Source organism: Delphinapterus leucas, chromosome 8, assembly GCF_059928025.1.
Source record: "Delphinapterus leucas isolate spDelLeu-1000000601 "Yukka" chromosome 8, BTC_Dleu_Yukka2, whole genome shotgun sequence".
Taxonomy (NCBI): Eukaryota; Metazoa; Chordata; class Mammalia; order Artiodactyla; family Monodontidae; genus Delphinapterus; species Delphinapterus leucas.
In genome coordinates, this window is record NC_143136.1 from 605,688 (window position 1) to 869,303 (window position 263,616).

At 52.1% G+C, this 263,616-nt stretch overlaps 4 protein-coding genes and 1 pseudogene across 11 annotated transcripts; 2 read left to right on the forward strand and 3 right to left on the reverse strand.

Moving 5' to 3' along the window:
• The first annotated feature begins 20,107 nt into the window (after positions 1-20,107).
• Positions 20,108-30,947, forward strand: STK25 (serine/threonine kinase 25). 4 transcript variants are annotated; one of them, XM_022568218.3, is made up of 12 exons: positions 20,108-20,214; positions 20,718-20,840; positions 24,906-25,136; positions 25,778-25,834; positions 26,338-26,446; positions 27,083-27,240; positions 27,327-27,512; positions 27,980-28,125; positions 28,290-28,404; positions 28,593-28,664; positions 30,115-30,251; positions 30,420-30,947. In XM_022568218.3, the coding sequence occupies exons 2-12, from the start codon at positions 20,811-20,813 to the stop codon at positions 30,457-30,459; spliced, it is 1,281 nt and encodes a 426-aa protein (XP_022423926.1). In that variant the 5' UTR covers positions 20,108-20,214; positions 20,718-20,810; the 3' UTR covers positions 30,460-30,947. The 4 variants fall into 4 exon arrangements, with proteins under 4 accessions (XP_022423926.1, XP_022423925.1, XP_089772223.1 ...); XM_022568217.3 differs by having other exon boundaries at positions 20,167-20,276; XM_089916097.1 differs by lacking the exon at positions 20,108-20,214 and adding an exon at positions 20,519-20,626 and having other exon boundaries at positions 27,429-27,512.
• A 105-nt stretch (positions 30,948-31,052) lies between these two features.
• FARP2 (FERM, ARH/RhoGEF and pleckstrin domain protein 2) lies at positions 31,053-122,819 on the reverse strand. The gene is made up of 29 exons (XM_089916102.1): positions 117,902-122,819; positions 117,654-117,738; positions 112,405-112,621; positions 84,568-84,672; positions 83,704-83,746; positions 82,265-82,343; positions 80,148-80,245; positions 78,409-78,523; positions 72,842-72,989; positions 65,082-65,177; positions 62,895-63,058; positions 62,485-62,553; positions 61,854-61,911; positions 59,429-59,660; positions 48,976-49,136; positions 44,986-45,075; positions 44,498-44,631; positions 44,039-44,120; positions 43,039-43,300; positions 42,069-42,199; positions 38,708-38,776; positions 38,047-38,136; positions 34,877-34,897; positions 34,603-34,685; positions 33,636-33,754; positions 33,250-33,410; positions 32,144-32,251; positions 31,809-31,960; positions 31,053-31,512 (listed from the first exon to the last, which is right to left on the reverse strand). Exons 3-29 carry the CDS (start codon positions 112,591-112,593, stop codon positions 31,443-31,445), a joined length of 3,129 nt encoding a protein of 1,042 aa, XP_089772228.1. The 5' UTR covers positions 112,594-112,621; positions 117,654-117,738; positions 117,902-122,819; the 3' UTR covers positions 31,053-31,442.
• A 2,288-nt stretch (positions 122,820-125,107) lies between these two features.
• SEPTIN2 (septin 2) lies at positions 125,108-159,185 on the reverse strand. 3 transcript variants are annotated; one of them, XM_022568201.3, is made up of 13 exons: positions 159,114-159,185; positions 151,827-151,860; positions 149,619-149,739; positions 141,234-141,320; positions 140,366-140,489; positions 139,307-139,441; positions 139,018-139,135; positions 136,850-136,951; positions 136,303-136,448; positions 134,847-134,930; positions 133,926-133,983; positions 129,590-129,716; positions 125,108-127,122 (listed from the first exon to the last, which is right to left on the reverse strand). In XM_022568201.3, the coding sequence occupies exons 2-12, from the start codon at positions 151,833-151,835 to the stop codon at positions 129,615-129,617; spliced, it is 1,086 nt and encodes a 361-aa protein (XP_022423909.1). In that variant the 5' UTR covers positions 151,836-151,860; positions 159,114-159,185; the 3' UTR covers positions 125,108-127,122; positions 129,590-129,614. The 3 variants fall into 3 exon arrangements, with proteins under 3 accessions (XP_022423909.1, XP_022423908.1, XP_022423910.1); XM_022568200.3 differs by having other exon boundaries at positions 129,614-129,716; positions 159,114-159,184; XM_022568202.3 differs by having other exon boundaries at positions 129,614-129,716; positions 151,827-151,856; positions 159,114-159,183.
• Positions 159,186-159,353: 168 nt separating this feature from the next.
• Positions 159,354-226,124, forward strand: HDLBP (high density lipoprotein binding protein). 3 transcript variants are annotated; one of them, XM_022568197.3, is made up of 28 exons: positions 159,354-159,486; positions 194,959-195,023; positions 196,246-196,358; positions 198,123-198,280; positions 199,519-199,734; positions 204,505-204,711; positions 204,809-205,024; positions 205,523-205,729; positions 205,889-205,996; positions 206,813-206,917; positions 207,316-207,394; positions 209,027-209,166; positions 210,092-210,196; positions 210,288-210,401; positions 211,596-211,682; positions 211,830-211,961; positions 215,024-215,242; positions 217,362-217,583; positions 217,681-217,899; positions 218,419-218,557; positions 220,283-220,437; positions 221,223-221,327; positions 221,575-221,709; positions 222,819-222,962; positions 224,546-224,731; positions 225,202-225,318; positions 225,416-225,544; positions 225,656-226,124. In XM_022568197.3, the coding sequence occupies exons 3-28, from the start codon at positions 196,283-196,285 to the stop codon at positions 225,740-225,742; spliced, it is 3,807 nt and encodes a 1,268-aa protein (XP_022423905.1). In that variant the 5' UTR covers positions 159,354-159,486; positions 194,959-195,023; positions 196,246-196,282; the 3' UTR covers positions 225,743-226,124. The 3 variants fall into 3 exon arrangements, with proteins under 3 accessions (XP_022423905.1, XP_089772214.1, XP_089772215.1); XM_089916088.1 differs by having other exon boundaries at positions 217,362-217,448; XM_089916089.1 differs by lacking the exons at positions 217,362-217,583; positions 217,681-217,899.
• A 27,835-nt stretch (positions 226,125-253,959) lies between these two features.
• LOC149748491 (NADH dehydrogenase [ubiquinone] 1 alpha subcomplex subunit 5 pseudogene) lies at positions 253,960-255,543 on the reverse strand (annotated as a pseudogene).
• Between the last annotated feature and the right edge of the window lie 8,073 nt (positions 255,544-263,616).

A 263,616-nucleotide genomic window follows, 5' to 3' on the forward strand; every position in this document is an offset into this window, starting at 1 on the left:
GGCTAGAATCAGTTGAGACCTTCCTGTCCCTTGAGGACTGGAGGAGGCTGACCTGATCAGCCCAGTCCCAGCCCCCAATCCCCCAAGTGTGCGTAGACTTTCCTACAGTTGCCATTGGCACTGAGTTTCCGCCTCTGCAGATTTCCTGCTCTCCGCTCTTGCCTTTTGTCCAATCCCTCTGTCTGCCCTGCAATTGACCCAGTGGGTCCCTGGTTGCCGAGAAGCCTTCTGAGTGCCGACACCAGCCCAAACTGGCTTGAGCACAGGGAGCTTTGTTGATTTATGTGACTAAATTGTCCTGGGAGACACCTACTGGTTTCAGGCATGGCTGGATCCAGGCGTCTCTCTTTCTATCTGTGAGTCTGTCTGCTCCTTTGTGACAGCTCTGCTCTCAGGCAGGCTGTCCCTGAGTGATGGCAGAAGACGCCACAGCTCCCTGTCTACACCGCACAAGTTCAGTCTTTCCCAGTGGGAAAAAAAGCCAGTCTTCCCAGGGAGCTCCTGGGGATGACCTGGGGCCAGCAGCTTCTGTCCCGTGCCTATCTCTGAACCAGCTGTGGTTGGAGATGGGAAGGTGCCAGCCTTTCGGGCCCGGTCACATTTGTGGCTCTGGACAGGGTGCAGGGGCCTATCGGTGCCACCGAACAACCTGGAGGAGGGTCCTGGCTTTCCATAAAAACCTGCTCAAGTCTGCTGTGTGGGCCACAATTTGGGGAGCAGAGGGCTCCATAACCCAGTGACACCAGTGTAAGAAAGTGAGTGGCAACATTCACCTCGACGTGGACAAGGGTCCTGCCTGGTCTGCATATGGCCACGCAGAGGGACAGGCCCAGGAGAGTGTTGTCCCCGCCCCCAAAGCAAATGCCCAGGCCCCTGGACTACCCTGTCCACAGCCTCCTTCAGAGCCCGAGCCTGGCCCTGGAAGGGACTGAGTGGCTGGGTGTGGACGTGTAGGGCTCACGTGCAGGCTCTGGCGCGCAGGGCCAGCTGTGGGCTCAGCAAGGGTCTTGGCAGGAGGCTGGCCTCCCGGTGGGTCTGGGCCTTGCACCTGGTAGGCGCTGGCCTGCATGGTCTATTGAGTGGCTCCTGGGCTCCTCCTGTGTCCAAGGATCCCCGGGCCCGCGGGGCCGGCCTCACCACAGCCTCTTCGCTCTCCTCTCACAACGTATCCCGAGAGCCACTTCTGCCTCCTTGCTGCTAGTGCCCCAGTCCAGGCCACTGCCGCCCACCCCCTCTCCAGTCCGCCCTGTGCACGGGGACAGTGTCCTTTCAAAATCAACCAGATTCGTCAGCGCAAGGCCAGGGCCTCTCCCCTCTCCACCTGCTCGGGAGGCCTCAGCTGAACAAACCCACTTGTGCCGCAGGGCCTTTGCACGGGCTGTTCCTTCCTTCCTAGATTGTTACAGCTCTGCTCATGTGTCACTTCCTCAGAGAGGCCCCCTCCTACGCCTGCCTCTCCCTTTGCCCCGGCTAAAATCTTCCCACCCCACTGTGCACAGCAGATCCCTGCAGGGGTAGCTGAAGACAAGGTGGTCTGGGAGGACGTGGCACCCTAGGGGTGTGACACACTCTGCCCCTCACGCACCCCCAGTCTGCCCTCCCGGGAGTCCAAACCATCCCTGACAGTAGTTGTTCACATATAGTATTGTGTTGTGTGTGTTCTGCTTACCTCTGGGCAGCTGTCCACCTAGGCTGCCCGCCTCCTTCTCAGGCTAACCCCGGGCCCAGGCGGGTGCCTGTGCTGAGCACATGTGTGGACAGAACCGAGGGCGGGGCCGGCTGTGACTACGGGCCCTACTCCTTCCAGTGGGTCCCCAGATCACCTGCTGTGTGGGGGGGGAGTTTATTCTAAACCCTGAGCCCTCCTGGCCCCTTTCCTCTTGAGGGCTGCGGTGTCCGCCTGGCCATCAGCGATTACAGTAGCGATGGGACACCTCCGGCTACAAGGAACAGAAAGCCAGCCCTCAGACAGGCCAGGGACTTACGCTCTCAGCTCCCGGAAGGAGGAAGAGATAGAGGGGCAGCGGGCCTTCCCAGGCACCAGCCTCTCTGCAGGGGGTTCCACGTGCCACGTCAGTGGAAGCAGGAGACGGAGGCTCCTGACCCAAAATGTAGAGTGTCCTTGAACCCTGGAGACGTTTAAGGGATCCCAGAAGTGGGAGCTAATGAAGTACTCAAGAGGCCGTCAGTCGTAACCCTCAGGCTCGGCCCAGGCCTCGGGTGAGGTCACCGCCGGCTGCAGATCAGAGCGCCCCAGGGGCGGGAGCCTCAGGGGTGACACGCAGGGTCACAGTGGGCTGCCTCCTGGGGGTCTCCCCTCAGGCTTCTCTGGCCCCCACCCCACCCCAGGGACTAAAAGGTGGGAGCTGCACCCCAACTCCCATTGAGGAGGGGTCCCACCGGTGCCACTGAGGGACAGGTAACCCTCCCCACCCCCCCAGCAGAGTTGGGTGGGCGGAGGCTAGGGGACGGGCCCCTGGGGTGGGGCTCTGCTCTGAAAGGCTGCCTGTGTGGGCGTCCGTTCCCTGCTCTTCCAGTGACCCGGCCATCCGACCGTGACCGGAGGTGTCCAGACGGGGCCTGGGGTACAGAGGCAGCACCTCCAAGCTTGGGAGGCTGACAGCCGCATTTGCCCAGAGCTCTCCCGGGGCCAGCCCCTCCCCGTTTATTTTTCGCCAGAAGCTCATTCTTCACGGGGAATCAGAGCCCAGGCCAGAAGGGTTTTGTATAAACTTGGATAAGAGCAAGATAAACAACCTGGGAGCCCGCACGACAGAGGGCAGCGCGGCCAGGGGAGGGGTCCACGTGCCCGGCTTTGAGCCCAGCCCCCCGTGTCCAGTGGGGGCTGGAAGGGTGGGCTCCAGGCTGGTGTGGCCTCATGTCCTGGGTCACATGGAACAGCCACGTCGCACCTGCCATCATCGCCAGCCCCTCTGGCAGCACCCTGGGTGCTACAAGTTATAAAATGAAGTCTTGCCTGCCTGAGGGGTGAACAGGGCAGTCGCGTTGTTTAATGCACTCGTAGGGCCCCAGGAGCCGAGGGGGCCAAGTACCTTCCTGGCGGTCTGTCAGCGTCTGAGCCTCATGACTCATCCTGGCAGAGGGTTTGCTCGTTTTCTCCAGCGCGACTTCTTTTTCTCATTGGTTTGTCTGTGTTCTTTGTGTTCTGGGTATTAATCCTTCGCCTGCAAAAGTTTCCCCCAGGCTGTCACCAAGCGCATTTCTTTGCTGGTTCAGAACTGGCAGGTCTGAGCGTCCCGCCCTGCGCTCCTAAGCCGGCCGCCCAGGCTTTGTTCCTGACCTTCTGGTGTGCTTTTTAAAATCCATTTCTGTGAATGTGGAAAAGACTTTCTTTTTCTTCCCCAGATCGGGCTGGTGGTTGGTCCAGCATCTCCTGCCGGAGAGGCCTGTGATTTTCCCAGAACTTTAAACACTAAGCTGAAGCCGGGTCTGAGTGTGTGTGTCCCAGACCTACCCCAGCTTCTATCCCTCCACGCTTCCTATTACTTCATCATATGTGTTGACGCCTGGTACAGTCATTTCCACCTGTATGCATTTGTTGTGCATTTTAACCAAAGTTATGCATGTCCGTGGTTTAAGGAATCCAGTGGTTCTTGGGGGTTTTCCAGGAAAAGCCGCTGTCTCAGGACCACCTTCCAGGCAGGCAGTTTCCAAGTCAGGGCTCATCCCAGCGCCTCCTGTGAACGCCTCTGCTTTCACTGCTGCATTCCTCAGCCAGGGCGCATCCATGCAGGATGAGGAACTAGCAGCTCCCACAGCCCCACACCTACTTCTTGGTCCCTCTATCTTTCTTCCTTTTTTTTTTTCAATTTTACTGGTCTAGTTGATTTACAGTGTTGTGTTAATTTCTGCTGTACAGCGAAGTGACTCAGTTATACATATATATATTCTTTTTCATATTCTTTTCTATTCTGGTTTATCACGGGATACTGAATACAGTTCCCTGTGCTCTACAGTAGGACCTTGTTGTTTATCCATCCTACGTATAATAGTTTGCACCTGCGAACCCCAAACTCCCCATACTTCCCTCCCCCACCCCTACCCCCTTGGCAACCACAAGTCTGTTCTCTATGTCTGTGAGTCTGTTTCTGTTTTGTAGATAAGCTCTTTTGTGTCATATTTTAGATTCCACATATAAGTGATATCATATGGTCTTTGTTTTTCTCTGTCTGGCTTACTTCACTTAGTATGATCATCTCTAGGTCCATCCATGTTGCTGCAAATGGCATTGTTTCATTCTTTTGAATGGCTGAGTAATAGTCCATTTTCTCTCTCTCTCTCTATAAATACATATGCATATATGTAAAGAAGATGTGGGACATATATACAATGGAATATATACCCCCCACATCTTCTTTCTCCATTCATCTGTCGATGGACATTTAGGTTGCTTCCATGGCTTGGCTATGCACACGGGGTGCATGTATCTTTTTGAATTATAGTTTTGTCTGAGTATATGCCCAGGAATGGAACTGCTGGATCATATGGCAACTCTATTTTTAGTTTTTTGAGGAACCTCCATACTGTTCTCCACAGTGGCTATACCAATTTACATTCCCATCAACAGTGTAGGAGGGTTCCCTTTTCTCCACACCCTCTCCAGCATTTATTATTTGTAGACTTTTCTTTTTTAATAAATTTATTTATTATTTATGGCTGCATTGGGTTTTCGTTGCTGTGCGTGGGCTTTCTCCAGTTGCGACGAGCGGGGGCTACTCTTCGTTGCGATGCGCGGGTTTCTCATTGCAGTGGCTTCTCTTGTTGCAGAGCCTGGGCTCTAGGCACGCAGGCTTCCGTAGTTGTAGCTTGCGGGCTCTAGAGCGCAGGCTCAGTAGTTGTGGCGGACGGGCTTAGTTGCTCCGCGGCATGTGGGACTTTACCGGACCAGGGCTCGAACCCGTGTCCCCTGCACTGGCAGGCGGATTCTTAACCACTCTGTCACCAGGGAAGTCCCTATTTGTAGACTTTTTAATGATGGCCATTCTGACCCGTGTGAGGTGATAACTCATTGTAGTTTTGATTTGCATTTCTCTAATAATTAGCAATGTTGAGTGTCTTTTCATGTGCCTGCTGGCCATCTGTGTGTCTTCTTTGGAGAAATGTCTATCTAGGTCTTCTGCCCATTTTTCCATTGTGTTGTTTGTTTTTTTGATGTTGAGTTGTATGAGCTGTTTGTATATTTTGGAAATTAAGCCCTTATCGGTCACATCATTTGCAAATATTTTCCCCCAGTCCATAGGTTGTCTTTTCGTTTTGTATATGGTTTCTTTTGCTGTGCAAAAGCTTATAAGCTTGATTAGGTCCCATTTGTTTATTTTTGCTTTTATTTCTATTACCTTGGGAGACTGACCTAAGAAAACATTGGTATGATTTATGTCAGAGAATGTTTTGCTTATGTTCTCTTCTAGGAGTTTTATGGTGTTCTCTCTTGTATCTGTCTTTAAGTCATTTTGAGTTTATTTTTGTGTATGGTATGAGGGAGTGCTCTAACTTCACTGATTTACACGCAGTTGTCCAGCTTTCCCAGCACCACTTGCTGAAGAGACTTTCTTTTCCCCATTGTATAATCTTGCCTCTTTTGTCAAAGATTAATTGTCCATAGGCGTGTGGGTTTATTTCTGGTTGGCCTCTCTGTCTTTCTTTTTAAAATTTCCGGGTCCTTCATCTCAATGGATTGGTGGAGGGTTCTCCTCTCTGTAAAGGTTTGAAGCCGTGTTCACAGTTCTAATTTTCTAGGGGGATCCTTCCGCACACACCCCGAAGTTCGCCACAGGTGCGTCCAATCATCCAGGGTTACCTACATTCAGATGCGCTCCCCAGATGAAGACCCCCGGCATCCCTGGGCCCTGACCCCACAGCCCCTCCACTCCGCAGGGACTCCATCAGGACCACGAACGACGCTGTGGTCTGGTCTTACCCTGTCCTCTTAAAGACATACGCGAGACAGATCGAACACACGTGCCGTCGTGCTCTTTAATCTTCGAGGCCGAGGACGACAGGCCCCACCTCCCTCTCTCATTGGTGGAGGACCGAGTCCCCGCCCACCTCGGTGATCTCATCACCATCCGCCTTGGCCGCAGCTGCAAGTACCGTTCGCCGCCGAGATGCCCTTCCTGCCTGGAGGTACCTTACGGCCCTGCAAATACTTATCAGTCGCTTTAACAGATGCATCCGCCAGCCATCGTCACCTCCCCTCCGTCTTCCTGCCCCGTCTGCACGGTCCCCGCCGCCCGCCCCGGGTTAGGAGAGCGCCTCCGTTCTGCCTTATGGCCTGTTGGATTCTGATGCCTCCTTACTCCGTGACTGTTGCCTTAACAGAGTACCCTGGTCTCTGTTTTTTGGGCACAATATCTTATCTCTCTGGGGATTGTGATTTCAAAGGGCATTTGGGTGGCGGCATCCCCAGACTGCCTGCTTTGTCCCCGTTTTTCCAGCACTTCTATATGATTTGGTCCTTCCCTTTGGGGGCGGGGGGGGGCGTGGAATTCCTTGGCTGTCCTTCCACGTGGACAAGAAGGACCAGCAGCGCCTTGTGGGATCCGAGCAGCGCCTGGTGACTGGCCGGCCTCTTTCTTGGGGTCCCCGAAAGGAGGTCTTCTTCCCCTGAGAAGGTTGCTTGGGTCTCCTGCGTGGGTGGGGTGGAGTCCCCGTCTGGCTGGTGGCATCCCGGAGCAGAGTGCGGGAAAAGGGGCCCGACCACAGGTCGGAAGGTGGCACCTCCTTTACCCCTCCCCCAGCCCTCGCCATCCCCCACTTTCCCAAGGTTGGGGCCTCGCGGACCCAGTTTCTCTGGTAAGGAGGGTCTGAGCTCATTTTGTCCTGGGGCCTGGCGGTGGGAGGTGGGGAACGTCAGACCCCTCACAGCCACCTGTGCCCCACTGCTCATCACTGACCCCTTCTGCAGGGACTGGGTTTTTCACTGTCACAATATTCACATCTGGGGGGTGGGGGGATGGGTGCACTCCTGTCCCTGGACAACTGGCCAGGCCACCTGACCTGCCTCGGCCAGTGATTCGTGAGCAGTCATGAGGGCCACAGCCAAGCAAAAGCTTAAAGGTCAGTGTGTGTCTCTGCCTCCTTGCTTTTCCCTTTGCTGCAGGATGGCCAGAGAGGGCTGTCTTCCCACCGGGCACCTGGAGGAGGACAGCATGTGAGTGGAGCCTCGGGGAACCTGGCAGGGGGGACACGGTGCCTGTGTGAGAAAGGAACCTCAGCTGCCAAGAGCCACCGTGGTTGCCGGGCTGTTTGTACCAAGCGCGGCTGGGCTGGGCTGACAGCTGCCCTCACTGAGGTGGGTATCAGCCTCACCTTCCCATTAGAATCTGGTGGGAAACAGTAACATCTCTCACCCACTGCTGTCTCCTCTCCAGTTTCCTTTGTTACTGTGGGCTCTCCTCTGGTTAAAATCCCTCCGTGGTCATTCTGGAGGGGCTTGCCGAGGGGGACGTGGCTGCAGTGACCCTGTGCCTGTTTCCCAGCCAACACTCGTGCAGACTTTACGGGCGCCCCTGACGCCCCTGAACCCATGCTTCTTGGGTTCTCTCGCCCCTGTTCTCTTTCAGAGCAGCTTGTGGGAGCGAACTCCCTGAGTGCCCGTGTGTTTGAAAATGCCTTTAATTCCATTGTTGTGCTTGAAAGACTGTGGCTTCGAGTAGAATTTGAAGCATCCCTTCACTGTCTTCATACTCCAGGTGTACCTGTCCCCCTGATTTGTGTTCCTTTTCCCCCTCTTATCCTCCCCCACCCCTCCGTCCCTTCCTTCTCTCCATCCTTAATTTCCTGTGGCTGCTGCTACAGACCTGGTGACTGAGAACAACAGACACCTGTTGTCTCCCAGTTCTGGAGGCTGGAAGTCAGAAAATCCAGGAGTGGCAGGGCTGTGTCCCCTGCAGTCTCTGGGGGAGGCTCTGTCCCAGGCTTTCCCCCTCTGCTGCCAGCTGCTCAGCCTGGAGCTGCATCACTGCCCTGTCTGCCCATCTCGTCACGTGGCCCCTCCGTGTCTCCCTCTTCTTTTTTTGGCTGCACCACACAACCTGCAGGATCTTTGTTCCCTGACCAGGGATCGAACCCGTGCCCCCTGCAGTGGAAGCGCAGAGTCTTAACCACTGGACCACCAAGGAAGTCTCTCCATCTTCTTATGAGGACATGAGTCACTGGACTTAGGATGTCAGTGTGACCTCATCCTAACTTGATCACATCTGCAAAGTCTCCATTTCCAAATAAAGTCACATTCACATGTATCGGGGGTTAGGCCTGCAACATATTTGGTGGCGGGACACCATCAAATCCACAGCACCCCTCTCCATTTTTAAGATTTGTCTTTATCTTTAGAGTTCTGACATTTTACTATTATGTGTCAGGTCAAGATTTTCTAACCTGAAAACCTACATTCCTCTTCAGTTTCGGGGAAACTTTCCCCAGCGTGTGTGTGTGTGTGTGTGTGTGTGTGTGTGTGTGTGTGTGTGTGTGTGTGTGCGCGCCTTCCCTCCCCCTCCCTCCCCTCTGGTCCCCTCCTGGAACTCCTGCTAGAGGGACAGTAGGCCTGGGGCATCTCTCCTCCACGTCTCGTGACTGTGTTTTTCTGGGCTCTACATTCTCGAGGGATTCCTTGGCTCAGCACATGAATCTATTTACTGCAGAGACACGATTCCTTCCGCAGACGCTGCCCTCTCTGGCCTCCCTGCATCCCAGAGTCTTCTCCGGCTGCTCCGTCAACTGTGTTTCCCAGGCTTGCGGGGTGGGGGTGGGGCTCTTTCTTCAGTCGAGCTGCTGTTTCCCGCCCATCCTGGCCTGCTTCCAGTGCCCGGTGTGCTGGCTGAGTAACAAGCCCAGAGACATTCCGTCCAGATCCCTGAGATATGCTATTTCACACGGCCGCTGGGGCTGTGGGATTAAACTCAGGGTCTTGAGAAGCGAGAGCTCTCTGGATGGCCATCGCACCGGTCCTGTAACAGGGAGGTGGGAGGGTCGGCCCGTAGGGGAGACGGATGTGTCACAGGGTCCGAGAGAAGCTGGGTGGGAGACAGGCTGCGTTGCTGGCTTTGCAAGTGGAGGAGGGGCCACGAGGCAAGGGATGCTGGCGGCTTCTAGGAGCAGATTCTCCCCCGAGGCTACAGAAGGAACGTCTCTGCTTACACTTTTAAGTCCCCAGGCCTCCTTTGGACTTCTGCCCTCCAGGCTGTCGGATGAGGGCGTGTTGTCTTGGTCTCGCTCAGTTTGCAGTGATTTGCAGCCCAAGGACATGGGCTTAGGGACCTGCTCTGCTGCCCCCCTGCCCCTGTAACCTAGTCATAAAACTAATACGTGTTCATCTGATAAATTCTGGGAAGTACAGAAAAAGTGTTAAAATTTTGCATGGAAGATTCATACTCTGGCTCACGGGCAACCATTGTAATGGTTGGATGCACTTCTTGCCATCCACAGGAGAGATGGGGGAGGGGACTCAGGGATGGAGGGAGCTGGGCGGGAATATGAGCCATTTCTGTTTCTCTCACTTGTGTCTTAGGTTCCGAGCGCTCGAGCATCAGGACTTTCTAAGCAGCATCTTGGTGTCTGTACCACCTTCCACTCGATGGGCGTTTCATTCCGTTATTTATGTCACCGGGTTTTGAAGTTTGCATTTTTTCACTATTGACCTAAATCGTGTATCTCTGATCATTTTCCTGGCCTCAGTGCCCGGGAGTGGAGTTGCGAGGCCAGTGGGAAGGGGAGTTTTAAAAGCTTCACATCTGGAGCGAGTTGTGGAGACAGTGTTGTCCCCCGGGGCCCAGCGCCAGGACCCGAGCCAGAAAAGGGCTGAGGAGGTGGAGCTTCGTCGGTGGGCACGGGGCACAGTGGGCATTTGGGCTGGAGCCCGATACCACCCATCTCTGCCCAAAGAGATGGCGCAGGCAGCGTCTGGGGGGCTGGAGGCACCTGGAGGCGCCCGGCTTCACCAAGTGTCTCCCAAACACCTCTCAGTGCTGGAACGCAGGGATTGGCCCGTGAGGCTAGAGAAGGTGGCCCGGGCCCCGGGGGGACACCTGTGTGGATGGCCTCGGGGGTGTGGCTGTCAGGGCTGCTTGCCCCTTGGCTACCCTGGGCCCCAAGTCCCGGCGGGCCTGCAAGTGGCCTGCTCACTGGGGTGCATGGGAGAGACCTCAGCCGCACACTCGGCAATTACCGCATGCCCCCGACGGACGTGTCAGACGTGGCGTCCACGGTGGGCAGAGAGGAGCCTGGCTCGGGCCCATCCCAGCGGCCATCTCCAGGGCTGTCACACCGTGCCCCACCTGCCCCAGGCCGTCCCCCATCTCGTGGCTCAGGGTTCACGGAGGGCCGCTTTGGGCCCTGGAGAAGGGTGGTGGGCACCCAGCACAGGCTGGCTGACCCTTGGCCAAGGTGGACACTCCCCCGGTTGCACGGCTCCTGGGAGAGGCCAGCGGAGGCTGGTGGGGGAGGGAAGGCCTGCCCTGGGGGCCACCGCCATCTCAGAGCTGGGACCCGAGGCTGCTGTGAGCACTGAGGCCCTGAGGACGGGCAGCAGGCGGCAGCAGCTGGCAGTGGGCACAGCCCTGAGCTGCTAGAGCCTCCGGAGCAGCCCTGGGCTGTGAGGCCAGACCCAGTTCAAGCTCCGGAGAGAGAACCTGGGGCTGGGGGCCCCTCAGGAGCGGGCGTCCACTGATGCCTGGGGGAGGGGGCCCCGGAGGTAGGCAGGGGGCAACTCTGATGCCCCCGCCTCCCCCGGGGTTGAGGGAGGGCAGGGCGCTGGGGTTCCTGTCAGTGTTCGGGGCGGGAGCAACCAGCCACATCCCTCACTTTTGAAGTTTCCACAGTTGGGAGGATTCAGTGAATGGGGTGGGGAGGGGGAGGAGGGCCCCACCCCCGCTCCTCGCTGCCCAGCTCCAGGGGCAGCACGGGATGCAGGGCCCACACCCCTTTGCGGAGCCGGCGACCCCAGGGGCACCCCGCCTGCCCCCAACCCTGGCCTTGAGCCAGCAGCCGGCCTCACACCCCCTTCACTGAGGCCCTAAACCGTAGGTGGTTTTCCTCTCATCTGTGATAAACGATTAACCACAGGTGTGGACCTGCCAGCCAGGTGCCAGCAGGAGGGGTTGGGGGCAGAAGCCGTGACCCCTGCGGTGCCCAGAGGCTGTTGACTGAGGGATGTGACAGGGCTCATCTGCCCAGGGGCAGCTGGGAGCCCCCCAACCTGCAGCCCACGTGGGACAGAAAGCACCCAGGTCCTCGGCCACCCCAGGCGACGGGGACAGGCAGCGAAAGGGCTGGACAATTACTGGGCCCTTTTCCTGCTCTTGGGACGTTTATTTTTCCCGACAGGAGTTCTTTTTCTTCCGTCTTCCCCCCCTTCCTGAGGCCTGGAGGCCTCCTTTGTGCACAAATATGTTATTTTGAAGCACTCTGCATTGTTCTGAGATTGCAAAGTCACGGCCAGAAGCCAGAGACAACATATTTTTCTGGCTATAACAGTAACAGTAAATCCTGGTCACTAAAGTATGCTTGGAAAATAAGAAAGCACGTGGAGAGAAAAAATTTGACTCTGTGTTGCTGTGTAGAGAGCAGGACTGAGTATTTCGGTCTCTTTTCTCTTCAGTTTAAAGTAACATACACACTTGTCCAAAACTAGCGCATGGCTCTGAAACCTGGTCTTGCACTTAATGCTCTATCCTGTGTGCCCCGGCGTCCCTTCACATTCCTGGTGGCCGTGGGGCATCCCGTCCATAACCAGAGGCTCCTACCCGCCCCTCCAGCAGCCTGTCCTCACCCACAAGGCATGCCTGCCTGGGAGACCCCTGCCCTTCGCAGACACTCCCCCCGGCTTTGGGAGTGGGGGGCTGCATTGCACGTGGCAAGTCCGAGGTCTGCCTGGGGTTTGGACTTGAACCTGACGGAGGGACGGGGTACTTCAGCTCAGAAGAGAAAGCCGGTGCCCTCTGACCTTCCCAGTCCCAGGGACTCCCGGGGTGCATGTGGTTTAGGGACCGTTCGCACTCAGCTGGGGGTCCACTCACGGTCCCCATTGGACAGAGGGGAAGCTGAGGCTCAGAGAGGACGCGTGTGGACAGCAGGGGTCAAAGTCTTCGGGGCAGGCAGAGAGACCCCAGGGGCCCGAGGTGCCAGCAGGGTGCTGGCTGGCGGGGGGGACCCGGCAGGTCCTCTGCCCTGAAGTGCTCACCGCCTGGGTTCCACGCCGCACCCGAGCCCAGGGGCCGCTTGACCCCGTCCTCCCTGTTCCCCAGGACACCCTGAGATGGGACAGCCCTGGGAGCCCCGTGACACCTGCCATGTCTTTGGAAGAGGGGCTGTTACGCCCAAGGAGAGGCGGCCAGGCAGGTCCCACCTACCACCCACCCAGCACGGCCTCAGCACCCTTGCCACCCACTCTTCACGAGGGCACCACCGCCGGCTTCAGCCCACGGGGCCTGGCGATTTCTCTCAGGGACACACTCCCAGGGGCAGGCAGCTCCAGCCCCACCTACGCCTGCCACCCACCGTACCTGCATGGAATGTGCTCCTCCGACACCCCTGACGTGAGTCAGTTCGACACCAGTGGAGCAGAGGCCTGGGTGCCTCACCCTAGCGCCAGGCCCCGGACCCGGGGTCCCAACACAGTCTGACACCAGCACCAGGGCCACCTTGCGACTGGGATCCTCAGGCCGTGGGGAGCTCGGTCAGGCCAGGAAAGGGTGGCAGGGACAGAAAGCACTCTTCCTCACTGGGACCCTGGGCCCGGCATCGCAAGGGAGAACCCAAGCTCTGGTGGCAGAAAAGCCCCCTCCAAGCGTCCGCCCCCCGCGGGAGCCCCGGCCTGATGAGCATGGCCTCGAGTGGAAGCCTGGGTGGTATCCTTCTGTGCAGTTCAGGAAGGCCCACTGGCAATCTTCCCCGCCCGCCGTGCACCTGCCCCCGCACTGAGCCGGCACCGTCCTGTGCAGCCACCCTGAGCCCTGCCTGGCCTGCCGCCCGTGTCCTCCGACCCCAGCACCTGGGCCAGGCAAGGGCCAGCCGCCAACACTCCAGCTGCCCGTGTCCTTCTGTTGCAGGAAGGGGGACCCCTTCCAGGGCCGGAGACGGCTCTTGTCTAACGCTCGGAAATGAAATGTCCGAGGAGACAGACGTGCTGACAAAGCAAGAGACGTTATTGGGAAGGGGCGCCCGGGGGGAGAGCAGCAGGGTGAGGGGACCCAGGAGGACTGCTCTCCACGTGGCTCGTGGTCTCGGGTTTTACGGTGATGGGGTTAGTTTCCGGGTTGCCTCTGGTCGGTCATCTTGCTTGGCCCATAGTCTGACTCAGGGTCCTTCCTGGTGGCGCGCGCATCTCTCACTCAGGATGGACTCCAGTGAGAAGGACTCTGGGAGGTCGGGTGTCTCCCTCTTCCAGCCCCTCCCGAATCCTCCCGGGGAGTTTTGGCAGTAGCGGCAGCACCGTGTCCCTTATGGGGACCTCCTGTTGTGAGAGAACTCAGGCAAGCGGCCTGGTCAGCGGTTCCCTACCGCTGCCTCATCGGGCGTGCAGCCTCTAGGTGGCAGCCCTGCCGAGCCCTTGGAAGGCAGAGGGGAGACTTCCTGGCTCACAGCATCTTCCCTGCGGTGGGGTTTCCCTCAGGCTCAGCCCCTCCCTGCAGGAGGCTCAGCTGCGCCTCCCCCCTCCAAACCTGCTGCCCACCCTTCGCTGGATCTACTTTCCTTTTCCTTTGCTTTTGTGTTTCTAGCATATTCCTCTAGAACATTATGGACCGAGTGGTGTCCCCCCCAGATTCATATGTTGAACCCCAATGTGGTGGTGTTAGGAGATGGGCCTTTGGAGGGTAATTCGGGTTAGATGAGGTCCCCACGATGGCATTATCACCCTTCCAAGAGACACCAGAGGGCTCCAGCTCTCTGTCTGTCTGTCTGTCCGTCATGTGAGGACATGGCAAAAAGGTAGCCGCCCCCCTGTAAGCCGAGAAGAGGGTTCTCCCAGGAAACAACCCTGCTGGCCTTGGCCTTGACTCGGACTCCCAGCCTCCAGATGTGAGAAATAGATGTCTGTCCTCTAAGCCTCCGGGGCTGTGGGTCTCTCCTGGCAGTCGGAGCGGACTGGTGTGAGTCTGGTGTCCAGCTGTCGTCTTGACTCCTTGTTTCTGCCTCTGCCACACGCTTCCGTCACCCAAGCGAGCTGTGCGCCCCCTTCCAGGCGGCTGAACTCCTACCGCCCAGGAGGGGCCAGCTGGGCTCTGAGCTGTAGGTCGGCCCCCTCCCGTGGTGCAATCACCACCACCACCACCACCCCCGCCCTGCCCCCGTGGCCGGGGTGACACCGCTGACATGCAGCGCAGCCCTGGAGGGCTGCCCTGTGCTGATGCGCTCAGGCACAGACGGGAAAGAAAAGTGGAGCAAAATGGTTAGGAAGAGCTGCGTTTCTAACATAACTCATTCTAAGTATTTATAATTAATTTTTTGCTAATGACGGTAACACCCCGCTCACAAAATTCCTGAAAATTTAAGGGCAGGCTCTTGGGAGCCGCTTGGTGTTTCTGTTTCCCGCGGAGGCTGAATCCCCAGCCCTGGGGGGCAGGCAGCAACAGCCCCCCTCCGTCACCATGGCCCAAGCTCTAGCCCTGGGAGTCTTCCAGCACCTTCCCAGCCTCCCTTGGCGCAGTGGCTCCCAGTGTCGCAGGGTGGGGGTGGGGGGTCCCAGCTGGGGGCACAGGTATCCGCAGGGCCCTCTGGCCCCAGCGGCCTCGCCCTGTTGTGCCCCGGCAGCTTTCCTGGGTGAAAACAAGCACAGGCTGCTCTCCTGCTCTTCCGGGGTCCCGGGGGCAGCCTGGCTCTGGGCTCTCCTGCAGCTGTTCCTGGGCCAGGCTTCTCTGAGCCAGTTTCCCAGCACTCATGACTCGGCTTCGGGATCAGTGTTCCCACTGTGGCCACCTCCTGAGCAGAGGGAGGGAGGTGGGGAAGCTCGGCCTTTCCTGCCCCGAGGTGGTGGCCCTCCAGGCGGGAAGAGCACGGGGCTGGGATACGGAAAGTCCAGGCTGACACAGTTGACCGGCCAGAGGTGACTTGAGACCACTCTCTGGGGGGAGGGCATGGTGACCCAGGGTCCAGCCAGGGCTGCACCCAGGCCACAGCAGCACCTGGTGGTGGGAGAGCTGCCAGCTCTCCCGGGTCCCTGCCTGGGGTCCCCTGTCCGGGAGACACCGACTCAGGCCCCTCGGGCTCCCGATGCCTCCCCCTGGGCCCTGCATCTCAGCTTCCCCTGCAGACCCCAGCAGGAAGTGCCCACCGGTTCCTCCCAGCCCCACCCAGGCAGCAAACCCAAGGGTGCAGGAGCCCCGACCTCATACCCCTGTGCACTGTTGGGGGTTTCAGCCTTGTCTCTGCGGTGTGGCTCTCCTCCCCTGGGGCCCTGCCCCACCCTGCCCAGGCTGGGCTGCCGGGGCACTGCCTGCTTCCAGGCCCAACACAGACATCCCAGGACTGAGACCCAGGCCACCGCTTTCAGATTCCAATCCATTTCTGGACTACAGAAATTCCTATCATATCTTCGAGTCCAGCTGTTTCTCCTCCCTCTGTATCTGTCTCTCTCTGTCTTGCCACCTCTGTCTCTCTCCCCCAGGTGTTCAGAAATACTCCAGCGGGGGCCGCATCCTGGACCAACTGCCTGAGGATTGAAGATGCTCCGGGAGGCCCTGCCATGAACACGGGGGCTGCTGTCAGGGGAGCAGCATCAGGACAGCGAGGTGTGGGGTGGCTGCAAGGAGGGCGCAAGGGCCCTGGACTGACCAAGGGGGCAGCCCCCAGTGGGCCGGCCCCTCCCCAGTTCCCAGGCCTGCATCGCTGTATGGATCTGCTTCCTGGGCAGAAGAGGAGGCTGGACGAAGGGGAGGAGCGTGGCCCCAGGATCAGGCCCGGCCTTCCCAGGCCGTGGGGCCCTGATCCCTGAGTCCCAGCTGGGGTTCCCTCGAGGGACAGAACCGTGTGAGCACCCCCTTCCCAGAGCATGGGGTGGTCACACCCCTGAGGTCTGGCACTGGACAAGGGCCCGTCGTGAGGCTGGTTATCCCACAGCCAAGTACACAGGCCCAGGGAGGCCGCTGGTCCGTCCCTGAAGGTGTGGTTTTTCCCACCTGAGGTCCGCACTCGGGAGGGGCAGGGGCTGGTTCTGCTGGGTGGGTCATCTCAGGTCCTGGGCCCCCGGCCTCCCTGGCTTTGAGGCAGCCTCGCTCCCTCTGTCTCCAAACCTTCCCCTTCTCTCAGTTTCTCGGGGCCCCTCATGAGGAGGTCCCTGGGGGGCTGTACCCTCCCCCAGCCCCACTTCTGCACAGCCTCAGAGCAGTGCCACTCAGCTGTGGGCAGGGCCCGCCTGGGTGGTGAGAATGGGCTGGGCACCCGCTGGGGTGTCCTCAGCACCCCGGGCCCCAGGACTTTCCAAGGGGACATGCTCTGTCCTCCCCTTTTGGGGTGTGTGTGGTGTCTGATAAAGGTGACCTGCACCTCCTCACAAGAAGCCATGGGGCCTGGAGTCCACCTGTGAAGTCCCAGGAGGAGACAGGAGCAGGTGAGATGGGGGGGCGATCAGCAAAGTGCAGCCTGGGCCCCTCCACAGAACAAGTGGCCAGATTTCTTCAGCACCTAAATGGCGAAGGGAAAAAGAGACAAGACGGATCATAACGTGTGGGCCTTACTGGATCTTGATTTGAACAAACTGTGTGTAGTCACACATCTGAAACCACATATATACACATGCACATATATATGAAATTTGAACACTGGCTCTACATTTGATATTAAGGAATTATTGTCAATGTAAAAAAAATTTATTTGTAAAAAAAAATACAGTAACATGGCCTTTTTTAGTGTACAGTTCTATGAGTTTTACTGCCTGTATGGATTTGCGTAATCTCCAACACAGTCCCATGGCCCGGAAGCCCCCTCCCGCTGCTCCACTGTAGGCGAGGCTGCACCCCAGGCCCTGGAAGCCACTGCTCGGTTCTCCTTCCCTGGTGTTGCGTCCTTGTGCCCATGTCGCTTAAACGGAGCCCTGTACCACGTACGCAGCCTTTGGCGACTGGCTTCCTTCTCTCACATGATACCTTTATGGCCCCTCAAGTTGCAGAAGTATCAGTGCTTTGTTCCTTTTTATTGCTCAGTGGTGCTCCGTGGTGGGGATGGACCACGGTCTATGCACTCACCCCGTTGAAAGCCATCTGGGTTGTTTCCAGTTTGGGGCGATTATGAATAGACACGCTGTAGACATTTATGTACAGGTTTTTTGGTTTCTTTTAAATTTAATTTTTAACATCTTTATTGGGGTATAATTGCTTTACAATGGTGTGTTAGTTTCTGCTTTATAACAAAGTGAATCAGTTATACATATACATATGTTCCCATATCTCTTCCCTCTTGCGTCTCCCTCTCTTCCACCCTCCCTATCCCACCCCTCTAGGTGGTCACAAAGCACCGAGCTGATTTCCCTGTGCTATGCGGCTGCTTCCCACTAGCCATCTATTTTACGTTTGGTAGTGTATATATGTCCATGCCTCTCTCTCACTTTGTCACAGCTTACCCTTCCCCCTCCCCATATCCTCAAGTCCATTCTCTAGTAGGTCTGTGTCTTTATTCCTGTCTTACCCCTAGGCTCTTCATGACATTTTTTTCCCTTAAGTTCCATATATATGTGTTAGCATATGGTATTTGTTTTTCTCTTTCTGACTTCACTCTGTATGACAGACTCTAGGTCCATCCACCTCACTATGTACAGGTTTTTGTGTAAAGGTAGGTTTTCATTTCCCCAGGGTAAGTACCCAGGAACGGCAATGCTGGGTCATTATGTAAAGTGTCTGGTTGACTTTTTTTTTTTTTTTAAGTAATAAACTTTTTTATTTTTGGCTGCATTTGGTCTTCGTTGCTGGGTGTGGGCTTTTCTCTAGTTGCGGTGAGCGGGGGCTACTCTTCGTTGCGGTGCGCAGGCTTCTCATTGCGGTGGCTTCTCTTGTTGCAGAGCACAGGCTCTAGGTGCATGGGCTTCAGTAGTGGTGGCGCGTGGGCTCAGTAGTTGTGGCTCCCGGGCTCCAGAGCTCAGGCTCAGTAGTTGTGGCGCACGGGCTTAGTTGCTCTGCGGCATGTGGGATCTTCCCAGACCAGGGCAGGAACCCGCGTCCCCTGCACTGGCAGGCGGATTCTTAACTACTGCGCCACCAGGGAAGCCCCAGGTTGACTTTCTAAGAAGCTGCCAAGCTGTTGTCAGAGTGGCTGCACCGTTCTGCCTTCTCAGCATCGACGGCCTATGTCCCAGCTTGCATCTTCACCCTGAGTGACCGACCATCCTGCTTTGCCAGGACCTAGGGCTTTCCTGGGACAGGGGACTTTCAGTGCTGGAACCAGGAAACCCCTGGGAAACCAGGATAGTTCATCACCCTATCTTTGTCAGCACTTGGTATTGTCAGTGTTTTTTATTTTAGCCATTGTAATATGTGAGTAATTAGTATCTCATTATGGGCTTAATTTGTATTTCCCTGAGAGCTCATGATGTTGAGCATCTGTTCATGTGCTATTTGCCATCCATGTGTCCTCTGTGGGGAAGTGTCTGTTGAAGTCTATTCTCGATTTTTTCTTATTGGGTTGTTTGTTTTTTAACTGTTGATTTTTGAGAGCTCTTTATATATTCTCAGTACATACAGTTGGATATGTGATTTGCAAGTTTTTCTTCCAGTCTATGGCTTGTCTTTTCATTCTCTTAATAATGTCTTTTGATGAAATCCAATTTATCATTGCTCTTTTAAAATTTGTACTAAAGTATGAAGAACATAAAATGTATCATCTTAACCTTTTTTTTTTTATTTTAACCATTTTTAAGTGTACAATTCACTGACATTCGTAAATTCACCATGTTGTATAACCATGATCACTGTCTATTTCCGGAACTTTGTCATCACTCCAAACAGAAACTCTGTACCCATTAGGTAATATCTCCCTGTTTTCCCCCTCCCCCAGCCCCTGGAAATCTCTATTCTACTTTCTGTCTCTTGAATTGGCCCATTCTTTTTTTTTTTTTTTTTTGCGGTACGCGGGCCTCTCAGTGCTGCGGCTTCTCCTGTTGCGGAGCACAGGCTCCGGACGCGCAGGCTCAGCGGCCGTGGCTCACGGGCCCAGCCACTCCACGGCATGCGGGATCTTCCCGGACCGGGGCACGAACCCGTGTCCCCTGCATCGGCAGGCGGACTCTCAACCACTGCGCCACCAGGGAAGCCCGAAGTGACCTATTCTTGACCCCCTCATCTAAGTGAAGTCATACAGTGTCCCTTTGTGATAGGTTTATTTCATTTTATTTTATTTTTAATTGTGGTAAAATGCAGGTCGCATAAAACGTACCATCTTAACAGTGTACAGTTCAGCAGCGTTAAATACATTCACAGCTGTGCAGCCACCCTCCAGACCTCTCTTCATCTTCCCAAACTGAAACTCTGCCCGCGTTGAGCAATACGCCCACCCTGGCAGTTACCCTTCACCTTTCTGTCTCTACGAATCTGGCTACTCTCGGGACCTCACATACGTGGAATCAAACAGTATTTGTCCTTCCGTGACTGGCTTATGTCACTTAGCGCCACGTCGTCAAGGTTCATCCAGGCAGTGGCTTGTGTCAGAACCACCTCCCTTTTTCAGGCTGAATAGTGTTCCCGGGCACGTCCAGACCCAGTCATCCCTCCCAGACCGGAGATGCTGGAAGGGGCGGGGCCTGCAGGACAGGACGGGAGCCCAGGGCCAGGTGCTCCCAGGTGCGGGGAGGAGTAGGGGCAGCGCGAGGGCAGAGGGCGGAGGGCGGGGGGGGGAGGGCGGAGCGGAGGGGCGGCCCCACCCCACGGCCGCCCCGGCCCGGCCCCGGCCCGCGGCCTGCCGGGAGACGTAGGCCCGAGCCTCTCAGGAAGCAGGACTCGGAGTCCCAGCGAGCTCCGCGGCGCGCCTGCGGGCCGCGACACTGCTCCGCCGCGTGGCCTGCCGGGATTTGTAGTCCAGCGCCTGCGGGCGCCCCAGCACAGGGCGAGAGAGGGACTCGGTGTCCCAGAGAGCCCCGCGCTGGGCCACGACGCCGCGCGCCCTCGCCGTCGCCGCCGTAGCCGCCGCCGCCGCCGGGCTTTCTCCGGCTGCCGCCGACACTGTTGCTGCTTCGCGGACTGGAGGGCCCAGGCATCTCCGGGCGAGCGGAGGCTGCGGGTGGGAGCCTTCGTGGGCACTGCGGAGCGGGCCGGGGGAGGCCGGGATGGAGCCCCCCGGAGGTGGGCGCGCTGCCGGGCGGGCCCGCGCCTGGGGCGGTTGGGGAGGGGGCCGGGCGGCGGGGGGAGTGGGGCGGGGGGAGGGCTCCGGGGGCGGGGTCGGCGGTGGGGGTGGGGCGCGGAGAGGGCACTGGGGGAGGGGTTAGGGGCGGGGGTCCGGGGTCTGAAGGAAGGGCGGGGGCCGGGGGCGGAGGTGTGAGGGGCTTCGAGGAGTGCCCGGTGTTGGGTAGCTCCTCCGGGGAGGCATTGGGCTGGGCCGGGCGAAGAGGAGAACGCGGCACTGGGGATCCTTCGGAGGAATGGCCCTTCCTTCTGACTCCAGCCCGCCCTCAACCCCAGCTGGTCCCCAGATGGTTGGAGGAGGGGGCGGCCGCCGGGTCCCAGGGGAGCGGGGAGCCCCGTGTACCCGGAACAGGGCACCGAGCAGGCCTGCTCTCCCTGCAGTTGACTGAAGCGGGTGAGCCGAGTTCCAGAGCCTCCAGGCGGGATTTCGGGGCCTCCCGGCGGTGCAGCGGATGGTCTGAGAGCCGCGCAGACATGGCTCACCTCAGGGGATTTGCCAACCAGGTAAGGGGGGCGCCTGGACCGCGGGCGTGTGTGTCGTCGGTGCACGTGTGCCTGACACGGGCCGCTGGCTGCAGGGTCTGAGAAAGGGCGCTTCACCAAGGACTGTCTGTTGAAAGTCGTCCTGGCGTTTCCGAAGAGCAGCCCGTGCTAAGGCGTGTGTGGGTTGAAGGGAGGAGCTCGTGGGGAGCCCTGTGATGCACAGCCGTGGGCAAAACGGGGAGCAGTCTTGCGGTGCTCAGGCTTGGTGGGCGCAGGGCCGACTCCGGTTGGCTGGTTTGCAGCGTTCTGTGGGGCAGGAGTCTCCAAGTCTGTCAGCGTAGAGCCACAGTGCAGGGTCAGCGGAGGGCGTGCAGAGACGTATCTTGGGAACCGGGCCGGCCCGCAGGAACCTGGGTCTGCGCATCTGGAGGCATGTGGAAGGTCGGGGTCCCCATGGAGCTTCGGCCTGGGCAGGGACGCTGGCCGTGTCCGGCTGGGGCAGGGGCTGGGTGGGGACGAGAGGGGCTGAGAATGGGATTTAGCAGCTGTTGGGAGAGTCGGTGTGCAGGGAAAGCCGAGGACACATGTGTGCCTGTTTTTCTCAAGGGGGCTGGAAAGGGCTGCCCCTGGGCTGGAGGTGCCTGCCTGGAAAGCGCCCACTGTCTTTCTTTTTTGGTTGATTGGTTCTCATAATTCCCGACACCCAGCCACTTTGAGGCGCCTGGCTTTGCACTGGGGACCCTCCACAATGTGACCTGAGGCTGGGTGGCTCTGGATAAGAGCGTCGGGGCAGCCAGCTCTGGGCTTCTGGGCCATACGTTTCCCCCTCTTTTGTTAGTTCAAATCGAGTGTGACCCGAAGCGGATGTGAGGTGAACCACCCTGGCAGTTGGGTGTTCCTGCGTCCTAGCCGTTGGGTCTTGTTCTCCTTATCTTGTCGGCTCCAGCGTGGTTTAGGCTGAGCGCTGTAAGGTGCTGGGAGCTCCTCTTAAAGAGAACATAGCGCTCAGGCTCACTTCCGTGGGTTGCGTCTGAGGGTGGGTGCTCAGGAGGAACAGGAAGTGTGTGTCTGTGTGTGGGCGGCGGGGCTGGGGTCAGGGTCAGCTCCAGACCCAGCTGGGCTCCTTGGAGAAACCTGGAGCGCCTCACACAGTTGCTGGGCAGGGCATCCTGGACCAGCTGTGGCTGCAGATGGGCCCCAGGGCCTGCTCACTGACGCTGACGTGAGCTGGTGGGTTTTCGTTCATCACTGACATCTTGTGTCTTAAATTACATGACTCAGATGCTGGGAGGGAAGTCTGGCTCGAGTTTATTTTTATAAAGAGCTATAGGAGTGGCTCCCGTGGGTCCCAGAATGAGAAATTGGAGCTATGAGCCACCCCTATACCTGTGTGCTGATGGCACTTGGAGTGTGGCCTGGGCCTCCGGATCAGATGCCCAGGGAAGGGAGCGCAGGCCCAGAGGAGCTGAGGAAGAGACCCCAAAGGAAGGAAGCCCCTTTTGTCCTTTTAGGGGTGGAGAGACTTGGTCTTTGTCGGTGGCAGGAAACCTGACGGGACGTTGTTTTCTCTTGAGACGGTTGTCACTGTGGCCCTTCGAGGCGTCCCCTGCATGGGGCCGTGTGCTCCCCCACAGCGCATGGGGGAGCCCTGCATGTCAGGCCCCTGCCTAGCTGGTTCCTGCCCTGCCTACAGGCTCTGGATGGCTGCAGGCGGCACCGCGTGCACATTGGCTGCCACCCATCGTGGGGTGGATGGGGGCCATTGGGCACCCCTCATCTTGGAGGGTGACGCTTATGGCAGACGTATCGCAAAATGGACATACATACAGACACACTGCTAAGTGGTGGCTGCAGACCTGGCAGCCCCAGGGCTGATTCAGAGAACCAGGGTCTGGGCCCAGCGAGCAGCCTGAGCAATTGTCCAGACCACGCGTGTTGTCAGGAAGGGCAGCCTGAGACCCAGGCCCCGGAGCACTTGTCTCTCCTTCCGCTGGCAGGGCTGTGAGCAGGTTGTGTCTGTGATGTGCCTGTAGGGTTGGGGTCACGGCCAGGAGCCTTCCTGTCACGCTGTCTGCTCGGGGGACTGGCCTGTAGCGGTGGGGATCCAAAGAGTGTGAGAGTTGGGGCCGGGGCTCCCTGCTTCCCTGCCGAGCCTGGAATCTGGTTAGGGGTCTGCCCTGTCTCCCACTTTGGGGCCGTGGAGGGCTGGGCGCCCTGCCTGGGGTATCCCTGGTCAGGCTGCTGCGGGGGACCAGACACAGCCCTGCCCCGCGTGGAGAAGGCGGGGAGCGTGTGTCGCTGGCAGAGGCCCGAGAGCTGGAGGAACAGCGGTGCCCATCAGCGCTGCCGGGCCTCGGTCCACCTCCCCGGGTCTTCTCTGAGACTACCGCAGAAGGAGCGCTGGTGGGGCCGGAGGCGTCCCCGGGGCCGTGCCAGCCCTGGCTCGGGCTGGGGCTGGGGCTGGGGCTGGCTTGCGGGTGAGTGGTTTGCTGGACCGGCCCCCAGGGGTGTGAGAGGCCCTCCTGGGCTGGCTGAGCCGAGGGGCACTGGCGGAGCAGGCGGAAGGGGGCTGTGTCCCAGGCTCACTGGCCCAGCCCTCCCCGAGGCCCCATCACCTGCTGCCCTCTCCTGGGAAGGCAGTTCACTGGCCACTTGGGGTTGACACGTCATCTCAGTCTGGAGCCAGCTGGGCCACAAACGGAGCTCTGCCTGGGTGTGAACCCCAGGGGTGCACGTGGGCTCTATGCTCCCCAGGGCTGTCTTCTCCGGACCTGGTAAGCGCGGCTACCCTGGTATGGGCGTCCTCAGCACCAGCACGGACAGCGCTTAGCAGCCGAGCAAGTGGTGACTGTGCCTTTTAACGCCGCCACTTTGGGTGGGCGCCCCCCGAGACGCCCTCTGGGTGATGGTGCTTGGGGTTTGGAGGGACGTGAGTCCTGGTGGATTTGAGGCCCGGCAGGGCTTGGAAAACCCTTTTCACCTCTGTCTGGACTAAACGCTATGCTCCCTGCCAGCCTTTCCACGGGTCCCACCCAGAGCTGCCAAACCTCACGTGGGTCCTGGGGCTGCAGTGCCTGTGCGGCCGCTCCAGGCTCTAAGAACGTGGTCGGTGGCGGGAGTGAGGTGATCTCAGAAGCCCAGGGAACCGCGGGGCGGGGGTGGGGGCGATGCCAGGGGTGCCCCACCCGCTCTCTGGTGCTGCTGCCTCCACGCAGCCCCACGTGGAGCTGTCTCGCCTTGGATGCACTGAGGGTCAGGGACAAAAGCAGGGTTGTCACCGCGGATGCCCCTCTGCCACAGCGTCCAGGTGCTGGGACAAGGAGGTGCCGAGCGCCTCCTGCCCCAGCGGCTCAGCGCCTGTTAGGGCGGTTTTGTGCTTCTGCCTTGAGCACTGGGTGGGACGGCGTTCCGTATATTTGAACCTCCAGGATCAAGCACCCAAGAAAGTGTCGGTTTTTAGCTCTGCGGTGGTGTGAGGACTGATCTGGGGGCTCAAATGGGACTCTCTCTAAGGGGTGTGGCTTCCAGGTGCGCAGGGAGAACTCGGTTAAGGAGTGCTGGGTTTGTTTTTTGTTTTAATTAACAGGCTTTATTTTTTAGAGCAGTTTTAGGTTTACAGAAAGATCGGTGAGAGTTCCGTACATTCCTCGTCCCTTCCCCGGGGAGTCTGTTACAGTCACTGACCCAGTGTGGACAGGCTGTTTCTCACGAAGCCGGCAGGGCGCGTGAGGCTGGCTCCTGGGTGGTTACAGCGTCGCCCAGGGTCGTCTCACGGGCCCCGCCTCCCTGTGCTCCACCGACTCGTCCCTCCTAACCCGTTACTGTGCCTTGCTGGGCCCTCCCCAGGCATGGGGTGTGGGCAGGTCGGGGTGACCTGCGTGGCCCCTCTGCCTGCCCACGGCCCTGGTTTCTTGGCGAGAGCCCAGGTCTCACCGCGCTCTCTGGGGGCGTTTTCCCTTGTGTGGAGGGTAACTTTATCTTCTGAACGAAAAGGGATAAAGGAAGCGAGGAAAGCATATGGGGGCGCTCCCTGGCTCTTCGCGGCTCTTGGGGTCACTGGCTGCCCGGCCCGCCCTCTGTCCCCAGCACTCTCGCGTGGACCCCGAGGAGCTCTTCACCAAGCTTGACCGCATCGGCAAGGGCTCGTTTGGGGAGGTGTACAAGGGCATCGACAACCGCACCAAGGAGGTGGTTGCCATCAAGATCATCGACCTGGAGGAGGCTGAGGACGAGATCGAGGACATCCAGCAGGAGATCACGGTGCTCAGCCAGTGCGACAGCCCCTACATCACGCGCTACTTCGGCTCCTACCTGAAGGTGCCTGCGGGCTGGGGGCTTCCTCTGCGCCAGCCACGCCTGTGCCCGCCCCTCCGGGGAGCCGTCCAGGTTCCCTGTGGCCAGCACGGGGACGGCCCCGGCAGTCCCCGTGTCTGCTCAGGAGACCGAGTCTGGGTCTGCCCCCACGTGGGCCTGGTCTGAAGGGCGGGGGTCCTGACAGGTGAACACGGACCCAGCCTCACAGTGGAGAGGGCCCCCCAAAAAGCGACAGCCCCCAGGGCCAAGCGTGCATGCAGAGGGGGGCCTGGCCTCGTCCTGAGGGGGAGCCCTTGGGAGGGCAGGGCGTGAGCAGAGTCTTTGGGGTCGGCCGGCTCTGGAGTGGCCTGGCTGCGCCCGCTGCCTGGGCAAGGGTGTGTCTGCTGGGAGAGCTCTGGGCCCCCCACAGCCGGAGCCTGGAGCCCTTCCCAGGGGGGCTTTGAGGGAGGGGGCTCAGCTGCTGACCAGGCACTTGGTCTGTCTGCAGAGTGTCTGCAGCGGGGGCGTGGTGGGACGGGAGCCAGGCTGGGCTGCCGCAGCCTGTCCCCGGTGGGCGTCCTGGCTGAGTCACCCCGGTGGGGGCGTGTGTCGGGGTCCCATGCTTGTCAGCTGCCCCGTGCTGACGCGCGCTTCTCTGGTACCAGAGCACGAAGCTGTGGATCATCATGGAGTACCTGGGCGGCGGCTCCGCCTTGGACCTGGTGAGGTGTGGGCCGCGCAGTGGGTGGCCCGCAGGGTGGGGGCCAGACTGAAGTTGTCTGGGGGTTGTCCTTGGGCCCTGGGTTCCCGTGACCTCCCTGCCTTTGCCGTCTTGGCGCATCGGATGTTCCTTGGGACCCAGCCGGTGCTGAGGGGTCCCGGGCCTCTGCAGGCCTCTGGGGGGTAGGGTGGTTAGCTCCCCCAGGCAGACAGCTCAGGGGTGTGGCCGGGACTCCGTTCTCAGCTGTTACGTTTACAGCGAAGATGAAGGTAGCGTGTGTCTGTCCTCAGAAAAGGGCCTCCCCCACACCCATGTGACGTGGCATCTGGAACTTCTCTCTCGAGAGTGGGTAAAGAAGTAGGAAGCCCCCGCCATCCAGAGGGTCACCCCGCACCCGGTAGAGAGGAGGTCGAGCTCAGGCCTTGCCGCTGGCTCTGGGTGGCAGGGAAGGGAGGGTGGGTCGGCGTTGCAGGGGAGGCCCGAGTGTCTCCTCTGTATCTGCAGCTTAAGCCGGGTCCCCTGGAGGAGACCTACATCGCCACCATCCTGCGAGAGATCCTGAAGGGCCTGGAGTACCTGCACTCGGAGCGCAAGATACACCGAGACATCAAAGGTCCCTCGGGGCTGTGAGGTGGCAGGCGGCTCTGGGGCACGGGGCTGGCGGTGCTCAGTGCGCCCAGCCTGCGCTCCCCGTGGCCTCGGAAACCCAGCGGTTCCATCTTGCTCTGTCTTCCAGAAGACACTGCCAGTAACGGACAGAGCTTTCTGAGTACCGTGTCCCTGTGTGCTGGCAGAGCAGCTCTGCACGTAGCGTAGGAGGGACCCTATTTAGGCCAAAAACATGGACTCTCACTCAGGTCTTAGATCTGAGAGTGAGGTGTAGTTAGGGCAACCGTGCTGGTGTACACAAGTGGCCAGGCCACCAGGGAGGGACCTGGCTGAGGGGCTGACGGGAGGTGACTGGCAGAGTGAGGGGACGGTCAGGGTCACCTCCGCCTGTTGCGTGATTTGGGAGGAAGGGGCGTCGCTCTGTTTGTGGGATTTTTCGTAAGAGGCGACCACCACGAGGGCCCTGGAGCCTGGCCTGGGGGCAGCACGTGGCTGTGCCCCTCACCTGCCGGCAGTGCCCTGGCGCCCTGGTCAGGTCGTCGGGTGGACGCCGGGAGGGACGCGCTTCCTTGGGCAGCTGCGTGCGGGCAGGAGCCCTCGTGGCGCGGAGGGTGACGCCCCGCTGTCCTGTGTCGAGCAGCTGCCAACGTGCTGCTCTCAGAGCAGGGTGACGTGAAGCTGGCAGACTTCGGGGTGGCGGGGCAGCTCACGGACACGCAGATCAAGAGGAACACGTTTGTGGGCACCCCCTTCTGGATGGCGCCCGAGGTCATCAAGCAGTCGGCCTATGACTTCAAGGTGGGCGCGGTGGGGGGGGCGGGGTCGTGGGCGGGGGGCACTCAAGGTGCCCCGGCTGCAGTGGCCCCGTGTGGCTTTCTGTCCAGGCCGACATCTGGTCGCTGGGGATCACGGCCATCGAGCTGGCCAAGGGCGAGCCCCCCAACTCCGACCTCCACCCCATGCGCGTCTTGTTCCTGATCCCCAAGAACAGCCCACCCACGCTGGAGGGCCGCCACAGCAAGCCCTTCAGGGAGTTCGTGGAGGCGTGCCTCAACAAGGACCCCCGATTCGTAAGCACCTCCAGGCCCCCCGCTCCAGGAGGTGCCAGCTTGCATGGCTGGGCGGGTTCTGGCCGCGCTGGAACCAGGCCCCAGGGGATAGCTGTGTGTATGTGTGTGTGTGTGTGTGTGTTTTGGGGGTGTCTGTGTTGGGACCTGGGAGGCGATAGGGCCTGAGGCCCCTCCCCTGTGCCAGGTGCCCCCTTGCCCCAGCCTCTCCTGGTCCAGGGTGGGTTCCGCTGCAACCCCCGGCGGGTCCGGGGAAGCTCCAGAGGGCTCCCCCCTGGCGAGGACGGCGTGCAGCCCCCCCCCAGCCTCCCTGTTGCCCCCTCCCACCTGGAGGCCCCTCACCGAGCCCCCGGGAGCAGTAAGGCTGAGGCCCAGGGCTTGGCCCAGGCTGTTTTGTGCCTTAGCCCCCGGAGCTCGAAGGGCAGAGCTTGGCTGCCCGGCGCCAGGTAACCCGTGCCCGTGCCCGGCAGCGGCCCGCCGCCAAGGAGCTCCTGAAGCACAAGTTCATCACGCGCTACACCAAGAAGACCTCCTTCCTCACTGAGCTCATCGACCGCTACAAGCGCTGGAAGTCAGAGGGCCACGGCGAGGAGTCAAGCTCCGAGGACTCCGACATGTAGGGGCCCCGCTCGTCCTGTGGGGCTTCGGTGGGCACAGGGGCGGGGTCCCTGCTCGGGGGTAGGAATTGGGTGCTTGTTCCTGGTGTCGTGGGCCCAGCGTTCAGGGCCGTGAGGCCAGGTGCGCTTCGCGGCCCTTGTGACTCTTCCCCCTCCCCTTCAGCGACGGAGACCCTGAGGACGGAGAGCAGGGCCCTGTCTGGACGTTCCCCCCCACCATCCGGCCGAGCCCGCACGGCAAGCTGCACAAGGGGACGGCCCTGCATGGCCCCCAGAAGGTCTGGCTGGCCCCAGCCCCGCGCCTGCGCCAGGAGGGTGGAGTCCTGTTCAGAGCTGACTGAGGGGAGGGCTGTGGGGGGGCACGTCTCCTGGGCACGTGTGCTCCCCAGGGCGGGTTTCCAGGAGACCGGAAACGGGGAGCCTGAGTTCGCTGCCCTGCTCACCCCTCTGCGCTTTGTGTTTGCAGTCAGCGGAGCCTGTCAAGAGGCAGCCGAGGTCCCAGTGCCTGTCCACGCTGGTCCGACCCGTTTTTGGAGAGGTGAGGGCCGGGCCGGGGGTCCTGGGGGGCAGGGGCTGTATTGCTCTTCTTCAGAGATGCTGCCCCCGCAGGGCCACAGCGAGGTACGCTGGCCAGCCTGCCGGTGCGCAGGCTTTCTGGGTCCCATAAAGCCCTCGAGGGTGGACCTGCGGACCCGGCCTTCTGAGTGGAAGGGCCAGGGATGGCTGGGGCAAGCTGGCCTAAAGTGACCCTTAAGTTCCCAAGCCTGCCAGGGTTCTCTGGGGTCCCAGGGCAGCTTTGATCATGAATTACTGTCTTAGGACCTTTTGTCTTGAACCAGAAACACGGGGTGACTCTCTTGTCTAGAGAGAGGCCGGGAGATTTAGATCTTGGTGTTGGGTGTCAGGCCCTGGGCAGGGAGCCCTTAAGGACAACTCCCCAGTGGTCACATGACCCGGCGTCTGTGTCACCTGCTCATGGGCAGTCGGTAGCATCCCCAGGAGCATGAGTCAGCTGGCAGTGGGTTGTGGTCAGGTCAGGTTCACACCCAGGGTGTCGCTGGCACCTGGAGCCCGGGGGAGGAGGAGGGGATGTTGAGCGTGGCGGCAGCAGAGCCTTTCCACGGAGGGTGGGGTGCGGGCACGGGGCAGGGGCGTCAGGGTGCAGGCAGGCACGCTGCCACCTCCAGGGGCCTGGAATGCCTGGAGTGGGGGGGAACGGGATGGCGGGGGGACTGCCCCTGGTTGCGCAGGCACCTGGGGCTGTGCGGCAGGAGCTCGTGGGGCTCAGCGTGGACAGCTGGATCAGAAGCCTGAGCGAGGCTGCCACGGGGCGGGGCCGGCAGCTCTGGGGCTGCGTGGTGTGTGCGCGTGTCGGGGGTGTGTGTGTGTGTTCGCGTCCCAACTGCTAGGGGTGGGCCGTGGGCTGGTGTGTCTGGGTAGGGAGGTGGGTGGGGAGGTGGAGCCCCACCTAGGCTGGCTGGGGCCCCCTTAGGGTCCTGACGCTGTGGGCTGGGCCTGAAGTCGGCTGCTGGTGGGGTGTCCTGGAAGGTGTGCACCCCTGTTTCTGTAGTGTCGGGCGTGGTGGGGACGGGCTGACCAGTCTCCAGCCCCTCCCTGCCAGGCCAGTTGCAGGGAGGGCATCTCTCTCTTTTGGGTCCTCACAGCCCTGCGGTGCTGGTGGCTGCCTGGTCCCGAAGGTTGGGTCGGCGGGTCTGGCTGTGTCCTCTCACTTGGTGGACCTGAGCTGTGGGCTTCCAGGACCCTGGTCAGGGGGAAGCCATGTGATTGGAGAGCCAAGGCCTGAGGACTCGGGTGGTGCAGGGGCAGGCGGGGGTGGGGCGGCCACTGCCTCTCTTGGGAGCCCCGCCCGCAGGCGTTCCGGGGACCTGCTGTACCAGCTCTGTGTGGAGGGACCACGCTGCGAGTCACAGGCGAGGGGAGCAGGCCAGCCTGAGCCTCTGACCAGGCGCACGGGGGTCTCCCCGCAGCTCAAAGAGAAGCACAAGCAGAGCGGCGGGGGCCTGGGGGCACTGGAGGAGCTGGAGAACGCCTTCAGCCTGGCTGAGGAGTCCTGCCCCGGCATCTCGGACAAGCTGATGGCTCAGTTGGTGGAGCGCGTGCAGAGGTGAGGGTGCTGGGGCAGGGGGGAGGCCCAGGACACGCTTTGGGTGCTCGCCCTCGGGACAGGAGGCGGCGGGACGGGGCCGCACCGGCTTTGCTCGGTGTCCCGGAGCCCCCACCCCGGCCGGCACTGCCGGGCGGCGGCAGCAGTGACATGGCCTCGGGTCCACAGGTTTTCACACAGCAGAAACCACCTGACGTCAGCCCGCTGAAGCCGCTGCGGTTCGCACACAGGGGGGAGAGGGGTCTTCGTCTTGAGCTGCCTTGTCGAGGACCGCGCTGACTGGAAACCCCGTGTGCTGTCGGGGCCGCCGGCCTCCCTGCCGGGCCACGCCCCCAGCCCCGAGCAGAGGGCCGCCCCGTTGCCACGCCCCCCTCGTGGCCAGGCCACGGCCACACTCGGCAGCAGAGCGGTGCCTGGCCGTCCCCTCTGTGGGCTCCCGGGCAGTGCGGCCACCCAGGCTGAGGGGCAGATATGCCTCCTCCCCACCCGGCCCGATGGCCCTCGGAGGTTGTAGATTTGCCTTGTGGTGTTGGATCAGGTACCGTGTCTTCTCATAAGTACTTGTCAGCCAGAATGTTGTTTTTTAAGAAAAATCGAACTTCCTTGCTTCCCTAAATAGCCTGAGGGTAAGGAGTTGGTTTTCATAGAATGTTGAGAGGTTCCTGCCACTTTCAATAAAGAAAGACCTGACTTGGAGACATGCTGGTGGTGGCCGGGTGGGGTCCACAGCCTGCGCTCCAGGCCTCCGAGCTCGTCACAGCACGCAGGGACCACGTGTGCCCACTGGAAGGAGAGGGGCAGCACGCAGGCATACAGGAGATGCCCTTTATTACGCAGGTTAGCACAGCACACCTCCTGGGGGCTGATAAATTACGGGGACTTTGCTTTCCACCCTGCAGAGGTGTGTGGGGTGGGCAGCAGAGTGGTTTCTGCTGGACTTCCATGCGGCTGTGACCCAGGGGCCCTGTCCCACCCAGCCTGAAGGGCAGGGTCCTGCTCTGGAGGCAGAGAGAGGGCAGGTGGGCACCAGCCTCGGCAGTGCATGGAGCCGGGCCCATTTCCACGCACATGTGTGTTCGTCCCGCTGCCCCACGGGGCCAAGGGGTCTGGAGGGGGGGACACGGGACGCGCAGTCGTGGGCACATGCTGCTCTGCTTGCTCGGCTCTGTCCTCAGCCGGGCAGGGTGGGCTTCATGCCTCCTCCTCGGAGGTCCCGGCCCTCCCTGGTGAGGTGCTGGCGCTCTCGATCACCTCCATCCACCTGAGAAGAGGTTTCAGGACTGTCAGAACCGGGCCCCCCTCCCCCGCCCCCGGCAGATTGTTTGGGAAACAGGGGGCGTGCTCTGGCCATCAGACCAGTGGGTTTGCGCTCAACTGTCTTCCCAAGAGTGACCCCAAATAAGGAGGACATGGGACTCAGCATGGGCCAGTTAAAAGCCTGGAAGCAGTGTTCAGTCCTTCCTTTCCAGGACCCAGGAAACCCGCCTCTGGTGTCCTCAGTGGAAGCGGGAGAGCCGAGGAGATACGGGGGGCCCTGGCAGCCCCCCGCGAAATTACCTCCCTAACGTGTATTTGCTCTCAGCCCGGAAGAAGTAGACGTGGGACTTGAACTGGAGCTTGAAGACGTGCTCCTTGTGGATGCCGTCGGCCTCCCCGGGGAGGCTCACGCTGTAGCCCAGCAGCGGGAGGCTGGCCAGGGGGCAGTCATCCTGGAAGGCAGCAGGGCACGCGCTCGCCAGGCGCCCAGCCCCCCGCCTCTCCCCACACGGCAGCAGCGGCGGGGCCAGGCTCGTTCGGAACCGAGGGGGTTCCGTGAGGGCGCAGTGGGCGGGCCTGGCGGTCCTGCAGTGCCAAGGGCAGAGCCCCCCTCGGGCTCGGTGAAGCACCCCTACCTGGTGAGTTTTGTAGAAGAACAAACAGAAATTGGTGAAGACCACCCACAGCTTCTGCCAGCCACTGCTGTTCTTGAACTTCCTCAGCAGGTATCCCGAGAGCTGGTTCTGGAAGGAAAAGAAAAGCCTGTGGGCACGAGTGTCCAAGAACCGCCAGCCCCTAGACAGCCACTCTTGCGGGCTCTGTCCTCCCAGGGGCCTCCTGGGAGCAGGTGTCTCCCCAGGGTCACCCCCCACAGGCTTCGCTGGCTCCGCACTGACACGAACGTAGTGCCCTTCCCCGTGCTCTGACGCTCTGCTCGTCGGCAGCTAACAAAGAAGAGTGGAACGAAGTAGAATGGTGCTCAGTTTCTTTCCCGTCATCACCAATCCCCTGTAACAGACACGGAGCCCAGACAGGAAGGTTCTCAGATGGTGGGGGGCAGGGGTGCCCCGTAAACAGAGGCCCACGCAGCCAGCGGCCCAGCCTGCAGCGTGGCGCCCCTCTGTTAGGGAGAGGAGGGGCCGCCCCGCTTGGCCCCGAGGCCTGCGCCGCTCTGCGCTGGCCCTCGTGCCCTCCGGCATGGAGGCCGGCACCACCGCTTCCGTCCTCACACCTCGCGCTGGGGCGAGGCACACGGGCCCGAGTACATCCACAGACGGTAGGGCCCTCCTCATGACGCAGGCCTCTGCCCCCGTCGGGGCTGATGCTCACGAGGGCCCCGCGCCTCTGACACGTGAGGGGGTGGCACAGACGGTGGACGCGGTGTCCAGGGCCACTCCGCCGTCTTGCAGGCCCCAGCGAGCTGGCCACGATCCCTGCTCTTACCGCCCCCCCCCCCCCCCCCCGCCGTGTCAGGACCCACCCGCGCTCCTCGCCTGCTCTGCTGGTCCCTCCCCCGGCTTCGGCGGAAGCTCAGGACAAGTGCAGGCAGAGGTGGCCCGGGCGCAAAGAGGCCGCTCCCGGTGAGGGAGGCAGCCATCCCAGGATCCCGGGGCGACAGGCCCTTCGGAGAGAGCTCCTGACGGCGCCCTCCCGGCCCCGCCCACCCGGGCTGCTCTCCCCTGGCACCGTGGACCCCGGGTGTCCCATCAGCCCACACAAGCAGGGTCTCCAGTGGCCGCACCTCGACGGCCGCGCTGCGGTCGGCTCTGGAGATGCTGGTGGTGCGGTCCCAGCACACGTGCATGGCGGTGCTGGCCCGGTGCTGGCCCGGCCCCCCTGAGGAGCAGCGGGCCCTGCGAGCGTCGTCTTCCGACTCCTCCAGAGACACCTCGTCGGAGGGCCCTGGGGGAGAAGTCAGCCCCTGCTCAGAGGAGACGGGACCCGCCCCCGCCCCCGGCCAGCAGCAGGCAGGGCGCGAGACCACACGCTGCTCCTGCCAGAAGAGCTCCCGCCCGCCTGAAACGTTCCTCGTGGATGCAGAGCACGTGGGCCCAGCGGGCTGCCCGTGACCTGGGTGACACCCACGGGAAAGCTTCCTTGTCTCCTGGGGGCCCGGCCAGCACTCACTGCGGGGATGGGGGCACAGCACGCTGCCCAGCGGTGCCAGGGCCGTGTCGGCGTTGCTCTTGGCTGCATCGATGGCAGCGTTCAGGTCCCTCATCCACTTTTCTTTCTCCAGCTGGGTGCTGCGGGGCAGGGCCGAAGCTCAGCCACTGGGCAGGGCCCACAGCCGGGGCTTCCGGCCTTGCCCCCTCCCACTGGAGGGCAGAAGGTCAGGGTGCCTGCTTCCCCCCTCGTGCGCCCTGTCCTTCGGGTCCAGAGGGCTTGTCAGGACGCTACTGGAGGCCCAGCCTGCACCTGTCACGCTGGAACGGGGGTGCTCTACAGGGTACTTGGTTCCTGGAACGGGTGTTTAGGTCTCTGGGGCTGTGAAGCTGAAATATGAGACTGGGTCCTGGATCATAAATTAAGCTGCCAGGGTTTCCCAGTGGGAGTCCAGTGCCCTGTGCTCTGACATCAGCCAGGACCCCCGCAGGACGGGAGCTGAGAGCCAGGTGCCACCCGCCCAGAGGCAGGACGACACCTCCTTTGGAAGAAGCTGGGGACGCGGGCTCCCACAGGGGAGGGACCAGGCACAGCGTCCAGGCCGCCAGGAGCTCGGGTCGCCTTGCTGTCGACAGGGCGTGGAGAGTGGGGAAAGCGTCTGTTTGCTCCTGTGCTACGGCCCAGTCAGCCTCCTGCTGCCCAGCTCCGGGGCGGGAGGCACGTGACGCTAGGCCTCGGTGTGGCCGCCCCGCCGGGCTCCCCCCGCTAGCCCGCCGGCCCCCTCCCTTGAGCAGCCAGCAGTGTCACAGCCAGTCTCTGCGGATGGTCTCAACGGTCACAAGCTCCCACGGACAGTGAAGCTGCTCCTGCGGTCGCGTAGCTTTGAAGCAGCGCTCAAGGGGTTGTGTGTCCCCGTGACCGCGACACTCTCACAACTCAGAGGGGACCAGGGCCGCTGGGATGCGGAACGTGGGCGGGAGGCCCTTACCTGGCTGCCACCACGACTGTCTTCTGAGCGGCGTAGATGGTGAAACAGTGCGGGACAGACCACTCATTCTCACGTTCTTCCACCTGCGGGCGGGAGAGGAGGGGAGTGTGACCCGGAGCGGGGCTGGCGGAACCCGAGCTTGCGGCAGGACACAGGTGCCGACCAAGCCCACGCCGACTCTACGAGGGGTTACAGGAGACACAAGGGATCCCCGCGCCATGGCGCCTGCTGCCCAGGTGGGCAAGCTGAGGGCCATGGGCACCCAACTACCCACCGGTGGGTCCAGCACTATTAGCTGAAAATCAAGCACGGGAAAAAATGTTGAGCATTTTAGTTGAAAAGCAGTTGGACAATTCATGTTTATAAAGTGGTACCAAAAGCTAACAGAGTTAGATTCAGGCTAATCTCAGTTATAACAGAAGTAACTCCAGAACAAAGTATTCCTTAATCAGACCTAAAAGCCTAGAGGAGAAACTGTCCTCTGACCAAGTGAGCTTGTTCTAGGAATGAGGAAGGTGACTGATGGAACCCACCCTGTCACAAAGTCAAAGGGAGAAGAGTGACCATCCCCCTCCACATGCTGAAACACCTCTGCCAAAATTCCACACGTTATTTCTGATAATATCTCTTATATACAAACAGAAGGAAATGGTGTCTTTCACAAGCCAGGAGTCACCATCCTTCCCTCCACAGTCAGGAGCGAGGGCTGTCTGTCTGTCCCCAGGACCAGCCAGTTACAGGTGACCCACCCCAGAACATGGGACGCCAACCACCGAGCTTCACGCTGGACTTAAAAGGGTCTGAAACTAACAGGAGCGCAGCCAGCAGGAGAAGGTTATCAAGATGTCGGCCGCCCCCTCCAAGTCAATATGTAAATTTAATGCAATTTCCACAGAAACGCCAATGTTGTTTCTTGAAGGAATCTGTCCAAATGACTCCAAAGTTTATTTAGAAGAATTAAATAAATACTTGAGAAGAGCAAAGAACTGTTTAAAAAGAAGGACAAATAAGGGAAGGAACTTACCCACACAGTGACTAACCCTTATACCACCACTAGTTAAAAGAGTGCAGACTGATGTTGGGACAGACAGAAATGGAACAGAGCCTTCAGAAAGAGTCCAAGTGTAAGGACAAGAATTTTTTATATGATAAAGGCAGACTTTGGGATCAGTAAGAAAATGGAGGATGTAACAAATAATGGGAAAACTGACTATACGAGGAGAAAATGTTACATCCCAACCTAAAAACATCAAAACCAACAAATTTTAGGCGGATTAGGTAAAAGAGAAAAAACCGTAAGCATATCAGTAAAGAAAGTCCCACACGAACGTAGTCTTGGTGTGGGAAAGACTTTCTGAGCCCGTGCCAAGGACAGAAACCCTAAATTAGGAAAAGATGGACAGACCGACCACAGAAAAACGTCTAAGTTCACCCCTTCAACACGTATTCGTCGGGCCTCTGTGCCCGTGGCCATTCTAGGGACAAGACAAACGCGATCCCCGTCTGGAGGGACTTTATAAACTCTGAGGTGACACTGAACTGCAGGCAAAGTGACGGGAATTACGTACCTGGAAGGCACCTGAGACCTGGGAGGGTTTAGGAACGCTTCACAAACACTAACAGGCCAGAGCGACAGACGCGCCCGGTGCCTCCTGGGGGACAGCAGAGGGCGCAGGAAGCGGCCTTGCTGGCCATCCCTGGGGCGCGGAGGACGGGGTGGACGGCCAGCGCTGCCCAAGGCAGGGACGGAGCAGGCGCAGACGGGCCTGGAGGGAAGGCCACCCAGTCAGCCGCTCCTACAGCCACTCAGTGGGAACACGGAGCCCCAGGCTCACATACACGCGTGGCGGTTTATCTCAAGGCCGTAACTAAGGACGCATAGAAAGATCCAATGGTGCTGTTTCTAATTCTGAAAAACTAGACGTAGCCAAAACGTCCGGTGCAGGGAGCTAGTTAAATAAAGTGTGCTTCGGCGCCCCAATCCGCTACTCAGGGCTCCTGAGCCGGTGGCAGAAGCGGAGGACACAGGAGCATGTTCGAGGTGAACTGCCGAGCAAAACCAGTGCGGGTTACAATGCAGCTTGTGGAGGATGTTCCCCAGATGATGGCGAAATGCTGACAGCACTTACTACTGGGCAGTACCATGATGAGTGCTTTTCACCGTACATCTTCAGTTTTTCTCTATGCTGAAGGTATAATTTTTAAAAGTATACTTTAAAACAGATGGGGTCTGCTTCCAGGGATGGCAGGTGAGGTCATTCAAACTGACCCCTTTTTGCTGAGAGTTGGAAAAGCTGAACAAACGTTACAGAGACACCTGCGGAAGCTCTGACGCTCTCTGGAAGGCGGTGCAGTGCCCAGGGTGCGGATGGCGGGGAGAAGGGCCAGACGCCACGAAGGAGAAAGGGGCGGAGGACGGCGCTGACGCTTTGGGAATTGGGAACTGGACAGGGGTCGGACCCCACCCATCCTGCACCTGGACGGGACCTGGCAGGGCTGCAGGGAGAGGTGCTCACTGCGTAAGATGTTCTGGACAAACAGCACATCTTTATAGCAAAAACCTGAACTTGGCCTCCTATCTCTGCTGTTCCCAAAGATGGGTTCCAGGCCGAGTCTAGGTTTACACTCAAGAGGGAGTCTCTCCATGACCTTTAAGGCCACAGAAGGCACTGACCACGGAGGAGAAGACAGACCGCATCCCATTAAGACGAAGAATTCCCGCTCATCAGAGACAATACTAACACGCCACGCTGCACTGAGACGGTGGGGATGCGGACACACCCTGGCGGCATGTGGTGTGGACAGAGCATGAGGTGCGGCCCAGGCCCTCAAGAGCTCTGAAGACAGAGCTTGCGCCTCTTCACGGGGTGGAGGTCAAAGGGCAAACGAGAGGACACAGCACGACTCAGTGGAGGTCACCGGGAGCTTCCCTGGGGCCAGTCCTGCCCTGCAGCCCACCCTCTCTTTAGCGGTGGCGGTCTCTGTTTTACCATTGTAAAGCTGTGTGTGTGTGAAATAACTAAGTATGATGCCAAAAGAAACCAAAATCGTCAGTATAAAAGAGAGAAGTATAAAATCAAGGAAGTGAAAACTCTACAGTCTTAAGAATTAGGGGTCCAGCTTTCTCTTTTCAAAGCTGTGTCAGCACCCAACCCCTCCAGCAGCACGGTGGCCCCAGCGCCCGACCCGGGTTTTTCATGGAGTCTCCCACCAAAGGACAGGGCTCCCTGGGAGGAGTAGGTGGGTTCCTGGCGGAGCTGGGCCTTGTCCTGCAGGGGCTGGTGGCCTTGGTCAAGAGGCCCTGGAGGGGCCGCAGGTGGGGCTGTTTGAGCACCAAGAACAGTAGCCATAACAGGGTGAAAAGGCGTGAACAGCCCGGCAGGTGCTGCCATGCGGCGCGGCCCCCGACCCCCGGTCCGGCCCCACCCGGCGCCGGGCGCTCACCAGCATGCCGCGCAGCGGAAGGAGTCCCCGGATCCGGAAGTGGCTGGTCCCTGAGGCACCTCTGCCTGTGTACAGCAGCATGTCTGAGAACTGAGGGACCAGAAGCTTTAGACAAATGAATTGTAAAAACAAGTAACAAGGATTCAACATCCTAACAATCAGACCAACTTCAACTCCAAGGGCCCCGTGTGCTTACGCAGTTTGCTGGAGGTTTTTGGCAGAAAAAGGATTTTTGTTCCATTCGTACAGTCATTTTGCCCAGGGGTGACCAGCAACCACATGGGCCAGCAGACCTCTTGGCCGGCGGGAGGCGCTGGGGGGCTGGTCCTGAAAGTCACCCCCAACCAGGAAGGCTGGGGTTTGAATCCACTAGCTGGGCGCGAGGAAGGGAGCTGACAAAAGGGGACCTGCTGGCGGCAGGGACTCGCTGGGAGGACCTCTGGGCTCGTGAGTAAGGCCCTGCGAACTGACGCTGGCATGAGCAGAGCGGTCCTGCAGCCGCAGGTGTGTGGATTTTTCTACCTTCGGGCTTTTGCTCATCCTGCAGACAGGTGCCCAGAATCCAGAATAAGGAAGGTGGCAGGCCCGGGAGTGTTTCTGCGACCCTCTCCTGGCTCCTGACAATGAGGCCGCCCGCCTGGACCGCGCCCATCGCACCTACCAGAAAGAACATCCTCTGCTGTAGGCCCTTCCTGGTGAGCTTGTGGAGGCAGCCCTCACGGATAAACTCCTGCAAGACACCATCGGGGTCCCTGTGTGCTGGCCGAGGGCACCTCGGCAGATGGCACATCACCCTCCACGCCCCTCGCAGGCCCCCTCGGGCCCTTCCGCGGCGCCCTCCTGCCCGGATGGATGCCTGATGATCCGCCGTGCCACTCCAGCCTCCCTCCCGTCCGCTCCCCTCGGTCACCCGCATCCTGTTTGGTGTCGGTTAACTCGGTGCCTGGTCTCTGAGCTCCCACAGGCCGGCTGTGCTGAGAGCCGGCACACAAGGCAAAGGGCATTGTTGAGAGGCAGCTTCTGGAAGGTTCCACCATGGAGATGACGTGAGTTCAGCTTTGAGAAAAGCTGGGCGGGGCAGCTTGAGAATGGGAGGGAGGAGGACAGGACACCTGGTTCCCACCAAACGTCACAGGGGACTTGTCAGCTGCCACCCTGGCGCTTGAGCAGAGGATTCCTAAGGCCACGAAGGTGCTACGGCCCAGAGTGAGACCCTCCCGTGGGCTGAGGCTCAGCGGAAGCCCCCCGTGTCCCGGGCAGCCCTCTCCCCCCGGGACTCGGGGCTCCCCTCACCGCCGGGCCAGGCCCCGCACCTGCCTCCGGGGTACAGATGTCCGACATCCCTAACTGCCTGCGCCCTGGCTGAAGCACTGTCCCGGGGGCCCCAACAGTCCACTTTGGACGATTTCTGGGGACTCTTCTACCGTCCGCTGTTCTATCAGACAAACAGCACGGGCTGGTGCCCTGAGAACACCCCGGCCTTAACAGCCCTCAGATGACCTGAGCAAAGGCACAGGGAGGAGAGCTCACCCAGTAATCCTCACGGACACAGCGAGATGAGAAACCAGCCCCAACCCAAGGGACAGCCCTGCAGGAGGAGGAGGGCGGCCCCCAGCCCTCTCTGGGCCGCAGCTGGCAGGCCTTCCTGCCGTCGTTGCAGGGCCAGCTCCGCCGCTCCCCAGAGACCCCAGCCCTTGGGGGTGCGCTCCCCGAGGTCCCGCCTCCTCGACGCCTGGCAGTGCTCACCCTCGGGGCCTCGTCACCCACCTTCAGTTCACAGCCCTGCTCTTCGACCCTGCGCTCAGACGGCTGGGGTGGGCTCGTCTCTGACTGATGCACGCATTTCACTTGGGGAGGCCAGGAACCCCGGGGGTTAAGGCAGGACTCGGAGACCCTAATAGCAGCGGTGATGGCAGCAAGGCCGCCCCGGGGAGCCCGCCCTGGCCTCTGCTCTACGTGGCTGCTCTTGTTTATTTGCCCCTCTGGTGACAGTTTCCTGGGGCCACCATCTATAAGTCACTGCGTGGGGCGCTCAGAGAAACAACAGTGTAACAAGAGCCCTCCCACCTCCCAGGAGCTCCCAGCCAGCAGCACCCCTGGGAGCCGTCAAGGAGGGAAAGGAAACGGGGCTGTCCTGGCTCCCAGCCAAGGCCCTGCTCCAGGAGGGCAAAACCTTCCTATCTTAGTCTTGTTTCTTTGAGCTCATGGTCCCACACTCACAGTACCTTTCTTCTAACAAGGCTAATGCAAAACAGGATTTATACACCCACGCTCCAATACTCTTACGTTTGTGCTGAGACAGGAACATCTCACATCCCTGTGCAACCCTTTGTTTTCGGGATCTTAGTTCCCTGACCAGGGATCGAACCTGCGCCCCCTGCATTGGAAGCGCGGATTCTTAACCACTGGACCTGTGCAACCCTTAAAACAATTTTCTTTTGCTGACAGTACTGAGTCCAAAGCAAAAGGAATTAGTGACAGAAAGTAAGCAGCCCGGGAGACATACAGACCCATGGATACAACTGAAGGTTCAAAAACGAACTCACACTCCACGGCCCACTGATTTTTGACAAAGGAGTGAAGACAGTTCAGCAAAGGTGTTGGGACAACTATATATCCACTTGGAAAAGAGCAAAGTTGGACCCATATCTCACACCATACACAAAACTCAAAATGATCAGCTCTAAATGTAAGAGCTAAAACATAAACAACTTTTAGATGAAAACACAGAGATAAATCTTCATACCTTGGATTAGGCAACAGTTTCTTAGCTATGACACCTAAAGCACAAGCAACCAAAGAAAAAACAGACAAATTAGACATCAGCTAAATTAAAACCTTTAGTGTTGTAAATGATACCATCAAGAAAGTGAAAAGATAACCCACAAAATGGGAGAACATATTGCAAGTCATAGTCTGGCAAGGGTCTGGTATCCAGAGTAGATAAGGAATCTCGCAACAGTAAAAACACAACCCAATTAAAAGGTGGGCAAAAGACTTGAACAGGCATTTCTCCAAAGAAGGCACAGAAATGACCAATAAACATATGAAAAGATGCTTGATGTTAGTCACTAGGGAAATGCAAATCACAACCACGAAGGGATGCCACTATGTACCACCAGGATGGCTAGAATCAAAGACAAGATATGGAGAAGGGCTTCCCTGGTGGCACAGTGGTTGAGAGTCCGCCTGCCGATGCAGGGGACGCGGGTTCATGCCCCGGTCCAGGAAGATCCCACATGCCGCGGAGCGGCTGGGCCTGTGAGCCATGGCCGCTGAGCCTGCGCGTCCGGAGCCTGTGCTCCGCAATGGGAGAGGCCACAACGGTGAGAGGCCCGCGTACCGCAAAAAAAAAAAAAAAAAAAGACATGGAGAAGTCGGAACCATTCTATACCCTTGGCGGGAACGTAAAGTGGTGCAGCCACTGTGGACAACTCTGGCGGTTCCTCAAAATGTTAAACACAGGCCCGGCAATTCCACTCCTAGGTATGTACGTTTGTGCCCAGGAGAAATGAAAACACATGTTCACACAAGGACTTGTACGTGACGTTCACAGAAGCACTATTCACAATGGCCGAAAAGTGGAAACAACCCAAGTGTCTATCAGCAGATGAACAGGTAACCAAAATACGGTGTCTCCAGAGAATGAACACTATTCAGGCACAAGAAACAATGAAGCCCCAACACAACACACAACACGAATGAAGCCTGAAGACACTGTGCTGAGTGAAAGAAGTGAGACACAGAAGGCCACACACCGTGAGAGTCCATGTGTATGAAATGTCCGGAGAGAAGCCCAGAGACAGAAAGCCGATCAGAAGCTGCCAGGGACCGGGGAGCGGGGCGGGGGGTGGCTGCTGACAGCGATGGGGTTTCTTTTCGGGGAATGAAAATGTTCTGGAATTAGTGGTGACGGTTGCACAACCTCATGAATATACTGAGAGCCACCAAGTCACACATTTTGAATTATATCTCAATTAAAAACAGTAACCAGTTCACAGAACTTTCTCAAAGTCACTCACCCTGCCGGGAGCAATAAGGTTCTCTATGCCGACCAAGTCCCGCTGCAGCTCCATCAGCTTCTGGAGGTTCTCCAGCCGGACGAGGCTGTGCTGGAGTGTGGAGGTCACCTCCGTGATGGCCTTGAGGGCTTCTGCGTGGGGAGGTCCCTCAGTACAGGTGCCCGGGCAGGTGAGCTGGGGGTGGCATGGTCGAAACCCTCCACCCACCAATTTGTGACAGGAACTGACAATTTACAGGTGGTTTTAATTCCAGGAACATTGTACTCAAACTCCTCACAGGACTGCTAGGGACAGCAAGTGTGGGTCCCTGCAGATGACCTGAAACGTGGACTCGTTCAGCCCAAACTGCTGACTAGCCAACGCTCACGCTCGGTAAAGAGAAAGGGCAGAGTCTTTATAAACAACTATTTAAGGTTACGGGCAAAGCAGCGTCGCCCACCCTCATTTTACCTGTGCTGCTCTTCTTTCACATTTCCCCTAAAATGCATGGAAACATTCTGGGCAATTTTGTCCCCTCCTTTTTGGCAAACACAAAACACTTGCTTTTAGGATGCAGAGGAAGGGCGCTGTCCACATCATATGGTCTGTTTTGCTCCCTGTACGTCAGAAAGTATCTGATCTATTCTCAGGACACCGGGAGACCCGCTGGAAGGAAGGGCTACCTAGCTCTTCGTATTGTACTTTCAGAGACAGACAGCGGTGACCGGACCTGAGAGGCAGTGACTTCCTGCTCTACGTTTGTGCTGCAGCTGGAAGTCAGTCCTATCTGAGGTCACAAGGGTCAGGGTTTATCCCTTCGTCCCTCTCACCAAAGTCAGGAATGACAAAGCCCACCGACATCAGAAGCTTCCCCCAGGCCACGTGGCCCCCCAGGTGTGCGGCTCAGAAGCAGACCACCGACCCCCTGCCCTGGGCGCCGCGGGCGGAGGACGGGGTGCCCGCGGGGGCGGGGTGTTGGGCGCGCACTCACCGCGGCGGTCGGCGCGGTCCTGGTCGCCGCGGTCGGGGTCCTGGCCGGGGTCCTGGCGGTCGGGGGCGCACAGGCGGCGCAGGAGCAGCCGGTAGTGGCGCAGGCGCTGCAGCGGCTTCAGCAGGAAGGCGTTCAGCGGCAGGTAGCAGACTTTCTGCAGCTCGAAGTCCCGGCGCAGCGCCTCCAGCCTCCGCAGGCGCCTGCTTGCAGCTTCCAGCTCCGTCAGGACCTCGTGGAGCCTCTGGAAGTGGCGGGTGAGCGCCTGCGGGGCGGGGGGCGGCTGAGCGGCGGCCCCCGGGCCCCGCCCTCCCCTGTCCGGTCTCCCCCTACACCGGTCTGCCTCGGTGGGCATCACAGGGGACCCGCCGGGCTGGAGAAGCGCCGCCCGGCGGCCGCGCGTGCGTGTGGGCCCTAAGTTCACGCCGCGCGCCTCTGCCTCCGGGACGCGCTCAGCACCCGCCCCCAAAACCGGGGGCCTGGAGGCACGGCGGGGCCTCGGGGGCGGGGCCTCGGCGACGAGCTGGCGGCGCCCACCCCATCGCTCCCGGTCCCGCGAGAGCGCCGAGCGCTGGAAGCACGACCCGCGCCGCCGCCCGGAGCGCTGAGGCCGCAGGAAAGGCCGGGAACGGGCGCGAGCTCAGCAGGAGCCGCTGCACCGGCCCGCGGCTCTGAGGGGAGCCTGGCCCGGCGGGACGCAGCCCCGGGGGACCGCTCTTTATCCTGAGGAGAGCGTGTGGGGACGAGAGTGCCGGCCAGCGCTGCGCTGCGCGGAAGGCGGCTCTCAGAGGACGTGCCCTGAGGGGGGCGTGTCCCGAGGGGAAATAACGCTCGGAGCAGAGCGCGGGCTGACCTGTACGCCGTCCTCTCGGGACGCCGCGCTTCCTGAGGGGAAAGCTGCCCTGACTTGTGCACCACTCTCAGGGGAACACTGTCCTGACGGGGAGGCCGGCGTCCACACGGCCAGCTGCTAGGTCGAGAGCCGCGCGCACACCCGCGCTACCTTTAACTGAAGCATGTTGCTGAGCAGGACGTCCCCGATTCGTCGGTGGTCGCCTGTGGCCTGGGCACTGGAAGACCCCTCCCTGGAGTGGAGACGGACAGACAGACACGGTCAAAACCTCGCGACAGCCTGTGAGATACGCTTCGCTTGCTGCCAGTGCCATGGTGGGTCCCAGGCTCAGCAAGAACCTCTGAGGGCGAGGCCGTACTTGACAGAGGCAGTTGGCACATCTCAGCCATCCTCGAAATGGTGGTGACCGGGCAAAAAGGGGTCTCCTTTTAACCTGCTTCTGTCCTCTCCTCTGGAATAGGGTGAATGCAAGTGATGTTCCCTATGGACTAACGCTGTCTCGGTGCAATAGCGGCCCTTGTGAATTAGCCAGGAAGCCGGGAAGCTCCCGCGCACAGGGATGGTAACGCGGGCGGGGCAGCCTGCGGGCGCTGGGACGCAGGGCGTTACCAGAGCGCCAGCCTCTGCTCCACCTCGCGCAGGAAGCCTCTGTGGAACTCATAGATGGGGTCGACGTTGGAGAAGAGCAGGGTCATCAGGTCCGCAGGCATGGCGTCCGCCTTGACCACAGCGCTCCGGAACCACTGCCGGGAGAGCTCGGGGTGACCAAGGGACCTGGCCCCTGACGACACACAGCACCGGCCCCGGAGCCCCCACGACGCCAGCTCAAATCAGTGCCACGGCTGACCAGCCAGTTTTCACAACAGAAGAAAGCAATTCTGGGTGAAGAGCTTCGAAGGGATATATTCCCAGGTTCACAAAAAATCGGACCCAATATTCTGACCTGACGTAGACATGTTTTAAGGCAGATATATTTAACAGAACATGTACACATACACACACACGCAGGTCTCGGGGGGGGGGGGAATCCTGTGTCTCTGGCCCAGATTTAAGAAGTATTAAGAAAATCAAAGCAACAAGGGACTTAGGTTTCATACCACGGTAATAACTTCTAAATCCTTCAGGTATGTTCGCTCTGTAGCAAGAATCTCCTTTGCTATGAAGTAGGCCTCGTCCGCGGGCGCACACTGCAAGAAGTGCAGACAGCGTGAGCGTGTCAGCCGGCCACGTCGCCGACGGTCCTAGCGCGCCAGCTCTTCTGCTCAAGTTAACGCTGTCACGTGATCTTCACGTGCACTTCCTGAGAGCGTCACTTCTGAGTAAAGATATAAGCCCCGCTGTATCGCCCCCAGATGTTCTTCTCATTTTATACTATTCCTTTTTGAGAAAAGAACTGCTGTTTAAACGGCAACATCCAGTGAAGCTAATCACTCACTTCGTGAGGAAACCACTGTTCAGGAGTCACTCACAGGACTGTAGCTGCTTAACAGAGATCCAGGCACAGCTCAGAGACACAGCGGGTTGGGTTCCAGACCACCGCAGTAAAGCTAATATCGCAACGAAGTGAGTCACATGGATTTTTTTTGTTTCCCAGTGCATATAAAATTACATTTCCCCCATACTGTAGTCTATTAAGGGTACAACAGCCTTGTGTCTTTCCCTTTTTTTTTGGCCATGCTGCACAGCTTGAGGGATTCTAGTTCCCTGACCAGGGATTGAACCTGGGGCCATGGCAGTGAAAGCACCAAGTCCTAACCACTGGACCGCCAGGGAACTCCCACATTATGTCTAAAAAAACAATGTACATACCTTAATTAAAAACTACTTAATTGGGACTTCCCTGGTGGCAGAGTTGTTAAGAATCTGCCTGCCAATGCAGGAGACACGGGTTCGAGCCCTGGTCCAGGAAGATCCCACATGCTGCAGAGCAACAAAGCCCGTGCGTCACAACTACTGAGCCTGCGCTCTAGAGCCCACGAGCCACAACTACTGAGCCTGCACTCTAGAGCCTGCGAGCCACGACTACTGAAGCCTGCGCACCTAGAACCCATGCTCCGCAACAAGAGAAGCCACCGTGATGAGAAGCCCACGCACCCAAACAAAGAGGAGCCCCTCCTCCCCACAACTAGAGAAAGCCCACGGGCAGCAACGAAGACTCAATGTAGCCAAAAAAAAAAAGCAAAAAGAACTACTTAACTGCTAAAAATACTAACCATCATCTGAGCCCTCAGTGAGTGGCAGTAGTGGCAGCAAAGCTCACTGACCACAGGTACCACAACAACCATAATAATAAGGGAAAAGTTTGAGGTATTGTGAGAATTATCAAAATGTGACACAGAGACACAAAGTGAGCAAATACCATTGGAAAAATGGTGCTGGCAGACTTGACACAGGGTCACCACAAACCTTCCATTTGTAGGAAAAAAAAAAAGCAGTACCTGCGGAGCGCAATAATACGAGGTCTGCCCATGCGTGAATGTATGTGATTAGCAACAGTTAAGCCTAACTCACACGTAAGTCATTAAAATTGCCAAGCGATGTACGTTTTATCTGTGCCGGCGGTTAGAGCCGGCGGCTGGCTGACGTGGCCCAGCCCCGGGGCTCTTAAACCTGCGACAGGGCCGCTGACCACCTGCAGGGGCCACAGGCAAGTCAGCGGTGACAGGACCCTCAGGAGCGGGAAGGGCAGCACAGCGCTCCCAGCGAAGCACAGGCCTTGTGCCCACTTGGGCTGGGGGCTGTGTCTTATCCCTGCAGGGCCCCACCCCACTCTGAGCACACCTCAGAGAGCTGCCTCCGCCTCGGTCAAGGTCGGTGCATGGCCTCTCCTCCACTCTCTCCTACCTGGCGGACACCTGGTCCTGCTCCGTCCCTGCATGCTCGCCCCGCTGCTCTTCCCCCAGACGGAGGATTTAGGGCCGACCCTCCCACGTTTGCAGCCATGCCAACAGGCACCTGGGACGTGCCCAGGAACAGAGGTCCCTGCCCTCGAGCTGACAGCCTCCCAGGCAGGAAGCAACTCCAGCTACCGGGGAAGTGACCCAGCTGGGCAGCAAAGCACACAGAAGGACCAAGGGAGCAGGTGGGGTGGAGGCTGGCAGGACAGACGGCTGCCTCCTAGAGAGGGCGGGGCCAGGAGGCTGGGCGGTGGGGGCCAGCCCAGAGGTCAAGGATGGGGGGCTACAAGGTGAGCCAAGTGGTCACCGGCGGGGCGGGAAGGCAGGGTGTTTGAGGCCTATCTGAGCACATCGGGGTGCGCGGGGCCCAGGATGTGTCTGGGGGCCGGGGCTGGTCAGAAGGCACAGGGAAGGGAGAGCCAGGCTGAGGGGTGGTGACCCTGATGGTCAGGGTCTGGGTGGGGGGAGGTGGCGAGTCGGCCGAGGGAAGGAGTGAGGCAGGGCGAGGGTCCGAGTCTGCAGGTGACCCGTTCGGGGAGGAAGGTGGGACCGGGTTTGCACCGTGGGGTCTGAGACTTCTCCCCGGGGCCCTGGGGAGTTTAGGGAGGTCGCGGCAGCAGAGGCCGCTCCTCCTGTGTGTCCCGGAGGCCACTGCTACGGCAGCCGCCCCCTCAGCCGCGGGGACACCAGGAGGTTCCGCCTGACCCTTCACAGCCTGTCCTGCTGTCCTCCCTCTGGGACTTGTGTGTGGAGCGTCCGTGGGCTGCTTCTCACGCCAGCTTTTCCCACAACATTGGCAGCCACACGGTACCATGGCATCTTCTGGTGTCCTGCCCCGGACACCTGCAGGCCGCCTTTCTAAACTTCATGCTCGTCAATTCTTTCTTTCTGGGCTTTGTGCTATTAAAAAATGACTTCTTCAAATCCACTGAAAAATCACTGAGCTTGTGTGCTCAGTGAGCTCTCTGGGGTCAGAGCTGCCCCAGGAGGCCCACGGTCCTGGTCTGGGAGGCTTCGGCCCTCCCTGCCTGGATCTCCCTGTGGCCAAGCGTCCTGGCTCTGGTCTGGATCGCGGACACGTCGCACGCACACTGCCGGTGACCATTTCCTGCCTGGGTCCCCACTGAGGCCCGAGACCAGCTCCTCTTCCCGTGGCGGGTGAAGGTGCCCAGAGAGACGCTCAGAAACAACCACGGCAGCATCACTGCTGAGGTCACAGTAATACTGCAGGTGCCAAGGGGATGCCAGCAGTAGAGAGGTCAGCAGCAGCTCATGGGGGGCCAGCCTGGGTAGCCAGGGCCAACCCCTGATTTCCAGAGCAAAGAGCACCTCTTAGGAAACTCAGTGGAGAGACAGCAAAACAGCTGCTGCTCTGCCAGCCATACCAGCAAGCAGACCTGCCCGCAGGCCCCAGGTCAGGGCAGAGGGAGACCCTGCTTTGTCCCCACAGAGCCCCGAGCCTGGTGCCCACACACAGGCAGGGGAGCAACCCCACCTTCCCTTTCAGGCCTTTCCAATACTGTGCGTCCCCACCAATTTCTATTAAAAAGGAGAAACAGCACAGTAAGTGGGAGACACAGGAAGGAGGAGGGATTCCAGGAAGCAAGCTGGCACACGGGATCCGAGGGAGGGTTGGGCAGCCCCCCCGCACTCCCACCCCCAGCTGGGCAGTCAGATGCCGACGCGGGAGCCCAAGGCCTGGCCAGCTGAGGCCAAGGCTTCCAGGACCTGCCAGGGGAGTCATCAGGAAACCTGGGGGTCTCCCAGCGTGCATCTGGGGGGCCAGGGCCTCGCTGGCGATGCTTCAGGCTGTGGCCTCACCAGCGAGCGGGCACGTTTCTCTGCCTGGTCCGTGGCGCTCTGCCTACCGACCTCACTCTTTCCCCGCAAGTCCACACGCCCAGCCCCTGGGACGCACCTCCAGAACGCCTCAGCCCCCAGCCCCACGGCCTCGCCTGACCCCCAGGCCTCCTCCCAGCAAAGCGGGGAGGCTGAGGCCCCCAGGTCCCCGGGATCCACAGCCCCGCACTTGGAACCTACGGGCGCCAGGAACGTGAAAGGAATGAGGAGGCCCGTCTTGGCGCAGAGGGACCCCGAGCGCCCCGGAGGTGGTGGGAGGGTCTCGGGACTGGGGAACCCCCAGCCCCTGCTGCCCAGGCCCCCAGCAGCAAGCCCCCCGGGGGCGCCCACCTTGTGTCTCAGTTCCTCCTGGTCGTCCATCCCGGCTCCGCCAGCGTCGCTGAGGACGGGGCTCAGCAGGGGAGAGGAGCCCTGCTCGGCTGGGCCCAGTGGGCTCAGGCTCGGTGGGGTCTTCCGGGTGGAGGGAAGCTGAGGACTCTCCACGGAAAGGCCTGGAAGTGAACGGGCGATGGAGCGAGAGATGAAGAAGGGCAGACCCAAGGGACAGCACCTGCCACCAGGCCCTTCCGGAGACACGCAGGCCTCAGTGTGACAAAGCAACGGTGAGAACAGGTGACAAGTGAGAGCCCGCTTCCCCAGAGAACCTCCAGGGCGGCTTGGCCCAGGGCTCTGGTTCCCGGGGAAGATGCAGGCACAATAGAGCCAACGGGGAGGAGGGAGTGCACGTAAGAGGCCAAACTGACGCTGACTTATCTGGAAAAGAACGTGTATTCTAAGGCCAAACTCATTAACCATTCACTTAAAACACTGGATCACACTCGTCATACTGTTTTCTACTTCCCTGAATTGTTCGTTAGCAAGGATTTTATTCTGATTTCTAGAATCATACCACAAAAGTAACTTAATTTTTTCCCCTTCTGAAAATAACGTTTGCTTTTGACCAGACTGAAGCCAAAATTCTGGCCTCGTTCTATTTCATCCAACATTTTGTGATCAAGAAATTCCCTTTTCTATGTAAAAAAATCCTCAAAGGTTTATTTCTAATGTTTTTCTATGAGAGAGTAGTAACTATTAAATGCCACGTTTGAAAGTCACCTTAAAGCAGAGTTTTAGAGGAGACGTTTAACTGTTCAAAAGCAATTTAAGATAGAAATTTACCTTGGGTTTATAAATGTATAGCGTTTTAACACCCAAACTACCATTATCTCTAAGTATGATTATTAAGTCGGTTTACAAAACGCTAGAAGTAACACAACGGGTTTCAAAACGAGATCCTTTCACACTGTGATTGGGGACCAAATGCAGTTACCCACGGTGACCAGTTTATAGACCCAAAACTTAGTTTATTCAGCCTAAAGCGTGAAGTGTGTAGGAGGCAGGCTGGTGCAGAGAGCTTCCTGCTGGCCAGGCTGCCACACACAAGCCCCTGCAGCCCTCCACCGTGGCCTGAGGGCGGGAGGGAGCCCTTATTTTCACATTGACAAGTTCAGAGCTCTGGGAAGCCGGGACCCCACCCAGGGCTTCTGGGGATGGGCTACCAATGCCGGATAGCAGAGCTCTCCTCTGGGATTCTCACAACCACACAGATTTAAGACACAGAGAAACGTTCACTGACATTAGAAAACCTGGACAACGTAAGGACGTGAAATTATCGGAACCAGTTTTATTAAAATCTGCTTTTATTACACATTTAAAATAAGCTAAGCCACCTTAAAAGAGCGTGCCTTGCCTACGTCCCCTCCCCCAACAGGCCTGCACTGTCACTTCTCCAGGGACCAAACCCAACAAGGGCTCTGGGCTGTGCCCGAGGCACGGCTCCTTTGACTGCAGAAGAGGCTCGTTTCCGGCTGAGCTGTTCAGGATCACACTCCAAGGTCCGTTGTGTCCCTAAGTAGCCCGGAATTGCATAATGAGACACCTTCACACAGTGAAAATTCAGAAAAGATGTAGAAGCTACTAATAAGCTGTTTACTTATTCTTCCAGGCGTGTTGCTCAAGGTGTGAGAACCAAGACGCTCACCCTCGTTGGTTCTGAGAGCAAGTCCACGTGGTGACCCTCGCGTCTTCCCGCCCCGCACAGCCCTCCCGCCCGACAGAAAGCTACTAGTGCACAGTTTACCACAGAGTTCTTGCAAAACCTGACTTTATTTTTACATAGCAGAAGGTGACAGGTGAGGAGGTGGTGTTAGCTCTGAAGTCTCCTGTGACAAGGCCAGGGTGGGCTCGGGGGCCGACAAATGGGCCGACGAACGGGAGACCAAAGCCCAGCAAGTGACCGCCTCGGGACAAACAGCTCGTCTGGAATAAACTGTTTTGGTTCTAGGAAGGTTAAAAGCCATCATTTGATATTATCATTGTAGACAAGGCTGCCCTCACATCTGCAGGTTCCACATTTGAAGACTCAATCAATGAGGACGGAATATATCGGGGGGGGGAACGTTCCAGAAAGGTCCCAAAAGCAAGACTTGAATTTGCCGCTCTGGCAACTGTTTACACAGCATCTTACGTCGTATTTACAACTATTCACAGAGCGTTTACACTGGATTAGGTGTTGTACCTAATGTAGAGATGATCTAAAGTATCCGGGAGCACGTGGGTGGGTTGTATGCAAATACGACGCCATCTCACATAGAGACTTTCCTGTCAGGGGTTCTGCTATCGGTGGGGTGCTGGAACCAATCCCCCGTGAATACTAAGGGACAACTGTACTTACTATTTCACAAAAATTGTCAACTCACAATTTAGTGGCTCGATTAAAAAGCACCACAGACATTAAACATTTGTTTTTATTAAATCTGTCAGCCGCATCAAAACGTAATACATCATACCTACATCAAATTCTGTCAACACAGACGCTACGAGATGAAGCGAATAAATCTGCAAGGAGCTGTTTTCAAGCAAGTGGCAGTAAACGAGGCTGCTGGACTGTCGTGACGCCAGTGACGCGCGGGCCCTACGCCCAGAGCGCGCCCGTGGGGCCGTGGTTCTGCTGGCCAGTTCCAGGAGCGGCCGGGGTGCGTGAAGGCTGCTCTGGACCGTGTGGTGGCGTGACAGGCTCTGACCTTAGAAAGCCCTGTCCACGTGGACGACCTGTATTAGAATGCACACCAACAGGCAGATTGCGTAAGCATTTTTAAGATGCTAAATGTCAAGTTTTAGGTGCCACAGAGTATGTGTAGCCTTAACTGACATGGTGAAGAATCTTAAATGTTTGTAAACCCAGACCTCTGCGTCCAAGGTCCTCTACTGTCAAACAGCCAGGAGGAGTCAATGTTGCTCTGAGTCACAGGACCCACTCACACGTAGGTGGTGCGCTACTGCCCCACCGTGGCACCGAGAACCACCAAATCCTTGCAGACGAGACAGGTTTGGAAATGCTTCCAAAAGGAAATGCTTTGGGATGGGTGGACAGCTCTCCGTTTCTGCTGTCCACCCAGAGTTCACAGGCAGCCTCTGCTCTCAAAGGTGCAAGGTTTGACCGTCTTCAAAAAAAACACTGCAGGGCTTCCCTGGTGGCGCAGTGGTTGAGAGTCCGCCTGCTGATGCAGGGGACACGGGTTCGTGCTCCAGTCCAGGAAGATCCCACGTGCCGCAGAGCAACTGGGCCCGTGAGCCACGGCCGCTGAGCCTGCGTGTCCGGAGCCTGTTCTCCACAGCGGGAGAGGCCACAACGGTGAGAGGCCTGCGTACTGAAAAAAAAGAAAAAAAAAAAAAACACTGCAAAGGTAAAACTTTCGTTTCAGTCAGTCAGCAGTGAGCCACCCTGGGAGATGATTTTCTTTGTGGCATTCTTTATTTCCAAACATTTCTAAATATCCATCTGATAATTTTTGACATCGTTTTGAGAAGCACAGTACCGTGCTTTGTGTAACCTCCTTATCGTCTGACCAGGTGATGAAAGAGAAACATCACATTTAGACAGGAAGCTCAGCTACTTTTATTTCATACCTTTAAATTCTCTTCTTCAAAACTCTGTAATAAAATAAACAATTTTGAAACTTTTTGCCTTATAGCGGAGCAAGAGTCAGCTCCAGTTTGGAAAGTTCAAGGTCAAGTTTGAAGGTTAACATGATGGAGGGAGTGTAAGATCTAGAAGCTCCCTCTGTGGCTGGAGCAGTGATCACTAATCCCATAAGAAAAGGGAAAAGCTGATTTTTCCAAAGCACCCAGGTAAGCGTGACCCTGATCAGTCGCAGGAAACCACGTCTGGCTCCACTTCTGAACTAGGACGTCACGAGTCTCTTATAGGAAACATGGTTCATAAAATAAAAGTAGGAGGTAAAGAAGTGGCTACTCCGAGGGGCCCAAGGTCCAGCTCACCCCTTCCTCCTGCTGTGTGTTCGTCTGTCTCCCAGGGCTGTGACGGCTCAGTCTGGAAGTGGCTGTGGTCACCTGAGACTCAGGGGGTGACGTCTACACGCATGGCGCACCCAGGGGCATTTTCCCGAGTCTTCTCTTCTGTTTCCTTCTAAGCAAACAAGACTCCTTCCTTGTTAAGAGAAACGGGGGTGCCAACCTACAACTCATTCACACTCTGGGCCACTTGTCCAGATGACGCTCGCCAGGTGTGGGGTCTCCTCTGCGTGACACGTGTAGGTGGTCCAGGGTACACGTCCTTGTTCTAATAAATGACACATTTTGTCTAAAGTTTGAGAAGCTGTGACTTATGGATCTTCTGAACTATTGGAGCGATGGAGGCAAGGGCCCCGAAACAAACTATTCAAGTAAACTAGGCAGTGTGGAGGTGACGTGTGTTAGGAAGGAGGTGCAGCCTGAGTGAACGTTCTTGGAAGTAAAGGCCACACAACTTTTACCCTCCTAACTGGTCACCCTGTGCATCCACTGGGTTCATCACGGAGGTGTCGCCACCTCATCCCCACGGGGGTGACGGCAGTGGGGGCGTCAGTGAGGGACGGGCCGGTGTGATGGGGGAAGAAATGGAGACCCCAGTGATCCACTGTCCTCTGCTCTAAGGGGGGGTCCCCCAAGGGAGTTCATGCCAACAGGAACCTTTCTAGACACTGCCAGCCACCTCCCGCCCCCATCACACTGGGCGCCAGGTGCCTCGAGACCCCAGAGGGAGCCCGGCCCCCGCCCCGAGGGGCCTGCGCTGCCCCGAGCACCCCGTCCTCAGCCGGCTTGCTGCAGCCACTGCGCAGGAGTGGGGCAGCCCCGAGGCCTGAGAGGGGCCGAAGAGGCAGACAGCTCCGTGGATGCAGCAGAAGCTCGCGGCAGCCGAGAGGGGGTCCAGGAGGAAAGGCCAGTTCAGAATCTGAGCAGCTGCCACACTTCGGGCCAGGGATTTTATCAGGTGGCGTCTAGCTGACTGCGGGAAAAAGGCAATAAAACGGTCTCATTTTCAGAGTTAAGAAGCCAACAGCACGTGTTCTGTGCACTATAAGCCCAAGGACCGTGCAGTTCAACCCCAAAGCTGCCAACAGTATTGCTCTCAGCCGGCACCTTGGAGGCTCATGCGGGCCCAGAGCCAGCAGACCACTGGCTCTCCTACATCCCCCTCTGCACACTGACCACAGGGGCCACGAGCCCGAGCGGGGCCGCTGAGAAAAGCAAGGCACTTCCCCGACTGGCCTTCCATGGGGGCGTCGCCACCCACAGCCGGCATGAGACAGCCTGTGCGCTCCATGGGGCCAACTGCCTATGAAGACAGATGTCGGTGGTGATGTGAAAAGATACAGGGCTGTTTCCAGGGTTCACCTGACACATGAGATAACCTTCCATGGGTGTAAATCAAAACTGTACGCAAGTAGAGGGAAAGGAAGCTAAAAAAGCCATCAAAATCCATAGCAAATATTCCCTTATTTTATTGAGTAAACAAAGAGTTCTGAATTAGTACATATCTGCAAATTTATAAACGGCAATTTCAACGGGAAACAAACTTTCAAGAACCACAAACCAGGCAACGTCAATGTGTCTTTAAAGAATGAACGAGTTCAGCTTTACAGGGAAATGCCACCCCCTTTTCTCCTCATTCCTGGGGACATAGATACGTTCATGCAAAAGACAGCATCCAGGGTCACGGCGGGCAGGGCGCTGCGTGGAGAGACAGTCCCACAGCGGCCCCCGCGCCCCGGCCAGCTGTGACAAGCTCTGTCACTTCAGGACAGGGGCCGGGGCGCAATCCCACGAGTGAATCCGTGGCCTTGAGAACAGACACTGAAATGCCCAACTTTAAGTGCCTGAGAGAACGTTAACATTTTCACCTACGAAGTAATTGTTCCAAGAATGGATTTCTTTCTGGTGCTCCCTGAACCAGGAGGGAGCAGCACACCCTGAAGACGCGCAACTGGCATCCCTTGTCACACACACGTAGGGTCGTGGCCCGTGTGCGCCACAGGACCGGAAGCACAGCACGCCTGGTGCTCAGCCACCCCTCCAGAGCAGCAGGTGAGAAGATGCCTGCGGTGAAAACCACACCCACAGCACCAGAGCAATTAAAGGACTTTGCAAAGTGACGACCTTGGGGATGATCAAAGTTCTCCACGTTAAACTTCTTCGTGCGGTTTTCATTGCCCATCCCTCCATCATTACTACCATTTTAAAAACGCGTGTTAACTGGAAAAAGGAGTCCTGCTCTGACCCCGCCCTGAGAGAGCTCCTGTGTGATGTGAAAAGGCACACACGGGACGCGCCGCTTCCTGCTTTAGTGCCGTCAACCTGCCTAACGTGAGGCTGTGCTGTCGTTAGACCCTGGAAACGGAAAGACAATCATAGACTTGATAGCTAGTAAACATAAACAGTCCACGTAAGTGGAGTGCGTCACTCCAGGGGACTTGGCGGGGACGGCGGGCACCGCCTCTGGGCTGCGGTGACAGTGCCGGGCTCCCCCGTGGGCGGAGCAAAGCGCACCACGGTGCGCTCTCAGCGGCCGGCGCCGGCGTGAGAAGGGCTGCTCCCAAGCCTGTGGGTCCCACGCCAATCTGCACGTTCATCCTGTAATCCGGGTCTACGGGGCCACCCTTCCAAGGTGGTGCCACCGCATAACGTGTTTTTCAAATAAAAGGCAATCACAACGAACAGCCTTCAGCAAACCCAGCAAAGGCCGGCTGCTGGCCTCACTCAGAACCATGCTGGATATTTTAATGTTTCCTGTAAGCCAGCTCTTACTAGACAGAACACGACAGTGCCACTGCCTGGGCTACAAGCAGAAAGACCGGACCTGTAGGATCTATCTTTCAGGCTCACTTTCCCGGTTGCCGAAGGGTCCCCTCCGGGAGGGGGCTCCTCCCACTCGAGTGAAGGGGAAGAAGGGCTGTGGGCAGAGTCCAAAGAAGCCACAACTGATATTAAAGAAATGGTTTCAATATAAAAGAAAGCTGTAAAATTAAACATATTGTGAACACTCTGGAAAAGGAAAGTTGTTCAAAATTTCTCCAAATCTGACCAAAAAGCTAACCCTGAATCTGAAAATAACACCTTCACCAGCAGTGTCCACAGAGCGTCTGGGATGCTGGGCTCGTTCTAGAGCCGCGCTGCCCATGCATGGAACAGGGAGGGGGTCAGGGGTCGGGGTCAGCAGTCAATGCAGCTCAGGTCCAGCCTCCAGGGCTGCAGGGCCTGAGGGGCAGACCGACGACAGCCCAGGCCGCTCGGCTTCCCTGCAAGTCATCAGCACAAATGGGAAAGAGGAAGAGGAGACAGACGGGCTATCTCGACCTTGAGCAGCACGCGGACCGGGTCTGGATCCCGATTTGAGCAAACCAGACGTCGGCCAGCACTTCGTCCACCTTGTGGGGTGACGTCTGCGTGGGGCCAGTGAGGAGGCACCTTACGTTCCAGAGACACATGAGCGCTGAGGAAGGTCGTCAGCGCGTCAGGCCCACTTTATAGGAGGGGGGCAACACCCGGGGGGACATGGCAGGGGGGACACAGGACGGCCCTGCCCAACAGGCTTGGGCTTCACTCCTGATACGCCTCTTTCCGCTTCTGCATATCCTGAAAGCTGTCTAAACAAAAGTTAGAAAATTATCCCCAGAAAAAGAAGTTTCTTTGAAAAAACAAGATAAAACCTTTAACAGGAAGGTCCAGTAAAAGACGTCTGAGAACAGGACTTACTCAGATTCTTCGACATGTGACGACGACCACACACCCCCCTCCCCACACCCCGCCCCGCATCCTGTAGCCCCGGCTGCTCTGCTGGCTCAGACTTTCTGCCCAGACACAAGGACGGGCTGCTTTAAAGACAAAAGGACACTCTGTTAGTTCGGAGCGTCGGCGGGCACAGTCAGGAGACAACAGCCGACCAAGGACAGAGGCAGCCGTCGTGTCAACTAAGATTCAGGAAAAGCGTTGGATGGACAGCATCTGTATCAGCTCCTTGCCAGACACACCCACGGTGCGTCTTTTCAGTGACACAAAGTGTCCCAGACGTGCCATCCTCACCAGTGACGTCGGTCACGGTCACACAGTCTCTCCACAGACGCCGGCCAGTCAGCACCAATGCAGACGGACCCATGGCCTGGGAGGTGCGGGGGCGACGGGTGTGAACGTCCCGGGACCAGAGCCACGAGGGACCCGGCGCGGCGGTAAGGCAGCTGCGAGGATGGAAAGTACCGACCCATTAGGCTGAAGCCCCTGCTGGTACCCGACTGACACCATCGACACCATCGACAGACGGCGACCGAGCCTGCCGGGAAGCCCCGGCATCTCCACGCGGCCGCCGGGAACGGGGTCCGCACACACGGCGAGAATGGGACTTTCAGAAAGAAAACTAACCTTTAAACACGGTGCTGCTCCACCAGGTGAGACCGGGAAGGAAGCACAAGACCCAGTCCATGGACTCGGTGACAAATCCAGCCCTCGAGGGGCCCGGCCATGCAGCCTGTGCTGAGCGCTGGCCCCACGTCCGCGGGGTGTGGAGCGCAGTGCCCCCAGGGCCACAGCCATCTTGGCCTGTCCACACACATGACCTTGCCCAAGGCCTCTGGGCGGATGCGTGCGGATGGGGTCTATCAGAATCAGCCCGCAGCTGTGTTGGGTGCACACCTGACCGGAGGAGACACCACTGCTACAAAAGGCCAAGTCCCCAGCAGCTTGGGGAGGCCCCGGGTGCCCAGTCCCCACAGGGAACAAGCCCCCGTCGGCCCCAAGGAAACGGCTGGCCGGCTCGAGCCAACGCCATGCCCCTTGGGCCGGTTGGTGTGTCTGGTTCTGCCTTCCCTGCAACCGAGTGCATGGCGTCCCCCAAGGAAGGTGGAAAGGACACAGTCCCGCTTACCCCGCAGGTTAAACCAACACCTCTCCAAGCACGGTCCCTGGATCCTAAGTCATGGACGCAACCAAGCCTCGGGCACTGAGCCGCCCTGGGCAGTCCCAGACCACAGCACAAGGAGGCCGCAGCCCCCGCTGCCCTCCCCAGGAATTGGGTCCTGTGGGGCCTGCTCAAGACTTCGTGCAGTCAAATCAAACAAAACCTCCATCATAATTAATCATGGGCTGCACACCTCGCCTTAAAAAGCAGCAACAGGCATGAGGCATGCATCCCACTGAAGGTCAACATGAGTCAGAACCGTGTAACACTCAAAACACAGAGCACCACTTTTGCTGTATCGAAGCAAACGCCAGAAGAATAAAGCTGCACAGGCTAGATAACCGGCCCCGAAGGGTGAGCTGGAGACACTCATCCATTTTAAACCTGCGGCACAGCTTTTAACACCGCTCCAAGCGCAAGTTTTAACTTTTTGGTATTCCAAACAGAACAATCAATCAGAGAATTAGGGTGAAAAAGGAATATCTAGCCGTGACCACAAATCACTTTCTGTATCGAAAGCCGACAATCTGAGCCCTCACCCCCCGAGCAGGTGAGGGTCACCCAGGAGGGAAGCCGGGAACGGTCAGGACAGGTTTTCATCGACCTGCTCTCCAGGAGTCAAATTCTTTATGTTACTCTGCAGATCGAAAAGGACTCTCTCTCCCCTTGTCGGAGCCAAGGGGTTACCGAAGAAGAGGCTCACGTCTAGGGGGGCCTCGGCCTCGGAGCCCCACGAGTCTGTGTCGGAGCCACTCGGGTCCTCAGCCGTCGTGGGCGGGCAGCTGAGCTGCTCTAACTGGTCGACGATGTCCGAGAAATGGAAGGCCGAGCTGGCCTCAGAGCGGACCGAGCAGGCGGGGAAGTTGGCCATGGAGCTGGCCTCGGACTGGGCGGCAGAGCCGGGCGTGTGCGCGGACAGGCTGCCGGCCAGTGGCGCGTTGCTGAGGGAGCTGGTCTCGGACCGGTGGAGCCAGAGCGAGCTGGCGGCAGACGGGCTGAGCAGGCGCTGCATCAGGCTGGCCTGCGCCTTCACCTCCAGCAGCTCCGAGGTGTCGGCAGGGTGCACGTCGCCGAGGCTGCCCTCCTCCTCGGACTCAAAGCCGCGCACCCCACTCCCACGGGCCGGCTCCGGGGAGGACCCCTCCGGGCTGGACGGGGCAGACCCCAGGCGGCCACACAGCAGGGCCTGCGGGCGCAGACTGCCGAAGGGGAAAGGAAAGGCCTCAGAGCCTCCGGCAAAGAAGATGTCTGCCAGGCCGCCATCTCTGAACTCCTCGAACGCCGGCAGCTGGGCGCTTGTCAATGTGAAAACAGGGCCCCCCCGGAGGCTCTGCCGGCCACACGTGGGCGCCCCCCTGGAAGGGGAGGGGCCCACGGTCAAGGCACCCTCACCATGGCCACTGTGACCTGCACGCTCCCTGCCGGCCCCCCCTGCCTCTAGGCCTAGGGCGGCGCGACTCAGCCCCTCAGTACTGCTGGGGCCACAGCTCCACACGCCCCGACCCGACCCGACACCTTGGCAAGGCTGGAACGCAGGCGGCCCGGGGGGCGGGGCCGCGGCCACGCCGCTCCTCTCTGCAGCTGGCCACCTGGCGCTGGGAGCCGGGGGCCCTGTCGGGGAGCTGCTGCTGTCCTTGGAACCGAGCAGGCCCACGGGGGCTGGAGGGGAGGCGGGGCCCGAACAGAAGGAGGCACTTGTTGAAGACGGGGACGCGGGAGTCCTCGTGCCCTCGGTGAACAAGACGCTCTGGGGATCAAATCAGGAGAAGAGAAAAAGGAACACGTGAAATGAGCAATTACTGTTGGGAAGTCACAGAGCTAACTGGGCCCAGGTGAGTACAGCCGCACCCACACATTTCTGTCACAGCTTCTACAAAGGAGGGCAGCAGGTCAGACCTTTCCTTTTAGAACTGAAGATCTGTAAATGCAGACAGGATTTCAAACGGACCCAGGATCTATTTAGGTCCCTTGTAAGTCCACTTTTTTCTCTGCGTTAGGCGTGACCTGTCTACAAGAAAGGTCATTTCCACCACTAAAGGCCCTGAGTCTCCCTGGCACCCGGGTCACCCTGAAGTTGCCTGGGGCTGTCTTTGGGCATCATTGTTCCCCTGGGGCTAGGCAGCTGGAGGAGGGGTGAGCTGCCCCACTCAGCTACCCAGGCGCCCTCCCCCGCCCTGCCAGGGGTCACCGGGGGACAAAAGGCATTGGTGCATCCACACACCGCCTGGGCAGCAAGGGCCAGGTCCGCACACGGAGCTCCTTGCCCACGCCGTGCACAGGAGCCCCGGGCATCTCGGAGGCGCAGGAGCGGCCCCGCGTATGAGCAGGAAGAGGCTGACAAGGCAGGTGTGGAGTGCTGGGAGGGGCTGCTCGCCACGCCGGGCGCCTGCACTGCGTCCTGGCTCACAGTCCCACACGCAGGGACACGGAGCAGCCCTTCCCACTCACGTGTCACCGAGACACAGCCGTGTCACACCGGCACTCACAACATCACAAGGGGGTGGTCAGACCAAAGCAGAAGCAGCAGCAGCAGCAGCACAGCGACCACCCCTTTAGACAAAGCGGCAGCTCGTGACCCGTAAGATTAATCCCTTTTCGTGTGTCTACCACGTGGCTTTTTCTAATCATCGACCATATTCCATATTCTCCGTGATTTTCAAAAGACAGCATCGGAGAACTGAAAGCTTAAGTGTAACTTTTAGACCACTCACAAATTTGAACTTTGTTAAAGAAACAAAAATAAGTTCTTTTAATTTCAGTTGATTTAACAAGGAATTCCAAAATAGAAAACGTACCTAGAAGAGTTAAAGAATGTTGATATTTAAAAGACCCGATTAAAAAAAAATTTAGGACACATGAGCTTTTAATATATGAGGTACAAGTGTAGCTTCTGGAAATACTATAACAGTATAAATGACAAAACTGTCAACGAAAATCAACTTTGTGCAGCAATAAAAATGTATAAATATGAAACTATACAGCCACACATAGAAAGTTATGAGATAACAGTACATGAAAAGAGCAAGATTCTCTGTAAAAATATACTTGCATGTGGCAGTCAACACGCAAATGTGAACACAGGGAGCGACAGCAGAGAAGCAGACCTGAAACACAGAGTCACTGACGTCCCGGCCTCACAACACAGCACTGTCACGTCTGGGACACTGTGGCCAAACGTCTCCTGTGAGTGTTTGTGTGCACCTGTGTGTACCTGTTTTCATATAGCTGTGATCATGTCAAACACACAGGCATACACATTTGTTTCCTGCTTTTCACCCTTAAGATAATAGCAAAATATGCACTCAGTGAACACGGCTTCACTAAGCAAATCACCTCCCTAAGCTGGCATTTAACCGCACTTTGCACTTTTATAGAAGGAGTATTTCTCAGTTGTTTTCCTGACAACAAAAAGCACTGTGTCCACTGCACAAAGAGAAGAAAAAATACATAGAGAGAAGCACAAAGAGAAGACAAAAACTGCCTGGATCCAATCGCTCAGAGATCACGTTTGATGCTGTGCATACACTTCTCTTTTTAAATCAAAATGAGGACGTGACCCAGGCTGCTTTGCACCCTGCTACTTTCACATACTGATATTTTCTGGGCGCGTCCTGCTCATGCACTATTCTCCCGAAACGAGATTAAATTTTAAAGGCTCTTGAGTAGCGCCTCACGTGGACACGCCCAGAACTGCCAGTGACTCACCCGGCACAGACAGTGGTCGCTAGGATTTCTCGAATGACAAACCACACTGTCACACATCTCAATGCACAGAGCTTTCTCTTCACTCAGGACTCCTTTCTGCAAACAGGGTCCCAGGATTGGAATTTCCGCACAAATGACAAAGCTAATTTTAGGACTCTTGTTACAACATTGCCAGATTATTTCCCCAAAGAGGACAGGTGATTATATCGTGTACGTTTTACGCAGAAGGACTCACCTGCCTCGGCAAGTTGGCATTTAGGGCGCGGAGAGACATCTGGGTCTTGCTGTGTTTTCTGCAAACAGAGAACAGGCTGTGAGCCCCCAGCCCTCCTCGCCTGACCCCCATTTCTAAAGCAGCACATGCTGTGCCGCGCAAGGACTTGCATAAACATGTGGCCAAGCCTCTGTTAACGTGAGGCACGTAACCAGGAATGGCAGGATGACAGAAAACAAGCACTCAAACAAAAACTACACGTCCAGAAGAGGTGAAATTGTCCCCTTCACACTGAAGGAAAAACTCCACATGCAAAGCAACAACATGAATTTTCAGATTCAAAGTTTACCACGCTATGTAGAAACATTACATCTAATATGTAAAAACATTACATCTAATATGTAAGAACATTACGTCTAAGCTAAGCGATGCAGACTAGAACCAGAAAGTAGTATCTGTATCTGTACACAGTAACTGTAAATGACTGTAAAATACAACCTATCACCATTAAAATAAATAAAAGAAACAGAACTCAAGTGCCAAAATACACGTTTACATATTTGAAATGATTTTTACTCAAATACAGGTTAAAGTATTTAAAACGTTAATTTTCAAAGCCCACACTTTTCATCATGAAGATGAGAAAATTTACCTTTCATACGGAATCCTCTTCATCCCACCGTCTTTGACATAATCCACTAGTTGCTTCTGAGTTCTTCCACTGTGAAAAAAATCAGGTTTTAAAGAAAACAATAAACAGTAATTCACAGCATTAATTTTTCACAAAAGCAAAGGAAAAGTAAGACTTGCCCATCCTCTCTCACAAGTTTACATATACATCTAAAAATTATACTTTGCAACAAGCATAACCAGTTTTCTAAACAATTTTTACGAAGCCTATTTTTCCCACTATTTTATTTGATAGGCTTTCTCCAGTTTTACAATAGCTGCAGTCTGCGTGTAGTTCTCTGGAACATTCACACCACCTTCTTCTTGACTGAGGCTGTTCGGGTTCTCAGTCCCACAGACAAGGCCAAGACCCGCCTGGCACTGCTGCCCCACCTGTATCTGAAGGAGGAACCTCTGCTGAAGAGGATGGCTCTAGCTCTGGGCTTCGGCTGATCAGAAAGTCTGAAAAAGGTGTGATACTCTACACACGTCTTCCAGAAGTTCTTACACGCGTCCCTACTCCCCAGCACGAATTCCAGGGTGTCCTGGTAAGGCCCCTGGGAACAAAAGACAAAGGTTCGAGTCACTATGTCAAGAATAAAATTTAGGAAGGCAAAAGGCTACTCCAAAGTTAAAGATTAGCACATTTTCTTCCTCAAAGTTGTATACAAAGACTTCTGGTTCCATTTACATTTAAGAGAAGAAAAACACAAGGTATATATTCATTGTAGAAACATCAGGAAAATGTGGCCATCTACAATTACACAACTGCTAACATTCTGAAGTTTATCTTTGTAACCTTTTCCCACCTAGGAAACTAAGGCATCTTTCCAGGCCGGCTGACGCATTTATCTGTTATCACCCAATCATTCTCCTGGGGGTTTTTCTGGGATGTTTCAGATGCCCAGGACACACAGGGTTTTCAGGCTTACAAACATCACCATGAAGAAACTACTGCATTGTCTCTCATGGCTATTCCTTAGGATAAATTCCTAGAAATGGTATATTGAGCTCAGAAACAATGCACATTTTTGAACCTTATGATATATTATTACCAAATTACTTGCCAGAAAGAGCATAATACTTTGACTCCTATGTTTAATCTTAAAAATCTAAGTGCTTAGGGATATAAAACGTAACCTTGCCAGGTGCAGAGACAGACACAGTCCGGAACTTTGAAACATCATGCTGTTCCAAAGAAGAGCTGCTTTGGAATATAAAGCCGCAATTCTCTTCTCTCCCTGTCCTTTCTGCCAGAAAGTTTTTTTTTTTTTTTTTTACAGAGGAAAAAAAAGGCAGCCTTTTACTTGTATTTTGTACATGCTTTTGGCATTCCTTATACTCCTCTCTCATCCGCACAAGAAATATTTGCGTGAAAAACAATTAAGCTATCTGTTCATACTTGCTACCAAACACACTTACACGCCGCACGTGACCCTGGGGTTTGACAAACGCTAATCAAGTGCCTTCGAAAAGCTTAGGTGAAGCCTCTCCTCCAGATCGGCCGGAGCTCTGAGCTCCTAGAGTGTGTCTAAACTGACAGCCTCCTAAGCTCCAACCCCACAGCGGCTTAGCTAATCCGCTTTCTATTCCCTAACTTCCTTTGTACAGTAGACATGTGACAACGTGAACGTCTCTGAATAGTCTGATGCACTGGATTTTTCCAACTATCAGACTGTACAGACATTTACTTTTCCCCCTTTTTACTAATTTCAGTAAATTTATATTTAATTATTACCTTACTGACTCACAATCTCAAAAGAAAGGAACATTTATTTTCTGAAAATCAAGTCTACTTCAATTAGAGCTATTAAAGGGTCAATTTCTCAATCAAAGACACATGAGAATATTGGAAACGCCCCTCTCTTCATTCTGGACAGAAGCTCCAACACTGATTTGCTGTGGAGCTTCTTCAGATCACAGCTAAACACTCTGTATTTCAGCTTTATTACCCAAAGAAGGACTGGCTGTAATAGACCAACAGTTCTCAGCAGCCCTGGGAGTTTGTCGCACATGCACTCTCTCAGGCCAACCCCACAGCTGAGTCTCAGGCGGGGCCGCCCCCGGGGATGCTGATATGCCCTCTAGGTGAGAAGTGCTGGGCAGGTCACCCCGAAGCCTGTCCCCAGTCCCGAATCCTGTCCTTAAATTCTTATGTGAGTTATGCTGAAACGATATATAAAGTAATTAAAGGGACTTCCCTGGTGGTGCAGTGGTTAAGAAGCCTCCTGCCAGTGCAGGGGACATGGGTTCGAGCCCTGGGCTGGGAAGATCCCACATGCCGCAGAGCAACGAAGCCCGTGCGCCACAACTACTGAGCCTGTGTGCCACAACTACTGCAGCCCACGTGCCCTAGAGCCCGTGCTCTGCAACATGAGAAGCCACCGCAATGAGAAGCCCGTGCACCGCAACTTAGAGTAGCCCCTGCTCGCCGCAACTAGAGAAAGCCCACGTGCAGCAACAAAGACCCAACTCAGCCAAAATTAAACAAATAAATTTTAAAAAGAAGTAATTAAAAACTCAGTATTCTAGCAGAGTAAATTCTCTTACAACTTAAAAAGTTCTCAAAATAATACTTACATGGACCTCTGGGTGGAGTTTGATAAGAAACCTCTTCCTCTTAAAGCTGAGCTTCCGGAGCCTGGACCAGTTGAAAGTGTTGATCTTGGTGCTGCTCTGGAATTCAGGACACAGACGTTCGTTGAGGAACATCTGTAACCTGACGCATGCACACGACTTTTCATGAAACAGAGAAGGTTAAGTCACATCCTTGCCAGAAAGCACAGCAAGCCCCTGACACTTTATGTTCGGAAAGGCTCTGAATTAAAATGTCAATACTAAGCACACTAATCTCTCTGTTTTAGGAAGAAAACTTTATTTCTTTGATAAAGCTTTATTACAACCTCTTGTTTTCAATGTTAACAGTGAACATTTTTGAAGCCCCCCTACTGCGAGGACGGCGGCTGGGAGGGGCCTGGTGGTGGCAGGGCGGGGCTGGAGCGGAGCTGGGTTTCTCACTGAAGGGAAGGACGGAGGGATCCCGGGGTGCTGGATGGGACCCGGACCCAAGGCTGAACCCCCAACTCTCCAGAGTGGGCACACTGGGCAAGGACCTCAGCTTCTAAACAATTTTGTCCACTAAGGAGACCAGGGCCCTTTGCTCTTCCAGGGTGGGGCAGGCAAAGAACAAAGGAACCTGGACCATCTTATTGCGTAAGAAAGTAAACAAGTGCTCAAAAAATGACGGGGAAATGTCAAAAGGACACAGGAGGGACTTCCTTCCCTGGTGGTCCAGTGGTTAGGACTGCACCTTCCAATGCGGGGGCGCGGGTTCGATCTCTGGTTGGGGAGCTAAGATCCCACATGCCTCGCAGCCAAAAGACCAAAGCATAAAACAGAAGCAATATTGTAACAAATTCAATAAAGACTTTAAAAATGGTCCACATCAAAAAAATCTAAAAAAAAAGAAAAGGGCACAGGAGCCACCTGAAGGGACTCCCTGACGTGGGTCAATTTAAAGATCAAAACAAACAATGACAACAGATCAAGTATCAGATTATAACCCGAATTATAACTTGAGTGATAGTACGATTATAATACAAACCCATGATCCACAGGGACGTAAAGACAATAAACAAACGAGGAGAAAACCCTTCTAGGATCATGAAGAATGGAATTTAAAAAGCTGCCTTTTGGCAACCATCTGGGAAATTTACAGTCTTCAAGTATCTCTCCACAAAATGCTTACTAATTACAAAGGATAAAAAGTCACTTTGCAGCGAAGAAGCCTGTCAAACGCCTTCCAACCATGTGATGGATACTGGCACTACCGGCAATGGGACAGACAGGTACCGTGGGCCACCTCGCGGGCTGCACCAGGCACACTCGCTTGTCATTCACCCGCCCAAGAAGCTTAACTAGGGTCTGATCGTCAGCAGGTGCTGGGAGGCCCATGTCACAAAATGACTGGCCTTGAACCTTCCAAAGCATCAAGGTCAGGAGAATCAAGGAGAGAAGGAAGAGAGTTCCAGACTGAAGAGGCCAGAGTGGGATCCTGACTGGGCAGAGAGCTTGGCCTCAGAAGGGATCTTCTGAAACCAACGAGACTGGGGCAACTGGTGGAAGCTGGATGCGGTCTCTGGGGAAGGAGCACGTTCTACTGTTCTCATATCCTTTCCATAACCTTGAAACATTTCCAGAATTAAAATGTTAAACGGACTGAAACACTTTTCTGGCATTTTCTTTTCTATTCTCGATTATCATGACCATTTACTCTTTTCTACAAATTCAAGATGGGGGGTGGCAAGGTGAAGAATGTTTTCCCTTCAGAGATACTAAAACAAACAAACAAACAAAACAAAACAAACCCACAACAACTTAAGCAATTAAAGAGGAAGGAGGCACTGAAACATGCATGACACGGACAAACTCTGAGACGGGAAAGCTGTCAGGCACAAAGGCCATTTACAGGAATGTCCAGAACAAGGAAATCAGCAGAGACAGAAAGCAGGGGCGGGCAGTGACTGCTACGGTGCGTGGGGTGAGGCTGCGATTTAAACGTTCTGGGGTTAGTGGTGACGGTGACACAATTCTGTAAATATACTAAAAACAACTGAATTATACTTTTAAATGGTGAACTTTATGTTATGTGTGAATTATATCCAGTTTTTAAAATTCCTGAGTTAAGAAGTGTCCTTGAGGCCAAGATACAAATGACAGGGTCTAGATGAGACCCAAGTATCCCAGCTCCCAACACTGTCCAGACACGAAGTCACTTCAACTGCTACTCAAAGTAAAATATTTGAGGGTTTTCAACTGGGTTCTCAAAAAAGCAAACAAAACAACCAAACAATAAAACATCAACAAAAGAAAAGAAAAGAAAACGCCCACCGCCAGCTCTCACCTCTAGATGGTAGGTGCCTAGGGCAAAGGCTTAAGAAAGCAGGTGGCCACAGGAGGGACAGGGAAGGGCCTGTCCTCCCCAGGAAGACACAGAAAAGAGCGAGAGACACACTGTTCCCAGCTGCAAGCTTGCCTTCCCATTTTCCCTTTGGGTCAAAATAAAAAATCACCACATCCCAGGGCTTTAACCGAGTCATAAATCGAAACAAAGAATCCACGGATGACTGCCCTCACTCTGCCCTGGTCAACCCTGACACTCACCGAGCAGCACGCCACTCAGAGCCACTGCTTTCATTTTGGATTTTATCAAAAAAATCCACGGCTCAGCTGTAAATGCCAAGTAAGACCTGAAACACAACCCAGAGACTCAGGGCTCTCCGGGCCACCCTCAGGCCTGCTCCCCCGGACAGAACCGCCTTCCGGACCTGCATCCGCATGTCCACACAGCTCGTCCAAGGCTGCTACTGTACCCTGCTCTGAGATCTCGTCTCCTGGACCTCCACACCCACCACGACCTCACGTCCACCCCTCCCCACACTCCCTCCATTTTTGGTAAATTTAAAATTCGGTATTTATATTACTGATCACGTAAGTACTGCTTGCAAGTTGAGCCAACCTGAATTATAACTATACTTTGCTCCTTTGCTTTTTAAAATTAATTAATTAATTAATTTTGGCTGCTTTGGGTCTTCGTTGCTGCACGCGGGCTTTCTCCAGATGTGGCAAGCAGGGGCTACCCTTCGTTGCGGTGTGTGGGCTTCTCGTTGCGGTGGCTTCTCTTGTTGTGGAGCACGGGCTCTAGGTGCACGGGCTTCAGCAGTTGTGGCACGTGGGCTCAGCAGTTGTGGCTCACGGGCTCTAGAGCGCAGGCTCAGTAGTTGCGGTGCACGGGCTTAGCTGCTCCACGGCATGTGGGATCTTCCCGGACCAGGGCTCGAACCCGTGTCCCCTGCACTGGCAGGCGGATTCTCAACCACTGCGCCTCCAGGGAAGTCCACTCCTTCGCTTTTAATTTTCCTGGAGTCACTAACTGCTTCTTTTCATTTGCTTAATCTCTAGGTACCTGTCGCTAATTCAGCCCCAAACTTCCCCGCAGACCTTTAGAATTCTTCGATACGGTCTAACCCATGAAGCCATCGCTCATTCTTCCCCCTGCCCCCTCACAGGCCACACCTCCCGGCTTGCGGGATCTCAGTTCCCCAACAGGGACTGGACCCGGACCCTGGCAGCAGAAGCACCGAGTCCTAACCACTGGACACCAGGGAGCTCCCCTGATCAGCCCTTTCTTGGAGGCCGCCTCTGTGCTTATGCTGACGAACGTTCTCCCCATCTGAGCACAGCCCGCACCTCTGCCTTCTCCAATCTGAGTCACCCTGTTTCCTCAGCTCCCATCCGAGTTTCTCCCTCCTCCAGTGTTGGCCTTCAAAAGGCTGTGCAGGAACTGAATTTCTGAAAACCTGCATATATGAAAATGCTTTCATGTTCTCTCTGTACAGGAGTCGCGTTGCACAGGGCACAGAATCCCAGGCTGGAAATGCTCTTCTTTCACGTGTATAACCTCCCGTCTCCAGCTTCCAGTCCTGCCGCTACTAGCCCGGCAGCTCTCCAACTGCCCCCACCTCTGGCAGCTCGCACTGACGAGTCCTGCTGCCGTCACACTGGAACCTGCAGGCACCTTCAACCTGGAACTTTGTGCCTTGAGTTCCGGAAACTTTTTCTCGTGTAATTTCTTTAACAATTCCTCCACTGATTTTTGGTTCCTGCTTCTAGAATTCTGGGGTGCTGGACCTCCTGGATAGCGCCGGAATTTTCTTTACTTTTCTCTCCCATCTTTCACCCTTTATCTTTTTATTTTTTATTTTTTATTTCCGTACGCGGGCCTCTCACTGTTGTGGCCTCTCCCGTTGCGGAGCACAGGCTCCGGACGTGCAGGCTCAGCGGCCATGGCTCATGGGTCCAGCCGCTCCACGGCATGTGGGAGCTTCCCGGACCGGGGCACGAACCCGTGTCCCCTGCATCGGCAGGCGGACTCTCAACCACTGCGCCACCAGGGAAGCCCACCCTTTATCTTTTATTCTGTTCTGTGGAGATTTCCTCAACTGCATCTTCCAAACATTCTTGTTCCGCCAACGTGCGTCACTCTTGTTCTCCGTAACTGCCCTGCTCTTGTTTCAGAGATGCAAGCTTTTCCCTTATTTCTGTGAGGCTTTTTAGAAAACGTAAGGCACACAAATTGAAGGTCTGTGGCAACCCTGCACTGAGCAAGTCTATGGGCGCTGATTTTCCCAATAGCATTTGCTCACTTCGTGTCTCTGTGTCACATTTTGGTAACTCTCACAATATTTCCAACTTTCATTATTATATTTGTTATGATATCTGTGATCAATGATCTTTGATGTTACTGTTGGAAAAAGATTATGACTCTCTGAAGGCTCAGATGATAGTTAACACTGTTAGCAATAAAGTATTTTTAAATTAAAAAAAGAAAGAAAATGTAATACAGTAACATACTAACAAGGTTCAAATTCTTAAGGTACCAAAATTGAGTCCAGAATGAACAGGCCCCTCTCCCCACTTCCAAAAGCCTGCAGGCTATAGTAACCATCCTAGGGGCAGTCAACACCAGTTTATTTTGTAGGGAATAAATAGAGTGTGTGTGTTTATAAGTTCCCCTCTTTTCCCCATAAGCGGTAGCAAATTCCACACACAGTTTTGAACATCTTCTCCATTTAACAATACATCTCAAAGAATGTTTCACGTATCAGGACACAGAGAGCACATGCAACCTTTGGACAGTTGTCCAATTATCCCATAATATGGATGCCCCACCATTTATTTAACCAGCCTCCTAATAATTAATTACCAGTATTTTACTATTACAAACAAGGCCAGAATAAAAAATCACAAGAGAAACGTTTACACTCGTGCTAAAGCTGTGTTCCTGTTCCCCACGAACGCGATGTGGGTAAAGCGATTTTTCTGTTTTGCCAATCTGATAGATGAAAAGCAGTAACCTCTCTGAGGAAGCGTGCTTTCCATTTCTTCCACCCCCAGCACAGTTTCTGTTTCTTCTGAGTCTCTTCTTCGCACAAATTTGGGACGTGTCCCTCAAATACCATCTTCCCTTGAAGAAAGGCTTTCCTCAAATTTCTGGCGACCCTTGGTCACTGTCTTTATTTAACAGCGAGGCTCTGGGTGTGCCTGAGTTAGTGACCATCCTGGTAGACACTGGCCAGGGAGCATCACGAGGGGACGCTAGTCTAAGGGACATGACAAGGGACAGAACATCTGTGTCTTAAAGCGGCTCTCCATGGACCACTTATTAGTTGAAAGAGGAAAATCAGTAACTATGCAGTAGAAGAACCAGAAAACACAGCAATCAAGGTTTGCATCGCCAGGGAGGCCAGGTGGCATCTCGGGTGTGACCCCCGAGGGGGACACATGTCCCCTGGGCAGTGGTCCAGCTGGGAACACGTCACCTGAATCTAATCACAGGAAAACAGCCGACAAACACAGACGAGGAACTTTCTATTACAAAGGGGCTGTGTTCTTCAACACCGTCTTCATAAAAGATAAAGAAAAAAGAATGTTCCAGATTAAAGGCAACTGCAGCGTGACGGCCTGGTTCTAGATGGGATCCTGTCCTGCAGGGAGACCACTGGCCAGCTGACAGGACTGAGGACGGACCCGTGTGCCAGGTGTTAAGAGCCTGCGGCCTCAGTGGTGACTGACTGTGGTCACGACAGGGCATATACTCTGCTCTTGGGAAACACACACTGAAGTTCTCGGGGTAAAGGCCCTGACGTGTGCACCTTACTCCCCAAGGCTTCAGAAAAAACTGTGTGCGTCTGGGCGTGTGTCTGTGCGGCAGGGATGAGAACACATGTCAGCGGGAGGTGCAAATGGTGACAGCTGAACCTGGGGGACAGGTGCATGGGGTCTCTGTGTGCTATCCTCATTCTCACAGCTTTTTGGGACGTTTGAATTGAAAGTGTTTCCAGATGGAAGTCTTTACAAGAGGAGGCTCTGAAGTGCTGGCTGGCAGCTCCCAGGGCTGCAGCAGGGTCCCCGATGTCAGAACCAGCTCGTGAGGCACCTCATCTCCACCTTCCGAGGGGAGGGAGGCGCCTCGTCCTGGAGGGGCGGGTCGTGCTGTAGCTGCCGGCCCCGCCCCATCCGGCCTCCCCGCCCCCCTGGGGATCCCAGGCTCCTCGCTGGGCCGTCAGGGCCTGCTTCCCTACTCCCCAGACTCTGGCGATAGTCCTTGTTTTCTGTGGTTTCCTTTTCCATTCTTTGTTCTTACTGATGTAAGGTTAAAAAAAAAATTCCTTAACGGTCATGCCGGTGGGGATTTTGAGGGAGTGGAAATGAATTCAATCTGCCGCCTTTCATATCAAGTCTCTAACCTCATGCTTTTGCGGTTTCTTCTGGTCATAAATTATTTGTCCTTTTCTGGAGAAATGACAACAGCTTGATCCTGAGGGACGTGATTTCCCCTCTGTGCCAGGTAGGAACCGCCATCAAAGGGAGCGGGTGTGGGAGGCCCTGGACACCACTCAAAGGGCCTGGATTTCAGGTGGAATGTAACAGAACTGACATTCTAAACGCAAAATTAAATTTTTTTCCAACGGGAAATTGAAATTTGCTGGCTAAGTTGAGAAAGAGAAAGGAAAAGCAGAAGAAACAAAGTGTCCTTGATCAGGGAGGCCTGGATCAGACCAGCCGTTTCAGGCGCCGGCAGCGAAGACGGGCCACAGCGGGAAGAGCCGCAAAGCCAGCCCGGCGCCAAGAGCGCCACCGCCAACCCTGGGCACCACGTTCCACCGGAGGCGCCCGACTCCACGGGCCGGGAGCAGGCAGCTCCTGGAGGGGAGGCGGGAGCACCTGGTGAGGCGCGGGCTCCGGAGCTGCAGGCCGGTGCCCTGGCAGCTCTTTCCAGGCGCGTCACACCCCACGGCCCGGCACAAGGACATTCACCACAAACACGACTCAGTGGCCCTTTATGTAACACTCACCCATCCGAACACCGCTACCGCACACATCCCCGGGAACCCTAGCACTGCCCTCGGAGGGTCCCCAGGCTGTTCTGTCTTGTGCTTTGAACGGTGACTGGGACCCGTGGCGGAGACCCCACAGGGCAGCAGCCTCCCCGCGGGGGTGGACGCCGCCCTACAGGGCAGCCAGAGCCAGGCTTGAGGTTCCACGGGGGCAACCTTCTGTCAACGTTAGAAGGACAGTGGGACGTGACTGAGCGCCCTGCGGGCCGTGGGCCCCGTGACAGTGAGTCCAGGACAAGAAGACAACTTCTCTAACGGGTGAGAGGTCGGATCGGAGGGTCCGCAAAGCTCTTCCTCCAAGTCTAAGACGGATTCAGCAACAAAGACTTCCCAGAAAACGTAAAACAACCCCAAGAAGCCACAGCACAGCCGCCCTCCTACCTGGAACACGAGGACGCCCATGTGGGAAACGGCCAGGTTGATCTTGGTCCCCTCCCTGTCAGAGGCCATGTGAAACCTGATGCCGTACATTTCCAGCTTCCGGGCAATTTCCAGCACCTGGAAATCCGACTCGGCAGGCGTCTGGCCCCTGTAATAAAAGACAGCATGATCACAGCACTCCTGAAAGAGCCGAAACACAGGACAGAAGCGACCAGGAAAACAGACCACAGAAACAAACCAACAAAGGAGGCTCTGTTCTTCAGAGGGTCGGTCACTCACTGTATGTTTATGTACACACATCAAACAAAACACCGCACACAGGCCATGGAAACGTCCGCTTGCTTCTATTCTGTAATCCATTTCCTAGTGGGTCAAATGTTTTCTTTGCACTCATTAGATGTTCAGCCTTATAACTTTGTCTTAATACAAAGTAATGTGCAAACATTATGTGCAGAGACAAATAGTAAATAAAGGAAATACCACAGATAACTCTAGTATCTCATTAAACCCATTTCAAAACTTTAAAAAACTATTTTCAAAAAGTGCAATTCTAACCATTAGAATACACTTTTATAAAAATGAAATTATCGGGCTTCCCTGGTGGCGCAGTGGTTGAGAGTCCGCCTGCCGATGCAGGGGACACGGGTTCGTGCTCCGGTCCGGGAAGATCCCACATGCCACAGAGCGGCTGGGCCCGTGAGCCATGGTCGCTGAGCCTGTGCGTCCGGAGCCTGTGCGTCCGGAGCCTGTGCTCCGCAACGGGAGAGGCCACAACAGTGAGAGGCCCGTGTACCGCAAAAAAAATAAAAATAAAAAAATAAAATTTATATAAAAATATTTTGCTAAAAAAGTGACTACTTACTCAGTTACAGCTAAATATTCTCATAAACATTAAGAATATCACATATTGGGGCTTCCCTGGTGGCGCAGCGGTTGAGAGTCTGCCTGCCGATGCAGCGGACACGGGTTCGTGCCCCGGTCCGGGAGGATCCCACATGCCGTGGAGCGGCTGGGCCCATGAGCCATGACCGTTGAGCCTGCACGTCCGGAGCCTGTGCTCCGCAACGGGAGAGGCCACAACAGTGAGAGGCCCGTGTACCACAAAAAAAAAAAAAAAAAAAAAAGAAGACATTGTCAAAATGAATAAAAATATAATCACCACAACAATTGGTTTTATTGACGCCTCACACGCGGCCCACATGGCGCCGAGCAGCTCCAAGGCGTGACGCTCAGGTAAGTCCCAAACACTCCATGTGGGACGTTCCATTAACAACTCTTTTTTTCTTCTTACTTCTGAATGCCTGCGTTTTTGGATCTTTAAGGAATAACACAACTGTTTGCGTTATGCCATTCTTGTGATTTCCATTCTTTGACTAAAATGTCTGTTCTCTGAAGTTGATATAGACATCTATTAACTTGCATTTGAATAAATCATCTTCAACTAGATGATGATTCCATTGTATATCCACCACATCTTATTTACCCATTCATCTATTGATGGGCACTGCTTCTGTATCTAGGCTATTGTAAATTATGCTGCTATGAACACTGGGGTGCATATATCTTTTCGAGCTAGTGTTTCTCTTTTCTTTGGGTAAATACCCAGGAGTGGAATTGCTGGATCATATGGTAGCTCTATTTTTAATTTTTATTTATTGATTTTAATTTTTTTAAAAAATTGGAGTAGAGCCGATTTACAATGTTGTGTTAGTTTCAGGTGTACAGCAAAGTGAATCTAATGTATCTACTCTTTTTTCGATTCTTTTCCCATATAGGCCATTAGAGAGTATTGAGTCTATTTTTAATTTTGAGGGGAAGCTCCATACTATTTTCCATAGTGGCTGCAGCAATTTTCATTCCCACCAACAGTGCACAAGGGTTCCCTTTTCTCCACATCCTTGCCAACACTTATTTCTTGTCTTTTTTAAAAAAATATTTATTTATTATTTATTTATTTTGGCTGCTCTGGGTCTTAGTTGTGGCAACGCAGGATCTTTGCTGCGGCATGTGGGCTCTTAGTTGTGGCATGTGGATCTAGTTCCCCGACCAGGGATTGAACCTGGGCCCCCTGCACTGGGAGCACGGACCTCTGGACCACTAGGGAAGTCCTCTCTTGTCTTTTTTTTCTATCGAAGTACAGTTGATGTACAATGTTATATAAGCTATAGGTGTGCAATATAATGATTCACAATTTTTAAAGGTTATATACTCCATTTATAGTTATTATAAAATACTGGCTCTATTCCTTATGTGTATAGTACATCCTTGTAGCTTATCTATTTTATACTTAGTAGTCTGTACCTCTTAATCCCCTACCCCTATCTCACCCCTCCCCGCTTCCCTCTCCCCACGAGTAACCAGTAGTTTGTTCTCTACATCTGAGTTGGTTTCTTTTTTGTTATATTTACTAGTCTCCTGTGTTTTTAGATTCCACACATAAGTGAAATCATACAGCATTTCTCATTCTCTGTCTGACTTCTTTCACTTAGCACAATGCCCCCCAGGTCCACAGAGGCTGCTGCAAGTGGCAAAGTTTCTGCCTTTTTTATGGCTGAGTAGTGTTCCACTGCACAATACATACCACGTCTTCTTTACCCATTCGTCTGCTGACTCATTGCTTGTCTTTCTGATGACAGCCATTCTGACGGGTGTGCGGTGGTGTCCCATGGTGGTTTTGATGTGCACTCCCCTGATGATTAGTGAGGGTGAGCGTATTTTCATGTGTCTGTTGGCCATCTGTCTGTCTTCTTTAAAAACATGTCTCTTCAGGTCCTCTGCCCAGCTTTTAATCACGTTGTTTGCCTTTTTCACGTTGGGCTGTATGAGTTCTTTGCGTATTTTTGCAGACATGTAATTTGCAAGTATCTTCTATTCAGTAGGTGGCCATTTGTCTTGTTGATGGTCTCCTTTGCTGTGCAGAAGTTTCTGGTTTTATTAGGTCCCATTTGTTTATTTTTGCTTTTGTTTCCCTTGCCTAAGGAGACAGGTCCAAACAAAAACATAGTTGACCCTGAACAACTCGGGGGTTAGGGGCACCGAGCCTCTGCACGTAAGTTACAGCCAGCCCTCTGTATCCGAGGTTCTACGTCTGAGAATTCAACCCGCCTAAGACCACGTAGTATGTAGCATCTACTACGGAAAACGGTCCATGTATAAGGGGACTCACCCAGTTCACGCATATGTTGTTCAACGGTCAACTGTATTGCTAAGACCCACGTCAAAAATATACTGCCTGTTTTCTTCTAGGAGTTTTATGGTTTCAGGTGTTACATGTAAGTCATCTTTTAAAAACATTTATTTATTATATTAGTTATTTGGTTGCACCGGGTCTTAGTTGCGGCAGCCAGGCCCCTTAGTTGCGGCTCGTGAACTCTTAGTGGTGTGGGATCTAGTTCCCTGACCAGGGATGGAACCTGGGCCCCCTGCATTGGGAGCGCGGAGTCTTACCCACTGTGCCACAAGGGAAGTCCCCTTACATGTAAGTTTTTAATCCATTTTGAGTTTATTTTTTGTATATGGTGTGAAAAAAGGGTCCAGTTTGATTCTTTCGTGTGTGGCTGTCCAGTTTCCCAATGCTGTTTATTCAAGAGGTTGTCTTTTCCCCATTGTCTAGTCTTGTCTCTTTTCACTCACCCACAAGTGTGTGGGCTCATTTCTGGGCTCTCTGTCCTGTTCCACTGATCTGTGTGTCTGTTTTTATGCCACTTCCTTCCCGTTTTGATGGCTGTAGCTGTGTAGTTGTTTGAAATCAGGGAGTGATTCCTCCAGCTTTGTTCTTTCTCAAGATTATTTTGGCTATTTGGGGTCTTTTGCGTTTCCGTACAAACTTTAGAGATATCTGCAACACTTACAAACACGTGCACATGTGCATACGAACACACGACGTGCAGGCGCAGAGCCACCTCTCAGGTCTGGTGCTTTACTCCCCTCAAGGCGGGTTCTCAGTGTGACTGAGCATAGACTGGTCACCGTCCCACCAGCCTCCCCATGCATTGGGGGGGGGGGTCACGTCATGAACCCCCACCCACCGGGCCCGGCAGTGAGCCTCTCGCACGGGGCTGTGGTCCCCATCCTGAAGCACTCTTCCCTGGGGTCCACGGCCCCAGGCTGTCTTCCTTCCTCTGGCTGCTCGTGGCCCTGTCCTGAGGGCCTCCTTCTCAAGGCCTGTGGGGCCTCTCCCCACCCCCATCCTCCAGGGGCGCGTCCTGGCCCCACCCCGCCTCCCCCTTCCCCCCGCCCGCCTCCCCCTTCCCCCCGCCCGCCTCCCCCCTGGCCCCGCCCCGCCTGCCTCACCCTGCGCAGTGCGCTTTGGCTCCACCCCTGCCCCGACGCCGCTGCCCAGGTGGGACGCTTCACACCGCGGCCACCCCACCCTCCACGGGCGCCCGGCTCCGTCCCTGTGTGTCCTGGCAGGAAGGGGACCCTGCCCCCAACGCTAGGAGCAAATCCCACACAGGTGACCGTCCCCTTTGGGGCAGACCAGGGACTCACTCAGGCTGGCACGGGGAGGGGGCCCTCTGCTCGGCTGGTCCTCGGGGTCTGGGTGTGACACGGGGTGCGGCGCATTCCCCCGCCGCCAGCGAGAACCAAGGCAGCCTCGAAAGAGGCCACGCCGAGGGGCTCTAGGAAGCGGGGCCAGAGCCCTAAGGGCCAGGTGTGCGCTGAGGCCGCGTCTGGGAAAGGGTGGCCCCGTGTGCACAGCTCGGACGCCCAGCGGTGCCCCAAACCACCACACCCAAGACGGAGCTCAGGCCTTGGCTCCGTGACGAAGGGGGGCCCAGAGCCCAGGGCATGCGTGGCACCGCGGGGTCACGTGCAGCCTCCCGCCAGCAGCTGGGGCTATTACTGGCTCCTAGAACCTTGGGGGCTGTGCCCCCCACCCCCAGGCTGCTGCCTCTGCCGGCACCCTCACGGTCCTCCTGCACCCCATCCTCCCCGCAGAGTGGGCTCTGCCTGGCACTGCAGCCCACGTGCCACAAGTGACACATCTGTACAGACAGTGCCACCCCGAGCCAGGCACACAAAGGCCCGCTGGTGGCTCTGAGCGGTGAAGGCATGGAAAAGCGCACGGCCCCACAGGGAAGGGCATCCTCGAGGGTTGGAGCCTGGGTCTGCGTTGCCCGACGCCCGCCCTGCACGCGACGTCAGCACGCTCACCTCTCAGCAGGCTCCCCCACGAGGGGGGCCCAGTCCTCCAGGACCCCTCCCCATCGAGCTCTCCCTTTGGTGAACTCAAGCTCACAACCCCCGGGGCCCGGGGCCGCCAGCCCTTCTCATGGCCTCCCCATCTCTCTTCCCCTCTTCCTCCGGGTCGCCCTCACCTCGTCCCAGCGTCAAGCCTTAGGGAAGCCAGGCAGCAGGGCTGCAGCAGGAACCATCCCGCCCGCCCCCAACACCTGAGGACTGGGCGCGGCCAGTGCGGGACCCCGTCCACTGCCCCCCCACTTACGGAGGGATGCCAGCACTGCCCGGGGCCCGGGCACCCTCCCAGCCTGTCCCGAAGAGGCCTGTGGACGGAGTCCCGCCCGGCCAGCCGACTGTCCCGACGTCCGGCGGCGCCGACTCACGCGTGCCCCCGATGGAGCTCCAGGATCCGCTCCAGGGCCCGCTCCTGGCCCGGCAGGTACTCGTGGGCCCGCAGGTGCTCCCGGACCAGCGCCTCTTCGTAATCTCCAATTTCCGCTAAGACGAGAAAGTAACAGGCGGTCTTTCTCATGTTTACATGAAGAAAAATACAAGTGTCTGTGCGTGCAAGTGCGTAAATTAAAAGCAGAAGAAAATTATCCTAAATCTGTAGCAAAAAAATATATCCCTTAAATAAACAAAATGTTGTATTTTATTTTTCCACATATTTTATGCCGTTCAAGGCAAACATAAAGGCAGGCGAAGAGAATTCTTTCTGAGTCTTGGAGAGGAAAGACGCTGGTGAGCGGCTCCAGGGAGGGAAACTCTGAGCTTTATACCCTGTTTGCTATGTTTTAAACGTTTTCTCTGTAAGTTGTCTCAAGACTACTGTGACCAGGATAAGGTCCTTTATTTTGTTTCAAGATAATGTATTTTAAATTGTTTCTTCCTTCAGGCCCTCTCAAATTCTTGAGGAACAGTGAATGTTTCTTTCTAATTTCATGTATTTTAAGGCCACACATATTTTCAAAATAGTAGTTAAAGCCCAATAATTTTAAGCAACATACTTTGTTTTGAGACAGTCTCAAATCACAGAAAAGCTGCATGCACAGGATCACAGCTTGGTGTGTGTTTTCTACAGAACGGGACATTCTCATGCATAACCCCGGCAGCACCACCCAGGTAAGGACAAGGCCACCACCTGCTGCTCCATCCGAGCCTCAGAACCCATTCACGTTTCAGCAGCCGCCTATCTTTAAAGCAAAAGACCCGGTCAGAATCCTACACGGCATCTGGCTGTCGTGGCCCTTTACCACCCTTCAGTCTAAGCAGCGCACTTCCACGGGGGAACTCACAGGCACACGAGTTGTTCTAAGATAATCAGGTGCGCAGAGCCCTCAGCAAGAGGCCCTGCCGAAGGCCGTCTGCCCTGAAAAGCCACCTGCTGCCTGAGAGGACCTCAGGGCAAATCACAGGTAACTAAGCCACTTCGACACCTGTGCTTATGGGTGTGAACGGGTCCCATTGTGCAGGACGGCAAACCTCTGGTAAAACCTGCTATTTGGAGAAGGTGAGTCAGGGGAGGGACCAAGTAAACTGCACACTAACCCATTAACTTAGAAGTTCCTAAAATCCTGGAACCTCTCTATATCATACTTCCTGAGTTCAAATTTCAGAAGTATTCATTCTATGCCAGGAAGATGCGGTCCAGCCTCTAGTCCAAAGCCAAGCGGGGATTTCCTTCTGTCTGTCCTGCAGTGGGGGGCGGGGGGGGGCTGGAGAGCCCGGGCGAAGAGCGCACCTGCTCTCCAGACCCCCCTCTCTTACGCTTCTCCCAGGTCATGCCTGAAGTCACCATGGCGCTCAAACCACCTCCCGCTCTGAGATACTGAAGGGCTTCCTTTGTCCTTCGGGGACTGACGCCTGACTTGTCACGGGGGCTGTGACGCTCTCCCCAGAGTCGGGGTGCTGCCTGGCCCCCCCACTGGAGGTCTGAGGGCCACGTGAGACCGCGGGGAGGACGCGTGGCCTGTCTCCCCTCCCAGGTGGGAAGTTAACCCTCAGCCCTTCAGAAAAACCTGCAAACTGAACCACCCGTCCTTTGCTGGTGCCCAGCCTGGGGCAGGTGAGTCAGCCACAGGCGCAGCCATCCCGTGTGAGCGCGGGCCAGCGGGACACTCACCCTGCAGGAGGTGGGACGCAAGGAGGGCAGCCGTGGTGTCCGTGCAGGTCAGACGCTCCTCCAGAAGGTCTCTCTTAAGTTGCAGGGCAAACAAGTATCTAGGAGGGAGTTCCAAGCACAGAGATCAGCTCCAAAGCTTCTGAACACACGTCCCACGTCTGTCTCAGGAGGACACACAGCCCCAGGTCACACCAGAGTAGACGGCGAGCAAGGGCAGTCACAGGAGGCCCAGCACCACAGAGCTTAGCACATCCACACGGCGGGCGGTCCACACGCCGGGCACACCATAGCCCAGGGCACCAGATCACCTGGAGCCACACCTTCAAGGGGGAAGCTCACAAATTCGTGCCACTTCTGTTAACACACACAAAACTGCACTCGCAATTTTGTGTGAAGTAGCAGAAATAGCCAATGAAGGCGAAGCTTCAAGCGTGGCTATGAAGCTTTAAGGCAAATGGATAATGTTTGGGCTTGGCTAGAATCTGAGAAACAGGTAGTCTTGAATTAACTGGTGAGAATGTAACAGAGAGGGTGACTGAAACTATTTATATATTCATTTATTCCATGAGCAAATAATCCCCAAGCACATATATGCTCCAGGTGCTTTGGGGGTCCACTCCAGCGTGAGCCGTCAGCGTTTACTGTGCTCTCTTAAACTTGGAATGTACACACCCTTGGCCTTAAGCAATCCCACCCCTATGAACTTTTCTACAGAAACACTTCCAGAGTTCACAAAGATATGTGGACAAGCATGTTTATTTGCAGCATTACAGCAGAGAAAAACTAGAAACAATCTAAATTTGCACTAACATGAGACTGGCTAAATAAATTAGGTTACAGCCATACATACTAATACGGAAAGACATCCATGGCATGCCATGGATATGTGGGGGAAAAAGAAACTCAACCTGCAGTTCTCTGTGTAGAGTTTGATACTGTTTTGTAAAATAATGACTTTAAAGCCCCACATCTACTGGCATACCGCTGTGAATTCATCTGGAAGACTCACGTCCGAGCGTTAACACTTCTGGGAAGGGTGGGTGGGCAGGGAGTGAAGAGGAACGCTGACTTTTTACTCTACATAACTTTAAAGTTTTTCTTCTTTTACCACAAACATGCAGTGTTTTTATAAATAAAAAGATGACCTTTTGCATAAACCCGGCTTGGACCCAGGACACGGAATTAGGTTAACACTTCCTGTTACTCACCATTGTCTAGGAATAAAAAGTGATTCTCTCAAAAGGGACTTCCTGGTAAATGTGAGGTGTTTAATACACTATTAAGACAAGCTCTGTGCTCACTCGTAAGGTGCTTTCTGCCATCCTGGGGTTCAGCTCCTAACCCGTAAAGATGAGAGACTAGAGCCTTGCGGTCTCTACGTGTCCTCGCAGCTGAGTCTATGACTTTGTGATTCAGAAGCGGTTGGCAAAGACCGTCTAAGCAGAGGTTCTAAGACTCTGAGGACCCAGGTATAGATCCACATTTGGTTAGGAAGCTACTCTGTTACTACTGCATCATCATCATAGCTCTCTCTTATCTAACTTCTGACTCCGGGTTTTGAGTTGATTTTTAGGTTTTTGCTTTATTGCTCATGATAAAATCAGTACATAAAACACAAGGAAGAAAACCACTTCCATAATCTTATTGCCCAGATGAAACAACTGCAAACATTTTCTTTCAAAGAATCAATCGTGAATTGAAAAGCGTAGCAGAAAAGAAATCACCTGAAGTATTTCTGCTCCATATATTCATGAGGACACTCCCAAGCAAGTGTATTTTGTTGGTTAAAACAGTAAAGGAATGGGCGAAATTCCTACCGACTTCATGCGCAGGCATAGATCTATGGAGAGTATCTGTTCAGCAGTACCCTCAAACGCCATTTTTAATTCTCAAATTCGTGCCATAACCTTTCTTCCAAACCCTATCTGCATTTGTGTCTGTGCAAGAGTGAAAATGCAAAACTATGACACCTTGGTTACAGCTTTGACACAGACACTAGGCTCGTTCTTTGAATAAACAACCCTGACCAGGTGCTTAGGTAAAGCACAGGTGCTGTCGGGGATACAGGTGAAGGAGGACCCTGCCCATGGCAGCTCTGGGTCAGTCAAGCTCTTTACCGTGTATATTCTTCTTGCAACTGACCCGGATCAGGTGGGAAAAATTTCACTGCTAGGCGAAGCACTGTATTCTTTGGCCCTATAAAAAGAAAAATTTTAAAGTCCACAAATAAGGTCACACTCTGTATTTGCTATCTTTCTGCATATTCTGGTGTGATTGAGCTAGTGCTTTCAAATGGACTGTTAAAGCAAATCTTTTCAGGTGAGAGGATGTTAAGAAATTTCCTCTGCATGAAATTGTTAGTCCTCAGTACCAGTCACATATAGCAAAGAAAAAATTGAAAACTTTTGCTTTAAGTAGAGATTACTAAAAGAAACCCTAAAAACAAGCAGGAAACTGCACATTAAAATCTTAAAATGTATTCTTCTTTATATTTTAGGAGTAAAAAAGTGATTAAAAAATAAAGGTGTTTATACTATTAGTCATAGTAATAATTTTAAAAGCCTGGGAGTTCCCTGGTGGCCTAGTGGTTAGGACTCCGGGCTTTCACTGCCAGGGTCTGGGTATGATCCCTGGTTGGGGAAATGAAATCTTGTAAGCCATGTGGCAAGGCCAAAAAAAAATTAATAATAAGGGCTTCCCTGGTGGCGCAGTGGTTGAGTCCGCCTGCCGATGCAGGGGACACGGGTTCGCGCCCCGGTCCGGGAAGATCCCACATGCCGTGGAGCGGCTGCCCCTGTGAGCCATGGCTGCTGAGCCTGTGCGTCCGGAGCCTGTTGCTCCGCAACGGGAGAGGCCACGACAGTGAGAGGCCCGCATACCACAAAAAAAAAAAAAAAAAAAAAAAAAATTAATAAAAAGGCCATTATTTTTGAAATCCTTATATACTTTAGTGAAAGAAAAATGTTATCATTCACTATACTGAACTAGAAAAACCTGATTACTGTAAAGAAAAAGTGTAGGATATTAGCTTATCTGAGTATTTTAGCTTTATTGAAATTTTATAATAACACAGCCACGTGATTTCCACCACAAGAAAAGAGGAACTGTTTTGCTAAACTGCTATGGCAACCGAAATGGCCTTTGCTTATCAGTGAACAAAAGTCCCTTCCATACAACCTCTTCTCCTCAATTTAGTCCTAGAAAACTTACAGGTGAATTCAGGACTAGAGATTTCACCCCGTATGTCTTTTCATAACTTAGAAACTGCACACTTATTTTTGGCCAAAAATGAAGGCAATATCGAGCAGCATATCCTATTTCTTCCAAATTTGAGGCAAGTAACTGAGAACTGAGTTAAACGACGCCCCACCCTCCACGTCTTACAGTTTAAAGCTAAACGGCAAAGTGACCTCCAAGTTCTCCTGCTGCTGGTGTCACTTTGCTGCTGCCCAGAGTGGCGACGACCATGATCGTCCGAACGTGCCTTGAATTTGGACAGTCAAGGACAAAGCATCTTAAGTGAGCAGAGCTTTAAAGAGTTAAGAAAAGGACTTACTTCGTACTTGTCTAACGATGGGTTTCATAGGTTCAAGCCAGATCTAAAGAGGATTTAAGAAAAGATATCAAATCCATTAAATTATTTCTCTATTTAATAAGAATGTTACAAAACGCAAATATTTATAATTAAGGGAGATATTTAAGGCAGGAGTATTTTGGCCCTGCTGCTCTTAGACACACGTCGAATCCTGATATAACAGAGTACAGCAGGGCACACTTTGGGAGGCGTAGAACAGGGTGCTGCTAACCACCCCAAGTCACAGAGGCTGCTGTCGCCGTGCACAGGACCGGCACCCAGAGCTCTGTGTGTGCGTGCTGGGGCTGGTATCTGTTAAGACCAAACAAGTATCGGCCACCTGCTGCCTCTGTAAACAGCGAGCTGATGAGGGGGTTACTGTGCGACAGGGGTAGAAAGGGGCTCTACAGTGCTGACATGCTTTTTGAACTAATGGGTTCATTTGGTTTCTTTAAAACAGTTCCACACTTTTTTGGTTCACCTATTAAGTGAAATGAGGCATAACCAGTTTAGTAAAGCAGTTTGCTCAAAATCCACTCTTGAAATGATCATCACACACAATATACTCTAGCTGCTTTTATAACTTATGAAGAAAGGATTTCCTTGGCACATGTGCTAGTAGATTGAAAAAAATTAGGGGGGATGCCAATTCAGGCTTAGGTAGAAGGCAAATATATTCCCTACAGCTGTAAATAAAATCCTTTAATAGCACAGCTTTGATAATAACAATGTGCCCTGCTTGTTGTCATGCCAGGAGGCCCTCAGAGGTCTCTGGCCCGGATGCACCATCACAAGACCTGCAGCCCACCTGCAGCCTGTCTCCAAAAGCAGATGAGAAGCACATACCCAGCAGGACTGGACGTTTTGAAACTCCAAGCCGAAGTAGTCACATTCTATCAGATTCAAGCGCTTCCACACCTGGGTCAGTAACACCTGGCCATAGCATTTAGGCTGTGGTGAGACAGACGAGAAGAAACACGAGGAGGGTTACACGACTTTAGACAACAAAGATTTACGAACACTGTGGCATAAAGTCCCTTCCCACACGCAAAACTTTATTATATTTAACTTCTTGCTTCGCTTTCCCTTCTGACGAGGCTCACAAACTGTCACAAAGCGAACAGATGAACCTGAGGCTCTGTGCTCAGAAACTGATGCATCAATAAAGCTAAAAACTCCTCAATTTTACTTTCTCAGAGTGTGTGGAGTCACATCTCTTTGTAACTTTAAGGTGGTAGGAACCATTTTTAGCCTCAGTAAACATTTTATCCAACAATTCTGATATTTACTAAAACGGTGAGTCTCATAGTTCATGTTTGCATGAGATCCCGTGGATAACTTAGCGTCTGGCAGCCTTTCCCACAGGGAGAAGAGCATGAACTAGGCAACAAACCAGGTGGGGAGCCGGCCCTCCACTCTGCTCACAAAGATAAATTCCAGTGGACTAAAGGCAGAGGAGAACGTTTCCATAATCTCGGGCTGAGTACAGTCTCCTAAGCGGAGCACAAAGGAAAGATTGATAGATCCGGCTAAGTAGAAATGAAACATTTCTGAATAGAAAGACACTGAACAAAGTTACAAACTAGAATCATGCTGAAAAAATTATAACTTATGTCTCATGCTGCTCTTATGAAGCAATACAAATGGCCTTAGGCATACAAAAAGGTACTCAAGGGACTTCCCTGGTGGTCCAGTGGGTAAGACTCCATGCTCCCAATGCGGAGGGCCCCGGGTTTGATTCCTGGTCAGGGAACTAGATCCCGCATGCATGCCGCAAGTAAGAGCACACAGGCCACAATTAAGAGTCCGCATACTGCAACTAAGAGTCTGCAATGCCACAAGTAAGACCCGGCGCAACCTAAATAAATATTTAAAAAACCAAAACCAAACAAACAAAAAACCCAAAAAGGTACTCAAGGCCTCTAGCAATAAAATAGATTAAAACAGTGAGGTGTCACTTTTCACCCATCAAAGAGGTTATGATGATGCCAAGAGTGAGTGGCGTGGCCATGGGAAGACAGCCACACAACTGCTGGGATAATGTGAAAACACTTTCCAATCTGAAGTGTATACATGTACCTTTGCCACAGCAACTCCGCTTCTACTTCCTCCTACAGATAGTCCAAAACAACTGCACAGAGCTAAACACCAAGGACAAACTAGCAAAGAACTGGCAAAATGAGTAATGGCGTATCCCTAATTAAAAATTACGCATCCCTGGGCTTCCCTGGTGGCGCAGTGGTTGAGAGTCCGCCTGCCGATGCAGGGGACACGGGTTCATGCCCCAGTCCGGGAGGATCCCACATGCCGCGGAGCGGCTGGGCCCGTGAGCCATGGCCGCTGAGCCTGCGCGTCCAGAGCCTGTGCTCCACAACGGGAGAGGCCGTAGCAGTGAGAGGCTCGCGTACCGCAAAAAAAAAAAAAAGAAAAAAGAAAAAAAAATTACGCATCCCTTAAAAGGAACACAGAAATTCTGTATGGACCATCACAGAATAAAGTCAAGACTACAGTTCAGTCAGGAAGAAAGGTTTCCATTTCTACACAGTATGATTCCCTCTCATAGAACACACCCTCTGTTAACACGCAGCAGAAACAGGTCTGGAAGGCTGTGCGCTGTGTCTCTCAGGGACTGAACAGAGTGCGGGATGCAGACAAGGACTTCCACTTTCACCTCAATCATTAACTTGTCCTAGTCATTAACGTCTAAAGTTTTCATCAGTAGACATGTTATTTTCACAATTAAAATATAATACACACAAGTGGGTGGGGAGGGAAACGTCCACTATTTAACCATTAGATTTTCTCTCCGTGTGCTCAGGAAGTGCTAAGGCTCCTGAAATGAGAATTGTTATTTGAAGGGATAAAAACCCGCCCTTCGTCCTAACAGAAGCTCACAGAGAATCACAGAGCAGAACGAGCACCTCATCAGGACAGGAAGGTGAGCTACAGTGTGACCTCACGCTGAAAGTACAATTAGTAGGGAACACACACGCAGGTCTCGCTGGATTCCGTTCCTATGACATCGTCCCTAAGAGCATCACGGTAGAGCTCCCTGTGACAGAGCGGGTGCTGGGGAGGCCATGCAGTGCCCTGCAGGCCCCGTGTCACCGCAGGGACCACCCACACTGGGGCCCCTACATGGTTAACCGGTCAGAAATCACAGATTCTGCTGCAACCCACCCCTGATCCCACGACCCCTGGGTGTCTGACCCCCCAGAAGTCCTCTCAAAGCCACGTCACCCCTCCCCCAGGATGGGCCAGGGCATCCCAGTCCCACTCCCAGCCCCCGCCCAGGGCTGGGTGCACACCTCCCTGTTGGGTCGGCCTAAGGGGGGGGGGCGTGTCCTCTGAGAATCCGCTAAGGTGCCCTTGACCTCCGCCAGCTCCCCCAACGGTCACATCACGCGGCCCCCGGACAAGGCGCTGGTGGCACTGAGACTGGTTCTCACCCGCCCTGGGCTCCCCACCCCGTCTGCGGTCGGACGGGAGGCGGCACAGCCGTACCCGAGCTGCCCACCCCACTACCCGCCGGCCAGCCCTCCACCTGCAGTGAGCGCGGCCTGAGCTCTGCTCTGGGGCCGTCCCAGTGGGACTACGGGCACCGACCACGGCACGTGTGTGACACGAGGTTGCTCACGACACAATGCTGCCTGGCACCGCCCAACACCCAGGGCAGGGGCTGTAAATCGGGGCACAAAGCACATGAGCTACACATGTATTTGTATGTATATGCACATATGTACACACATTTATGGATACACGAAAACACATACATGTATAATGCACACAAGAATGGACACACATACATACACACATGCATGGATATACATACGGACACACACAAACACATGTGGGGATATGCGTATATAAATGCTCATGTATGATACACACATATACACAGACCTGAATGGACAACTATATATATTTAACTTCCTGAATTGGAATAATTTTTTTTTTTTTTTTTTTTTTTTTTGGCGGTACGCGGGCCTCTCACTGTTGTGGCCTCTCCTGTTGCGGAGCACAGGCTCCGGACGCGCAGGCTCAGCGGCCATGGCTCACGGGCCCAGCCGCTCCGCGGCACGTGGGGTCTTCCCAGACCGGGGCATGAACCCGTGTCCCCTGCATCGGCAGGCGGACTCTCAACCACTGCGCCACCAGGGAAGTCCTGGAATAAATTTTACTAAACTAAAAAAGTTTTCCAAGTCAATTACTAGCCTATGTTCAGGTAACAAAAAGAATTTTGTATTCTCCGTGTGTCCTGAAATACATAATCAATTCCCACAAAAACCATCAGAAACAGGTGTCTTCACAAACCATGAAGGCACAGACATCTCCAAAGATACTTAAGTTAATCCATGGTGACACAGATGGCGGGGCAGGGTGGGGGGGAGGGAATCCCTTAAATTTGTTTTACGGAAAAGAACCCCCAAACTCCAAACAAATCCACATATACACACACATCCCCCAAGAGAAAGGTTCCTCCTTATGGATGTCAATGGAAACATCCCAGGTAAAGTATCAGCAAACATAACCTGGCAAAAACAGAAAGAGTGACACATCATAGCCAAGTAAACTTATTCAAGAGAGAGAGGATAATTCAACACACCATTAGGACATTTAAAACTAACCTGCAGAAAAATATCCTACGGTTATTCCCAGAATCTGAGACTCTGAGAAGGCATCTGATAAAATTCAATGCTTAATAAAATAGGAGGAGAGGCATGATTCCCTAACATCTAACAAGACGGGGTGGCTGCCCCCCAACCGCACATTCCATCACTAACTCTAAATGCCAGCACCAAAACAGGAAGAAACGGGAGGCAAAAAAACTGGAAAAGAGGAAGCAAGGTGTCATTACTTGCAGGTATGATACTTTACTTTGAAAATCCAAGAACATCAACTAGAAAACTATTATAAAAAAGATGAAATTCAGTTAGGTGATGGGGGAAAATTATTATACGGATATCACCAGGCTTTTCAGGATAGAGAGGAAGAAACAACCACATTTGTAACAGCAATGAAAAAACTGAAATATCTTGGAATAAACTTACAATAAAAGAAAGCCTTACGGCGAAAATTTTAAAAACACTGTCAGGGGACTGAACAAGGGGCAGAAGTGGATGGCGCCACCTTCTTGGAGAGAAACACCCGCGGAGACGTCAAGCTTCCTTCCATTAATCCACAGACTCCATGCGGCCCTAATAAAAGTACCAAGAGGATTCTTTAAGGAAACTGAGAGGCTGATTCTACAGTTGATGTATTTTTTAAAATGCAAGAATGGTCAGGAAAATTCTGAAAAAGAAAATTAAGAGAGGATGAGCCTTAGCGGATAGTCAAACTGTTGAAAAGCTACAGTAATTAAAACATTTGGTACTGGTGCATATGTCCACACAGACAAATCAACGGAAGAGAGGAGGAGGTGAAGAAATATACCCAAATACATAGAACAGTGCAGTGTCTGGTAACAGCGACATTTCAAATCAATCAGTGAGAGGAAAACAGATTATTCAATAAATATTATTAGGTATCCATCTGGAAAAAACTAGGCTGTACCCTTATCTGGCATAATAATTTCAAGATGAATAAAATATCTAAACACAAAAATATCTACCCATCAAAGTACTGCAGTGAGATAAATCTGTTTTGTACTCCACATGGGCAGAGGCTGTTTTCATTTCACTCCAGCAGCTAAAAGCCATCACAGGAGGCTTGAGAAACTGAACACAAAAATAAAAATCTCTGCACAGAAAGAAGCACTGTAAAGTCAAAAGACTTCTTCAAAGATAAACAGGGGAAAAACTTTGATAGCTCATATCACAAAGGGTTAATTTCTTTAAAACATGCCGAACTGCAACGGAATAGAAAAATGGGCAAAAGGACAGGCTGTTCACAAAAACAGAAACCTAAATGACGTTTAAACACATAATTAGAGATATGCAAACCAAAACTACACTGAGATCCCATTTTTCGTGTATCAGCTGGGCAGAACTCAAGAGTGTCTGAAAGCACCATGTCAGGGAGCATAGCAAACAGGCACCCCCTGTGGGACCATGCGAGCAAACTGGGACCACCTCTGTGGAGCTCACGATGGAGCTACCTACCAAAATTTAAATGTCCACACCATGCTTTTAAAAACCCCACTTCTAAACAGTATTTCAGGGGATTCCTTGGCAGTCCAGTGGTTAGAACCCTGCACTCTCACTGCTGAGGGCCCAGGTTCAACCCCTGGTGGGGGAACTAAGATCCTGGAAGCCACGTGGCACGGCCAAAGGAAGAAAAAAGTATTTCACAGGTGCAAAGCTATGCATATAGAACAACATTTGTCACAATAATGCTTCTAATAGCAGACAATTAACCATACCCTAAATCTGCAGCAAACCCGGTGACCCTTGCGGCGGGTGGACGAAGCCGCTCTCTCTGCACTGAAGTGAGCAGACCGCCAAGGTAAACTGTTAGCGTAAAAAACCTGGGTGCTGAACAACGCACACACCACCACTGCATGGGGGGATATAAATATAGATATAAATCTATACATACGCATGTATGTACTGTAGGTAAATGCACAGACTCTCTCTGAAGGGGCAGTTAACTAGGAACAGTTGTTGGTTCCAGAGAATTTGAACCATGTGACGCAGAAAGGACTTAACCACAAAAGAATGTCTGATAAATGGACCACCTGAAAATCAGAAACTTCTGTACATCAGAAGACACTGTTAAGACAGGAAAACGGCAAGTCACAAACTAGAAAATATGTGCAATACAAAAGTCCAACAAAGGTCATGAAGCCAACACATATTTAAAGATCTACAAATCATAAGGAAAAGGTAGACAGTCCGGTTAAACAGAAGTGGGCAGAAACAGCTGAACAGGCACTTTCAAAAGAGCATTATCTAAATGGCCAATAAACAGTAAGAAAAGCTTCACAGCATGACGTCAGGGAACACATGCTCAACCAGACGCCCTCCAGGATGCTAAAAAGAAGAGGACTGGCAATACTGACACTGGCGGGAACGTGGGGAACCGCATGCAGGTCGCGTCCAGGCTGATGTGGGTGCAGGTCTGCAGGTCTCCTGGGGAAAGTGGCGGCCAGACCTGCCCTACGGCTGCGCAGTCCCAGTCCCGGGGTACGCTGAACAGAAGTGTCTGCTTACGTACGGCGAAACACACGTTTGAGAACGTTCACAGCAGCTTCACTTATAGGCAAAACCTGACAAGAGCTGAAATGTCATACTGGATGGATAAACGATATATGGTTTGTCGACACGATGTAATATGACCCAGTGATGGAAAAAAGAGACCACTGCTTCTTGCTTCATGCAGCAATACTGGTTACTGATAAATGTCAGCGCACACACCATGTGAGTGTCTCTGTACCAAACTGAGTATCTGGCAAAACCATTTATAGCCCTAAAGGTCAAAACAGCAGCTACTTGGGGGCTGTAAGTGGCTGGCGGGGGCACAAGGGAGCCTGGGGTCCATCTCCACCGGGGGCGGGGGGGGCAAGTGCACACACGTCAGCTCACCAAGCTGCACACGAAGGGCTGCACACCTCACTGTGCAAGTGACACCCTGGTACGAAAGTCACCACAAGGAAAATACGAGGTCAAACAGCCTTGGGAGTTCCTGAAAGCTGACCTTTCACCTTTTACATTAATCCTTCTAGAGCTGCTCTGAGGCGTCAGGACGCACAGGGCACAAGGCACCTGGTTCCACCGCTGGACGGCCCTGCCTGGAAAGAGTTCCCAGCCTTTGGCCAAAATGCCTTTGCCTAAATCCTCCCCTGATCCACCTCCTGCAGACACGGTCCAGTTTGTCAAGGGCCCTTTCAGAAAGGTCACCCAGAACAGAACACACCGGAAAAGCCCAAGTCCAGCACGGCGCTCCACGCGGAACGGACTCACTGGAGCCCATGACCTGTCCAAACGCAGGGACCTGGGGTCAGAACGTGGGTCTCCGTGAGAGCATGACTCTCACGCATACACCAGCCCATTCCAGTTTATAAACAATCGTTTCTCAAAGTGCTCAACATGAGAGACAAAGAGACTTTTTTAGACCACAGGTTTTGGGAGAGCAGAAACCATATCTTGAATTTTGTTCAATAATTAACAATTCACCGCACGCGTAGAGACTTTCGATAGAATGAGTTCTCCTTGGGGAAAAAATGCTAGGTGGTTCTTGATACTTAAATTATAAAAGAGCGTCAGGAGGTTCTTTGGCGCACAGAGTAATTTACGTGACAGGCACTGAGATGTCTGTTAATGAATCAATCACATAACAACTGGGACAACCCCTTCCATTATGACCATAGATACTGAAGTCCAACCCAACATCATTTATTAAAAGATAGGGCAATCCATCCTGAGCAAAAGGATCAGGTGTGGGTGAGGTGCTACGTGGGCCGCACGCGACTCGGGAAAGCGAAGCGGGAGGGCAGAGCTGCGGGTCTCCGGCCGCTCCCAGCTGCCCTTGGGCCCTCTGCCCCTGCAGTGACACAAGACGCACAGTTCCCGGGCGTGTGAAGAATTTTAGGAAGATGCTGAACGGTTATTTTCCAAACCTAAAGAGGACAAAACTAGAAGAAACAGTTTAATCGACAATTTAGATATCAGCTAAAAATATAGAGAGGCATCGATGGTCAAGATGATGAAAGGTAGAAGAATTGGCGTGCTGCCCGATCAGTGCCAAAACGGCAGAGACAGTGACCTGAGCAAGCTTGGTCACCCTCTGCCTGATGTGGATGAGAAACCAGGGATTTTCTTGAGATACCTTCCGGCTCCTTGGTTTCATCACAAGGAACAAGTTGCATCATGCGGCCGTAGGAGCACAGACCTGGAGTTGGAATCCTGGCTTTCCGCTTGGTGGCTATGCTGGGCCTGGGTTTTCCTCATTTGAAAAATAAATAATTCTTACCCTGAAAGGGTTTTCTGGGGCTGTCACGAAACCACGTATGAACACTGCCCCACGGGACGCCTGGCACAAGCCGGGTGCGTTGTCTGCACACGTGCAACAGTGTCAGCACCGCACAAAATATCTTCTAACTGTGCACAGAGAGAGCTCCCACCCCCGAGGACCGTCCGTCCAGGTCTTGTGCTTGTTCATCAAGTGTGCACAGTCTCCTCCTGACACGTGTCTGGAAAGAGGCACTCGTTTCATCTGCCCGGAGCAGAAGAGGAAGCAGACGGGGCAGGGAGCCCCTGGACTCCGCACGGGGAGCATGCTTCTCGCAGGCAGCCAGTGGTTTCTCCCTCCTGTCAACACCTATGCAAACACATAGACGCAGACTATGTTTTGTACAGTGTAGTTTAAGAGTATTTCAACATTACTTGCCAAGATAATTTTCTACAGGTTCATTCCTCTCAATTTTTACAGGAGCGTCACAACCACGACTTGGCTGGTACAATATGGCAGCTCTGTTCTGTGTCCCTTGTGTCTGTCACACGTCCATCTCTGCCTTCTCATGTCTTCCATACTCAGGGCTTACCTTCTGTTCCTAAAAATACAGACGCTGACCATCAGTCGGACTGCAGTCTGCACGGTCTGTGCCCACAGGGGCGGATGGTCAGAGGGAATGAGGCTGCCTGACCAGCATGGAGGGCGTCTGAGCACCGGCATCCCCAACAGACACAATGGGGAGACCGACTTCACAGCCCAAACCAGGGCGGGGCTTCAAACACCAGGCCGGAGGAGACACGGCATTAATAACACAACCAAAGTACAAAATACAGGTTACAGACATTTTGTTCAGTGTTTCCATTTTTCCAGTTGGTCACAACGGCAGAGCTCTTCTCCAAGCTTAGACATAAAGCATATTGTTAAAAATCTACATAGACAAAAGTACCATTAAAGATTTTGTCTGGATGGAAATGGGTTACAGCAGCTTCGCTAACAAAGTACTTCTTTCTTCTCTGTCTTAGCAGCGTGGGAAGATCCTTCTTGAAAAGCCTGACTTTGTCCTGCAGCTCGTTGCTCCATGTGCCCGTCTACAGCTCATTTGTCAAACCACAGCTCCTCCGTCTCTGCTCCTGGACCGAAACTCACATCTCCACTGCTAGCTTCAGGACTTGAAATTTTTCTTGTCTAATAATTAGATCAACCCCGAACTTCCTTTTATAATATTAGACTGTGCAATGAAGATAATCTTGCGAGCTCAGAGGAAACTGTAGCCACATTCATTCGAGACGCTCTGAAAGGTCACCGCGCTTCTGACGGGCATTTCCCTCTCACTCTGGCTCATGCTCAAGTCTGAGATTCTCACATATTCCTCAAATGCTGTATCACCAGAGACCCACTCCCTCCTGCGCTGAAGGACACAGGAGCTGTGTGAAGCTGGAGGACATGAAGACATCACTGCTACGTGTGCTTATAAGGGAGGGGACACAGTGTCCTTGGACAGAGGCACCAAATGAGCTCACACATCCGTGGATCGGCTGGCGCCCCAGCTCCTCTTACAATAGCTTCTCCGAAACTACTCGAGGAAACAGGACAGCTTAAATCCCCAAATAAGAACCTGTTAGTACGGGTGAGCTAGTTATCTCTTTATTGCCCCTCTGCTCCAAGCCCACCCTTCTTTGTGGCTTTGTGACCCTGGGACAGGACCTGCAGACATCTCTCTCTGACCAGCTGGAGACAGCACAGGAAGGGAGGGCCTCTCTCCCTGCTTCTGGGCTCTGGGCTCACAGCTGCTGGCCTGTGCAGGAGGCCCAGAAGCGACTCTCTCTCAAGCTCCGGTCCCAGCGCTGGGCAGCTCCTGCCCGCAGCCTGTTCCTGGGGCCCTTGGTCTGAGCCTTGGGCTTGGGGGCGGCAGCAGCTGACTGCACTCCCTGCTCCGCATCCTGCGGGGCTCCCCTCCCCGCTTCATAGTTACTGTCTGTTACCAGTTAACAACTGTTGCATTTCCCAGTTCACAGGGCAGGTGTATTCTGTCTCCTGACCCAGACCCTGAATAACTCGGCACACAGACCCTGGACAACGCCCACGGCGTGCACAGCCTAGGCAGGAGAGAGTTCCAGAACTGGGGGAAAAGCCAAATCCACAGCAAGCCTCCTGCAGCTCGTCCAAACGTACACAGTTAGCACAACAGCCGCGACGTGACGGCGGCAGAAGCTCGTGACCAGATGAGGCTTAAACGCCGAACAGTGCGCATTAAACAGAGGGGCACGTAGACGTCTGTCCTGCGGGGTGCTCTCACGAGCGGGAGGAGGGGGCGACAGCAGAGAAGCAGAATCCATGATGAGCATCCTAACAAGACCCTGTGGAGGGGGGAGGGGCTGAGGTGTGAGCACAGAAGGAGAGAGACGGGAACCCCCCTCCCAGCTCCGGGAAGGACCATCCCATCTCCTCCCACCAGAGCGAGGGTGCTGGTGACCCGGGTAAAAGAGGCCGCATGTCCCCACCACATCCTTATGTAGTTTATGTCCCCTGGCGGCAGCCAAGGAAGCAACCTGATACTTCTGATGAGTTTTAGTAGTTGGGCGATCAACCCACTATTTTTTTTATTCCTTGTCTTTAACTTACCATCAGGGAAAAATAAAACGGAGGGTGTATCTTAGCGGTGAATCTCCTAGAGCAGCCAGTCTCTCGGGTGATTCCTTTCTTTCTTCCTCGTCAACAGGAGGGTCTGGTTGGCTTGCCTGCCCTGACGTGTGTGCCCCTGTGCAGACTGCCTTCTCCCCAGCCAGGGCCCTGCAGAGGGGACCTGCCTACAAAATCAAACTCTACCTTTAAAAAGGTCACTGGGACCAATACCAAGCAGTCTGAACCTTCATCTGCAAAAATACACGGACAACCAGGAACGCGCACATGCTTAACACCAAACTCCTGAAACAGAGGTGCCGACCTGGAAAGCAGACAGACGAATTCCCGATGGACGGAGCGGATGTGGCAACCAAAACCAAAACAACGTCATTAAAAACATAACGAAGACCCTCAGAAAGGCCAATGGAACAGGTCAATGTATTCGTAACATGAGAAGATTTCGAAGAAAGAAAAACAGCAACTAAAGAATAAAAGGAGGAAATAAAAAGATAACTCCAGAAATTAAAGGTCAACAGGAGGCCTGAACTGAACGGGTGAGACGTGCACCTGCATGGGTGTGGACAATAAACGGAGGCATTTCTCTCGAGATGGAGTAATGAAGAAGCGTTCAGACTCAGGAACGTGGGAACCACAAACGTGTCTAAGAGGAATCCCAGGAGGGGGTGACACAGGAGGGGAGGGGTTGGGGGAAGGGGTGCTCAGTGACTCTTCTGAGAACGGCAGTGTAGCCTGTCACTTCCTCAATCTCTTGCTGGAATCACTGAAGATCAAGAAAGAAGATAAGAAACAAAAATGTAAAGTCCATTTTCAGCAAAACTAGGAAACTGCTAAAGCCTGAATCACAGCTTGGTGGGAGGAGTGCCAGCAGCAGAGCCAGCCGGAGGGCGTGGGAGGGTGTGGGACAACGCCCGCCCCGACAAGGCGCCAGGGCACAGGTTTCAGCAGAAAGCCTCACAGAGCACTGAGTCACACGACCCGCACAGCTTGGGGGGTGAAACCTACACCCCTTGTTTGCAAAAAGGAGGGGAAGAGGCAGCGGTGGCAGAACTCAAACCCGGCCCTTTTGGCTTGGAGAGGCACAGGAGGCGGAGCCACATGAGGCACACGCAGGCCAGGGTGAAAGACCGCGTACAAAGACCCAGGCCAGCTGCTGCTTTCCGCTGACTGAAAATGAGGAGTGAACTGAGTTCCCCCCAAGCCTTAGGTCTTACATAAATGCCAAAGGTCCACAACTCTACAACCAGTCACTCATACAAGACCCCCTTAAAATAGCTAATCCATGAACAGCTGAACTGCTTCAAAGATGGGTGACCAAAATAGAACAATCCTGCAAATATTCAAAGACATTCAAGATAAAAGGAGGGAAAAAAAAAACAGAAAAAAAAAGTCAGATGAACACTTAGCAGAAGAATGCTGCCTCTTAGCAGATGAAACTGCAGCCAAAATTTCATCATGAAGTTAGAAAACAGCTAATAAAGCAACTGCCTCTGTACTATAGGAGCACGACGCAGAGAAACAGGGGCTCTGGAAAGAGAAGAGAACAGCTATTCAAGGAAAAGGGACCACCTGGGAGTGAGTTCCCGGGTGCCTGCTTTCTGGCCATGTGACCCTGGGCAACAGTGTAAACTGGGTTACTTGTCTTTTATTATTGAGTTGTGAGAGTTGTTTTAAAAAATATATTCTAGGGACTTCCCTGGTGGCACAGTGGTTAAGAATCCGCCTGCCAATGCAGGCGACATGGGTTCAAGCCCTGGTCCGGGAAGATCCCACATGCCGCAGAGCAAGGAAGCCCATGCGCCACAACTACTGAGCCTGCGCTCTAGGGCCCATGAGCCACAACTACTGAGCCCGCGAGCCACAACTACTGAAGCCCGCACGCCTAGAGCCCGTGTTCCGCGACAAGAGAAGCCACCGCAATGAGAAGCCCGCACACCGCAACGAAGAGTAGCCCCTGCTCGCTGCAACTAGAGAAAGCCCGCACGCAGCAACAAAGATCCAACGCAGCCAAATAAATTTGTACATAAAATATATATATATATTTCTAGATAAAGTCCTTATCAGATGTATAATTGTAATTTTTTCTCTCATTCCTTTAACTTTCTCGATAGTATTATTTCTAGCACAATTTTTTTTTAATGAAATCCAATTTATCTATTTTTTTTTTGTCACGTGTGATTTTGGCGTCATATCTAAGAAACTACTGTCTAACCTGAGGGCATGAAAATTTACTCCTAGGTCTTCTCCCCAGAGTTTTATAGTTTTAACTCTGACATTTAGGTCATTGATCCATTTTGAGTTACTTTTTGTGTATGGTTTGAGGGGTCCGACTTCACGTAAGGATTTATTTCTGGACTCTCAATTCTATTGCACTGACCTATACCGTCGCCTCTCGGTATCCAGGGGCACTGCCACAGGTAGCCAGATCTGCAGATGCTCAAGTCCCCTAGTGGTGCTCCAAGTCTGCGGGTTATGTGTGCGTGGATTTATCCGTGGTTGGTTGAATGTGTGATGTGGAGCCTGCAGACACGGAGGGTGGTCTGTACCTCTGTCCTCCTGCTGGCACCACACCACCTGGATCACTGTTGCATTCTAGTCATCCTTGGAACGGGAAAGTGTGACTCTTCCAACTTTCTTCTTTTTCAAGATTGTTTTTGGCTATTCTAGGTCCCTTGAATTCCCATATACATTTTAAGATCACCTTGTCAGTTTCTGTAAAAAAGCCAGCTGGGACTTGACAGGGATCACAATAGATCTGTAGGTCAGCCGCGGAGCACTGCCATCTTAATAATAGCAAGTCTGCTGATCCATGAAAATGGGATATCTTTCCACTGATTTATTTAGATCTTCCTTCACTTCTCTCAGTAGTTTTACAGTTTTCAGTGCACAGGGGTTTTTTTTGTTTGTTTCTTTTAAAGTTACAGTTTCACTGGGGCTCATAATATGTGTTTGGAATTGAGTTGAGCTGTCTCTGGTGATGGTTAGGTCTGGGCCATCCCAAGCAGGGGGTGGGAAGTGGAGGGATGAAATGCAAAGCAAAACTCCTGGGCTTCCACAGCTGAGCTCGATGTTTCCTTTCACTGCCCTTTGCTAGAAGCACGAGGAACAGTTGCAAATAAGCAGTTATGACATTTTGGTAAACACCATCCTAAAATGCCAGTGAAAAATATATGTTCTCTAAACCAAATCTTTTCTTTTAATCTTTAGCTATTCATTGAAGGCAAAAAAAAGAAAAATCTGTTTCTCCTGACATTTGATTCTGGCATTTAAAATTCATCTTTAAAGATCATGTTTTTCAGAAACAGAGTGGGATTTATTCAATTTGTTTTTAGTAGCATGTAGGCATTTCCCCCCCTAATTAATGGAGCTTTTCAGAGAACATGAAATCTGGTTCTATCACAAATCAGTACTTCTAGTAGACAAATGTAAAATTCAATTATTTTAGGACTTTACATATATTATTGTGTTTAGTTTTTAGGAAAAAATGCAATGTAAAAAATAGTTAATATTTTTGTAGCTGGATTCAACATAAATACTCTACAGCTGTGGTTTAAGTTTTAAAACATAGGAAAATGGATGGACAATACAAAAGGGAGGATAATTTGACCATATAAATAAAAAAATCAGTGAATTGTAATTTAATTAGAATTTTATTGTGCTTGAGAATTTGCAATTATTTTTACAATTATACTGCAAAGGAGAAAAGAAAAGACCTTTCTAGGCTATTCCCTTTGGAATTTTTTTTCCCATAAATAAAAAGTGTCATTCAAAATCTACAGGTGACTAACTGGCTTTTCAAAACTCTCTTTTTATGGGTTAAAACTACAGATTTCCCCTTCAAGAAATTAGTAGTTGACTACCAGGCAGCGTATAAATTTTGAGGTTCTTTTGTTAAATTTGTTCCCAAGTATTTTATTCTTTTTCGATGCCACTGTAAATGGAATTGTTTTCTTAATTTTATTTTGGGATTGTACATTGCTAGTGTATTGAAATACAAATTGATATTTGTATATTAATATTGTATCCTGTGGCTTTGTTGAATTTGTTTAATAGTTCCAATAGTTTTGTTTTTTTTTGTAGATTCCTTAGGATTTTCCATATACATCATAATGTCATCTGTAAATAAGAGATAGTTTCACTTCTTCCTTTCCAATACGGATTCCTTTTATTTCATTTTTTCTTACTCTTTTCCTTTTTTTCCTAATTGTCCTGGCTGGAACTTCCAGTACTGGGTAAGTTTTATAAATTCCCTATATCTCAGTTTTCTCAATTATAAAACAAAACTAATAATAATGCTGCTAATGGCTGCTAATGGTTAAGGAGGAAATTAAATAGTACACACAAAGTGCTTCTGAACAGCACTCAGAATGTGGTAAACACTCAGTGTTGGCCATTAGGTTGTATACAAGAAACACAGCTGAAGCAAATGATACAGAAAGGTTGAAAATAAAAGAATGACACGGTTGAATCACGAATATGGCAAACAACAACAACAAAAAGTAAGGGAACATGAACTTTATAGAATACATGGTTGAATTTAGGCCAAAAAGGCAACTGAGACCAAAAAAAAGTACATATTTTATAAGAGGAAAACAGTGCTATGCCCATCAGCATATTACAACGAATATCTTGGTACCAATTCACATGGTGTCAAGATTCATAACACAGAAACTACAGGAGGTAAAAAGAGAAACAGGTAAACGCGCAAACGTTGGGAAGTGCTTACGTGATCAAGTGGACGGGTGTGACGTGGACTGTGGGCCTGCACCCCACGTGCACACACACGGCTGACCGTCTGGAAGATTAAACGGGTAACATGACCACAATGTCAAAGACGTTATTTCTGGGTGTAGGAGAATAATACATTTAACTGTTTTCCTCTGTACTGACTGACTGAATTTTTTACTGTGAGCATGTATTAATCTTATCATTTGAAAAAAATACATAAAAAGTTTTCTACAGTGAAAAAGAAAAAAAAATCAACACAAAATACTATAACTTTACAAAGTCAGTTGACTTGAATAATTAAAAATAACAGCATCAGTTTCTAAACTGTAGAAAATCTGCAGCAATAAAAACTTTGGGGGACTTCCCTGGTGGCGCAGTGGTTGGGAATCCACCTGCCAATGCAGGGGACACTGGTTCGAGCCCTGGTCCGGGAAGATCCCACATGCTGTGGAGCAACTAAGCCCGTGCACCACAGCTGCTGGGCCTGCACTCTAGAGGCCGCGTGCCACAACTACTGAAGCCTGCGTGCCTAGAGCCCGTGCTCCACAACAAGAGAAGCCACCGCAATGAGAAGCCCATGCACCGCAACGAAGAGTAGCCCCCGCTCGCCGCAACTAGAGAAGGCCCGCGTGCAGCAACGAAGATCCAGCACAGCCAAAAATAAAAATAAAATAAATAAAAATTAAAAAAAAAAAAAACAAACTTTAGTTTTCCAGAACTTAGAGTAACAATTTTCCGAAACAAGTTTGCCCTCCTCTGGTGTTCTTAAGTGTCTCCTAATCTGATTCCACTAAATAAGGAAAAATTGAAGACCCTTTGTAGAAGCCTGTGCTCTCAGCAAGAGTGTATCAAAGTCTCTCAAGATGTCTTTTTATATTCTTTATGTTAATATGCTAACAAGTTAAATTTTATCTCAGTACTTATGTAAAATTTATGGTTTCATTTCATAATACAATTTGGATTCCTCGCTACATTTAGGATATGTTTCTACTATTTTATATGGTTTTAAAAGACGTAGGATTGATATAAATCAGAGCCAGAAGCAAACAGCTATAAAGCTGACTATCCTTGACTTAGTGTCTGATTTAAAAGAGTCCATGTTCCAACATAATTTCCAGAAGGAAAGCAACGTCTAGAGCCTTAAAGTCATTCTGAGTTGTCTTAACTGAAAATTACTTTAATAGGGGAAAAAAATGCTTTTCTTCGGCTATAAAAGTCTAACTTTATCAGATTCAAATATCAAAACATGCAAAAAAGCATAAGGCCACATATTAGTGGATAAAACAAATGCAAAAAATATAATTATGAGGAAACATTATAAATATCTAAAAATAGAACAGTAAGAAAGAATGTATCTTTCATAATCAGTAATGTTAAATTTATTTTAGAAAAAGATATCTTAGGCTCAACAGTGAAGCTACGGTAGAAGTCTACACGGGAACTTCTGAAGAAGGCTCAGTCCCAGGCAGGGGTTTGAGACCAGGAGCCGAGCAGGAAAACATTTCTTCCTGATTTTCACTGTCACCAGAAAAAGCCCTCAAGTAAGGGCTGGGCTCCTCTCTGTCACGGTGGCAAGTTACATAAACTACAAAATTACACACACAAAAGCGTAACACATGTGCAAAGGACATTCCAAAGCATTCCAGTAACAACAGTTGGGAAGCACCTACAGATGTTTTTCATGTTTCTTTTAAAGACTAGTCAAAATCTCGCTGAAAATAAAAGCCCATAATTACTGTGACCCAGGAGTCGAGGACAGGAGAGTTTAAAGCGGCCTCCTTGGCCAACAGCTGACATGGCTGGCACGTGTGTCTCGCTGCGAGGGGCCTGAGTGCAGGATGGCCAGGGCCTCCCTGGGGACCCACCCCCTGCGTCCCCTCTCCTCCCACCCACACGCCCGGCTCTGGGTCCTCAGCCTCCAGGCCCCTGCACCCCCTGCACATGCCGGTCCATCTCCACTCCTTCCTGTCTAAGGGTGCACCCACACTCCGCCCCTGCCTGCTTTGTTTCTCTCCTGAGCACTAAGGGCTCTGCTTTCCCTAGTTTATCCTCGAGCTTCTACTGCAGCATAAGCAGCAAGAAGGCTGGGCTCACCTGGCATCCCGGCCCGGCTTCCATAGTGGTGCCCGGAGCATCCCAGGTGCTGGGACACACCTGCCCCCGAGAGCCATGGGGTCGCGGAAAGCGGCACAAACGCACACCGACGGCCTGTCCAGGTGTCCAATCCCTGACTGTGCTTGCCATAAACTTTCTGTCCTTTTCTTCACTGTAAGTTGTCACTTTCTGTGATGTCTCCAGCATCTCCTGGCTTTTTCTTTTCACTTCAAATACCATATACTTACTCTAAACTTCCCATTTTTTTTAACTTCTAATATGATGTAGAAAAATTTGCAAATTGCATATTTGATAAGGGGTTAAGATCCAGGATATGTAGAGAACTTTTAAAACTTAACAAAAAAACCAAACAACTCAATTCAAAAATGGGCAAAGGACCTGGATAGATATTTCTCCAAAGATATATATATACAAATAAGCCCATGAAAAGATGCTCAATATCACTGACCATCAGGAAAATGCAAATCAAAACCACAGTGAGGTACCACCCCACACCCATCAGGATAGCTGCTATCAAAAAAAGAAAGAAAGAAAGAAAGAAAAACAAAAGAAAACAACCAGTGTTGGCTAGGATGTGGAGAAATTAGAAACCTCATGCACTGTTGGTGAGAATGCAAAATGGTACAGTCACTGTGGAAAACAGTATGGGGCTTCCTCAAAAAGTTAAAATAGAATGACCACGTGATTAAGCAATCCCACTACTGGGTATACACCCAAACGAAAAGAAAGCAGAGTCTTGAGGAGATGTCTGTACACCCATGTTCACAGCAGCACCACTCACAAGAGCTGAACTGTGGAAGCAACCCATCTGCCCCTCAGCATTTGAAGGGCTAAGCAAAGTGTGGGCCATCCATGCAGTGGGACATCATTCACCTTGAAAAGGAAGTTCTGACACGTGCTGCAACACGAGAGAACCTCGACACCACGGGGCTGAGTGAAATAAGCCACTCGCTCAAGAACAAATACTGTGTGATTCCACTTATTTGAGGTACTCAGAGGAGAAGAATCACAGAGACAGGAGGATGGTGGGTGCCAGGGGCTGGGGGTGGGTCAGCGTTTCAGGGCGACAGAGCTTCAATTTTACAAGATGAAGAGTGACAGGGATGGACGGTGGTGATGGCTGCACAACGACGAGACTGGACTTAGCGCCACTGAGCTGCGCACTGAAAAGTGTTTAACGTGGTAAATCTCTCCTGCATCTATTTTACCAAAAAAAAAAAAAAAAAAAAAAAAGAGCAAACACACACACAAAAAACCCCTCAAAACAAAACCAAAATAGTTAAGTCTGATAAAACTGTGTCTAAAAAACATAACTTTTGCCTATTAAACTGGAGATTTCATTAAAAACCGTAATAGATGCTGCTGGGGGGTGTAAAGTGCTTCTGCCCTTTGTGGGGCTCCCCGAGGGCCGTACAGCACCCACTGACGCAGAATCTCCAGCTCCAGATATCCATCTATAGGGAAAAATCCAGAATGTGTATAAAGATTTATCACAAAGAAACTGAAAACTAGAAAACTACGTAGTCATTAAAAATTTAAGGAGAAAGTATACAGAAACATGTTCAACAGTATGCTAAGTTTAACAACAGACTACAAATGTATGTGGTTTGATTCTAGGTGTGTTTAATGAATATATGTGAACAGATAAAAGGGTGGAAGGATATTCAGAACACTGTGCTTGGCTGTTTCCTGGGTGGTAATTCTTGGCTATAGGCCTTCCCCATCTTCCATTTTCTCACAAGGGACACGTGTGATTTGTAACAATCAGCTGAACTCCCTCCCAAACAGTTGGCATCAGGAACCCTGTGTGCCATCCTGGCTGGTCTCTGAGGTACCGGCTGCGCGAGAGCCTTGCCAGCGGCACAGCGTTGCCAGGGAGCGGACCAATTAGCACCGGTGCAAGTGCTAATCCTGGTGGACACGCTATTCGTGAAACAGTAAGATAAACTTTGGAAAAAACGTGTATTAAACACAGTACAAGTGAAAACACAGAATACTCTCCTTGAAAGAAGAGAGAATTGTAATCTTCCAGCCAGCTTTCTGGAGAATCTTGGTTACTTTCTTCAACTGAAAGTGATCAGTAACACAGAATTAGGTTCTTAGAACAGAAAATGAATTGTGTGGCTGCTACGACCTAGCAAAGCTCCACTGAGAAGTGGAGCTTGGAGGAAGTCTTGCGGAACACCATACCTTCTGGGGGGGGAGGGGAGGTGAAGAAAGGGGGGAGGGGAGGGGAGGCGGAGGGGAGGGGAGGGGGAGGGGGAGGGGAGAGGGGAGGGGAGGGAAAGAAGGGGGAGGGGAGGGGAAGAAGGGGGAGGGGAGGGGAAGGGGGAGGGGGAGGGGAGGGTGTGTTTGTTTTGTTCAGGGATTGAATGAATGGACGGAGGGAAGAAATGAGGGTCAGGAGAAATGGGTCAGCAGAGGGTGCCCGGGGTGGGGGAGGGCACACATTCCAGAACCCGTCAGCTCTTCTCAAAACCCCGGCCGCCCATCCTGCCCAGAATCACCTGAGGATTCCTCAGCAGCACGGCATGTTTTAAAGGTGGCCCTGGCGACCCGAATGTGCAGTAGGTGTGAAAGGCTCACTGGAGGCTGCAGGGGGTGGGGTGGGGGGACCAGGAGGACGGCAGCGCTCTCAGATGACCTGGCTGGGGACAGCAATCAGGACGGGATGCAGACAGCCCCGGGGCCAGGCCCACCAGCGGCCCACACTGGGCAGCAGCCCCCGTGGATGGAAGCAGCAGGAGAAAGGCCACAGGATCAGAGGATGGCTGGCAGTGGTCCTGTGTGGACGAAGGGCCCGTGAGACGGTCTAACGGGTTTCCAGAGCAATCCACGTACCTGGGCAGGGCGAAAACGGGCACATCCTACAACCACAAAGTCCACGCTGGGGACACACCCTAGAGAAACCAGCGCACGCGGCAACACACACAAGAGCATCCGCAGCAGCACTGCTCCTAACATCCAGACACTGTTCACCACCGAACAGAGCGGATTGTAGTAAGTGCAGAAAGCCCTGGGGTGTGCCAGGCTACACAGCTCAACGTGGGGGGGCAGGACAAGGGGTGTGTGCCAGGCAGCCGAGCGAAGGCCTACAGAGGAGGACTCTGGGCCTTTCTAGCCTCCCCGCCCACGTGGCCCCCGCAGGAGCAGACAGGCGTGGACGTCACCCCCCTCCCCCCGCTCTGGCTACACATCCGGACGGGGCCCCTGAGCAAAGCCGTTCCCAGACTTGGAGCAAGGCCCTTCCTCACGCCATCGGGTGGTGAGGGGCTGAGATTTAAAACCTGGTCCTAACGTGCCCCACGCAGCTGCAGGGAGAGGGATGAGCGTGCGAGCCCGGGAGGCCTCGGTGGTCAGGCAGCACCACTCTCAGGCGGGCCACCTCCTTGTGGGGAGTTGGGCCAAGAGTGCAGGCATCGGGAATTTCTGGGAAGGGGTGGAAACTGAACGGGAACAGCGATTCAAGGGCCCAATCAGTGAAACAAGTACAAGGTCAGCTCTTCTAGCCTCCTATGAACACAGGACAACAGAACCAAATTCTTTCTGATCAGTAAATGAGAGCATCACGTGGATAAGAGCAAGGGTTCTGGAGACAGCCAGGGGGTGGGGTGGGGTCACAGGTCAGCTGTGTCACCCGGCAGCTCACTCTGCCTCTGCCTCCTGCTGGGGTTGCCAACGACATAAACCCGTCCCGTGTCTTAAGGGCTCATGAAACAGCTTGCAAGTCAAGACAACCCAATGGGCAAGTTTCCTTTCTATGACCCTCTGCTGGGACCCTGAGACAAGTCTGCTGTCTTCCATTACACAACCGTGGGGATGGGTCTTCCCTCGGCGACATTTCCCGATTCTTTTCCATTTGTCATCGGTCATCATCGCGGGGTCATCCAACATAGACTGTGCATGCCAACCCTCAGGCATGTCCGTGTGCAGGCGTGTGCGTGCATGTGTGTTGGAGCTTCGATACCACAACTGGGTAAACATCCACACCTCTGCCTCGTCCCACCCTGCCACATTCCTGGGCTTCAGGGTCAAAACACAGATCAATTTTCCAAGACAAAATAATAGGTTTCAAAACCTAGGGCAGAATCACATAATTGCTGCATATACTAGGGACACACAGAGCTCTTATATAAAGCCTATATTATCGCCAAACTTCAGATGCTGAATTACTAACGTCTTCTTCTGAGATCAGACCAAAATAAGCTCTCAGGCGGTTTCTTTGCCATATTTAGGGCGCTCGTGTAGGAGCAGCGACAGACGTCTGGCTATGGTACTCTCCGGAATTCTGGTTATTTCTTCCTGGCCAGAAAGAAAACATTAAGTGTTTACTGGAATAGCAACTTCCAAGTCCTCCAGCATGGGACTTCGTGGCTGAGAATCTGTCCTCCTACTTGCCACATATTTAAGCTAAAGCTTTTGCAATTCTAAAAAAAAGAAAGAAAGAAAGCCCACTCTGAAACTTTTGAGGATGTTAAGAAAAGGGGAAACGTGAGCAGCCTTCACGTTCATTAGCACTCCACCACACCTGCCAGCGAAGGCATGACATTCACTCCCGTGGGTGAGGTCTCCCTCACCCAAACCACATCCCAGACTGTTCTCTCAATCACTAAATATCACTCTTTCCGCAATACCGACTCCAGATAACAGAAAAGCTATAGGTGACGTCCATTCCTAAACCCGCCGTGAATGGTCAGCGACGCAGGAACGTGCCCTGACCCCAATGCCGCGCCCTCTGCAGTCGAGGGGAGGCCTCTCCAGGGAGGACAGGACCGCCAGCTCGGCCCCTCTGCTGCTCCCAGGGCAGCATGGACACCGCTCACACGTACAGGGCAAGGAGCTGGACACTTTCTACTCCCTGACTTTGCACGCAGGACAATCGAGCCGACACACGGCCTCCAGATGGTTTCTCTTACAGCTGAGAAAAAAAACTTTCCAGGCCTGAGGTCAGATTTCTAATTTCAAAACCACAGAATTCATTTAATTAACTGAAAACAAATCATGATTTTACTAGATCAAAAAATTGGTCACTGACTGACCTTCAGGGAGTTAAAAATCCCATCAGTAAATGTCAAACATCACTTAAAATTAGACAGAGTTGAAGTTCCACCCTGAATCCATCAGACAGATCCCTCCCCCTTTCTTTGCGCCCTTCCGGACACAAACTAGTAATCAATATAAAGAACCACAAAGTACATCTTGCTTCATTATCATACGTAATCATAATAAACATAAGTTTGTTAAAGCAAATGATCCAAATGGATGAGAGTAAATCGTAGACATTGGCAGCTAGTACTTACAAATGAGATAAATATTGATTTAAAAATACAATTGTCAGGGGACTTCCCTGGTAGTCCAGTGGGTAAGACTCCATGCTCCCAATGCAGGGGGCCCGGGTTCGATCCCTGGTTGGGGAACTAGATCCTGCGTGCTGCAACTAAAGATCCCGCATGCCGCAACTAAGACCCGGCACAGGCCAAATAAATAAATAAATAAACAAACAAATACATCTTTTAAAAATAAATAAAAATAAATACAGTGTCAGTAAAAGTCTAAATGAAACTTTAAAATGTTTTAAAAATTTTGACACGGCAGCTCCCGCTCCTCTACCAGCTTCAGTTCCCAGGGCCTCCAGGGCCTGCCCTCAGCCTGCTTTCTCTGTGGTCCTCACAACTCTGGGATGTAGAAATGTTCACTCCACGTGTGGTAACTGGGCCACAGCTAAACGGTTAACTCCACAATTACTCATAATCTATCCAAGGAACCAGCCCAAAGATAATTTTTTTTTTTTTTTTTTGTGGTACGCGGGCCTCTCACTGTTGTGGCCTCTCCCGTTGTGGAGCACAGGCTCCGGACGCGCAGGCTCAGCAGCCATGGCTCACGGGCCCAGCCGCTCCGCAGCATGTGGGATCCTCCCGGACCGGGGCACAAACCCGTGTCCCCTGCATCGGCAGGCGGACTCTCAACCACTGAGCCACCAGGGAAGACCCAAAGATAAATTTTTAATGGTACAATTCTCATATTTTTGGGCTGAAAACCTTCCTTTCTTTAGCCATTAAAAATTTTAAAAATTTCACCTCAAACCACAACGAGATACCACCTGAAACCCACTAGGATGTTTAGAATCAAAAAGTCAAAGAATAGTAAGTGTAGTTGAGAACGTGGGGAAATTGGAAGCCTCATAAAGTGGCTGGTGGATATAAATGGTGCGGCTGCTTTGGAAAGCAGTCTGCCAGTTCCCCAAACGATCACACACAGTCGCTGTACGACTCAGCAGTCCCACCCCCAGGGGTCTGTCCGAGACAAGCGGAAACGCATGTCCCCACAAAACCTGTACCTGAATGTTTACAGCAGCGAGTTCGCCAACAGCCCAAAGGTGGGACGTCCACCAGCTGACGAGTGGGGAACAAAAAGGAAAATAGTGCTGAGACGTCTAACAACGTGGATGAACCCCTAAAACACCACGCTAAGTGACAAGCCAATCACAAAAAGCCACGTACGACTCTGCTCAGATGAAAGGGGTCTGTGGAAACAGGACCCAGGTCACGATTTGCTTAGAGCTGGGGGGGCACTGAGGATGCTGGGGCTGCGAGGGCGACAGCTAAAGGGCGTGGGGTTTCCAACTGGGAGGGATGAAAACGTTCTAAAACTGACCGGCGTGATGGCTCTGCGTTTCTGTGAATACGTTAAAAACCACTGAATTGCACGCTTTACGTGGGTGACTGTACGGTTATATCTCAATAAAGCTGCTAGAAAGTTTCAGCTTATCCAGAGCTGCTCAGGAAAAAGCAGACAGACCCCAGCTTCCAGCTTCCAGCCACCCCGACTTTGGGGCAGCAGGACTGCAGACCAAGAGAGAGAAAGCCAGAGGAAGAAAAGGCTCCCGTGTGGCCAGCGGTTCTGGCTCTCAGAGCGCTGGCTGGTATCGTGGGGCCTGAGCTGGCGGAAGCAAAGCTCACGTCACCGCCCTAGCAGGTGGGAGACAGACGGAGCCGGGGGCTCGCGGATGCGCTCACCCCTTGGAAGGAAGGGAATGAGGGCTGGGGGAGGGCAGCCTCAGCTGCTGAAGCAGCAAGAGACGATGAGCCACAGACTCTGCCTGTGAAGAGCCACAGGCACCAGCAGAAGACGCCGTTTCAAAAATAACTAAACGTCACCTTCTTCCCCTAAGAATAAACCTTCAGTAACAACCAGGGGAGTCCACACAGGCCACACCAGGCCAGGTGTCACCGGCTGCACATCAACCCTGCGAGTCTGCTGATAATACTGCAGAATACTTAGTAAAAAATAAACCAACTCAGCACACCGTAAGATAGGTGTGGACGGCCCCAAAACCCCAGACACACAAAACACGGCACCTGAATCCCTAGCGTCAGAAGACGTTGCCATAGAGGGAAAAACTAAAAACTCTCCTAACGAAAGCACGTTACCCAAGCTCACCCCCGCTTCCGTTCGGTCGACCACACTTACCGGCACTGGTCCAAACACGGAAGCAGCCTCGCCGCCCAGGACCTGCCTTCCAGGAGGAGAGCCCGGCCAGCTCCGGGGTGGGGGCGTCTTCCCCAAGACCTGCCTTTTGTGCCAACAACAGAGGCCATCCGCCCCGGGACCTCACTGCCCGGCACCTCAAGTCTATACCACCCACAGACCCACAGCGAAAGTCACCCAACCACAGTGTGTCTCTCAGTCCAACTGTACAGGGCGGGCGGGGGGAACGACAGACAAGATCAGTGACCAGGGATGGTGGGGCAGGGGCGGCAGGCCCAGGGAGACCCAGCCTGGGCTCTGCATCTCGGATCTTGGCGACGGCGGCCCACGGGAGACACTGGGGAGGAGGGAGCAGGGCAGATGCACCTTCTCCAGCGGCCCCTCCCGGAGGAGGCCCCACAAAGTGCTTCATCTGGCAAACCCACCCAGCCCGCTGACACCAGATACCAGAGCTTCAGAGACTTTCCAGGGACTGTGCATCTGATCCCTGGCAGCAGCCGTGTGAGAGCCTCTGCAGAAAATGGCCACAGACTCCGGGTACTTCTTCAACCTGGGCTTGCCTGGCAGCCTGCTTGATCAGCCAAACCCGGCAGAAGGTACACGTGTGAATTACAAGCCTAGGCCTCAGGGACCTCACAGCTGCCACCCCCGAGCGCATTCCCATCACCATGCGCACAAGGTCACGCCAGCTCGCTGGAGAGTGAGGTCCCACACGGAGAGAGGTTCCAGCTGGGGCCCCAGACATGTGAGCGAGGCCATCCTAGACCACTCAGCACTCAGACCAGAAGAACCTCCAAGCCAACACTCAGACATGCAGAAAATATTAAATATTTGCTCTTTTAAGTTATCAGGTTTGGGGGTGACGTGTTACTCAGCAAAGCTAACTGATACAGTTGTAGACGGCTAGGGTACTTAGAAATAGAATACAACTAACTTACAAAAAAATACATTGAGTTTTAACTTCTCCTGAAAGGTATGCATCAATGAGTAGCACAATTTAAAAAGGACCCCATCCAACTCGGGATATACAACAGCAATCCGATTCTTTAATTTCTGGTAACTCTGCCAGGTCTATCAAAATACCAAACATGATGGTTCTATTTGGTTAAAAGAAACAACAATCTCAATTTATTAAAACTTCGACACGCTCTCTATATTCTGAACCTTTATAAAATGCTATCTCTGATTTAAAAGTGAATTTCTCAGAGAAGGATTACATCTTATTTATGACTCAACAATAAATGTGTGCTTTTTTTCCTTTTCTGGTCCTAGGTTTAGTTGGTAAAGACCATTAAGCAGGCCAGAAAAAGATGCTCTAAAAGTAAACCCTAACTAATGCAATTCTTTTCTTTTCTCTTCTTCCTTCCTTTCTTTCAAAAAATCTGAACCTCTTTTAAGCCTAGACCATAGCAAATGTGTTTATCATAGGACAGCTACATGGTGGGAATTCTTCCAAACATTTGGCCGGAAGAGAGGTGGGAGCCCAGCTAATTCCCAGATCTTTAACCTGTTTCTCCAGGTGACTCATCCGAGTACAGTAAGATAGGGACCGAGAGCCAGTCCCCGCCCTGAGGGCTCAAAGGTGGCCTGTTCCCAACTCGCTGCCCTGCAAAGGCTGCTTCTTGCAACACAGGAGTGACCTGGGAAGGTGGACAGACAGGCCCTACCAGTTCCAGTTACCACTGCCCTGACGAAATGACATCTGGTTTCTTCCTCAAATAAGACCTAAAAGAAGCATTCAGGGTTCCCTGAGTTCAGACACTAGGAATCTAGGCACTAGATACCTGCCATCGAACACTCAAGGTGTACCCTGGGCTCCAAGCAGGAGGGCACCTCTACTCCTCAAGCCCCCCAGCTGGCCTCTCCCCTCCGCTCCCCGCCCCCGACCGTGCTCACCTCCTTCCTCACCTCTGCCTTCTCACGCAAGGCATCCTGCGATCAGGCTCTGCGGGAGCCTCAAGGCTTCCTCTAGGCCTCTTCACACCGGGCCCACAGCTCCTCAGTCATCTTTCTATTTTCTGTGTAGCATCTGGACCTCTCCCCAAGCATAAATAAACCCCCTGCTAAAGTTTAAGTTCATTCTCTCGTCTTTACTTTGTGACATTAAGAGCAGGGGATGCTTCCAAAGGTATTACTTTAAACCAATATAAAAATATTAGAAAAAAGAATGTATTCCTGCATTACTTATGAAAATAAGTAATTTTTTAAAAGAACGTTCATTCTATTGCCGTTTAGAAAATCAGAAAAGATGTTTTCAAACATTTGCTATATTCAACTGTCTTTGCCAACATTATCAGTGCAATGTATTATTAGAGAATTTTCACAATAAAAATGTTCCTACTGCTGACCTAGAAAGACAAGCCCTGTGCGAGCGCTGTGCCAGGCTCTTCGTGTGCTGAGTGCTCTGCCCTCACCCCAGCCACCCTGGGAAGCAGGGACCTGAGTCACCCTCACATTCAGACGAGGACACACTGTGAGGCTAAGGGGCGTCCCTCACCCAGCGGCTCGGCCACCAGGACCTGGGTGGAGACAAGCTGGTTCCAGTCTGCACTGCGTGGCTCTCAGCCAGCCTCTCAAAAGAGAAGAATGTCAAGACCACATTACGTCAGAATTTTAAGTCAGGAGAACACCACTCCCCAAACTAAAAGGGGAAACGCAGACGGAGTTCCCAAGGATTTTATTACCAGCCCAGCCACTCATGGGCGACTCGATAAACAGGCAAAGTCTAACCAGCAAAATGGAGTTTGGTACATAATACCAAATATTACCCGACTTCTAGAAAACGCGAGGAACTAGGCCTCCAGGAATCTCGCTTCTTACCTCAACGTCAAACACCTCGACGGAGCTGTCCAGCAGCTGCACTCGGATGGGCGTCCTGGCCGCTGGCCACGCCGCTGCTGCCGAGGGGCCATGCCCAGGCTCGAGGGTGCTGACGCCCGCGGGGGTCTGGGCGCCTAGGCGTGTCCCTGGGGTCTGCAGGACGCGGTAGGTTCCTTCCAGCTCCCCCATTCTTCACCAGCTAAGAGTGAGGAATGCACTAAAACACACAAAACCCCCAAATTATCCCCAGTTATTTCGATATTAAAACAACATAAGAAAATTGTCAGGTACACAAGAATTCTCTGCACTGTTTTTGCACTTCTACGAGTCTTAACGTACATCAAAATTAAGAGTTTAGAAAGATTATCTTCTCCTCATACCTTGACTGGTGAGCATACACAGCAACACGCCCCAACACCACTATCGCTGGGGTGCACGCAAGCTGGCAGTGCGTGAACTCATTTAACCCCCAGACCCTCTGAAGGAGCCGCAGCATCTCTGCCCACCGGCAGGGGAGGGGAGGCCCACAGCCGCCTGCCTCTCTTTCCCCAGACCACCTGGAGGCCCTGCACCTCCTCCCTCCACCAGCCCAGACAATTCACGTGCTGACCACACGCTCTGTGTGCTGGACAGCGCTTTTCAGCAAAGGGAAAGGGGTACACACAGCACGGTGCCAGCATGGGTCCCGGGTCCCACCTCTGCTGACACGGTGGGGAAAATGCCAAGGAAGGTGGATGAAGACAGCCAGGCTGTCTGCCCGCTTTGCACACCCTGGTTTTTCTAAGCTGTGTCACCAGGCTGGAGTGGGGGCCACCAGTGGTTCAGGAGGTAACTTCAGACTTGGCGCTGAGTGACAGCCTGGCACATGTCACGGGGAGCACACGCGTGCCACCCTTCCCAGCACCCTTCCCAGTCCTCATAATACCCTTGTGGTCACCACCACCCACGCCCTCCTCACCTATGACGACACCGAGGGTCTGCAAGGGTCAGAGAGCTGCCCCGGGAGGCACTTGTGCCCTTTCAACCCTCCTCAACGTGCGGGGGGAAGGGTCTCCGGTTCTTAGCTGTTAAGCTGAACAGAGCCAATCACGCCATTGTTTTCTAACAACCAAAGGATAGGCTCAGTGCCCGCTAGAATCTGGTCATACTGCCTTGCTTTCAGTCGTCCTTATTAATATAATTACCTTCTATTTATGGCCAATTCCCTTCTTAAATACGTGTATTTATGTATGAAAGTCAACTTAAAGAAACATACCTAATGGTTAAACACAGTATGGCAAACACAAATGTCAGATGTTTAATCAAGAAAGAATGCAGGGGCTTCCCTGGTGGCGCAGTGGTTGAGAGTCCGCCTGCCGATGCAGGGGACACGGGTTCGTGCCCCGGTCCGGGAAGATCCCACATGCCGCGGAGCGGCTGGTCCCGTGAGCCATGGCCGCTGAGCCTGCGCGTCCAGAGCCTGTGCTCCACAACGGGAGAGGCCACAACAGTGAGAGGCCCGTGTACCGCAAAAAAAAAAAAAAAAAAAAAAAAAAAAATGCAGATGCGGTGAAAATCATTTTATTTTGCTTAATCATCTTCAAAAAGTCTTCTACTAATTTGCAGTAAATATTTTAGAGAATTAATCTCACTAAACTCCTAGTCCGTGCCCTTTCATGCCAACTTGATTGCTGAGTCCTGTGGCCTTTTCCTCTTTTTCGAGCTTATTTTGTTATCAAGATAAACCAACTCATGAACTTATTATCTCTTCAATTAAGATGGAAAAGCTTCTCAGTGACCCACTGCCAAGCAACTCCTACTTAAACCCTACTCAGCGAAGACCTTCCCAGCGATCTGCATGAGAATTTCCGTGCATGTCTGGTTTATCAAACAAGCAAACAGAAAATGAGAAAGCTAAACCCCCGGGAAAGGTGAAATGTGCGTAGCATGAGCAAAGTGATGAGGCGACGGGTCATTCTGCGAAATACAGCTCCCAACCCAGCCCATGCACAAACGGGCTGACCCCCGGGGGCTCGGACTGGCACGTAGATCCCCTGCGCCACACGTGTGGTTCAGGTCGGCAGTTACCCACCGTCTTCAGAATTCTCTCTCCAGGCTGCATGCCCCCAGGAGCGGTCACTAATTCTGTAAATATTTGCTAAGTATTTACTTAATTAACGTCGTCGCAGGCATCAAAGAACAGGCACCATGTATGCCGCAGTCAGGAACCACACTTCAGCAAAGCCCTGTTTTCCTGCCACTGACTGATACTCAGCGTGAGGTATATGAAGCTCTGAGAGCCATAAATGTGAGCGTTTTCATGCCAGTCTCACAAACTTGAGTAGTTACTGCGGAAGAGAGGGGTGTTAAGGAAGTCAAGCCCACCTCTCAGGTGTCCCAGGTGCGCACACAGGTGAGAGTAAAGCGTGGTCAGCTCACAGCACTCGCCCAACACCCGCCACCAAGAGGAGGTTCTCCTGAAACAAGCTACGGGATGTTTTACTTTGGGCACCAAAGTGATCCTTTCCCTTTTAAGTAAAGCTACAATTCTGAAAACATATATACAACCAAGATGTACTTTTAGGAGTCACTTCTGTTGTGTATTCCACTGTAAAATTCTCATTTATATTTCTTCATAATAATTTTAGATGGAAAAAAATTTCTTCAGGTTCTTTCTCTTTTACTTATTATAAGAAAGTCATGTCTAAACGCCTACTTTAAAAAAAAAGAAAACAAACCAAACCAAGCAAGACTAACCTGTCTTGAGGGGCACATCCGGGTGAGAAAACTGCAAGAACAGGCAAGGAGGTTATTCCTAGAACAGACAGGGCAGTGGTCCCCTTGGTGGGAGGGGCCTGTCCCGGGGGCAGGGCACAGGGGAGGGGTCCTGGGTGTGGCCGGCACAGTTCCATCGCTTCACTGGACAGTGTCCACTTCATTCATTAATCTGTACATTTGATTAATGCAGTTTTTCTGTATCTGTGTCTATTTTATAATAAAAAATATATTTAAACCAACATACTTTTAATTTACCATTGTTTCATCTCTCATAAGAACAAAAGATATGTTAGACAGATGAAAAACACAATTTTCTTGGCTCAAGGAATTCTAAAACATGGCTCTTGAGAGCAAGCCTTTGCAGGTTTGTATACCTTGTGAGCAGCATGCTTACATCCTAGTTATTTGCACCTGGTCAAAGTAAGACACCCACACAGCTTAGGCTGAGACTCCGGACCACGAGACGGCCTGATCCCAGAGGTTCATCTGAGGGAGACAAGTTCTCTTAAGAGGGAGTGACCCCATGGGGCACCCTCCTGCTGATATTCCAAAGAAAGCTCTGTTTGCTATTACACAACGGCAATGTGGCATTAAACCACCCATTTGATAATTACTCAGCTTTAAGTTTAAGAAAGTTTAGAAAGGAAGACACTTAATGGAAAACTGAATGTAACTGCTGTGCTGTGAATGTTAGTTAATAATCATGGTGTCATTTTAGAACGAGCAGCAGAAGGACCCCTCCCTGCAGGAGCGTGAAGCTGCTCATTCAACAGTCTTGCTACATACAACCTGATTGCTTCCTGTAGTCTGACAATGGGAAAAAATCAAAGGGAAAAATGTATGCACTGAATTTTCTTTACATAAATTAATAAACTAACAGAAATTACTTTGTTTTGCTCTGTGTGCTTATAAATAAACGTTAAAAAGGCAAGAATATGCAAACTGGACTAGACACACAGAGCGCGTCCCGCAGTCCTGCAGGCTCTAAACGTCAGGCATTATTAGTCCCTGCTCACTCCCCTGCTGCTGCCAGAGACCCTCTCCAGAAATCTGGAGGGAATCAGCGATGTCAACAGTCAGGTGCCTACGAGGGACTCCAGTTCCCTTCTCCCTCCCAGGTGAACAAAATGATTTGCAGTCTTCATGCCTAAAAATATTTCTGGTGGCTACATACAAATTTCCACCACTGATACCTAGTGTTACCTACTACAAACTCGGCTCCTATATATTCTCATTTAATAAAAAATTTAAAAACCAACTCGTGACATATAATTTCCATCTTGAAGTTGGAAAACTTCGGCTCAAAAGTCTGCCAAGGCTTTGGGTGATGATGTGTCAATGCAGGTTTGTAACAAAGGTACCACTCGGGGGGGTGGGGGGGACGGGGGGGAGACTGTGCACGTCTGGGGGCAGGGGGCATATGAGAAATCTGTGAAACTTCCACTCAATTTTGCTGTGAACTTAAAATTGCTCTAAAAAGCAGGTCTATTAAAAAGAAAAAGAAGCTCTGCCACAGAACACATAATTCAGAAGTGACAAAGCCAGGACAAGAGCCCAGCCCAGATTTGGCCCTCAAGTCGCCTCCCCCTCGGGTGGGAAATCAGCCTGTGGCTCCCCAGACAAGCGCAGTCCACTGTCCACAGCAGTGGAAGTTGCTAAAATTTCGGTCACGCATGGAAAAGATCTCTACATGCTTCTTTGATGAAAAGGTGAATAAAAGCAAGGTACAAAGAAGGCGCGTGGTGCACTAACTGGTTAAAAGAGGAAGACGGTAAACACATGCATTTTTCAAACAACCACCCTGGAGGGTAAACCAAAACCTAAAGGAAAGAACTGCCTCTGGGGGCAGGGGCAGGGGGAGGGGGAGGCGCTGGGAGGGCAGCGCTGGGCTCTGCTTCCTGAGTCTACAGTGTTCAGTCATGTCGCATAGGGAACCTTGTCGATGTGCTTTTGCCACGTAACATAACCTGTTCCCAGAAGTAACACCAGGGGGTGACGGCCATGGGGGCCAAAATTCTGCCCACCGCAAGGTCTTTGTCGGGTAATTCCAATGTCTGCATCATCTCAGCTGTAGCCTGTCTTTTCTCTTGTGAGGTGGTATTTCCCTGGTTCTGTGTAGGCCAGGTAATTTTGGATTATATCCTGGACATTTTAAACACTGTGTTATGAGCCTCTGGCCTTGTTTAAATCCCACAGGGAATATGGCACTTCTCTTTCAGCAGCACGGCCTTGCCGGGTTCAGGCCGCAGCCGGGGTCTCAGCATCAGCTCCACCTTCAGAGGCTCCATCCTCCCTGTGCACCATCACCCAGCTGACAGCCTGGCTCCCGGGCTGTGGTCGACCCCTTAGTTGAGTTCCCACAGCCTCTGGCAAGTGGCACAGGGTCGGCCCCATGCGTGTACAGCTCGGTGTCGAGCCCACAAGTTCACCGGCAACTGTGAGGGGTCACCTCCTGAGCTCCCCCCACCCCACCCCATAGCTCCCTGGCTTACTTCTCAGTCTTCCAGCCAGAGGACTGTGGCTTGTTCCCCTGCTCTGCCGTGCACGTCCTGGGACTGCACCCTTGCTGGGACCAGGCTGCAGGAAAGAGAGTAAAAAGCCCTTGGAGTTTTAGGTGTCTCAGGCCTGGCTGGAGAACAGGGAGAGAGAGAAGAAGAAATGGTGGCTTTCTCCCACTCCCTCTAGACCCCAAACTGGGTGGCTCCCCCTGCAGCCCTCCCTATCTGCCCCTGGAGCCCACCTCTGGGTTTCGGACACCCTGAAGACGCTGGGGACCGGGGGTGCTGGAGGGAGAACAGGAAGCTCAGTGCTCCTGCGGCAGGCACTTCAGACCCTGGCCTTTGTCTGCCCGCCACCACTTCCTTGCCAGGGTCCTCAGGGCTGCTCCCGCAGCTGTCCAGCTTTGTGGCCACAGTCAGCGGGAGAGACAGGGTGGAGGAGGCTCATTCCTTCTTCCCACAAACGGAACTTGGCATCCATGCATTTAAAGCATGTTTGCAGAGGTCATCTTTGAGAGAGGGAAGAGGGCTGATTTTTATTTCCTTCTTTCCTGGCGCCTGTATCTCTTGAATTGCCTACCGTGATGAACGTGCGCTACTTCTGAAATCAGATGGCTTCCGGGCAGACGACGGCAGGGGTCACCTACAGCCGAGCCCGCTCGCCTTCAAAGAGAGAGCCGGGGTAAGCACCCACGTCTCCTCTAGGTGTTGCGCTTGTTCTTGCTTCTCAAATAGTGCAGTTAAAATAAAAACTAACATCTTAAAACACTCTCTTTAGATCAATGTAAAAAATCGATTTCTTGTTCCGACACTGAGACTTGTTCCCCCCACACTCAGCTTGTGTTAACTATTACCAAGGCAACTGGGATCTGAACGACGCAGGAGGTAAAGTGAATCACGCCCAGTCATTTAAACGGCTGTAAAATAGCCAGCGCTGCTTCCTGCTTCCAGACACATCCCGCCAGCCGCAGGAGGAGGTGCCGTGCACCCTCACCCACGTGCCTCCACGGTGTTGTGTGGTACCAAGCAACGGACCACAGGCTGCCCCTATGCCGGCAGTGTGACTCTAAAGCCATTCTGCCTCGTTTCTGGGCCCCTACCTGGCACCGGCCTGCCAAGGTCCTAAGAAAGGCCCTCAGTGAAGTGCGGCCATGATCACAGCCTTTTGGGAAATTCGAAAACATATTCAAATTGCAATCGACTAACACTGCTGCCCCTTCCACCCCACATCTGTTTCTGTCCCTCCTTCCCTCCACGTCAGGCAGCTCAGGAGAGGACCCAGCTACCAGCACAAGGAGCCAGGGACACCCTTAGTTTGGGCTGAAGCGGAGACGTTTCAGGTGTTCACATTGAGGTGACCACCAGCCTCACAATGCAGCTATGGTTCCCGGAACACCACTGCCAGTCCCGTGTTTGTGTGCTGGAGGGTTATGGAACAAAGGTGCAGGGCCCAGGCCCTGCAGCAACATGAACAGACCCGATGGCACCTGGTGCTGGAAGCGTGTGGGCCCTGGGAAAGGAGCAAGGTTTGAAACTCGGGGAGCCAGACGCACATTTGTGGGAAAATCATCACCAGACTTGTCAAAATGCACGCAGAGTTCGGTACTCAGTAGTCAAAACTACACTTCTCGCCTGTCAGAAAAAAAAATTTATAATGTAGCAGTATAACTATAAATACACCATTGATTTTTTAACGTTTTTGAATGGAATTGTGCAAGACAGAATTTATCAGAACTCCCGCTTTTCCGAGACATATCTGTGCTAGAAACAGCAAGTGTGAAACCATGTTTTATGCATCCTAACAATCAATAATAAGATTTCTGATCAGCCATGCTAGAGGAATCACTGAGCTCTTTCTATTCTCTGTCATATGAAGAGACAACTAAAAAGTACCTAGCCAAATGAAAAGTGTTACAGAAGTGTGTCAGATAATTAACAAATATGCTATCTTTCTGGACTGAGTGACGTCTGTACCAGCGGTCAGCTTCTTCAAATCTGTATCTTATTTACTTTGTCTCATTCTAAATAAACATCTGTAAATTAATTTTCAAATTGATTCCTATTTGTAACACTGTATTTGCTTAAAGAGGTCTCCTCCCCCAGATTGGGTAAGTCTCAGGCCCCATAAAAGTTGGCATCTGCCCTTGCCCCAGACGAAATTTGATGAGTTCAAACACTGATTGAGCACCTTGCCTCGGTATCAAGCAAATCTAAGTCCTTAAAGATACGGGAGCCTGTAAGAGGGAGGAAATCCCTCCCATGACAGTGGGAGAAGACAAAGAAGACAGTCTGTTAAAGGGCGGTAAGAGCCGTGTGGAAGTGAAGTGAGGGAGCCTCCAGGAATCTGGTAGGTGGAGAGGGAGGGAGGAGACCTCAGCAAAAAGCGGGTGTCTGCGCATCTGGTCCTCACAACCCCCATCGCACACGTGCTGTCCCATCTCCGGTTTAAGGGACCCCACGTGGCAAGTACACAATGATCTAGAAGGGGAGACCACTGTGGACGTGGCCCTGACCACTGCCTGCCGCAGCAGTGGAAGGCAGGAGGCACGAGGTAACACCGAGGAAGGCAGCGCGGCTAGCCTGGCCAGGACGGCTCTCCGGGATGAAGCAGGAGCTGGGCCCTGCGGGGCGACAGGAGACCAGCTAGACAAGAGCAGCCTGTGCACAGGCAGGGGCTGCTGGGCAAGGCTGAGAGTGGCAGGGGCCCTTAGGATGCCCACGGTGGGCCGGGCTGTGGGGGTCTCGAGAGCCCACCTAAGAGGTCTGGGTGGAATCTCATACCTCCTTCTGTGCTGCAGCTGGGAGAGAGGGAATGAAGAAAGATTTGTCACTGCACCCGACAACGTCAGAGGGCCTTTCTGCTTTTGACTTTTAAAATGACTATAAACCAGAACACCAGCTTAGCGAGAAAACAGTCCTGTGACCCTAAAATAAAACTACTTACATCACTCCACCTTCCCTTCTGATCCTTGCCCACGTCCTCGCACATTTTTACATCCGTATAATTGCTGTGTACAAACTACTTCGCCTTTTTGGTTAAGACGTGCTTTTGAACATATTTCCATGGATCAAAATGGTTCAAATTTTGCTGGGAAGGAAGGATAGGAAGGAGATTGCCAGAGCATGTCTGCTGGCTGAGGAGTACTCTACCCTCTGACATGCAGAGTTTATGTATCAAAGTTTGTTTTCAAAAACAAACTGGGATTCCAAAATCAAAATCTTTATCACATACGGCTAGCTGCTCTCCAAAAAGATTAGACGAATTTACAGAATCACCAGAAACCCACCAAACACCGGCCTCTATCATATTAAGCTTTGTGGAACCCCCTCACCTTTTTGGCACCCTGTTGCCAAGGTAAAACCTGGAATTGACACATATGCTACCGTGCAATCATGCTCTACACACGGGATCTCAGAGAGCACCACCAGAGTGACCTCGGCGCAACATCCAGCTTTACAGGGGGGTTTCCCTGCACCTAATGCCAAGCCGTGTGCAGGAAGCTCACGACCCACTGAGCAAATGAGGAGGTGGCAGGCTTATACGAAAGCGGGTGAAGAAAAAACAGGAACAAACCTGAAAGGGCAAAAGCAGCAGCAACAAACACCTGTTACTGTCTCAGGATAGAGGAGGTGCTGGTGTGACTAGAGGCAGGAGTGTTTGGAAAGGAGTAGAACAGAATTCCTTGGGGCCCAGGGGATTCAAAAGAGCTTGCATGGAATTACCCATGCATCCACCTTTGCTTTGTCAATCCAGTGCATATCCTTCCCTCCAAGCAGGATAATTCTGCTTAAATACTGTGTACTTCTCTCTCTACTGTCTACCCAGATCATTCTTCCACCTGGTAATATAATGGCTAACACTTGTCAAGCACTTACTGTGTCCCAGGCATCTAGCTAACAGCGTTTCCACTGATGTTTAACCCTCACAACAAGTCTATGAGACAGGTAAGCTGTAACCTCATTTACTGATAGGGAACCTGAGGCAGAGATAGATGAATGTATCAAATAAACTTCCCTTTTGGGAAAGGATGCCCATGCATGTAAATGAGCCAGCAAACTTCTGCAGCTCCTGTCAGCATCTGGTCCAAACAGCTCAGTGTGAACTGCTCACGGAGAATCTGCAACAAAGCAGGAGCACCAGGGAAGCAGGGCCAGGGTGTGACCCTAAACCGGTCACCCCGCTCCTCTGCTTCCAGACGGGGCCTGGGCACGTCTCCTCTGAAGATTTTGAGAGAACCAAATAAAATAACGCGTGTGAAGCGCTTCACAACCCTTCCCAAAGAGCTACGTCTGTAGTGTACAGGAACTCATAAAAAACTTTCAAAAAACAGCAGATACAGACAATGAACATTAGATGTGGCCTACCAGCAAAGGTCACTCCATGCCTGCTGACCTCAAATGTCCTCTCCCATCTCTGTGGCAGGAGAAAACTGCACACTGTCCACACACAAGCAGCCCGCTGGTCCAACGCTCCTGACACCCATCAAGCACCTCCGCAGTCCTCCGCCGGAAGCGCCCTCACAGACGTGAGCAAAGGTACAGAGAAGAGCCACCCTGAGATGTAAATCTTCCCATCCTTTCACTGTGGACTGACATTATTTCCTTCAATGCACCTTGTGTGAATTTGTTTTTCACGGCAATTACTGACCAGCACACGAAAGGCCACCAGAGGCTGCAGCCACCATAGTAAACGGAAACGGGGGCATATTCCAGCCCCAGCTTTCACCGTCTGCCTTTAGAAGTCTCCCCACTGTCTGAGGAGCCGTTCTACACTTCATGGAGTAAAAACATTAACACCTGAGCTTCCCTGGTGGCGCAGTGGTTGAGAGTCCGCCTGCCGATGCAGGAGCCAGGGGTTCGTGCCCCGGTCCGGGAAGATCCCACATGCCGCGGAGCGGCTGGACCCGTCAGCCATGGCCGCTGAGCCTGCGCGTCAGGAGTCTGTGCTCCGCAACGGGAGAGGCCACAACAGTGAGAGGCCCGCGTACCGCAAAAAAAACCAAAAACCAAAACAAAAACATTAACACCTAATACCGATTCCCGGCGTTAAGATACAATCTAAGGAAAGGCCAAAAAGGGCGTGGTCTCAGGCGGCGCGAGCTTCCACCTGTGGCTCTGCCGGGGCCTCCGCGCGGGACCCTCCCCGCCCACCCCCGGCGCCTCCGCGCCGGACCCTCCCGCCCACCCCGGGCCTCCAGCGGGCAGGCTCCCCACACACGGCCCTCCCCGCACGGGGCCTGCCGCCCTAAGTAAGGCCTTCTGAGCCCGGGTGTGGACTCCTCTGGCCTCCCGCCGTCCGGAGGCGCCCGCCCTGCCCTGGGCTTCGGCTCACGGCCTCCGCTGCCCACCCCCGAGGCGCAGCCCGGCCCCTGCCTGACCGGGGCCCCGCTGCCCCGCGCGCTCACCAGCCGCCAAGCCCGCGCTGTCGCCTACAGCGCCCTTCAAATCCCTCGTCTGCTCCGCCCGCTTGCGACCGCCCGTAGGCCGCCCCCGCGCCGCGCGCCCAGTCCCTACCCCCCGCCCAGGGCTCCGCCCCCGCCCCCGCGGACGCGCCGCCGATTGGCCTGCGGACTCTGGGGCGGGGCCTCCGCGGCCGCGGCCTAGAAGCGCGGCACAGAATTCTGATTGGTGAATGGACCGGAGGAGGCAGGGCGAGAGGGCAAGCGCGGAGTCCAATGCAATTCAGCAGCTATTCGGCTGGCAGGGCGGCGCGGGGTCCTGGGCGGGGCGCGGTTCCGGCTCGGGGAGGGGCGGGGCGCCGGCTCTGGGGGGGCGGGGCGTCGGCTCTGAGAGCAAGGTCCGGCTCGGAGGGCGGGGCGCGGTGCTGGCGCGACCATCTGCTGGCTCCCTCCACCCCCGCCCCTGGCTGCCAGCTTTCCCGTTACCTGCTCCACCCACCAATTGCGATCCTCCTGGGGCTACTGGTGTCGTGGCCTACGGGCACCGATAGCCCCGTGAGGATGTGCTGAGGAGGAAACGGGCCGTGCTGGCGAGGCCCGAGGCCCTTCCAGGCTTCACGGTCCTCCTCTAGCCTCGTGGCCCCGGAAATGGAAACGTGACACCACGTCTGGAGCCCCCAGGCCCGCGACTAGCAGCAGCACACGCCCCTTCTTCGAAGAGGTTCAGTGAACTTCTACGCATCCTTCAAGACCCGGTTCAATTTGCCCTGGTCCTGGCCCCCGCCGCAGTCCCCGCGCCTCCCGGGGTTAGGCCAGGAGCGCGCCCGCGAGCCCCCGCGCGTCTGTCTAGGGAGTAAACCGAGGATGGACCTGGACCCATCTAGGAGGGGACTCCTAGGTTTCTGGCCACCGGATCAAGACCCCGACCCCTTACGTTTCCCAAAGGAAGCAGGAACAGCCGCTCCCCGCGAGGCAGCTTCGGATTCGAGGCTCAGAAGGGCACTCCTGTCCCCAGTCGCTCCCTCCGAGCTTTTCCTCTAACTGGCCCCCAGCGACACCACCGGCAGCCCCGATGTCAGAACCCAGGCGCTGTTCTCGCTGCTCCCAGGGTGGCACACACCCCTCGGCACGGAACCCCGACAGGTGAGCAGCGCCAGTGGGGACCCCGCAGGGGGGAAGCCTGGTCAGAGGCTGCGGGGTGTATGCTGGAGGGCCTGAGGCAGAGGTGCAGGACCTGGGGGAGGGAGGAACCTGGAAAGAAGGAACCAGAGACAGGGCTCTAGGCAGACACTGAGAAAGAAGTAAAGGGGCCCTGGGGTGGTCAGTGGAGTGGGCAGAGGGCCGGCCAGCCACCCAGATCAGGCTTACAGTCCAGGTTTTCAGTATTTCTTCTAATAAGTTAGTAGTTGTTACTACAGTGAATGAGATCCTTCCCCACATTTTCTATTTAGTGGGCAGACATCACTGAACTCTCACTAGTGGTCATTTTTATCATTCACTTTAAGTAGATGATCACATTCCCCTGTAACTTTCCAATCTTTATGGCTTGCTCTTTTGGGCTGGGATCACCAATACAGAGTTGTTGGGTACAGATGTTGGTGCAAATAATTCCTCCTGATTTTTAAAAAAATTTATTTACTTATTTTTGGCTGCATTGGGTCTTCGTTGCTGTGCGCAGGCTTTCTCTAGTTGCGGTGAGTGGGGGCTACTCTTCCTTGCGGTGCCGCGGGCTTCTCATTGCGGTGGCTTCTCGTTGCAGAGCACGGGCTCTAGGACACGTGGGCTTCAGTAGTTGTGGCTTGTGGGCTCTAGAGTACAGGCTCAGGAGTTGTGGCGCACGGGATTAGTTGCTCTGTGGCATGTGGGATCTTCCTGGACCAGGGTTCGAACCTGTGTCCCCCGCACTGGCAGGCGGATTCTTAACTACTGTGCCACCAGGGAAGCCCCCTCCGGATTTTTATACACAGAAAACGCAGGGTTTTCTCTGAATCTTTCCCAGAAAACCTTACACCTTTACCTCGTTAAGAGCCAATAATGAGAACTACTCACTTAATATCTAAACAATAGTGCTTTATTGGTAAAAGGTTAGTTTCAATGGATACAAAATTGCTGTGTAAAATAAGTTTTCAAAATACATTTTTATAGGTAAAGCGTATATCTTAGTAAAAGGGCAATTATCTATTAGCAAAAGTATTTAGATTTGGGCAGCAAAACAAAAGGGAATTTAAAAGTCTTACAGTGTAGGTCCACCCACACCCCCATAACCATTAGGTGGCAGCTAGCACTAAGTAGTAGTTTTACTATATAGAGCTTACACCTACTACTTTTCAAGTGCTGCCACACCCCACCCCTTTTTAAAAACAGCTTTTACTAGCATAGTTAATAAATGACATAATAACTCAAATAACTAGCCTTGCATGGAGGGGCCCTAAGGTCATGGAACACTTTTTCTTGGTAAAAACTGCACAATGTGCCTAAACCTATAGCTCTTGACCATTTGCAATTACCCAACAGTGAAAGGGCAAAGTCAGGAGAACACCCAGTGATTTTCTGTAGTACACCTTTGTAACTAATATATTTCAACCATCTCATTTTCTTTTCTGTCTGTTGAATACAAAACCCCCTCCTCGTCCTTGGAGTAATAAGCATTTTCTCCATTTTAACCCCTCTTGTTCTAGCAAAATGAGAAAACTGAACCAGCACCTGCTCCCTCCAGATCTTCTTTCATCTGTCACTTTTTGGAGACCAATTTCCCCACGTCAGCAGCAATGCTGGATAAAAGCCAACCCCAAGAGCATCAGCGCCCCTTTGAGTGCACGACAAGGAGACCAGCTACAAGGACAGGGAAGGGCCAAGGCCACAGGGCATAGGAAACCAACCAGATGCGGCTTCAAATGGCGGCACCCGTCAGCCAGCCCACGGTGCAGACCTGAAATAGTCTTCATTCTCACACGATACATGGAAGGAAATGACAGTGGCTGAAAAAGGACTAGACAGCCTGCACACACAAAAAGATTACTGCTATTTGCCTGAAAACCATTCAGGAAAGCATCAGTTAAAGGGACGCCAAATCAGGAAAACCTGGCAGGCATTTTGGGCCCCACGGGGCTGAGGCCTCGGGGCTACCCACCCGAGGACCCTTATTTTCGCTGCTGAGGCACGTCTCCTATACCTGCAGTTAGAGAAAACACATTAAAGTGCAGTATAAAAATACAAAAAGGCTGGTTTCTGCACAGACCAACTGTTAATTTTCCTTAAAAAGTTATTTTTTAATTTAGTCGAATAAAAATAGTTTATTGACTCTCATTGTGTAGGTAAGAATCTTAGTTGCAACATGAAAACTGCAGCTCACGTATACTTTGATTTTTCACGGCAAACTCTACAGAAAGTGGCTTGTGGCGAGTTCTCTGCATAGACCCAAGAATCCAAACACTTGTTAAAAAATTCACCCCTAAAAGCCTGTTTTTAAAAAAGCTATTTAAGTATAAACATGTATCTCACTGGGTAATTCTGTTTCGTTTGGTAAACAGATAAATGTGCAGATGGACCAACAGTATATTGAGTTATAGCAGCAGAACTGGTTTTAGGTGTTGTGCTCAAACAAAGCAAGACAGCTAACCAGGTGCCATGACTTGGTGAGAAATGGCCTTGTACCAGGGCAGCTCTCATCTTTCTGTGTCACTAGGTCCATGTCTCTGCTACTCAGGAACATTCTGGGAAATCTGAATGTTCTAGAAATAAATCATGATTAGTCGGTTAGGCCAGCCAAATCAAATTCAACTATTAACTATACATGCTGACTGGTCCCTGGGAATCAATTCTAACATTAGTGGTCAGTTAAGGTGGACAAAAAATGGAAATGGAAAGTTAACCTCACAAAATGTAAAGTATAACATAATGAAATATAAATGTTAAAGTACTTCATACAAAATAACACATCAAAAGTTTTTAAAAAATTAAATTCTCAGGCACAGGTACTGTAAAATGTGGATAGGCACCCCTCCAACAGTCTTGAAAACACGCAGCTGTGTTACTTGTCAGAATGTTATCTTGCAAAGTGTTTTCTGGAAAAACAAAACACAACACATTTAAATGGGAGTGATGCACTGCCTGCTGCTTGGACCACTGGTAGCATTATTTTCCTGTGTAACAACAAACGGCACAAACTGAGCAGAAGGTGGGTTCTGAGGACCACAGAGTTGACTAAAATCAAAACGTCACTTATGAAGCTCTTGGAAATCAGGAGTACTGCAAAACTGAAAAGTATACAGAAATGCAGATTAATTTTATGTATCAAAAGTAGAAATCTCGTAATTCCATAAAGTTTTAAAGAGAAGCAGCAAGATCAGAGAGTGAGCTAACATCTATTGCTCCCTCCTGCCTCAAATGAGCCCCACCCCTCAGGAGTCCGTTTCTCTGCCATCATTTCCCATCAGGCAGCAAACCTGCCCAGGCAGGACTGCCCTGTGCGGCCAGGAGGTCCATCAGTTGACAAGTGACGTGACCACAGGCAGGTAATTTTAAACCCTTGCACAGCGTCCACGTCCTCACTGGGCAAGTGCAAACTCAGCACATGCGTCCATGTCCTCACTGGGCAAGTGCGAACTCAGCACGTGCCCTCAGGACCTTCCTAAGGTTTCAACGTGATGACGAAAGAAAAGCAACCAACTCTGACCCAGGTGGGGTTCTCTGGATGCTCCCTTTAAAAGCAACTGGTTACACTGTACATGTGTATCTGTGTCTTTCTGTGCATGTATTTCACAACTAAAACCTTTCCCAATAAGCTGCAAAGGGGCAGGGGCTTTGTTTTGGTGACCAATGCCCCCAGCCTGCCCGCCCCGCCCCACGTCCTTCATCACCTGTCCGTGTTGTGGAAGACTTCTGACAGGTGCCCGACCTCCGGGCCCCTTACCTCCCATCTCATTGGTCCTGCAATGTGTCAGCTCAGCCTGCAGTCACTCAGGCCGTCCCATCGCCTCCTGAGGGACTGCATCGACGCTCCCATGCCCTACAATCAGGTCCATATCCCAGCTCTGTGCCAGCTCGAACTCCGACTGGCCCCACTCCGCTCTTCCACGGAGCAGGCTTGCCTCCGCCCCCACCCATGTAACTCTTCATTCTCTGGTCCTCATGTGACTTCACCTCTCCCTCCTTCCTCTTGGAGGTATGGAAGCAGCCACTGGACAGCTCTGAGTGTCCCCCTGTCCACAGGGTACAGGGGAGCGGACATTTGCCTTTTCCTAGTCTCCCTTCAAGCAGGGAGGCCAGCATACACCCGGCCACACAGCCACACGAGCCACTGCTCCCCAGCGGCTGGAGCAGAGCTGTGGTGAGGAGCAGCAAGGTCACCCTGGCCTGCCTGGCATACTTCTCCCTCCCTTGACCCCATCTCTACTTTTAGTTGGCCTAAGCTGTTCCAGTAACACTTTGAAGAGATGTTTTCAGCTTTAATAAATTTCAAACTGTACGACCAATAAAAGCTACTTTAATATACAGTTTTCTTCTACTGCTGTGAGACAATAAAAATAGATCCTGGTCTCTGCCCCCAGCCCTGGCACACAGCCCCTAAAACCCTTTCATTTGCTAAGTGGTCAGAGCACCAGGTGCACCTCTTGTCCTGATACTTGGTCCTTGACCTCTGTTCCTGACACAGGGCTCCTGAAACCCATCTACCTTCCCTGATTTTGTGCTAATAAGGGAACTCTGTGGGTTGGTCACCAGAAAGACCAAGCCATGATGAGAAGCTTGTCATTTCCAGCCCTGTCCCCCACCCTCCAGAAAGGGGAGAGAAGCAGGAAATGGAGTTAATGACTGATCATACCTATTCGAGGAAGCCTCCTTTAAAATCCCCAAAGCAAGGGTCTGGAGAGCTTCTGGGTTGGTGAATCCATCCAAACCGGGAAGGTGATACACCCAAACTCCTCAGGGACAGAGGCTCCTGCACTAGGGACTCTCTCGGACCTCACTCGCCCTGTGGGTTTCTGCATCTGGCTATTCACATCTGTTCTTTATTATATCCTTTAATAAATGTGACCTAGTAAGCAAAACGTTTCTCTGAGTTCTGTGAGCCGCTCTAGCAAATTACTGAACCCACGGTGGGGTGGGCACCTCTGATCTCTAGGCGGTCAGTCAGAAGCACTGGTGACAACCTGGATTTTGGACTGGCATCTAAATTGTGGGACTGAGCCCTCGACCTGTGGGGTCTGACAGCATCTCCAGGTAGATGGTGTCAGAACTGAGACTGCAGGACCCCCAGCTGGTGTTGTGGAGCACTGCTCGGCGCAGGGGAACCTCCACACGTTTGGTCACCGGGAGTGAGGGCACTCTGCGTGGAAGGAGACATACAAGAAACGAGCACACAGCAGGGAAGAACAGTGTTTTTCCCTACATAGGAAGGGGAAATAGTTTTTCCATTACAATTGTTACTCACACTTATAAGCTTAGAAAACACGAGAACCCTTTACGAAACAGGAAGCGTGGAGCAGCTTCCGTTTTGAGGGGCAACCTCTATCCTTTCGGGTGGACACGTGCCTGCTCTCCAGGCCTGGTCGTTACCTCACACGTGGTGCCCGTGGACCGCGCTGTCGCCATCCCCACCCTGCATCTGCAGCTGCATCTGCGCCTGCATCCGGGCAATCATCTCCTGCATACGGCGGAGCTGCGGACACAAGATGGACACACCGTTGGTTCTCGGGCTCTGCTGTCCCCAAGCAGGCTTTACGGGGGTCCTGTGATTGCTAGTACTTCAACGTCTGTGCTCTCCCAAAACATGACCATGAGTTAACATACAAAAAACTCTTACAAACCAGTAAAAGGACCAATGGCTCAACAGAAAACTGAGCAAACGATAATAATAGACAATTCAAATAAAAAATAAAAATTATCAAGAAACAGAAGAAATAAGAAAGACAACATGAGACAGTTTTTGATCTAAAAAGGTAGGAAGGAGTTGCCACTACCCAGTGGGGAATGTGCACTAAAGGGGAGTGACGGGCCCAGCTACTTTGGGTGATTCAAATGGTGAATCTTCACCCTCCTGCATCCCCATCACTTTTTAAAAAAAATTTGTTTCATTTATTCTATTTTATTTTATTTATTTATTTATTCATTTATTCTATTTTATTTTATTTTTAAAAAAGAAATATCTTTTTTAAACATCTTTATTGGAGTGTAATTGCTTTACAATGGTATGTTAGTTTCTGCTTTACAACAAAGTGAATCAGCTCTGCATATACATATCCCCATATCCCCACCCTCTTGTATCTCCCTCCCACCCTCCCTATCCCACCCCTCTAGGTGTTACAACAAAGCACCAAGCTGATCTCTCTGCGCTACGCGTCTGCTTCCCACTAGCTATCGGTTTTACATTTGTTAAGGCATATATGTACATGCCGCTCCTACACTTTGTCCCAGCTTACCTTTCCCCCTCCCCATGTTCTCAAGTCCATTCTCTAGTAGGTCTGTGTCTTTATTCCTGTCCTGCCCCTAGGTTCTTCATAACCATTTTTTTTTTTTAGATTCCATATATATGTGTTGGCATATGGTATTTGTTTTTCTCTTTCTGACTTCACTCTGTATGACAGACTCTAGGTCCGTCCACCTCACTACAAATAACTCCATTTCGGTTTTTTTTTATGGCTGAGTAATATTCCATTGTATATATGTGCCACATCTTCTTTATCCATTCATCTGTCGACGGACACTTAGGTTGCTTTCATGTCCTGGCTATTGTAAATAGATGAGAATTACTACTCCAGATTTCTTTTGATTTCCATTTGCATGGAATATCTTTTTCCATCCCTTCACTTTCAGTCTGTATGTGTCCCTAGGTCTGAAGTGGGTCTCTTGTAGACAACATATATACGGATCTTGTTTTTGTATCCATTCAGCCAGTCTATGTCTTCTGGTAGGAGCATTTCATCCATTGACATTTAAGGTAATTATCGATATGTCTGTTCCTATTATCATTTTCCTAATTGTTTTGGGTTTGTTATTGTACGTCTTTTCCTTCTCTTGTGTTTCCTGCCTAGAGAAGTTCCTTTAGCATTTGTTGTAAAGCTGGTTTGGTGGTGAACTCTCTTAGCTTTTGCTTGTCAGTAAAGGGTTTAATTTCTCTGTCGAATCTGAATGAGATCCTTGCTGGGTAATCTTGGTTGTAGGTTTTTCCCTTTCATCACTTTCAGCACGTCTTGTCACTCCCTTCTGGCTTGCAGAGTTTCTGCTGAATGATCTGCTGTTAACCTTATGGGGATTCCCTTGTATGTTATTTGTTGTTTTTCCCTTGCTGCTTTTAATATTTTTTTCTTTGCATTTAATTTTTGATAGTTTGACTAATATGTGTCTTAGCATGTTTCTCCTTGGATTTATCCTGTATGGGACTCTCTGTGCTTCCTGGACTTGACTATTTCCTTTCCCATATTAGGGAAGTTTTTCAATATCTCTTCAAATATTTTCTCAGTCCCTTTCTTTTTCTCCTCTTCTTCTGGGACCCGTATAATTCGAATGTTGGTGCGTTTAATGTCCCAGAGGTCTCTGAGACTGTCCTCAATTCTTCTCATTTTTTTTTCTTTACTCTGCAGTAGTTATTTTCACATTTTCTCTTCCAAGTCACTTATCCATTCTTCTGCCTCAGTTATTCTGCTACTGATTCCTTGTAGAGAATTTTTAATTTCATTTCTTGTGTTGTTCATCATTGTTTGTTTGCTGTTTAGTTCTCCTAGGCCCTCATTAAACGTTTCTTGTATTTTCTCCATTCTACTTCCAAGATTTTGGATCATCTTTACTATCATTACTCTGAATTCTTTTTCAGATAGACTGCCTATTTCCTCTTCATTTGTTAGGTGTGGTGGGTTTTTACCTTGCTCCTTCATATGCTGTGTTTCTCTGTCTTCTCATTTTGCTTAACTTACTGTGTTTGGGGTCTCCGTTTCGCAGGCTGCAGGTTCGCAGTTCCTGTTGTTTTTGGTGTCTGCCCCCAGCGGGTAAGGCTGGTTCAGTGGGTTGTGTAGGCTTCCTGGTGGAGGGGACTAGTGCCTGTGTTCTGGTGGATGAGGCTGGATCTTTTCTTTCTGGTGGGCAGGACCGCGTCCAGTGGTGTGTTTTGGGGTGTCTGTGGACTTACTGTGATTTTAGGCAGCTTCTCTGCTAATGGGTGGGGTTGTGTTCCTGTCTTGCTAGTTGTTTGGCATGGGGCGTCCCAGCACTGCAGCTTGCTGGTCGTTGAGTGGAGCTGGGTCTTAATGTTGAGATGGAGATCTCTGGGAGAGCTTTTGCTGTCTGATATCACGTGGAGCCGGGAGGTTTCTGGTGGACCAACGTCCTGAACTCAACTCTCCCACCTCAGAGGCACAGGCCTGACACCCGGCCAGAGCACAGAGACCCTGTCAGCCTCACTGCTTTTGCGAAGTCTGAGGTCTTCTGACAGCGTTCAGTAGGTGTTCTGTAGGAGTTGTTCTTCCACATGTAGATGTATTTCTGATGTATTTGTGGGGAGGAAGGTGATCTCCACGTCTTACTCCTCTGCCATCTTGAAGGTCTCACCCCATCACTTTTTATCACTATGGTTTCTCTCCGTTTAGAAAGGCCTCTAGGCAAGTGTTGTAAAAGATTTACCTCAATTTTCTTCAGGTAACTTTTGTGATTATGTTTTTAACATTTAAATATTTGATCCACGGTGAATTAATTTGGCCCAAGTGTTTTATTTTTGTTTCCAAAAGGCTGGCCTGTTTTCTTATTATTTACTCAACATGCCTCAATTCCACCACTTTAACAGGTCTCAGCACCACCTTTACCTCAGAGCACATTTCCATACTTCTGATCTATTCCCAGACCTGCATTTACTTATTATTAATTTTTAAAAATTTATTTATTTTCTTTATATTTGGCTGCACAAGGGGGTCTTCGTTGTGGTGCTCGGGCTTCTCACTGTGGTGGCTTCTCTTGTTGCAGAGCACGGGCTCTAGGCGCATGGGCTTCAGTAGTTGTGGCACACGGGCTCAGTAGTTGTGGCTCGCGAGCTCTGGAGCACAGGCTCGGTAGTTGTGGCGCACGGGTTTAGTTGCTCCGCGGCATGTGGGATCTTCCCAGACCAGGGCTCAAACCCATGTTCCCTGCGCTGGCAGGCAGATTCTCAACCACTGCGCCACCAGGGAAGCCCCGACCTGCATTTAATCAGCCTAACCCGCCTGTACCAAACTCTGGACGACCACCGTTTGATGCTTCCGTAACCAGTAAAGCAAGCCTCTTTTCGTTAGTCTGCTTTTTATAGAGCTTCCTGTGTTTCCCAACGCTTAGCCTTCAAGACAAATGGAATTACTTCAAGTTCTCGCTAAAACGAAGAACTCAGCAAACACACAACTCTGTGGGAACTGAGTTAGAGACAGCTGTGATCCTCACACTGAGCATCCTACCTACAAAGCTTTGTGTCTATTCAAATTTTGAAAGCCGTTTTCAATAGAGCTTTTTCTAGTTTATTCCCCTATATAAGCCCTACTACGTATTTCTTTCGTTTTTATTAATGATGCTGAATGAGCTTCTTTCATTATATTTTCATTGTCTATATATGGGAAAACTGCTGATTTTTAAACATCTTACAAAAACCAGTCATGTTACTGAATTCTCACTATTTCCAACTTTTCCCACTATTGGGTTATTGCTGTTGGGTATTAAATAATATATGTAAACCAATTTATACACTTATGTATATATATACATATTATCATGTGCATATATATATAACAGATTAGTTATATATAACATGTTCCTTTTCAAAAAAAACAAGAAAAAAAACTATATGAACTACAAATAATATTTTTAGGTATTCACTAAACAGTAGACTCAAAAACAGAAAAAGTACTTTTCCACTTACTTCAGCTTCCTTTTCCAGCAAGATCTGGTCTTTATTCATGTCCTCATTTTCCACTTTTCTAAGAGGTGAAAGAAACTACAATTATAATATTACGACAAATATAGTTGGTCATTTCTGACAACAGATGCTCAAAGTAATATTTCACTTTATATTTCTGAGAAATATATCTATTGAAAATTGCATAAATTTATCATTTTTCTGATTAACGACATGAATAAGAAAAGAAAACGATGAAAAATGGAATACGAAATGGAAAATTCAAGACCTCTTTCTTACTCTAAGCTGGGGGGTGGCACTTTCGACTTTACCCCCAAAACAGTAGGTATTATCTGAAGAATACTCTTCTAAGATAAGTTATGAACAAACACTACAACAGTCGTACTTAAAAAAGGAACAGGATGTGAGTGTCCAAGTGGAGAAGCCGGCGCAGGAGGCCCTCTGAGCCCTTTAAGACGCGGCTCCACGTGGGCCCACTCCCTTGGTACCACAACCTGGCTGTATTCCTCAGGCTGGGATGTTCTCGCTGCCTCTAAATCCCTTCTTCACATCTGGTCCCCAAATCAGTAACACCATAAAGCAGACTCTAAAGTGTACCTCATACGTATGTACGAAGGACCTTGTGTTGAAACAGGATCCAACACAAGTCTTTGGCCTTTCCATCTAGAGCTGTTCTTGATATGCAACGGTTAAAGATACCTTTTAACAGGCACAACAAAAAAACCCCACCCCAAACAAAGACAAACCCCAACCCCATGATTTGATTAAATTAGCAACAAGTATCTCCCAATCGCTTCTGAGTAGGGAACCAAATGGTGATGCTTAGTGGTCAAGGCTGAGCTGGACACACAGAGGAGAGGGGGACAGCATGACTCGAGGTGACCAAATATGGACCGAGGGGAGAGCATGACTTGGGGCAACAACCTGCCGCCTCTTTTGAGTCTCTCGGATCGGAAGTTTTCATAGTGAAGGTCCTGGGTCACCTCTTGGAGATCCTGCATGTGAGTGCTGAAAGAGAAAAGGATGCACCAGGGCTATGCCATTCGCGTGGAAAAAACACCCAATGAGGGACACAGAACACACACCAGGAACTAAGACCCCAGATTACTTGGTAAACAGTACACAAAGTTGCTGGAATTTCGGGATAAGGGAATGAGGCTGTGGAAACATCTACAGAGGCGCATCTCTTTGCTACCACGATAAACGACGCACAGACACACCCAGCTGGGCCACAGGGTCTCCGCCACAAGCACCACCCCTTGAGTGAGATCACCACAGTGGACAGAAGGAGAGGCACAGAGGCTTTAGGAGATTGTTTAGGTAAACAGTGTCTGAAACAGAGCACACTTTTCTGAAAGAACTTACGAAAAACAAGCAATTCAAACATTTGTGACTCCTTAAGCTTAACGTGTATGTCACAAAGAGCCTATTAGTGTCACCTGTGGAGAAAACCATAAATCAAAGTACTTATCTTCTGGATAAGACAGAAACAGCACTTTGCATCTTATAATCATCTTGGAAAACACTCATAGCTTCGGCCCAGCTTTTTCAGATACTTAACCACTCAGCTCTGAGACAGGATCATGACAACCAAGGGCCTGTCCCTGGAGGGCCTGGGTGCACTTTCACACCTGACATGGTGACTGAATTACATCTGACATAACTTGAATGCCAACTTTAATGGTATTTTTAGTGATTTTAATTCACCAAAGATTCCTAAACCAAGTGAGACCTACGAGGCCTGTAGAGCAATTTTCAGTTCTTCAAAATTTATCTGGACCAGCCGTTCTTTGATCTCAGAATTCTGATGAAAGAGGGGTTAGATTTTAGCAACACTCTTTCTGTTAGCCTCTTTATTCAAGGGCAACAGCAATGCATGTTTGTTACTAAATGTACAATTTATTTTTAGAGGAAAAAAGTCTGTTTTTGTAGTCAGGTCTGTTCTAGCTGCTAAAAACCGACTGGAGAGCCTCAAGGCTAACCGGGGCCACCTCGTGTGAGAGCCTGAGGGCTGATGGGCACGCTGCACTTCAGCAGTGGCTGGAGAAGGCTCTCAGGGTCCCAAGCAGCGAAGCTGTCCATTTCCTCACCAGAGCAAGAGGTGTCCTGTGCGTGGTGCAGCCACACCACAGGTGAGGTCTAGTCTACTTTTAGCATCAAAAAGGTCTTTGAGATTAGGAAGGAGAGTGTATTAAGCTACAGGCCCCAGGTGGAAGAGGCTAGTCTGCTACAGTCCCAGAGAGCGGAGGGCCTTCTGCATCAAGCCGGGATAGCCCTGCTGCAGGAGCACAACGGAGCCGGTGTGGCTCGCAGGCCCCACGCACACCCCCCACGCGAAAGCTCTGCTCTCCAAGCCGGTGGGAACGCACACGCGTCTTACATGAGCATCGTCCTCAGTTTCAGGAAGTCGTTGTGCTCTGGGTTCTCCACCTCCACTACGCCCCACGGGTAGAGGCGGCCTCTGACTTTCTTGCCTTTGGCTTCAATCAGCTGATTGGATCCAACCACAGAGAATGGGATACTGGCCTAGAAAGAGACACACGGGGCAGACTGGCTCCATGCAGGGAACCCCAACTTTCACTGCAGACGCAGGAACGTCAGCTCAGAATGAGCACGCTGCTGCCAACTACGAGGCTCACTGGGAAAACCAACGGCACACATATTTTACTTGCAAGTGGCAGTTCTTTCCCACATGGGACAAACTGTAGGAAATCAAACTAAACCTGCAGTAAGATTTCTAAGCCTCAGGTAACAGCTATGCCAGAATATCTTTAGAGCAGAACTACCACTGTGACCAAATCTACCTGGCAACCTCAGAGGCCAAGCCTTCTAAGACTGTGTGCTTTGCCAGCTCTTTCCATTTTAAATGCACTGACTACGGGAAAAAGGAGTTAGTTACACTGTGTACTTGGAGACAAAGCTCCTACCTTGAGAAGTCTAGTCTGCTCCTTAAAATCTTCATCTTCATCTGACTCTGCATCAGGTAAGTGATAGATTTTGATGTTATGTTCTTCAATTTCATCCAGAATCTGAAAGAAACACCAAACCAGGAGCAACTGTAGGAAACTGCATACTATTTCAGTCAAGTCTAATGCATCATATTAGAAGTATGTCGGAATTATCCAAATGTCAATAATCCTATTGATTAAAATCATTTTCAAATGATTTTACAAACTGCTAAAAAGGTATTCATGCTTGCACTGAGGGACCCTCTGTCCAGAGTAACAACAACAACGTATCACCACCTTCACTGCACAAAGCAGCAGACTAACGACAGTCCCAGTACAGCAGGTAAAAGCAGACCACACCACAACCAGCCTCCGGAAGGAGTCCTGCAGGTAGAGAAGGGAGATGCGCCCAGAGGGAACATCTCCTCAAAGGCATGGAGGGGAGGACACAAGGGTTGTGTCTTGGGAATTACAAGAAATCCAGAATGGCTGGAAGGTTAAGACATCCAGTTGGACAGGACAAAGAAACAACTGAGGTGGACAGTTCCCTGAATGCCACCAGGTGAGGGACCTAGGGGTGTGGATTTTATTCAACAGGAAACAAGTGGTCAGCAGTGTAATCTCACAGTCTGAACTATCAACCAAGTAGTAGAGTAGCCTAGAGGGAAAGGGAAACTGGGCTGGAGTTGAGGTAAGCAGGCACTCACCACCAGCCCCAGTGTCTAAGCAGCAGCCCCAAGCCCCCAGTGTCGGTGCTCCATCAGACACGAGGTTGGGGCTCTGCTTCTACTCTCACGCCAGAGTCTGGACCACCCAGGGAAGGGAGAGCACAAGCAAGTAAGCAGGAAGCACCCCTACTTCAAACCTGCTCCCCAGTTTTCTCCTCCTTAATGTGACCTGAAGGGCCCTGCGTGGTCAAAGATCTTGGACGAACCCCCTGTCCGCACTAAGTTGGGGTTTAAGAGAAGGCCCTCCTCCCCGCACCCTCTCCCCCTCACAAGCTGGCCCTAGTCTGTTCCTAACTGCTTGTTCCCCAACGAGATGGAGAAGCTGAGCGGTGAGCGTGACCCTGCCCTGCCTGCTCCCCACTCCGCAGCAAGAAAGTGATGGATCAAAAATAATCACACCTCCTCACTGTGGGCGACTGCAGAGCTACGGGGCCGTTCTGAGAGACAGGGAGATGGGCAGATGTTCTTAGACTGTGAAGGAGGAGCACACCCACAGGTACAAGGAAGAAACCGGATAAGGAGAGGGACTGCCAAGGCCCACGATTTCAATTCCTTTCAGCCTTTGAAATCGAGCCTGAAGAATTTTGGACACAGGATCAGAGATGGGTATAAAGCCTCCTAACCCTGACAGCTGCCCCTCCTACCTGTCCGAAATTTAATGTAACATCCTATAAAAGGTGAAGTTCCCTTAAGTGTAAATTGCCAAGACACTTATTGTCAAGCATAGAAACGCCTAAGCTTTCAGGAACTCTTCCAAGGGCCTGTATACTTCCTAAAACACTGGCAGACACGTGAGACAATAAAGGAAAGGGCTGACAAACACAAGTCCGTATTAGTTTAAAGCTCCGCTTACAGCAGAAGATTCAAGAGAGACATGAGGTAACACAAAAGTCCAACTAGGTGAAGTAATCTGCAGCGCGACAGTCAATGCCTAAAAATACACGAGTATCTGTGAGTCAATAAAAATGCAGTGAAGAGCAGCAAGCTCTAAAACCCCAGAGAACACGGCAACGGGCTTCAAGCACCGTGACAGAAACTCGCACCAGCAACCAGGCGGACGCAAACTGCAATGAGGTGCCGTTTCCCGTCTCTCAGGAAGGACCCTAAACACGCCGGGAGCACATCCAGAGCTGCTCCAGGGCCGCAGAGGAGCAAAAGCTCACACTCTGCTTTGGGGGCTGCAAACGGCTACAAACCTGTTTTGAGGGAAACGCAGCCCTCCTTCAAAAACATAAACGCACCTCAGTCCCTTTCTAAGAATTCGTCTGACTTACACAGTTGTGAGACGACAGAGGCGCACCGACGCTGACAGCACGGACATCAGCAAGGCCCGCTCTGTGCCAGCCAGGCAGGGACTGTCCGAACCCCCCGCCCCGCCCCCACCTGCCCCCACCCCGGCCCGGGGAGCCCAGCACGCACCCTCTTCTTCAGGCGCTCCCGCTCCTTCAGCGTGAGCGTGTCGGCTTTCGCGATGACAGGCACAATGTTCACCTTGTTGTGTATCGCCTTCATAAACGCAACATCCAAGGGCTTAAGTCTAAAAGTCATGTTTAAGGGAAGAATAAGGAGATCACACTGAACTTTTTTCTCTCAAAATTACCCCAATTCTTATAATAAAATATGCAGTTTGGAGGAAAGTTGGAAACCCACAGAGTAAACACGAAATCTTAATCTACACACCAGGTTTCCATGGTAAATGCTTACTTACCCGTGTCCGAAGGGGGAAATAAAGTAAAAGCAACAGTGCACCCTGTTATCGATGATGTGCCGTCTGTTCAGACCGCTCTCATCATGCAGGTACCGTTCAAACTGCTCATCGATGTAGGAGATGATTGTCTTAAAGCTGAGAGAAACACAAACACGAGTAATCACGGGATACAAGAGGCAGCTGTCCCAAACTTCAAAGGCAAAACGCGCTGTTCTATCCCCTGCCTCTCCAGCAGGTGTGATTTAATAATTCAACTGTAAGATGGGGACAGAAAACCGACTCCTAGGTTTGGCAAGATGGAGGCTTTCGGAAACTGTGCTAAGGATCATTTCCGTAAGTGCTGAAGGTCAAAAGCCGGGATGGGATAGGTTACAAAGAGGCTGAGCTGACTGACTGAAGACAGTCGGGGCAGAGTGGGAGCAGAACACGGGAGCTAAGGGGTGCCTGCGAAAGGAAGGGAGAAACCCCCGGTGAAGGAGAAAGACGCAAGAGAGCCCTCTCCTCCTTCCTTCCCTCTTCTCATCAGTGCTGGAAAGTTGGTGCTTTATGCTTACGGGGATTAGAACCAGGGGAGTCTGTACAACGAAGGCGGATTCTCTGCAAGGTACAGGGTACAGACTGCTCTTACATTCTACTTCTGGATTTCTTTACTTGTGCAAATGGTGCAACAAGCAGCCAGTTACAGACACTAGCTCTGGAGCAAGTCTCTTAAGAGATTTCATCTTCTTGAATATGGAAAAGAGAAAAGCTATACTACCATATCTTGTCCAATGGCCATGGTCCAAATCAAGGTGCTTTATTTATTCTAGCATTTGCTGTATGGTTGGCTTTGTGATATCAGATCTCACTAGAACGCTCTTACAGACAAAAATACTCATTCCCTGTGAAATTCCTCATTTAAAATGCCGTAATTAAAATGATTTAAATTGTCTCATTGTTTTATTATACACAGCTACTCCAAACCCAGCAATCAGTCATCAACATTACAGACTGAAATATGCAGAAACAAACGTAAGCAGGCACACGGCTTCGTCACTGGCGGGGCTCTGGGGCACGTACCAATCCCTGCAGTTGATGGCGTCCCCGTAGCCTGGTGTGTCCACCACGGTCAGCCGCAGCTTGACCCCTCGCTCTTCAATCTCAACAGTTGATGCCTCAATTTGGACAGTTCTTTCAATTTTCTCTAAGAAAAAGAAGAAGCAAACTTAATAAGAGAACGTACCTTAAAATAGAGCCAGTTTGCAAAAATGAGAAATTACCTGTTACTTTCTTTTTATTAAACAAATGACTCAGAAGTTCACTATCTCTCTTTAAGGACAGTTCTCAGAAGGTAACATGAGGACTGTGTAAAAACGACCCAGGGTCAGCAAAGGAAACATCACAGCTAAGATTAAAGGGCTGCTTGGGAGTTGAAAATTATAATTTCTGATTCCCGGGACAAAAAGAACAATTAATGAATTCATTTAAAAACTGTCCAAGGGCTGCAGTCGTGTTGTGGTGGCCCAAGTCCCAGACTGATGTATGCACAGTTCATTCACTCAACAGCCTCACGAAGCCCAGTGTCCAATGCTGGACGCTAACACTTAGGGGAAGAGGTCCGATGACACCTATGCCCACAGAAATCTGTGTATGCCGGTTTTTTCATGAGAACACTGATCCTCCCATCAAACATACAACATAGGCAGGAACTATTACACTTTGTAGACAAAGAAAACAAGCTTGGAGAAGATGGACCATGGTACATGGTCTGAGTGTGTATAATCGAGATCCAAGGACGTCAGGTACGGCACACCTTTCCCTACCTGACTGACGTTCTCCTTGTGTCTAGAGCCAAACAAAAACAAATAAAACACAAAGCTAAGGCACAAAATACTAATTATGCACTCTGTAGCAGCTTTCATGTAGTGCAGCGTGGAAACTTCTGTACCTGCGGCTCCAGGTATGACTCTTTCTGGGTAGAGGTCAGTCAGGAAGAGGCTATTTATGAGAGTTGATTTTCCGAGACCCGATTCACCTTGAAACAAAAAGGAAATTGATGTCATGACGTTGTATGTGTGACACAGTCAAATCTGTTGAGCGTTTACGTGAGGCCCGGCCCTGGACTGAGTGCCTCACAAACATCCGTCTCTGCATCCCATGTGACGACTGTGAAAATGGCACAACCCTCCCGGTCCCACTGATGGGGGAATAGGGGCTCCAAGGTCAGTAGCCTGTGTGCTCAGAGTGCTGTCCAGAGCAAGGCCTCAATTGGAATCCAGGTCTGTGAGGCTCCAGAATCCGTTAAGATCATAAACACAATGTGACCTCTTCCCAAATATGTGGAATGGACTTGAGGTGGGTTTTTTTTTTTGAGAAAAGGAATGCACAGTAGATTTTCAGGTATGGGCTCCGCTAACCCTTAAACTCATCACGTTTCAGAGAACTGAACACACACACACGTCAACAACACCCAGCTTCCCAAGCTGTGGCATCAGGGCACGGAGGACGGATGGACAGCTAACCCTTGCGCACAACCAGTCTGCCATCTCCCCTGTGACACCAAGGCAGGAGCAGGCCCCCTGCCCTCTTCCTGCTTCACTCACAGCCCCACATCCCACCGCTGGCAACCACCATATGTCAGGCAACTTCCTGCTCACTTTGCTGAGCGTAACGCGACCAATTCGGGCAGCGCATAGCCACTCCAGCACTTAACGAGTTAAAAATTCCACTTAAACCACTGTGTATCACGTATTCTGAATATTTGAAGTTTAACTTCAAAGAAGATGCAAAATACCAAAAATTAAAATTAAAAATTCCTATTAAAAAAATTAAAATTCCTATTCCAAGGAAGCATGAACAGATTCCAACACTTTGCTGGAGGTCATCATCTAAGGCTTAAGTCTGCATGTATTGGTCCAACCGTCCCCTGGGCACCTCGGTGCGACCCCCCTCTGCTAAGTGCCTGCTCAGCCTGTGGAAGGAGCATACATCTGATTTAAAAATTACCTCTGGGAAAATCAAGAACAGAAGACTGAATCTGAAATTTGTAGACATACACAATTAGAACTGCACTTTAACTAGACTGCCATTTTCATAGATGAAAAGGAACATTAAAAGGACAAAAACAGAATTACATTTTGAACATGTCCAAATATAAGAGAGCAAGGATATGACCTAATACACACTATCCCAGCAAGTTGTCCTTTTAATAAAGTGTCCAGCAACGCCCTTTTACACGTTCACTACACTTGCAGGGGACTTTGCCAGGACGTGCCAAGTCCTCTCCCCGAGTGCCAGGCACAGGTGTAGGTGCAGGGACACAGCAGACAACAGGTTGGGTGAGTCCCTGCTCCCATGGAGTCTGGCAGTCCAACAGGGGAAGATGCCAGGCAAAGCCACTCTGTCACCGACTGAATGGTGAGAGCTATGACTAATACAGCTGAAAAGGGACCAAGGCCAGAAGATAGCAAAGCAAAGGTGTCTGAGTGGAGATGGCTGATTCTAAATTATGATAAGTGATTTATTTCACTTGGAAGAGCTTTTGGGTAACATCTACAAATAATCTGCTTATTAACTCAGAACATGATGCCACCCTTGGGCTGACTCTCTGAGCACACCTAGCTTTGCTCTGTTCTAATACTTTCACTAGTATCTCTATCCCAGCTTGGAGTGTCCCAAATAGGTGCCTTCAGATGGGGGAAACAAAACGCGAATGAAGGTGTGGACCAGTGTAAATCCATCACCATCCAAAAATGTTAACACGAAACAAACAGCAGGCCCTCTCCGCTGCGTCTGGCAGCTTTGGCTCAGCATACAATTACTTAGCCTCTGAGGTTGGTCGGTGCTGTCGCCCCTACCGGTAGCCTGTTTCTCTGCACTGCCAAGCAATGTTCTGTCGTGTGGATACAACACAACCTGCTGCTGGACAGACACCCGAGCTATGTCCAGAAAACTGGCTTTGAGAATTCACACACAGTCTGCGACGTGCTATCACTTCTCTCGGGTGCGCCTAGGAGGGGACCGCTGAGTCACAGGGTGCGCATGTAACTGTGAAGAAAGGGCACACTTTGCCTTCTCACCAGCTGCTCCACTGCTAACACTTGCACTGCCTGCCTGTAGCACTTCAGCCAGTCTGGCGGGTATGCGGGGCTACCCCATGGTGGTTTTCATGTGTTTCCCTGATGACTGAAGAGGACGTCATCGTGTGTCTACCACCCATCTGTTTACCTCCCGTGAAATGTCTCTTCAAATCTTTTGACCCTTTTTGTAATTGGGTCATTTGTCTTCTTACTAAGCCTGTGAAAACTTTTATATTCTAGATGTAAGTCCTGTGTCGCATATACTACGATATGAACACTTTCTCAGTTTATGGCCTATCTTCTTACTGGTGCCTTTTGAAGAAGGCAAATCTTGAGTGAAGCACAACGTATTATTTTATTTTGTGACTAGTGCTCTTCGTGTCCTAAGCAATCTGCGTGCTCCAAAGTCATAAACATTTTTAAAGCAATTTTCTCCTAGACTTTTTATAGCTTTCCAACTAGGTCAACAATCCATCCTGAGTTTATTGTTGATGTTCAGTGTAAAGGAGGGGCTAGAGTTCACTTTTTTCCCAAACAATCAAGCAATTGCTACAGCACTATTTGTAAAAACATTAATCTTTTCCCATGCTGAATTACCTTGGCACTTTAGTCAAAAATCAGCTGACCATATACATGCGGTCTGGGCTGTTATTTTATGCAGTTGATCTCTATGCCTACCTTACACACTGCTGTGAATTTTGTTGGAAATCAGATTGTTCTGTCATATTCTAGGCCCTCTGCATTTACATTTGCACTTTAGAATCAGATCACTAATTCCTGTTTTTCAAAAGTCTGCTGTGATTTTGACAGGGATTTAATTGACTCTATGGGTCAATCTGGGGAGGCAGGACATCTGAAGAGCCCCACTCCACGAGTGGGTGAGGTCTCGCAACCCAGTCAGCTTTCCTTTGGTTTTTTCAGCTGTGTTTTGAAGTTTTCAGTGTTGGTCTTGCACACATTTTGTTAAAAAATTTTTTTTAAGTTTAATACTTCAAAAAATATATTTATTTTTATTTTTGGCTGCTCCGGGTCTTAGTTGTGGCATGCAGAATCTTTTTGTTGTGGTCCGAGTGCTCAGTAGTTGTAGCACGCGGGCTTAGCTGCCCCGCGGCATGTGGGATCTTAGTTCCCCAACCAGGGATTGAACCCGCGTCCCCTGCATTGGAAAGCAGATTCTTAACCACTGGACTGCCAGGGAAGTCCCCACATTTTGTTATATTATCCCTAAGCAGTATGTACCTTTTATATTACTATAAATGGTACTACTTTTAAAAAAGATTTTATCATTGTAATTGTTTTTGATATTGTATTTCTAAGTTCATTTTTAAATTACTTGCTGGTAATTATAGAAATAAAGTTGATTTTTGTATACTGACCGGAACCTGCAATCTTGCTAAACTTCACCTATTAGATCTAGCAGCTTTGTATTTTCTTACGATTTTAACATACACAAATCATGTTATTTGCCATTAAGGAGATTTTACTTCTTTCTCTCAGTTTTTCATGAGTGAAAGTAATGCTAACTATACGTATTTCCCCTTTAGGACCCAAGTGATTGATTTCCAGTGTTAAACCACACATTCCTGTGACCAACCCCATTCATTTAGGATGCACAGTCAGTCCTGCCATGACACTTGCTTTGAAAAGTGACAATTTGTTCCAACACAACTGATATATTATGTAACAATTTCAGCATAATACAAACGCTGCATTTACTTACGTGTGATTTCACTGGTGAGAAACTAGGTCTACCCAGCAGAATCAAGCCACAAAGGAACACTCCTCCCAAGGCATACACCGCAGCTACCAGCTGGCGTATTACAAGCCACAGCCACTTACCTCCAGTGTCCCAACTGTCCACCCATCCTCAGATAGCCCTCCTTCCACAACCTCACAATAACACACAGGCTGCAACCATCCTGATGTCCCCTTTCACAAACTTCAGTTCAGTGGCTTATTTGGTGTAGTAATTTTGATTTCTTAACCATTTAACATGTGAAGCTGAGATCATTTTTACTATGTTCCTAACACGTCACTGAGGAAGGTTTTGAGTGTCGTGTCCCTATTTTCCCTGCATGGTGATTTTTTAGGAACACACATATATTGTGTTACAGTAGAACTGACTGTATTAAGGACTTGCTACAATTTTAGTAAGGTGTCTGTGTCTAGGCTCATGAGGAATTAAGTCTACTTTTCTCATTATTTGCAATAGGGCAGTGCTTGGCCTAATACTCTCATAATGCAGAGCATGTCTGGTGAATGTTCCACGTGCCTTACAAGAACGGGTGTCCTGCAGCTGTTCAGCACAGTGCTCTGCATGTCAGCTGGGCTGTACTGTTTGACAGCATAACTTAAACATTCTACAACGTTACTGACTTTCTATCTGCTTCATACACTACTATGAGGAGTGTTAAAAACTCCTGTCCTCACAGATTTATCTTTCTCCCATCAGACTCCGCGTCATGCATATTTTAGATAATGTTGTTTTGAACAGATCCCTTTCTTGTTATGATATAAAGTTCTTCCTCTCTGGGAATATTCAGGTAGTAGACCTGAAGTCTGCTTTGTCTGATAGTAATTCAGCCACTTCAGCTTTATGACTGGGGCTTGCATCACAATGTCCCATTCTTTTATTTTTAATGAAAAGGGTTTTTCCTGTAGACAACAGGAGGTCATTTAGTCTGATAACCCCTACCTTTCCCTTATACTTTACCTTGTCCATTTACACATAATTATCGAAAAGGTTATGCTCAAGGCTGCCATCTTGCTGCCATCTTCCTTTTCTCTTTTCCTGCTTTCTTTTGGACTGAATACGTTTTTTTTTTTTTTTTTGCACTACGTGGGCCTCTCACTGTTGTGGCCTCTCCCGTTGCGGAGCACGGGCTCTGGACGCGCAGGCTCGGCGGCCATGGCTCACGGGCCCAGCCGCTCCGCGGCATGTGGGATCTTCCGGGACCGGGGCACGAACCCGTGTCCCCTGCATCAGCAGGCGGACTCTCAACCACTGCGCCACCAGGGAAGCCCCTGAATACTTTTTTATATTCTATTTTATCAAAGCTATTGGCTTTTAGCCAAATCTTTATTTTTCTAGTGGATGCTCTTAAGTTCACAATGTGCACCATTAACCCAGCATCTTCCTTTCAGTAATGTGCTTCCGCCTCACACGTAACGTAAGAAGTTCACAGCCGCACGCTTCTACTCACCCTGTCCTCTGTGCTATCCTTATTCATTTTATTCCTACACGTTACACACTATCAATTATCTTTGAAAGAAACTGAAAAGCAAGAAGTCTTATTTTTACCAATACATTTGCCATTTCCAGTGCTCTCCCTTCTGTGCCAACTTGAAAACCTCATTTAATCTTCCTTACGGTATACGTCTGATACTGATAAATTCTTTCCACTTATTTATCTGAAAATGTCTTTACCTTCTTTTTAACCTTCATTTTTAAAGGTTATTTTTGACAAACACAGAATTCTAGGCTGATAGTTTTATACTTTCAGTACTTTAAACTGTCATTCCACATGGCTTACATTATTCCTGATGAGCAGTCAGTGGTCCTTCTTACCTCCGACCCTATGTAATGTTTTTCTTTTTCTCTGGCTGCTTGTAGGATTTTCCCATTCATCAGTGGTTTTCACCATCTGGTTACATGCCCTGGTGTGCTTGTAGGATTTTCCCATTTATCAGTGGTTTTCACCATCCGGCTACATGCCCTGGTGTGCTTGTAGGATTTTCCCATTTATCAGTGGTTTTCGCCATCTGGTTACATGCCCTGGTGTGCTTGTAAGATTTTCCCATTTATCAGTGGTTTTCACCATCCGGTTACGTGCTTTTCTTTATATTTATTCTGCTTGGTGCTTGAGTTTGGATGCTTTCTATTGCCCCCATTCTTCTGCAGTGTACAATTTGCTGTTAGGCCCATCAGAAAATTTTTTATCTCAGACGTTGTATACATTTTTTAATCTCTAGAAGTTCCATTTTGTTCTTTTCTGGATCTGTTTCTACTGCCTGATTTCTGTCCTGGTTATGGGCCATTTTTTTCCCCCTTCTTTGCACATCCAGGAACTTTTCAGTGGATGCTCAGTATTGTGAAGGTTATACTGTAAGAGTCTAGATTTTAATGTCCTTCTTTAATGAGTGATGGGTTTTTGTCCTGGCAAGTAGGTAATTCATTTGTAAAGAAGCTTGATCCTTTCAAGGTTCGTTTATAAGCTTTGTTAGACAGGGTTTAGAACAGCCTTTATGTGAGTTTAGCCCTACTCCTAAGCAAGGACTTTCCTGAATGTCATGGGTGTTCAGTAAGATTTCCCTCTGGTTGGCTGGAATTCCAATGTCTCCTTGACCCCTTTCCAGTTCTCTAACTCCATCCATGCAGTCTCCTTCCTGGTGGTTCTATTTTGCCTGGCTTCAAGGAGGCTTCCCCTACCCATATACAAGTTACTGTTTAGCCATGGTGCCAAAGGAACCCCAATGCAGATGTGTGAAGTCGTTCTCTTCTGCCTGTTACCTCAGCTTCCCCGAACTGTGGTCTCATTCTTCAGCCGAGACTAACCGTGTTAGGTTTACTCCTCCCTGGGAAAAGGGCAGGTGAATGGCAGAAAGCTGGAGTAACTTTATAGTTCATAGAATTCTTTTTCCTTCTCTCAAGGACCAAAGTCCTGCATTGCCTGTTCAATGTCTTAAAAGGGCTGTTTCATGTATCTTGCCGAGGCTTCTGGTTATTTAGGTCAAGAGGACTAGTCCGGTACAGCTTTTTCAGGGTTTGGCAAGCTGCAGCTCTCCTGCGAATCTAGCCCTCTACCACATGAACAAAACAGAGCTTCACTGGGACAGCTGTGCCTGTTTGTTCATGTGTCGTCTATGGCTGGTTCCCACGACGACAGTGGAGTTAACAGCTGCACCAAAAGCTGTAAGGCTCACAAAGCCTTAAATATTTACTATCTGACCCTTTACAGAAAGAGCTTGTCAACCCCTGAGTTATTCTATCAGGGCCGGAAGTAATTGTCTGGTTTTAAAGCTCTAAATTAAGTAACTGTGTGACAGACTGCACTGCATTTCTCTTTTCTACTAGGAACCGGAATTTGCATTATTAACATCGTCATGTAATTGTGCTCCTAAAACATGTCACCATTCACTTCTCTGGGCCTAGGGTCCCACAGTTTTTTTCATCTCAGATTTGTGAACTGTTTATCCCAGGAAACAATCGTTTGTCCCACTCATGCATGACCACCCATCAAGCTTTCCCAGTGCCTACCTCAGCATTTGGGGAGAATTTTGCGATTATCAGAAATGAAATAAAATGTGGTATGGTAAGCAGAATTAATAGTTCATCAAGTTAAGTTTGTTATGGACACACTGAAACAGAATATATATGCTATAATCCATGATAAAATATATCTGATATAATAGACATTTCAGGTAACCACTCAATTTCAAACGACTTTAAGTACTTATTTTAAAATACGTGTGTGTAGTCAGGGTTGTTCCTTGTTTAAAATATACCCACCAGAAAAAGTTGAACAGTTCTTTTTATGAGTATTAAATAAACACGCTTCTGGTTAATTATAAGTGTTTGTTATCTTTCAAGTGTAACAAATTACTGTAAAATTCAGAGGCCTAAACCAACAACAAACATTTAACACCTCATGGACTCTGGGTCAGGAGTTCGGGAGTGTCTAAGGTGGGCGGTTATGGCTTGAGGGTCCCTCTGTGGTGACAGGGATGTTGGCCAGGATGGCGGTCACCAGCAGGCTTAACTGGGGCTGGAGGACATTTCTGAACGGTCACCTACATGGTCACTCACAGGCCTCAGCGCCGTGCCCTGCAGGACTTCTCTATGAGGTGTCCCGACAGTGATGATTCAAGAGAAGGCAAGGCACAGGCCACACCTTCATCTCCACAACGTCCTACTGGCTACACGAGTGAGCCCTGCTCAGTGGGGAAGGGGCTAGAAAGCGTCATGGACACCAGGCAGCAAGGATTTGGGGGACGGCGGGAGGGCTTCAGAGGCCAGCTGTCACAACGAGCAAACACTTTCACTACATCCAAGCAAAAAATGACATAAAAATTATAATTCTGCACTTCAGCAAAATTTTCTAAAGCAGTTTTTTTTTTCAAATTCCCAAGTTATCTGACTCCGTCAACAAAGGAATCTTCCCTGTGACTTTTAGGTCACGTTATTATACTCCACAGGTTGGGAAAAGGAGACACCCACATATTCAATAACTTGAGAGTACAAGTTAATTTCTTACCAACCACCATTAGCGTGAATTCAAAACCTTTTTTCACTGATTTTCGATGAACTTGATTGGGAAGATTTGCAAATCCAACATAGCCAGGAGTTTCTGGATTTATAAACTGAGTTGGTTGTTGCTAAAAAAAGAACAAATAAACACCTTATTAGTTGCTTTTAAGACATTATTAAACCTGTGACAAACACAGATATCCTTAGTTCTCACAAATCAAAAAAGTATACACATAAATCAATACTCCCAAAAAGTCACTGCTATCAGAAAACTGACGGTATTCATTTGAAGATATTTAAAAAAGAAGAAAAACCAATCCAGTATCACTTCATGCCTACATGCTGACCTAAAATAACATTTCTGTTAAGCAATTAAGCAATACATAAAAGATACATGCTTAGTTCATCTTAGTACAATTTCAACTCTCAACTTAAAAAACTGTCTATAGAGTTGAAGGAAAATCTGTCAGACGTACAAAGTAAGACCCCACTTACAGTGGTCTCATTCAACAAACTTCGCTAAAGAACAGCTTCCAGGGCTTCCCTGGTGACGTAGTGGCTGAGAGTCCGCCTGCCGATGCAGGGGACACGCGTTCGTGCCCCAGGCCGGGGAGATCCCACATGCCACGGAGCGGCTAGGCGTGTGAGCCATGGCCGCTGGGCCTGTGCATCCGGAGCCTGTGCTCCGCAACGGGAGAGGCCACAGCAGTGAGAGGCCCGCGTACCGCAAAAAAAAAGAACAGCTTCCAAAGTAAAGACTTCGTGTATCAGGAGCGGTGCATTTGTGAAAAGTAGCCAGGAAACAGTCATGTCTCTTGCTGCATTCCTAGCTCAATGGAACCGAGCCCCACCAAGGGTGAGGCAGCCCACTTAGGGGTGGGACGCTGAGAATCTAGCTTCACAGACCAAGAGAAAGAAGACTGAGAGTGAGAAAGGGGTCACGGCAGAAGCCGCTGAAGCGTCAATGTTCCTTGATAGATGGATACCTGACACGAGGAGATTCAAAAAAGCAACTATAGTAAAACAGTGAAATCTAGGCTGTGATATACTAAAAATGGGAAAAAATAAAAAAAGATACAGCAATTGATGTATTAAATGTACAAGGCAAGATTTAGAATAGTATTTCCTTTAAGGTTACCTTTTATAAATATATAGTCACACATGCAAAAAGAATATTCACAAAACGTTACAAGTGGTTATTCTGAATAATGGAATTATGGCTAATTTTTATTTTCCTTTTCGCTTATCAAAGTTCCACACTGACACTCGTATAAAAAATGAAAATCGGGGCTTCCCTGGTGGCACAGTGGTTGAGAGTCTGCCTGCCGATGCAGGGGACACAGGTTTGTGCCCTGGTCTGGGAAGATCCCACATGCCGCGGAGCGGCTGGGCCGTGAGCCATGGCGGCTGGGCCTGCGCATCCGGAGCCTGTGCTCCACAACGGGAGAGGCCACAACAGTGAAAGGCCCGCGTACCGCAAAAAAAAAAAAAAAATGAAAATCACTATGACTGCGCATCACAGTAAGAAACACCCAAAGACTTAAAAATAAAAAGTAAAGAGAAATAATAATCTTGCAATTTTAACTACAAGTTCTGTTTTTCTCAGCATGTCTTTTAGAACCAATTCCTTTCCAGGCTCTGGAGTAATTTTCAAGAGCTGACGTAAGCCAATTTATCAAGTCTGAGAACCCCATAAATTTCATCATGATGAATTATTACAATTTTAAAATTATTATTTGAATGGTCTGCTGGGAATGATCTAGGGAGGCTTAATGGATTGTCATTAATGTTTTTAGAAACAAATTGAAAATCTGAAAAAAGCTCACAGCTTTTAGGATGACTGTTAAATTAGAACTCTGTCTTAATGAATCAAATAACAGTTATATTAAAAATAATGAATCAGGGCTTCCCTGGTGGCGCAGCGGTTGAGAGTCTGCCTGCTGATGCAGGGGACACGGGTTCGTGCCCCGGTCCAGGAAGATCCCACATGCCGCGGAGCGGCTGGGCCCGTGAGCCATGGCTGCTGAGCCTGCGCGTCTGGAGCCTGTGCTCCGCAGCGGGAGAGGCCACAACAGTGAGAGGCCCGCGTACCGCAAAAAAACCCAAAAACAAAACAAAACAAAATAATGAATCATAAAAATCTTGACTATAAAAGGTTTCAAAACATAAACCAGTTTCTCCTTATACTGTAGATACATGAAGTGTGATCTCTTACCTTAGACATCTTTAGTGAAGTTTTGTCAATCTGTCTAAAAAAAAGAAAAGTACATGTACATCCATACACATATACATACATATTTAATTTAACATGAATTGATATGTAAAAAGGCTTACATGAGGCATCAATAGCTTCTGTCTCACTCAGCTTCTCATTATGTCAAACACTTCCCCAGAAATGATGAAATTATCACCTCATTATATAAATTAGATATAAAAAATTAAGCTAATGAAAGCGACCATCTATACACATGTATAGAAATATACATTCCATGTCTTCAACAATACCTTTTTTAGTACTGATTACACGTTAGGCACTAAGGAGCAACTGGAGAAAAAGACAAATTCCCATAACCTCTGGAATTACATAATTTCCTTTCTCTCTTTGAAAGCTTCGTACAAGGAAGGGGTGCCTGTCGGAGCCCATCTGTCTGCTGTCTGCTGGAGACTTCCTGAGCTCCTGAGAACTGGACCTTGACATTGGGGCACACACAGCAACACAACTACACTTACAAGTAAAAGAAAAAGGACTGAAGGCACCTGAGTGCTCGAGAAGTGTGACGATAGTTTGGAAGCCTCGGGAGATGTGGGGTCTGCTGGCTAACCTTTGGTGACAAAGTCAAGAGATGTGAATGCAGTCAAATTTGATTCCTTCTGGTGCTTAGAAACTTATGAGAAAACTTCTTTCACTTTCTTGCCTCCCTATTTCCCCCAGACTGAAACATTCCTGAATGCTGCATGCCCCCAAGTTTCCTTTTTGAATGGAAATGTTCCCAAACCACCTCTGAAAAAATGGTTAACCAGGGTCAAGATAGCAGTAGCATTCTTAACTTAACTCGAACTCTGTGGTACGACGTCATAGAAGATAAGGATACAGTCTTGGTTCTCCCTCTCATCTGTCTGGCAGGAACGAGAGGGGAAAAGGGAGAGGAGTCTGTAAACTGCTTCTTACTATGACAGAGCATCACTAAAGGTGGGGAAGGAGTACTGGGTGCAGCCTAGTGTGCAAAGGAAGGAGCAATTCTGACTAAGGAGACAGGTAAAGCTCCATCTAGGCTGTCCAAAATGCTTCAACCTAGGCAGCAGAATCAAGGCAAGCTTCCAGGACAGCAGAAACGCTAGGCAGCAAGAGAAGCAGAAGATGAAGGCTTCCTCGGAAGGAAGAACCAGAAAGGAACGAGAAGAATACAGTGAACCCTGGAAGAGCTTGGGAACAGAGACCTTGGGTGTGAGGACTCGAGGGGTAAGGTGACAGGCCCATGTGAGCGTGCCCTCGTCCCCCTGCCTCCAAGATAAGCTCAACAGCCAAGCTGCAGGAGGAGGAAGACAACACCTGAAACCAAGAAACAGTATCGCTCTGATGAAGATGCAAGCACAGTAATTCACACACAGCCTTCTGGACCTAAAATCCACGATTTTCAAACCCAAACTGCTGTAGCTGAACTAAATGAAAGGTCACAGTAGAGACTCGGAATGTGACATGGAAGACCAAATGTAAGAAATCTTGGTGCACAAGGCAAACAGCAGGGAGAGAAATCATGGGTAAAAGACAGCCTCAGAGACAAAATCTAGGAAATCTACCTGTTAGAGTAAGAGTTCCCATAAGTAAAAGGGGAAGATGGAGGAAAATAAAACAGTAATAACAAAAGAAAAATGTCCCAGGAAGAGCAATCCCAGAGTTTACCTGGGGCTGTGTACTATACGAGTGACTTAAGATCTCTTGAATACAAGGAACATCCTAGGGGAACACTATTCATAGTCCAGAATATAAAATATTAAACCTCCTCAGCAAAACCTAAGAGTTGGGGGCAGGAGTGACAGCAGAGAGGTAAAACTTTCAAGAGGGAGAAGGGAGCAGTCAGTTGGAAAACAGATAGATGGTCCTGGCAGAAGAAGCAGCGGACACGTTGTTTTAAATAATAAAGAGGTAAGTGTCTGATAACGAAAAATAAAAAAGGAAGGTAGCCATTAAAAAAAACTTCCAAATTAAGAGAAAAATATGGAACAGCAACTTGATCAAACCAGTAAAAATAATGGAAAAGAAACAGAAAAATTCAAGAGTATCAGTCACCAGTCTAAATGTGAAAGAAGCAAATTTTCTCCTTAAAAGAGGAGACAGGTTGGGGGCAGGGGCGGGGCGGAGGGAGAACAGCAGAAAACCAAGGTATGTTACATGGAAGAAATATGCTTAGAACAAAGTAGCTAAAAAAAATGTTGAAAACAAAGGAACAGGCTAAGAGATACCAAGCTAGTGCAAACAGAAAAGAACAGGGAGAGACATTGTTAATACCAACCCTGTTGGGATTTAAGGAAAGTGTGGTCATGATAAAAGAAACAATGTATAAAGATAAACCATTCATAAACCCGTATCTATGAAACTTACAGCAGATAAATACATAGAGCAAAGACTAGAAAAAATACTATGTGAACTTGACAAAAATACAATTCAAGTGGGAGGCTTTAATACCTTCTCTGGGAATTGGACAGACTCCCTACACACAGTATGAGCTAGGGCAGAGGTCTGAGACCACCGACACATCTGAATTAACTGGTATAGAGAACCTTGAGTCAATAGACAAAGAAAGGCGACTAAAGAAAAACACTTTGTCATGTAACTGCTGTGAAGAAAATTTATGCAAAGTTATTTTTACAGTCCGTGTTCTCAGATCATGATCTGTTAAAACAGATAAAAAGGAACTCCTAGTTATTCAGAACATTCCTTGATAACCCTTGGATCAAGGGGGGATAAAAGCAAAGCCATAAGTTATCTAGAAAGCAATGGAAAGAAGATAAAAGCAACATCAGTGGGGCACAGTAAAGTTTCATAGACTCAGATGAGAATTTGGGTTTTACATATTTTCACTATTAAAGAACACGGAAAATAACTCAATAGAAGGATAAATAAAACCAAAAGCTGGTTCTCTAAAACAAATTCCTCACCAGTTCCTTTGAGGAAAAACAAGAAGATATAATCACAGACATAGGAGACCACATGTATAAAGATGGCCACAAACTAGAAAATCTGGAAGAAATGGATGATTTCCTAGACACTGTAAATTACCAAAATTGAAGCAAGAACTGAAAACCTGACTATAACAAATCCCACTGAACAGGTGAACAAAGAGTTACCAATGAGGACTTCCCTGGCGGTCCGTCCAGTGGTTAAGACTCTGCGCTGCCAATGCAGGGGGCGCGGGTTTGAACCCTGGTCAGGGAACTAAGATCCCACATGCTGCATATCGCGGGCAAAAAAAAAAAAAAAAAAAAAATTGGAGAAAAAAAAGAAAGGGACCAGGACCAGACAGAACTAGACCTGAATTCCATCCAAAACTGAACAGATAACTCCAGCGTCACTTAAGCCACTACAGAAAAAGGGAAAGCACTCCAAGTTATTTTATGAAGACAGCACAACTCCAACAACAAACCCAGACAGAGAAGAAAGAGCCAGCAAGCTGGCTGGCTGCAGGTCAATCTCACTTATGAATAGAAATGCAAAATTTCTCAATGAAATACTTGCTAGCAATTATATCCCGGAAATGTACCAAAAGCATCTATCAATACAAGCTGTTACAACAAATTAAAGGAGAAAACCATATGTGAATAGATGCTGAACACACATGTGATAAAATCCAACAACCAACTCTAATAAAAACACTAAGTGAGGAAACGGCTTAAATATATTTCCGGAAACCAACGGCAAACGTTATCCTCTAAACAACAGATGCTAAATTATTTAAAGTACCATCACTAATTAGGAAAGGATGCCCATTACCACCACAGTTATCTTAAAACACTTATGAAAAACTCCAAACATATTCAAAAGTAAAACAAAAGCCACAAGGACCACCCCATCCTCCAGATTCAACAGTTATTAACTCAGATATCCCCTCAACCACTGTCCCAGATCCCTGATTATGAGTACTAGATATTTCTAAAAATAAGGACTGAAAAGCGACAAGCCATTATCATAAGGAAGATTAGCAATACTCCTTTAATATAACAAAATACCCAGGGTTCATATTTTTCTAATTGTCTCTTCTTTTTGTCGTTGTTCATTTGAAGCAGGATCCAAATAAGACCCTGATGTTGCAGTCTAACCGTGATTATTTACTGCTACTCTGGCAGGTTTAGTGAAAATGATTTTTCTGATATGACTGACTACACACCAAAAACCCCACAAACACTTTGGTTAAAAAAGATTGCAGAATATGGTAATTTACTTAAGGTGGCTGCATACAAGACAGGTGTAACTCAAAAGTTCTATTTTGCACTAGCAATGAATACCAAGAAATGGAAATGCAGGGAAAATGCCATTTATAATAGAGCAAAAACAAAACAAATGTAGGAACAAATTTAGAAAGGCCTAGCATGAACCAAATCATTTTTATTTCTTAAATTAGTAGATAAGTGTGGTCCAATCTCAGCTGGACTCCCTAATGATGAATTTTTTTTTTTTCTTAAAGGACTGGATAAAATGACTTTCAAGATCACCTGGAGAATAAATGCCTGAGGATAGAAAGGAAGAGCAGGCTCTCGCCTTACTAGCTATCACACGCCTTACTAGCTACCACACGCATCTGATTTCACACCAACCTGGTGGGGCAGAGGACTGTCATCAAAGTGGCTCTGGAGCTTCCACCCACCCGCTCCTCACTCAACTCTGGGCCCCTGCCTGTACTCCCAACCAACTTCACGTGAGCACCCTGACAGTACTGCACCTTAAGCCCACACATGCGCAGGCCGTTTTTCTGCTCAGCAGGTGAGAAGGGGACCATCACTCCTATCGGTTTCCTCCTACTTAAAACCTATCTTGATGCACACATATGGGGAAGTGGAGAATACTATTGTAATATTATTGGAACAGGATGTTAATTCTCAAAAAAACACTTATTTCAACTTTGCTTTAATTTTACCAAGTTTCTCTTACCACAACCTATTTCTTTCATACTCAGGTGTTTTTTTTTTCTGAAACATAATTTGGATCCACTACCGTTTTCCAACAGTTTAAGTTATTAACTGACTAATGTAAAATGAAAGTTGAAAGAGAAATGTTGAACTTCTGAAGTGCCTGGTTTTCAGTGAGAAAGCCTTGATCCAGCAACACAAAATGCAAAGCACTGTGATTAGTTTAAACCTTGGATGCATATCAATCAGATCCCCCAAACCTCAGAAATTAGGTCAAATGAAAAATTTATGCACTCATTCTAGATACTAGAAACTATTTAAAACTTTTTTTCTCTTTGACCCATGGCTTCCCTCTTCCACAGAGCAATACTTCCACCCCAGTCCACACAGAAGAAATCAACTTTTCTAAAACAAAAGGGGACAAAGAACAGATGGCTAAAACTGGATTCTCGGCAACAGAAACTTGCTTTGCTACTGGCATTTATGTGTATCAGTGGACTACCCAAAACCACCATTCACCGACATGTCATCCTTGTATTTACATTCATTATCCCCATCCACAAACGACCCTGCAAAGTAGGACCCAAAGGTCCATAGTCCCTCATCCAGAGCCCTTGGAACATCTGGCATTCAGAGCCTTTGGATTTGAGGTCCATGTACAGTATACCACACTCTTTAACAGCATGAGGGCAGCACCCCACAATCAAATGAATTTTCTCTAGTGACAAGTATGACGATAAGCACAAAATGAGATAAGTAAGACTATACAAGTGGCTTCACCCCAATTCTGCGGGCAAATGAGCTTTGGTGTCCCCTTCTCTCTGGAGAAAAAACAAAGCCAACTTTTCCTTTTCCAGCAGTTTCTGTCTTTCGAGTTGAGTATAAAAAGGACCTGAATCACATTTATTAAAGTCCACAGAGGGAGGTTGCCGCCCATCCCATCCCCATTTCCCTAGGTCACCCTGCTAGTTCAAGAGCAGTCAGAATGCAAATCTGATTTGACTGAAAAGCCCTTGTTCTTTACCCTGGGCTGCAGTGCTCGCTGAGAGACCAAGATGAAAAACGGGGGAAAAAAAAAAAAATCAGGGTAACTTTATGGCCGAAGAGACCACTGCCATAATTCATTGCGAGTTAGGAGGCTGGGCGGTGCAAAGAAAGCCTAAGTGGGAGCTACCAAAACCAAAAATAACGAACCTTAAATTACAAGCACCAGGAAAGCAGCCTGCACGACCCGTACACCATCATACATCTCTCCTTACGATGGCAAGGCTGCTTCGGCCATTAAGCTTGCCTTGAGGTATTATAATGATCTGAGTCGTTCAAGAGATATCTGAAAACCTGTTTCGTGCTGATGACCGTCCTAGGCAACAAGTAAAGCTGGGCAGGTCCACACACCGCTGCCCCTCACAGGACAACCACCGCACGGAATAGCAGAGGCTGACAGCAGGCGGACACCTATTTCAGGGGGAAGAAGTCTAACCCGGCCGCAGTCCTGAATAACAGAGCAGAAACGAGGCAAGCAAACGGCGGAGGTAAGCGGGCTCCAGGCAAAAGGCAGGCTCTGAAGCAAGGCTAAAGGTGAGGAAGACCACAGCAGTCGGAACTGTAAGTCAGCGCTGTTGGGTCACGCGTCCGCGTGTTGGGGACACAGACAAGGCAGCGAGGCACCGACGAAAACTGAGGCCGTAAAGGTAACAGGCGGTCCTGCGGGCCTTACTGAGCCACGGCGGCCACAGGTCGGCCCCATCTCGGGCCTTCAGGGGAACGGGCCCTCCCCGGCGGTGCCGCCCGTCCCTCCGGATTCGGCCCTGCGCGGGGCCTCCCCTCCCCTCCCCTCCTCCTTCTCCTCCCGCTGTGTGTGCGGCCAGGCGGGGCCTGCTGAGTGGAGCGGGCGGCCAGCGCCCCGCGAGCTTCCTCTCGGCCGGGAGCCGGCGAAGCGGAAGCGCCCGTTAGCGCGACCCGCACCGTCCCTGCCGGACCACGACCGCCAGCGCACGCTCCACGTCCCAGGTCCATTATTGACCACGCCCCACGTAACTCCCACCTGGTGAGAAGGGCCACTCAGGTTCGCCCGGGACACACCCCGCCGCCTCCGCCAGCGCCAGGGCCCAGGGGGACGGGGTCCGGGACCCGGTAGGGCCCAGAAGGGCGGGGGAGGGCCGGGAGAGCGCCGGGGGGATGGGGGAGATCTGGGGAGGGCCCAGAATGCCGGGCCGGCCGCCCCTCCCCCACACCGTGCGAGTGGCCCCGCCCGCGTCCCCCCCGGAGCGGACAGACCACCGCCCCGAGCCGACCACCGCCTCGAGCCGGCCACCACTCCTCTGCGTCGGCCCACAGCTCGCGCCCCAACGGCGGCCGAGACCCACGGCGAGATACTCACCGCGGTCGCACCGAAGAACAAGCGCCGACCGACCGCGCCGCGGATCCGCCCAGGACCGCCCGCAGACTCGCGCCCCGCCCCGCCCCCGCGCGTGGGCGGATTGCGTCAACGCGTCGATCCGCCCCCTTGCCAACGCTTTCCTCCCCGCCCCCATTCGCCAGCGTCCGAGTGCGCAGGCGCAGGCTCGTCCGCGGTTTCCGCCTCTGCGCAGGCGCCGTGCCCCTCCCACGGCGGTTGGCCATATAGAGGCCGGGGGGTGGGGGGGAGGTCAAGCGTAGCCTCTTCTCCTTTACCAAGATGGCGGCTCGTCCCTGTTTCGCCACAGTTCCTACCTTATGAGCTTCGTTTCCTTACGCTGATAAGAGTGGAACAGGTAATGTAATTCATTGCTTTGTGAATAACTAGAATGGGAGGAAGAGCGTTTCTTTAGATGGAGCTAAATGACCGGTGAGAAGAGAGGGGGACGGGGGCAGGGCAGGTGGCGGTAAGAGTTCGGAACGACCACGGGGAGGGGACCTTTCGCCTCTGGTCCTCTCTTCCAGGAAGATGGCGGCAGCACCGAGCAGGGAGCACCGGAGCGGGACCGGGGAGGGACGGCGAGCGGCCGGCGGGGCTGCTCTAGCCCCGAGCCGCCGTCGTCTCGGTGGTCCGGGCCTCGCCTCGATTGGCTGCCGTGGGTCACGTGGGGGTCGGCGACTGGTGCGCGGACCATAGAGTTGGGCGCCCGTCCCCGGGGACGTGGTCTTCGTGCGCCAGAGCCTGGAGCCCGCGCCCGACGGGGAGGGGGAGGGCGGGCTGCCCCTCGCTTTCGCTAGGTGAGGCCTGGGGGCGCCTCCAAGTCCACTGCGGCGGCGCGGCTCGGGGGCGGGAGGGCGACGTGCCCGGCGGGGGCGTGACCGGCCCGGGGCGTCCTTCCCCCCCTCCCGTGGCCTGCAGGCCCAGCAGCTGGCCGATGCTTGCTGGGAGGCTGGGCGCAAACGCCCTCGTACAGGAAGCCTTTCTGGGTTACCCACGACTGACAGTAAACACGGCTCTGGAGTCTCTCCTGGGCGGCCGCGTAGCGCGGGGCGCCTGAAGCTCTTTGTGACCGTAGGGCGTCCTGACAGGGTGTCTTTGGAAAGTGGCGAAGTGCTCAGGGCCAGGCGTCCTCTCCCCGCCGACTCAGGAGGTGGGGAAGTCGGCCTGTGCGTGGTGTCCGGGCACCACGTAAGACCAAAGAAAAACTGACCTCTGTGTTTTATTAAGCAACGCTATGGTCAGATGAAACGTCCGAAGGAGTGTAGATGAGTCTTAGAGGAATCTTCAGGAGTAGGATGGTTTACCCTTGAGCTGCGGGGTTTCTTGGTCCTCAGCTGCAGAGCTGCCGAAAACCCTCAGGCGTTGCGTTGCTTTCACCTGCGTTTGGGTGTCTGCCGCAGAACTAAGGACGGACAGGCACTCTCTTGGCAGGTAGCTTTCTTGAGGCCCTGTTAACACGGGGTGAGTCACAATTAGGATTTTGTCTGAGGTAACTGGTAGTGCTGTTCTGCAAAATAATCTCAGTGTTCTTTTATGGGAGCGAACCCGGGCTGATGAGACATTGGCTGAAGCCTAGTGCTCAGGTTGATATTCGATCACTTTGAACACTAAGCAACCCCAGCTGCCCTTATGAAGTGCGCTTAATATTAGGGTGTTTGGAAGCAGTGTTAAAGTGGTCGAGAAGGTATTTGGTTCAGAGTGGCTCCCGTCATTTGAACTCCCAGTTCTCTGGATCTGAGACATCAACCACCCACCTGTCATGAGAGCTTTAGGTTTGGAGAAAACTGAACATACCCCCTCAAGTCTTGAAGGACAAAATATGAAAGCCATTGAAAACAGTGAAGATTAAACTTCCGTGTAACTACTATTAATTCTGCTGTGTGTCACGTCCCGATTGGGGCTTACCACCTCTTCTCTAATCAGGCTGAGGTCACCTGAGTAAAGGAGCAGAGCGTGTAAGGAGAGCACTCCTAAGATGCCGTTGGCCCACATTCCTGGGCACTCGAGGACCCGCTGGAACCCGGTCACAGTGCCCCCTCCAGGGGGCCAGGCTGACTTCTCAGCGTCCTGATGGGAGAATTTCTTCTTGAATCATCAAGTATTTTTTTTCCTTTGGATTTGTTGTTTGGGGTTTCTGGCGGCCTGACTTTGACCTCATGGCTTTACTTCTTCCACAGTAGAAAATATTTCAAAAAAATATGTATTGGAAATGGCTGTGTGCCAGACATTGTTAAGGGTTCTGGGGATGCAGCAGAGGTAAAGAGGACACAGACTTTTTTTCTTTTCCTCAAGCAGTTTATGGTCTGGTAGGGGAGATTCACTTGTAAAGGAGAGATTACGGTGTTCTGAGTGCAGTAATGGAAGTATGTACAAGGAGTGGAGGTAGGACAGAGGGGGCAGTGATTACCTGTTGGAAAGTCTTCACAAAGAATGTGGTTCTGAAACTGGGGTTTAGAAGATGAATAAGAGTTTTTCCAGGAGGAGTTGGCAGGATGGGCTGTTCTAGACAAGAAGACTAGCTTATGCAAAGGGAACAAGTGACAGCTGTCCACTTAGGGGGTGGCATATATGGGCAAGAGGTTGAGAATTTGGTACACTGCTGGCATCTCAAATGGTGAAGGACTTAATGCCCTAAGACACTGACTTGGACAGCATTTCAAATGATTACACAGTCCACCAAGATGACTTTGTGATCTTTAGTCACAAGTGGATCAGGTAGACTCACCATTAATGCTTGGCAGCTGAAACTTATTTACCTAAAGGGCTTGAGCAGAGAACACTTTTTAAAGTACAGAGTGATGCTTACATTTGGTATGGCCCATTCAGCACACATGCATCTCACAGGGCTAGTGATCATAGGAAGGCATTTCCCTTTTCTATTAAGAAATAACCAAGCTCCTGGAAGAAACATAGCACACAGCTGAACTCTCAGTTGCTGACTTTTGGTGGCAAAAAGTCCAAGGAGCATGTTGTCAAACGTTTTGACCAAGTATAGAAAGACAGCCAAAGAACCTTAATGTGTCAGAATGCCTTTTCTCTTGAATTATGAAGGCACCACAACATTGAACATTTGAAAGCCAAGAAAAGAACTAAACTTTCTTCAGTGTGTAACATTTAAAAACTTGATTACACAAGTTACTTTGTGGTAAAGCAGGATTTTCATTTATTTTTTTCCTTTTTGTATTTCTAACATCAGAGACATTTTAGAGGTGATATTCCTAGTCGGCCGCTGTTTACCCGGTGAGGTAAGGTTCCTCAACTATCATTTAAGACAAGCCGGACTTGTCTGGGTATCCTGTCATGTTAGTCATCTTGTTGATGCTTGCTGTTAATTTGATAACAATGCATTGGCCATGCATACTCTCCCTTAATACTGTTTATTGGCACTCATTTGGATTTTAACATTAAAACTTAATTTTACTTCAAATCAAGGTTATACCTTCATATACTTTTGAAAAGATCAAGTAAATCTGGAAAAGCTTGTAAGGAAGAAAAAGTGTCAGTTTCCTTCCTCCCATCATGTCTCCTCCCTTGCAGGACACCCACGTTGGTCTCCTAGCTGTTGGCTTTGGTCTTTGCCTCCATCTCTCGCATCCACGCCTGACTCGCTCACTTCCTGCCCTTCCCTCCCCTGTCCCACACATTGCCTCTCTACTGGATGTCTCTCACTTTCTTTCACCCCTCTGCCTTCGCCCTGCAGACAAATGCATGGCTGCCCAAAGCAGGTGCACCTTTAATTTGCTGTCAGGTATTTAGTGTTTATATTCTGGCTACTGGTACCATTCACAGTTGGGCCAAATGGTGTGATGGGATTACTTTTCCTTTCCTGGAGAAGTTTTTGTTTTTCCTGAAGTTCTTATTGGTGGTTTTTGTTGTTTTCTTAGTTTTATATGCATTTGCCACTAAAAGTCAACCCCAAATTCACTAGTTGTCTAAATCTCCTTTCAAGCAATTCAGATCTTTTTATCTGATCAAGTTCAGTAGGCGCAGACCTCCAACCTGCTGGAATCTCACTGCCCTCAGTTTCCTGGAACCCATGTCTTTCTCTTTCTTGATTTTTTTTTCTTTTTTTTTTTTTTTTACTGTCTCATTTTGATGGAGCTCTTCCTCAAGGAGTTGCCTGGGAGATAAAATTTTGAGAGCCTGGATGTCTGGAGTGTGTTATTCTGCCCATATACCTGTGTTTAGAGGTTGGACATCAGTTTGCCCCTCTGTCTTCCATCCCCCAGTGTTAGCCTTGAAGTGTTAGAGCTTTCTGATTCTTGAGCCTTTATATGTGACTGTGTTTTCTTTTTTGAAGCTTGAGGGATTTTCTGTGAAATTCAGAGCACCCAGTGCAGTGATGTCCCTTGGAGTCTGTTTTCATCTAGTGTCTTGCCTGCCCTTTGGGCCCCTTTATTTTGGAAACTTCTGTTCTTAAGTGCTGGGCGTTTTTCTTGATTTATTACCTTCATATCTTTCCATTCACTTTCTTTCTCTTTCTAGAATTCAACTATTGGACCTTCTGGATTGACAGTCTGATTTTCTTAGGTTTCCCATTTCTTTTTTTTTTTTTTTTTTTTTGCGGTACACGGGCCGCTCACTGTTGTGGTCTCTCCCGTTGCGGAGCACAGGCTCTGGACTCACAGGCTTAGCAGCCATGGCTCACGGGCCCACCCGCATGTGGGATCTTCCTGGACCGGGGCATGAACCCGTGTCCCCTGCATCGGATTCTCAACAACTGCGCCACCAGGGAAGCCCTCCCATTTCTTTCTGGAAGACATTCTCAACTTTATCTTTGAGCGCTTCTATTGAGTTTTTCTCTGTTTCTAGGAGATTTCTCTTATTCTTTCTGTTCCTATGTTATAACCTCCTGTTTTTGTTCCATGGATATAGAATCTTCTCTTATCTCTCTGAGGACATTGGTGAGTTTCAAAGTTTTCTTTTACCAAAAGTCACTGCTTGCTTCTGGCTGCTTTTTGTGTTGCGATTTTGGCTTTCATATCCGCCTTTTCTGGGCTATCCGGTGATGTTTGCTTGCCCGCTTACATGTCAGAGGGACTCGGAGCTTGTGGTTGGTTGGGGCTTGCCAACTGTGACATTCGCTGTAGAGGCATCTGGCTGGGCCATTTCCTTACAGCACCCTGTCAGCTTCTTCAAGTCTCTTTGGGTTCTCCAAAGAAATACCTCCCAGCCTCTTGCCTGGGGGCCAAGTGAGGGGAGAAGGCCACAATCTTAGCAATAACTATGGAAGAAGTTACTTCCCCTGTCTTCAGAATCGTTTGCCATCACTCCACTGTAACTGGTGTCCCCAGTCCAAAGATTCTAGTTTCCTTTCCAAAGGGGAAGAAAACCACACCCTTTGGCTAAGAGGCATGAGAGGAAAAAAAAAAAAAACAAAAAAAAACAGAACACAGAAAACTGTCCTTTTTGACAGTATTTTCTTACTACTTTTGCCTGGCTGCCCTTTAGCAATGTTATTTTTAGCTTACAACTTGAGTTGCACTTAAATTCATTGTTCTTCTGTTATTTACTACACCTTTTATAGCCCAGCTGTGGGTTTTACATTGTCTTAAATGTGTGCTGAAGGCCCTGGTAGGAAAGTGGACGGAGGTTGTGAAAAGGCCGGTCTTCACAGTCAAGAAGCTCACAGGGCCGGTATGCAGAGCAAGATTTTTAGTTTTCACTGATGATCAAAGACTTGACATTAAAATCATATTTCCCCTATAGACTGGGGAAAATAAACGTGACCATTTTAGTTACCGAAGGTGAGGGGGACAGGTATACCCCAATGTCGTGTAGTGTAAATAGTTTAATTCATTGGGAGGGTAAATTTTGCCTTTGCAGTGCCTATCCACGCATCTCCTGTAATCATGTAATTGTATTTCTAGGAATTTAACCTGTCGAGGTACAGGCTCGAGTGAGCAGATGGTACTCTTTTCTGCAGTGCTTGTAATCGGAAAAAAACAAAACAACATCAGCCGGGGGTTTATTTTATGGTTATTCCATGCAACGTGCAGTCGTTAACATAGGTAAACTTGTGTGTAAAACTTGGAAAGACAGCCATATGCATTTTTAAATGGAAGTAAGTGTGGCATTATATGCATGTAATGTGATCTTAGTTTTTATTTAGACCATGTATTAATATATCCAAGAAAAAATATTAGGTAAAACAATAGTTTTGGAGATATTTCTTGAGGAAGAATCAAGAAGATTGCCAATTTTTACTTCTGTTGTTGTGTTTTACAATATTTTTATGCTAAAGATCATTCTTTGGTCGACCGTATTATCGTATTCATACTATCAGTTAATAAAACTGGTATGAATGTAGTCCCCATGGCCCCTGCCCGTTCCATCCCAGGCTCTGCCATGGGTGCAGTATCCTCTCAGGAGGCTTATCTGTGCCCAGACCCCACAGCTGGAACAGCAGCCCTCGTCTAGGTCAAGGAGAGGCAGGAAGTTGCTGATGCAGAAACCAGTAGTTAGGGAGCAAGTGCCGTTGAGCAATTAGGATGGATTCTTTTCTGAAAGCACTCTCAGGTTTGCCTTTTATTTGTGTGAATTGCTATTCTTAGACGTCCCTGGCTGTGGACTTTGTCAGACATGCAGCGGTGCTTGGGTCTTAGGCATTGGTTCTTTCTACCAGACAGGGCAGAGGGTGGAGATGTTTGTTCAGGTGGGGAAGGTAGTCCTCCACTGGAGCGGGAGTCAGGAGACCTGTATGTACTTCAGTTTAAACTTGTTCTTAATCAGCCTTGTGATTTTGGGTGTTTCTTTTTTTCTTTTTTTTTTTTTTTTGCCATATGCGGCCTCTCACTGTTGTGGCCTCTCCTGTTGCGGAGCACAGGCTCCGGACGCGCAGGCTCAGCAGCCATGGCTCAGGGGCCCAGCCGCTCCGCGGCACGTGGGATCTTCCCGGACCAGGGCACGAACCCGTGTCCCCTGCATGGCAGGCGGACTCTCAACCACTGTGCCACCAGGGAAGCCCTTGAGTGTTTCTTGATCTGTAGGACTTTAGCTTCTTCCTCTCAAAGATAAGAAAGGAGTCTCTGAGGTGGTTTGTTTCCTTTCTTCCTTCCTTCCTTTCCTTCATTCATTTCCTCCCTCCCTTTACCCCCCCCCCAGCGTTCCCCCCCCGCCCCCGCCCTTGTTCAATTCAGTTTATCAGAAACTTAGTTTTTCAACTTGGAAGGGTGGCACCTGGAGCTAATCGTCACTCATACAGCATCCCGTTTTGTGATCTGTTTCAAGGATGCACGAGTGATACAAAAAGCCTTGCCTATTAAAGCTTTTTTTGTTGCTTCCTACACACCAGGCATCATGACCTTTACTTCCAGCAATGGTTCAACCAGGTGATCTTACACCCCCACCCCAGAATATCTGGAAACATTTTTGGTTGTCATGAGTTGGGAGTGCTGCTGGCATCTCATGGTTAGAGGCCAGAGGTGCTCACCATTCTGCAGTGCCCAGGACAGCCCCCACAAGGAAGAATTGTGTGGTCATAAGGAAGAACCGCCTGGTCACAAGGTCAGCAGCAGTGAGGTTGAGAAATCCTGCTTTACCGGCTCCGTCCTTGGAGGGCTCTAGGATGTAGCAGTCACAGGCCCCATTTTTCAGTCAAGGAGAGTGGAGCCTGGTAGGGTGAGGCCACTGGTAGTTGCGGCTGAGTTACGGCTATGCTGCCTGCACTGCCAGAGTTCTCGTGGCTGTCACAGATACCGAGGAGGGCCATGGTCACAGAAAGTTCTCCCCAGGCTTACTCTGCCGGGCCTGGGCTAAGCACTGCATGTGAACTCTCATAATCCTCACAGTGACCCGATGCTAACGTCAGCTCCCTTTTGCAGGACAGGAGACAGAGGCACAGAGAAGTCAGGATGTTTTTTTTCCTTGCCTTGGTCCTCATTTTCAGTTCACACATTTAAACATTCAGCCTTGACAATTTACCTAGTGTTTCCTCTCAGCATCTCTAGAGTTTCTCTAAAATTTGGGATCCAGAGGTGATGTAATGTCCAGGAGCGGGGCCACCCAGGCCTTTGTAGCAAGGTAGATATTCTACCCTGAAGGAAACACACTAAAATTGGTCTGTGTCCCTTAGAATTTTGAGTATCATTGATTCCTCATCAGGCATTTATTTTTCACCAAGTACATATCTGTCAGTAGGTTTCCCGGAAGGAAGTGAACAAATCAGAGTCCCAGACCTAAAGCCGTTGAGCACTCAGGGCCCATCTCTGCAGTAACCTGTAAACGGCTGCTGTTGGTCAGTCTTCAGCCACCGTCAGGGGGTCAGCTTTCACTCTTGCTGGACTGGTGTTTCCATCTTCCTATCGCAGCAACCCAGCTCCACCGCCTCTGGCTGCCTCCGTGACATCATCATATGACTACACAGGTCTGGTGGGGTAAGTCCCTGCTTAGCTTTACCTGCCCCACCCTTCATCTGGGTTACAGGATAAGCCACTGGTAGACTTGTTCTTGTTTTGGACCCCCTGGCGCAGCAGGGTGTCCTGGCTATGGCAGGTGCCCTGTGTGTTTGGAGGGGATGAACAGACAGGACAGTGTTGATTCTGGACTCTTGTCTTTCCTGCCTTTTGGTGAATTACCATGGGCTGCTGCAAGCCAGAGCAGCTTTCTAGGCTCTGAGGGGTGTGCTGGACACAGCAATAAGGCAGTCTGCAGGCCACATCTCAACCTGTTGCTCTTGTGTTCTTCAACCACCGTTGACTCTGGCCTTCACAGATGGTTTTGTAGTTCAGCTTTCTCCAGAGGCTTGGATGTGCTTGGCCGGCACGTTGCTGAGATCCGGAAGCATGCTGAGCACGGGCCTTCTTTGTGGCAGTGCAGCTTGGTACCGTGGGGCTCACCAATGCTTGGGAAGCCAAGTGTCCTCCTGCCTGTTTTCTATGCTGTCTCACCTTTATCGGCATGATTCCTTTCTCTAAGCTTCTAGCATCTTGTTTTGGGGTGTGGGTTGAGCTGGCCTTGCTCTGCTGGCTGAGGGAGAACTCTGCGTAGCAGTCCCAGCTCTGTCCACGGGCAGGATACACTGTCTTCCCAGCTGTAAGGTCATCAACGGCACTTACAGCTTCTAGACACAGTGCAGGCTGGACCAGTGCTACTACTGTTGGTTTCTTTCTGGAGGAAGGAAATACCTTTGGCCAGAGGCAATTCAGTGTGCAGCGTTATCTCTGTTGCATAACCTGTTGTGCCCTTCCAGGGAAGTTCTGTGCACCACCCGTTAGGCCTGTGCATCGCTTGGCCTGGGCGACTGGAGTTAAGTGAAAGGGGACTGGGAGGGCGGGCGCTGTGAGTCAGGAATCTCTTGGACTAACGAGGGTCAGGCGCCAGGGGGCGTAGTGCCGAGCTCCCTGCCCCTAGTCATCCTACAGACCTCTGGGTGGATGGTTCCTGGGGGAGGGAAAGCAGTCTTCATGCTGGTGCCTTGGTAACAATGGCCTGCATGGCAACTGCTCTGGCCTCTTAGGAGGTTTCCATCAGGAGGCTCTGGAGAGAGCTGCGCTCCTGAGGAGGTTACCACAGCAGACAGCCTTGGGGGAAATGGAAGCTGGCGAACACGCCCTGACCGCTGGGCCCCTCAGGACCAGCAGAGGCCAGAGGGAAAGAGAAAGCCGTGCAACTGTAGAGCTAGAAGAAACAATTTTTGAAAGGATGTCGTGTATTTGGCATGTTTTCCTGTTTTTGAAATTCTGGTTGAGGTGAGTGACTTGTTGAGAAGTGGCTCTGCCTCTCAGGATTCCCTTCTCAGTATACAGGGTGTGGTTTCTGATTCCTTGATATACAGAGTTGAAAGCTTTTCGTCCTTGTTTTAACTTTTTCTTTAGAAATTAAAAAGAGTAATAAAAGAGGAAAGGATGGCTCTGTGTGATCATTCCTGTCTTTCTGATGTACCATTCTGACAGTTGTGAACCGTGTTAACTCTAACTTGGTGGTGTCCTGTAACTTATAAATAGAAGGCTTTGAGGTGTCTGGGTGGGACTTTAAATTCGCTTCTCCCTCACTTGAGATGGTGCACTGACTCCTGGACGTAGGGTGTTAGGTGATGACAGGTCAGGTGCGAACAAAATCAAGGATGATGCGTCATCCTAATCGGTTTTATTTTGTATGTTACTGTGCATTTCACTTTTATGTGACATGCTTTCTAATTTTATTAATACTTAGCTCATTTATAAATACCTTTCAGATGGAATTACTGAATTATATTGACTGTTTTGACTTTTTCTCATAAGTGTAAGATTAGTTAGGTGTTCTTATAGCACAGGCTTAAATCTGTGTGTGTGAGATCAATTTGAAGAATACAGTTTTTTTCTGTAGAAACAAGGCTTCCGTTTTGATACATTTGCTTTTGCTTGGAGCTGACTCTCCTGCCCCTGAGACCAAAGTGCTGTATTGCCTTTGTCGCCAGAGCAGTGAGCTCAGCAGTGCTGTCAGGCTGCCTGTGCCCAGGGCCCCTTGGCTCCTAAGCTCAGCCTGGTGGTCTCTGGGACGTCCAGACCAGGTGACCCATCAGGGTTGCTGCTGTTTGGAGCCATCCCTTAATTTCACAGGTGCTGGAGATGATCACTGTGTGCCCTTGAGATTGGGTTAAGTGTAGCTCTTTTCTGAAAGACTGGACAGGGAGGAAACGATGGTGTTACTGGGAAAGGCAACACTCTCTTTTTGATCTTTGAAAACACGGGTTGGCTTTCCTTTGACCCGTGAGACATGCCTTTGCTTTTGGAGCAGCGTGGCGTGACATCCTCATCTTCTCGTCCTTGGTTGCTTGGGGCTTCAGGTATGCCTGCCTGCCAGAGATGCCGCTGAGTTGGAGAGAGTGTGTGTAAACCTCCAGCCCTTGATTTCTTCTGGATGGTTCCACACTGTGTGGGTAGTGTTAGGACCAAATCTTCAAGGAAGAAATGGCATGTGAAGGATTCAGTGGTGATCTGTGGGAATTTCCATAAAATCTCACAGGATTGTATAGTAATTAGGTTTTTGGTGTCAGTTGGTATATGGCTTTATTGAAGGTGTATGATTTTGGTTTTAGGCTATTTAGAACTTACTGGATATGCATTAGAAGGCTTCTTATAGGACTGTTTTAATTCACAAAGTTAGCTTTGCTTGTCTTGTTATCTCCTCACCCCAGTCCTGAAGTGGTAGGAGTATGTGAGGGTTTTTCTCTCTTTTAAGCCGTTGTGTTTTTTGTTTTTTTTTTGTGGTACGCGGGCCTCCCACCGCTGTGGCCTCTCCCGCCACGGAGCAACAGGCTCCGGACGCGCAGGCCCAGTGGCCATGGCCCACGGGTGCAGCCGCCCCGCGGCATGTGGGATCCTCCCGGACCGGGGCACGAACCCGTGTCCTCTGCATCGGCAGGTGGACTCTCAACCACTGCGCCACCAGGGAAGCCCTAAGCCGTTGCTGATTGAGTGGTCAGTCTCTTTGCCCAGCCTAAATATCGCTCCCCTCTCCTTGGGCCACGGTCCCTTACGTGGCATGGCTGGCTCCAGCTGCTGGTGTCTCTGAGTTTTGCTTCTTGCCCAGAGAACAGTCTGTGATTGTTGGCTAGCTCAGATGGGCACGTCCCTTGTGCTCCTTCTGCATGTGGTGTCTGAAAAGCTCTCGGAGCACCTCTGCTCTCCCACAGGCCTCCTTCCTCCTCTGCAGGAGCCGGCGGGGAGTCCCGCTGTGGACCCTGACGTCATTTGGGGCGTGCTGCTCAGCATGTTGACGTGGCGCTGTCAGCAGCTTTCTTGACACTGTCTGATGGTTTAAAATTCCGCTTTTGGGCTTCCCTGATGGTCCAGTGGTTAAGACTCCATGCTTCCACTGCGGGGGGCTCGGGTTTGATCCTTGGTTGGGAAAGTTCCACATGCCTGCGGTGGTGCGGCAGATAGATAGATAAGTAAACAGATAAATAGATAGGTAAGTAAATAGATAAGTAAGTTAATAAATAGACATTAATAGATAGTTAAATAGGTAGTTAAATAGATAAATCACAAATAAGAAAATTTTTAAAAATTTAAAAAAATAAAATAAAAATCTGCTTTCATGAACTTTGATAAAATGATGTGTAACAGGCTTTAGTGTCATCACAGTATTATAAAATTTAGGTAAAACTTTGTTATGCTCCATAAAATGTGAGTGAGAAGTGCCCTGATGTAAATAGGTGAACTCATAGTCAGATATACATTATTAAACTTGGGTTTGACTTGGAGTTGGATGGTCGCTGTCATTTGCCACCCCCTCCTACCTCAGTGTGTTTATTTCCAAATTAAGGCATTTATTTTTTCTAATTACAAAACTAGTACTCTCCTCTATTTAAAAAAAATGTTTTTTAACTCTCATACTTTAAGAGCAGTTTCAAGTATGGTACAAAACACTTTTTTCTGAACCACCTGCAAGTAACTTGGGGACATGAAACCTCATCACCCTTGGCTATTTCAGTGTGTTTCCTGCAAACAAGATGCTTAGCACAACCGCTCACACACATGAATACTTTGCTACCTTCAGACCAGTTCACGCCTCACCAGAAAGACCCAGTTCACAGCCCTGTGTTGACACTCCTTGTCAGGTCTCTAGCCTCTCCTACACTGGAGCATTTGCCCCATCTTACCTTGACTCTCCTCACCTTGACACTTGTTGACCACAAGCAGTTAGTTTGCAGAGTGTCCCTCAGAGTGGGTTTGTCTGTTTCCTTTTGATTCGATTCAGGTTTTGCATCTTCGGCTGGAGTAGCACAGAAGGAGTGCTGGGTTCTTCTCTTGGCATTGTATCAGATGGGGCGCGATTTCGATTTGTCCCGTTACCAGTGGTGCCCGCTTGGCTCACTTGATAAAGGTGGTGTCTGCCAGGCTTCTCCACTGTGAAGTCTTTGTGATTAATAAGTATACTGTGGGGGGAGGTGCTTTTGAAACTAAGTATCTGTTCCTATCAGACTTTCGATTTGCTCATTTATATCAGTGCAGGCTAAGAGCTTCCCATTTTATTCAGTTGACTGTCATCTTTTATTATCGTTATTTATTTTGATGTTCGTATTTTCCCATGTTTGGCCAGTGGGAGCCCCTTAAAGCCAGCTGCTTGGATAAGTCCCCATCATTCATTTAATACTTCTTGCTTTCTGGTACAGCAAGGTACTCTGGGCTCTTCATGTACAATGCTTTCCTGCCCCAGACCTGAAATCAGCCTTTTCTTTGAGGAGGCCCGGTTCCATTTTACAACCGTTGGTACTCAGAGAAGCAGAATGTGGGCACCAGTTGGGCTGTTGTTGGGGTGTTAATGCACTCAGGCCCTCTTAGTGGACAGAGATGGAGTGTGTGTGTGGGGGTGTGTGTGCACATACATGTATACATGCACACACACAGATATACAGATGCCTGTGTATTTACAACACATGTTTGTTTTTACATCTCTGTATGTTGAAAGACACGAGTTCATTTCAGAACCTCGGTTCCTATCTAATACCACAGGGTTCGTTCCAGTCTCTCCCTTTCTGAATTGGTAGCTCCCTTTTCCAACAGTGACAATCCTAGGTGCCAGTGTCCCTAATATATTTACTTATTTGATTAGTCACCGTGTGTGTTCCCAGTCTCCTGTTGCTGCCCCCTCTTCTGCACAGGTGCCCTCTGCTCTCTTCATCTCACTCAGCCTCTGATACCCTAGGTATGTGGACACCCCGTTTTGTGGAACTCATATCCCAGTTTCTAGAAATAAAGTTCTGTGCACTGTCTTTTTGCCCTTTCAAGGCTGTTCCCTGAGCCATCGCTTCATTGTTGGTGATGCCTGCTGTGTGGTATCGACGCGTCACTGTGTAGTTAGTTACCACTATCTCACTGGTGCACAGTTGTGTTTTTCCAGTTCTTTGCATGTCACTATGCTTCTATGAGCCTTCTTATACCTATTATGCCTATGCCTTCTGTGTTCTTGTGCAGGTACTTCTGGAGAGTAGGTTCTTTGGAGTGTTATCACTGAATTGGATTATGGGTATGTCGATTATTTGTGGGTTTTTTAAAAATTCATTTTATTTATTTTTGGCTGTGTTGGGTCTTCGTTGCTGTGTGCCGGCTTTCTCTAGTTGCAGCAAGCAGGGGCTACTCTTCGTTGCGGTGTGCAGGCTTCTCATTGCGGTGGCTTCTCTTGTTGCGGAGCACGGGCTCTAGGTGGGCGGGCTTCAGTAGTTGTGGCTCATGGGCTCTAGAGCACAGGCTCAGTAGTTGTGGCGCACGGGCTTAGTTGCTCCACGGCATGTGGGATCTTCCCGAACCAGGGCTCAAACCTGAGTCTCTTGCGTTGGCAGGCAGATTCTTAACCACTGCACCACCAGGGAAGCCCGATTATTTGTGCTCTTAAATTGCCTTCTAATGTTACACATCCTCAACGATAGAGAAGCCAATTTTCCTCACCATTTCAAAATCTGCATCACTTCTGTTCATCTTTGTAGATCTCATAGTATAAGGGCAGAATGAAGATGAACACACCTGTTCATGGGTTTATGTGCCGTATGTCTTAGTTTTCCATGAACTGTGTGTTGATAGGTCCTAGTCTATTTAGATGTTTCCCAACCAGAGAAAAACTCTGTTTGTGTCCTAACTTCTATATGATAGCCTTTACTGTACAAAATTCTTAAGCTCTAAAAGGGTCAAATGAGTCAGTATCTTCCTTGATGATGTCTACAGTCTGTGTTATCAGTAGGCCTTTGCACCCTCAAATCATAGGTTTTTCTCCCCAGTCTTTGAATTCCTCAAGGCTTGATTTTTTATGGCCAGATCTCTAATCCAGCTGAAATTTTATTTTGGCATATGGTGTGAGGTAGGGATCAACCTTTATATTTTTTCCAAAATGGATTGCAAATGGGCCCAGCGCTGTTTACTGCCTAGTCTATCCTTCCTTGCTGATTTGAAATGGCACTTGTTTCAAATGCTAAACTCATAGATACACATGAGTTTTTCTTTTTCCTTAGCAAAAACCACCAAGTACTAATTACTGTTGCTTTATGGTGTGCTTTACTTAACTTCAGGTTGAATGTTTTTTCTTTTTCCCCCTTTTTTTCTTTTTTTCCAAATAACCTAGAACAATTTTATTTTTAGGTGAATTTGGGAGTCTTTTTTACAGTGTATATATTGAAAAACAAAACCTACGGGGACGTTGTGTTAAGTTTCCTAGGGCTGCGAAAATAAATTACCACAAATTTAGTAGCTTAAAACAACACCAATTTATTCTCTCACAGTTCTGGAGCTAGAAATGTAAAATATGGCAGGGCCACACGCCTTCTTGGGGCTTTAGGGGAGAAACTGTCCTTTGCCCCTTCCAGCTTCTGGTGGCTGCTCCCATTTTCTTTGGCTTGTGTGTTCCAGTGTCTGCCTCCACCTTCATATAAGCTTTCTCCTCTGTGTTGTCTCTTTGCCTCTCTTTCAGAATGACACTTGTAATGGACCCATCCAGATAATCCAGGGTAATCTTTAAGCACTTCTGGAAAGACTTTTTCCAGGTAAGGTAACATTTAAATTCCAAATATCAGGACCTGACGTCTTCGGGTGGCCATTGTTTAGCCTACCGCAGATGTTATTTGGCATTTCCTTGAGGGTGTAGATGGACTTGCGGTGGGGGGGGGGCGGGGGGCGCGGAAACAGACATCTCTGTGATGAGTGTCCTGGATGATGAAACTGCTCCATGACTCGGGCATCTAGTGTGTGTGTTGTTTTGCTAACACTGAATTTCCCTTCAGTTTTCCTAGCTTTTCATTATAGTAGAGGGGTTTTCTAGACAGATGGTCATCTGCAAATAGTGGCATTTGTGTCTTAGCGTAATTATTTCTCCTTAGATTGTGTGACAGTCTTTGACCACAGTAGACGTCTTTGCTGTTTCGTTACTTACTTTAATAGGATAATTTTGGCCTTTCACTAATTGTGATACATTTTACTTCTGGGAAATACTCTTCGTATTGCCATTTCCTTCTATTCCTGAAGTTACATTCCATGGGAAGCAAGGAATAGATGCTTGAATTTCATCAGTCAGACGGATGTTTTTTAAATGGCCATCTATCAGTCACGTATATATGTTTTTTTGTCCTCCTTTGAGCTATAAATGTGAGATGTATACATTACCTAATATTGAATCCTTACTGCATCCCTAGAACAGACCTACTTAGTCACGGTGCCTTATTCTCTAAATTTAGAGTGGATTTACTGTGCTGGTGTTTTGTTTAAAATTTTATATGTTTGTAAACTCTTTTGTAGTTGATAATCTCTTTTCTGTGCAGCACCCACTCATTGTTTTGGGGAGGCAAAGCAGTGCCCTAATTTTCCTCTGGAGAGCCCCCCTTTTTACCATGTACAAGCCATGTGTTTTGGTTGAAATGGCCCAGCTGCTTGGGTGGACCCTGATTGGCTGTAGCTAATAGACATATTCCATCCCCTTGGCCCCTTGACTATAGTTATTGGTCCTCTGATGGGCTCAGAACCCAATTGATGCCAGTGAGATACAAAAATAATTCATGGGGCAAAGAAGCTCCTACTTCCTTGCGAACTACCAGAAGATATAATTACTGCCATTTATAACACTTCTTATTTCAGTACCAGGCAAGGATAATATTATATCATTGTGCACTTGTATTCTTTGTGTGCTCTTTCCTTGTCTTTATCAGACTTGACAGAGTTAATTGCTCTTTAATTTATTTTTTCAGAGAAACTGATTCTGGTTTTGATTGACCACACCAGCTGTATTTTGTTAGTTTTTGTTTTCTATTTCACCGGTTCTTCGTTTATTTATTCCATGTACTTTCTTTGATTTTCTCTTTCCATCTTGATTTGAATGCTGATTAGCTCATTGATCTTCATTTCTTCTTATAATAAAATTTACAAGTTTGACTCATCCTCAGAGTATAGCTTTGGTAGCATCCTGTATGCCCTGATAAGTAGTGCTCTTTGATCTTTTTCTTTTTTTACACCTTTTTGTTAGGAAAACATTCAAACATATCCCAAAATAGGAGAGAATATTGATATTTCATATACCTGTCACCCAACTTTAAGAGTTGTCAGCATTTTGCCATTTTTATTTTATCTTTCCTTGCTTGTTCCGCACTTGTCATACTTTTAATTTTGAGTTTGAGTATTTTAAAGCAAATATCACATTTCATGTCACTTGTAAATACTTCAGCATGTATCTTCAGTAGATGAGGGCTTTAAAGAAATTTTACCTAGCAAAATTAACTATATTTTGTTAGTATCATCCAGTATCTATTCTGTGTTCACTTTTCTCCAAATGTCATAAAATACGTCTTTACACTTGGTTTGTTTGAGTCAAAGAAAACCCACAGAAAGTGTCCACACTGCATTAAAAATGTAAACAATTTTAAAATCTGTAACAATCCCTTTTCTTGTTTATGAAAGCAGCGGGGCCATTTGTGCTGTGGGTTTTCCCACATTCTGCATTTGGTTGCTTGTATTGTTGTGGTGGCATGTGGTATATTCCTCTGATCCACATATTTTCTGTAAACTGGTAGCTAGGTTTAGATGCTTAATTGGTTTGGGGGTGGTTATTTGTTTTGGGTTTGGGGTTTTTTGTTTGTTTGTTTTGGCAAAGCTGGTGTAGGGAGGGTGTCAAGAACACATCATAGATTGTGCTGTGTACTTCATATTGCATTATACCAGGAGGTGTAATGTCTGGCTGTCTTTCTCCGTTATGTTACAAGTGATCAGTGAATGAAGTGTCTGAAGGCTGATTCTGTCCCTCATTATAAAGTTTTTTATCAACCAGTTATCTAAGGGGCTTAATAGCCATTTTGCTTATATTCACTGTTTTTTTGCTTATATTCACTGTTTTTTGCTTATATTCACTGTTTCATTGGTGTGTTAGTTTCCTATTGCTGGTGTAACAAATTACCACACACTTGGCTGAAACCAGTCTCACTGGGGTTAAGTCAAGGTGTCAGCAGGGCTTCCTTCTGGAAGCTTTAGGGGAGAATCCATTTCTTGCCTTTCCCAGCTTCTTGAAGCCGCCTGCATTCCTTGCGGCCCTTTCCTCCATCTTTAAAGCACATGATTTTAAGGATACTTACTACATTTAGGTCCCACCTGTATAATCCAAGATAATCTTCCCATCACAATATTCTTAACTTTAACTCTTATTCATTTGTAACATTCACAGGTTCCAGGGCTAAGTACCTGGCTATCTGTTTCTACATTTATTTGTTGACATTTTTACATGAAGAAGGTTTCCCTGATCAATTCTGGTTACTCTAAAATACAATTCCTCCTGAAGAGAAAGGAGAAATGATTTCTTTGCTTTATTCATATTTAGAATATGTTTGGACTAGCAACTTCCAAAGCAACAATGCATTTTTGTTGCTTTCCCCCCCGTAGTATTATAAACTTGTAGATGTGCATGTAACTGTGTTTCAACCCATTGAAGCCAATTTTTGATGCTTATATTGTTCCCCCCAGTTGGCTTCTGTATTCTTTGGACGTGACCCCATTAGTCTGTGACTCCTTCCTTGCTCTTTGCCACAGCGAGATGTCCCATCTTGTGACCTGGACTCAGCTATTTTTCCAAGGAGCCTGGTTCCTTTTAGTGGGGAATGGTGTTGATTGCCACAGTCTGTGTGCTCAGGGTGCCCAGTGCCGCTGCATTGCTTCTCGTAGCAGACAGGCCTAGGAACCGATCATGAGTATAGATATTTCCAATTCAAATAAAAATCTACATGGTTTTTGCTAATGCTGAAAATTGTTTTTTAAGGATATTAACCTTATCCTACAACATAAAATATTTTTAGCGTAATAGTAACTGATGTTATTAGATTATATCCCACTTGGAATATACTGTCAAGTTACTGTGTTTTAAAGTTATGTTTTTCTGTGATGCTTGCGCCACTGTTGTGACATTGTTATTTAGGTTCATTTCAATTTTTTTTACTAAAAGTGTTAAAGAAGTATAATAAACATACAGAGAACTATGCAAATCCTTAGTGAAAATTCGTTGAGCCATAAATGTTAACTGAACCCAACCATGTAAACACCATTAAGACAGAGAAGCAGGACATATTTGTTTTTAGAGTTTGTTCTTCTCTGATTTATATGGTTCTAAAGGCAGAGGGACTCAGTGGTATATTCAGATGAGTTGTGTCCATCCCTGTCCCTCCTCCCTTTTCTTCTCCCAGTGTTGCCTCCCATTGTTTCTTCTTGCAAATACGAGCAGACATAGGTACACTGGTGTTTCCGACACTTTCTTGGAGTTAGGTAGCTTACTCTGCACCTCCTGCCTCCTTCGCCCTTTCTCACTAACCTTGTCCCTAGAGACCATGCGTAACAGTGCATGGAGATCTTGCCATGCATGCCTCTTAGGCCGCCTGTTATTTTGTTGCATGGACATAGCATGGTTTATCCAGTCAGTCTCCTCCTTAGGGAATTTGTGGTTACTTCCGGACTTCATCAGCTTTTTATTTCTCACTTTTTCTGCTCTTGCATTTCCACAATTCTTTCTTCACACAGTAGCTAGAGTTCATCCCAAGTGGGTGCTTCGTGTCTGCTTGGAGTTGGCCTCTGTGCGTTCACCTTAGTCTGGCACCACCATGCTGATGAGGGCCCTGCTGCCCACCTGCTTCCCATCCTTGGCTCCCTGTGGAGCCAGAGATAGGTTGTCTTTCTCTTCCTCCCCTCTTTGGTTGTTACCGGTTTTCTAGTGGGAGGGTTAACAGTTTTTTCGTGCCCTGTCCAGCCTTCTCTGTTGACAGATGAAACCTCTAAGGTCCTGCACCCCAGATGCTCTTACAGCATGGTGGTCTACCCTGAGTCCTGGATCTCAGGTGTTTGACTCAGGACAGAGATTAAATATCTCTGCTTTGGTCTGTACCTTGTATTTTGTTTCGTTTCTGTTTAATGCTTAAATTTTTAAAATTATTTATTTATTTATTTGGCTGTGCCGGGTCTTAGTTGTGGCACTCGGGGGATCTTCCTTGTCGCGTGCGGAATCTTCATTGTGGTGTGTGGGATCTTTAGTTGTGGCGTGTGAACTCTTAGTTGAGGCATGCATGTGGGATCAAGTTCCCTGACCAGGGATCAAACCCGGCCCCCCTGCATTGGGGGCATGGAGACTTAACCACTGGATCACCAGGGAAGTCCCTGTACATTGTACTTTGTATTACTGTGCCTTTATGTTGAATTAGTTCTTTGAGGGGTTGGGGACAGCTGTATCATTAAGGGTTTCTAGGAGGTCTTTAAATCCCAAAGTGAGGGATTTAAAGGGATTTAAATTGGGAGACTCAGAAAGGTAGTACTGGAAGAGATGATGGAATCCCATCTCCTCGTCTGACAAACGAGGAAACAGGTCAGTTGAAGATGTGTGATGTGCCCAGTGTCACCAGGCAGATGGCACTTGAGTGCCCACGGAGGCTTAACACCCTGCAGAGGAGAAAGTCCGAAGACTTGATGTTTCTGATGTTTGTTTCTTCCTTTGTAGAAAAGCATTTCATTTCTATTTGGACAGGACTGGTTCTAATTCTTAAGTATCCACCCATAGCTTTAGCTAGCTTTGTATCCATTGCAAAGTTTTTTATAAACACGAGCTAAAAGCTCATTCTAGCTCATGGAACTTTTCTATGTAAATTGTAGGAAGAAAAAAACACCTTCACGTATATTGCCCTAGGTCAAACTTGGAATTATTTTGTTTCTTGTAGTTTAATTGTAGGACTGAGGGGGAGAGCCAGCCAGAGCCCTCCTCCGTGGCCGTTCCATCCCATCCTTCTCTTCCCAGAAACGCCCTCCAGGTTGAGGCAGGAGGGTGGGCCTCCAAGCCTGTGTGTGGAGGCGCTGCTCTGAAGCATGGTGTTCAGAGACCTCACGATGCACTTCCCTAGAAGCAGTGGTTGGTTTCTTTAAGGACACAAGGACACGTGTCAAGGCGGAGACCTAAGGAGTCATCTAATCCAGACAGTCGCCCAGTGGGGAGCACGTCACCGGGTGGGAAGTGCTCTGCCTAGGTTTCCAGGGCGCAGATCCAGCGAGGTGTGCTCCCTCGGGGACCTTTGTCTTTGTGCTGAGGTGAAAGGTGTCTGTACTCGTTCCTAGTTGTGCTGTTGGCTGCTGGCAGAGATCGGTCTTCTGTGCTGCCCTCCAGACACTTAGAGACAGCTCGCAGGTGCCTTCCGATTCCCAAGGGCTTTAATGGGTTAACGGAAAGCTCATCCTCCACAAAGAAATTCACCACAAAAAAGCTCACTTCAGACTTCTTGCTGGTAACATGGTCTAATAAAACAGAAAAGAAAATCCTTGTGACTCAGGCTTCCACTCATTTATAGTAGCTAGTGCCACGTAATAGCACCTTTGTTTCCCTCCAAGTGGAAGTATCTCTCTTGAGAAAGTGAGGCGCGTCATATAATACAGCTTCTCCCCCCCACACTCCCCATATACACTGTTGTGAACACTTAGCATATGTCCATCCATAATTTCTGTACCTGTTAAATAAAACACACTTTTTTGGTAAGTGGTATATGAAATATATGCTTTTATGTATGCTCACCTACCAACTTAACAGTAAAATTGCTGACTTTTCGAGTCAGTAAGTGCAGCCCCCGTCCTTCACCCTGTGGCCCTGACACTTCTCAGTACCCGACTCTGTGCTCCTGTTCTTTCTCCTCTTCACAGAACTCTGTGTCCTCAGTGGCCTGAGTGTCCTTCCAGAGTTATTTTTGCATAGACAAACGTGTCTCTCTAACACCACGGGTTACGTATTGGTATAACATAGAGCTGCCCCTTTACTGACACGGATACTGGGTATGTGGTGTAGTTGGGGAACTTTTGCTCATTCACCAATCATTTGATGCAGGGCTGTGTGTACTTGAGTGTCTGCTGACTGTATCCTACGTAATCTCTTCTTGCATAAACCAAGCTCATATAATACGTCATCTAGGACATTCACCATCAGATCAAGAATTTAAGACACTTAATAAAGCAGTTAGAACGCAGGATTCCTTGAGGGTTTTAAGATTTTTTTTCACCTGACATTTTTTTTTAAAGCAAACTGGCTTTGTTGAGAATTTCAATGTGGTAAACTTAGTGTTCACAGAAACATTTCTCTTCACTTTTATTTCCTTATTTTTTAATTAATTAATTTATTTATTTTTGGCTGCGTTGGGTCTTAGTTGCTGCGCGGGCTTTCTCTCGTTGGCGTTGAGCTGGGGCTACTCTTCATTGGGGTGCGTGGGCTTCTCATTGAGGTGGCCTCTCGTTGCAGAGCACGGGCTCTAGGCGAGCGGGCTTCAGTAGCTGTGGCGAGCGGGCTTCAGTAGCTGTGGCTAGCGGGCTTCAGTAGCTGTGGCGAGCGGGCTTCAGTAGCTGTGGCTCACGGGCTTCAGTAGTTGTGGCTCGCGGGCTTCAGTAGTTGTGGCTCATGGGCTTCAGTAGTTGTGGCTCGCGAGCTGTAGAGCACAGGCTCAGTAGTTGTGGTGCACGGGCTTAGTTGCTCTGCGGTATGTGGGATCTTCCCAGACCAGGGATCGAACCTGTGTCCCCTGCACTGGCAGGCAGATTCTTAACCACTGTGCCACCAGGGAAGCCCAAAATTTGTATTTTAAATTACAGTGTGTAATCAGATTGCTCCTCAGAAAGGTCACTCAGTTATTCTTCTTCCAGCCACACCAGTATGCTCACACCGTTTCTGTCCTCATACTTTATTTTTGCCAATTTGAGAGGTGAAAGAGTCTCATCCTACCTTGAAATCTATTTTTTTGGTACAAATTAAATGTTTCCTGCGTTTCCATGGAAGATTTTTGTATCTTTTGCTGTTTTTTTTTTAATGGGTTGTTAGAGTGCTTGGAAATACTGTAAACTACACTTGGCCACTTCTTTCTCAGATCTTTGAGACTATACCCTCTACCATGTGCCCCTGGGTGTTTGTGGTAGAGGAGATACTTTCGTGACTAAGACAAGTACCCATTTTGTATTTTTTCCCCTACTCTAAATTTATTCATTATAAACAGGAGATTTGTAAAAAATGACTTGAGGGCTTCCCTGCTGGCGCAGTGGTTGAGAGTCCGCCTGCCAATGCAGGGGACACAGGTTCATGCCCTGGTCTGGGAAGACCCCACATGCCGCGGAGCGGCTGGGCCCGTGAGCCATGGCCGCTGAGCCTGCACTCGGAGCCTGTGCTCCGCAACGGGAGAGGCCACAGCGGTGAGAGGCCTGCATGCCGCAAAAAAAAAAAAAAAAAAAAAAATGACTTGAGATTTTCTTCTTTTAAGACTGTTTTATAAAGTTTATTAATAAAAACTTTTTGTCAGGTTACGTTCCTTTCTGCCTTGATTTGGAAAACCGACTATAGCACTGCTGTTCAGTAAGAGCTACATGTATAATTTAAAATTTTCTGGTTTCCATCTTTAAAATGTAAAAAGAAACAAGTGAAATTTAAGTTTGATAATATATTGTTTAACCTAATCCAAGATGTTATCGTTTCCACATGTAATCAACATAAAATCATTAATAAGATGTTTTACATTGTGTTTGTTGTACTAAGTCTTCAAAACCCATGTATATTTTAGCCTTACAGTCTGTATCAGTTCTAACTAGCCAGGTCTCGAGTGTCCATAGACACACATCGCCAGGACGTATTGGCCAGCATGGCTCTATAGAGTGGTTTCATTTCATTTCTGTGGAAATCCATTCACTTACTCTTTTGAAACTAACCTTTGTCCCATCTGCTTTTTAAAAAGAGTTATAAGGTGTATTTATCTGACACTTGTTCTTGATTTAGGCTCTAAATAAATATTATTCTTTACTCATCTGTGGAAAGATATTGCTGATTATTTCAGTATTTGTAAAATTAACGTGCTAGAGTATTCATTTAGTGGAACATGGTGATGTGTTGTTCATTTAGTGGAATTAAACACTAATATCCCCAAACAGTGGGATACCTACTATAGAGCAGATTATCTTCCTTGATCTTTTTAACAATTTACAAAGCCCTCAGAAGTTGATAGAGGTGGGAAACGTAGAAAGTCAGAGCATAAACAACCAGCCGGGGTGACCCAAGTAGTATCTGGCAAGATTCTGAACGTAGTTGTCCTGACGACAGGTGTGGTGTTAATTACACAGCCTCTTCTCACTAGAGACACCTGTCATGACTTAGCTAAAACTTAGTTGTTACCTATTTTCACGTTATGGAGAAATACATGTCATTGAAGAAAATTCTAAGTTACCCTTTCTGTCACTTCCTGAAAAGAAGTGACGCTGATAGAATTAGTGGAGAAAGAGTAAAGCCAGGTAAAGGAAAACATGGACCACAGGTATTTGTTTCTCTCTCGTCTGAACTTGTACTACTATATTTGGGGGGAACAAAGCTGCTCAGTTGAACATACATATGGTAATAAACACTATCTCTGAGCCAAAGAAAGGAACCTAGTTTTTAGGTGTTCAGTATTAGAATGCACTACCAGTCAACGTGGGTCAACACTACAGTTTATATTTATAGCTACATATAAATAAGCTTAATCACAGAAGGAGTTTACTAGTATATTTCAGAAGGATGAAGGGGCTTCCCTGGTGGCGCAGTGGTTGAGAGTCGGCCTGCTGATGCAGGGGACGCAAGCTCGTGTCCCCGGTCCGGGAGGATCCCACATGCCGCGGAGCAGCTGGGCCCGTGAGCCACGGCCGCTGAGCCTGCGCGTCCGGAGCCTGTGCTCCGCAACGGGAGAGGTCACAACAGTGAGAGGCCCACGTACCGCAAAAAAAAAAAAAAAAGGATGAAGGCATACTCTTTGCCCAAACCTGAGCACCACACAGTGTGGGAGAGCAAACTGTGCTCCACACCCCCGCCCTTAGCACCAGTCTCCCACAGGGTGGCAGGGCTGCCGAGGGAGTATCAGACCTGAGCACTCCCACAGCCCCAGCGATGCCCCCTGACCCCCATCAACGTGACCCTGCTTGGAGGGGTTCCTGTCAGGTAGGTAGGTAAAGCAAAGAGGGTAAGTAGCCTAGGTTACACACCTCAGTTTGTCTGTCCATGTTCATCTGTTGACAGATTGTTTACAGTTGTTGGCTGTGATGTGGTTCTTGTATATGATTCTCTCACTCGTGTGGGACAGCTTTCTCCTGTAGTATATATCTAGAAGTGAGGGGGTTCGCTCACAGTATTTGCATCTCAAGCCTTAACTGGCCTTGTGAGTGGTGTGAGGTAAGGACTTAGGTTTTTCTCATGTAAATAATCAGTTTTCCCGGAGGCATTGATTGTGTAGTCCATGCAGGAGGTCACCTCTAATGAGTCTGTCTGTTATGTCCACATCTGGGCTTTCTCACCTGCTTCGTTGTCCTCTGCCCCTGCTCCTGCACAAGCACACACTGCCTGAATTACTGCAGCTGAAAATCTTGGATTGGGGAGGGCATATCCTCCCCACCTTGTTTTCCTCAGAGTTGTCTGTGGCCCTTGATCTTCTGTATAAAAGTTGTTGTATACATATAAATTATATATTAAATATTTTGTATAAATGTATATAGAAATATTGTATAAATGAAAATTGTATAAAATCTGGTTATAAAATTATACACACATGTGCATGCCTCTCTTGGGATTTAAGTTGCATTTGCATTGAATTTCTAGTCTAGGAGAATTGCACTCTGTATGATTAAGTCTTCCTATATAGGTGAATGTGGCATTTCTCCACTTATTTTGGTCTTTCCTGTATGTTGACAAAGGTTTTTACAATACTCTCCATAAATTCTACTTTCCCATTAATTTATTTCTAATAGTTGCTGGTGTTCTGGAACATAATTGATTTTGCGTTCTGGTCTTGTTTCCAGAAAACCTGCGAACTCTTTAGTTAGTTCTAACAGTGCATTTATAGATTCTCCTGGATCTTGTACTTGGACAGTTATATTGTCTGTGAACGCTGGCAGGTTTTTTGTTTGTTTGTTTGCAGTACGCGGGCCTCTCACTGTTGTGGCCTCTCCTGTTGTGGAGCACAGGCTCCGGACGCACAGGCTCAGCGGCCATGGCCCACGGGCCCAGCCGCTCTGCGGCATGTGGGATCTTCCTGGACCAAGGCACGAACCCGTGTCCCCTGCATCGGCAGGCGGACTCTCAACCACTGCGCCACCAGGGAAGCCCACGCTGGCAGTTTTGTTTCCAATCCTCATACGTTCCATTTTCCTGCCTTACTGCCCTGGTTAGAATCTCTAGTGTAGGTTTGAATAGAAAATGCTCAGTGCAACCTGCCTTCCTCATGATCCCAATATGAATGCTTCTAATGAGGACTCTTGGTAGGTGCCCATCATGGAGTTAGGGAATGTGTCCTTGTATTCCTGTTTTATCAGGAATGGGTAAACTATGTCATGTTCTTCATTTGAATGTTTTTGAGATGATCAGATCATCTTGTTCCAGCGCTAACAATGTGGTGAATTACTTTATTTTTCTGATATTGTACCACCTTGCATAACTGGATTAAACTTGACTTTATCGTTATATATTACGTATTTGTTTTTACATCTCTGGATCAGTTTGCTAGATTATTTTAGGCTTTTGCTTTTAAGTACCTAGATGAAATTCACATATTCTTTTCCCCTGCTACCCTTGTCTGGGAGGTATTAAATTTCCCTGGCTTTAAGTGAGTTGGGAAGACAGTCTCTTGGGGCTTCCTTACAAAACCATCTGGGCCTGCTTTTTTGTTGTGATTTTTATATTTGTTTCTTCAAATATTGGAGAGTGTTGGTTATTTAAACTTTGCATTTCTAACAGACTCAGTTTGGGTAACTTACTTTTCTAGAAATTGCCTATTTCATCTAAGTTTTTGATAATACTTTTCTCAGTAGAATTCTTGTATGATGTTTCAAAGTCTCTATTTTAGTTATAGTTTTTGACCCACTTTGAATTCTTAGTATTGCCTATTTTTACCTATTCTCTTTTTTTATTGATCATTTCTGCCAGAGATCTAACTAGTCTTTTTAGATTTAGCTCAGTTTATTTTCTGTGGTATATGTCTTTTACTTCATTGATTTCTTATCTTTATTTCTATTTTCTTTAGTTTTATTCTGTGGCTTTTCTAATTTTAGAAGAGGGTGACTAGCTAATTTTTACATTTTCCTCTTCACTAATATGATGACTAAGATTATAGATTTGTCTCAAGTAACACTCTGGCTTCATTCTACAAGTTTGGATATATAACTGCTTTATTCTAAATATTTTCAGATTTCTTCTTTGACCCATGAGTTATTTAGGAGCAAGTTTTAAACTTTCCAGGATTTTTAAAATTTTAACTTGACTTCTAATTAATTGTGTTATGATCACAGAATGTTTATTAATTTTTTGTCATTTGTTGGAAAAAAATTTGGGGGGGCCTTAGCTCCTGACCAATTTTTGTAAAAGTTCAATGTATACTTGAAAAGAATGTGCTTTCTAATCATTGGGCAAAGGATTATATAAGTCCAATAAAGTAGGTTTTAATTGCATTGCTTTAATATCCTGTGCATTTTTAATCTCCGTAATCTATGTTACCAAGAGTTGAGTCAGTCTTGCCCTGTAATCTTGGCTATATCAATTTCTAGTAACCTTCAGTTTTTATTTATACATTTTGTAGCTACATTATTACTGTACATACATGATCAGAGTTGATTGAATTTTTTATTCTTGACCTTCTTTGTTCTTAGTAATGCTTCTTATCCTGCAGTCTATTTTATCGGAAAATAATATAGATAGCCCAGCTTTAATTTGGTTGGTAGTTGTCTGGAGTACTTTTTCTATCCCTTTACTTTCAATGTCTATGTCCTCATGGTTTGGGATTCTTAAATAGCTTATAGCTGGATTTTGTAACTGGCTAGTTAGTGTATTAACATTAGATTATTGCCACATTTGGATTCATTTCTTCCATTGTATTTTGTGCTTTATTTGCCTTTTTAATTGCTTCTCTTTTACTTCTCTTGCTTCCTATTTTCTTTTTTTCTCTTTTATTTAATAATTAATAATACAGGGCTTCCCTGGTGGCGCAGTGGTTGAGAGTCCGCCTGCCGATGCAGGGGACACGGGTTCGTGCTCCGGTCCGGGAAGATCCCACATGCTGCGGAGCGGCTAGGCCTGTGAGCCATGGCTGCTGAGCCTGTGCGTCCGGAGCCTGTGCTCCACAACGGGAGAGGCCACAACAGTGAGAGGCCCGCGTACCGCAAAAAAAAAAAAAAAAAAAAGTAATACAAAATAACATAATGAATAAGTAATAATGTATATTAAATAAGATAAAGAATTCTAGGGCTTACCAGGTGGTGCATTGGTTAAGAATCCGCCTGCCAATGCAGGGGACATGTGTTCCAGCCCAAGTCTGGGAAGATCCCACATGCCGCGGAGCAGCTAAGCCCGCGTGCCACAACTACTGAAGCCTGCATGCCTGGAGCCTGTGCTCTGCAACAAGAGAAGCCACTGCAATGAGGAGCCTGTGCACTGTAACGAAGAGTAGCCCCTGTTCGCCGCAACTGAAGAAAGTCCGCGCACATCAACGAAGACCCGATGCAGCCAAAAATAAATAAATAAAATTTTTTTTTTTTAAGATAAAGAATTCTAAGTTGACAGTTAACTTTCTTCAGCATAATTTATAGGTGTTATTTCATTGTCCTCTGGTAGGCATTGTGCTGTGACATGGTCTGCCCTCAGTCTCGTGGTATTCCTTTATAGGTAACCTGTCTTTTCTCTCTAGTTGCTCTTAAGGTCTGCTCTTGTCTTGGTCGTTTTTGAGGTTTCAACTGTTCTACACCAAAACGCAGATCAAATTATCCACCTGGCCACCTGTTCTGTCTCTTTTTAGGAGGGGAGGGAAATGTAATATCTTTACATTCTAAAATTTTCTCCATTATTTTTCCAATATTCTCTGTTCTTTTTTTTCTTTTTAATATTTATTTATTTGTTTGGCTGTGCTGGGTCTTTGTCGCAGTACGCGGGATCTTTTAGTTGCGGCATGCGAACTCTTAGTTGTGGCATGCGTGCGGGATCTAGTTCCCTAACCAGGGATCAAACCCAGGCCCCCTGCATTGGAAGCATGGAGTCTTAGCCACTGGACCACCAGGGAAGTCCCTCTTCTCTATTCTTTGTATTTGCCTCCTGTGGACTGCCTATTAGACATGTGTTGGACTTCCTCATCCTTGTATCTGAGGTTCTTAACCTCTCTAATTTGTTCCATCTCTTGATTTTTTTTAATTGTAAACTTTATGTCTTATGTCTCTAGTCGCTTTAAATTTTTTTTTAATAGCCTCTGATAGTTCCGTCACCTGGAGTTCTTAAGTCTAATCGTCTTTCAGTCTTAGTTTTTGAACTTTGGACTTTAAGCTTCTCTACAGTGTTGGTAGATCTGTGGGTGTCCTTTGCAGCCTGGTGTGAGGTTCATTCCCTCCCAGGTGGGGTTGCTTTCTGTTTTGTTAATTTCTAGGTTTGGGCTAGGCCTTGGACAAATGGGGCTGTAGGAATTTGAGCCCTAAACCTTTACTGAACCTTAATTAAACTAGTGCATGGTTGCTAGTGCTCTAGAGGGGTTTCCATCTCCCAGCACTGGCCAGTGGGGAAACGTCCTGTAGTCTATGCTAGTGGGCCAGAACCTACCTTCTGTTGAGGGTTAGTTTTTGGGGGGATCGTGGCTTTAAGTGTGTGGGGGGGGATATCTCTATTCTAACCTTTTACCTTGAGGAGCCCCAAAGCTTCTCCCCTGTCCCCTTGAACACTGAAAACCCAAATGTTACATACTGATGTTCTCCTTCTGAGGCAGCCATAAGGGGTTTGCACATTATTTTGTGTGAATATTGCTGGACCCAGATATCTCAAAATTTGCCTCTGCAGACTGTTAGTTTCAATGTAGTAAAGCTTGCTGGGAAGGGAAGCTGCTTGTAACTATCAGCACAAAAGCATCCTGAGATGGTCTGTAGCACAAATTTAACATTTGATCTTATCATATCTTTTGTTAATTATATGTTGTTGTTGTTGTTTTACAGTTTTTTAAAAAATTGATTTATTTTTGGCTGTGTTGGGTCTTTGTTGTGGTGCGCCGGCTTCTCATTGCGGTGGCTTCTCTTGTTGCGGAGCACAGGCTCTAGGCGCGCGGGCTTCACTAGTTGCAGTGCGCGGGCTCAGTAGTTGTGGCGCACAGGCTTAGTTGCTCCGCGGCATGTGGGATCTTCCCGGACCAGGGCTCGAACCTGTGTCCGCTGCATTGGCAGGCGGATTCTTAACCACTGTTGAAGCCCTAATTATATGTTTTTAACCATCTCTTTCAAGGCATCCTGTGCACCAGGTACTCTGTGAGCTTCTCCTGTGGTGACTTCCTAGCTTCCTTGGAAGTTCCTTGACAGTGGACCTGCCTACTTTTTCTGAATCCCTCCCCTCTTCCTCCCTTCTCAGACCCCTCTGTAGTGCTGAGCCCTCAAAAACAAAAAATAACAAAACGCACTTGTCGGAGTTGCTGGTTGGTTAATCCGCATGGAAAGACTACCTCCAAACTTCAGTGATAGCATAGGAAGGGATGCTTACAGAGATTCTTCCAAGTCTAAGGAGGTGCCACCTTGCCCAGGTACCATCCTGGTGACGTAAGGTACAGCTTTGATGACAGTGTCCTCAGCTCCATGGTTTCTTCCCCCAGTGATGTCATGAAGTGCTGTCGTATTCTGTCAGCTGTGATGGGCTTTTCCCCAGCCTTCACCTTGTACATGCAGTTGCCTACTTGACATCCTCACTTGGCCATCCAGTGGGCATGTCAGACGGCATATCCGAGTTTTTGCATCACACTTCCCCTTACCAATCTAGGCTTCCTTCAGTCTCTCCATCTCAGTGAGGGCAGCCAGGAACCTCCCTGCCGTTCTTTTTTTAATGTTTATTTTTTAATTTTTTCTCATTAGTCTCCCTGCTGTTCTTGACTTCTGTCATTCCCCGTGCCCAGTTAATAAGAAACTTCTGGTGCTACTGTTGGAATCTGTCCACTTGGTGCATCTGCCATTGCCAACCACAATGGAAAGCCATTGTCACCTTTAGACTGAACAACTGCTGTGGCCCTGCCCCGCCCCCCTCTCCATGTGTACATACTTTGACAGTGTTCCACTGAAAGGAATACCCAGGTCCTGCCTTCTCCCCCTCAACTACCCCCCCACCCCCCTGGCCCAGCTTCCCATCATCCTGAGCAACACGTGTATCATGGCCGCAGGCGAGCTGACCTGGCCCTGAGGGTCCTCTCTACCCTGACCTCGCCTTCCCAGTCCTGCCAGGGCCCCGGCTCATGCCTTGTCCCGAGTGTGTGGTGCACTCCTGTATGTCATGTAGGATTCTACTTATGGGCTGCTTCATCAGAGGTGCAAATCCCTCCACTAGGCCTGTACCCTTATTAAAAAAAAAAAAAGAAACCGAGGCCCTTGTCACGTATTACACAAGGAATGCAGACCTGGCTTGTCTGCAAGCCACTCTCACCCACCAGGGTGGACGCCCCTTGAGGGCAGGGGCTCTGTTCTGCTCCTCTTGTTTGTTTAGGCTGTGAGGCTGGAGACACAGCTGTAGGAGTGGAGTCCTTAAAAGAGGGGTCTACAATTTTTAAGGGAATTAAACTGGTTGCCAAGGAGTAGAGTAGGGATATTTTATAGACGGGAAGGACACAAGGTGCAGAACCGCAGTCGAGTGCGCCAGTGGAAATCTGTGCTCCGAACTTTGGGGGCATGGGGTTTGTTTCCACGCGAGTTTATTAGGCCAGCTTGTCCAGCTATTGGAAGTTGTAGATGGTTGGGGCCAGCAGTTAATTTCCTTTGTGTTGTACCTCGAGGTGTCTTGTTTCTTTTTTGGGTGGGGAGGCGGTATTGGGGACCTCAATGCTAGAGCTGCAGTCTCTCCCGCCTTCGCTTTATGAAGGTGGAGACTGATTTCCCAACTCCCCGACACCCCCCACCCCCCAGTAAAAGGCTCCCGAGCCCCCGGGGAGTTAGGTGCTGTAGGAGCAGCGGGCGGGCGGGGGCGCGGCGTTGGCCGGCGGGCGGGGCGGCCGTGGTCTGACGTGTCCGGGCGGGATTGGAGCCGCCGCCCTATATAGCCGCGGGGGCCCGGGCGCCGGCCTGGAGGGAGCCAGCCTAGAGGGAGCGAGCGAGCGAAGGTCCCGGCTTCTTCCGCGGCGAGCGGACGGACGACGGACGGACGGACGGGCGCACCGCGGGGTGAGCAGGCCGGAGCGGGCGGCGCGGGCCGGGGTGCCGGGCGGGGGGCGGCGCGGGGAAGTTGGGGCGCCGGGCTGCCGACGTGGAGCCCCGGGCGGGGGGAGGGGGCCGGGGCCGCCTTTTGCCCCAGCGCCCCCAAGCCGATACTCCCCCAGCCAGCACAGCCACCCTCCTCCCGCGGGCGCCCCCCTGACCGGTCGGGGGTGGGGGGGCGGCTACGTGTCACCACTGCGCATGGGCCGCGGCGCTGGCACGGGAGGAGTGAGAAACTTTCCCGAGTACCGCGGCGCCGGCTCTGCGCTGCCCACCGCCCCGCCGAGCAGCCCCCAAACCCCAGTCCGGGTCCCGCTCCCTCCGCGCGCCCGCCGCTGCGGCGGGGGGGGGGGGGGCGACCTGGGCCCAGGTCGGTGACGTTGGCGGCCGGGCCCTGCCCCCTCCCCCCTCCTGCTCCGGCAGGGGCGCCCCTCCCCCCAGCTCGGCCGAACGGAGGGGGCAGGGACGGGGGCCTGTCCCGCAGGGCATCCTTGGCGGTGGGGCTGGACGGGACGGCGGCACGGGTCCCGGGCAGGCCGGGCCTCACCTCCACTTGCTGCCGCCTGCGTGGTCGGCCGGGCCCTGCTGCCCTCCTCGGGGCTGGAGCGCAACTTGGATGTGCCCCAGGGTCCACGGACGAAAAATGCATTACGGAAAAGTACCGAATTTGGATGAAAGGCGGGGAGGCCCAGCGCGTTGCTGCCCCTTTAAGCCTTTCCCCGCCCGCGGGCTCGCGTGGCCTGTGGGAGGGCCTTGCTGAGGTGGCATCTGCGAAAGTTCCTCCTGCAGGATGGGTGCCGACTTCCAGAACTTGGTGAAACGCACAAATGCCCGCCTTCTACCCCCAGCCGTGTAGACTTTGTGCGGGTGGCCTTATATTTATGCTTTGTGATCTCGCAGCCATCGGGATTTTATGTTCGTATTCTCAGTTGGTTTGTGGGTCTTGAGAAGGACTTTGAAATTTTTTTTTTCCTTACAAGCTTGCTGAGGGGATAAAAGTAAATAATTTCAACTTTGGAAGAAGAGGACAGAGGTCCTGGGTTTCCTGGTGGTTTTTTGATACCCTACATACTCAGTCCTGTCTAGTAGGTAAACAAAGCACTGAGATCTCGTTAGTTGACTGAGATAAAATTCTTCCTGGACCTACTCATGAGTTCTCTTTGCAAAAGACTTTCTCTTTTGAATATGTAATTGGCAAAACATTACAAGGGAATCAACTTATATTTCCTTGTTTATAGGCAAAAAAGTAAAATTCTTCATTTAATCTGTTGTACATTTGTTAGGACCGAGCTTCAGATGTAAGCCACGTATGCTGGGCACCCTGGTGCATAACCGTCCATCCTTGTGGGAGTGCCCCCCCCCGGCCGCTGCATCCCACCCTGGGGAGGGGGCGAGTAGGAGAGAAGAGTCTTTGCTTCTGTCTAGCCTTCTTCCTTTGGTTCTAGTTCTTTCTTACATAGTTGTATTTTAAAATGTGTATTTTTTAGTGTGGGTATTTATACTCTGAGAAACAAGACTTAAAGTCCAGGTTGAGAAGAGTTTGAGATTTGCATTGGGTGGATCTGAATGCTTCTTGCATGGAAAGTAGTTGAGAGCAACCAAAATGATGAAGGGACTAGGGCATCTTGGGAGTCACTGAAGGGGGCTGGAGAATGGGCTGAAGGAGTACCTGAAGTACTGCTTAGGTGCTGCTTTGTTGAACTGGCGGCAGGTTGACAGTAGGGCTGGGGGCACGCCAGGGCTGCATGGGGGCTTCTCGTCAGAAATCTGTGGCTGGAGCGGACGTGGACAGTGGCTGCACTGCGCGGGCTTACCTCGTAGCTGTCACTGGGCACTGAAGACTTGCCTGTCCAGGAAAGCAAGAGGACTGGTCGGTTAGGAGCACAGAGAAGATGTTGTGGGCGTCATGGTGGTCACGTGGGTGAATGCAGCTTCTTAGAGGGTGGGTGTCAGTGGGTTTTGATAAGGGATGTCGGCACCTGGCGTGGGAGGCTGTTCAGGTCGCAGGTCAGCAGTCAGGAGTTGCCAGGAGAGCGGGGCAGATGCCTGGGTCCTGGCTTCCCGTTGGCGCTTTGACCTGGAGCACCGCCGTCCTGTTCCTAGACGGGCTAAGTGTGGGCCCCCTGGACACTGGGAACCCCAAGGCGGGCTCACCTTTTCTACCCCGTCAGGACCCATGCGTGGATGTGCTACTCTGACAGTTTGGTTGAATGGAAAGGGTTTCTTTCTTCCTTGCCTTAGTCACTGAGACTTGCGATTAGAATTCGTTGGAGGCAAATTCTTAAATAAAATAGTCTCGGTCAGTTTGTCTCCACCTTCTCCACTTGGGTCTCAGGTGCCTTTGTGTGTTTGGTGGGACTGGGGCCCCAGAGCGGGTCTGGCCTCTGGCTCATAGTACTTCCCCCATGTGACTCAAGCCCCTACATTGAGAGATTTTTTTTTGTTTTTCTTTTTATACCACTGGTTCATGTCCCCAGCTGGGACATTTGAGACCCCACTGAGGCGCCCCTGACTGCCATGAACCGTCTTCCTAGCTCCTGAACCACGCTTGTATTATGGGCAAGAACTTGGGGGTGTTACTCTCCAGTGAGGTAGAGTATTCTTGTTACTGTTGGGAATTCTCCCATTTTAGCCCATGCCTCACCACTGTCATAATGTCTCCCTCATCAAGCGCACGTGGTGTGGCTGGTAACCTGCCTGGCAGCCTCACTGTCCTGAAGTCCCCCAAGGCAAGGTGACCCACCCCTTTTCCTTGGTCCTCCCAAGCTGGCCTTTGAAGGTCCTTTCCAGCCCTGCTATTTTATGGCCTGGTCTCTAAGTCCCCAGTAGATTAGAAGGGACCGAAGAACTTTTATAGGCTAACAGCAAGAAGAACAAAGTAACTACAAAATACACAGGGAACTCTTAAAGACAGTAGCCCTCAGTCACCCTAAAAAGCTCTGGAGCCCCCAAGGTCCACAGTCTGTTCTAGATCATGACACAGTGTTGCAGACCTTTTTTCTTCTGGCTTAGCATAGATTAATAAGAGGAATACAGGAAAAATTACTCGCCACATAGCAGAACAAACATCAGTTTTGTGAGAATTTTACTTCAAAATGGTTACATGTAAAAGGGATACACTTACGGGATTCCCTTGGGTCCCTGGAAAAGTTGCCCTCTAGAAGTTCCAGATGGTTCAGGTTTTACCGTAATGTGTTTGTTTGAAGCTAATGGCCTAGGGGCTTCCTTGGTGGCGCAAGTGGTTAAGAGTCCGCCTGCCAATGCAGGGGACACGGGTTCGAGCCCTGGTCCGGGAAGATCCCACATGCTGTGGAGGAACCGAGCCCGTGCGCCACAACCAGTGAGCCTGCGCTCTAGAGCCCGCGAGCCACAACTACCAAGCTCATGCGCCTAGAGCCCGTGCTCCACAAGAGAAGCCACTGCGATGAGAAGCCCGCACACAGCAACAGAGACCCAATGCAACCAAAAATAAATAATAAATTAATTTAAAAAAAAAGAAGCTAATGGCCTAGTGAAAGGGTTCCTTCCATTTTTTCTGCCCAAGCAATTTGCCTAATATTGGTATTAGTAGCCAAAGTGTAAGTAATACTTTGACCTTTTCTGGTTGAGAGGTGAACGGATCTGGGTTGTAGGATGCAGATAAGTAACTTTTCTCTGGTTTTCTCCTTGCTCCCTCTCCCCTTGTCCCACACCAGAAAAAGCTGGCAGGCTGACAGAGGCGGCCTCAGGACGGACCTTCTGGCTACTGACCGTTTCGCTGGTAAGTGTGTCTTGTCTCAAGGCTTCCTGGCCCTGGGCTGTGTGCGTGCCTTCTTTCATTATGTTTTATCCTTAAGTTTCTAATGGTTCTTCAGAGAGAATCACTGTAGCTAACCTCCCAGCACGGAGCAGTGTGTATACTTCAGGTAGATGTGTCATCTGGTTTCCATCTATTTTTAATCTTTTTTCCTTAAATGTGAATTACGTTTGCTCGGGGTATCTGAATTTGTATCTTGCTTTTCTTTAGAAATACAGAGTTTAATTTTCTTGAACTTGGGGAGGGGTCTTACTGTGTTGTAAAAATGGTGAAGAAACTCTTATTAAATTACTTGACCCTCTTATGCTTTATTGCCACGGTGGTACAGGAAGACACTTGGTGCAGAATTGTGTGAAGAGAGTGGGTTCTTCCTCTTTGCAGTAGCATGGGGCTCACCTGGAGTTGGAGAGAGGCAGCCTGTGCTGAGTGAGCCCCTTTTCCAAATAAGGGAGCTGTGGCTTTGAGAGCCAGAGTCTCGCTGAGCACTGCGGCCACTCAGGAGTGGGGTCCGGAGGCAGACTGCGGGGTTCCTGCCCTGAACTGAGGAACTGTGTGCCCTTGGGCCAGGTCCCACCTGCTGCAAGTCCCCTCCCACACCTGGGTGACCGGACGTGGGAGAACAACCAGTCACCGCATGTCAGAGGCACTTAAACTGCTACCCCTCCTACCTCTTGCTGTTACACTGTCGCCACAGAGCAAGGGAGGCTGCTCTTCAGTGGCTCTTTGCAGCTACTGTCAAATGATACATTTTATAAGCATTAGGAGGCATGAGGATAACAGATTAACCAAATAACTGAGATAGTTGTTAGTAGAACCATCCAGATGTTGATCTGTGTCTGGGGCTGGGTCAGACATGTGTTGGGTTCCATTGGGGCTCTGTGGGTGGAGAGAGGGGTGGCCCCTGGGCGTCCTGGTCCTGAACCTCTCAGCTGGAGCCTACATCTGCTCTGTTATGGGCAACAGGGGGGAGGTTTTCCAGGGTGCCCCCCCCCTTGAGTTTCTCCTTTTCATCACTTGGTGAGAGTTTGGGAATCACCTTATGTCAGCAGTTGTAAGTGAGGAAGATAAGGTGTTGCTTGCTGGTGAAGCAGAGTGAACCCTTGGCTTAAACTCTCAGCTGAACGGATCAGGTAGCTGCAAGCTGTCTGTGCTGGACTTGCCTCTCTGACTCACCCCCCTGCTTCAGTGGCTCACCCGGATCGTGTGGACTCCTGAGATCAACCATGAGCTCCGTCGCCGTTCTGACCCAAGAGAGCTTTGCTGAACACCGAAGTGGACTGGTTCCGCAACAAATCAAAGGTGACGGCCCCTTCCCCACTGTTCTTGTTGACCGTAAGACACGGCTCTTTCCGATCCTCATGAGAGCCTGTGGCCTCTGCAGAGGTGCCTTTCAGCCCTGTGCTTGTGGGGTGGGCCAGGACCCACCAGTGTTGTGTGCTCCGTTTTGCACTACCCTCGTGTGAGGGGTGAAATTGGCCAGGAGTGGTGGATGGATCGCCTACAGTAAGATTTAAAATGTGGACAACTTTCTGGAAAGCCAGTGAATTTGGCCTTTGTGATTATTAGGATTCTTCTCCAAAATCGCTATTGCCCAGTTGTGTTGAACTGGACTCTGGGATGGGAAGCATCCCAGAGCTCTGTCGGGAGATAGCTGTGAGGATGAAGGTGGGACTCGGGCGCTGCACTGGCCCAGGCAGCCAGCCCCAGTGGGGACCAGTGCTGCCCAGGAGGGACAGTACACGAGCTGCGGCATCTGCAGGACGGTCGCTTCGGCGTCTCTAGCTCATACTTCACAGTCTTGTCTTTCCCTTCAGAGTCTGATGTGTGTGTATGACTGCAGCACAACTTGACTTGAATGCTGTTTCCATCCAAAGCCCTTCATCTGTAGTTAGATTTTATAAAATTTGTAGCTGAAAGAGTAGCTTGTTCTACCCTTTGTCGTTCCAAACATTCTTTAAAGTTTTCCGATAACTAAATTGAATATCAGTTCTTAAGTTTAAATTAATTAAAATTACAAGTGCGTTTCATCCGTCACACTCGCCACGTTTCAGTGGCTTGTCTCTCGGCAGTGGAGACCTAGACACTGCCGTTCGCTTGGGTTCTCAGTGCCTGCTGCCTGGGGCTTCCACACGACCCAACAGCCCTGTGGGGTCTGCGCCCCCGTGTTTAGGGGAGGAGAGCGGGCACTGGCAGACTGGGACAGCTCGTCACACGGAGTCTGTCTTGGCATCCAGGATAGCACGGCTAGAGTCGTGACCCTGGAGTCGGACATGGGCCTGTCCTTTTCCAAAGGTCATCCCTCTGCTCTGCGTGCACCTCTGTTCACAGTAGTTTTTATTGGGCCCTGCCATTGCCGAATACTGTGTTCAGCCCCGGACCCTAGGGTGACCCAAACAGTCACGCTCCTGCTTCCATGGAGCTGTGGTGAACGGTCGGGGCACTGTGGAGGGTGGAGCAGGGGGTCACCGGGACCTGATTTCCTCCTGTGCTCCCTGCGTTGGGGGTGCGGGGGGCAGAGATGGCAGGTCCCGCGATGCTTTCAACATGGTACATTACAGTGGGAAATCAGCTGCAATTTACCTCGGGGGGGGTGGGTTCTCGCTGGCAGTGCTGGGCAGCAGCAGCATTTTGTTCTGCAAATTTAAGAGCTGGCTATGTGCCAGGCATTGTCCGTGGTCGTGATTGTTTTTGAATACAGGATTGGGAGACTCTTCAGGGCCGAAAAGTCTGTGTCAAGGCCTTCCATCAAGGAGCTCACCCCATTAGGGGAGCAGTGGGGCATCTGACGTCTGAGCTGAGGCTCACAGGGGAGGCTGTGCGCAGGGCAGGGGCGCCATCCGGATCAGAGTCTGGCCCTTCCAGTTGACAGGCTGAACTTGAGGGCGCTGGGCCTGCGGAGCGGCGGGGCCCCTTGCCTGTGACCGAGGGAAGAGGTGGGGGGTTGTCAGTGTCAACTGTCAGCAGTCAGTGCTCTCTCTTCTTGACGTTAAAACCCTCCTCGTGGTTTTTCCATCTAACACTGAAAGTGGTGTGCTTCCTCTTAATCTATGTTGGCCGGTCCAGTTGCCACTTTAAATTCAGAGGAGGAGAGCGACCCTCCAACCTACAAGGATGCCTTCCCCCCACTCCCTGAGAAAGCAGCTTGCTTGGAAAATGCCCAGGAACCTGCTGGCGTCTGGAATAACAAGATCCGGCCCATCAAGGCTTCCGTCATCACTCAGGTAGAGAGTCCATTCTTTTTTCACCTGCCCCTCCAAGTAGGAAGCAGTGGTGTCTGATGGGAGGTTTTTTTGTTTTTGTTTTTGTTTTCTTTCGGCTGTGCCGCACTGCTTTCTGGATCCTAGTTGCCTGACTGGGGATCAAACCCGGGGCTTCGGTGGTGAAGGCGTGGGACCCTAACCACTGGACTGCCAGGGAATTCCCGGGAGGGTTTTTGAACGTGCAGATGTGAGAGTGCTTTGGACATGAGAGGAGGCCTTTGGATTAAGTCGGTCTCCCCACCCCCCAGAGCTCTAGGGAAGCACAGCTGCCCTGCACCCCAGCACCCAGAATGGATGGTCCCATATGTTTTCAGTCCACTGCAGTCCAGTCTGTGCTCCAGCTGCTGGAACTGCCCTTGGCTTCTGTGTCACCAGTGTCAGCAGCTGTCCCACTGTCTTGAATCAGTTTTCTCCTCTTGACTTTTTGGGACTCCACTAGCCTGTCTCTGCTCCCTGGAGCTGGGGTGTTGGCAGGCTCAGTGCTCTCTCTGTGTGTCGATGTTGGGTCATGGTTGTCGACTACCACCCACGCACTGAGAAGTCCCCCTAAGCCCAGGACTCATCGCCGGCTGTAGTCTGGTTCCCCCAACCTCCTGATGTTGTAAATGCACCAAGTTCTACATAGTGACTCAGGCCCTGAACCACAGTCCTGTTGGTTCCCTGCTTCCACCCTTGCCTCTGCCCAGCCCGCGTCCTCAGTCAGAATGTGTCCTCCTTCACACTCTCCGTTGTCTTCTCATCTCACCCACAGGGTGGGCTGAGGGACCAGCACTTCCCCTCCTACCTCGTGGACCCCCACTGTGCTAGATGCTCCCCGCCCCCTTTGTGAAGCTCTCCTCCCTTCCCGCTCCTCTGCTCTGGCCCCTCCCAGCATAGCCAGCCAGGTCCTTCTCCCCTCCCAGTTTGTTTCCTTCACTGACCTTGCTCATTACTGTTATGTGATGCCCCTTGCCTTCATTTGTACTTGGTTGGGGGGGAGCAGGGGGTGTCTTCTTCACTAGGACTTCTTCACAGTCTCCTGCCCTTAGGCGCTTTCTGCTTGTCTCTTAACTGCCCTCTGGGGCCTTAGAGCAGTAGGCAGGGGTGATACTTAGTGAATGAACAAACTCACGTTCTTTACTTTGTACGTTCGGTTTCTGGACACTCCTGTCTTCTCTTCTTGGTCTCTTAACCTTACCTTTTTGACCTTTTCTGAGCAGGTGTTCCATGTACCCCTGGAGGAGAGGAAATACAAGGACATGAACCAGTTTGGAGAAGGTGAACAAGCAAAAATCTGCCTTGAGATCATGCAGAGGACTGGCGCTCACCTGGAGCTGTCTCTTGCCAAAGACCAGGGCCTGTCCATCATGGTTTCAGGGAAGCTGGATGCTGTCATGAAAGCCCGGAAGGACATTGTTGCTAGACTGCAGACTCAGGTGGGTGTTCCCCGGCTGGTCCTCCCCAGAAGGGGCACTCCAGGCACTGCGGACACGGCTCAGACCCGACTCTTGCCACCAGTGGGCAGGGCCATAGAGCTTGCGGGCAGGCCAGCAATATTCAGAGCCTCCTGGCACTTTTAGTGTGAAACCACTAACTCAGTGATAGAACTAGGGCACCTCCCATTTCTGCTCTTCCGGTGAATGAACTGAAAGTTAGAGGGGCGTCCCAGAGCTTCAGACACGCAACTGAGCTTGCCCAGTTGGTGGAGTGAGGACATGCATGTGTAGATCAGCAGTTCCCACTTCAGGCTCTGAGGGTCAGTGAGTACGTGCCTTGTTAAATACACACTTCCAGGCCCCGGGCTTGGGAGATCACGAATTCCATAGTTCTTAGCAGTCTGATACCAGTTACTTGGAATTTATTTGGGAACCATTGTAATAAATGAGTAAATCAGTGATGCATTTCTCCCTAAGTGGCATCACTTAAAGACCAAGATAAATGCAGAGGATTGTATTAAAATGTAGTATGACAGGTCTTTAGATGGGTTTAGGTGGGAATGAGAGTTCTTCCCACCTGTTGCTGAGTCTCTGAGCTTTTGGGAGAGCTGGCTCTAGATGTGGTGGTTCAAAGATGGGGAGCTGACGCAAGAGGGGCCCCAGGGGGCTTAGTGGGGAGGGGAGCACAGCCCGGTGGGCTCCCATAAATATAACCACATCCTGTTAACTCACTTATTAAAGTTAATAAAGTTAACTTCTTAATATACCCACATCAACCCAGTCTGTGTATGGTCTTCCCTCATCATCTCAAAGGCGTCCTTCCTGTTGGATTTTTCCTGTGTCTGGATGAGACTTGCCCACTCCCGCTCGTTCATTCCTCAGCAGCGCCTTCCTCTCCTCTCCTTAATGCTGTTGATTTGTTCTCGAGGGACAAGCAGGTGTTTGGCTCGTTCCACCGTCCATCGTTATTCCTGTAAATCGGAGGGTAGATCTAGGGGCTCTCGATTGCTTTCATGTTCAGCTTGTATGTTTGGCAAGAAAACGTGTGGGTAGTGCTTCTGTACTTGGTGTTGATTCCAGGATTGATCCGTAGACTCGGGTGTCTTCAGCAAATCCATCCATGGTAAAGTTCCTGACCAATCTTTTGCTTAATAGTTCTATCAACCACTGCTGGTCGCTGCCTGAGTTCATTCGGGGTTGCAAGTGATGGCTTTCTAGTCTCTCCCTCCTCCTGAATTAGTTGGTATTCTGATGAAGAACTTCCGGGTGGGACGTGCAGGATAAATCATTGATCCTGGGCTTCCCTTGTGGCACAGTGGTTAAGAATCCGCCTGCCAATGCAGGGGATGTGGGTTCGAGCCCTGGTCTGGGAAGATCCCGCATGTCACGGAGCAACTAAGCCAGTGCGCCACAGCTACTGAGCCTGTGCTCTAGAGCCCCGGAACCACTCCTGAGCCCACGTGCCACAGCTGCTGAAGCCCACGCACCTAGAGCCCATGTTCCACAACAAGAGAAGCCACCACAGTGAGAAGCCCACGCACCGCAACGAAGAGTAGCCCCTGCTCGCTGCAACTAGAGAAAGCCCGCACACAGCAACGAAGACCCAGTGCAGCCAAAAATAAATTTATTAAATAAATAAATTTATTTTTTTAAAAGATTGATCCTTTTCCCCTTAGTTTTTAGACCACATTGGCACTCTGGCATCTTGGGTCCATGGGTCTTCTCAGTGTCATCATGAACTTCTGGTGTGTTGACTAGTTCTTTATGCAGAAATTGCCTTGTCTCTGGCCCATGGGAGCTCCTTCAGGGAGGCACCCTACACCTTCTGACATAACTGTTCACCTTGAACCACTTCCTTATTTGTAACACAGACTGACCTTAGCCATCTCCTTCCACAGACCTGAAATCAGTTGTTGGTCCAAGAGTTCTGGATGTTTATGGTGGGAAGTTGCATGAGTTCAAACACATGCTTCTAATTAAGGTGAAAGATCGTGGGGTTTTAAAATCATTGAAGTAATTCTCTCTCTATTGAGGTTATGCTATCATCTTGATATATAGTTAGGTTCGTTTGTTTTTAGTTTATTTTCAGTTTTTAAAAAGTACTTAAATATTCCATGATTGCAAAGTCAGAGCCCTATGAGGTCCTCTTGGCCCCTTTCTCCCCTGCTGGGTGACCATTCTTGGTCTTTGGGGTATTCTTCCATTGTTTGGTTTGAGAATAGAAGCAAAAGGTTCACTTGCTGTGAACTGTGCTCTGCACCTTGTTTCTTCCTGCACTGCATCCTGGAGCAGTCTGCATCAGGGCAGGCAGTGGCTTTCCTCGTTTCTTTATACAGCTGCACAGTGCTCTGTGGGTGTGCTGTGATTTCGGGCATTCCTCTTGATGGGCCCTTGGGTGGCTTCCAGACTTTTGCTCTTAACAAATCATGTCACAGTTAAACACCTTGTGCACCTGCTATTTCCTGTTTTACACAGTTATCTCGGGAGAGATTTCCTAGAAGTGAGATGGCTGGGTCAGAGGGTATCTGCATCTGTAATTTTGCCATCACAGCCAGATCCCTCCCCTGAGGTGCTGTGCATTTGTCCTCCCGTTGGCTTTCTCAGAGCCTTGCCAGGGCCGTCAGATACTGGGACTTTCTGGACTCTGAAAGATAGTTGCGTATACTTTTAATCTGCGTTTCCCCTGTGCACTGGTCTCCTGCCCTTTGCTGTCCAGGTAAAGGTTTCCATCCTGCTCGACACAGTGGGGCTCTTCAAACCCTGCATCAGCAACACGTTACAGATACAGTTCCCAGTTTGCCACCTGGGTTTTGATCTTGGTATGTTTTGCTGTGTGAAAGTTTCATTCTTATGTAGTCAAAATTCGTTAATCTTTTGTTTTTTAGAGTTGTTGTTAGGAAAGTTTCTTTTTACTTTGGGTCGTAGGAAAGTTTATTCTTATTTTCTCTGGTGCTTGTAAAGGTGTTCTTATATTTCAAGTCCTGATCTGTTTGGAATTTAGTGTGAATGGTGCCACAGACAGATCCAGAAACATCCTTCCCCATATAGCTATCAAGTCATCGACACCAGTTTTAAAAGAGTTTCCCCGCAGTGATTTGAGTGGCAGTTCTTATCACGTCCTAAATTTTCGTGCTAACTTGGGTCTGTTCCTAGATTTTGAGTTGGTCTTTCTCTCCGTGTGCTCACGTTCTCTGTTTTATTGGTAATGGTTTTATATTTTAATATCTAGTCCAGTTACTGCCACCACTCCTGTACTGTTCTCTTTCAGGATTTCCTGTCCATTCTATTCCCTTTTGTTCTACCCTTCAAGCTTGATCATCAGCTTTTTGCTCCGAGCGGTGTTAGATCACCGAGAGCTGTGCTCTGCCTTGTGGGACGCACGTTCCACCTGCTGTGTTTTGGGTCCAGCTGCTGAGATGAGTGGTCCGCCTTTCGCATCTTCTAACCATGTGTTGTCAGTATGAGTTAAAGCTGCTGAGTCCGGATCCTAATTTTTTCTTCCTCTTATGGACAGTAAGAGTTGGGTAAAGTATGGTTTTCCCCAGGGTTCCCCTGTGTGCAGTCATGTGCTTCTTCCTCTCCAGCCTCGTGTCAGCTCTGCTTTCTCGTGTCTCCTTCGTGGGAAATACTCCGGTGGAGGTTGGCAGTGGCTGTGGACAGTGCACGGCCTTAATGAGCAAAGCTTTCCTGCCAAATACAGCTCTAGGGCTGAGGGTGCATGTATATTTGGTCATGTTAAAAAAATATACATCCACTGATTTCTGTTTTCTTGCAAATTTTTATCATGAAAGGATTTTGATTTTATAGAGATGATCATTTGATTTTTCTCCTTAGATCTAACAATATGATGATTTATAGAAGTGGATTTCCTAATATTGAACCATTTTTAGAATAAACCTCATTTGCTCATAATTTATAAGCCACTGGTCTTACTTTCTGTGCTAGTTGGGAAGTGAGGACCTTTTTCATTGCCTCCGTGATTTAACATTTCTGTTGTGAGTGTTGAAAAGTTGGCTGTGAAGCTGTGTCCTTTGGGGAAGGAGGGAAGCTGGCCGGTCTGTGACTTCCTGCTGCACTAGTGGTGGGAACCTTAACACTTGGCCCTTTTCTTTTTTTCGACGTCCTCTTGGTTGATGACTGTTTATAGATCTAGGAAGACTGGAAACCTCTGTCTTCCTCCCAGATTTTCCTGTGACTTCAGAAAGTTACTTAATTTCTGGCAGTTTGAGGATTTGGATTATTGTCGTTTTCTTTCCTCAAATGGGTTGTCTATTTTAACTGGTTGTAAAAGAGATAGCAAGAAGAGTTTTTTCCTACATATAGGGCTTATGTCTGAAGACAAGAGCATATAGTGCTCCAAAGACAACAATTCATCTGGTTAGTCAGTCTGTGCCTGCGTTCCTGCTGTGTCCTAGCGTGGTGTGAGGAATCACTGAGCTAGGAAGCAAGCACGTACCATTCTTGAGTATTCCTGTCCTCGTGATGGCTTAGAGCTGGGCTGAGAAGACACTGAAGGAATAATCGTGATGGCTGAAGGGGTGACGCAGGACCATGGGTCTGTGTCACGTTTGAACTCATTCAAGCCTGGGGCTTGGTCCTGCTTCCCCACGCAGGCCATGTTTAACCCGAGACTGTTCTGAAGGACGGGTTGGGGCTGGCAAGGTGAGAGTAGGCGGAGGTGGCGTTCCAACCAGGGAGAATGTCGTGGGAAAACGTGCTTTTGCGGAACCTGCAAATGTTTTTGTTTTTTTGGTTCTTTTCCTGCCGCAGGCCTCAGCAACTGTTGCCATTCCCAAAGAACACCATCGCTTTGTTATTGGCAAAAATGGAGAGAAACTGCAAGACTTGGAGCTAAAAACTGCAACCAAAATCCAGATCCCACGCCCAGATGACGCCAGCAATCAGATCAGGATCACCGGCACCAAAGAGGGCATCGAGAAAGCTCGCCACGAGGTCCTGCTCATCTCCGCCGAGCAGGTGTGGCCAGCCACGGGCCTGGTGTGTGTGGTGGCCTTGCCCCAACCGCCGGGAGGCCCAGATCTGTGCCCTCATGGTTTCCGTCCTTCCCTCTCAGGACAAACGTGCTGTGGAGAGGCTGGAAGTAGAGAAGGCGTTCCACCCCTTCATCGCGGGGCCGTACAATCGGCTGGTCAGCGAGATCATGCAGGAGACCGGGACACGCATCAACATACCCCCGCCCAGCGTCAACCGGACCGAGATCGTCTTCACGGGGGAGAAGGAGCAACTGGCTCAGGCTGTGGCTCGCGTCAGGAAGGTTTACGAGGAGAAGGTAGCAGTCAGGAGTGGGGCAGAGAGCAGCCCAGCCCTGCCCTGTAGCCTTCGAGGCCTGGACAGCTCCAGTCGCCACAGTTAGAAGGGGGCGCCCGCGCCTCCCCGTAGCTGTGAGGCAGTGGGCCAGGCTCTGCTGGGCGGCTGTCCCCACAGATTCCCACCCGAGCTCCCCCTGCCCTGTGTGCCCCTGCGCACGTGCCGCTCAGAGCTGATCAGGCCTTTGGGTGAGCTGTTAGCCTGAGTCGGTGGGCTTTGAGGCCTCTCCTTTATTTGGGGAGAGGACGGGGTGTTTTTGTTTCTTCCTAGCTAGTTGCAGTGATTACTCTGGGCTTGACTTAAATTCTGCAGTAATTCTTTTGAGGAGAAAGCCCAGTCCTTGATTAGTGGAGTTTCTGGGTCATCGTCTTCACTATTCGGGGCTCACTTGCTGTAGTCGGGGCCCCGTGTCCTGCTCCCGGACCTTCCCTCTTGACACCCTCACGGCGCTCTTACTTAGAAAAAGAGGACCACGACCATCGCGGTGGAGGTGAGGAAATCCCAGCACAAGTATGTCATCGGGCCCAAGGGCAATTCCCTGCAGGAGATCCTGGAAAGAACTGGAGTCTCTGTGGAGATCCCTCCTTCAGACAGCACCTCAGAGACTGTGATCCTCCGAGGCGAGCCTGAAAAGCTGGGGCAGGCGTTGACTGAAGTCTATGCCAAGGTAACTGCTCGCTGTGGGGAGACTCCGATGAGCGTTTCCTGGGACCGTGTCAGGGGAGGGCAGCACTCACCTGTCTCTGAGCCCTGGTGAGCCACCTGGCTTGGTGTTCACAAAACCTGGACTCTGCAGACCCACGGGTTTGTTTCCTGGTTTTCCTAGGCCAACAGTTTTACGGTCTCCTCCGTCTCTGCTCCTTCCTGGCTTCACCGTTTCATCATTGGCAAGAAAGGGCAGAACCTGGCCAAAATCACTCAGCAGATGCCAAAGGTAAGGAATCGTTGTCTGCTGTGTTGAGTTGATCTTCGTCATCCCATTGCTGACATTACTTTTGTCCTGTGGGGGTGGGGGTGCCTTTGAAGACCGGGGCACCCGTTTTAAAGATCAGTTGTTGTGGGTGACAGTCAGCTGCTCCGTGGTTAGCCAGGGGTGAGCAGAATACGTTTTTTCAAATACCTGTGTCACGTCTTTGGGTCTTTGTAACCAGGGGAAGAGTGTATTGCTAAGTTTATTGAATATCTCAAGAAATACCCCATTTAGTTGTTACGGTGTCGTAACCTGTGAGTAGTTACATCTGAGAATTTCGTGGAGCAGAACTTGTATACGGTTCGTGTGGAGGTGGAGTTTGTGGGCCTTTCTGCCCTCCGCGTCTCTGTCCTTCGGGCGGCAGTAGGTCCAGTAACCTTGGCAGAGAACGCGTGCGTCGTATTTCGTTCCTGTTCTGTTCAGAGTCCTGGTTCCCACAGTGGGGCTGGCTCCGTGGCGCCGGCCTCCCGGGTTGCCCTCCCCGTGCGTTATTTCACCCCCGTTGTCGTCTGTCTCACCCCCCCTCGCACACCGGGGGGGCCTGAGCAGTGAGGTGTTGACGTGCTTCATGCCAGTGGTTTTGGTGGCGCACAGTGGGGAGGCCTTTGCGGTTCCCACACAGTGTTTAATACCAAAACCATGGTCATCCCCAGACCTCCTTTCCAACTTTTCCTGGTGTCTGTGGATCGGCTGCTGCCCCGGGAGAGCAGCCCAGGCTCGCATAGGAGGTTGCTGTGGCCGTGCCATCCCGGTGGGCTGACTCTTGTTTTGGTGCGGTAGGTCCACATCGAGTTCACAGAGGGCGAGGACAGGATCACCCTGGAAGGCCCCACAGAGGATGTAAACGTGGCCCAGGAACAGATCGAAGCCATGGTCAAGGACTTGGTAAGGTGCCCCGGGTGCTGGCCGAGTGGGCATAGGGCGTAATCCTGTCACTTGCCAGTCAGACCTCACGTGGGGGCCCTGGAGGCGCGGGAGGGGGGCCCAGTCGGCAAGTGGCGAGTTCTGAAACAGCTGGAATCTGGCCGAAGTCCGGGAGAGCTGTGGGTAGGCGAAACCTTACTGTGGAGGAGGGTCTTGCGAGGGTGCCTGCAGGACGATCCTGCCGCAGACCCTGAAGCTGAGTGGGAAGAGGACGATCCTGCCGCAGACCCTGAAGCTGAGTGGGAAGAGAGGGCGGCCACTGCCAGCTCCCGGGCCTTGGTTCTGGCTGTGTGTCTGCGGATCTGGGCCCAGGTCCTGGACTCTGGTCTCCAGTGTCCTGCTCTGTGCTTCTCCCGCAGATTAACCGGATGGACTACGTGGAGATCAACATCGACCACAAGTTCCACAGACACCTCATCGGGAAGAGCGGGGCCAACAGTGAGTGGGGGCGGCACGTGGAGGGCAGGCGGGGCGTCCTCAGCAGAGCGCCAGCGGGGGGGCGGCCTAGACTCCTAGCTGGGGCCTCCCCCAGGGCCGAGGTTGGCCTGGAGCTGATGGGCCTAGAGGTGAACGTGATGAGCCTGGTCGAGAAGGCATGCAGGGGGCCGTGTCCTCACAGTTCAGCCAGACCTGCTGGAGTGGGGTCTGCCATCCGCCATCCTCACGTGCGCCCCTGACCACGCCCCTGCTGGGCTGGCCCGCCCAGGCTTAGCCGCGGACTGAACCGGCTCAAGTTGGAACGTGCCGAGTGAGCGCTCTGCTTGAATCCGCGGATGTCGGATGTGTTTTGAAATCCACTGCTTTGCTCAGTTTAACTTCAGTGCCGTTCTAGGCCTCACGGTGCTCACCAGTCCTGAGAACAGCTCTGTCCCCTGTGTGTGACCTTTGGTGGAGGTGAGGTAGCGGGCACCCCCCGCCAGTGTAGGTAGGACGCCTCCGTGTGCCTGCCCTGTTGGGTTTTGCCCTGTGCAGTCCATTCTTTGTTCAGAGTAAATGTAAGCTAGTTAGTTGCTGCTGCTTTAGTTGGTGTCAGTTGTGAGTTCTGGAGCTTTTTAAACAACGGGCAAACGCCCACAGGGAGTGACACCAGTCAGTGCTGCTTGAGCTGTAAGTTTGCACACACCATAAATTTGATTTTGTTCTTTGTTTTGTTGAACTGCAGTGTTTTCTCGAACAGAAAATGTAAGGAAGTGCAGTTCTGATGTTAATTTCTGGTTTCTGCTCCCTGGGAAGTGCAGAGCCACTTTGCATTGTTCAGAGAATTGTGTCTGTTCCATTTTCTTCTGGTTCAGTTCCTCACCTTCGTTTTCTTTCATCTAAAATCTGCCGCCCAGCTTCTGTGTCCTTGGCTCTTGTCCCATGTGGTTCCGCCCTGGAACAGCAGCCCCAGAGCGGGTCGGCTCATGGCTGTGTCCGTGTTTGCTCAGATCCCTCCTTGGCGACCCTCTAAGGAGCTTGGTTCCCCTTTACTACATGGTGGGCAAAATGCCGACCCCATTTCCTGGTGATGAGGCTTCCCCAGGGTGTGGGATCCTGGATCTCTGTCTAGAGAAGGTGACAGGAGGAGGGTTGTCAGCAACTCCACTGGTTTTGCAAAGACAGTGAAGTGCTCAGGCTGGAGCTGAGCTGACAATGGAGTCTCCTTAGACAGCATGGCCTCCATGGGCTCCAAGGTGGTCGATGGGGGTGCTTTTATCTTCAGGTAATGTGGGAGCTTCTGGATTTTAATGGCTTCTTATTTTTATTATATTCTTGAGAGTAATTTTTTTTTACTTGAACAGTAGTTGTCTGTCTCCACATTAGAAATGCCCTGGCCATGCCCAGACCAGCTGTATCTCAGGCACCGAGTGGCCCTCGCCGTAGGACACTGGAAGTTCTCAGGGAGGTGCCAGCATGTGGTCCATACCTGGCTCCTTATAGAACATGGAAGGTCTTGCTGTGGAGTTTTTGCTTACGGGATGAGTGGTTAACTTTGGGGAGGGCTCTAGCCCTGTCCTGCCGCGTTGTGAGTCATTGGTGGCGCAAGGTAGATTCTGCATCCAGTTGCGCGTGTCCTTTTGTGTTCTTCAGTAAACAGAATCAAAGACCAGTACAAGGTGTCTGTGCGCATCCCTCCCGACAGCGAGAAGAGCAACCTGATCCGCATCGAGGGGGACCCGCAGGGCGTGCAGCAGGCCAAGCGCGAGCTGCTGGAGCTCGCCTCCCGCATGGTGAGCCCGCGGCTGGGGCTGGGGCTGTGTGGCAGCACCTTCCTCCTGTGCCGTCCTAGAGGGTGGCCGGTGCGGGTGTGACTTGCTGGTACCGAGTTTCCTTCATTCCTCCCCATCCCCAGGGCCCCATGTAGTGCTAGGGAGGTGCTAGGGCTCTGGGTGCTCAGCCTTGGCCAGACCCCAGAGTCCCAGCTGCAGTGATGACTTCTCTGGAGGTGATTCTCGTGTGCAGCCAAGGTCAAGAAGCACAGCTGTGTGGTTAGCACAGCCAGCGTGGGGGTGGTGCCTTGTTCCCCATCCCAGAGACTAAGCCACCAGCCCTCACACATGTTTCTTGGTTTTCTGAGTCAAATGCAGACAGATATATCCTTGCTCTGGGGTGCCTTATCCTGGTACTGGGTTGCTGAACCCTTGTTTCTCTCTCACCCTGATGCCAGTCTGATCCAGAACCTCCCAGAATTGTTTGAAGTGTCTGCTTGGCTGTTAGTGTTTGTCTCTGTGTTCCAGCTCTGCTCGTTTTCTTGTACTTCCCACGTTTTGATAGGACCTCTGGAGGAGGGTGAGAGCCACACGGGTTCAGCGCCCTGTGTTGAGCCACTCTTCCTTAATCGTCCACACAGGGACGCGGTCCGGGCCACGCAGTGTTCAGGAGGGCTGTGCAGAGGGCGAAGCCTCGCAGCCCGCCCGTTAAGTAGAATTGCTGGATGAGCTGCTGTAGTAGCACTTCTGGGTGAAGGGTCCTACACTCTGTTTTCTCGTTCTGCTTTGTTCAGGAGAATAACACACAACCAGAGTAACGTGCAGTGTGGGCGTTGCTGGAGAGGGCAGGTGCTCTGCGAGGGGTGCTCCCTGCCAGCCGCTGGTGCCTGGCAGTGCTGCAGGGGTGCACCTGGGCGCCCCTCACTGTGCTCAGTTGTATTTTTAGGAAAACGAGCGTACCAAGGATCTAATCATTGAGCAGAGATTTCATCGCACAATCATTGGGCAGAAGGGTGAACGGATCCGTGAAATTCGGGACAAATTCCCAGAGGTAAAGGTTTCCCAAAGACATTCTTGATTCAGTATTTTGGAATCCAGTCCTCGCTAATAATCAAACTTGGTCTCCTGATGATTTGTTCTAGGTCATCATCAACTTTCCAGACCCAGCACAGAAAAGCGATATTGTCCAGCTTAGAGGGCCCAAGAATGAGGTGGAAAAATGCACAAAATACATGCAGAAGATGGTGGCAGATCTGGTAAGGGGACATTTTCCATCCTTTGTTGTGCGACAGTGTCAAGGGTAGTAGGGGGCTGGGGGTGTTCCCCAGAACCCCTGCTTCGGGGAGCACGCTCGGGCACTGGGGCAGCCCCCCCACCTCACGGTATTTAGAGCAGCAGAAATCCTTTTCCTGTGCAGAGTTACTTTGTTTCTTTTCATAAATTTATTTATTTACTTATTTTTGGCTGTGTTGGGTCCTCGTTACTGCCCACGGGCTTTCTCTGGTTGCGGCGAGGGGGGGGCTACTCTTTGTTGCGGTGCGCGTGCTTCTCATCGCGGTGGCCTCTCCTGTTGCGCAGCACGGGCTCTAGGCACGTGGGCTTCAGTCGTTGCAGCACGTGGGCTCAGTAGCTGTGGCTCGCGGGCTCTAGAGCGTAGGCTCAGAAGTCGTGGCACAGGGACTTAGTTGCTTCGCGGCATGTGGGATCTTCCCGGACCAGGGCTCGAACCCGTGTCCCCTGCGTTGGGAGGCGGATTCTTAGCCACTGCGTCACCAGGGAGTCCCTGCTTTGTTTCTTGAGGGGTCTTCGGGTACCTAGGCAGAGAAATTCTCCCCTCCAGTAAGGAGAAGAGAGGTTTACACAAGTAGCCTGAGAAGTCACGTATTGATTTGTTATCTTCCTCAAAACTTGGAATGCGAAGAGGCAGTTTGGAAAGTGCTGAGGGCGGTTGGTGGGAGGGCTGCAGGTGCGCCGTGCTTTCCTGGGGTTCTCGGGGGCTTGGACTTGACCTCCTCAGAGGGGTGATGGGGAGGGCTTCCCAGCTCTGCCCTGGAGGGTGGGGATTGCTGCCTTCATGGGCATTTTGAGCTCTCTCCTAGGCCTGGCATCCCGGCCTCTGCCCACCCTCAGGCAGCTCTGCTCCTGGCTATGACACCCACAGAGCTGGTGTGTGTCCAGGCACTTCTGGATTGTAGAACACGTGTGTAACAGATCACAGGCGCTCTCGCGGGCCGCTCTTCCCGGGAGGGACTTTGCGGTAGCTGACTGGCACGCCCGCTTGGTCAGTTGTCGGATAAGTTGTCTCACCTTTCCTGTGACAAATCTCTGGAGGTCAGGTGGGGAGAGAAGTAGGTCGCAGAATCCTGTCATCCCGTCCCACCTTCAGGCACAAGAAGGACAAGTCAATCTGTAATACGACGGTTAATTGTACCGTCTTTTGTGTTTTTTAGGTGGAAAATAGCTATTCAATTTCTGTTCCGATCTTCAAACAGTTTCATAAGAACATCATTGGGAAAGGAGGTGCAAACATTAAAAAGGTGACCGGCCGGCGTGTCTCCCGAATCTTGGCTCTGCCCCCCCCTGCCCCCATAGCCCTGCGCTGTTCTGGCTTTAGAGCTGAAGAAGGGAGCCTTGCTGCCCAGCCCTGGGAAGTCAGCCCCTCACGGTCCCCTCGCTCCTTGTAGATCCGGGAAGAAAGCAACACCAAGATCGACCTTCCTGCAGAGAACAGCAACTCGGAGACCATCATCATCACAGGCAAGCGAGCCAACTGCGAGGCCGCCCGGAGCCGCATTCTGTCCATCCAGAAAGACCTGGTAACGGGACGCTGTGTGGCGGGGTGCTCTAGCCTGGGGCCTGGGGCGCGGGGCCGGGTGGGCCACCAAGAGATGCCTGCCGCTTGTCCCACTCAGGTGCTTGGAAATCGTCCCATTCTGAAGGTGTTACTTTTTTTTTTTTTTCAATTTTTTGAAAAATTAACAGGCAAGAGACTGCACGTGTTTAAAGTGTGCAGTGTAAGTTTTGACCGCTGGAGTCACCTCCGCGATCCAGATAGCGCGCACCGTTACCCCGAAATACCCTCGTCCCCCTTCACTCCCGCCTCTGCCCCACTGGGCTCCTGGCGCCCCCCCATCCACCCTGGTCTCTGCGCCGCCGTGGGTTGGGGTGAGTTTCCTGCTTCACTGTGTGAGGGGAACCGTGGCACCTCCTCCCACACGCAGGCCTCGCTGTTCTCAGACCACAGGTCCTTCCAGATTCACCACGTTGTCACGTGTCAGTGCTGCTTTTCACTACCGGGTGACACTTCATCACAGGAGATCATGTTCCTTCTTGTGTGAGCTTTGTAGTTTGTGTCTTTCAAGGGGTTCCTCTTTTATCTAAGTTGTCAAGTTAACTAGTGTAAGAATTTTCTTAATGTTCACGTATTATCTCTTTCCTGTCTCTGGTGATGTCATCTTTCTCATTCCTAGTGTACGTAGTTTGCAGCATTGTAGAATGAGCTCCTTTTAACCCTCGTAATATTCTTTTCTCTGAAATCTACTTTTTCTCTTATCAAGGTGAGATTCTTTTAGGCAGCTTGCTTTTTTATTCAGTCTGACAATCTCTGCCTTTTAAATAAAAGTGTTTACGTTTTAATCACATTAGTAATTATATATGTTTGTGTGGTATGTATGGCAAGTTTTATTACATACACTTAGTAAGTTAATTAAATTACCTTTAATGTGACTATAATTTTTCCATTTTTAAAATTGTGAAGTTTGAAAAACAAAATTCAGCACCCTAACCACTTTTAAATGTTCAGTCCAGCTCAGCGGCACTACGGCCATTCACTGTTGTGCAGCCGTCACCACCGCCACCTGCAGAACGGTTTCATCTTCCCAAACGGAGACTGTCCCCACCAGATAACAGTTCCTTCCTCCCCTCTCCCCAGCCCCTGGCCCCCTCAGTGTGATTACTTTACGTAGAGCACTTGGATTTAAACCTACTGTCTTGCTGTTTGTTTCTCTTTGTCCCATCTACTTTGTTCTCTTTTCTGCCTTCTTTTGGGTTAGACGTTTTTTTTTTTTTTTTTTTTTTTTTAAAGGGTTAGACGTTTTTATGATTCCTTTTAACCTCCTTTTTTGGTCTATTGGGTGTACCTCTGTTTTATTTTAGTGGTTGCTTTAGGGTGTTTGGTATATACATCTTCAACTTCCCACAGCCTGCCTTCAGGTGACTTGATGCTGCTTGAAACGCAGTGTAAGGAACTGAGAACAGTGGGCCTCCAGCCCTGCCCCCGCCACTGTGTTTTGTCGACATACCGTAAACCCTACATGCATCTTAATAAGAAAATATACCCATGTCAACATATCCTCTGCGCTCTAGCTGTTCATCCCTCCTTCCCTCCAAACCGTGACAACTACCAATCTTTTCACTGGCCCCATAGTTTGCCTTTTGCAGAATGTCAAATAGTTGGAATAGCATGTAGCCTTTTCATACTGGCTTCTTTTACTTAGTAGTAAGTAGTAAGATGGAGCGTATCATAAGAGTAACATTTGGTTTTGTAAGAAACACCAGACTGTCTTCCACAGTGGCTGCACCATCTCGCATCCGCACCAGCCCCACATCCTCAGGTTGGCGGCTTTCATTCAGCACTCGAGGCTTTGCCTCAGTGTCTCTCACTTAACGTGGTTTCCGACGAGACACCTGATGTCATCCTTGCTCCTCTGGCCTGTTTAATGATCGTATCACCAGCTTTTAGCAACTTATGATGTGTCCTGGTGTAATTTCATTCGTGTTTCTTTGGAGTTTGAAGCTCTCATCGAGCTTCTTGGATATGTGAGGTTAGAGTTGTCCTCAGATTTGGAAATATTTGGGTCGTTATTTCTCACTGTTTTTTTCTGTCGTCTGGAAACTCAGATTACCTGGTGCTAGGCAGCTTGACCTTGCCCTGCTGTCCACCAGTGCCTTTTTATTTGCTTGGGGAGGAGGAGTGCTTTTTTTCCTCCTTTCAACAGTCTCTTCAAGGTCATTAGTTTTTTGCAATGTCTGATCTGTGATTATACCAAGTATATTTTCCTCTTTCCATATATTGTCTTCACCTCTACAAGTTCAGTTTCAGCCATTTGTTTTTATGCTTGACACATTCAGCTTGCCTTTGGCTTTTTGACCTGTGTAGTCTAGTGATGAAAATACCTGTTTTAGTGTCCTTGGCCCGCTGGCTCTAACCTCCGTGTCATTTCTGGGTTGTTTTCCGTTGTTCATTCCTCGTGATGGGTTGTTTTTTCCTACTTCTTTGCATGTCCGTTTTTTTTGTTTGTTTCTTTTTATTGGATGCTAGATGTTATGAAGTTTACTTTGGTGGGTGCTGGATATTTTTGCATTTCTATAAATATTTTTGAGCTTCGATAAGTTACTTTAAAACAGTTTGCTCCTTTTTGGACTTGCTTTTTAGATTTGTTGTGTGGGATCACAGCGGTGCTCAGTCCCGGGTCTGTGGCGGTCCTTTCCCTGGCCCGGCTGGTCTCCCTGCACGTTCAGCCCGTGAGCTTGCAGTGCTGGGGGCTGCTCTCTCCCTGGACGGTCAGGGCTGTATCCTTGATGCAGGGGCTTGGCCGGGGGCAGGGACCAGGCTCGGCCTGTCGGCTTCCTGTCTCCGGTGTCTTGTCGCTGTGTCACGTGGGAGGTGAATCCAGTCCCTGTGCTCCGCCTTGAGTAGAGGCAGGGTCCTTGCTTACGGGGCTCTTGGGAGGGTTGGTCCTCGGGCATCTCGGCCCTGCCTCTGTTGCAGGCGCCTGAGGGAGACATCTTGTGTGACGTCACGGCTTTCCCTCCGCGGCATGTCTGCCCTTTCCCGCCACACAAAAACCTGGCTCGCTCGTGCTGTGTGTCATTTTAGGCCAACATAGCCGAGGTGGAGGTCTCCATCCCTGCCAAGCTGCACAACTCGCTCATCGGCACCAAGGGCCGCCTCATCCGCTCCATCATGGAGGAGTGCGGTGGGGTCCACATCCACTTCCCCGTGGAGGGTTCGGGAAGTGACACCGTGATCATCAGGGGCCCTTCCTCGGATGTGGAGAAGGCCCGGAAACAGCTCCTGCACCTGGCGGAGGAGAAGGTGAGCACTGCCCAGGAGGGTCACTGTGTCTGTCCTCCTCCACACACCCTCTCTGTGTGGCAGGTTAGCAAACACCTATATATACCTGTATGTTTCTGATTCTTGCCCCCACTGAAGGGCCTTTCCAACTCGGATGCCTACAATTCAGTGTAGAAAATTTGCTGCTAGGCTTGTTATTTGGGGCTTTTTCCCTCAAGTATGATTTACATACAGTAAATCTTAGTGTATAGCTCTGAGTTTCGACAAGCATACGTTCATGTGACCGCCACTCAAATAAAAACCTTTTGACTGTCACGTCCCAAGGTTCTCTGTTGACTCAGTCGCCTTTGCCCTTTTGTTAAAATCCCAGGTACCGCTCTGTTTGTGGACTTGGCTCCGTTTCAGCAGCACCGCAGCAGACGGCCCGCTTTGTGGGACGTCTCGGGAGGCCTTCAGCTTCGTGCTTTTTAAACTGCTCTGTCTCTTCTAGACCCTTCGCCTTTCCATATGCATTTTGGAGCCAGCTTGTCAATTTCTAGAGCGAAATCCTGCTTGGATTTTGATTGGGGTCATGTTGGATCTGAAGATCAAAGCAGGGAGAATTGTTGTCTCGGCAGTTTTGAATCTTCCAGTCCACATCGATTCAATTTTTAAACTCTGATTTTTCATTGGTGTTTTGTAGTTTTTAGCATGAAGATCTTGTTCACGTTTTGTTCGGTTTATATCTGTTTTGTTTTTTAGTGGTATTATAAATGGTACTTTTTTATACGATTGGCACTTCAATTTCCAGTTACTGTTGCATGTAGAAGCATATTTGATTTTTGCATATTGGCCTTATTTTATGCATCTGGTCTACAGCTCACTTATCAGTGACAACACCTTTTTTTGTGGATTCTTGTGAGTTTTACAGGTGAAACACACCATCTGTGAACGTGCAGTTCTTTTTCTTTCTGCCCCGTACCGCCTGTGTGTCTTGTTTATTTACTATGTTGCTTGGGCCTCCCGTGCGCTGTTCAGTAGCCATGGTGAGCGGACAGCCTCGCCTGGCGTGGGCTGGGGGCAGCCCTCGGCCCTTCGCCGTGCGGGACGTGAGCTGTGCTCTGGGTCTTTGGCAGTCGCTCTTTATGCAGCTGAGGAAGTTCCCTTCTGTTCCAAGTGTGCTGAGCGTTTTTTTCAGGAATGGATGTATTGTAGGATCTGTTGACATGATCACCTGGTTTTTCTTTTTTTAGTGTAGATATTAGATTGATTTGGTGTTTAACCAACTTTGGTGTTTCCGGGGTGAACCCCACCTGGTTTTGATGCATCATCCTGTATCATGTTGCTGGGCTGGACTCAGCTAACTCGTTAGCTTTTTTAGAATGCTGCTATTTGCGAGTGTCTGTCTGAAAAATTGAGGATTCTCAGTGGTGTTTTGTGAAGCCGGCACTTAAAGATAACAGACTTAGGCTGTTCACCGTTTAGCTTGGGGGCCGGGTTTCATGACAAGAGAAAGGAGAGTGGTTGCCCGGCATGGGCTTGTCCGCCTGGGGGTGTGTCCCCCTCACATTCTCCTGGCACTTCTGCCAGAGGAACCGGCATCTCAGCGAGGTCGCCAGGCCAGGGCCTTTTGTGGTGTCAGATGTGGGCCTTGGTTGGCTTGGCCGTCTCCGAGTTGGAGGTTGCAGCTGGTGGTGCGTAGGTCACCTGGAGCCCCAGGGAGTGAGGACTGGACAGGGCGCCGTCCACTGGCGTCGGGAGCAGTGTGGGTGCCCGGGCCTGGGAGAGGCTCCCGGCGTGCCATGGGCTTCCTGTTGTGCGGGTGCAGTCCCCCCAGCCCACGTCCCCTTTGCAGATGGAGATAGAGAGCAGCTCGCAGAAGCTTGGTCATTGCTGGTCAGTGGCAGGCCTGGGGCTCTAGGCTGAGTGCTGTCCCCACCTTGGTGTCTCTGATCGTGGAGGGGAGGAAATGCGAGTACCATGTTGTCCGGGTGTCTGTCCACGTGTTTGCTGAGGTTTGAGTAGCCCCCTTTGGAGGGACGTTGGTGACACTGTGAGGAGAACTCCCCCTCACAGCGCCATCCCCTAGGCCCTCTTCGTCACCTGCTCCAGGGCCCAGGCAGGTGGCTCAGGCCAACAAACGTGGGGTTGGTTTCTGCAGCAAACCAAGAGTTTCACTGTCGACATCCGTGCCAAGCCGGAGTATCACAAGTTCCTCATCGGCAAAGGGGGCGGCAACATCCGCAAGGTGCGTGACAGCACTGGGGCCCGCGTCATCTTCCCGGCGGCTGAGGACAGGGACCAGGACCTGATCACCATCATAGGGAAGGAGGGCGCCGTCAGGGAGGCCCAGAAGGAGCTGGAGGCCCTGATCCGGAGCCTGGTGAGGCCTGGTGGGGGCCGGGCCCTGGCTGTGGGCCCCCGGGTCCCGGCGCGCTCAGCAGGGCGGGTCACACTGCGCCCTTCTCGCAACGCCGCAGGACAACGTGGTTGAAGACTACATGCTGGTGGACCCCAAGCACCACCGTCACTTTGTCATGCGGAGAGGCCAGGTCCTGCGCGAGATCGCTGAGGAGTATGGCGGCGTGATGGTTAGCTTCCCACGCTCCGGCACGCAGAGCGACAAGGTCACCCTCAAGGGGGCCAAGGACTGCGTGGAGGCAGCCAAGAAGCGCATCCAGGAGATCATCGAGGACCTGGTGGGCGCCCGGGAGGCTCGGCAGGGTTCCGGGCCCCGAGGCGGGTGGACGCTCCCTCGGCAGCGCCAGGGGCCTGGTGTTCAGCCTCCTGCCTGATGGTGGGTGGGCATCCCACAAGGACCGGCCGCCCCCTGCTCCTCCCAAGGGGAGAGGTCCCCTGAAAACGTGTGGGGTTTCTGAACCAGCCTTTAGCACCTCACCCTCCTTGTGGACCAGCCCAGCCTCCAAACGTCATCCCTTGAGGGATGGCACCTAACAGCACCTCCTGCAGTGCGGTGGGGGAGGGGCCCTCCTTTGTCTGCAGAGCAGTGAGATGTTGTTACGTTCTAGTCCTGGGCGGTTCGCTTTTTGGGAAGCGCTTCAGAAAGAGGCCTCCCCTTTGGCCCTGCCCTGCACCGCAGGCTGTCCATATGCTGGGAAGCGGCTATAGGGGGACGGAAACGAAAGCGATGGATGTGAATTTGACCCTAAGCAGCTAACCTTTGCCGGTTGTTTTCTTTTTGCTCTGTCTCCCCACAGGAAGCCCAGGTGACCATAGAGTGCGCCATACCCCAGAAGTTCCATCGATCGGTCATGGGCCCCAAAGGTTCCAAAATCCAACAGATTACTCGGGACTATAACGTTCAGATTAAATTCCCAGACAGAGAAGAGAACCCAGGTGAGTCCCTGCGGTGAGCCCTGTGCTTGTGCTTGTGAAGCGGAGTGTGTGTGTGTGTGTGTGTGTGTGTGTGTGTGTGTGTGTGTGTGCGCGCGCGCGCGCGCGCGGTCCCAGCTTAGGGTAGGTGGTGGTGGCTGTTGGCTGTCCTGGTGAAGCTCCTCCCTTCCTGGGGCTCCTGCGCGGGTGCACTGCCAGTACGGTCGGCTGTCCTGGGGGCTTCCAGAGGTTCAGTGTCACTCCCTGGTTTCTCAGAGGTGGGCTGTGTTAGTTGCTCCAGGGTGGTGAGGTGCCCTTCAAATCTCCTAGAGGTTCACAGCTGCTGGTGACCAAGCCAGGGGAGAGCAAAGCACCTGCAGCCTCCTGTGCAGTGGGAGCCCTGAGCGCAGGCCTGCCGCTTTTTCCGGGCCCTCTGCGTGCCACGTGTGCTGGGCTCCGTCCCGGCAGCACCTCCTCCCCGTCGCCAGCACCCCTCTCATGAGGCAGCCACTGACCGGCTGGAGGGCACCGTCTGAATGGCTGGCTGCCCTTATGGGATGGCCCTTCAGCTCCAGGTGTCCTGCCTGTCACCTGGTTGTGCTTGTGCCCCCGGGGACGGGACGGGGCAGGGCAGGGTCATCAGTGGTCAGGGAGGTGACCTGCGGGATACAGATTTAGCTGGTGTCTCAGACCCAACTTTGTAAATCCCGTGTCCTCCTTGCTTGCCCATCTTCTTCCTGTTGACCCATCGGGTCTGGTGGCAACCCTGTGGCCTGCAGGGTGCACTCTCATTGCTCTATCCTCTGTCCTCTAACGGAGCTTGTCATGGCTGTTGAAGCTCCTAGTTTCCTGAGAAGATGGGCTGTTTTGAGTAGAAACGAGTTAAATCGTATTTGTCACATTTATGTTTCACACTTGAATGTTTACTTCCTAATTTTGAAACTTCACATTAAAGAAAAATTACACAGGATGGTGTAAAGATACATCCAGATTCACTCCCCTCACTTACACACAGGCACGCTTGTTTTTTTCTGAGTTATTTAAATGTAATCTTGAGACGCACCCTTAACCTGTAGTGGCTTCTTCGTAAGGATGAGAGCATTCTCTTCTATCACTCACCAGACTCAGAAGATCCAGTGTTACGTGATACTGCGGCCTAGTTCGTCGTCCACATGCAGGTTCTGCTGATCTTAAAAGTGTCCTGCCGAGCCCACACCTTTCCCCAGCTCAGTCCAGGGTCATGATTGCTTTAGGCCGTTGTGTCTGTGTGCTCATTTGCTCCTGGGTTCTGTCTTGCTCCACGAATGTCGTGTTGTTTATTTCGGTCACGCCCAGATCCTAGAGGGGCCAGGGGAGCCACGCCGCCGGCTCCCGTGCCCCCCAATGCTCTTGGATTTGCTGGCTTCCTGGCACAAGAAGCTGGCCCCTCCCCAGCCATCTTCTCCATCCCCTCCTGGCTGCCTCCGCCTAGCACGGGTCACTTGGGTTGTCATGACCATCCGGGCACTGGTCTCCTTCCCTCTCGGGCTCAGTGGGCCCTGCTCCGCGCCCCTCCCGCAGGTCTGTCTCCTCCCCCAGCCAGACAGCGTCCTCCCGGAGTCAGGCAGGACTCTTCCCTCCCCACCAGCACCCCCCGTAGGCGCTGGACCAGCGTATGGGTCTGGACAGGGACGAGCATCATGCGGTGGCCCATAGGACGGCCTGGGCCTGGGCGCTCAGCAGCTTGAGCTGCCCCTTCCCTGTCCCTAGTGCACAGTGTGGAGCCTGCTGTCCAGGAGAATGGTGACGACGCGGGGGAGGGGAGGGATGGCAAGGAGGCCGAGCCCGGCTCCCCCAGGAGGTGCGACATCATCGTCATCTCCGGCCGGAAGGAGAAGTGTGAGGCCGCCAAGGAAGCCCTCGAGGTGCGTTCAGAACCCCACCACCACTCCTGCATCCCTGGGGGCCCATCAGCAGGCACCGGGGTGGGGGCGGGGAGGGAGAGCGGGTCTAGTCACTTGAGCCCAGGCACCTCGGCTCGCACTGCGGAAGGTGCTGGACTGGGTCACAGCCCAGGAGCAGGGCTGCAGGCCCGGGGCCAAGGACGGGCGCGGAGCTGGCGGGGCTCGGACTCACCCTCCGTGGTGTGCAGCTGCCGGGGCTCACGAGGATGAGTAATTGCTGAGCACCACCTCAGTGGACAGAACAGGGGTTCTGTCGTATCACGGGTCAAGTGGGGCAAGCAGCTTGCCGAGGTAAAGGGCACGGTCGGGGCTGCAGTCGGGATAGTGGAGTCTGTGGTCCCGGGTGGTGTCCCATTGCTCTGACCCACTCTAGGGTCTCAGCGAGGCTGGGATCAGGGTGAGCCTCTGTGTGAGCCCCACTCCTCTCCTCTGTGGGCCCCTGATGCCTCTCCCTGGAGTTGTGCTGCTTTGCTTCTGCAAGGGGCTGCCGTGTTGAGCATAGGCCCGGGTCTGTTTGCTCTGCCAGCATTGACCTGAAGACTGCATTCCACATCCTTTTTCCGTGTCCTCTGTTGAGTCAAAGGTCTAGGCAGCATTCTCGGTCCGAGTGGAACGGCACAGAAGGTTCGAGAAAGCGGTCTGATTGTCACAGGCTCGTCCCCTGTGCTCCATGAAGACCTGTTGCTGAGCCCACAGGGTCCCTCTGCTCTTCGCTCTCAGGCCTAACCTCACCCCCTGCCCTGCAGGCGCTGGTTCCCGTCACCATTGAAGTGGAGGTGCCTTTTGACCTTCACCGGTACATCATCGGGCAGAAGGGAAGCGGGATCCGCAAGATGATGGACGAGTTTGAGGTACAGCTGTTGGCAGGTCCTTTCCCTGGAGACCAGGTGTCGGGGGGGGGTGCCCCCCAGGTCAGGAGGTCATCCCTCGGAGTGGGGCTTCACGTCCCACCCGCCTTGTCCTGAGCCTGCAGTTATGTCCCTGGCCAAAGGGACAGGTGGACAGCTGATCACGGCTCCCAAGCTCCCCGCTGGTGGGGACCAGACAGACACGTGTCTGTCCTGCACGTGCATCAGGCCTGTCCCCGTCTCCGCACAGGTGAATATTCACGTCCCGGCACCTGAACTGCAGTCTGACATCATCGCCATCACGGGCCTGGCTGCGAATTTGGACCGGGCCAAGGCTGGGCTGCTGGAGCGGGTGAAGGAGCTGCAGGCAGAGCAAGAGGACCGGGTGAGGGCCGGGCGGGGCTGTGTGGGCCAGGGAGGATCACCCGGGGGGCCCCGACCTCCAGCTCCCGGGCTGCCCCTCAGCCAGTGAAGTCAGGTGGCAGCGGGAGAGCCAGTTGACCCCCCGTGCAGCGAGCTTTCATCAGAGGCAATGTTGGGGCCGTGGCCCTTTCTTCTTGACGTAACGGTGGCAAAGGAGGGCTTCCACGTTAATTAACTGTTTCTTAAGTAAATCTGAAGACATTTGCCAACCTTACAGGGAAGGTTCAGCTGGGGAGGCCTGGGAGCCATTGCTAGGAAAGACCCCCTCGCCCCCCAACATGTGACTGTGGTCCCAGACGGCTCCCACTGACGCCCTTGGTGCTGTTTCCCTGCTGTTGGGTGGACATGAGAAGCCGCTTTGCCTCTCTGTGGGGCTGGCGTTTGGAGGATTACACGAGTGACGCACGCAGGGGCGGGTGTTCGGGAAACTTGAAGCACCGTTACATTTTATTACATTTTATGTGGGGGTAACGGACTCCTTGCTGAGGGGAACCTTCCTGGCGTCTGGTGATGGGGCAGGGCCCGTGAACCTCACGAGTCTGTGGTCCCCACTGTCTCAGCCTCGGCACAGGCCATGGGGGCCCTTCTCTGCCCAGGGCTTTGCCTGAGCCTCTGCCTGTGGACATCCCTTAGCACTTTTGTTCCCTTTTGTGGGTTTTTTGTTGGTTTGGTTTGGTTTTGGGGTTTTCCTTTTTGCCTGCTTTCATACCCCTACCCCAAAAGACCCAGAACATATACTTACTCATCAGGTCTCTGTTTCACAAGTTAGGGTAGTAGAGCCCAGGGCTTGCTGTGTGCTGTGCCAGGCCTGTCGGTTACCAGCACGCAGCTTTCCCTCTTTTCTGAAGGATCTGTGCTCGTGGTTGTGGAGTGGTCAGGTCCTCGGGTTCTCATTACTAGCTGATGGCGGAAGGGGCGCAGCAGCTAGCGGGAAGGCCGTGTCTCGTTCTTGTTGCAGAGGTGACGACGGATCCCTTCCAGGTTGAGGATGGAAGGGGCGCGTGGGCGCGCGATGCTGAGGGCCGAGGCGGACGTGCCCCACCCCCCCTCACTCTCTTGTCTCATCTGCAGGCTTTAAGGAGTTTTAAGCTGAGTGTCACTGTAGACCCCAAATATCACCCCAAAATCATCGGGAGGAAGGGGGCAGTGATCACCCAAATCCGCTTGGAGCATGACGTGAACATCCAGTTTCCTGATAAGGATGATGGGAACCAGGTAAGGAGGACCCCGCTTGAGTCAAACGCCACGGTGGAGTGCTTCAGGGGCAGAGGGGCTCTCAGGGGTCTTCGTCCTGACCTGGGGACAGTGACCACGCAAACTTAGGGCATATCCAGAGGGGTGGTGAGAGTAGCAGGTCTCTGGGGAGCTGATTGTGGCTTGGGGTCTGGGCGCATGTTGGCCCAGGCCAGCACACGAGGCTTCTCTGTCATGGGCTTGGAGCACTTTTCCCGTGCCCACCTGGCCCTCCACCTGCTGCACTCAGAGGGCGGTGGAAGGCAGCCCCTCCCCCCAGACATGGCCCCCAGGCTGTCGCATACCCCTACCTGCCCCCTCCCTCGCGCTTTCTGCCCCTCAGGCTCAACCTCTGGGAGGTGACCTGGGCCCTCCTGCCCCCGGCCCTGCCTCCTCTCCTCCCAGCCTCTTACTGCTCTGGACTCAGCCCCTGGCATCCTCACTGACCCCTCCCCGGTGCATCCTGGGCAGTGCCGTTTCTTCACCTCTGTATTTCTAAGCAGTGTTCATAAAACTACTGTTCTTCTTCATTTGTGACTTTTTAAAATTATCTTGACCTTGAGAATTTAGCTCAAACTCTTCGCCTTCACTACCTTTTATTGCCCCCAGCTTTTCCACGTGATCATCAGTTTTGTAGTCACTGTTTATAGTGTTGAGATTACTTTGGTTAGCATTCCATGAGCCAGGTGGGGCTGACTGGTCCTGGGTCGCATTCGTCGCTTTTTCCTGTAAGGCTTATGCTGCGTTTGCAGTCTGTTCTGTGCTGTCGTGTACTTGGCGGACGATGGGCCCGCCAGCTGGTGGGAGTCTGGGCTCTGCTGGGCTGGGTTCTGGGTGGAGCCTGCCGCCCACCGTCTGCATTTGCTTCTTCGGGACCGGAGGCACCTGGCCGCAGCCCTGGTGTGTCCTGGCATTTCTCTTGTCTCTCTCCTGGCGTGGGTCACCGAGTTCCTGCTCTTCTGTTTTGTGTCCAGTTGTTCGTTTGTGTCTTGTGGTCCTTCTATGTCGTGTTGTGTTCTTCAGTGTGGGCGTAGTGCTTTTCCCTGTCCTGAGGAGCATGGCTTTAGGTTGTCACTTCTAGTTTCCTTCTCTCTGCCTTGAGTTACCCATTTGCTCTGCTCATCTTTACGGCTGTGGCGTCTCACCTGCTGGTTTGAGGGGCAGGGGTGCCGGCCACGGTTGTCTGCACCTTGTCTCCAGGTCGGTGTGTCTGTCCAGCGGAGACGCCTCCAGTGGAGGCCACCCACCCCCATGCCCTCAGCTGCCAGCGTCCCCTCGGCTTCGGGGCCCGGTGCCCTTCCTCTTGCTCGTCCGCGACTGTCTTTCTGGTGGAGTGTGTGCGGGGGGCGGGAGAACACAGGTACTGGTAACCTGCTGTTTTAGGCGCTCTCCCTTCTGAGCTGGTTGGGTTTCCCCTCACCCTTAAGGTGAGGCCTTCCTCACCCAGGCCTGCTGAGCGCCTACCCCTCTTCTCACCTCCCCACAGAGCTGCGCCCCGCTGGGTCGGTGCTCATAGTCAGGCATCCCTGGGTGCCCCCTCTTCTGACCGGATTCTCCTTTCTCAGCCCCAGGACCAAATTACCATCACAGGGTACGAGAAGAATACAGAAGCTGCCCGGGATGCCATATTGAAAATTGTGGGTGAACTTGAACAGATGGTTTCTGAGGATGTCCCGCTAGACCACCGTGTTCACGCCCGCATCATTGGTGCCCGTGGCAAAGCCATCCGCAAAATCATGGATGAATTCAAGGTGAGTCCCCGACCTGATCGTGAAGGGCGTTGAGCCCTAAAAGCACAGCGGGAGGAGCGGCTGGGTGCTCCGTGCACCATCGAGCCACTTGTTTCCCCATGAGCCAGTTGAGGAGGCAGCGGGGGCCACCTGGGGCTTCACCTCTTCCTGCCTGGGTCGCTGACCACACTCGGGAACCGGATCGGGAGACTTCCGAGGCTCAGGTCCCTGTCCCTCAGGTAGAGGTCGTGTGGGGTCACAGCTGTGTGTAGTTGACCCTGTCGGCGGCGCCCTGCATGGCCTGCGGAAGGCGGCAGCCCCGTGGTGGTCGATGGCTCTGCATCTGCGAGGGCACATGCGGCTCTGAACACCAGGTGCCCCGCAGGGCCCCGGTCCTCCCGAGGGGGGATCTTCACTAGAAACAGACCGTTCCCAGCCGCACACGACGGGGCCCTCAGAGCCGTCTTAGCTGCTGTGTGTGCTCCTTCCAGGTGGACATTCGCTTCCCACAGAGTGGGGCCCCAGACCCCAACTGCGTGACCGTGACAGGGCTCCCGGAGAATGTGGAGGAGGCCATCGACCACATCCTCAACCTGGAGGAGGAATACGTGAGTCCGGGCTGGGCGGCAGGCACCTGGGGCCGGGTGCAGGGGTGCCTGTCGGGCATCGCTGCTGCAAACTGACACCCCCCCCCCGCACCCGCAGCTGGCCGACGTGGTGGACAGTGAGGCGCTGCAGCTGTACGTGAAGCCCGCCCCCCACGAGGAGTCTAAGGTGCCGTCCAGGGGCTTCGTGGTGCGTGACGCGCCCTGGACCGCTAGCAGCAGCGAGAAGGTGAGGCTCAGCCGTCCAGCCCCTGCGCGTGCGCCTCGGCGGCCGTTCCAGAAGCTGCTAGGGGGCGGGGGCGACCTCGTCACTGAAGCCGAGCCCTCTCTCCCCCCACAGGCTCCCGATATGAGCAGCTCCGAGGAGTTTCCCAGCTTTGGGGCTCAGGTGGCCCCCAAGACCCTCCCATGGGGCCCCAAACGATAATGATCAAAGAGCAGAACCCTCTCCAGCCTGCTGACCTGAACCCGCCACATGATGGTTTGTCTCAATCTGACCCAGCGGCTGGACCCTCCGTAAATTGTCGATGCTCCCCTTCCCCGAGGTCTCACAGCGAAGCCGGCGCCCCGCGCTGTGTGTGGCCCGGTCCCGGGCCTGGTGGCACCCAGCGTAGCGCGGGGCTTGCTCCCAGCCTTCGCTCTGGGCGGCTCTCCACTCTTGTGAACACTAAGGAGGTCACAGGACAGTGTCACCCAGCACGTCGGCGAGGCTCTGGCCTCCGCCAGGAGAGCACCACAGGTGCAGCCGAGTCTACTTCCTGTGTCATGACCTCAGGAAATAAATTTCCTTGACTTTATAAAAGCCAAAACGTTTGCCCTCTTCCTTTCCCACCCCCCTCCCTCTCTCGTGCCTGCCTGCCATCCAGATGCTCCTCCCTGTAGAATGTGCTCCGCCTTCTTCCAGGTGCCAAAAAGCCCACTTACCCAGACCACAGGGCAGGTCGGGAGGCCCAGTGTGCACACTGGGCGCCTGCAGACCCAAAGGAGAGCCACGGTGGAGCCAGAGGGATCAGGAAGGCAGGAGGGAAACGCGGTTCTTGGGGGGCCCTGGCTTGCCCTGTGTCCCGTCGGGGTCTCTGCCCCGGACCGCACAGGCGCAGGCCCCGCGTCTGGTGAGCCTGGTGAGTGCGGGGCCTGAGGAACGCCAGGTGGAGAGGAGGGGGCTGGCCGGGGAGGTGGAGACCACCCACTCCTGCTGGGCGGAGGCCCCACCCTTTGCACGCTGGCTGACTTGGTTTTACACCACCTTCCGGTCCCTCGCACCCACCCCTTCCCAGATGCCCCCTGTTGAGTTAGTTGCCTCTTTCTACCTCAGAGCTGGTATGGGGTGTCCCGAGCTTCAGGGTGTGTTTGCTGCGGCCTTGGGGGCTGGAAGCCGAATGCCCGGCTCAAGACTGTGTTGTCCCTCACCCACTGGGCCGGTGGCCAGTGGGCCCGTCCAACGGGGAGCACACGGGCCACCCCCCAGGTGGCCGCTGATGCATGCTCGAAGGGCAGGCCTCTTGGCCCTGGGGTAGAGAGATGCTGCCGCTCGGCCGGGACCAGAGGCCCTGGTGCTGCTGGCGGCCTCTATGTCAGGTGTGTGGTAGGTCAGTCCTGCGGTTGGACCCCAGGCTTTGGCGGGTCAGGGTGCCCCGGCCCCAGCCAGCTTGGTCAAGGTCCACCCTGAAGAGGGAAAGGTGGGGCCCCGTGTCCACGGACGCGACGGGCCACTCTGAGTTGTCTTGCCAGATGCTGGGCCTCCTAGAGGAGCTGCCCTGTGCCCTGGGGACAGTCGTCTCTGCTCTGACCACCTTCTCCCCACCCCCAGAGTTTTTCTCTCAATTTATTAACTGGAGCTCGGACCCCTTCTGACTCTTCAGTTCCTGAGTAGACCCCGAGTCTAACTGCGGTCGCCTCTGCAAGTCCCCACTAGCTCCGGCGGCCTTAAGTGTGCCCATTCAGAGGCGTGGCCACCTGGGAGAGGAAAGGAGGGGCGTTTGCTCCTGCTGGGTGGGCTGCGTGACCCCGAAGGAGGTGGGGTTGATTGCAATAGGGAGACAGGAGGAAAGGCCCCCCCGCCTCTGGGAGCCTCGCAGGGGAAGGGCCATCCCCTCTTCTCCTTCGGCATGAGTTTCGGAGCCTTTCCCACTGGCTCCCCAGGAGTCTGCCCACACCTCCCCCTCCCTCTGTCTTTCCTACAGCATCCAGCCCTGTCCTCCCCAGAGTTAAATTTTTAATTCTCACAACAGATTTTTGCACACGTGCATTTACTGCTAAACGTCATAGATGCAAACTCCCCTTTCCTAAACTGTGTTTGGGGTCTCGCTCGCTCTGTTTTTGGTTGTTGTTAAAGGGGATGAGATGACTGTGCCCAGGCCTGTCCCCTGCGGCCTCTGATGCTGCGGGGAGAGCCTGGCGGGAATGGGCGCGTGTGTCCGTCTCCTCCTTGTTGAACGTCTTCCATATCATATGTGTCCATGGCTACCATCCATCCCTTGGCCTTAACTTTAAAATTTGGAGATTATATGCAAACATGTGTAAAGGCTCATGAATATGGATGACACTGGAATTTTATAAATTCTAAAATAAAACCCGAAACCAGATACAGTGTGCTGGGACTCATTTTATCACGTCCCGCGTGTGCTCATTCTTTTTTTTTTTAATAGTGGAAATTATTTTATTTTTGGCTGCGTTGGGTCTTTGTTGCTGCGCGCAGGCTTTCTCTAGTTGCGACGAGCGGGGGCTGCTCTTTGTTGTGGTGCGTGGGCTTCTCATTGCGGTGGCTTCTCTTGTAGCGGAGCACGGGCTATAGGCACGTGGACTTCAGTGGTTGTGGCTCGAGGGCTCTAGGTGCGTGGGCTTCAGTAGTTGTGGCGCGTGGGCTCAGTAAGTGTGGCGCCCGGGCTTAGTTGCTCCACGGCATGTGGGATCTTCCCAGACCAGGGCTCGAACCTGTGTCCCCTGCATTGGCAGGTGGATTCTTAACCATCATGCCACCAGGGAAGCCCTTGTGCTCAGCCTTGTGAAACCAGGCGTGTCTTCAGCATGCTCTTGAGTGGTAACTGGACACCCACAGGTATTTGGTGTAGTTCTCCCAGCTGGCATAGGGTTCTCAGCCCTGTGTTAACTGTTCCCGCAGGAGCCACAGCGCTGGGAGGCGTCATTGTTGGGGGTGGACAGTGACCTGGCACTTCCCACTCCTAAACATGCACCCTGCGGGGGCACCAGCAGGCACCAGGAGGTGTGGACGAAGTTTGAAGGCAGCGCTGTCCCCAGCAGCTGGGCAGAACGGCTCAGTGGCTGTCTTCATTCAGGGAGCTGACACAGCAGCCGGGGTTGGCTAGTTAGGCACAACGCTGCAGGGAAGGCTCGTGGTTGTGCGGCCCGTGGAAAAGGTCGCACCTGTGGGTTCCATCATTCCGTCCCTCCAACGGAGGCCACGTTGGTGGCTACTCTAGGTGGGAGGAGGAGGGTGGTGTGGGAAGGTCCTTGTCAGGACCGCGTCCTGGTGACCAGGGCTGTGTCTTCGTTCAAAAGCTGGTTACACTGGTGTGTTCACTTCATGAAAACCCGAGGTGTGACCTAGCATTTATGTTTCCATAAATTTACTTTAAAATTTAAAAAGTTTGAAACAACAACAACAAAGCAACCATTGGCAAGAAAATACTTGTGGATTTGGTGACAAGGGCATGGTGCGTGCAGCCCCACCACCCACAAGCGGAAGGACGGCTCATTTTTTAAACAGTGGGTAAGCAAATGGCAGATTCCAAAAAAATGTCAGTGGCCACACCACAGCCTCAGCCCCGCTGGTCAAGAAATGCTCAGTGCTGCCCAAGGCCCAGAGCCGTGGGTTTTTAAATAAAGGTGTCAACCGGCAGTTCTGGGGAAAAGCTGGGCGGTGGTGCAGTGCATCAAAGCGCTTTAAAAACCACGTGTCCTTTTTGACACTGCTGTGCACTTTGAGGAGCGTCCCCTAAGGAAATCGAAGGTGGGCAGTGTCTCCGGGCGTTTATGCTGTGTGATTTCTAACCGCAGAGCAAGAGAACGGTAAGCAGATGGTGAAGTTGGGAGGTGCTGTGTGATTTCTAACCGCAGAGCAAGAGAACGGTAAGCAGATGGTGAAGTTGGGAGGTGCTGTGTGATCCGAGCTAGGAGAAGGTAAACACAAGAGAGGGGTTGTGAAGCCAGTCAGTGGACAAAGTCGAACTGCAGGTACCGTTAAGCTCCCAGCTCTGAAGAGGACCATGTGCACCCAGACAGGCAGAACTTCTTGAAGGAGATGCACCGAGCATCGCAGGAGTGTCCTTTCCTCGAGGCATTCACTGGTCAGGGGATAAAGTTCAGTCTCCTTCCAAACCTTCCCCATTTGGGCGCTCACTGCCCGGAGAGAAGGAGTGCCCACTCCTCAGAGCGCACCGTCTGGGGGAGCCAGGTGGTGCCACAGGAGGAGAGGAAAGGGCGGCTCAGAGGCAGTGGACAGGCTGGAAAGGAAAGGGGCTCGAGATGAGAAGACAGACCTGCAGGCCTTGGGACGGGGAACGCAGGGGGACGCAGGGGACGGGGCGGGGGTGGTGGGCAGACTCCCAGCAGGTTTCGCAAGACGCTGCGTGGACAGGGTGGGAAGGGGCGGGGCTGGTCTGGAGAGGGGACACCGCCATCTGAGGGAGAGCACGTGCAGGGAGCACGGAAGAGAAGACAGAGGACAGGAGATGAGCCTCACCAAAGGGCTGAGGGGGATGGAAGTGTGAATGGAGCAGCCCCTGGTGGAAGCCACCTCCTATGCCTGCCAGGCGATGGGGAAGGGGGAGGGGCAGGGGCTGGAAGGACAGGAGCCGTCCTGCCCCAGGGGAGTGAGGAGACAGCACTGGTCCCTGGGGCTGGGCAGGAGCTGCCTGATACCCCCGGGCACAGCATGCCCAGCGCTCCAGGTACCACGCTGCAGTTGGCTGGCCGTGGGCGCCACAGCAGGCCTGAGGGGCCAGGAGACGGGCTGTGGCCTCTGAGGGTGGTGAGCCTTTGACAGCTCCGCATCTCCCCGCCGCCCTCCAGGTGGGGCTGCTCTCAGAGCGACCCCTTTGTCTCTGGCTCCTGGCAGCCTAGGCTTGTGGGCCCAGATTCATCTCTGGGCCCGAGGGCTCGTCCTTCCACCCCGTTTGTTCCACCAAGAACCTGTTTTCAGGAAAGGGCAGAGAAGGGGGAGCGGGACAGCAGCAGAGCACCGGGGGCTGGGGTGCTCACCTCGTCCTCGGCTAGTGCCTGCTTGGCCAGGTAGTACTCCCGCTTCACCTTGATCTCCACAGATCCGGGGATGTCAGGCACCAAGAGGTCAAGGACCCGGCCGATGGAGAACACCACGTGCTGGGGGCAGGGCACCCCCACCCCTTGGCAAAACAAGTGCCCCAGGGTGGCCTTCGTGGGGCACCTGCTCCTCAGGTGTGGGTTGAGCGGACAGCAAGCATCAGTGCAGAAAAGGAAACTCCCGGAAGAGGCAGAGGCCACAGCGACAGAGACCACCCCCTGGCTTCCGTGGGACACTCCTCAGTGCCCAGGGCATTCTGACGTCCACACAGCTGGAGACAGAGGCCAGGCAGGGAAGGGATGCAGAGGACTGTGATCTGAACAAGGTGACACAGCAGTGAGCGCCCTTGGTCACGCCAACCCCTGCACACCTTGTGCTGGGATTAGGCAAAGTACTGGGGGTGGGGAGTGGGGCCCACCATGCTGGTGCCTCACACACGATGATGAAGGCCAGGTGGATAGCCAGAAGATTCCAGTAGGTCCGGGCATGATGTCCATCATCCCCCCGAAAGCCCGATACCTGCAGGAGACATGGGGCTCAGTGGGGAGCCGGGCTGAGGGTGCCAGACGCACTTCTCAGCTTCTCCTCCTCACCGGCTGGGCTTACCAGCGAGGGTACTGGGAGCAGGGAATGTCCCCACGCAGGCTTCCCGGCCAGCTCCTTTGCTATCCTGAGCACGACACTGGGCTTTGCTGGCTAGTTCAGATTGAATGGTCATCTTGCCGTCCCTTCATGTCCTCCGTATTTCTGTGTTGTGGTAACAAAGCATTACCAGGGCCAACTTTGTAGGAAAAGAAAAAAGCCAAAAATCTTGAAAATAAAAATTCCCCAAAGAATGGGCTATACTTTAAGTGGCTAGATGAGACATGACAGAAGGGACACATCGTGGGAGCTGGAAGACAATTACGCAGTGCTGAGGCCCAGAAAGACAGACAAATAGGAGAGAGTGCTCAAGACACATGGGGGAATGGAGATGCTCCAACAGCAGAGAAGGTCAGGGAGCATGGAGAATCACTGCCTGAAGTAATAGAATGCGGCTGTTCCAGAACTAAAGAAAGGCATCACTCTAGATCAGTAGCACCTGAGTCTCAGTGAGAAACTTAAATAAACCCTTCTGTGACAGGCCTGTTAGTGACACAAATGAAGGAAAATGAAAAAGTCTTAAATGCAACGAATGCTTCTAACAAGAAAAGCCAGTGCACGAAAGAGAAATATTTAGAAAGAGCTGAGGGAAAATAATGCTTAATCTAGAATTTTATACCTGCCATTTGAAGGACAAAATGAACATACTTAAGAGTTCACCAGCCACACCGTTCCTAAAAGTGCCTATTAAAGGATAAACTTCAGGGAGAAGAAAAATGAACTCAGAGGAAAGACAATGCATAAGAAAACACTGTAGCCACAGAAGTTAATGAAATACACCAGAGTTGTGATTAACAAGTGACTAAAAGTGTTTTGTCTTCTTCTAGTAGTAAAATTAAAATCTGAACAATAAAGCTTAGAAGCCTGACCTAATGGGTATATGTAGAACCTTGCTCCAAAATTAATAAAGATTCTGTTTAGGTTCACTTGAAACGTATGCAAAAATCCATTGTGACCAGCAGATCCTAAAGGGAGACTCAACAAATGTGAGGTTTACATTATGTCAACTCTTCAGGCTCTCTGACCTCTGTGCAGTTAAACCACAAATGATTTCTTAAAAGTAGCAAAAACAAAACTCTGCGTGTTTGGGAAATTACTTTCCTAAGTGATTCATGGATAAATAGGTAAATCACAATTGAAGTGATGAAATATTTAGAAGTGAAGGATAGAAGTATTATCAACACTAGTGGAATGAAGCTTTTAAAAAGTATGTTCAGGGGCTTCCGTGGTGGTGCAGTGGTTAAGAATCTGCCTGCCAATGCAGGGGACACGGGTTCGAGCCCTGGTCCGGGAAGATCCCACATGCCATGGAGCAACTAAGCCCATGCGCCACAACTACTGAGCCTGTGCTCTGGAGCCCACGAGCCACAACTACTGAAGCCCGCACGCCTACAGCCTGTGCTCCGCAACAAGAGAAGCCACTGCAATGAGAAGCCCGTGCACTGCAACGAAGAGTAGCCCCTGCTCGCGGCAAATAGAGAAAGCCCACGCACAGCAACAAAGACCCAAAGCAGCCAAAAATAAATAAATTTATAAAAAGTATGTTCAAATAAATTTATAGACACAATTTATTAAAACCCAAGAAGTCTGAAACGAATTAAGGTTTCAACTCAGAAAATTGATTTTCAAGAGGAAATACACGTACTATATCTGGAAAGAAAATGGGGCCATAACTACAAAACGAGGTCCTAAGAGAATATAAGTTCATGTCGTTACATTCTAAAGCTTAACTGAAACAGTTTTCCGTAAAAACAAATACTAAATACCAAAATTGACTCAAGAAGAACTAGAAAAAGAAAAGAAGCTTGTACCCATGGAAGGAATGGGGTTGGTGATCAAGATCCCTCCCGCAGGGCAGCAACCGGACCGGCGGGGCTCAGGAGGCGGGAAGGAGGCGGGAAGCCAGGGGCGCGAGGCCCTCCCAGCCTGGCCCCTCCGGGTGGGAGCCCCGCCCAGCCCCGCCCCCGGCACCGACTCACCTGCACGTGCGGTTGTGCGCGGCGGCAAAAGCGGGCGGGGCGCGCGCCAGCGTGAAGTTGACGAAGCCGCGCAGGTTGCGGGCGCGGCTCCACTGGTAGTAGGCGCGCGGCAGGAAGTCGGACGAGAAGGCCGGTAGGAAGGCCTGGGAGACCGGCGGGGCCGCGCGCCCCGCCCCGCCCGGCCCCGCTCTCCCCCGCGGACACCCTCCCCACCCCGGGCGGGCCCCGCGCGCTCACGTTGCTGATGACCGCCAGGCGGGTGATGCCCGCCAGGATGTGGAAGCAGATGCCGATGCCTTGCGCGCGCTCGGCCACGGGGCGCCGGCGCTCGCGGACGAACTTGCGCGCGTGCAGGCGGATCTCCACCCGGTTGTTGAGCAGGGCGAAGAGCGGCGCGAGGAGGCAGGCGGCCACGAAGACGGTGATGAAGCCGGACTGCAGCACTGCGGGGGTCGGTGGTCGCCGCCAGGCCCTCCGGTAGCCACGGCCCGCGAACCCTGACCCCTGCCCGCCCGGTTGCAGCTGGTGGTAAGGGCCACGCGTGCCTGCGACCGATGGCCGACACTGCCCACCGTAAACCCTTCACTTGCGCCCTTCAGGGGAAGCCCCTGCTTGTGCACAGCAGCCCCGGCCTCTGGCCTTTCCTGCTCCTCCTGCTGGTACTCATCCCGCAGGCTCGGCTGCAGGGCTCATTCCTTCAGGAAGCCTCCCCGGACTGCTCTCACAGAGTTGGATGCGTTTCTGGCTGGTCATGGGCCACCCCATCTCCCTGAGGTCAGGGACTCTTAACAGTCCTCCCCATTGCTTGGCGCACCCTGGCAGGAGTGGCAGTAGAACCTGCCTCTGATTCTAGGGCTGATTCTAGGAAGGGGCTCCTTGAAAGGGGTTCCTGGCTCTTAGGTATAATTCCTAAGGAGAGCATGGGGTCCCATTGCCTTTTGTCCAGTGGAGTAGAGACACAAGGTCAGCCGGCTCACATTATCATGAAAAACCATGTCTCTCCCTTGTGAGCCTTCTGCTCCCTTTTACCCACAAAACGATGCCACTACTGCCACCCCTTTTGCTTTGGCTGCCGGGGAGCTCACAGCAGTGTGTTGGCTCAGATGCAGCACTTCAGATTGTGCCATGATTCTCTCCCCTGTTATCAAAGAGAAGGGCCTGGCTGCAGGGACCAGTGCCCGCATTAGATGCGGACTCTGGCCTCAAAAACTGCAGTCACCTCATGCAGGGAATGAGCCCCAGGCATAGGCCTCCACCTGGCAAGGGCACTGGAGGGTCCAGCAAAGAGTGCGGGCATTGAGAAAATGTCTGGAGAAAATCAACTCCCCAGAGGTGTAACCTTACTTCTCAGGGGGCCTTTGCCCTCACCCCCAGGGCTGACTCTCCTGAGTACCCCACTTCTCATTTCCTACGGGGGGCTCTGGCCCAGGCTTTCAGGGCGGGGGGAGATTAAGGCCGCTCCAAGAGAGCCCCATCAACTGCCCAGGTCCTCTTCCAAACCCCAGTGCCCAGGGTGCTGCCACTGCTGCCCTCAGCCAGGCTTTCCTGGGCGCTCCCCACTCTGGCCGCCACAATTCCTGATCTTTGCAGGCCTGGCTCCATCAGGGACCCCTACATCATGTTTCAAGGCAGATGTAGACAGGAATGCTGAGGCTGGAAGCCCCCTCAGTAGTGCGGCTGCCCCTCCCCGCGCACGGTGGCTGCGGCCACCGCCATGGCTCCTACCCATCTCAAGGTGCCCGTCAAAGGGGCCCTGGAAGGGCAGAAGCTCGTAGTCTGCCTGCCTCCCAGGGCACCTGGCCAGCCCTGCCTTCCTCTCCTTGGAGCAGAGCCGGGACCTCTGCCACCAGCCCCGTAGCTCCCTGGAGACAGAAACCCCCAGGACGATGGCCCCGTCCTCCCAAGCCGGGTCCTGGTCGCTCTGCAAGCAAAGGGCAGCAGGGGGAGGAGGGTCTGGGGCCACAGGGTGGGCAGTGCGAGGGTGAGGCCTTCTGCTCCTACGGCAGCAGGGTTGGGGGCGAGGGCGTGCCAAGCTCCCCAGCAGAGCCCTCAGGCAAGTCAGCATCACTCGTAGGAGATCTAGGGGCATTGATTCCTCCGCGGAGCTGTGTCAGGGCGGGGAGGGAGAGGATGAGGACAGTGGGGCACGTGTGTGTGCGCGCGTGTCGCTCACTAGCCCAGCTACACCTGCCTGTTGTAATCTTGAATTCAGCTTCCCGGCACCACCTGCCCTGAGAGTCAGGGCCACGCCCACAGAGGGCACGTGGCTTGGCCAAGGTCTGAAGCCACGGTTGCCCGGGGGAGTTGCCAGGGAGCGGCCATCACAGGGAGATCGGGTGTGTGAGGATGCTGGAGGGCGTCCAGGTTGAGTCCAGCCTCGGGCCAGATAAGAGGCCATTCCTGGACAGGCCACTGCAAGGGCTCTGGCATGGGAGGGGCGCCAGTGCTGCCAGTGGGTGGCACTGGGGAGGTGGGACCCCAGTGTCCCCGTTAAGAACGCCCCGGCCCAGCCACAGTGGGCTGCAGACAGGATGGACCGGCATGGATGGGGCAGGGCCCGGGAACCCAGGCCTCCTCCCCTCCAAAGCTGGCCCCTGGGCAAGAGAACTCAAGCACCTGCCACAACTACATGGGGTGGAGGTGGCAGAGAGCCTGTGGGGCAGGTGGCTGGGGCCGACCCTCCCCCTACACAGCACTGGAGTCACTGGGGTCCAGGAGGGGCCGGGCCTGCCTTCCCCCCAACCTCTTCTCCCAGCTGGGGCTGGACTGGGGGCTGCGGCCTCAGACACTTCCAGGTCCCACGGTCCCTGGATGCTTCCCAGGGACGGGTTGGGGTGGGTGACTCGCGGGACAAGAATCTCCTGCACGTTGCAAATGATCTGCTTGCCCACCGTGATGACCAGGAGCTCCTGTGCCAACTCAGTGAGGCAGCCTCCGGCCGCACACTACAGCATCAGGGCTCCAGATTAGCTTGTGGGAGGGACCAGCCTCACGGCTGCCTATCCTTCTCTATGCCTCGAAGGTGGCCCCTGCCATGCCCTCATCTCCCTTTCAGACATGCCAGGGGCACCTTGAGGACTGCAGAGACCCTCCTTCCCTCCCTCCCCCTTCCTGACCTCATTCAAGCCCCCACAGTCTTCCCCAGGTCCCACGGGCGGACTGTCACGGGAACACCAGAAGCACGGCCGTACGGCAACCCTGGGCTCTTTTGGGAACCCACATGGGGTTGACCCTAGCCTGTGGCTCCAGGGAGGACCCAGGATTCAGGCAGGCCTCACCAATCAGTGACCTGATCAAGCCAGTGAGAGGTGGGCCTGGGGCTTTTATGGGGAGCTTGTGGGACAGCATGCCTTGCACTGGCTACTAAGCTAGAGGGTGTCGTCCTGTGCTCTTGGGATGTCAGCCCACACTGCAGAATGTCTTCCCTACCAGGTGAGGAGAGCCTGCCTGAGGACACAGCCAATGCTTGGGAAAGCAGTGCAACATTGTTTAAACACCTGGATCCAGCCATATCTGAGTTCACAGAGTCCTGTATTTTCAACAGAGGAGCCAGTGAAACTCCATTTTTTGTTGAAACCATTTTGAGTTGGGAACTTTTCCCACTGATAACTGATAACAAAGCTGCCTGACTGCTGTATGTCATGTGCAGTCATGCCCCAAGTTGTGGTCCCATCTGCCCTGTCCCTGGAAAGCCCCTCCCCTCTCATGCGAAAATGGAGAGTGTCCCTTGGGGGTCAGTCACTTTGCAGGCAGCTGTCGGGTTGGGTCACAGCCCAGACCCATGGGAAGTTGCTGTTCTCCATCAGGGAGAAGAGGGTCTTTCAGGTGAGGTGCTCCACAGGAGCTGTTGGACTCGCACCCGGGTCCCCTTGGCCCAGCCTAGAGGCCACCTGTGGACTGTTCAAAACACCCACTCATGCTGCTTCGGGGTGTGCTTGGCCCTCAGCCAGTAAGGAACCATAGGCACATTTTGAGGGATTTTCTACGATGTCTCAGAGGGCGTGGGGCAGGGTTGAGCTCACAAGCCCACAGTGGTGACCCCCCCTCAAGTACTCGTGGGTGCACCTCCTTCTGCACAGCCCCTGCCCCTTGCATGCTTCCCAGGGTGACACCCACACCCGTTACTTGAATCCGGGTCTTTGACTGGGCGTCCGCTCTGGGGGAACCCACCCTACAGTGATTCTTCATCCTGCACAAACCAGCTTCCACTTTCTGGAAAAACAGGTTCACCCTGGCTCTCAAAGCTGCTGGGCCATGCAGGTGAGCCTGCTTGTGCTTGGGGGGTGGGGCGAGGGGCGCCTTGGGGAGAAGCCCCGTGAGGGTCGCCAGCCTCTGCACCCCCAATGTGCCAGCCGAGCTCGTGGCCGCGACAGCGGCTCACGGTCCATCCCTGTGACTGGCGCTCGGCTCAGGTGTGAATCGGGTGCCAACGGGGACACGCGGATTGTGAGTGTTCCGTGGACGGCTGTCCCGAGTGGGGTCTGGGAAGGGGCAGAGCGGTGCGCAGGGGTTGGCGGGGCGGGGGCAGAAGAGCGGCTGACGGAAGGCGAAGGGAGCACCACACGGCGGGGTCCTCGCGCGCCCACCTCCTGGCTGCGGACCCCAGGCGAGGTGTGGTAGTTGCCCGGGTAGCCCACGAACCTAGGGGCGAACCATGCCTCTGCTCCCGCGGCCGCCTGCAGCCCAGCTGACGGAAGCACGAGGGGCGCCGCGTGCCGGACGCCTGCACCGCCCCCGCCTTCCCCTAGTGCCTAGAGCCCACAGTGGGCGGGGTGAGGGCGTGACCGACGGCCAGGCCGTGCGTGGCTGGGCGGGGCCGAGAGCGGTGTGGGTGTGGCCGGCTGGGGGCGGGGCCTAGGGGCAAGGTGTGGGTGGGTCCAGATGGGCGTGGTCATTGCGGGCGTGACACGGGGCGCGGCCAGGCAGGGCGCTGCCGGTGCCGCGCGCTGACCTGCCCTTGAAGAAGGCGATGTGGATGGGTGAGGAGTAGAAGTTGACGAACTGGAAGATGAACACGTTGAGGGCGAAGGCGTCCTCGAACTTGGTCTGGGTCCGGTGCGTCTGTGCGGCACAGCGAGCGCCTGTCGTCAGCACCTCACCGGCGCAGGGAGTGAGGAAAGGACCGCGTCAACCGGGTCTTTCAAAGAAATTCATTCAAGAAGGAGGCCAAGTGTGGCGTTACTGAATTTCTAACTGCAAAACCATCTAAAGGCGTTATGTCGGTAAAGGAAGAGCTGGGGCAAGTGACAATAAAAAGTAACATGATGCGGCCCGGGAAAGCGGACTGGGGCACAGGTCTGGGGGGCTGGGCGGAGAGGGTGCCCAGCAAGCAGGTGCTGAGGTGGAGGTGGGAGCATAAACGGTTAGTTGGAGGAAAATCCTGAGGCCGGAGGGGGACACACAGCCCCACCGTTGCAGGAACGTTACCGCTGGCTCCCCCAGGGCCCTGTCCCTGGACCCCCACCTGGAGCCTCTCCCCGGGCCGCCTGCCCACCCCACATTCTCTCCGCGGCACTCTGGGGCCGCACCAGCCTCCCTCGCTGTGCGCTGACCTCTGTCCCTCTCCTAGACCAGGACTGCAACTTGTGCAATTTGTGGAACGGATGGACTTGTCCTTAGGAAATGGAAGGGGGTCAGAGAAAGGGGGGAGAGGCAGGCAGAGACGGGCAAGGATTCCTGCTGATGCGGGGCGAGGCCTGGGGTGCCCCCCTCTCCCCGCACAGAGGCCCTGCTCACTGCCATTTAAGGGACCTCGGGGGGAGGATGTGGCACGTCCCACCCGTACCTCATTCAGATATGACAAAAGTCATGTTCTGATTCGGTCCAGCAGGGCTGGGTCCCTGGTCAGCACCCAGCCGGCCTCGGCACTCACCCCATTTCGTCAGGACGTGGGCCAGGGCCATGTAGATCTTGGAGAGGTTGAGGATGAAGACAAGGTTCACCATGGACCCCGTGAGGCTGGAGACGCGTGACGCCTGATAGGAGATGGCAGGGTGACGGAGGGGTGGGTCAGAGCCCCCACCCCCACCCCACCAGCAGGAGCAGTGGAAGCTCATCCAGGCTGCGAGGAGGGTGTTGTCTGACCTGGACAGCAGGATGGCCATGATGGCCCGGTACAGGACGATGGACCCCAGGCACATGACCACCACGGCCACCTGTGGGGCAGCCCGGTGCATGAGCCCTGCTCTGCAGCCCAGCCCCCCACACAGCTCCGTCCCTGCTTCCGCCCCTCGGCCAGGCTGTGCTTCCTGCCTCCTTTTAGTGGGGTTGCCGGGCAGTGGGGCGGGGGGGGGGCAGGCAGGGAGAGGTGGGTGGGGCAGGCAGGGAGAGCTAGAGGGTGGGTGACCTGTGGCTATCAAAGGGGCCTCTGTGCACTGTTGTCAGCCCCAGGTGCTCAAGAACCATCCCTCCTTCTCCCCTCCTACTTGGGAATTCCTTGACATCTAAGGGGGTCAATTAGGAAGCCCCTCTGACTGGAAGACAAGACAGGGTGAGGTGGACCCCTGTGCTGGGATTGCCCCCTCCCCCGCCATGCTTGAAAGATGCCCTGGGGGAAACCTTCCCAGAGCCCCCTGCCCGACACACACCTCTTACATCGCAGACCCCCTAACTTGGCCCCTCCCTGGAACCCAAGTACATGGGGGCCTTTCTGAGGACGTCGAGGGTCTTGTGGGTCGCAGAGGAATCGTCAGGCCCCAGCCCCAAGGCAGGAAGGGGGACGCAGCTGCCCCATGAGGCTCAGGAGGGCAGAGGCATGAGGGGGGGCGGACGGCAGCGGGGACCCCTCACCATCACCGTGACCACCGTGGAGCCGGCCAGCACGGCGCAGGCGGCTTCTCTTGGGGAGGTAGGGCTCACTCTCACCGGCGACGGGGTTCACAGCTGTTGTGGGAGCTGAGGCGGCAGACTGGGGCCTCGGCCGCTCCTGGAGGGGAGCCGGTGCTTAGTGGGAGTGCGTGCTCAGGGAGCGGCCTCTGTCGGGGGTGACCCACCTTGAGGTCCTCGTAGTGGGAACAGCCCCAGGACGGTGCCGCCGTGGTCGAAGAGCCGGCCAGCCTGCAGTGGGGGCATGAGGTTCACACGCGCTTGGGACTGGTGGTCCTTTACTCCCTCCTGTCCCTCCCTTTAGGAAAGGCCACACCTGTCCTACGTGTGCCCATCATTGTATTCTGGAGGCAGTGACGCGTTTCCTAGTGCACAGGGAGGGAGGAAGGTTGCCCCAGGAGGGCCCACACCCAGAGTCTCACCTGTACCCAGTTTAGATAATTTAGATGAGATTGGGGACTTTTTGCATTGTTGATATTTAGATGAGATTTTGGACTAGAGTTGATGCTGCAGTGGGTGAGACTCCAGGGACGCTGGGTTGGGGGTGAATGTATTTTGCACATGGGATGGACATAAAATTTTGGGGGCCAGAGGGTGGACTGTAGTGGATGGAACTGTGGCCCCCATAAGATATGTCCACCTGGAACCTCAGAATATAGCCTTACTTGGAAAAAAGGCCTTTGCATGTGTAGTCAGGGTAAGGATCTCCAAATGAGAGCACCCTGGATTAGGGGGACGGCCTAAAACCAATGACAAATCCCTGTAAGAGAAGCGGAGACAGACACAGCGACGCACAGAGGGAGAGGCCACGTGAAGACGGAGGCAGAGATGGGAGAGACACAGCCTCAGCCAGTGGACGGGAGGATTCCTGGCGGCCCTCAGAACCCAGGCCGGAGGCCCAGAGCCAGTTCTCCAGAAGGAACCAGCCCTACCAACCCTCCATACTGGACTCTGGCCTCCAAAACTGGGAGAAAAGCAATTTGTTGTTTTAAACCCCCCGTTTGTGGTAATTTGTCACAGCAGTCCTAGGAAACTGGTACAGATGGGTTCCCAGCAGTGTGTCAAAGGTGTCTCTGTCTGTGGGTCCATCCTGGGCACCAGGGCTCGAGGCCCAGTGAGTATGGCATGCTGGTGAGGCCGCTGTTCCCATGGAAAAGCTGACACACCCTGGAAGGGTGCGGGCTGACGGGACCCAGAGGGCTCAGGGACCCCAAGGGGCCCCTCGCCCCGGCCTCTTGAATTCTGCTCAGTCCGGCTGTGCCTGAGAACTTCAGGGTTTACCTGCTCGGGGGTCGCCAGTTGACCTTCTCGGCCAGCCATACATAATGACAACAATAATAGTAAAAGCTCCAGGTGGACGTCTACTGGTGCAGGCACCCTGCTGAGTGCTGTGAGGGGGGTGCCAGTTGCAGTCCCAGCCCAGTGGGGACCTTGCCACCTGGGTTATGTAACTCACAGAGGGCTCTGCCTTAGGTGGTGACCGAGCTGGCCTTACGGGTGGGGCGGGGCCAGGACCCAGGGGGCTGCCTTCCTCCCCTCACCTGCCCTCGTACCTGGACCAGCGCACAGGCGCGGGGGAGCAGCCAGAAGGGGCAGAGTCCAGGCAGAGCGGGCACAGCTCCTGCCTTCTGGGCAGGGAGGGCAGCTGTGGGGGCTGGGCAGGTGGCCCTCCCCCAGCCCTGCCCCCTTGCCCCCTCCTTCCCCACACTGTCTTTGCCAGGCCCAGCATTTCTTTTAAAAATGTATGCAATGATAATTTTGGAGATAACTTCTTGAAATTTCAGCTCCATAGTAGGATAAAACCCAAGCCCAGTTATTTATCTATTGTAAGAAAAGTTTACACTATTGTAAGAAACAAGGGCGAGTGCCAATAAAATTAACCTGCGATCACACCTGTCCACCTGTCAGTCTGGGAGCACACCTGTCTACCTATGTCCACCTGGGATCACCCTGCCCACCTGTGTCCACCTGGGAGCACACCTATCCACCTGTCAGTCAGGGAGCGCACCTGTCCACCTGTCAGTTGGGGAGCACCCCTGTCCACCTGCCAGTCTTCCAGCCAAGCTCGCGGGCAGGACCCTCCATGACATCCTTAAGGCAGGGATGTGCTCAGTGCTCACCTCTATCCCCAGCGCTGCACAGAGCCTGGCACCTGGGGGTCCCTCTTACTGCACACCCATCTCAAGAGGCAAGGGGCAGGCCTGGGAGCTGAGGGGAAAGGACACTACGTGGGTGCGTCTGAGGACACCATGAGACAGCCCACCAGGGACACCAGTGTGCCCGCCCCACGCCGCTGGCACCAGCCAGCCTGTGTAGAGCCCTGCAGGGGGACGCCAGGGTCAGCTGTCAGGGCCCAGGCAGGGAAACCCTGGGAGTTGGCTGTGGGTGGCCTGGGTACCCAGCGCAGGACTGAGCCCCAGGTGGGGGTCTACACAGCCGCACGTCCTCTGGGGACCACATTCAGCCAGCAGGGGTGGGGGCCTTCTAGGAAGCTGGGAGGGGACCGGTCCTCGGGGAGGACCCCCCCCGCAGCTCTGGGCACAGCTCTGCCCTCCTCGCCCCACCCGGGACTGTGGACCACCCCCATGTTGACCTCGGCACCTGAGCCCCCAGGGCTCCAGCCCACTGTGCCTCCCACCTCCCGGACATCCCTTTCCTGAGCCCCATTCACCTCCAACCAACATGCCCAGGATGGGTGTCCCCTGCTTCAGAGGCACATCACCCACTGGACTCCAGTCCTGGGTGACTGGGGGTCACTGTGGATGCCTCCGGCTCTGCACCCCACCCCACCGTGGCCAGGTCCCTCAGTACCCCCAAGCCCTCAAGTGTGCACCCTGTCTGCCTCTCACGGGTCAAGCCCAGATCCATCCCAGCCTGGTGTCCTGTCTGCCCTGCGTGAGCCAGAGTGACCTCTGTAAAATGCAAGTCTGTCCAGGACCGAGACGAGGACCCCACCTGTCGTGCCCCCCATGGCCCTGTGGTCTGGCCTTGCCCTCCTGGGGTCCCGGCCCTCCCTGCCCCGAGATGGAGCCTCAGGTCCTTCACACGTGGCCTGTGCCTTGGGCGCCAACGCCCTGGCCACAGCCACACCCCCGCCGCATCCGGGTCCCCAGAGGCTATGGGTGGCCTCTCCTTGTGTCACCCGAGGCCGGTACACTCCACAAGGGCAGGAACCGCCGCCCTGCACAGAACCCCAGCACTGCTCGCCATCTTGACAGACTTGCGCATGCGCGATTGAGGGCAGGCGCATCGCTATCTTTGGGGCAGGACGGGGGACGCGGGGGGCGAGACTGTGCTGGGCGGCAGGGTGGGGAGCCCGTGAGGAAAGCGAGGACGGGGGGCCGTCCGGGGCAGACAGCCATCCCCAGGGTGCCAGCCTGCCTGGAGGAGGTGAGAGGGCAGCTCTCCCTGGACCCCGGGCAGGGGCGACCTCTGCCAGGTTGGGAGTTCCTGGGGTGGCCCAGGGCTTCCCGGGACATGTCTGGTGGGCCAGGGACACTGAGGGCTGGAGTCAAAAGGGGGCCCTGGCTTGCAGAAGGGGGTTCCCGGTCCATGGCCAGCACATGGGGGTGCCCCAGAACGGTCCCAGTGCTGGGTTACCTTATGGGGCCAGGTGGTGGGGCAGGGGCAGGGCTCGGCCAGGGAGCGCTGGCCTAGGAGGGGTCAGCATGGCCAGTGGCTGAGCCCCCGGCACAGCTCCCTTCTTGGGGGCACCTATTAGCAGACTGTTACCCTGAAGACCAAGCTAGGGGCCCAGGAGGCCCCAAGGGGCGGTGGGCACGAGATTCACTGAGCCAGGCGAAGTAGAAGGCCACCTTCTCCCTGAGGTACCTGCGCACGTGGTCCAGAAGCTGGTACTTGTGCCACTTGTGCCAGTGGGCCCAGGGCTGGAGCCGGACCTGCCGCTGGGTGAGACCCAGGGCCCGTGGGCCCTCTGGGGGTGTCGTCAAGGGGCCCTGGGGATGAGAAGCGGTCGGGCAGGGAGGATCCAGGCTGGTCTGGGCACCCTACCCCAGCGAGGCACAGTCTAGGTGTGTGGGGGCCTCAGGGCAGGGCGAGACCCACAGGTGGCCGCCGGCCCAGCATGGGCACACGGCAGACAAACCCCAGGATGCAGGGTTGCTGCTCAAGGGCAAAAGAGTCACTTTGGGGGCTGGGGGTCCAGGAAGGCCTCTCTGAGGAGGGGACATCTGTGCTGAGCCCCTCAGCCCGGGGTCCAAGTCCAGGGCAGAGGAAGGGCCTGGAGGGGTGGCCCTGGGAAGAGCCAGTGACTGTGGTCCAGAGTGGGCTCCGCGTCTCCGGGTGAGGGTTCTACCGACCCCGTGCCGTGCAGCCCTGGCCAGCAGGGAGGGCGAGGCCCGTGGAGCGTGATGGAGCCTGAGTGCCCAGGCACTTCCCGGGGCGCGTCCACATTCACCCCCTCGGTGGCTGCCCGGGACCGACTGTCCCCCAGTCACACAGCAGTGGGTGCGGGGCTGACCTGGGCCCTGAGGCCCCGCTGCCCCTTCGTGCGGCTCTGGGGGCCTCACGGGGAGTAAACAGCCTCCTAACCCATGCAGTGGGCGTTTTGTCAAGGGTGATGGTGCGGCTGACCCAGCCCGGTACGGTGGCAGCTGGCGTGGTGAGCACATCCTCCCCGGGTCTGTGAGGGGCTCGGTGACCTCCCCATCCCCCCGAGAGAGAGAAGCTGCTCGGGGAGACGACAGGCCGCAGCGGGGCCTGGTGTGCTGCTGCCCCGCATCCCCGGGCAGGACCTGGGGTCCCCCTCATCCGGAAACTCACCCTCTGGCGGCAGCCCGACCACCCTGCCCCGCCCCTCCAGCCCCTGGAATCACGTCGTGCTGGGGGAAGGCTGCGCTGAAGACCCCCTCCCCCAGCAGCTGGTCGATTCCCAAACAGGCGCTTCCTCTCGTGGCCGTACAGGGTCTTGGCCAGGACCTCGAACAGCTGGGGGTGGCAGGGATGGCACTGGTCACCTGTCATGTGACGGGGGGGCGGGGACACCCGGGCCCTCCCGTCTTGGGGCTGAGCCCACAGACAGCCTCCCGAGGCTCCTGGCGACAATGGCAAGGGTACACCCAGCTCTTCCTCGTGTCACCGGCTCACACAACCCCCAAGGGTGGTGATCGTTCTCACGCTTGGTAGATGGGAGACCTTGGCTGGGACGCTCGGCTCATGGGAGTTGAGTCTGGATTTGAACCCATGCCCTAGCTAAGCGCAGCCCGCCCTGGGTCCTCACTCTGGGCAGGAGTCAGCCTCCACCTGGAGGCCTGTGTCGGGGGCGGCCCAGCCCCTCCTGGGCAGCCCACGTGGCCTGTGCCCTTCAGTTGTCACCAGCCGGTTCTCCTGGGCAGGCCTGTCCCAGGCCCTCCCTCACCATAGGCCAGGCACTGCCCATGCTTCTCGGGGACGCTCAGCCTCTGGTCGGCTCTGCCCGTGGTTCCCGTCCTCACTGACCAACTGGACTCACACCTCCCCAGTCCCCGTGGTCTTGGCAAGTCCCACAGGTTCTTGAAGGTGATACCCATTCGGGGCCCCAGCTGTGCTCCCCTTGTGCAGTGAGGTGGGGGCAGCCTCCAAGCATCCATCCCCTCACCCCCCCCAGGGGCCCCCAGCCCCGGGACCTCATCCCTCTGGTCAGGACAAAGGCGAACCTTCCTGTGCGCGCAGAGGCCTCAGCTGCCCACTGGGGGCCGGGAGGTCTGGGGCCGCAGGCCTCTCAGGGCTGGGTCAGGACCCCACTCACAATCTGGTGCCTGTAGGTGATGGGCAAGAAGGGGGCCTGGTTCTCACTCCCGAGGAACCTGTGGGCTCAGAGTCAGGACTCAGGTGCCTGCGCCTCAGCCAGGCCTCAGAGAGCGACCACTGCCACCGGGCGGCATGGGCAGCTCCCGTTTGGGCCTTTTCCTTTCCTGAGGGTATGGCAGGACATCACAGAAATCCCCCCAGGGTAGGGGAGAGCGGACTGCACTTGGGCAGAGGAGCCCACAGACATCTGCGTCCCCTGAAGTTCCAAACTCAGGACCAAAGGCCTCTGGGCGGTGTCTGGTGGTAGCCTGTGTGGACAGGTGGTTGACCGGCGGGCCCTCCCTGGGACACCAGAACCTTGGGGATTCCCTGTGTGGGGACACGTGTGGGTGAGGCTGAATCCTCCCACCAGCCCGGGAAGGAGGTGTCCTCAGCATGGGGGTTTCTGGTGCTGGCCACCCACATGGGTCCCCCCAGGCCTGGACGCTGCCCTAACCTGCCTGCTGGGTGTGTGGCTGTGTGACCTGCTTTGGGCAGTAAAATGTGAATGGGAGAAGGGATCCAGGAGCCAGTGTGGACTGACTGCTTGCATTTTCTGTGTGAGATGGAGCCTGCACCCACCTGGGCCCCAGGACACCCTGCCCACCCACCACGGACATGGAGCTGAGCAGGAAGTGAGCCTTCACGTCCAGCCACTGAGGTTTGGGGGATGCTCGTTCCGCAGCACAACCTGCCTATCTGACTGATACAGGTGACGTGTAGATAATGCAGACATGCACGAAAGCTCACCCACCTGAGATTCCCAGGCCCTGGTTGAAAAGCTCTGGGAAAGAGAGAGTTTAGGGGAAGAGCAGCAGGTTTTGGTTCACTCATTCGTTGATTCTTTCATCCATCCCAGGGCCCTGTGTGAGGCTGTCTGGCGGAGTGGTGGGGCCATCTTACCTGGACAGATTGCTCACTTTGAACTGGCAGGAGTAAGACTTGTGGGGCACGTCGGGTACGTCCTCCAGCAGGATGTTGGGGAACCCCAGCCACTCCAGCAGGCTGGCTGCCCAGTTGGAGGCCTGGTTGGGCAGCTCCTGGAAGGAATTGTCAGTTGCCCCTCCCCGTCCTGAGGGGACGCGGACACCAGGTGGTGGGGTGTGGGCGTGTGGGTTTGCAAACCGGGCACCCTGGCTCCCGCCCTCCCCGGCTCTGCTGTGGGCCCTGCAGAAACACCAGGCGAGCCCCTTTCCCTCTCCGGGCCTCAGGCTCCAGGGCTGCTCTGCTGGTCAGTTTGAGGCCCAGAGCCCCTCATGGCAAGAAGGACAAGAGGGTGGTGGCATGTCTCTTTTTCCATCCGCACGCCATGACGGTCCCAGGCAGCCCACAGACTGGGCAGTAGAGCAGCCCCTAGGCCTGTCAACCTGAGGTCACCTGGGAGCCGCTGCCCCTCCACCCCGTGCCCCTGCCTGGAGGGCTGGCCCTCAGCAGGAGGCCTGGAGAGGGTCCAGGCCTGGAGGGGGGCCCAGGTGGCCCGCTTAGAGCCTTGGCTGCTGTACGCACTGCCCGCCCCTCCCCTGAGCCCACCATGGGGGCACCACCCCTCACCCGACTTGGCCACAAGGCTTCTAGGAGCACCGTGGAACTGGCGGGGGTGGGGTGGGGGTGTTGGCAAGGACCCTCGGGGACACGGAGTGGGGAGCCCCCAGGATTGTCAGCACTGGTGGCTGCCCCCGGGAACTGGAGTGCCGTCACGAGCGATCCTGGCTGTGGGGGGCCTCCAGGCCCTCTCTGCCCCCCACGTGCCCTGGGTACCTGCAGGGGCAGCTTCAGATGCAGGTCCTCCGCGTAAGAGCGGAGCACAGCCCAAGGGGCGCTGAAGAGGTGGTAGCGCACCACGCTGTCCTCGTCCTGGACGTCACGCTGCCGGGACGGGGGGCTCCGTGAGAGCCTGGGGTGCACGCATGCGTGTACACGTGTGCGCGTGTGCGGTCATCTTTATGCACGTGTGTGCACACGTGTGCGTGCGTGTTTTGTGGGTGCACGTGTGTGTGCCCGTGAGTGTATGTGTGTGTGTGCATTCACACTCTAAGGAAAAGAGGCATTTCTGTAGCCATGGTAACAGCTCACCAGCGCCGTTTTAAACCTATTTGATAAAAGGCAACTTGCTTCTGTGGACCTGCCTCTGTGGACATGGCTTCTGTGGACCTGTGGAAGCCGGCACGGGGGGCCGCTCCTGTTTGGAAGCCAGCCAAACAGCGACAGTCCCCGCGAGGCCGCCACCTGGCTGTCCTGACGTCCATGGGCAAGAAACTCTGCAGATAACGAACGCCCGTCTGCGCCTTCAACAAGCCACTGGGCATCTGTGTATGTTATGCACGTACAACAGAGGTGTGCACACACGGGCGGGCCTGGCCGTGTGTCTGTGTGCAGGCGCGTGCCAGGCTCTCCTGGAGCCGGAGCCGGGGACTTTCAGTCCCAGGGCCCAGCCTCTCTGCTCGGGGCCTGGCGTCTCTGTCCCAGGGACTGGCGTCTCTGCTGAGTGCGCCTGCTTTCCCAAACTGTCCTTTCCAGTGGCTCTCAGCCCTCGCTACCATATCACAGCCATCGGGGTCCCCGAAAGGCCAGAAGCCCAGGGGACAGGCATGGGCGTCCCCAGCTGGCTGTGACGTGTGCTGAAAGCTGAGGGCCGCCATCTGGACTGAAGGCTGAGGGCCCTTTGGGCAGCGTGTGGCTTCAGGCAGCGTGGTCCCCACGCCCAAGGAGGATGCAGCCCAGTTCTGGAAGAAGGTTTGGCAAAGTCATGTGACCGCACCTGTGAGCCACACCGTTTCCATCGTACAGGGCAGCTTTGCAGCCCCTCCCCGCACCAGGCTGTCAAGTGGATCTGAACCTGGAAAGGGAGGGGTCTTGGCCCCAATCCCACGGTGTGTATGTCTGCCAACTCTTAAGGCAGCTCTGGAAGGGAGCGCAGCCGGCTGTGGGCCGGGGAGGGCGGGCAGCAAGGGCGGCAGGGGCTCACTTCATGCCTGAAGGACAGGAAACAGAACACAAGGTGGAGGGAAAGCCGTGTGGTCAAAACCAACCAGGACACCATGATGCTGGGACAGCCAGGCTGACAGCGGAAGGGGTTTGCCACGCATGGAAGCGACAACAAGGAAACGTCCAGGATACAAGCACCAGCACTGATGAGAAAATGCGCCCAGCATTGCTATCGGTGGACGGCCTGAGAGCAAAAGGTGCAAAAGACACGAAAAGACCGTTCGCAGTACTGGAAACACAAAGAGCCCATAAACATGCAAAAAATGCTCCATCTCTTTAGGAATCAGGGAAAAGGTGAATTAAAACTGCAGCGAGACACCACTGTACACCCACCAGGTTATAAGAACTGACACCACCAAGTGTTGAGAGGAGTTCCCGCTGTCGGCGGTGCAACGTGCCTGGGGACTGGTGTGGCCCTGCACCCCGCCAGCGACCCTACCCTTAGGAGACAGCCCCGTGAGGGCACGGCACAGGTGCACAGCAGCCCATCTTCCTAATCACCCCAAACTGGGAAGAAGTCAAATGTCTGTCCACACAAGGACAGAGAGGAAGACAGTGGCTTCTCCACAGCAAGGACAGTGGCCAAGCGGCAGCTGCACCAGCGACGCAGGCGGGCCTCGCGAACACTACGTCAGGAGGAGTGACACTGAGACCTTCCATCAGGTTCAAAGAGACAAAACCAAGCTGTGTTGTTTGGTGACGTGAAATGGGGGCAAAAATGATTTTAAAAAACCCACAACACAAGAATGTGATTAACATAAAATTCAGGATCGGTTCCTCTGATGGCAGAGCCTGTTCCTGGGGAACAGAGGAAGCCGGTGGGAAAGGAGGGTGGAGGGTGCAGGAGACCGAGGGGATCTAAGTGATGCCAGCTGTTATAACCGACGTACTGCATGTGAAAGGACTTCTTCAGCTGTTAAATTCTATAAAAACACAGTTATGATTACAAATGTCACCCCTTGACAAAAGCTTTAACGTTGGAGGTGGGACAGATGAACGGAAGGTGGCTTCTGAGTTTTCAGGTGGCCTGAGGGCTTTGGCCTCCTGCGATGGGTGGGTATTATACTGGCCTGTGGTTAATGGTTCCATGGGGTGCTCACTGAAGGGTGAGGCCCCCAGCAGGACTTTGGGGCTTGATTTGTTCCAAGGCTCGGGACACCATGCCCTCAGGTCTCGTGGGGCAAGGTCACTGAACGAACGCTGAGCCTGGGGCTCCCCAGCTACCCGACGTACCTGGCCCACAGGTACGGGACGCCCAGGCTCCCGGTGGGCAGTAGGATCTGGGCACCGGCCGCTTGGCCTGCTCCTCTGTGTCTCCTTCCCAGGCCCTCCCTGGTCCTTGCTGGGGTGGGAGGGCTCAGGAGAGCTTTTGGGACAGCCCTGCATTGGACCACGGGGGAAGCTGAGCCCTGGAGAGGGGCTGGGGTCTGCCCTCTGGCTCCTCTGTGGCCCCCATCCCTGCAGAGTGAGCCCCAAACTCCTCAGGAGTCTATGTGGGTCTTGAAGGACTCTGAGTGTGAGTCACATCAGCCTTAGCTCCCTGCCATAGAGACTGTAAAAGCTGGGCAAAGCATAGGAAGCAGTGGATGCCGGGCTAAGGCCCTCGAGAGAAGGGAAGCATTCGCTTCATCTCTCTCCCTAATGCAGGGCAGGGCCACAGAGCCCAGAGGGAGGTCAGAATCCGGGGCTGCTAAGGGGCCTTGGGCTTGAGGGGTGCTATGTGGAGAGGACGGAGACACAGGTCTGTGAGGAGATCCGGGGGTCCCTGGAGCTGCTGACTCGTTCACGCCCAGAGGTGGCTGCTGCAGGCTGATGGCTAACAGAGACTCAGGAAGCACAGTGCTGGAGCTCCAGCCACACAGGGAGGAGGGAGCCTGTCGGCCCCTCTGGCTTCCCAGCTGAGCCTCCTGGGCGACAGCACAGGGGTGAGGACTCTGCACCTGCGGGATGAGCGCAGAGCTGACACCTGAAACCAAGCTCAGGCCCATCAAGGTGACCTGCCAGTAACTGGACCACCTGCCAGAACAAAGCTCAACACTGTACAGGAGGGTGACAGAGTCAACAGAGACCCAGAGGTGAACCACACAGTGGAGCTATTAGCAGAAAAGGCGCAAAATAATGGTGGTTATTAAGTTAAAAGAGAAAAAAAGGGTAAAGAATGGACAAAGTAGTCTGATGAACAACTGGACTGCTTTGAGAGAGAATTAGAATCTGTGGAAAGGATCAAATGCACGCGCCAAGATAGCAAAGCAGAGGCTGCCCTGGCGGTCCAGTGGTTAAGACTCCATGCTTCCGCTGCAGGGGGTGCTAGTTCGGTCCTTGGTTGGGGAACTAATAAGATCCCACATGCCGCGTGGTGCAGCCAAAAATAAGAAATAAAATAGCAAAACACAGCATATGAAATGAAGAACTCATTGGATGTGTTTAATAGGAGACTAGACTCAACAGAAGACAGGATTGCTGAACGTAAGGAGAGACCAGTAGAAAAAGTGAAGTTCAGAGCAAAAAGAATGGCAAGAACAGAGCAGGGTACAAGAAGGATGGGGTCATGGTCAAAGGCCCAACAGACTGTAATCTGAGAACCAGGAGAGAGTAGGAAAGAAGCAATCTTTGAACAAGAATGTTCAAGAATTTCCAAATCTGATGAAATAAATCAGTTCAAAGGTTCAAAAAGCTCAGTGAGCTCCAAACAGGATTTAAAAACTAGGAAAATCATTGTGCAGCATAGCTCTGCTGTATTAAAGATAAAGAGAAATCTTAAAAGCAGCGAGAAAGAAAACCATGTTTTTTTCAGGGGAAAATAATAAAACAGGCACATGATTCCTCAACTGAAACAACGGAGGCCAAAGACAATGGAACGACATCTTTAAAGGGTGGGGAAATACTGCAAACTAAAATTCTTTATCCAGTCGAAATGTTCTTCAGAAATGAAGGTTAAGTGAAGATATTCTCAGATGATCAAAATCTGAGAGATTTAGTCCCAGACACATGCTCTACAGTAAATACTAAAGGGAATACTCTCAGGTGGAAGTGCAGATATGCAAGAACGAATGAACAGACCAAGAGGATAAATAAACAGGTAAATGTAAAAGTAAAACTCTCTCTGTTTACAGATGGCATGATCTTGTGTATAGAAAATCCCAAAGAAGCCACTACAAACACTATTAGAACTAATAACAGGTTTGGCAAGTTTGCAGGATACAAAATTAACACACAAAACAACTGTATTTCTATACACTAGCAACAAGCAAGCTGAAAATAAAACAAAGAAAAACAATCCATTTATAACAGCTCCCCCCAAAGAACCTGAACAAATTTAACAGCAAAAAAAGTGTAAGATGTACACACTGCAAAGTACCAAATATTGTTGAAATAAGTTGAAGAAGCACTAACTAGATAAACGCAAAAATATCCCATGTGCATGAATGAGAGGACTTAACATTGTGAAGACAGCAGTACTCCCCAGATTGACCTACAGATTCAACAGAGTCCCTATCAAAATCTTAGCTGACTTTTTTTTTTTGCAGAAATTGACAAGTTTAAAATTCATATGGAAACACGTGAGACCCAGATTAGCCAAAACAATGTAGAAAAAGGAGAACAAAATTTTAGGACTCACAATTTTTTATTTCAATACTCACTACAAAGATAGGATAAGGGCTTCCCTGGTGGCGCAGTGGTTGAGAGTCCGCCTGCCGATGCAGGGGACGCGGGTTTGTGACCCGGTCTGGGAAGATCCTACATGCTGTGGAGCGGCTGGGCCCGTGAGCCATGGCCGCTGAGCCTGTGCGTCTGGAGCCTGTGCTCCGCAACAGGAGAGGCCACAACAGTGAGAGGCCCGCGTACTGCAAAAAAAAAAAAAAAAAGATAGGATAATCAAGACAGAGTGGCACCAGCATAAGGACAGACATATAGATCAACGGAATATATTTGAGATTTCGAAAATAAACCCATATATTTTATTATCAGTTTTTAAAACAAAGAGGTCAACAATTCAATGGGAAAAGAATAGTGACTTCAACAAATGTTGCTGGGACAAGTGAATTTTCACAAGCAAAAGAATGAATTTGGACCCCTACTTCACACCATTTACAAAAATTAACTCAAAGTGGAGTTAAGATGGTAAATTAATAAAATATCTATACCCCAATTTTAAAAAAAGAATGGGATGTGTTTATATGTACTGATGTGAAAAGCTTTCTAAAATTTTGTGAAGAACAAAAAACAATAGCAGAAATCTACTTTTAAAACATCTACATAAGTGTGTGTGTGTGTAAAAAAGAAAAGATAATAAAAGTTAAAGATCTACATAAGTGTGTGTGTGTAAAAAAAGATAAGTTAAAGATCTACATAAGTGTGTGTGTGTAAAAAAAAAGATAATAAGTTAAAGATCTACATAAGTGTGTGTGTGTGTAAAAAAAAAAAGATAATAAGTTAAAGATCACAGCCCTAAAGTTCTTTTTTGTTTTGTTCTCGGGTTTTTTTTGGCCACACCACGCAGCTTGTGGGATCTCAGTTCCCCAAACAGGGATTGAACCCAGGCCCTTGGAAGTGAGAGCGCACTGTCCTAACCGCTAGACTGCCAGGGAATTCCCCAGACCTAAGTATAAGGACTAAAATGATAAAACTTTTTAGGAAAAAACATAGTTGTAAGTCTTAATGACCTGGTTTAGGCAATGATTTCTTAGATACGACACCAAAAGCAAGGCAATAAAAGAGAAGATTGGTAAGATGGTCTTCATCAAAATTAAAGGCCTATCTGCTTCAAAGCACATCATTAGGAAAGTGAAAAAGGCAACCCATAGACTGAGAGAAAAAATGTGTATATGCAAATCATGTATCTGGTAAAGGACTTGTACCCAGAACATAAGAGAACTTTTACAATTCAATGATAAAAAGACAAACAACCCAATTTTTTAAAAAAAATTAATATATTTATTTATTTATTTATTTTTGGCTGTGCTGGGTCTTCGTTGCTGCACGCGGGCTTTCTCTAGTCGCGGTGAGCGGGGGCTACTCTAAGTTGCGGTGCGTGGGCTTCTCAGTGCGGTGGCTTCTCTTGTTGCAGAGCACAGGCTTCAGTAGTTGTGGCACGTGGGCTCAGTAGTTGTGGCTCGAGGGCTCTAGAGCGCAGGCTCAGTAGTTGTGGTGCACGGGCTTAGTTGCTCCGCGGCACGTGGGATCTTCCCGGAGCAGGGCTCGAACCCGTGTCCCTTGCATTGGCAGGCGGATTCCTAACCACTGTGCCACCAGGGAAGTCCCACAACCCAATTTTTAAATGGGCAAAGATTTTGAATAGACATTTCTCTAAAGAAGATATACAGATTGGCAATAAGCCTATGAAAACATGCTCAGTATCACCAGTCGTTAGGGGAATACAAATCAAACCCACAGTGAGATGGCACCCAAGAGCCACTCGGACAACTATAATACCAAGACAGACAATAAGAGGTGTTGGATAGAATGTGGAGAAATTGGAACCTCATTCATTGCTGGTGGTTTGTAAAATGGGGGTCACGTTGGAAAACAGTTTGACGGTTCCTCAAAATGTTAAACATCGAGTTACCATATGACCTGGAAATTCCACTCAGTGGTATACGCCCCCGCACCCCCAATGAACACTTACATTAACACAAAATCTTGTACGTGATCTCATTGCTGCATTAATCACAATAACCCCCAACATGGAAACAACGCAAATGTTTGTCATCACTTCTTTTGGGTATAAACTTAGAAGTGGGATTGCTGGATCATACGGTAATTCTTTTTTTTTTTTTCTGTTTTAAAAAATGTTTTTGAAATAATTTGAATGAATGCTCTACAAATCAAAACCCGATTCACAAGTCCCTATTACATAATCAGCAATTTCATCAAGTCTCCTATATATGGTCTGTATCAGTTTTCTTGATTATAAGATGTCAATAATGTGGAAATATTTTTAATATAACAGAATATTTAATTACATCAGTTTCCCATAAACACATAAGTCATTTAGTGATGTTTATATTGGCCACTTCCATTGGTTGGCAAGAGGCTCTTCCACTAAAGGCTCCCCTGGTTTCCATTGCAACATTTTTCTTGCCAGACTTAGTTCATTTTCAGCCTGAAGAATCACCTCTTCTATTTGGCCTCCCTGAAGTTGCTCTTCTAATTTTTTAACATCTGGTTCCGCTTTAACCGTACTCAGCTTCTCAGTTGTAATCTGTTCTGTATACTTTCGGTATGCTGCGTTTTTAGGGATTTGTCCAAGAATCTTTGTATACAATATTTTTAGCCTCTCGTGTGGACTCTCACATACAGCCAGTCCCACAAGGCCAGTGGTCTTCTTCAGCAAGCCTGCCATGACGGCCATACGGTAATTCTGTGCTTAATTTTTTGAGGAACCGCTATACCGTTCTCCACCGCAGCCGCGCCGTTTCACCTTCCCGGCGGCAGTGCACGAGGGTTCCAGTTTCTCCACGTCCTCCCCGGCACTTGTTTTCTGTTTCTTTGCTGTCGTTCAACCATTCTAACGGGTGCGAGGTCAGGGCATCTCCTTTTAGCACGGGTCTTTCCGGTGCTGCGTGGAGAGCAGGGCTGGCAGGTGGGCACTGGTGCAGAACTCTGGGGAGATTACGGTGGCTCGGGGCAGACAGGAGCCGCGGGGTGGGGAGTGAGGAGAAATGGATCCGATCCACTTTGAAGGTAGAGAAAGTGTGGGGCGCAAGAGAGCAGAGTCTGAGGTGACTTGGAGTTGGCCCCGAGGCCAGAGCAGGAGGGAGACGGCCGACCGCTCTGCCCCCGAGCCCTCTCCAGCTCCCCTCATCAGTAGGGACCCCCTTCCTGCTGTGTGCTGTTCACCCCACCCTCCAGCACAGCGGCTGGCACCACAGCTGGCTCCGGAGATGGTGCTGGGCGAGGGAGGGGAGGCCTGGTTCCTGAGGACGGTGGCCTGGGCCCCGTCCTCCCGCTGCCACCCCTGGGCGCCCCTTCTGTGTCCCCAGCCCCGGTACCAACATAGGCACGGCTGGCAGATGCTGGGAGGGGCTCACCGACCCAGGGCTTGGCGGGGCTTCCCACCCTGCCGGTGGCTGCCTGACGTCCAGCTGGAGGGAAGGAAGTGGGAGGAATGGCAGCCTCTGACCAGGTGGCCAGAGGGGCTCACACACACGTGCATCCGGGGGTGAGGCCAGCCCCGGGCCTCTCAAGCCTCTCTGGGGGCTTCCACGGGCCACGGAGCACCTGGGCTGTGGGCAGCACGGGCAGGACCCGGGGCGCCCACCGTGCTGGCCTCCAGAGGCTGGAGAAGAGCTGGATGGCCCCTAAGTGCCCTTCGGATAGGCCAGAGGTGGTCACGGCGCCCAGAGGGTGGAATGCTTCTGCGTTTCTAGATGTTCCAGGTGAGTGTTTCCCCTGAGGCTATGTTTTGGGGCAGCAGGAAGGGAGGCACCTGTGTCCACTCTCAGGCCACAGCAGCCGGAGGCTCGAGGCCCCGGAGGACCAGGGAAGAGGAACCTCCCTGGCGGGGACTCCCGGGTCTGGGACCCGGAATCTTCCCCAACAGCCTCACTTGGGGTGTCTGTGGCCCCCCAGGGACAGGGGTGGAAACCCTAGAGATGGCCAAAGGAGGCCCACAACAGGCTGCCCATAGGGAGTCTCCTGCAGGCCCCAGGAGGTGTGTTCTCCAGGTTTGACCCAGGGGACAAAGCTTGAACATGAGTGAGCCTGAGGCCAGGCTGAGGCCCTCAGGATCCTTGGGGCCTCACAGAGTGGCTGACCTGGGCCCCGGGGGTCGGCTGGAACCTAAGACAAGGTGGGGCCGGGTGTTCTCACCCCAGCACACTTTATCAAAAGCATCTGTACTCCCCTGGGCCCAAGGTGACCTAACCTGAACCCCGTCACTAATTTTGATCCTAACCCTAACCCTAACCTTAACCGAAAACCCACCCTATCAATAACGTCACCGTACAGAGCTCCGAGCCTCACCCTCACCTAACCCATCTGAAGCTTACCCACGCTCTGACCCTGACGCTAATTCTAAAGCCCATCTCCGCCCTCTGGGGGGTTAGGGCCTTCTCTCCCCGTCACTTCTGTGTTCTGATAAATTGGCAGATGCAGAATGAAGCAGACACAACCCAACAAGCACCCACAGTCTCTACCCAGACCCAACACTGGCCACGTCTGCTGTGCTCACGGCTCTGTTTTTAGGCAACCGCGTCACCCTGGTGTGTTGCTCTGTGTCCCCTTCCTTCCCCCTTCGCCGGGGGCCCCACCCGGCCCCGCTCAGCCTGTTCTGAGGGGTGTCTGCTCATCCCTCAGGGTTAAGGGCACCTCCCTCTTCCCTTCGCTGGGGCAGGTGAGGGTTTGGGTGTCGCTGGGGGACGCAGGAGGGAAGACACAGTTGGCATGCATCCGCCCCACCAAGGGCCTGGGGCCATTGTCTCCCGGGTCCCTGCGTCCACCTCCTAACCCTAGAGCAGACCGAGCCTGTACCCGGGGAGGGGAGGAGGGGAGGGGTTACCTCCGAGGCATTGGCTGTGCTCCCGTGAGAGTCCCCCTTCTCTGCCCCGGCGGCCACGTCGATCAGGACGGCACTGTCCTCTTCCCGGGCCCGTCTGTGCAGCATCCCGCTCTTGCATCCCGCCAGGGCCAGGCCCGGGGTGGGGACGGGTGGGGTAGGAGGGGCACGTGGGGCCCGGTCCCTGTCTCACCGCACAGTCCGCACTTCAGAGGGGAGGACGGGGCTTGGAGCAGGGCTGGGTCCGGCCCGGGAGCAGAAGAAGTCGCCCTAGATTGGGCCCCTGCTCCAGACCAGGGAGACGGGGAGCACAGGGAGGCTGGCCCCCCAGCTGTCTGTCTGCCCACCTGCCCAGGGAGTGCCTGCCTCCCCCTCCGTGTGGCAGGGCCTGGGAAGGCCCGAGGGTGGGCTTGGAGTGCAGACCCCCCCGCCTGCCTGCAGGGGGAACAGACCACCCGTTAATAGAGACAGGGCCGCGGCTCCTCCTCGGGGATCCTGGGCCAGCGGGGAGGGCCGTCTGGCCATGTTGACCCTGCGTCCTTCCTGCCGGCGCCTGGATCCCTGTGCGGGGAGGACGGACACCACTGTTGCGGCTGCCGGGTCGGCAGAGCGGGGCAGAGAGCGAGGGGAGGTCTGCGGCCGGGAGGGCTGCTGGTGGCTGGGACGGTGCGAGGGAGGAGCTACGGGGGCTGGGGCAGCTGCCATTTAGTCCAGAGAGCCCGAGGCCTGGAGGAGCAGATGGGAGCCCGCACCAGGCCCAGATGCCCCGCTGTGGCGAGCGCGAGGGCTGGGGCGGGGTGTTTGTCCGCGGTCTGCGCCGGGGGCACAGGGACCGACCGAGGCCGCCCCACCTGCCAAGGCCCCGCCCGAAGTGAGCTGCTCTGCGGTGCGTCCAGCGGGCAGGTGGGCAACCTGGGCTGGGGTCCCACCACCGAAGCCACACGGAGCACCTGGCCCTTCTCACCCCCGAGGGCCTGGAGGAGATGCCGCGCCAGGCCCAGGGGCCTGTGGAGCCCTGACGGGCCAGGTGTTTGTCCAGCCTCCCTGGGTCCGTCTACCCCCTTCCTCTGGCGACCCATTCATGGCAGAACGGGCTCCCACCTGGCACAGCGGCTTCCGGAAGAGGCCTCCGAGGTCATGGCCAACATTCCAGCACCAGCCTGGTCTGGCAGCCAAGTCTGGGTCAGCCCTGAGGACAGAGAGCTGGGAGGGACCCTGTCCTCACGGCCCTGCCCCCATGGCCATTCCCCTCGTGCCCTTGGCTGCCTGTGGAAATCCCTGAGTCTGACCCTTATCCTGGCTGGAGCCCCTGACCTTGGCACCCAGGACAGGACCGGGAGGCACGCAGTCGAGGAGGAGAAATCCTGGCAGAGGGCAGCCTCAGGCTGACCCTGCGGGGCTTGTGGCAGGAGGGCTTGGCCAAGCTCCCCAGCCTAGGCCGCTGGACACTCTCCTCTGGCTACCGCTGCGAAGGACGGTCCCAGAAGAGACCAACCCGCAGGGTCCCAGGCTCTCCGCTGTCGGTGGCACAGCAGCTCTGGTGGCCCCAGCACTGGCTGTTCAAGAAGAGCAGTGGCAGCAGGTTGCTGGAGGCGAGTGCACAGCTCAGCTGGAGCCCTCAGAGGGACACAGGCGCGTACAAAGGCACACATGCCCTGCGTATAATCTTTTACTTTTCACTTTATACAATGTATTATGGTTTGAAATTTTTTCAAGTTGCATTTAAAAAAAAAAAAATTAGGGCTTCCCTGGTGGCACAGTGGTTAAGAATCCGCCTGCCAATGCAGGGGACACAGGTTCGAGCCCTGGTCTGGGAAGATCCCACATGCCGCGGAGCAACTAAGTCCGTGCGCCACACCTACTGAGCCTGTGCTCTGGAGCCCGCGAGCCACAACTACTGAGCCAGCACGACTAGAGCCCGTGCTCCACAACAAGAGAAGCCACTGCAATGAGAAGCCCGCGCACCGCAACAAAGAGTAGCCCCTGCTCGCCGCAACTAGAGAAAGCCCGCGTGCAGCAATGAAGACCCAACACAGCCAAAAATAAATAAATTTATTAAAATAAATAAACTTCTAAAAAATAGTCTATTAATAAAAAATAAAAATATATTATTAAAAAAAATTTAAGCAAGCAAGCAAGCTACAATTAGCACGGCTGTATTGCTGGGTCCCAGGTGCTAGGAAGGGCCCAGGCCCAGGAGCCGCTGCTATACTAGCTTTATTTGACCATAACTTTTAATATATGTTTATATAATATTCAGAAATACATTAGTTAAAAAAAGCTAAGCCTCCAGCTACTGTGGCTTTGACACCAGACCTTTGTGTGGCTTAACCCAAAAGGTTTTCTTCCTCACCTCATAAGTAGGGAGGTGCTGGCACCTGGGGGGGTTCAGTGGCTCAAGGTGTCAGGGCCAGAGCCCTTGCCTGTGGCTGCAGGATTGCTGTGGCAGGTCCAGCCACCGAGTCCACATTCAAGGTACTATGCTAGCTGCACCTGCCCTTCTTCTCGGGAAAGCAGGCGTCGTCAGCTAAGCACGAGTCTCAGGCCACCCTCGGCCATGAGGCAGTCTGGAAAGGTGGTTTGGAACAAATGCACCTCATCCTTGGGGGTGGACACATTGCTGGTCTGGGTGAAACCACTGAGGTGAGTGCCCACTGTAGTGACTGCTAGCTGGGAAGGACTCCGTCCTCCTGACACTTGCCTGCTCTGCACAGAGCCTGAGGGGTGGACCACGGATGCTCAAGGCTTCCTGTGCCCGGACGAGCTACCTCGCTTGCACAGCGTGCTCCCTGCCCCCAGGACCCTCCCCCGCTTCCCCCAAACCTTCTCCTTGCACAAAAGGAGCACCCTCCTCCAGGCAGCCTCCCAGCCTGCTCACCAGCCATCTGCCGCCGTCCTGCCTGCTTGTCTCTGGCAGCACAGGGCACTTCCATCCCCGCAGCCTTCACCCCGGTCCAGTGCGTCTGCATGCCTGTCCCCTGCCCCCCGACCCCTATCTCTCCTTCGGCCCCCCTGGGTCCCTACCCCGACTCCCCATCCCCCCTGGTTCTTCCTGCCAAGTACCCCAAGCCCAGAGCTGGGGGTTCTCAGGGCTCCTTCGCCCTCACCCCACCTCCTTCCAGGCTGCTCTGGCTACGGCTTCACTCTCTGCCCCTCCCCACCTCTGCCGCCCCTTCTCAGGTCCCCGCCCCCTCCCCACCTCTGCCGCCCCTTCTCAGGTCCCCGCCCCCTCCCCACCTCTGCCGCCCCTTCTCAGGTCCCCGCCCCCTCCCCAGTGCTGGTCTTCTCTTCAGGGTCACCCACTCCTCCTGTTAAATGACTCCTCAGCGAGCCTGTCCAAAACGCTCTGCTTTCTTCCAAAGCACGGGTCACCTTCCAACTACGTAACTGTCTTATTACGGTTATTGTTTAATCTATAGCCACTGTATGTGAAGTTCACAAGGGCAGGAATTTAAAAACCTCTGTCGCGATGTCTCCCAGGTGCCCAAGAGAGGGGCTGGCACGGAGCAGGTGCCAAGTGCCTGCTGAGGGACGAAGGTCAGATCCCCCACGGAAGCTGCCTCCTTCCCCTGGCTTACCATCGGCGTCGTCAACCCCCTCCCCCTGGCTTACCGTCGGCGTCGTCACCCCCCCTCCCCCTGGCTTACCATCGGCGTCGTCACCCCCCCTCCTTCCCCTGGCTTAGCGTCGGCGTCGTCACCCCCCCTCCCCCTGGCTTACCGTCGGCGTGGTCACGCTGCAGAGGCCCTGGTGAGGCGGCTGGTGCTCACCACCCTCCGTTCACGGGGTGCTCTCAGCAGGGACTCGGGCCTCACTTTATCCCCTCGTCCACTCCGTCCCTGTTGTGGGAACCCTCCTACTCGGACGCATCCCTCTGTGATGGACGTGCAGTCCACGTGGCTGTGGCCTCCTGTGGTTTCCCAGCAAGGGCGCTGTGGGCTCCTCCCCACTGAGGAGCATTTACCATAGCCGAAGGCCCAGCCTGGACTCAGCCACCGCTGTGCCCGGGGCCTGCGTGCAGTGCCCTGCCGGCCAGGAGGGGACAACTCCCGATGTCGACGCCCCAGTCCGTGCCCCCTCTTCCCCCATGGCAACCCCGCACTGTAGCGGATCGGCTCCCTGCCCTCTTCTCTGAGCTGCCTGATTGTCCTGAGCCCATGTTTCTACCCGGATTCTCCTTCCTCTGGTTTGCAGGAGTCCTTTACATCTAAGCATCAGGCCCTTTGCCAGTTCTAAACTCTGAGCACACGTCTCTCAGTCTGCTCTCAGTGGTCTATTCATGGTGTCCTTTGCCCCACAGGAATTTTTACTTTATGTAAACTAACCCATCAAAACCTTGTCTTACGGCTGTGCTTCGGGGATTAAGAAGCTTTTCTGCACTCCCAGCTCACAAATGTATTTTCCCACCGTTCTTTCTACTGGTTTGCGATTCTTTCCCATGGAGACTTTTAATCCTCAGGTCGGCCTGCGTACGAAGTTAGGCTGGGTCAGTGTCCCTTTTCCCACAAACGGTGCTCCTCTGCCAGCCCCGCCCAGGACACAGGCCTCTCGTCCAGGGACCCACAGGCGCCCCCACCAGCACCGAGCCTGTCCGAGGGTCTGTGCGGCCGGCTGTATTTCTACAGTGTTGGCAGTGTTTCTACGGTGGGTTTGTAGCTTTTTTGTTTTCCCCCCGATTTTTTATAATCTGGAAGGAAATCACTGCTTTTGACTCATTTTCAAAGGTGACTAAACTTTTTTAAAGTTTCAAGGTTCAATGTGGATCTTTTCTTCCATATAAATTTTAGAGTTTAAGGTTCTTAAAAAATCAAATGTCATTCTGATTAGGACTGTGCTGGATTTAGCAGAGCTTTCCCATCCCTTCTACTTTTTTTGTATAATTTTGAAAGTGTCTATTAAAGAGCAGGTGCTGGACTTGGATTTGTGACCCGAGACGGGGACGGACGGGCTCTGACCCCATCTGCACGTCTATCTGTGGCGCCTCCTTGAGCCTTTTTCTCCAGTGTCCTCTTTGCTTGAAGCTTTTTGGGTTTTTTTCCTACTTGTGAGTTGGATGTTGGATAATTTATATCTACGAGCGGCTGCTCTAAACTTACATCTTCCCACAAACTCTCTAAGCTCTCGCTCCCTCTTCCACACCAAAGTGAAAGCCTGCGCAGTCTCTACTTGCACTTGCCACGGTCTTACCTCGATTTAAAAAAACAATAGCCATGCGGTTCGGGTCACTCATGGTTTTTCAGGGGCAAGTTTTGTGTCTTGTCAGGAACCGTCCTAGCATTTACAAAGAAAAGACCTCACCAACCAGTCGAGTACGTACTTTTAAACCAAATTTTGCTGGTTTTGGTACTGCTGCCAAACCCTGTCTTTCCCTTCCTTCATTCCTTATTTGGATTCACTGTTCGTGTGGGTGGACTCCTCCACATAATCCTTCCAGCAAGGGCACTCAAATCCTGAAACCCTGTGTTTCTAAAATGGCTTTCTTTTGTCCTCAGCTAGTGTCTGGCCAAGGGCAGAATTCTAGGGTCGCAACGCAAGGGCTCTCTGGGGCCAGGTCCTACCTAACCCTGCCTTCCTTTCCAAGAGTTCACTCTTCAACAGGGAGATGCTCACAGATGCACGTCACACAATCGATTCTGGCGAAGATTTGAGTCAGGACTTGGACGTGACCTCACCCTCAGGCCACCCCAGCAGGCGGTCACCCCCGAGCTCCTGGCCCCCCACACGGCTGCCCAGGCTGTGTGACAGGCTCCAGAGCAGTGCTGTCCAGTAGGACTTTCTGTGACCACGGAGACGGGCTGCCCCGGTGAGATGTGGCTATGGTGTGGCAAGTGCAGCGGAGGACATGAATTTTTAATTTCATTTTAACAAATTTAAACTTGAACTGACGCAGCCACGTGTGGCACGAGGGGGCCCACACTGGACAGCGCAGCTTGAGTCTTGGAAGAAGGAGGAACCCTAGGGACCCTGAGATTTGGTCCTCATTCTGCAGAAGGGAAAATCCAGGGCCCCAAGAGATGACAAGGTCCTTGTAGCATTCAGGGCGCGTGTCAATGTAAGCTTTGTAAAGAACAAGCCAACACAACGGTGGGGTAAGAAGGGAAGCAGTACTCGAGCAGCCACGAGGGCAGCTCTCTAGAGACAGTCCTCGCAGAGGCTCAGGTGGGCTCAGACCCACCAGCACACAGCACAGTGTGCGCGGGAGGCGGCCCCTCCTGCCCCGAGGGCTGTGGGGGACCAACGGGCGTGCCCGGAAGGCAGCCAGCAAGGCCTGGCGGGCGGCCACTGCTCTTTAAGAGAGCGCTGGG

Bases quoted from the DNA above. Each gene is read 5' to 3' on its own strand.
- STK25 (XM_089916096.1), top strand. From the start codon at position 20,573: ATGGCCCTTCCTTCTGACTCCAGCCCGCCCTCAACCCCAGCTGGTCCC. The intron at 27,241-27,326 runs GTGGGCGCGGTG...CTTTCTGTCCAG, and splicing joins AGTCGGCCTATGACTTCAAG to GCCGACATCTGGTCGCTGGG. The intron at 28,405-28,592 runs GTCTGGCTGGCC...TTGTGTTTGCAG, and splicing joins CCCTGCATGGCCCCCAGAAG to TCAGCGGAGCCTGTCAAGAG.
- FARP2 (XM_089916102.1), bottom strand. From the start codon at position 112,593: ATGGGGGAGCTGGAAGGAACCTACCGCGTCCTGCAGACCCCAGGGACA. The intron at 38,137-38,707 runs GTAGGTGCGATG...CTGGTCCCTCAG, and splicing joins AGCAGAGGATGTTCTTTCTG to TTCTCAGACATGCTGCTGTA. The intron at 32,252-33,249 runs GTGCGGCCACTG...TTTTCCTTCCAG, and splicing joins ACCGCAGCGCGGCCGTCGAG to AACCAGCTCTCGGGATACCT.
- SEPTIN2 (XM_022568201.3), bottom strand. The intron at 136,449-136,849 runs GTAGGAGCTTTG...GTCTCTTTCTAG, and splicing joins AGCAGACTAGACTTCTCAAG to GCCAGTATCCCATTCTCTGT. The intron at 129,717-133,925 runs GTAAGTGGAAAA...TTGTGTCCGCAG, and splicing joins TGCTGGAAAAGGAAGCTGAA to CTCCGCCGTATGCAGGAGAT.
- HDLBP (XM_022568197.3), top strand. From the start codon at position 196,283: ATGAGCTCCGTCGCCGTTCTGACCCAAGAGAGCTTTGCTGAACACCGA. The intron at 196,359-198,122 runs GTGACGGCCCCT...TGGCCGGTCCAG, and splicing joins GGTTCCGCAACAAATCAAAG to TTGCCACTTTAAATTCAGAG. The intron at 205,025-205,522 runs GTAGCAGTCAGG...GCTCTTACTTAG, and splicing joins GGAAGGTTTACGAGGAGAAG to AAAAAGAGGACCACGACCAT.